This window comes from Melanotaenia boesemani, chromosome 8 (genome assembly GCF_017639745.1).
Source record: "Melanotaenia boesemani isolate fMelBoe1 chromosome 8, fMelBoe1.pri, whole genome shotgun sequence".
Taxonomy (NCBI): domain Eukaryota; kingdom Metazoa; phylum Chordata; class Actinopteri; order Atheriniformes; family Melanotaeniidae; genus Melanotaenia; species Melanotaenia boesemani.
This window is the reverse complement of record NC_055689.1, coordinates 20,722,367-21,010,724: the sequence shown is the minus strand read 5'-3', so window position 1 is coordinate 21,010,724 and position 288,358 is coordinate 20,722,367. Positions and strand designations below refer to the sequence as shown.

Here is a 288,358-nt window from a genome sequence, read left to right as displayed (position 1 = left end):
TAAGTCTCTGTTGGACCCTTGCCAGCATGTTAACTCCAGCTAAATCTGTGGATTAACAATTTAGTCCAACCCCATCGCACACACACACACACCATCAACACCACCAACACTAATCTTAAGGAGCTGACCTCAGCCAACAAATGACCAAATTCACACAAAATAGAGACCCGCCCCCACTGACAATGTGGTCTTTCCTTTCTTCTGTTCTTATGAGAGCCTCCTATTGAATCAGACAGCCACACTTGTTGAGACCGCAGTGACAGATCCTCAAGTACCTCTCTGTTAAATAAAACCCCACAGCCCTATGGGATTCAGTCTAGTTGGCAAATGCTGGCCACAGAAACAGTGAGGGTGGGAATTCAGCGAGAGCAAACTGTCTTGCATTTTTAGACAGGATTACTGTCTCCTTAGCTATTATTATCCCACCAAAATTATTATTGGTGTCACAGTGGCAGAAATAGTGAGTGAATAAATGAGTTGACTTTTTGTATGCCTTGAGGCTTTACACAGTTTTTGTTACACTTTTTTTTAAAGTATGGGCAACATCGCTGGGTTCACTGCCTCCAGTTAGTAGGCAGAGCTGGTTGTGACCCATGAGCTCAGCGTTACTGTTGACCCAGTGCCATAGCGTCTGGTACATTCAAGCAGGCGATGTGCAGCTGTGCAGGTCTGTGAACTGAAGGGCTACTCACACACGCTCACACTCACACACAGACGATGCTGTCACACTGTTTATCATTCCACATGTCAGTCATTCTGACTTCCTCCAAGTCTGCAAGAACACATTTTAGAACAAGGATGCAGGAGGAAAAGCACTGCCTCTTCCTGTGTTAACATCAGTGTTTTCCATATTTTAAAGCTTTTCTGAGCTGTCCAGAGTACATAAGTTCCAAGACCTACCAGTCATGACAGTGAGTACACTGTCTTTATTCAATTACTGTAGGCACTCGTTTATGAGGCATCAGGGCACATGTTAGTTTCATACTGTGATAGAGTGCAGGGCAGTGGGATTTCAAGAAAGCACACGTGATTAAATTGAAATTTATGTTAAAAAAATGTTTTCATCATTTGTAAAAACATCATCATCTTTTCTAACTTTTTGTAAAACGTCCTCACTTCAGGTGGTTTTGACTTTTTTAAAAGGAGTAGATGCACATCAAAAGGGAGATAAAAAATATGATCTGATATTTCTTCTTTAAGAGACAAAACATAGCTTATACAAGCTGATAGAACAACATCATAGCAAGCCAAATGAAAAAAAAAGATACTCTTATGAACTTACTCTGTTTTTCCATTGCTAACTTTTCTTTGTTTCCTTTTTGCCCAAGAAAGAGACCGGGCAGCAAAAACTTGATTTCCATTTATTACACCCATGGGTAACATACCCAACACCACCAGATACTGATGATACCAAACAGCCTATTTTATTCAGTACAAAGCAGTTGATAAAAACAGTCAGTCTTTCTATTTTGAAACATTTCAATGGACTTGTATGAACAAGGGAATTAAAGTAGGAAAAAGTGAAAATATAACTACAGAAGATCAGACTGGGACCTGCCTAAAAATTTTCAACACATAAGACTGTTCAAATGAAAAATGTTTAAATTACAAGTATCTACAGTTGCTAGAATTGTAAAAGGACATTTCACTATAGCAACTGTGTAGAATCAGGACACCTTATATTCCGTAATGGGAGATGGACTGGACAAAACTTTCCATTATTGCACTACTCTGCTGGTAATCCTCAATATGTTCATATTGTATTCCACTACTAATATAAATGGTGAAGATATGAGGCCAACAAACCAGTTGCCTCTACATCAGGATCACATTATACCATGACTCGCAGCTTTACATCTGGCTTTAGGGATGAAATTGTTGACTGTCAAATTGTGTTTTAAGGGATGAACTTGTGCTGATTGTACCCCAGTTTATTCAAATGTTGTCATTAGTTAAGTGTAGCAACAGGCTAATTTGTCCTCTCATGAGCTCAACAAACCCAGGTCTTATCTTGGGTGTTTCTGGCTCCACAGCATCACCCATCCTTTTTCCTCCCTTCTCATCTCATTCTACATTGTCCGGGTCAGAGGCGCCTGGTCTAGCCGCGGTGCCATGTATCCTAATCACATAAGTACACAGGCTAATCCTTAGGACAGCTGGTGAATCTTTACTGCACAATTAAAGCATGAGTTGGTCAGCAGCTTCACAGCCCATCTCTATAAACCCCCACCCTTTCATCAGCCTGCCATTGTAACCCCTCCTGACAACACAGACACACACACATAGTCACCACAACTAAAACTGATTTCCCCCATGTCACCCCACACACTGACACAAATGAGTGGCCATGGGTCAGCACAGCTGCTGATAGAAACTTCCAGGTCCTCCTCTATTCACAGTTGTACAACTTTCCCTTATGTGCTTATATAACGTCAACATTTTGGGGAAAAAGCAAAACCCTCAATTTGTTCCTGTTGTCAATATTTCAAACATCCTTGATGCACAAACCAGGTGGTGGCCTGCTTGAAAGAAATTTCTCAATTGTAAATGGTTTTCTATTCTGACATATAATGCTGTATAGTTTTGGTATTGAATATCCATTGAGTGATCTCCAAAGTACTTACTGTCTAAGTAAATTGATGGACTGAGGAGTATATGTCCATCACATATGTCCTACTGGTGATACATCAGAACACTCTCTTGTCTAAGATATCTACTGTGATGAACTGTTTTCCTGAAAACTGTTTCTGCTAGAAGAGTTAGAGCATCCACCTCCTCAGAGATTCAAATGAATAATGGAGTAATAGGAGGAATTTACCCAAGAATAAAATGTTTCTAACCCTGCACCTCTTCTGGCAGGCTATCCAATCCTCTTGGTGCAATTGCAAGTGTAGAAGCCTTGCCAAAAAACCAAGGCCTCTACAAAAATCTATGTTTATCCCATACCCCTAGAAACCCTGCAATGGGGTCTCTGGGGCTTTCCCTGCTCCTCAACTGTGTTTGTCAACGAAAAAAACACATGTTCTATTATTATTTATATAATCATTTGTTTGTTTATTATTCTAACTTTTCCAGAAGGAAAATCTCAACCTGGGTCCAGTCAGAGTTTGTACAATTTATGAGTCTTATTGAATTCTTTATTTTTACATGTGCAGGAGTGCAGCATGTTATAACAGAAGGCTAGGTCTTTTTTGAAAAATGAGCTTTGTCATGTGAGGCTGACATTTTTATGATTGTGAGCAAGTGTTGAAAACCTCCCGAGCCAGTTATCATCATTATCCATCACATTCTGTGGAGAGGCCTCAGTCATGCTCAATGAGCTTTCTCCCTGGTCACAGGGAAAATGTGCAGGGACCTCCAGTATGGAGTGCTTCACTTCAAGTGAAAAAAGCACTGATAGTTTTTACAGTGTCACACAGCATATTCAAAATATGTTACCCTTCAGTTGTCTTTCTGGTATTTAAGCGTTTGACCAGCCTGTGCTGAGATCACTGTGATGGATTATTGAATAAATATCACTGTCACTTCAGGTGTAAATGAAAAATGTCTCCATAAAATTGTCCACAGACTGTTTCACAAACCGTTACTGACACTTAGCACACTGATTCAAACAACTATGTCAGAGGAGCAGATCTGCACCACTACATTTATACAATACACAGACTATTTTTTCTTAATGCAATGCTTTTTTTAATCTGCTCCTGTTTCAAGAGTTGTTGAGATCACATGTTTTCCTATGTCTGAAGGTCTAACAGGAGCTATGACAGGTACTTAACAACTATCAAAAACAGTTGTAAACAGGGTAAGCTATTGGACAGGGTGCAGGACGAGGACAAGGTAGGTACTTTTCAGACTCCTATCACACTTTCCAGAGACAAACTTGCTTTTTACCCCCAACACTTAAAAAATGAATAAATAAATAAAAATAAATTATAAATCTGTGAGCTACACAGACCTGTATGAGCTAAGATGTTTTCATGATGCTTGGCTGTTCTTTGAAGAGCCGAAACTCAGATTCCTTAAAAGTAAAACCGTATTAAACTAAGTATACATGGGTTCTAATGTTATTACGGATATGTTTATTATTAGGACATTGACAATTAATTTGCAGTTTATCATTATTTTACAGGTATAATACGTTTTTTGGGGCACAAGCTATCATTCTGATTGATATTTCAACACCTGCTTCCATGCTATATGGAGTGTGAGGTGGTGTTAATCTCTAGTAAAGGTTGGAATTTTCAACCCAGAGACATCGGTTTGCATCTAATGTTCCACCATTATGTTTACACCCTCTTTCTTCTTTTTTAAAATTTGTTTTGGTCATTTTTTTTTATCTAATTTTTGCTTTACATTAGCCTTCATTTTCAATTACTATTTACCTGAGTTTTCACTTGCTATTTGGTAAGATTTATAAAACTTTGTTTATGTTTAAGACTAGGTCTAAGTGTCATGTCAGACCGTTAGATAGTTTTACCTTTAAGTCTTTGTTTTGATTCCTTTGTAAGTCTCATGTGAGTTAAAAAAATATGGTACAGACTATAATAAACCCTTTAAAAGTGGTAACCTGTACATTGAAAAATGCCACTAAAGGGTTTTAGTGGGTTTCCAAGAGCTCATGAAGGTAAATAAAGCTTGTTTATTCAAAGAAGCAGCAGGTCTCTGTCTGGGTGGATCTGTGCAGTGGAGAAAACACACAAAAAATTTAACTACTGGACATCTACCAGCAGGGTTGTGAAGAGCCAAATCATGTTTACTTTTAACTTAGAATGTGACTATCATTGAAAGATTTGTTTAAACAAAGTTTTTCTCTGTCTGATTTACTGCTTTATTGTCACTAAAAGTGCTGCCTGTTTGGTCCTGGCTCACCTGTCAATTTCTGATATTTAGATAATAAACCATAACCAACAAGGCTGAATTACTGTCGATTTGATAAAAAAAAAAAAAAAAAAAACAATCTCACAACAACTGCACCTCTTTAGAACAAACTTTTGTAAAGTGTGTATCAATGATTCTATTACAATTCCAACAAATTCTCGACAAGGAAGCACACACACATTCTGTGCTGCGATGTGACACTGGAATAACAGCTCTTCCATCACGCTGAGCAGCTTGAAAATAATCTCACTGATCTTGACAGCTTCAACCTTGTGCATGTCCAAGCAGACCAGGAAGATGAGAGTGGGAATTGAAGGTAGTCAGGAGGAGGTGGAGGGGTGGAACTTGTTTGATTTTTGTCTACGTTTTTTCAGTCTTTACTTTAGTTGCACCCACTTCCTTCATGGTAACAGCTGTCAAAACGTTGTCAGATTACAGCGCAGAGTCACAGCTCATATTAAAAGCTGGTACAGGACAGAATGTTAGGAGGAGTCCAGCAAGTGAGGTACATTAAAGCTTCTTAGTTTCTCCAAGCACGGCAGCTTGGACCCAAGGGAGGAATAGCTAACACCAAGAGGTGCTGCTCCTGCACAGTTAATTTATATACATGTGTCAGGGATATCATAGGCTTTTCCACTGATGTTTTAGGTATTAGAGCAGTTATGCTCATAATTGTGTTTTGTTTTCCCAACAGAATATGAAGCTCTCATTCACAGCCCAGGATCACAAAGCCCCTTTTCTCATGGATTAATTGAGCTTTGAGGCTTTTATGATGATGCCTCGAGATATTTGGAAGATTGTTGAAAGAGAAAACTCTGAAATCTTCTAACTTCTTCTGTTGAGGGGATACTGCTGAAATAATATCAGCACAGCAGGGAAATTCTCCAGCTCATATGTTTGTCTGAACGCTGTAAACCCGAAACAGAAATGTTATCTCTTCCTCTAATGAGTTTCACAGTAACTTTGGTTGACACCAATGTAAAAACATTGCTGCTATGACGATATTTAGTGTAACATGACAACAACCCTAATGACTGGTTTACACTGAATCAATATAAAATGTCAAAGCAAAGTGAGAGGTCATCCTGCTTGAAACTGTGAAGACCCAACATGGTCTATATCACATTCCAGTAAACACCTAACCTCAGATATGACGTGTAGTTGTTGGGCCTCACACAGTTTTCTCAGTAGTCAAGGGATTTTAAATGCAGACCTGGTCACTCCCTGCTGCTCTATGCCTCTGTTGCATGGAGGAAAAAACCCCACAGTGACTGCATCTTTTCCCCTTTGAATAGAATTTTTAAAGATGTTGGTTTATGGTAGGCATTAATTAAAAATTGGGACACTGAAATGTTTTTCTACACTATGTCATTGCCATACCCTAATATCAGGCTTACCTTCCTTTAACTTGTGTCAGTTTATTTAAATCCAAATCGAAGACCCACCTGCTCTCTGCTGCATTTGAATAGTTTCAAATCTGCATGTTTCTACTGTTCTTTCTTTTTCTTTTTTCTTTTGTTTGTAATGTTAAATTATGCTTCTTGTATTCTGTAAAGTACTTTGAATCCTGTTGTTGAATTGTGTAATACAAATAAACTTGCCTTACCTTTAGCATTTTGAACAGGGTGGTTAATAATGGATGTGGTTTGTCTTTGGTACAATAAAAGGCAAATTTGACAATATTGCATATTTTTCTTTTACAACTGCTACTTTTGCAAAGGTGAATAGTGTCTGGGCCATTTGAACTGTCCAGTATGTGCACCTGTAAAAGCAGACGGTTTCTTCTACATATCTGTCTGTGTTTGTCAGGAAATTTGCATAATTTAAATTTGCTGCCACATTTTCCCTCAGTAATATCAATTAATAAATGTACATCATCAAATTGCTTTAAATTAATTTTGACAAAAGAGTAAACTGTCTAGAAATTCTTGACAGATTTTTGACAGTTTTAAATAAAAATTTGTCTCTTGATCAAGGATAGCAACTTTTTCACATTGTTACTTAATAAATAACTTCTCAGTCTTGGTTTGTGTTCAAAAATAGTGTAAAAGTGATACATTCTTGTTTCATGATAAAGGGTTTAGTCCTGGATTTAATATATATATATATATATATATATATATATATATATAACATGTTAAATAATGAGTTCCCAACATGCTGATGGGCTGATTTGTTGTGGGGCTGTGCTGCCATTTCAGTTCAATTTTCCTTTTTTATAAAACAGATATTTGCTCAGTGATCAGTACACACACAAATACAGGAAAGATTTGACATTTTTATCCCTAAATGCCTCAAACACTTTTGAGTAAAATGCCTGTTAATTGTTAAATAACTGATAAGTGACAGCAAATAATGAAACTTCACAGGATATAATTTAAAAATTCATTTATTATTTCAGATTTTTTTTTTCCGCCTTTGTTATACAAAGATGTTAAATAACTTAAATACATTCTTACCAGTCATTTGTGATCTGTTTATACCTACAAGCTATACACATGAGGTAGAGGAAAATAATTTAGAGTTCCCATAAGACAAGAAAAAGTGAACATGGACAAAGTTCTGTTGGTGTAATATTATCACAATTGACAATACATAGTTGGTGTGTTTTGTCTTTGCTTTAGAAGCACAGCACAAATCCTAACAAAACATACATGTAGATGCAGAGTGCCAAAAGGTGAGTAGAAACCAGTCCATGACAATGCAGTCATGTTTACACTGCAGGATCTCATATACGGTGGTTGCTAACTATAAATAGTCAGGAATCTTCTTTAAAAAGCTGATTATATAAAACAGATCATACCCTATGAAAATAATCTTGATGGCTGTGATTCTATTTGAGATAAAAGAATATATATATATATATATATATATATATATATATATATATATATATATATATATATATATATATATATGTATGTATGTATGTATGTATGTGTGTGTGTGTGTGTGTGTGTGTGTGTGTGTGTGTGTACAACTACAGGTAAGTTGATTCTAAATTTGTTAGGATTTGTTAGTGCTCAGGTGTCAGACAATGTTTGAGATATGAAATGAAATATGTTTATAATATACACTGCTTCTTGAAGCCTCCACCCCTCAAAAACAAAAGAAAACAAAAAACACCCAAAAGAAAAAGAACAGAGTAAAAAATGTAGGATATAAAATCAATTTAGACTTTTAGACCTTATTTACACTAAACACATGCTCATAATATATTTAAAAATAATTTATCTTTAATTCTTTTCTACAAAATAGAGTTTTTGTACAAGATCCACTGATGACTGAACAGTGCAGTTTTGTTTTTGACAATACCGACAACTGTGACATCTAAATGTTGGGCCTACGTACAACTTATAAATGCATAGAAGAATGCACTGTGTATGTATTTAGTATTCCTGTCATGCCTGTTGCAAATCTGTTTAATAGTAGAGAACCTCATTGTGTTTGGGTTGAGGAGTGTGTGGAACAAAAACACACCAGAAGCTGTGGGGAACAGGCATTTATGCACGAAGTCTCAGCATAGCTATTATGGTTTTCATGGAGCGTGCAAAGTTCTATGTATATGTTTTGACCAGCCTTTATTTGGCACGCCATCTCATATCAAAATGCTTGGAATTCAACTCCTCGGGACAAATAGTACAAGCATGGTTCTCTTCTTGAAGCATTTCAAATGATTTTAAATTTAGATTACTGTGATAATCATTTCTAAATATGATCAGTTTTGCCATTTTATGAGTATAAGTGTTTCATTAACTGCTGCATTCAGAAAATGCTTCATCCTTTATGTACTTGAAATTTTTTTAGATGCTTGTGAGAGTTGAAAATGTGCCTCACTTTTGTCTCTATACCACAGAAGAAGAAACCTTAGATATTTACATCAAAATGTTTAAAGAAAAACAAAATCTGCACTGAGCTGTATCTATAGATACAGATCTCTAAATACTTTAAAGGGCTTTTGGGCTTCAGTGCGTGAATGGTGCTATATTACAAAGCTGTGTCCCTCACTCAGTAGTTAAATCACACCAATCTAAAATATTGCATATAAGGTCTTGTATTTTATCATATATATTATAATACTCCCCAAAGCTGCAGCGAATACAATGAAAATACTATTGTCTGCTTTGTTTTTATGTACAGAGGCAATATCTTATGGAGATAATTAGGTCATTTGAGAACTGCACTCATTTGCTTCCTTCCTGTATTAGATGAGATTAATATCTCCCTCATGTCTTTTAAATTATGCAGCCAGTTAGCTTAGCGTAGCATAAACACTGAAAGGAAATAGTTAGCCTAGTAGCTGAAAATAATAAAAAAACACTACTTCTGATGCTTTTAAGATAATTTATTAACATGTTGCAGGCTGTTTGTTTACTTAAGAGTAAATGAGACAAGTTGTGGTTTCATAGAGGGGTTCTTTGATACAGCATGCCAAATAATAAGCTTTAAAAAATGCTGACAGGTTGATTTGTCAAGTTTTCTCCTGTTCTTGAACAAACTCTGTTGGCTGCAGGGTTAGATTTCTCTACACAGACCTGAGAGTGATGCCATCTTCTCATCCAACCCTGAAGAAAGCGAGTAAGTGCGTTTCCTGCAATGTCAATATTCCTTCAAAGTATCACTGTAATTTGCATAGTGGGGTCAGTATGCAACACTGTGTCAAACTGTGTCTCTTGCTGCCAGGCAACAATATGAAAAAGCAAATAAACTTGTATAAAATCAGCTTCACTGACTTCAGATAGAAAACATCAGTGAAACCTCAATATTTACATGTAGACTTTAATTTGTGGAACATCACACAAATAATAGTCATATAAAATATGTTCATATTAGCTTTGAGACTTAAGCATTGATCTTCACTTGAGCACAACTGCACACAGGTCAAGATAGATTTAAGTCTCAGTTGCCTCGTACTGTTTAAACTTCTACTGCACACACTGCATGTCTATATGGCTCAAATTGTGGCAGCTGAAGAGGAAAGACAGATATGAAATGGTAGGGAGTTACATTCCTCCAGTTCTCCACAGTTTTCTTTACAACTTCAGATTATAAAAAGGAAAACTAACAAGATTTAAGCTCCACAGAGCTCCATAAAGTTTTATCCGCGTCACACAAGGTTGCTTCTTGCAATGATGTTGGCTTAAATAAGGCCACTGTTATCTCCAGCTTGGATATTCTTTGCATTTGCACTATTTCTATTTAATCCAAATACATATAGTGGTTTAAGTTATTCCCTGAACACTGGTTCGCTCAAGGCCAAGAATAGCCTAAACTGACTGGTTTAATTTTTTTCTGTTAATGTATGTACTAACAGCTTTATATTATATTAATGTAAAAGAAAAAAAAATGGTTATTTCTTTTTCCTCCTGGTGAAGGAGTAGTCCCAAAGGGTCTATAAATTATCCACAGCAAGACGTCAAAAAAGTGTGCTGCTTTCCAAAGGGCCTTGTCAACATGAATCAGGAAGAAAAACGAGCAATAGCACACAAACTGAATAACATTTGTGTGGTTAGTGGTTTGTTTTACATAGTTAGATAAGTGGCTTGTATAATATTACAATATAACTGAATTTATTTACATACATATGCAAACACACAATGTGTGTGAGTGTGAATATGTGTAGATTAATTCTTACACCCTGTCCTTGTTGTTTAGTTTTTTTTAAAAAACATTCTTCGAATATGATCTTCATTGCTGTAAAAGGTCAACACAAACCGTTTCCCCCTAACCATCTACCTAACGCTCACGTGCTTACAGGCACACACACACACACACATACAAAAACGCACACTATTCCTCTTTGGCCAAAGCCTAAGAAATGAGTCGGTTGGTGTTACTGTCCTTGTGTTGGATCCTCATTGACTGCGTTATGATCAGTTTTTGTCTGTTGTCTTGTGGAGTGTTGTCAATAGATTTCTTAAACAAGAAATTAAAAGGTATTTTTATCAAGGAGATAAAAAGTTTGGGATGTCAACCTAGTTGTATATGAAAGTTTTTATTCTGCAGGACCTCCAAAACCCAACCCACAGAAATCCCTCAAAGTGCTTATTGCTTCTCGGCTCGCTCCGCATTTTGTTTGCAGATTTCTGTTCCCATACTGGAATCAGAACCTCACATGAGAACAAAAACGACAAATTGTCTCCAACACAACCATATTTTTCTTGCTCCACTGACCGAGGGGGACTGACAGGTGACTTGCTTTACCCTTTGCAGGTGTAGACCTCTTCTCTTTGTGTGCACTGCTTGCATTCCACGTAGCAGCACCAGCGCACCTGGCATTGGCAGGGCCCAGTCACCTCTCTACTTTGCGTGTTATGACCTCGCCCACAACAGATAGCGTCGCAGTTCTTGTCCTTGTAGCACTTGCGGGCCACAGTGCCCCCTGAGTATTTGCTAGGTTTACAGAAATTGGGTGAATCCTCGATGTGGAGCAGGTCCATTGTGCGGGGGATCTGATCGCCAAAACTGGACAGAGGCTGCTGCTGCTGGCTCCGCCCTGTGGAGATCTCTCCTTCCCCAGTGGCTTCGTTGGTGGAGCTGCCGACCTTGACAGAGGTTTCGTAGCGCTGCTTCAGCTGCTTGCCAATCTCATGGAAGGGAAGGAGCTGCCTCCAGCAGGTCTGGACGGTGCAGGAACCGGAGACGCCATGGCACTTGCAAGTGGTCTCCACTCCAGCCTTGATTGCCTAAGGCAGAGACAAAGGCATATTGTTAACCACTGCGAAACACTGAAGGTATGAAAGTTATGCAAGTTAACAAGTCTTTGTTTAGTAAGCAGCACTTGAAAGAGCCAATTAATGCTCACAATTAGATGAATAAGAGGGAATGGACTGTGTTGGCCGGGTTATAGACATAACATTCATGGCCAATTTTCATATCATAATAAAAAGAGCTAATTAGAGGCTTTGCTTTTGACTAGTGGACTAAGGGAAAGCAATATAAACACTGAGGCTTCAAATAAAAGGGCAAGTGAATAATGTTTGGTGGGAGAACTGATTTTGCCATAACCATGGATGAACTTTAAATTTATCTAATTGATGGCTATTATCATAAGTGATGGGAGGTTATAGCTATCAAGGTACAACAAAGACCATCCATTCATGGGGAAGAAGAACCTTTAATATTTGGAAGGTGGTATTTATATTTATCCTTTGACTTCCAATGTGTTTTCTAAACCTAGTCTTTTTGTGTGGTAATTTTGTCATTACACAAACCTAGGGAATTCAAACCATATAGAAAGTCTTCCTTTACAAAAATCATACATACGACTGCAGGGGCAACTCGGTGATTCTCAGCTAAAAAGACCACATGTTATTTTAATCATGTCCTGACATCTAAAGCTGTCAGCCAAAGTTCACTGCTGCATCGACCACAACTTTAAGAGCAGCATGTGTGCAAAAATTAGTGACAAGAATACGTTGTCTTAGATGGGGTTTGGGGAGAATTCCCATTTCTTTTCTCAGATGGTGAAAGAGATCAGGGAACAGGAAGTGCATATTCATCACATGAGCAGGTCAAGAAAAATTGAGTGGTCAGTACGTGTGTGTCTGTATGTATGTATGTGTGTGTGTGTGTGTGTGTGTGTGTGTGGTGGTGGGGGTAACAGAAGTTAGCACATTTTAGTTTTCTTCTCTGTGTGGGGATTTATCCTCAGCAAATGTGATAAAACTCATTACATCTGCAGATAACACACGCACACAAAGAGCAAGAGCAATGTTATAAATCTCCACGACAAATAAAATCTCCAGAGAGATCGAGTTTTGGACAGCCACGCTGAATATGAAGATCTTTTGGGAGAACTTTGTGTCTGCTCAGATTTGGGAAGTGTGTCTCTGCTATAACTCACTTTGAAATCAAAACGAAAATGGTTACAAAGGGAGAAGAGTATGAGAAACCTATCCCAGCCTTTTAGTTTGCTTTGGCTTGACTGACTACAACCATTCCCTTTTTTTATTTCACCATTAAAAATCACTTCCAAGATGAAAAACCCATATCTGCTCACCACAAACAATTGCTGAATTGTGCCAAAGCACAAATGAGAGTCATTGCCTATCTTTTCAGAGGGAAAACCAAATATAACCTAATGAGCACTTTTAGAACTCAACACTTTTACAGTAGGAATGACTTTAATCAGTTTATGTATCTTTTGTTCCCAGGTTTTTAAACTCCACGCTACTTTCTTCAGTTATTTCACTCTCCCAAACGTCCTTCCTGGAGAACTCAATCAGCATAAAAGCCACTTTTAATTCTTCTTTGCTCATTTAAAATATATGTTTGAAGTTGAACTTAATACTTTGTTTTGGAATGCTGTCTGTTAGCGGTGCTGTTATGTTTAAACTGCATAACAGAAGGCAAAACCAAGATAAAGTAGAACAGTATACCCAGGATCAGCGAGTGAGTGTTGTTGGTTGTGATTAATGTGGCCAACATCTATGTTAAAAGTACTTTTCGGGGTTCAAATTTAACTTACTCTGTTCAAATGAGTTTCTTTATGAGTATGTTCTGGTCAGATTAATGTATGCTGAAACTCAGCCTTTGTTATTCTCACTGGTGGAAATGATTACTTTAATGAAAGGAAAATTAAGTTGACAATTGTTGGAAATATATTGCTATGGAATCATTGTGTAATCAGCTTTGATTTTTCTTTTAATGTAACTCCCTAAAATGTTTGTGACATCATTTAAATGCTCATGAATAACTGTCTGTTATATCTTAAAATAAAGTCAAGCAGCAATGTGGAGAAAATAATTACTAATAATATACCGCTGCTCTTCGTTTTAAAGTGAAAGCGACAATCCAAAGATTATATGATAATCTTTTAAAATTGGTTCTGCAGAAGCCAAGAAACTCTGACCTTCGTTTTTGGCTTAGATTTTAAGAAAGACCTTAGTTTCAGTGGTGCAGCTGGAAGTGTTGGACTTTTCTAACAAGGAAAATTACATCATCGATAAAAGCAAGTCTGTTCTTACCTTCATGCCCACATTTGTGTTGTGCATGTCCACACGTGCGCGCAGGTCCTTGTTAGAGCGTTTGCCCAGGAAGTCCTTGACAAACTTGTTGGCATATTTGAGGTTGTCCCCGCAGCCTCCCCACTGCCAGGCCTTACGGTTCTCTAAGTCCGGGGCTTCATCACATGTGCAGCGCTCCATCCGCCCAGCGCTACAAGCTTTGGCCATTGCGTGTGTCAGACCCGCTGAGGAGATGGCATACAAGAAGGCTGTCTCTTTAAATCCTGGAAAAGTATGTTAAAAACAAATGAGGAAACTGGACAATACAGACCACATATATCAAGTTTATTTTTTAAATTAAGAATTAAAGGAGTATTAATAACATATTAACAAACCTCTTTTTAATATGTTGGCTCGGTGGCGCCCCTCTAAGGTGCAGTTCCACCTCTCAAAGCGGAATTGATGCTGGCATTCTAGGGCGCTCATGATGATAGCTTCCCTCAGGGTTTCTGCTACGCCCGGGTCTCGTCTGCACATCCTGCGCTGCTTCTTTTCCAGTTTGAGCCGGTCGCACAGCTTGTAGTGGGCCCTGCCCGTGGTCTCTTCTGGTAGAGAGTTCAGTGGCAGGATAGACAACGGTTCATTACCTGTCAACCTAGAAGGAAAGAACACAGACATGCCAGTTGAAACAGTGTGCACTGAGAGAGTGGATACATCCAATAAAGCACAGGATGCTGACCTTCCTGGGTAAACAATAAAAGTTGCAAAGATATACTACACAAACAGCACAGGAAGCACAGCTGGGGCATATAATGCTCAAAAGCTTGGTTAATGTTCAGATGAATTCAGCTGGCTGGTGGTTAATGTTCAGGGGAATTCAACATTTTTTGGAGATTGAGATCAACCTCCACCACAAGGCATGTCTGAGAAGAGAGCAAATCTCTGCAAAAGTGGAGGAGTTACTGTTTGTCTTTGCTTCAAGTTTCTGGCACCCTTTTCTCATTTTTACAACTATCAAGAGACAGCAGCCACTCTTAAATGTCAGTTTTCAAAACTGGAGGGTTTTTTAGATAAAGTAACAAAGTATTTAGCTTGCATTTGGACATAATTTAAAAAGAAGCATGCTGTGAATGTGACAAACATGGTATGTAAAACAGTAGCCAGCAAATGCTTGGTATAATATTTATACCATATCCTGAGGGACAGCATGTCAGTCAAAGCAATGCTGCAGATTTAAACACGATAACACGGCAGGATTTACACTTCTATTATAGAAAAAGTCCAGCATTCAGGATTTTGAACCTGTAATCCAACTGACATATAGCAAACTGAAGTTTCAGCTCTAAACACGGTATGACATGTGGTGGACTTGCACTTCTTTCGTCAGTTTATTTAAGGGAGGCGTATATAAAACACAGAAAGCGAGGACTGCCACATAGCTGGCAGAACCTACGACCAGCGTTCTGAGGTTGTGATGGGGAAAGCAGAGCATTACTTTCATCAACACACACAGGGGACATGACTGTCAGCCTGTGACCAAAATGGTCACACCAACTGGCAGGACTGGCACTGTAGTTGTTCATTATGTGTAATTTCTGGCCTCTTTTACACCCTAAAGTGAAAGTGAAAAATAAATGGATTTAGAGAACTCAAAAAAACACAAATATTCAGGCCTGCATGCCCTCTGTGTCTAACTTTAAAGAACACTTGTGTGTGAAGAGATGCTTTACTCATCAATGATACAGATGCCATGTAGGATTCTGCTTTTGGCATTCCCTCTTCCCACTATGATGTCTTATAGGCAGGGTAAAAGATGCCAGTGGAAGGGGCTTCATGGAGCCTCCAACTCCATGATAATCTGGGAGCTGATATCCAATGAAAAACATATTAATTTCAATTTAACAACATTTAAAGCCATCTATATTGCACCAAGAAGTGCTCATTACTACATGTATAGAAAGTAATTGCAATCATGAATTTCTGTGCTTCCTGAGCTGCTTGTAAAAAGTCTACACATGGTCATGTAAATTAATGATCATCCAGCTATATGACTGAGGAGTAACCACAGCAAATGGGAATCCTGCCATACAGTTTATTAAAGCCAAAAAGTAATAATGAAAATGTTCTACTATATATTTTGCAGAGAAATCGGTGGTTGTCCGCACTAGGTTAGTTAACACATAGAAGTCTTGATCGGTGATCCACATTCTTTTTGCTCATATTCACCACAGCCTCCAACGGAGGGTCACAGGAGTTCTTCTGCAAAGCATTTGTTTTTTTAAGTCCAATAACTGACTGAATTGTTTCCCCTTGAGTCCTCAGTGTCATATCAGTCAACTTAATAGTTTGCAGATGCTTTGGTACATCATATTTTTCTAATGTATTCACAGCCTGCCTGAAAATCTGAGCAGTAAAGTCAAAGAGTAATGCTTTCCATTTTTACAAAGTATACATAATAAGGTATATGGGGTACACAACAAGGCAATGCACAAGAGCTGCTTCTCTCTCTTGACAAAGGGCAATTCCCCCCCTAATTGTTTCATGCTTTATTAAAGCACATTCAGATAGTAACGCCAAGGAAACATGCTAACAATTCCAACACAAACAAATCCAGCCGACCCAGCTACAGTTACATGTGACCAACAATCGTTCCACAACATTTCTACAACGAGCAAATGATTAAGTATTGAATGATGATGTCATGTGGAGTATTAGCCTCAGACCACTTGAAATATCTGTATTATATATATATATATATATATATATATATATTGAGAGAGAGAGAGAGAGAGATATTGGTGGCCACAGGATTAGGTCTCTGCTCTTTGCGGATGATGTGGTTCTGTTGGCTTCATCGGGCCGTGATCTTCAGCTCTCACTGGAGTGATTCACAGCCGAGTGTAAGCGGCTGGGATGAGAATCAGCACCTCCAAGTCCGAGATCATGGTCCTCAGAAGTGGGAGATCGACAGGCGGATCGGTGCGGCGTCTGCAGTGATGAGCTAGTGAATGTGGCCGGGGTGAGGGAAGTCTGGGTTTCCCTGTCTAGGCAGCTGCCCCTGCGACCAGACTCCGGATAAGCGGCAGAAAATAGATGGATGGATAAAACCAGCATGTGTTTCAATGCAAAATTGTTAAATTTATTTCAGAAATAGCAAAAAAAGACTCCCAACTGACAAATGGTGAGCTCAGTTTACTAATACCACCTACATGACACACACATTCCTCAGAAAGACTTCAAACCTTTCAAAAAGCCCATATGCCTGCCAAAACAAAGACCCTCAGAGTGACAGGCCTGAAATGTCTGCATGATGTCTGCTTGTCTGACACAAAAAGATGGTCTGAGTAGAGCTGGAGGAAGGCCAATGATGACATGACACTGATCTCAGCACTACTGTCTCCATGGCTTTTTACACAAAGGCATATTTATGGCTAAGACAGCCTGAGGGCAAAGCATAGAGGAGAGACAAATACTTTTTCACATCTCCAGAGAAGAAGCTACTGGCCAGGCCTCACTCTTGTGCAATGTTTCCGCTCTGACGGACCAGAACATAGTTAAATAATATTGCAGATATACACAGATGTACAGTTTCAGTTTTCCCTCCATGATTAAAAATAATGACGATGATAGTAATTAAAACTTAAGTGAATTTACACCCTAATATTTGAAAGAGTTGAGCCCACGGCTGAGTTTAGAGCTGATTGCAACTTGCTGGCTATGAAAGACACTAACTGGAGGCAGGACTCTGACTCCTGCTGTCACACAAAAAGGGTCACACATTCCAATATGATGATGTGAAATAATTATCAATCAGAAGTTTTATTGAAGGATGAACTAATTCAACTCATTTGGAGAACAAATTAGTAAAACCAATGACAAGTTCATAAAATTAAATCTGTAATATATAGGCCTATATATAAATGTGTGTGTGTGTGTGAGTGTGCGCACGGGCGTGCATGCTTGTGTGAAGAATGAGCAACAGCATCCCAGTGACTCCTAACAAGGAGCAGACTGGTGAACTGCTACCTCAGCTAAACAAAATGTGTTTTCCCATCTTGTTTGTGGTCTTAGTGCCTGTTGAGCCAAATAGTTCAGAGGGTACAAGTCATTTGACTCAGTTTACAGATGGATGGGCACCGGAGTTACTAATGTTTACTCTGGCAAACTTTGTAAACACAGTTTTTGACACAAAAGTATATGAAGTCAAGTCTCTCTTGCAGTTAAACTGTACTACAACACAAAGAACACATGTTTTTAATGTTAAGCTCAGCTAGACTATAAAAACATATGTGCATATCATTTTGATTAAGAAATACATTTGATGCAGCTCTTAAATCAGCATATGTGTTAGACTACAAGAAAACTCCAATTGAAAACTGTTGGAGCACTATCTGCTGACAACCTACATGTATGCAAAATGATAAACAGTAGAGGTATTTAAGTTAAATTAAAGACAAAGGCAATTCCAGAGAAATGCCAAAACACTTTCCACGTGGATTCAGAGGAATCATTTGTGTTTCCTCAATACATCACAAATTCACAAACTGTTTCTTCAGTTTTGAATTTGGATATATTAATTCAAAACAAGTAACAAGTTCCATAATTATGATTCAGGAAAAAGGAAAACATGAGAAATAACAGAATTCAGTGTGCCTGTTTATAGTGGACAAAGAATGGGCTGAGGAAAACGTATACTCGCCAATGTATTGCTTTTCACAGAATACACTGCAATGTAGCATCACATGCTCATTCAATCCACCACAGGAGTATTCATCACACTGCACAGCAGAAAGTGGTTGTCAGGGAAACATAAGACAAATAAATAAGACAGAAATAAGACAGCTAAAAGAATGTATTCTTATATAAAGGCTGCATGAATGCTAACTGAAGCAGTTGCTAAGTACAATAGTCAAATGGAATGAGAAGCAATAAGTTATTTATTTACTATAGTAGGACAACTAGTTGAAACAGGTGCCTCTGAAGTAGACGGTGTACATAATCTTTATTGAAAGGCATGCACCTCCACAGTGTCTCCTTAATACTGAATTAGAGCATGTGTTTTCATATTATGTACTGTTTTCTGTAGGTGTTTTTGTTTGAGGTGCTGTTTGAGGTGTTGGCACAGCAACACCGATTACACATGGAATATAAGGCCAATATATAAAAGTCATTATTATCCAATGCGAAGCTGGATTCTTGCTGATGTTTGCTCAGCTTTGCTTTTTTCCATTTACACGCTTGCCTCTACACACTCCTCACAGACATTGCTGACCTACTGTAGCACTGCACCTCCTACACGGTCTTTCACTTAGTAACACTGAAGTTTGTTTAGTCCCTTCTCTTTACCTGTCAGCACCTCCCATTGCCCGTGACATTTACTTTATATACATTTTCCAATGCAGCGGGTTCATTGAAAATGCCTCATTTCACACAATGGAGCCTTCGAGTCGATCCCTTGAGGAAATCATTGACTAGCTCTAAACTTCGCCATCATCACTCCCTTTCTGGCTTCACACTACAGTCCTGGAAGTGACCCTCAGCTGGTACTTTTGCACACTCTTCATTAGTCAGGTATGCAAATATTCAAGGAATTGTAATAATGCCTAAACTCTAACATAGTGGAAAACATCACCCTTACTTTGACTTTGTGCAAATATAAACTACAAAACACGTGTTTTTGTAGCTGCTTGTGTTGTTCATAGACTCACAGAACTATGTATAAACAAAGGCAGTTCAGTCAGGTAAAAATAGCCAAAACTGAAACAAGCTGAAACTTGACAAATTGTAGATCCAACATAGACAACTGACTCAGTTATTATAAACCAAACAAAACACATTTTCCCTTGAGATGATATTTCAATTTTCTGTTTATAAGCAAATAAAATTGCTTATCTAAAATCACTGAAAATAAAAACTACCACAACAGCACATCACCTTTGAATTTATGTTCTGATCATTTTCAGCAAGAGTCTGTTTTTTTAACTAATTTAAACTAATTTGTGTATGTGGTTACTATGCATACGCCTGTGTACGTGCATTCATGTGCAAATGGATATGGGCTCTAACAACCTTAAGTCAACACCTACCTACAAGAGTCTGTCGTGGCTGAATGCGCCCAGGCAGAAAAAGCACAAAAGCCACAATTTCTCCATCAGCCTGAACTTGCAGGTTGTGTGGTCTGGTGTCTCGTAGATCACAACTAACCCCCACCCCCACCCCGCCTCCCTCCTCGCCTTTCCCCTCTGCCTCTTTTTCCAGCTCTCCGAACTTCCCCTATTCCCAGTGGTCAATTACTCTAAACGGATGTCAATCATCTGGCCCAGCTGTTGGCTTAAAACAAAGCCTGAACTAGACAAAACCACCACTTTCTATTAGCTTAATCTTTACAAGAAAATGACAGATGTGGACATGTATTTTGAAGAAGTTCAACTGTCATGAAGACAAACAAACTACTTGGTTGAGATTAACTTTTGGTAATAGAAAATAAGAGTTATTAATCATTAAACACTCACTTTCCATAGGAAATTAAACTCATCAGTACTAAACTACTACTACTCTCTTTTACTTTTTCTTCCTGCCTTCACAGCGTTTAAAATGCTCCTTATTTGAGGGGGAGGTAACATGCTTTTCTCAGAAATATTGGATAAACTTCAGACCACCCTGCCCAAGTCCCATCTGGTGTATCACAGCCCAGGCCGTGCCAGAGGTAGCAGGAATGTGAGTGTGCGTGTGAGCGTGACGTTTTCCCTCTGGCCCACTCTGGCTATGGCTGACAATGTGCTCCACAGATTAGACTTGAATAATTGAAGAAACCGTGAATCAGTGTTGAATTACTTCTTTGGTTCAGGGAGTCTCCATGCTATTGTCCACCTCCATAAAATTTATATGAAAAAAAGAAAGAGTAATGGTACCTTAACGCTGACATTTTCCCCATGGTGATACTGCTCATTGCCTGAAGCATTAACATGAAAAAGTGGGAGAAAAAATATGTTTGTGGCTTAGATTAGATTAGCCCCTGGTTGAAAGCATTGGGTATTGTGATTACTCCCAACAAGCTGTGGCTGACACAGTACAGTAACATGACAAAACGACTTTGAAAATAATGTGGTGCTGGTCTGTGATTTAGTAAGTCATTATTAGTTGAATAATGAGCCTTTCTGCACACTGGGAATGTCATGCAACATCGGGAAGTGCTGCAATTCAGTCTGGGGTAGGGCAGTCGGAAGGAGGGGGGGGGGCATTATCTTGTATGACTTAACAGGATATGACCCAAAGTTATGTCATCTGCTGTCCTGTCTGGTCATTTACAGCCAACATAGCGCATGTTGCACTACTCCCACGCTTGAAATGATCAGGTTGAGTTCCTGTACTTCACATTTTTATGTAAATGACATAATACAGTACAATAAACATAACTTAATTTAATCTAATTTTTTGCATCATAGAAAAGGCTATACTAAAAAAGTAGTAATGAATCAAAGAAGAAAAAAATATATATGTATATATTTTTAACAATGAGGAAATTTACTGCTTAGCCCAATTTTTCAATCCATAGTGGTACAACAGCACCTGGGTTTGGGAATGGGAGTGTGGGGCATGGTAAGAGGTTTAACTGCTATGTGAGAACTCAAGGCTTCTAAGGTCAGCAGCTCAGTTATAGTCACTGTGTGACTGGCACAGATTGGGCGCGCAGCAGTGTCCGCATGACTCCCTTGATCAAGCCCACGCCATGGCACAGAGCAGCCCTGTACCAGTGCACCGACACACCAGACACGTTAAGGCACACATACTGTACTGCTCTTACCGATTCCACAAGCTAACACGAGAGCCAGATTGTGGTTATTTGGTGAGAGAACAAACTGCTTCACTGTAAACCCAAAGCACTCCAACAAAGCACATATTTACAAGAGTCAAACCACAAAATCCAAAACGAAACCCAAGCTACTTTGTTATTTGAAACGCACATCTTGCTAACTTCAGTTCATTAAGTGTCATTTATTCCTACTACAGAAAATTTCTATTTATCTATTTGTTTTGGCCAAAAGACCAAAGCCCTGACATGCAACAGGGTTCATTTTAATATCCTTTAAAATATACTAAAGCTCTAACCAAAAAGTGTTGTTAAGTCAGCGTTACCTGACACCTGTTTTTGTGCACATACACAGCTCATAAATTGCCTGGAGTGAAACAGTTTGACTCTACAAAAGTGTGATGATTATAGCTGAAGTAACGCGTTGAAAGTCATGTAAATGAACAAGCACTCTTCCAGGGTTAATCCTGGGATGTCTGCCATGTCCCTGCCCATCAATGTCAGTGTACATCTGACTGTGTCCATTCTCAGATTACTGCTAAGGCTTGTAAATAAAAAGGCCTTTGGGTTCAAACAGTGTATAAAGTCGTCTGACAAATACACATTTAAGGAGGAACTGTAAATCTATATTAAGTCAAGCTCTAATGAGACTCTTGAAAATGGTCATTCAGACCATGCTGTCCTGCATTTTCAAAACGTTCACCTTCAACATTCCTGAACTTCTGAGAAGAAAAATATTAATTAACCATTCTTTTAGCTAAATACAGACATATTCTATATATCACCAAATCCGTTTATGAAGTTTTATTCTACCTGACAGTCTTGATGCTGCATGTAAGGTAACACGTCTCCTCTATCCTAATAGACTGGGAGAAATTGAAAAGGAAAAATAAAAAAAAAAAAGCTTGCCTGTGGTCTAGAATGGAAAACACAGGACATAGCGGTCGCACTAACTAGCCTCATCTCATCAATGCCTGACCACTAAACCAATCTTGAGTTTATATTAGTTTTCCTGTTTTGTAAATTACCCATGTCTCTAGCTCCATCTGCAAAGATCATCATATGTTTGCAGTGTGAGCAACAAGCGTTTCCTTCAGTTTTCTTCTTGTTTTTTCTAACTATCCAACAAAGTGCACAGCTGACTGCTGGCAATGAGCTGAAGCGGATGCATTTTCCTAATTAAACATGTCTTACAGCTGTGTCATACTCTTCAGCATGCTAATGACACTAGAGCTTCAGGATGTGAGCATGCTACATGTGAGCATTAACACATTTGAAAAGCTTGCCCAAAGCATATAATCTTCAAGAATATCCTGTACAATCATGCTATTATACAGTATAAGCCCCATAACAACCCATTAGAGAGAACACTGAAACCATCTTGGCAAAAGGTGTGTTCCAATTTGTTTTTCTGTGATTTGCTGAGCAAAATGTGTGCATCAAGACAGTATCTGTGCAGATAAGTGAGTTTTCCGACTCTCCCCTCTGTAAAATTAAGTTAATGAACATTTTGAACACTATGCATGTTGACAATTAAGCATCATATAGTTAACATTCTTTTTGCAAAGAGTTTCTTGTCCTTAAATTTAAAGTTTTTTAATTTCTACTCCAATTCTCCAGAAATTATACAGGAATTTCCTGATTAAGAGCCACCACCTGCACCACCATGTGGCATCCATGGGCGTAGCATGCTGTTCTATATGGAATATAGATGTAGTACTCAAAACAGATCATGGCTAAGCTTGAATTTGGATACATCAAAACAGAAATATAAAGAAAAGGGGGAAAAAAAAGCTCAATCTTTTGAAAGAGGCTGTCCAAGCATCCAGGTTTGCGTGATCCCATCAAACTACAGTGTCACAGGATTCTTTCCAAATTGGTTCTATCTTCTTAGTTCATGCTAAAGTGATACCCTTAGAGGTGTGGCTGTAGCCACAGGATATCCTATGAAATTTGGGAAATCCCTCTATCAATGGTGCTCCCGCCCTGCTGCACGTCAGCGCTAATCAGTCTTTAAGGCCTGGTAATGAGACGCCTGCCACCACTGTCTGCCAGGCAACGCCAGCCTGAGCCCACACTAACTCTGCTCCTTCTAATGAGTGGTAATCACCCAGGAGCTCCCCACAAACCACTGCAGGCATGCCAGCACGCACATAAGGCAGGCAAGCCAGAAGACAGGAGGGAACCAGAGGAAATGGTTACATGGAGCAGCTTAAAAAACAAATTGTAACATTTTCTGTGCCATGCTACAGAACTGAGACTCCTTTGAAAAGATGCTGCTGTTTGATGCACACCAGAAACCAACTCCGAAAAGTCATTTGTAATAAATAAATAACTTTCCAGCTCCATACAGAAAAATCCTTTAATGAATTTGCACACATCCCATTTGACATTTTGCTATTTTTGGCAAACTGCTTCACTTATTGGAGCACTGAAAACAATTAATGCCATCTGAAAGAATATTGGAACAAATTGATGAAAGATATCACACCGCTATATTTGCTTCTTCCACATGCTGTGGTGCCTCTGATTGGTAAATCCCAGTCGCATGACTGTGGGCAGCCTTCCTGTATATGTCGCACATGAACTAAATAAAAACAAACTCTTGACTCAGTTTGAGGACTCACATTCAGCCCAGTTTACAAGACCACAGAATGACATGCCTTTTACCAACACTCAAATTTAAACCAACAGAGATATCTCAGACAGCTGTAAAGCCCTGACGAGGGTCAGCTAAGCTGGAAACAAACTCCCCATCTTATCAAGATGCTGTAATTGTAAGCATAAGGAAAGCTTAGAGAGCATCTCAGAACTGAAATCTGATGATAATGGGGTAGCAGAATCAGCACCTGCCACCACAGGCTAAGGGAGTAAAAATGAGTGTTCACATTCTTGTGGCAAAGGATGACAATTTAAGCGGGTGCTCAACTACTCCAGGAATCCCACCCCACCCTCGGCTGAGCAGACTATGGCCAGGAGAGGTTGTGTTTATGTTACACTTACGCTCCACCGCACTCTGGAAATTGGGTATGCAACATTGACCCTCTATTTTGAGTAAATCAGTACCCAAGAGGCCCTAGGATGCTTTATGCTCATGGAATATTTATTTGAACAGGTTTGTATTAGTACCCCCCCCCCCCAATCCCAAGTCAAAGCCTAAGCGTCACCAGTGTCAGGTTTCTGGGAAGCCAGCCACAGGGCAGTCACATTTTGTATCTGTGTCACCTGTGCAGGCTCTTTCCGTATGTTTCATGTTTCTCAGCTGCGGGGCTAAATCATTCATTGACACTCATTCATATTCCCCTCTCACTGGGCCACAAAATAATAAATCTGGAGTATCGTAATACCACATGTCTCTCTGCACTACACAGGCCACAGATAGAGAACAGATTGACAGAGGGGACTGAAAACAAGTGCTAACTGAATAAGTAAATATGCATTACCATTAGGACCATTAAAGCTGATGTGAGTGCCAATTTGGCACATCAACTTTAATTAAACACCGCCTGCCAAGGGCGACACTGCAACAGGAAGAGAGACAGAAACAGAGAGCGGGGTTACATTTGTCCTTCCAATGCAATTTTAGAACAGAAGAGAAACCAAAAACCAAGTCAGTGACAGAGAACACATTCAATACGGCATCAGTGTCACACATCATAATGCTTTTTCAGAGAGACTGAGATTTTTCCATCATGCAGACCTTTTACAGGTGTTATACAATGTTTTTGCATCACGTTCAAGGATGAGTGCCAAGACTTTGTTGCAACACCAAAGAGAATAACATTATCCAGGGATCCAAAAAAGCTTCTGCAACTTACAACAGTCTGGTTAATTATGATTGTTTTAGTGGTTTCAAAACCAGTGTCCTTGTTTTACAAGATCATTCAGGAGAAGGCAAAACCCATTTCAACCAGTCGACAGGTCTAACATGCAAGTCTAAGAGGACTTTAGGGGGACATTTCTTCTGCACTTTTGCAGAAGACAGTTCCCAGATCACCTAACACTCTGGGATCCTGCACAACACCCATACCTACCATAAATTTGACTCTGCTGGAAAGGCCTCAAGTGTCATCACTCTGCAGTCTACAAGCATTTGTCTGTGTGTGCTCAGTGGGTTTCTTTTTTTGTTGTTGTTGTTGTTTGGGAGAACACTAACTTTGTGTTTAGTAGGAGATGCTTCTTTGCAGTGTACATTGTGCATTCCACAAACTTTTCAGATTCAAAAACATTGCTGCAGGTGAAACATGACTTCTGTCCTGTCCCACCTTACACGTTGACCTCACTTTGACTGACCTTGCCCAGAACGGTAAACGTTCAGAAACTAAGTGCTGCTCCAAACTGCAGCACTAGCTTGCTACTTTGATGTGTAGATTATATGGACTACACCTAAAATCCAAGGTGTTCCCTTACATTGAAATATCCGCCCCGGTGCTCTTTCTAAATTAAACATCATTGTGTGTATGACATGATTCATGCAACGTTGAATTTTTCAGATTAATTTCCTTACACATGTTCCAACTGTTTTTCATATTCTGACGGAGGCAGCAGAAAAAACCCCTGCCAGAGCTGTGCGATGTTTATGCTGGATGGGGGGATTTTTCTGTGCAAGCTGAGCAGACGTTTCGGCCACCAGATTGCTTTATTGTTACCAGCTGTTGAGTCTGAGGCATATACACTCACCTTTCGCTCCGTGCGGCTGTTTTCAGAGTCGACTGAGGATATGATTTTACAAGTGTTTCAGCAAAATAATCACACGACCACTACCTGCAATTCAATTCACGCCAAAGGGTAACTTCATAGTGGGCGCTGGCTCAATTGTCAAGGAAAGAATGGGGTGAACCATCCCAGCCAACATTACTCCGACGCTGCGTAAATCTACCTTTAATAGACGCTGCGTTAACAGGCTACGGTTTGGTTGCCGTCTGTACGTTGGTACTTTTTTTCTTTTCTTTTTCAGCAGCTTCAGTGAGGTAAAGTCATGTGCAGACAACCTGCAGCAGACTCCAGCTGCGAGGCCTCCAGGTGTCACCTCGCTGACCCGCAGGGACTCATGCAATCAAAATAAATCAAGATTATTTATGTTGCACTCTTTCTGTTCCTTTTCAGCGCCCGATCTCATTGAGTTACAAGATCGGGTGTTTAACTTTTAATTTTTTATTTAATTTTTATTTTTTTTATAAAACTGCTTCTCGATTCAGGAACCAATCAAATCAATGAAAGCAGCATCCTGAGCATGCAGTATACAGCGTGTCTGTCAGAACTTACCCGAAGTATGCTGTGGTGGGTCCAGGCAAGTTGAGAAGATACACTATAACTGTGAACGATAACCATCCCAGGAGTAGGTGTCCATCCAGCATTTTGCTGCGGCTCCAGGGCAGATCATTTCGTTTCTCCTGAGTAGCTGTGTAAAATCCCTTGTTGTACGTTCAACACTTCTTATACAGAGGCGCAGGATTGCGCTCCTCCCATCAGCACAGAGGGGAGAGGAGAGGAGAGAGAGTGGCATGGCAATAGAACATACTGAACTGATTCACAATTCCCTCTCAGGTTTCACAGAGATTATTCATCTCAGTGTGTCTTAATTTACGATTGGAGTGACAGTTTCTCCTCTGTGGGCGTTTTAAAGAACCATACAGTCAGTGTTTGTGTAGACTGAGGTCAGTCTGAGCTGAACTGGACTGTATGATAAAATACTTTCAGCCAGTGACAGCTTGTTTCCAGGGGCAAACCCTAAAATGGTCTAAAACAGTACTTGGAGCATATTGCAGCAATATTGGTCTACACTAAACAGCAATACACAGAAGTCTTATGTGGCTCTACATTTTTATGGATTTTATTTTGGACATATTGTTGAAAGATAACTAAATTGTTTTTTTTTTTTTTGTTGTTGTTTTTTTGTTTTGTTTTGTTTTGTTTTGTTTTTGTTTTTGTTTTTTTTGTTGTTGTTTGTTTGTTTGGTTTTTTAGCTTTTTTTATATTCTGTTTAGGTACATATGTCATGGCCTGGTTGACTTCTTCTAGAGCAGCTTTGCCACAAATTGTTTTGTCAGAACCTGCTTCTTGTAGGCCAACATAGCATATTTTGGAGCAGAAATTAATACTAGGCATTGGCATAAATCCCAGAGGGACAGATCCCCATAACTTGGACAGAGTTGTCCATTTATTTTGTTGCATACCTATAAAATTTCAATATAATAAATTTCAGTATTTAATTCAAATTTCACTACAGAGGGTTGCCCTTTACTACCACTTTCCACACAGAGGACTTGCTCTATAGCATTAAATTAAATTAGCTCTTTTCATTGGTAAGTACTGGCTGTGCTTTCTATGCTGTTGGATTATCAACAAGTGGACGTCAGAGTGGAGAAGAGGAACATGGCTGTCTTTTACTTAGTTTTTTTTTTTTTTTTTTTGGTTTTGGATTTTTTTTTTGTCTTTCATTTGCTGAAGTACTGTATTACTACACATTAAAATTGCTTTGTTAAAGTGGCACTACTAAACTTTGGCTGATTTTTGTACTTTGGCAACCATTAACAAAGGCTAATTCAGCATCCATCTTGTGTCCTGTCTCTTTTCTGAACTCTTGCCATTAAAATCCAGTCCAGTATTGACTCCTGTCTCGTCTCTTGCTCTGTCACTTTCTCTTTCTTTACTTTGCTTTCTCAGTTAGTGTCCTCTTGCTTTTCTTTGATGAATCGGTCGTAGTGTGCATCCAAAACGGTCAATATTTGAATATTGTGTTGCTGGCACGTGATGCACTGTTGTAAAGCATAACACCGGTGTCAAGTGATACTTCAGAAAAGTTGTGTATTATTGCTTTAAGGTTAGAAAATATGTTGGTTAAAGAACTTATATACATATCAATATTAATTTCAATGTTTCCATAGTGACAGTCCTGTGAGTTTTATGTTACCATGTTTCCTGGAAACTTTGCATGTCTCAAAGTAATGCTTTGAGAGTACTCTCTGTGTTCAAAACCAACACAGTGGGATTTTGACCAACTGTGAGTGTGTGATGAGTTTGTATTAATGAGTTGTCCACACACACACACACACACACACATCTCTCAGTGGGAGTGTTAGACTGGACAAATGTCAGTGATGGCTCATCTCCAACAAGTAGCTACTTTCAATGGGCTTATTTAAAATAAAGGATGATTCTGGCAGTTTTCTAAACGTTTTCTCTTTATTAGAATAAAACACATTAAAAATGTTAGCCAAACATAGTCATGTTGGTAGGAAGCTGTGACATTGGAAGTAGAAGCTCATGTCTACAATGTAAATAAAGAGAAAACATAAAAAACCAAAACTGTTAAAACAATTTTCTTTCCACCATAAAATTAGTATCAACTAAAAAAAAACAATGAAAACATATATTTACACATAAAATACAGTAAAGTAGAATACAAGTTATATTTTACCTTTTTTTTTGAGGGGGGGGGGGGGGGGGGGGGGGGGGTCATCGCTACCACTGTTTTTAAAATCTTGAAAAAACATTTGGTTTTGGTATAGATTCTCAAGTGCAGAATGATTTATGGCAATTTTGTGTGCATGCAACAAATACTTATATGTTTTCATTGCTGTGTTAAATTCCCCTGTCAAAATTTTAATAAATTGCAGAAAGGGCTTTCTGTTTAGCCAATTTCGGCTAAAGATTGCCTATTGAAACTAAATATCAGTCTGATCTTGTCTTTTGGAAGACACAAGGATCGCTTTCCCAACACGATGCTGCACTGCAGTTCATCCTCAGTTCACCATGAGGTAAATATACCTGTAGGCAGTTTCACAAGAAATTTCAAAACGAAGAGACAAAATCTTGAAGCACCTTGCAAAATATCATACTGAGCACCACTTGGCAAAGAATCAGTCATCCTTACAAGTAATTTGGACCTTCTAGCATGCCTGCTCCTGAAAAATATTTCCTCTTCCTACGCTTTGGTTGCATAAGATTTGGAGATTGTCAGAACCCTTAAACATTGTTAAAGGCAACTTTCTTTAACATGAACGCTTTACTGAGACACTGGGAAGCATTGGGAAGATGCACATTTGTAAAATATTTTCCTGAAGATATTAGCTTAATAAAGGCAGTATTACATATATGTTGTTAAATATGAACTCCTGATATGTAAGTACCATCCACCAACTCCATGCTTGAGGGAATGTCTTTAGTCAGGAGCAATACTACTTAAGTCCTGTGTAAACACCTTTCAATGGCTCAGCTACAAGCTAACATTATTGTGTTCACACACACCTTGATTTCTGGCATGTAAACAGAGAGCGGTATCTGAACTTGAGAAGAGTCCAGGTTTTCTCAGCTACACCTGGGAAGCTTCTCTGCCAAGTTTCAGGAGGAAGTCTATACATTTTCAATTTTCAACAATATTAAGCTCATTCAACGCAGGTCACAAGCAGCTACAGTTGGGCCAAATAACCGCAGTGAGCCAAGTTTCTTCTTGCTGTGTGTAAATAAAGCGGTGCCTCAGTTAATTTAATACATTTCAATTCAATTTTCTTTACATAGCACTTTTCTAAAAGAAATGCGACCCAAACTGCTTTACAGAGCAGGGCCAATGCTAAAAAAAAAATAATAATAATAAAACATACACAGATAAAAGATTTAAAAAAATGAGCACACTCATACAAACAACATGCATATGAATAAAACAGAAAAAGTCAAGCCAACTTTAGTTTTAAAGCACTTTAGCATCCAAAGTGCTGAACCTAGAAACAAAATCCCTTTGAAATAAGTAAAATATACAAAATGTATAAGGTATCTGAAAAATTACATTTAAAGTTAAATAAAGTCCAAGACACAAACAAAAGCATAAATGCAAAGGATAATTCAAAACAATAAAATCAATAGAAAATCAATAGAAAAACATATAAAGACGATAAAAAAGCCAAATTAAAGACTTAAAAATCCCCCCAAAAATATCTTAACACAAGAATAAGTACAAAATAATTGCTGAGTTAAGCATAAGTACTCTCAAAACAGGATTTGAGCTTTAAATTTTAAGGGAGTTATTGGGACCCCCAGAGACCATCACGCAGTAATTTAGCCTGGATGTAATCAATGCATAGGTTAGTTTGTCTGTGTCACTTCCGGACAACATGTCCCTGATTTGACAATATTTTGCAGGTGGAAGAAGGCTGATCTAGAAATAATATGAGAGTTAGTAAAAACATCATATTGGTTCTATGTTTCACAAAGCTCTGGAGCTCTCTTCTCAGCAGATCACCACTTATTAAGCTGATGCACCACACTAAAGTGTAATTTGAGTTTGAGTAAGCATGGCAGGTTTACATGCAACAATGCAGAAGAGGTATATTTAGGCAAAGGTTTGACAACCACGTGGTAGGCTTAGCTTAAAACAAAGACTAACTTAGCTTACTTGTGGCTCAGTTCAAAGACAATATTTCAAAATCCACATATAGCACTTCTAAAGGTCCCTGGCTGAGACATTGTTTTGCTTATTAATCAAAAGTAATTTGTCTTGTGAAGGTACCAATTCTTGGCTATGAGCAGCTGTCTGGTAACCAGTAGATGCCAATGAAGGAGCAGCTGGCAAAATTAGCCACTGTGAAATGATGTGTTGATGTCATTTCACTTTGGTTTTAGTAGGAATTACACTAAAAGTGCTTACATGTTTGAATAGTGTTATTTGATTTTATACAATGAGCACAGTAGTATTTTTAAGAAAAAATTGATAATATTTCAAATAACTGTTGTCAACAATCAACTGTAATCACAGTTAAGAAAAAAATAATCATTTCACTGCTCAAAGCAAACTGTGTACATATTAAAGGTTTCTATATGACATAATTAAACCATTCAAAAAATCTTAATAAATTCATATATTGAAGGTCAAGGGACAAAACCTGAAGCTGGACTCCCATAATAGCCGATCCCTCAGATAACACTGCATGAAGAACTGTCATGCATCACTTCTTCATGCAGTGTGTCTGATTAAACCACATGTGCAAGTCATTACTGTTGAGACGTTTTCAAGCACTTCAATAAAATAGTTAAATTAATGAAAGCCATTTAACACCTACTTACTGTCCAAATAGAAACTTATGTTGAAATTGTCCAACGGCAACATCCACTTCTGTGGGCTTAGAGGCATCTGTGATGGACCATCTCATTGTGGAATTGTGTACTAATGGCAGATCTATCCGTTTGCAAGATCTTTGATTAAATAGGTGGATGTCCTGTGTTTTTATACAAAAATGACCACATTCTCATCAACAAGTCCAAAAGCCAGGTTTTGTTGTAATGTGGAATTGCCTCTCAATAAAATTTGACTAACATTTTTGAGTAGCACATGTTGCCTTCAAGATAATATCTTTTTCCAGAGTGTTCATGCATTGTTTTAACAAGAAAGTGCAAAAACACATTTTGTAAAAATTGAATGGTTTTAGAAGAAGAGGATACAGCCCTTCAGTTCTGATCTGTTTCTTTTAGAAGATTTTTAATTGAAGAATTCAACCAAATTACCTTTTTAAATATTTGATTTTTGCTAACTTTAATGCTAGAACATCTAATTGTGAAAAGGAATGGAAACATTTCAAAGTGTTAAATTTTTTACTCTGTTATGATAAATTCATTTTTCTAAATTTTGTGTTTTTGTTCTTACAACACAGTGGCTTCTCTTCTGGGTGTCCCAATGTTGTTATTCGGTGGATGACATGGCAACAGATGGGTGTTTCCATTGGGCCATTATCCCACATGTTCAGAGTAGGTAGGTAACTACTTCAAAATTATGTTCATGTCTACTGCATCCTATGTGGCTTTTAAGGTGTTACTTATCCCAAACGGTGTGCTAGCACTTATCATACTAAACCAATGCTGCTGTTTTAAAGCCTGGAGGGTTCTGACTTCTCACATAGAGTTGTTTGTCCATTCAGAGACACCGTAGTAAAAATGGCCGTACAAATATGGCAGCTGCTATGTCAAGGGATCCACAGCAAGCAGATATAAACAGCTCATTCTAAGATAATAAAAAAATATGTTGTTGTTTTTTTAATTATTAGATACCAATAGAAATACAGTTTTTAATTATATATCATTTTTTTGTCATTGACCTTTAATTTATTAACCTTTAATTAATGAAATCACATGCAGTCTGCTTTCACTTACTATTTAGATAGCAAAAGAATTTAACCTGCCAAATTAGATTTAGGCACCCAAATTTATTTGGTTAGGATTAGGAAAAGACCATGGTTCATGCATTCTGTCACAAGTATTACCACATGTTCGAAAGTTCGAAACCTTCTATTTTGCCATGAGTGCCAAATCCAGCAGGAAATTTGCCACAAGAGGTCATTTCTTTTTGAAACATATAAGACATCTGGCACAACAAGCTATGGTCATTTTTGAATGGGGAGACTGGTCTCTAAGTAACCACTTCACATTAACCAACATGGACAAAGAGGGGGTATTGATCTTATCATCTAACAACCCAGCAGAAAACAAAACGTTTAACGTTAAGCTTAAAATTCTCATGAGTATTTTTTTTTTCTTGCATGATTTCACATTTGACTCATGAGCAATATCCATTTAAGAAACCACACAGGTGAGCACATGAAAGCACAGCAATGCACTTTTTTCAGCATTATAAGCTTGTCAGTCATTCCTAAAGGGCAGTTATTCAGTTATTCAAAAGCCTATACGCCCCCAGTAAGAGGCCTGTCTCTTAATAACACCTGGTGTTAAGGAGATCAGCGGGAGGGTTTGTCAGTACATGACAAGAATGGACACTAATCCCAAGCAATACCCACTGGTCCTGCATGTCTCTTGAGTGGGATAATTGATTCCCACACCCTTCTTAAAACATGCTCGCCCCCTCTTCTCAAACCCAGCAACCGAGAAAACAGAGCTTGTTTCATTCTGGTGTCGAGGGAGCACAGCTACAAGGACAAAAGCCTGTGGCTTTTTTTTTTTGTTGTTGTTGTTTGTTTTGTTTTTTTTGTTTTGTTTTGTTTTTGTTTTTGTTTCCCACAGGAGCTCCTATGAGACTTGAACTGAGGGTTGTCATAAGTGCTGTAGGTGGTAGCAGAAATTTGTTTGGTAATAGACACTAATCTCTTTAGGTTGTCTGGGGTATTTCCCTTTCTGCTGTTGGGGATCATACCTCTCTCTCCTCTCCCTTTTTCTGCTCCTCTGACCCTTTCTCAGAATCTAAAATAAGTGAACTAAATGTGAAAACAACCCTTTAGCAGGAGTGCAGGAAAATCGAATGGCTTCCAGCAGCAAGTGTGACTAGAATACTAGGTTTAGATTAAAACCTCGGCCTGCAGAGCTGCATTTTTCTGCAATTACAATGAGCTTGCTCTGGGCACTGAGGTTAGTCTGCACCAGCGATTCAAATGAGATGGAATGAGTTAGATGGAGTTTAAGGTATTTACTTGAAAGGAGCAATCACCTTAAATGAGTTAAAAACATTTTAATTAGGATATAAAGTTTAACAAGCATAGTATATATACCATCATTTGTGTATTCATACAAATTAGATGAGTAAATGATGAAAGACATCCTTTGCACACTTATTCAATGTGTAGATTTCACACAAAATAAGGTATTAAATTTTTTTATAAAACACCATTAAGATTCTGTCTCCATCTTCTCAGACTCTTCTGTATTAGCCTTGGTCTGACCTTGTCCTGATATCACTTCCCTGGGGAATCCGTCCAAACCCAGTTACCACCAAACTCCTCTTTCTCACCACCTCTTCTCCATTGCAGGGCCACATGATCTTTTCCATGTACCAGACGTAATTTGTGGCTTAGGTTTGGAGGCTGACGGTGCGTCTGCGCCGCTCTGCTGTCTCAGGCGTCGGGTGCACCATCTGCAACAGTTCTCTGGATAAGGAGAAGTGTATCCTCAGGGCTTACTGCAACGGCACTCCACTTCCTGAGTTGGTCCTTTTTGATAATAAATACATTTAAAAATTATGTAAAAAGTACTGTTAAAATGGTGTAAAGACTATTTAAAAGATAAGGTAATTATTGTTTAATCTTGTCCTGGATTTCTTGTGCAAAAGCAAAACAAAGTAGAAGCACTTAGGAGTAAAAATAAAAACAAAATACTGCAGTAGAACTTACCCCGTTGCTTTATTTCTAGCACATAACTATTTCTCCTGTTCACATTTTCAAGTGAAGTGTTGTGACACACTAGATCTAAATTGTATGTAAGCATGTGGTGACTTGTCCATTGTTGAAAGTGTTTTAGGAGATGCATCTAAGCTGCTGCTGCTGCTGCTGCTGTGTAGTTGTGGATAGAAACACAAGATTCTTTTCAATGCATCGTGAAATAGATGGTTGTGTTAAAGAGCTTCTACTGTAGTTAGGAGCAATACAAGAGAGTACCTTTCCAAAAGGTGCCTCCAGTTGAGCTCAGTTCAGACAACTTCTAGGTTTTTTTTTAATAGTTTCACTGGGAGGTCAACAGTTTTGCTAACCCAAATGTACCTTATGTTTACTTTTTTGTGAACAATGAAATTAATATCAAACCAAAGACTAGTTTGCTGCCATAGCTGCATAATACAATCTTATTATGGTTTCCCAGCAACCTGTGAAACACACTGTGTTTGCAGAATTACAGTTTTCTGTTTGCTCATGAACAAACACAGCCATTTATCCATTTCACTGCAGAAAACATTTACAATGACACAACACAGTCTCACCAGCTCAAGCTGCAAAATGTCAGCCGTCTGTGCCAGGAAACTACAGGTTGCTATACATAAGCAGACGATATGGTAGATGTATGGTGAAAGGGTTGTGGTCTTGACCAGCAGGTGTTTTTAATGGAATGGTATGATCTGCTTTACTTAGCATTGATGAAACAAGGCAGAGTCCAGCTGAGCAGCTGCCACCAACGCAGTCTCCCTCTCTGCTGATTGTGACCTGGGATGACCCAGAGAAGAGTGCCATCACACGGAAAAGAACAGAAAAGAATGGATAAAAAAGAGAAAATAAGACTTTTCTCTTTGTCTCCACAGTTGAGAGAAACCATTGCACATTGATTTGGCATGCACTTCTGTTCCTGTAATTAAAGCTGCGTTGTCTCTTGGCTTCCAGAGGCTCATCCTGCTGCCTTAATATGTGACCTCAGCACTAACATGACTATTTGAATCCCACTGAAGACAAACCTTGTGACCGCAGACTCCCACTAAAGAGAATATCTGACTTTAGCTGTTGACAAAGTGAAATTTTGCAGGCTACACATCCAGAGACATCTACTTCCTTCTAAAACCTACAGATATTAACTGTGACATCTTTGATAACAAATGATGGTCTAATTCAGTTATCTGTTTAATTTTTTTCTAGACTGTATAGCTTTTGATATGTTCAATCACTGTGAGTCCACCTATCCAAACTCAATTTAGTGGACATATTCAGAAAGGGACACCTGCTTATATAAAGCCTATTAGATGATATTTTACAAAAGGGTGAAAACCAAGTCATGTTGTCAAGAGAATAATCTGGAGACTTGTGAGACAGAATGAGCCCAAGCACAAATTTACTGTATTTAAAGTGTTCAAAAGCACAACAACCTCTATCATTTTCAAACCAATCAGGATACTTAATTGAAGTAAGTAATCTTGAATGATAGATACTAATGGGTACTTTAAATTAAACTGGTTCAATACTCTGCCCATCAGGCCTTTATCAAAGATGGACCACACAGAAGCCATTTCCCAATAAAAGACATAATTTGACAGAGCACATATAAACACCTGTTCCACATGTGAAGTTAAATTATCTGATCTGATTAACTGATGGCCAAACGATTTGACCACAATTCCCAACAGTTTGTGCAGAGGATACCAGGCACTGAGCATCAGTTTGGTTAAATCCCCCCTACATTCAAACACGGTAATGGCTGCATTGTCCTGTGGAGAATTTTTGTTTCTTCTTCATCTTCTTTTTGGTATGCAGGAAACATAAAGCAATCCTGGGTGAAAACCTTTCTCACAGTACCCAAGATCTTGAGCATCAACAACACACATCCTAAAGCACAACCTTAGAGACTACAACAGGAGTCTGGACCTCAGTCTGGACCTCTCCATCCAACTTGGTTAGCAGTTTAACATTTCTGACAAAAAGAATGTGAGGAGCAAAAAGGAAGACGTGCTGAGCTTGTGGGATCACTCCCATGAAAACATAAAGCTGGCTCTGCTGCCAAAAATGCTACATAAACATCAAAGCCTACTTTACTTTGCTGGTACTACAAGAATCATTATAGTGTTCTATCAGCATGCTCATTTTTTGTCCAGAGTTTTTAAAGTCAAATAAGTTTATATTTTTAAGCTGGTAATTATCAGTTTAGCCTTTCAGTCTTGCTTCAAATGTATCAGTTAATCATTCAGCTAAAAAGAAATAAAATCTTATAATCAATGTTCATCTTTTAACCTAAAGCCTTGTTGTAGAACTCTAGTAATGTTCCTTTACGATAAGATGCTTTACGCATGACAAATTCTAGGTGTGTTTTGAGGTCAAATAGAATAAATGTCACATCACTAACTTTCATGATGTCAAGATTTGAAACTGTCCACCACTATTCCTCCTTATCAGAAACCTTTTTACACTGTGTGTTACCAAGAGGCACGCAGAGGAGATACAGACGTCAACGCTTGTGGTAATGCCCATCCTGAAGATAAAGTCAAAGCAGAGGCAGAACCTTTGCTTTGTTTGTCTTTGTTTTCCCATGTATGGAGGATGCTGGAGTAGCATGACTACGAGGGAGAGTGATGAGATATTTCCAGGTGTGAGCTGATAGACAGCGGCAGCACTTTTCACAGCACAGATCTCTCACCAAACATTGCTTTGTTTATTTAATGATCATTTACAGGGTGGAGCGTTTGAGATTACAGCACAGAAAAACAAATCATGATACAGCAGATCCATGTAAGAGGTCTCAATGCACAGCTGATGTTTTTTTTCCTTTGAACAACTAGTGTCCATTTCAGCATTTTGGTCTTTTTCTATTTTACTTTTAAATGAGCTTCAGCTGGTGTCCTGATGAATTTCTTTGTTTAAACACTTTCTCATTTTCTCTGTGGATAAAATATAACAATATAAATTAACTCTTTGAAAAAATGTTTTATTTATTTATTTACTGAGGCTATGCTGTTGTGATGAGATGATAATTCCACTGCAATGCTGACATCTAGTGGCACTGTCACAATTGTACACGTCAAATTTTGAGCTGCAAAGCTTAGTAAAGCCTGTCCTGTATTCTGTTTCACATCTAATCAAGGTATTTGGATACACAAAAAGGGCATTAGCAGCTTCGGGGTGCATGAGAAAAACATTTATAGAGAAATGAATGAAGTAATGAAAATGTGATTATTTCAATATTTTTGCAGCACATGTCAGTGTGGCTGCTTAATGTCAAAGGGAGGGAGTCTGTTTGAGGCCTGTGATGCAGAGCAATAACAAGACACGCTTGTCGGCATGACTCGGCTATAACTAAATGACATCACCATCACATGAGGTCACCGTGGGCCCACAGAGGAGCACTGATGTCCTTCTGTTGGCTTGGATGTGGGATGCTGAATGCACAAAACTAGTTTAGTTTTGTTTAGTTCTTCTTGAAAACTTTTTGATTACAAAGTTTAATATGCCAACATAACAATACAGGTATGGTACTTTCTTTGGACTTGTATCCTGTGGAACAATATGTGTTTTACTTTGTGGCAGCTTTTTTAAATCCGTCAGGTACTGTGACTGAGCCATTACATTTTTCTCATGTATTTTACACCCTCTGTGACTTGGCCTCTGAACCAGTGCTGACAGCTGCTGGGAGAAAAACCCATTCAGTACATGGCCATGCTGTCTTCCAGACTTTCCCATCAACAGCTACAGGGAACCCTCCAACTCTGCACTTATTTAACTGTTTGCATGTAAGTTTGGTCATTTAAAGGCAACCAAACAGATATGTACATGATGACGATGTTATGCTGATTAATAGTGACCATTCATTATATGGACTTGCAATGATAACTAGTTATTTTTTAGTTGCGAGGGCAACTCTAGTCCTTTTTAGAAGAAGACTTTAAGAAAATGCAGTTACTTAAAATGTCTATACTATTTTTGTTTGTTTTTTGTTGTATTTCTATTCCAGTGCTGTCCGAATATGCTTGTAAGCAGTTTGTAAATGTTGTAGGTAATGTAAACAGCCTCACTGTAACTTTCAGGATGTTTAAACGGGAAATTTGAAAGTGATCTGCAACATCTGCAAATTAACTGCAGTAAAGACCCAAAAAAGGTTAAATAAAATTAACTATATTTTTCAGTAAATTTTCATCATTGCAATAAATACTGAAATGTTATAAAGTTGTTGTTTTTTTTTTTTTTCATGCAATGTCCAATTTTATCCAATAGATGGCGCTAACATGTAGTCTTCATACCACCTGTGGAGGTTTCTAGGCATGTGTGAGCCTGTAAGTTTTGTCTCTTCTGTGTAAGTTATTAAGATTTACCAGCTGAATCTTCACTGATAATTAGAGACTAGTAAATGCTTTGAATGGCACACCAGTGGAAGAGTAAACAATAAAAAGTAAATAGTCAGGAACAATGTTCTTATAGACACGTCACACACTGCAGAAGTGATATGATTACAGTTTCCTGCAGTGTGAGACAATGTGTGGGTACAGGTGTGTGAGGGTTCGTGCAAATCTGGGAACAAATCAAGATGCAATAATTACTTTTTGTTTCTTTATTTCTTTCCTTTTATAGATAAAAAAAAAACTAATTTTGAGCAGTTGTTTCACTGCAAAATACTTTTGACTGCTTTACACATCAAAGTAAGAGAAATTATGGCTGATTAATTAATCCATTTTCATTTCATTGTACTTTGAATTTCAAGTTTTTCTCTTATAGGTCAAACTTTGTCCGCCTAGGGATTATATTAAAAAAGGCCAAAGCTTGCTAAAGCATTAATTTGATATTTCTTTTATCTGTCACAAAATAATTAGCAATAATATGTTAAAAATAAAAATATAAAATAAAAAAGTAAATTTTCCTCTTTGCTTTATAGAAGCTTAGTTGCTGATGTTGCACAATATGGCTCAGAGATGCCACATTTGTCTCTTGAATATGATGGCACATTAAAGCCTGTAGAGGCTGGTCTCCATCAGTAATCACCAGCCACTTGACACTGAGGAGCCATTTAAACTCAGTGGTGCGGCCAAATTTATAGGATATATTCTCAAGGAGAAGGAGAACATACAGACTGCTTTAAAGTGAAGCTGTTAAAGCTGTGAACACAGAGGGATGCATCTAATTAAAGATTAATTAAAATTACTTTTCGTTTTAAGTTATAAAGAACTTATAGCATCCACAGACTTTATATTTTCATGTATTCATGAATAAATTAGCAAAGTTCATCTGGAGTGTCTTTGGAAAATCTAAAGTCCTTCAGTGAAAACTGTAACTTTTCAGCTTGCATTCACAGCAAACAGGCACAAATAAATGGCTGCAGACCTTAATAATGGTCTCAAGCAATTCACACATATTTATTTCTGCATTTTAGAAGCTTCAAGCCAGGGAGTGAAATCCGGACAGGTTGTTATAGCTACGCAATCCACAGGGGTTCCGATGTCTATTTAAAATCCCGAGGACCCTCCCTCTCTCCTTTAAACAACATTATATATCACACACGCTGCATGCTAATGCGACCAATTCTCAATGAGCACTAAAACACATCTTAAAATTAGCTCATTCTCATGTTTGAGTTGGAGCTGACTGACAAGGCAACAGAGGGAACAGATCATCATAATTCCCCCTTTGGCAATACCTGCTGATTGGGTCCTAAAAAGCAAGCGGCTTTTAACTTTTAATATTTGGCTCCGGAGTTCTGCCAAGAGCAGTCGCGAAAGATAAGAGATTGTTGGAGGACAGAAATAAAAATCCATCAGCTTTGACTTTTTTTTTCTATCTTTACTCTTCAGCTATAAGATCTCTCTGTGCGCGGATGTGCGCGCATGTTGGCATTCTGTTGGAGAGGTTTTGCGAAACTTTAAGGATGATATACCTTGGATGTTTCCTGTTGCTCTGTGGGCTTACGCATGTCATGGCAAGCTATCCCATCTGGTGGTAAGTTACATTTTAATTTAACATACTGCTACAAGTTTGGTTTAAATGTTGAAAAGTATCTGAAGATCCGCCTCTCCAAGCAGTCAGTTTGTCTCCTTGTAGTTCCAATTTGTTTCCTGACAGGACACTTCTGCTTACAGATTGTAAATCTGAATGTATCACTGAATACAGAAAGGGCATTATTAGTTACTTATATATATGTATATATATATATGATCAGACGATGTTCCAGAAGATGAAGGCTGAAGCATGTTTGTTGTTTTGTTTGTGTTTTATATATTTGTTTATTTTTTTACTCTCACTGAAATCCATCTTCTGTCTGAACTTAAGGTATTTTTTCTGCTAAGGACAGCATTGCAGGATTAACGACATTATGTTATTGACAACTTTATTTGTAGTGCAGCAGGTGCAAATTTGGTGTACGCTCTGTGCGTGCGTTTTTTAGGGTTAGTGTGTACGTGTGTGTGTGGGGGGGGTCAATGTGGCACATAGATAGAAACAATGAAATCTCATATATATATATATATATATATATATATATATATATATATATATATATATAAGAAGCGTTTGTTTGTATGCTCAACTTTTCTTAAATGATTGGGAGCTCCTGTCTTGTCTCTTGAACTTCACATTTCATCCATCTGCTACAGCAGCTTTTATGCAGTAGAACTACAACAGCCAGTGTGCTCCATTTCTAATAAATTATTCAAATTATTCAATACTTCTCAGATTCTTAGAAAATGGATGGACCTTAATCTACTTGCTTTAATGGGTCCCCTGGTGGTGAGACTGATGAGAAACTAATTACATGCTCAACTGGAGGGAAGTCCTGATATAATACTGGACTAACTGGACTTAGATGCAATAAATAAATAAATAAGTAAATAAATAAGACTCTCAAGCTATGCTATTGTTGCTGATTATTTTCCTAATATTTTTATGTGTATTTGTACTATTTCTGTTGTTATCATTCCCGAGTAACTGATTTTCTCCTAGAATAATTGCAAACAGAGCAAGTTAATACCTTGTAATGCTACAAAACATGCAAACTCTTCTTCTTCTTCTTCTTTTTTTTTTTTTTTTTTTTTTTTTTTGTAGAGCCATTTATTAATGTCATGGTGGGTGGCAGATTCCACTCTGTCATAAATTGAATTATGCAGTAAGTTAAAAACCAACCTGTGCATTTATAGTTTAATTCTGGAGCATGTTAACTAGATAAGCCATAGAGTGGCAGGTAAACATAAAATGACCATGTTGGCTGTATCACTCCCACCAATACAAACAATTGTGCAAAAATAGCTTAAGCGTTCAGTTCTGCTGCCTCAATGCGATGCTGATCTCTTTTTTTCTTTTAAGACATCTGATGTATTTTGTGTTTCATGGCAACTCATCCCAAGTCAAATACCATGGTTGCTTTGGATTACAGTCAATATGCTTGTATTGTCTCTCCGTTTGCAAACAGCATACCACTTATCTGAGAGCTGCTTCTGCTGTGAAAAGCAGCCAGGTATGTTTTGCTGACAGGAGCTGCTGAACTTGCCTTCAAGTGGCCAACAGAGGTGCATCACACTCAGCCTCTGCACCCACAGTAGTCTGTGGGGCTACAGATCTGCACCAAGGCAGGTTCATGTCTGTCTCTTCTCGACCTGCCATGACATAGCCTGGCTGCACCCGCCACCCCACCACCTCCTAGTCCACCCCACCTTAGAAGATAAATACCTGGAGGTGAAAGCTTGCTGCACATTCCTTTTCCCAAACATATTCTATTGATGTCAAAGTCGGCTCCAAGGCCTCAGGGCCTACGAGTAAAGTGGTAATTCTAAAGCACCTTGCTTGGGCTTGCTGAAATATGCATTAAACATGTGCTGGATACACTTAGATTAGAGGGGGAAAATCTGTACTGAGACAAAAATTTTATGTCATACATGCTTTTTTGTTTTGTCCTTTTTTAAGTTAAAGAGTTTTCACAACATTAACATTCACATTTTATCGGTGCTGAAAGTCAGTTTCTTTGTGAGGCAGCTGCTCTGACAATATAAATAGATTTTTCCAAAGGAATTAAAGAGATTAAAGTCAAAAGCACACAATAGATGCCTAAAATCCACACAACACATAAAATACCCATAGTTAGCTTTAAATGGTTGTTGGAGATGGTAACCAAAAACATTGTACTTCATGCAATCGCGCCTAGAAAAAAAAGATTAAATAAAATCATAAATCATCCCTGCTGGAAAATGCCCTGCCTCCTCTCATAGACCATTTCCTAACAGAGGAAAAGGTGGCGATGGATTACTCAGCCCGGTATGAAACTGCCACAGAGCACACTGACTCATGATGATTTTGTGTAGGAGGATTCAAGACCTGGTAGAGATTTGTGCAAATGGTGTTCAGAGGTGTAGTCATGTTAAGGGATGATATGAGACTAATATCTCCACTGATCTGCACTGGTTTTTGTTGTTTGTTTTATTTAATGTCACCTTATGCTCACATGCAAAAAAAGATGGTTTCTTAAAAAAGAAAAACATAACCAGAACCTTAGACATATTGTTTTTGTGGAGGGATAACTGATGCTAAACAGTTTTGTTTCCACGAGGGACAACTCAAAAGTCTGTAGCTGTCTGGGATGTGCAGGTTACTGCTGGGAATGATGTGCTCCAGGGTAGATGGATTGACAAGGGCCAAAGAGAGGTCAATTTGTAGGAGTGCCCATGTTTACTGATGGTTGCAGCAGACAAATGTGATTTCCTTTGGAATATATTTCAACTTGCCATTGCTGGCTTGCTTACTGGATGTCTCATTTATAATTAACCAGTGGTCTAGTCAGTGGAAATGAAGCAAGTCATTCTGTTGAAACCAATGTGATGCATTGCTTTTGTTGGTGACTTTTGCACGTCTGGCATGTGCAGGAAACCAGGTCAGGGTTTCCTTCACTAACACCAGAAACATAAAAGATGTGTAATGCATTTCAATTTCAAAGCTGAGGTATTCAAGGCCACCAGAAGCCACCAGTATCAGGTCATTTGACCATGAGGCCTTATACAGGCTGTAAGTTTTAAGTAGAGAAAAACACACTGCCTGTGGGCAAGTGTCAGGAATTTGGAATCTTGTGATCAGTTATTAGCCCTTGAAAACACTGAGCAGGTTAGCACATAGTAAGCTAAATGAGCAGCAAAAACTCTGTCCACATGCTCCAGAGCTGCCTTCATGGGAGAACTAACTGTCATCAAGCTCCATATTACTCAGGGGACGATGATCAGAGTGCTCTTGCCAGTTATCATTCCTTATTAGACATGTGACTCATTAAAAGGACTTGCCTGGATTGGCAACAAGCTTCTCTATAGGAAATTTGCCAAAGATAACAGGAACCCTGCTATTACACTACTTGACTGCTCTGTAATAGACTGAAAGAGTAAAAAATGTTGATTTTGGTAACGGATCAAAGAAGGCTAACATTTAAGGTCAATGGTTCATGTATTAATAGAAAAAAAGTAGAACAAATAGAAACAAATAGGAAAGCATTTCTTTTTTAACCGAAGGACAGAAAGTGCTGCCGATGTCTTTGAAACAAATGAAGGACTTGTTGATATTACTATATCATTAATAATAATTCACAGAAAAGTGATCAAACTTTTGATCAGCCCAGTATGTGAATTATACAAATCACTTAATCAGCTTGTGAGGTGGAAATGCAACCTCTAATAGAACCCTGAATATCAAGAGCAAGATGTTTCTTCAAAAACTGGCTCATCTGCATTCTGTGTAATTGTGCAATGATGCCTCATTTCTAAAATTACAAGTTACAAAAAGTGCTAATTGAGAGGACAAAGAAAATAAAGGCAGAGAGAAAGCAGTAAAGGCATGAAGACAGACAGATGCAATCAGAGCACCAAGTTTGCACTTGTTGTAATTTGGAACACTGTCCTCTAAGAAGAAGAAAAAAAAGAAAGGTAGGCAGAGGGGTGGAGGGGGTCTGTGTTACTCTTAATACACTCTCTGAAGTTTCAATGTAGGGTTTGCACTCTTATTCCCCTAAGCTGAGAGCCTGTTAAGTGTGCGGACAGTTAATAACAAGGTGCAGTTTTCCAAGTTGTCAGCTTAAGGTCTATGAAGACCTCTAGATACATTGTGGACTTTCATCTTAAACAGAAACAGAGCAGTGACAGGGCTGCAATTTCAACTCACACAAAGCCAGGTGTCTGCGGAGAGGGTAGTTGAAGGGATAAAGGGTGCACATTTAATGGTAGCATCTGATACAGCAAATAAACACACTTAATCAGGTTAACTCAGACGTAACATTACACTGTGCCAGGAGGGAAATTACCCTCCCTCTTGGAAGTGTTATATCAACAGATAAAGCTGCAGACAAATAGGAAGAGAAAATATAATTATAAAATTGCACTGACATTTTGACTACCTATCGGTTTGCAGGTCTCTAGCAGTGGGTCACCAGTACTCATCAATGGGTACTCAGCCTATCCTTTGTGGCAGCATACCAGGTCTGGTGCCCAAGCAGCTGCGTTTCTGCCGGAACTACGTGGAGATCATGCCCAGCGTGGCCGAAGGGGTGAAGATTGGTATACAGGAGTGTCAGCACCAGTTCAGAGGCCGACGCTGGAACTGCACGACGGTCAACGACAATCTAGCCATCTTTGGGCCGGTGTTAGACAAAGGTGAAGTTAAACAGCACATTGATGTGAATTCTGACACATACACTCATCTTTATTGCAGTTTGTCTGGCATGTACATTACTTTTCAGTGCAATTCAGACTAGAGAGCATGTAGTCTCAAGCTTCCCAAATTCCTGGTGTTCTGAATTGTCACCTTACCTGTGTGGATCTGAATTCTTCTTTTCCAATCTTTTCCAGTGACCATACTATTTGTCCATTAAAGAGAAAACTTTATGTTTATTAATTTTAACCGTTTTTGCTCTTGGTTTGTTACTTTTACACTGCAGGTATGTTTCATGATGATGTCAATTAGTGAAGAAACAAGGTATTCCAGGCAGTTCACGAGACTTCTTTGGGAGAAAATAACCTCCTTTGGTGCGGGCTCTTAGCTTTGTAACTCTTTTACATGCATACAATCCACACTCAACCAAAGATATAATCCAAATAGAATAATATGACTCTTTTATACCAGCAATGACTCAGTTAGAATCAACATACTTTGCAACACGCCTTTGTCATGCGTGATTGTGCATAATATTGCATCTTGAGTATGTAGAGGCTTTGATGATGCTGTCTGACCCCAGTGCCCTCAAATTTGTGCTAAACATGATACAGCAAAGTTCTAATGAGTTGTTGGTTTTCCAACCCACTTTAAAAAAAAAATAGAAAAGTGACTTAAGTTGTCTCTGTGGTGATTAACTCCTCTATTAACTATTATATATTCTCTTTGTCTTATATTTGCAGTGGAAAAGCTGCATTCCCTGCATGCATCATTCATTATGCTGATTCAAATCCTTGTTTAAATAGACTCTAGACTCAACAAGCTTCGAGGGGCCTGTATGCATGAAATAATGTACACAATTAGGCTAAGTCAAGCGACTTCTGTTTCGTTGGAATTTTCTTTAGGAGGGGATCCCCTGTAATTGCTGCATTTTCCTTAGAAGTACTAAACACAAGATTTTCAACTGAAACAAGTAATTCATTTATCCAAAATGCAATTATCTCATATATGCATATATATTTCAGAATTAGGTACCTGATTCAAGTAATATATATATATATATATATATTTATATATAGCTATGAGGGTGCTGGTGGATAGATTTGGTTACTTTTAACCAAAGGGTGATGCATCACCAAGTATTTTCACGTTGCACAAATGCTGCTACAAGCTGCAAAGTTAGATTTTTACTTTCGCTATAAGTGTTTTTCTCTCTGCTTTGGTGGGAAAGCTTGCATAAAGGCTGAAAAAACTTTTTGCATGTGATCTTTTTATGTAGTGAACATTTAACTTCTGTTCATGGTCACACTGACAAACAGCTGTTTGTTTTTGCATAAACAAAGGTTGGCAGTTCTCACTTAAACTCCCAAAAGAGTTTCATTGAAAACATTCATTATTTCCTTGTTGATCTAGAGAACTACTCCTCTGTTAATCTATTTCAAACCATTAAATGAAAAAAATAATATGTATTTTCTGTTCAGTAACATATAAAAAATTATCTTTAAATTCACAAAACATAAATAGACACAAACAGCTGGAATCAAGCCTGTTTCCCATTGTTAGCAATGTTTGTGCTAAACTAAACTAACAATCTTATTATGTAGTGTACAAACATGAGACAGGGGACTTTTTCATCTAACTCACCCAGAATTTGAAGTTTAAGTTAAAAAAATATCCAATTATTCCTTTAATTTCAAAATAATCTAAGTTCCTGAAACATCCAATTATTGCTTTAATCTTCATTAAAAGCAGCAGATTTATCACCCCGTTTCTGTGTTGTTTTTAACTGTTACTAAAATTACCTTTGGAATAAACATAAGTGAGGACTGAGGATGTGAACTTGTTACCTAGTTTACCAAAGATTAATGCAAACAAAAGGGCTTGGAGGTCACTTAAAGCCATTGCTGTTAATAAACTCCTGAGCCACTTGATAGAAGAGGCTGGAGCTAAAGTAGGTGGCTAACGATAGGGGTTCTCAGTCCCAACCCCATTGTGGTGCAAAATGCCACCACATCTTTTCCGTCACCTCCCCTCCCAGGCCCAAATTGCAGGGGCACTGACTGGAAAGAGAAGGCAGCTACTGGGCTTTAGTAAATCATTTTGATTGGATTAAGGTCACTCGGGCCCTTAATAATGTGAGGGGTCAAAGTGGCGGGATTAAGTGCCTTTGTCAGAGGCCAAGGAAAGTGGCTAAGGAGCTCACAGGCCTTTGATAGGGCTTAGTAGGAAAAGGCTTCCATTTCATTGGATTTGATTGATGCTGATGTTTGTCTGTGCAGCAGGGCCATTGTCCCCACTAGTGTCTGTTTGTCTGCAATTTAGACTGTTGTGTCAGTTTCCTCTTGCTCATGCCCACCTCATCTTCACCAGTTTTTATAGAGATGGATTAAGATTGAGAGCCACAAGATGTGGGCCTTTCAGGAAAAGACAATTATGTGAAATGATTGAGATAACAACTAAAAGAGAACACACACTATGAACAGTAAATTGACTCTTGCCTTTGAAATACATATATTCTTTTTCTGGTTGTTTCTCTCACTCTAAGTTTTTGTCTCTCACCACACCCCAAATCACAAACCCTGCCTGTAGGCAATGTCTGCGTCAGCACTCATTAATTTACATTAACTAAAGTGTCAAAACATGCACTGCTGGAATCTGCCTGTGATGAAAGGTGTGCAGGTGTCCACACAGTTATTCCCAGCATTCTTGTTATTTACAGAGCACCATATTACATATGGATATAATGACTTGGTGAGTCATGTAATGCAATCAGTGATTGCAACTTAGCCACAAAAACTGGACATTCACAATGTCACAGCTGTTGGCAAGCATGCATGCACAGTCAGATTCAAATCACTGAATCAAAATGAGATTCATTGCACACTTCCATTAACCGTGTAAAAGGAGACCGCATCGTTTCATACCATTGTAGCTCAGGCTTATCTAACCTCTGTTTCCTGTTGGAAGCGCTTTGTATGGCAGGAAATAAAACCTAAATCAACAAGTTCCACCTAAACTAACCAGGAAGAGGTCAGGAGATGTGGGTTATGACCTATGACCTGAGGATGAGAAAGTGTAACTATTTAGGATGAGCTAAGAGGTCTCAGCTTTTCATGAGACGTATGTCTTTCCATGCTGGGGGAGGGAAACTAGCGCACCAGTATATCATTAACTCTAGGCAAGAAAGAAAGAAGGGGTGTGGTAAATGGAGTTGATGGGGGGACCTTAGCCCCACTCCCTGCTAGGCACTGCTCAGAGCACAATATCTTTGCAACCATGAGATTAAGCAGGAGAAAAAGTGCTTCTCCCCATTCACACGCCCTTTAGATTGTTTTATTAAACCATTTGAATAGGGATTTCCCTGTCTGCCGACAAGCAGGGTCCAGCCAATGCATAGTTCTCTGTTGCTATGACTTAACTTGGTCTCCACTAATCACTAGCCAGGGCAAATTTCATATAAAATATCTGAGCCCATTGTGGGACTAACACAGCGTGACAGTGACAGCACAATAAGGGATTCAACCCCCCAGCAGGTTGTAGGGACCACTTGGCCAGCCGAGCTCTGGCAAAGTTTGGTGGAAAAGCATTGTCTGAGAAAAAGTGTCCTTAAATTGGTCATAAAACTAAGAAAAGCAGTGGAATTGATGTGAGAAGTGGTATTTCCAGGTGAAGTATGTGTTATTTCAGGTGCCATTAGAGCCAATTTTTACAGCATGACACAGCAAATATCACACATGAGATATCAGTAGATAATGGCATTTTTATTTTTACCATCTAATCTTTTTATTTTCTTTTATTGCAAATTACACACCTCTCATTAGTATTGTTGTCATAGTTGAACTCACTCAAGGCGTGCTTGTGTTTCGCAGCATCCTTTTTTGGCTTTGATTCTGTATCTGAGTCTTTTTGGGGCAGCTCATACATCCTGTATTTTTTATAGATTAGGAAACTATTTTTAAACTTTTTGGCTTATTATAGATGATCAATGAGGGTTTTTATTTTGTTTGTTTGTTTGTTTGTTTATTCAAGGGTAGCCACTCCAAGCACACACAAATGGATTCTGGGACGTTTTACAGTTGCTCAAACCCCTCCCCTTCCTTATTTCATCCTGAAATAATCTCCTTTTTTCCCTCTCATTTCCATTTTCCATTCTCTAATGCCAGGTTTATGGACTTTAGTTCCCAATCAGATGTGAATGCAGAAAAGTTATTATCTGAACCACCTTTATGAAAACTGATGCTGTTTTAATAACAGCTTAAACATTTACTTTGGTTCACGTGTTGCTCAAAAATGACAAACAAAAGGCTAAAGCTCATATTTTTTTCACATTAAGGCATGTTGAAATGATCTATGTTGGATAATGAATGTGGTTCTGAGATGGTTCTGCTTCTGAGTTCAGAAGAGAGAGCAGACGTTCAGATGTATATTAAACATTAGTTACCTTGTATGCATACAGTAGTGAAATTGGTGGTGGAGGATGCCAGAAGACCTATTCTCTTGCATCATTGTTTCTAATGCCATTTAGTCCTCAAACTGGTTGGAACCTGCTGTTAGGGAGGAGCTCCTGCTCTCTGTAGCTTTATACGCCTTCTTTCTTTCTTTCTTTCTTTCTTTCTTTCTTTCTTTCTTTCTTTCTTTCTTTCTTTCTTTCTTTCTTTCTTTCTTTCTTTCTTTCTCTTTTTGTTCATTTAGACAGAAACATGTACTGTTTCTCTCTCTTTCTCACTCTCTCTCTCTCACACACACACACACACTAACATTCAAATACGTGGACATACATCATATCAGATTTTACTGAGCGTTAACCAATCTCTGTATATCCATTTATTTAATGTTATTCACACAATGATTCCCTATGTTTTTTGTTGTCTCCTGTGTCTGCCTGCGATTCTGCGAGACCGGATGAGATCAAATGTTCAGTCTACTAATGAATTCAGTTAAAGTAGTTCAAATTTTACAAGGAAATTCTTTACTTTCAGATATGTAATCTTCTTTAGAATTGCCTTTATTTCTGGCCATTTAAGACTCATCCCCATGTTGTGCATTGTCCCCCTGAGTGTGAAGCTGTTTCCTAACTTTTCAAAGCTTAATTGAGTCTCTTAATTATAGGCCTGTCAGGTCTGTCTTTTCCTCTCATCTCTGTGGAAGATCCTGATCCCTCTGACTCATCAGTTAGCAATGTCTGACAGAGACACAGAGGCCTTGCTGGCCTTATTCAGAGACAGCACGACTGATTTGTGGGCTGAACGAGCCCTCTAACTGGTAAACTTTGGCAGGTATTACCTAAACACAGTAGTAATGGACTCACTATGTATCTATATGCACCTATAAGTACCTTGTGATCTTTTACAGCACATTTTTATTCATTATAGCCATCTCTTTATTAATTTAATCCTTAAAATAATCACATTACATAGGTGATGAACCACAGTAAATAACTATTGTTGGATTTATTTATTTTATTTTATTTTTACCTATAGGAGATTTGCTTTAGGATTTCTTTTCAGTCATATACAGTGTGTCTTACAAGTCTCTGTTATTCTTTTACCAGCCACTCGAGAGTCAGCTTTTGTCCATGCTATTGCATCGGCGGGAGTGGCCTTTGCAGTGACCCGTGCCTGCGCTGACGGTTCGGCCACCATCTGTGGATGTGACACACGTCACAAGGGCCCCCCTGGTGAAGGCTGGAAGTGGGGTGGCTGCAGTGAGGATGTGGAATTTGGGAGCATGGTATCCCGTGAGTTTGCAGATGCAAGGGAGAATCGCCCCGATGCACGCTCTGCAATGAATCGCCATAATAATGAGGCAGGAAGAATGGTTAGTTTTTCTGAGATTCTTTTTGCTAATAATGTTGAAAAAGCTGTTTCACTCTTAGATTCTTTACTAATACTTTGAGATTTTCTTTTTCCAGTCCCTCAACGACAACATGTTTCTGAAGTGTAAGTGCCATGGGCTCTCAGGCAGCTGTGAAGTCAAGACCTGCTGGTGGTCTCAGCCAGACTTCCGAGTTATTGGTGACTACATGAAGGACAAGTATGACAGCGCGTCTGAGATGGTGGTGGAGAAACACAAGGAGTCCCGAGGATGGGTGGAGACGCTGAGACCCAAGTACAACTACTTCAAACCTCCTACAGAGCGTGACCTGGTTTACTATGAAAGTTCACCCAATTTCTGTGACCCCAATCCTGAGACCGGTTCCTTTGGCACCCGGGATCGCATCTGCAACCTGACATCTCATGGCATAGACGGATGTGACCTGTTGTGCTGTGGCAGGGGCCACAACACCAGAACTGAGAAAAGAAAGGAGAAGTGTCACTGTATTTTCCACTGGTGCTGCTACGTCAGCTGTCAAGAGTGCGTAAGAATCTACGATGTGCACACCTGCAAATAGAGATGCACAGGTTCTTCTCTTTTTTCACCAAAAAACTTAAGTAAGCAGACAAACAAATGCAGGTTTTTATCTATAAAACCTGAATAAAGCTGTCTGACCTGTCCATGGAGATGAATACAGAACTGTGTTGCGTTTAGTGCTGTGATGCTGCAAAAAACATCTGCCCAAATCAGCTGGAACAGATATCTGAAAACATCATTAACTGTGATGGTGGCGATGATGGCAATAATAATAATAATAATAAAAACAAAAAGAAAAATTGGAAAAAAATTCACGTGCTTATGTAGGGAAGGAAAATTGTTGGCTGATTGAAAAACACCATATTGGTGATTTTTTTTTTTTTTTTTTCCTGTGTTTAAAGTAATTATTTTGTTGAGAATATTGCAGCACTGCTGATGCTTTCAAGTCTGTGGAGCAAAAACAACATTTTGATATTTAACCATTACATGATCAGACACTCGACAGCATATATTCACTTTCTCAATATTATTAACTTGTTTCTGCATATCTGAGAACTAACATGATCAATGTGTGAGTGAGTTTCATAGTATTACTTAAGTTTGGGTAAGAATGCACTTGCACCTGAGTGAATGTAGTTTTTATGTTGTTATGTGTTTACATATTCTCACATTCTTAAGCTAATGACTTAATATTTGCTTTAAATGACTAACTTTCTCTGAGAGTTAACATGAGCCTCACTTGCTGAACACCAGCAAAACTGAGAATATACACAGTGGAAAGTGTATGTTCTCGGTCAAATGTGTGTACCCCCACCTCTAAGAAAAAAAAACAAAAACAAAAACAACATAAAAATACCTGAAGCTATTCATAAAGAGCAACTACATTTTGAACAACATCAAGATTTATGACCAAAGACGAGAAATGGAAAACAGCATCTCATGGTCAAAGAGCTGTAACTAAGTCTGGGAGGTTCGCACTAGTGTCCTGCTGAGAAATATGAAGCATGCTCTCCTTGTTTTTAACAGTATTAGAAATGTGTCATATGACTCAATGTGGGGAAAACTATTGTTTTAAAAAGGGATTTTCAGCTATATTTTTATATGTGTAAGAAACATGGTATTATTGAAATATTTGATCAAACAGAGGCCTACTCCCTGCTAAGACAAAAACAGAAAGACAGACAACCCATAAGGTTATAAGCTCTATATTTTGTAGAATCACATGTCATAAAATGAGGACCAAAACCTGTGTATGTAATGATACTTAGCTGTGTTTTTTTGTGCCTCCAATTAAACAGAGAGCAGCATCACTTAAACTATCAATACTTCCCTTATTTAAAAGCTGCTAAGATAATATCTGCATGTGTGTCTGTTTAGATCCTGTGTTATATGTATATTCTTTGCATGTATTGATTCTTTCTGTGAAAGAAATCTGTAAAATGTAGTTTGGAAAAAAAAAGTGAAGTTTGACTAATTCTTGCATAAAGTAATTCCCATTTAACCAAATAGACCAAATAGAGTTAAATAATTTCTTTTCTTTTCTTTGTTTTTTTTTTTTGTTTTTTTTTTTTTTGTTGTTGTTGTTTTTTTCAGTTAAAAAAAAATAAAATTCTGCAATGTTGCTCAGCATGAGGGCAATACAGTAGCCCAGAGGGGACAAAACACAATATCATTGGACAAATTATGACAACAGATTGGAAAACACAACAAACCAGAAAAATGCAGCAACCTTTTAATGTATGTTTGACATTTCAGAGGACACAAGTTTTTGTTGTTATTTTTTTTTTAAATGTTCTGCTTTCTTAAGTATTTGTTTCTGTTTCGTTATCTATTTTCTCATCTTTTTCTGTCTTTAGTTAATTCTTAAAAAATGTTTGTCATTTATTTTTGATGTGTTGTTGGTTTGGATGTTAAGTTTGATCTTTATTTGTTTAAAATGTTTTTTGTTTTAATATCAAATGTGTTCTCTGTTTTTTAATTCTATGTTTTTTTTTAGTTTTGTGAATTTTGTCTTATTAGTTTGTTGTGTGTGTGTGTGTGTGTGTGTGTGTGGGTGTGTGTGGGTGTGTGGGTCTGTGTTCTGTTGTTCTTTTTGTGGTTGAATTTGTCTGAAATTCTGTTGTTTTTCTTGTCAAATATCATCTTTTCTGTTTATCATTATGTTTTTTATGAGTTGTTTTTACATTTTGTCCAATTCTGTTGTATTTTGCACCTCAGGACCACTATGAGGCAAAAATTATCCATGTTTTCCCTTGATATGACTATAAATACAAGATGATATTTATTTATTTGGGGAAAACTACTGAAAATGGAGACAGTTAGAAAAATGTTCATACCATGTCACTGTTATCCTCCACTGTTAAATTATGTAAAATTTTCTCATGAGTTTGTGTTTACAGCTAGTGTGATGCTGCTGTGTGTCTCAGGCATGTACAGCCTTCCATTGCCCACCTACGATAATACTACAACATGACTGAGAATAATTATAAACATGCGAAACCAATTCTAAGTCATCTTTAATAAACTTCACACCGAAACTACCAAACGGTAAAACATGTGTTATCTTGCCTACATCATTGTACACTTTTAATGTGTGTGACTGCTCATGGACAATGTGGTTCTGATCCAAAGTTTTGTACAAACTAGTTGTTGCATTTTTATGAATTTCTAAAATTTGATGTTTTTTATAATTATTTATTTCATGACATGTACATATTAGTGAGTAAAAATATATATTTGCAGAAATTTGATATGAAGCAGTGTGACTTGTAACACTGTAGCCTTTTTACCTCATCTCTGTTGTTTTTTTTTTTTTGTTTGTTTGTTTGTTTGTTTGTTTGTTTTTTACTGACTACACACAGGTAATGTTTGGCCTACTTGCTGTCGTAGATTTCTAAAAGTTAACTCTGTAACATCAGAATAAAACAAAATTAAAACAAACAAATGACTGAATTTTTAATGCCATTTGTTTTGATTTTGAATCTTGAGGTAAATAAGCAAGTTGGTGATGAGAAATGACACGACGAACTGGGTTGAAAATCATCTTGAGAGTCTCACGGTGAGCAATCAAGTTTTAATCAACCTGAAGGAAGACGTTTGGAAACTGAGTAGGACCATACATCTAAAATAAGGATGCAAAATTTTCGAGTCATAAGTCATTATCATATGTTTTTAAAAGCTAACACAAAAATATTTCGATACTTTCTTGGCTGTATTCCACTGAAGTAGCCACACTTCCTATATCACACCTTTGCCATTGTCGGACTTCGGAGTTACCATATATGCTAACACCCACTTCTACAATGGTAATGAAATATAGTTTATATTAATAATATATTAGTCATTTTTTAAATGTTGTCATAGTTTGATGTTTTTATTATGTAAAGCATTTTGTGCTGCTGTTATGCATGAAAAGTGCGGTATAAAGAAAATTTGATTTGATCTTGATTAGGGTATTCATTATTGAGGTCACTTTTATCGTGGTGCCCGGATATTTATGTTTTAATGCTCAAATGTTTGCATCTTTATTTCTTGTAAGAACAAAAGTAAAGCACGCTGTGAAAATTATTCTGATAGCCACTGATATTTGATTGCTCGTGCAACAATCTTTGTGAGTGTACTGTTTATTTTATCCATCCATCCATTTTCTGCCGCTTATCTGGGGTCGGGTCACAAGGGCAGCTGCCTACGCAGGGAAACCCAGACTTCCCTCTCCCCAGCCACATTCACCAGCTCATCCAGGGGGATCCCGAGGCGTTTCCAGGCCAGCTGAGGGATGCATTCATTCCAGCGTGTCCTGGGTCTTCCCCGAGGCCTCCTCCCACTGTTAATTTTTATTTTATTTTTATTTATTTATTTTGTGGAGAGAGCTGCAGTCAGGGTTTCAAGAGTTTACAGAAACATCATTTTACCTGTAAGTTCAAACGAAATCTTATGATATCAAAATTCTTAAAACCAGACTAGTACACCCAGAAAATGGAGCTTGATTAATTCATGCATGTATACGCTTAGATACAAATGTGCCCATTTGTTCTACACACGCTCCAAAATCCCATATTTCTGTATCTTGTTTTATCATTTTTTTGTAAAATTGTAAGTTTTTTATTATTACAGCCAAAGATGCTCTCATTCACACGTTTTTCTGTTTTTTTGTTTTTTTGTTTTTTTGTTTTTTTTTTTAGATAGCTAAACACATCATAGATTAGGACTGAAAGGTAGAAGCAAAAGAAAGTCTTGAACGTTTTTTTTTTTCACACAGTCCACAGTGTTGCAATGTCAGACGTACTTTGGTGAATAATTCAAGTTCTCTCCAGTGCATGCATACTGGGAAAACAACAACTTTTCAAATGAATGGTAAAGTTAAATCAAAATAAAAATGTAGTTTTTCATGTTAGCTTCATAAGATATCAATTATGTAAGAAATTGCACCTCTATTGATTGAGGCTTATGCTTTATAATTTGCATCCCATTAATTTTCTGAAACACAAAATGAAAATTATGGTATTCTATTTGGCATATAGATCATTTGTCAGTCATGTCCATTGCTGGATTTATGCCATAATGCACCAACATGGCCTTTGGTTTTGTCTTCTGGACTAATATTCTCATTCCTTTGAGAGACTTCAGGGGCCAGCTGTGCTTTCTGAAAAAAAAAACAAATAAATAAAAAACAGAAAAAAGATCCTAGTGATTAGAGTTTAGAAAAAAATGGAGCTTTGTTGAAGAAAAATACTCATCCTCAAAACAGATTAGGGGCAGAGTGTGAATAGAGCCCACCAGTGCTCCAGCTCAGCCTCTGGACCCCTGATAGTCTTTGAGCTCTACAACAATATCACCACCAGAGGCCAGGTCTCACTGCTATCTAGCCCTATTACTGCTCGGAATGATGGATACACACCCCCTCCAGTGTGGAGGGACAGCATAAAGTTCCGTTTTCATTTATGTGGATTTATTAGTCTGCCCACCCCCACATCAAACTATATTTAAAGCTGTCTGACACAGTTTATCCTATGAATTAAACTCATTACATGGGTGCACCTATTCTCCCCGACATTCTTAAAAACCCTGATTTTTAAAACTTGCCAAACTTGATGGGAGAGAAATAAAGAGAGAAAACTAATGTTGTGTATTAACTGCTGGGAACCAGCCAGGTTCAGGTTAAGTTTAGTGACTGGAAGGGTTGCAGCAGCTCATTCCACACCTTGACCTCTGACATTTTTCACACCATCTGAATGGGTGAAAACAAGTACAAAACATGAAACAGGTCACAGGATGGACAGAAACTCCGGCCCTGCAGCAACACTGTGCTTTAGCTGAAGGAAATGGGCCCTTCCCCTCAACCAGACTCTCCTGTTGCAGCTTTGTCACCCAAGTGAGATGAGCATTGTTAGCAGATAGTTGCCAGAGGAGGCTACAGCGGCTCCAGTGATAGAGGTGGCATCCTGACTGTGAGAACTTTGACGCGACCAGACTGCAAAATGACACCACCCAATAACCATATAAATGGGATACAATGGACCTAATTGCAATTAGTGTCCCTTTTTCATTTTATGTCCTGAGTTTTACCCTGACACTCACTAGAGACCCTCACATGCATTTCAATAAAGCTATGTTGTGGTGGGACAGCAATTTATATACAGCCGTATGATGAAAAAGCCTACACTCACATGATGCAATGCAAATAATCTCACAGAAGTAACATATCGGTCACAGCCTGTTTGTGTTTTCTCTTGCTAAATAAGTCTGGAAACAACTTAAAAGGCTAAATTTAAATCAAACAAGAATATCTATGAGAGAAATGCGGCTGCTGCAACAATAAGAAATACTTTTTAGTCTGGCTGTAGCTTTAAAGGATGTAATTCTCAAAGCTGTTCTTTGTAGGTCATATACTCCAAAGGTGTCAGGACAAAACTGAACTACACAGAGCAGTGTGTGGGCACTTCATTATGTAACTGACTTTGAAGCCAGTCTTTTGATGTCTGTGTGTTCCTCTGTCTGGAGTCAGAACACTCAATGCATCTCTGAGCAACACACTGCACAAACCACTGCATAGATGTAGAATTACAGTGGATCCATATCTATATATTTGAGGGATGTGTTCTGTAAAATGTCACTTTGTTTTACACATGCCCTGAAAATGATAAGTTAAAAATAATCTACTTAGCAAATCTTTTTCTCTTTGCATCAGCATTTAAACATCCAAACATCTGTTACAACCACAGCAGCACATTTTCTCTTTTACAGTGTAGAATGTGTCAAGTAGGTCACCTGCCTTGAATGAGGATGATGGGTTATCTGAAAGATTTCTAAAGAGGACAGCCATCATGAGTAGAGATGTGACACCTGTAAGACAGCCTTATCCCCTTTTGAAGTGCCTGTTTGTATTGTTGAGGCCAACAAAGGAGTTTTGCCACCTCTGTACTTACAAAAGAGCATTAGTCAAGCTGGGGAGATAACAGGGGAGGGGGTATGGGAAGCATACTAATGTACTACACACTCTACAGGTGTGTGAGTGCATTTGAAAGCAGCATTGACTGTTCTGTCTCTTCAGTGAAGTTTGCAAGGGGAGCCCCATGATCTAAGATGATCTAAGATGTGGCCTAGAAGTGGTGGAGGTGGTGATGGCAATGAAGTGCCGAGCCTGGAAGGTTGACAAGGGGTCATCCTCCAGATTATTGTGGGCTGAGGTTGAAGATGTGAAGGAGGAGGCAGACGTGATCACTCATTAGTCACCCTTTCACCTTTCTGGAGCTCAAAGTGGTCCAGCGGGAAGGATGAGCATGCATCTCCAGCATTTCTTGCCTGGGGAGTTGTCAGCATCAGAGTTTAATCTTCATTTGAAGGAATCTGCATTTACTTTGCTTTACTTTGTTTCATTTGATAGTTGTAAGGTTGCCCTGTAAAAATAGCAGTAATCTTACATGTCACTTTCAGTTGCCTCTTGGTTGCAGAGACAGTTTCCTTATAGCCATTGATATGGGTGTGCTTTGTAGGACCCTTATTCATACTTGAACCAGTTTTGAAGTGTTTAAAAATCAACTTAGACTGCGACTGCCTGAGGTCACAGAAGGTGAAATTAATTGCTTGTCTTTATTTTTTCCAGTTATTGCATGACTGAAGATCAGTAAAGTGTACTGAATTACCAAAAAGATGTAAAGAAATGAATGTAGGTGGTGATTTCACTGTGGATGCCTACAGCCTTTTATTTAATTGAAAAATAAATAATAAAAAAAATAAATGAACAACACTGTTTGGGAAAAAGTGTGAAAAGCAAAACTGAATGCAGTGACTTGCAGATCATTTAAATTGTATTTAGGCAAGTTAACTTCAAATGTTCAACTTTTAACTCATTGGTTTATCTTAAATAAACTCAGGCAGACATCAGCTGTGATTCTGTTTCAATTGTTTTACTTTTTCTGTCTCTAACCTGATATGTATTTCTTTTTAAATGAGTATGAGATTATAAATGATTGAATTAAGATAAAAAAAAAAATTTTATATTATATTTTTGTCAAAAACTTATGAATTTTTTTGTTGCAAACCATAATGTAAATTAGTATTTTAAGTCAGGCAGCAGTTATACTGCTAATAATTCATAATTCTTAGAGCAAAGCAAAAATTTAAAGCAAGGTCTTGGCCTTGTGTGCGTGTGTGCGTGCGTGCGCGTGCGTGCGTGCGTGCGTGCGTGTGTGTGTGTGTGTGTGTGTGTGTATGTGTGTTGTTTTCAGGAAAAGACCACCATGGTTAATTGAAGTTTGTTAAAGAACTTCCCAATTTCCAGTAACACAGTTAGTAAGCTGTGTGTTCATCAATACCATGTATTCCTGTTTGGTTTGGATTCTTTGCATCTTTCTGCGCAGTAGCTCAACTACCACATGAAATGGGGACACATTTTTTGATTAATTCTAAAAGTTGCATATTTATTGCATAATTTCTGCCTTAATTCCTTAATGAATCTATTTAAGAAAATGTTAAGTATGCCCACATCCATCTGCATCATCATGGACATGTTCAGAGTAAGTGAAATGGCATATATGAATTACAAGGTGACTAGCAGAGAGAGGAGAGGGGTTATCATTAGTAGGGACTGCTGCTGGCCTCTGGTAGTTCCAGTAATTACCTCACAAAGGGTGGTGCTTGCCTTCCCACTGCTTTTCCCACACTGCACTGCAGGCTCAGAATTCCTGTCGGCCCCAGACCTGCAATCTCCTTGGTTTTAGACAGCAAATTACTGACAAGTCCCATTCTTCACAGCACTGTAATTGCTTTTTAGTGCTGTTTTTATTGAGGCAACCCTAACCCTCTTGTCCTTCCCTCAATAAAGGCAAGTGAGGAAGGGGGGTGAGGGGTTAATATAGATGACATTAGTCCCTAATTGGAAGGTCTTGAACCTCCAGAAAGTTTCATACACCTCTCATCACTTTTAAGATGTCTTGCCATTTATTGGATGTATATAACATTTTTTCTGTATCAGATTTGTTTTCTTGTCAATAATCTTTTAAAATTTAAAATTAATAAATTCAACATTTACCCTTAAGATGCATATAGATGTTGTCATGATGGCTTTGAGTTCTCCAGAGAAGTGATATTATTTCACATCCCCTACAAAGTGAGGGGCAGAGCCTTTTGGCTACTCTACTTAAATCACCTCATGTTGTCTTTCCCACCCCTATGCATTACTCTCTCATTCTAATACTTTGTGGAAAAATTTGTCTCCATGTCAATACAAGCTCCAAGCAGAGAAAACATCTCATTATGGGACTTAAAGAGATCCGTAGCATTCCTGGCTCTGTCAAGCTGTTCTTCCTTTCTTCAATATAGTTACTTTCTTTTCACTGAGAGGACAAATTCTCAACGTTCCAATGCCGGACAACCAACAGTTGCCATTTGAAATGAGAAAAAGCGAAAGAATGGAAAACGTCTGAGGGATTAGAGGATCTAAACAGGATAAAGGGATAGGAGATTCTTGGTGTGATCCAGTTTAGTTTGAAAGATGGAGGGTCTTAACAAGGATTTGAGACTTTAGAATGCATTGTGCCATTATTTCCATTCTGTGCAGATTCTGCTAAATTATTTGCTATTTTGCGGCTCTTAAAAACCAATAGTTTCACATCTGTGCAAGCAAAATAGATATTTTGAATCACTTTCTTAGCAGTTAGTAATTATTGATTTGGATAGTTGCTGTTTGTTGTAACTTGACATGTTTGCATTTGAAAGACTCAACATGCTACTTTTGATCAATCTTCTAATAGCATTCAAACTTTTGTCTTTCTCAAGAAACTGATAAAAAAAAAAAAAGCACACGGAAACAAATTTCTGTTTTAATGTCAAAAAGTTGTCCACTTTTATCTAACTCTTTGTCTATGCATCAAGTATCCGGACATGGCGGAGCAGTACAATGTCCTGAGGCTACAGCCTGCAATTGACTCAGGCAGCAACCTAATTCGCTCGTGCCCTTGTGTGTCCATTTCCCTGTCAGTCTGAGCAGGTTGACACCTCTGACCCCATCAAGAGTGTCAAATAGATTGTCAGAGATCTTCAGTAAAGTACAATGACAAGCCCTGTAATGCATTACCACACAAGTGCCAGCCAGAAATGAGAGGCTGTATCTTTCCAGCCTTGAGGCAGACAGGTGCGCCGTCAGACGAGGCACACACACTCAAAGATGAAAGCACCTTTTCATCAAAACAACAACCAGAGTAATGGTGCACTTATATCAGTGCCTACATGTGGAAAATATATTCACTTTTTAAGTTTGTCTTATTAGTTATTTAGAAGAATAAATAATGTAATGATGAAAGAACAGGTACCACTGGATATGTTTAATATGATCTTACATTGTGGTGTTCATGCTTGAATCCAATGTTCAAAATATCACCAAATTTTATTTTTCATTCATTTAAGGATCTTCTTGCACAAGTGAAAAAAAGATTGTTAGCAATAAAAAAAAACACTGTTTTGACAAACTTGGTCGTACCGATAGGTTTGTCACCACAGGGCTTCTCCAAAGGGCCCTGCAGGGCCACATATAATAAATCTGTCAATGTTTTGGATGCTTGATGAATATATCTTGAAAATGCTTTAGTATCAACATCAATAAGTAAAAAACCCTTTTTTCCAAAACTGGATGGAACTAATTCTATGATGCTACATATTTTAGTTTTAGCTTTCCAACTAGTCATCTACCCAAAGGGACAACAAGTTCACACTTTAATCTTTGATGCTTACTCCAATGGGATATAGTTGGATTAAAACAGGGAGCAGGGGTGGGCCAAACCTTAATAAACTGTATACACAGCAAACATGAATCTACTTCAAACCAACCCACTGGGAAAGACAAGAAAGTCTTTCAAAGACATACTTTTATCCTTGCTATTGTTTCATCTTGAAATGGCTCATCCTCACTAACCATGTGGACGCCTGATGCAAGTTTCAAAGAGAGAGCAGCACATATAGCTTCAGATAACACACCAATAAAAAAAAGCTTGTTTTGTTCATAGGTGATGATGCAATATCCTGTTCAGTACAGGTCATGAGAGGGTGCTTAGGACTTGTCGAGAAATAGACTATGGTAACCTCACGTCCAACCAAGTCATCCTTTAGGAAATCCAGTTCCCTGGCATGGACGTTGTGTTCCATGTGTACCCACACACCTTGCCAGTATACCCACATCCCTCAAGCAGACGATTCCCACTCCTAATACATTGCCCCTCCCGTACCAGAGGGCCCCATGTTTATTCTGAGGAAGTGCTTCTTTGAGGAGCTTGTCTCACCCATCTGTCACGGATTTTCCAGAACATCTCCCATCAACACCACTGGCTCCCACAAATACAGTTCCAATTGTGATTAGATTGATAAAAAGAGTCACAAATGAAAAAAATAAAATTTTGAATTACATTGAATTACACACCACTGCCTTAAAATAGAATTAATAGACAGTAAAGGAATTATTTGTGGCAACAGGAATTGAATAAATTATAATGTACATGAAGGTTCTTGGTCAAAGCTGACTTTTTTGCCAAACATATCTTCCATTTACCTTTTCATGTTGTTAAATACCAGTCCCTTAAAGGACCTCTGTCATTCTTTCTATATATTCTGTGCTTTTAAAATACTACACAATCTTCATGTAGTAATACAGAATTGGTCATTTTCGTACGTACCCAGGGCGGAGTGCAAAATGTTATGTAAATCCCCTTAGCGACCTTTTCAGGGCACCGACAATCGGCATACAAAGGTGACTGGCAGGCGACACTGGTACACATTTATCCTTTTGCCCCTGCCTGTCTTTCTCTATAGCGCCCCCTACTGTGAGAGGCGTGGGGTAGGGTGCCCAGTGGCATTTGTTGCCAATGGAAGAAGCCAGCATGGACCCTCTCATGGCAACGATGCAGGTCGTTGTAATAATGTTTGGTTTGTTTTCTGCTTCACACTACCTTTGGGATTTGGCCCGCCCTATAATCCAGTACATGAGACGCAGAGGGAGGCATCCCATGCCTGTCCATCCAAGTTCCAGCCCTGCTTAGCCCAAACCAGCTCCTTTGTATGACTCACATAGTGGTCTATTGGGTGCCCCAGGGCCATTTCATAATTTGCATCTATTATCACAATAATTATGATTACTGAAAACCTCAAAACAAAACCCCCACTTGTAAAGTAAGTTGTTAACATAACGTGAAGGCATCTGGAACTGCAGACAACATATTTCCTATGCATAAAAACATATGCATGGACACGCACTCTTTCTCTATGTTACTGTTTCACACACACACATACACACACTTACACACCAGCATTCCCAAGCCCCTTACTGAGCGTTTTTATCCTTGCTAGGCCTCGTCTCAGAGGGGAGTCAGGCCCCTACTGAGACCTTACCCACTTCCTACTGCAAAGCATGCTTTACCCCTTGGCAGCCCGCTTCCATTCATAAATATGCTCTCAGTTTATAAATAATAAATATACTTTGATTTTACCAGACCTGACTCAGAAATTTTGATTATGCCTCATAAAAGATTATGTAAACCATATTCCCATCTTTGATTTGTACAAAAGTATATTTTCTTTCAATCAGGTGCTACTTGTTTGACAGAGTTCTCTAAATTCTACTGTAGCAGTCCCCCATGAGGCCGTGGCCCCCCAGGTGGGCATAAGAGTTCTAGGGACACATTTAAATGAATAAAGAGGGGATTTTCTTAAAATATTTAACCCAAGGAAAAAAGAAGGAAAAAAAAAGTGTGGTCAAGTGCGCCTGCGTATTTGCGTATGTGTGGGAGAAAGTTGTTAGGCGTGTACACCAGCGGTGCCATAAAAATTTGAGTTTGTGTGTTTGTGTGTGCGCTAATAGAGAGGGGGTGTGCATGATATATACACCCCCCCTACTGTCCTATCTCTAGTCGTCTATCCACACGTCACAACTGTCAGTATCTAGTGAGATATGAAGCTGAAAAGGAAGAAGATCAGGAGCCCCTTAAATGGATATTACCGCTGGGTTTGCCTGTGGAGTATGATGGATTTAGCATTATCTCCAGGATTTATACTGTACCTTTGCCTCACTACATGGTACGTAAAAATGCATAAGCAATTTTTAATTGAAATCTTTCAATGGGATGGGAAAGAAATTTGGTATAAGGATCGTTTGGTTGTATTCCTGCTTTATATTTCTTATTTTAAATCCAAATCTTGATCTGAGAAGAAAAGAATGACTGTGTACTGCAGATACTTTTAGAGAATATTATTTTCGACCTGAAACTATTTTTTTCAGGAAAGGATCAAGATATATGAACCAACTGAGGCATGTAGCAAAAGATATGCAAGTTAGAAAACATGAATTTGAGAGGTTTTTTTTTTTTTTTTTGATGCAACTCAACACCTGCAGCTGTATGCTGACTGAGCAAAGACAAGAATGAGGGGTCAGATTTTTCTTTTTTTTTTTTTTTTTTTTTTTTGTTTGTTTGTTTTTTTGGACGGGAGGAACTCTCCTTTTTAAAAGTCAACCTTTGTGGTCTGACTTGCAAGCTTTTTACCAGTGAGAAACAGCAGATCTAAATATCGTCTTTAGCTGATTTCATTCGCTATGAACAAGCGGAAATGCTTTCATACACTTGTTCTTGAGATGATAAAGATGCGTGTTCCTCATGATAAGAATTTTAAAACGGTGAAGGGAATTAAATACACAAATTAGGACTTAATTACAATTCTGCATTAAGAGGGTCAAAACAGAAATGTTTGCTCAACAACAATCAACAATGTGAGCTCAAGCCTTGTGAACACAGAGGACCACAACAACTAAACATCCTGTTATGCTTAAAGAAAACCAGTTTATTCATCCAATTTCTTATCATTCGTTTTCTATCTTTGTGTCTTTTTCAAACAAAATTGGTTTTGTTGAGAACTTTCATGTGCCAAAGTAAACTATTTCTGCACAGAGAGATTTTGGTTTGTTAACTGCTTCCCACCAAACACCAAGCGTCCACAGACGTTGCTTTAATGGTTAAATTATGTCAGACCATCAGAGCCTTTCTGTAGCTCAAAAAATACATTGAAGTTTAAGCATACGTCCAACATGGACCAGATTTAGACCAAAGTTAACCTGAGCTAGGCACAGTTAGTGACTTTTGGGCAAAAATAAAGAATTAAGTGTTTCAGGAAAATCACAAATATATTTTAGTTTATTTATTTAGTTCAAAATGGATTTTTAGATTTTACTCTATGAAACAAATTAAATTTCAGTCTCAGATTAAGTGCCTGCAGCAGCTTCATAAAATAATCTGATCTAATCAATCTATCTATCTATCTATCTATCTATCTATCTATCTATCTATCTATCTATCTATCTATCTATCTATCTATCTATCTATCTATCTATCTATCTATCTATCTATCTATCTATCTATCTATCTATAGATTTATCCACATGTTCTAGTACAATGTAAGTTTTCTCTAGGTGGATTGGGGATAGAGAAATTCCGTTGTCTCTATTTGTGTATGGACAGTGGAGCTTATATATAAAGGTCTTTTCCACATCATGAAAAAGATGTCTTTTCACCTTTCACTTTTCAACCAAGTCACAATGTTGATTAGCTGTTGGGCAGTGCCATCTTTTCGGTGTCTTTTCAGTGGGTTGCTGGTTATGTGGTGAATGTAGACTTAAAGTGCAGATTTTTAATTCTAATTTAAATGTTTTAAAAATCAAATTAAAAGAAATTGTTATCTAGAATTAATTCAGGAGTAAAAGTAACCAATAAAACAAAGGTAGTTAGGCTGCTGTTCATTTAATTTATTAATATACACCTAAGTTTAACAATGCCTGCCAAACATGAAAATAAACATGTAAAATAACCTGAGACAGTGGCCATTTTTGGCTAATGAGTAGGTTACACAACAAAACAGATTCATTTCACATTCACTTGTGATAAGCGCCATCAAGATGGGAAGGGATTTTTATTTTTCTCCTTCTTCAGTGCACAATATCATTAAGCAATTCATCTGAAGAATTTAAAATCATTATTCATCAATAGCAGAAAAAACCCACACAGACTTGGGATTACTGTTGGAAACCTTCGTCACTATTTAAAAAAAATGTAGATAAAAAATATATGTAAACCCTGCCCAGAGGCATCTGGGATGGACCATCATGCAGGAGAAATGCATTGACGTGGCCGCTCTCCAATAGGGAATATGTGGAAAGTTTTTTAAACAAATAATGCAACTATGAACTACAAGAAAAGTGGGATAAAACACCTAAACATGTCATTGCTTGGCACTGAAAATTGAGTATTTATTAACAGATTAAATGGCTACTTTTTGTACTATGAAAGAAAAGCCAAATCAGTGAAGTATTTTTATTTGTTTATTTTGATTACAAGCTGTCTGGAGGTGATTGTAAGTGTGGCAGGCATCCGAAGTGAAAAGCTCTCAATGTGAATCAAACAAAGAAACAAAAAAGTTTATCTGAGTGAAATATTGTAGATGGTCAAATTTTGATACTATTGCAAATAGAAAAAGAAAAGAAAAAAAATGTGCTGGAAGAAGCTGCATGGTGAATTCCAAAGTGTATTCCTCTTTGTTGTCTGCACAGATTCAGGTGAAAGTTGACTGGACATGCATCACAGCACAGATGCCCCAGAACAAATGCATTTCACCTTCCAAACTGGATGTTTTGAAAGTAAAAGAGTTCAATTTTCTGCAGGGGCAGAGTTAGTCGTTTGATCTCAAACATCTCGACTCGATCAAATTGCATTTCACTGCTGAAGGTAAAAGAAAAGGCAGAAAGACCCACAAAAAAGATATAAAGCATTCAACAGGAGAACACACATGCTTAGGTGATATCCATGTGTTTAAAGCAGTTATTACTTGCAAAATATGTTTCATCAAGTGTCAGCAATAACAATTTTGACATGAAATTTTACTTAAAGTAATCCTTGTTTAATCATATTTCAGTGAGCTGTCATTCCTAAACTCTTCCATCAGGTTTGGATGTAAATATCCTAGATTTAAAGCTAAAAGTCAACACATTATGGTTGGAATCAAAATACAGCTGTAAATGGAAAATATTATTTGGTTTAAAAAAAAAGCTCGAACAACAAGATTTTTTAGTGTTCACATATTTCAGGACATAACTGTATATCAGATAAAAATAAAAATAATGTGAACAACTAACCAAAGTGAGACGAAAACATTGTGTCTTGAATAAAATGCAACCTTTGATTCAAAATACTCTATTTTCTTAACCACTCAGCAGCATGTTTTATAAAGCACAAATACTTTATAGTACAATTTTTCACAATATGCTCTGTGTCACTAGCTGTTTGGATAAAGACAATATTTTTAAATGGAAAAAGAACAGATTACCATGTAATTATTTTTTTTTTGTTTGTTTGTTTTTTGGGGGGGGGGGGGGTGTAATTGCAGCAGTGTTGAAAATATTAAATAATTTCTCAAGAAAAACTGAAACTTGAGTGAAAACACGATATAACTTTACAGAATAAGTCAAATGTGTAAACCCACAAGAAAATAAAAAAATGCTAAAATAATTACCTTCCACTCATTTTCATAACACCAAGGAAATATGCTGAAAGTGATCTCTCCAGCATTCAGTGGGGAAAAAACCATAGATTATGGAAGCAGAGTGAGATGGCATTATGAACCTTCACTGTGTGGTCCTTCATCTTTCATACCCTCCTGTTGCTCTTCTAGTCTTCTCTCCTCCTGCTGCCCCCTCTGCTGGGGTTAGCAGGGATAGTTGACCCTGGTTAAATTTCAGCTGTCCCAACGCTAAAATAATGTGGAAGGAGCTAAGTTTGAAAACAAATTACTTTGACAGATGTAAATGAATACAAATGTTTAGAATGATAGTCTACATACCATCAGGCTAGAAATGTTAGGACAGTGTGTGAGTTGTAAATAAATACAGAACTGACACTGCATAGAAACCTGTTTTGTTGAAAATGCAAACATCAAAGAAAAATGGGGTGGAGATATGTTTGGAGCTGTGTTGGCCAGCATCTTGTCTTCAGAGCGATCTGTGGATGTTTGGAGCCCAGCTGGTATTGTTTTGAAAATAAAAAACAGCTTGCCTTTTATTTCTGATGGGTTAGGTTTCAGCTGCTAAAAAGTGCAAATATCCATTTTTCTTATCTTTAATTTCACAATAGACCAAATAATTTCAGTAAAGGGTTGTCATGGACTGCAGGCAAACTATTTTGTCACACAGTTTTCAAAGAGCCATTCTGTAATACAGGACTGTACATAATTTTTCAGATATACCAAGAAATTCTAATTTACATTATCTGTACAGAGCAAGAATTTCTTTGTATGTTTCTTTCTTCTTATTTTCTTTATTAAACACAGTAACTTTGGGCATTGTGGTGCATGCAATTCTTCCTTCAACCACAGGGGGCGACTCATCAAGGTCTGTGATCGCGGAAGTTAAACTGGACCTCTGACGTGTCAAATTGTCGCCATTTTCTTGCGTAAAAGGAAACGCCTTGAGGCAGAGAACCACACCAACCGTGTAAGTGGGAAACTTTAACGAAGTAAAGAGTCCTTTTTAAATAACCACTTTAATTTATTATATTCGAACACAAAGCCATTATGTTTTTACTAGCAAATTTGCATTGTGCGTGGCTGCAGTTACATAATGATAGAAATGGAGTGATTTATTACTGATATTTAGCGGCTAGCCAGTCTTTCTGTACTGGCAAAGCTATCCTTGGCTTGCATTTAATGTCTTTCTTCTTTTTTGTCCACACTTCTGTTTTATTTAGTTTATACGAAAATATTGATTGATGTTATAAGTGTCAACCATTTGTTAAAATGTTTTTTTAATGACTTAGTCGTACGATTAGTAGCATTGCAAAATATCAAGCTAACGTAGGTTTGTTTACGTAGTTGAGCAACTTTCAGGACTGCAACCTGGTAAGCAAAATGTCATAGTGCTCCAGGCCAGTAACCACCTTGCATTTAAACTTGTGAAACCAGTGATATATAAATCGATAGGTTATATTTAAAGGTACAAATATTTTGTTAAAGGTTAATTGTAAACCGTATATGTGTTGTCAGCATTGCGTCGCTGTGACTTTAGCTTGCCATCGGCTACATTTTATATATACATGTCATCTAGCTAGATAACTAATTTATCTGTTTATTGAGAATAAAATACGTATAGAGCAATGAAGGCGAAGGCCTTTATGGTGTGTATGCTTCCCATCTAATAAACTTCAGCAGTTTAAAAGTAATGGCGAACTAAAACTAAATTAGCTCTGTAGCTAAGCATTGCAGTTCATTTGTGTGTTAGCACCGTCTGCACTTGCACTGAATAGAATAAATATCAAACAAATACAGGTAATGAAAATATTAACTCTAGTGTCCAAAATCCGTATTGTAAACAGTTGAAATACATTCTAATCATGAAGAAAATCAGTGGCTCTGACTTTTAACTTTGTCAAAGTTTGTCTGAGGCTACTCTTTAACAGAAGATACAGCTATCTCTGAGGTATTGATTTTAGTAAGAAAAAAATCTGTCCAGCTGATAGTTTCTTATGGACTAAAGATAAGGACACTAAAGTTAGGTGGTATTGATGCATGACATTAAGTGAATGTTTTTCAAGGGTATAGAAGATAATTTTCTGTAGAGATAAGATACCCAGGTCGCAAGTGACAATTTAATTACTTTTTGTAAATGCATCGTGCCATGTCTGATGGTGGCTGGTACAAGCTTCGGCACCCATGCAACCCTGAGTTCCTTTAAGCAAGTATCTAAATGGATTGATGTTTTGTGTATTGTTTGAAATGAAGCAGGAGGTATATATTAGATAAGACAGTCACATTTGGCATTTTCTCTAAGAATTACTGGGAGGTTTATCATACTTGTTGCAGACTTCTTTTTTTTTTTTTTTGTCCTTTTTTGTTTTTAAATGAACTAATTGACTAATTTTAGCTCCACTCGTGTCAACAATCCATTTATTTTTGATGCATAACAACTGTTTTTGTTTCTCCACAGGTTTTTGAGGTTTATTCTACTTTCCTTGTCAGAAGAAGGTTCCATCACCAGCCACCATGGGGAATATGTTTGCAGGGCTCTTTAAAATGTTTGGAAAGAAGGAGATGAGGATACTCATGGTGGGTTTGGATGCTGCAGGAAAGACCACCATTTTGTACAAGCTTAAACTTGGAGAGATTGTGACTACCATTCCCACAATAGGTGAGGTTTTTGTTTTGTTTCTTTTTAACATCACCCTTGTTAGCCCATCTTTCTTAGAATTATAGTCTTGTTTACTGCTGTTGGTGTTTTCCCCTCAGGTTTTAATGTAGAGACGGTAGAGTACAAGAACATCAGTTTCACAGTGTGGGATGTCGGTGGTCAAGACAAAATCCGACCACTGTGGCGTCACTACTTCCAGAACACACAGGGTAATTAATTTTCTTTTTACATTTTCTTGAAAGTAAATTAACCCTTTGTACATTTCTAATGCTTTGTATTTTCAAGATGTATATTTGATATTTGGGTGTTATTTATTCATTTTATTTGTTGTCACTTGCGCCAGGTCTCATCTTTGTTGTGGACAGCAATGACAGAGAGCGATGTGCCGAGGCCCGTGAAGAGCTCTTGAGAATGTTGGCAGAGGACGAACTGCGTGATGCTGTGCTATTAGTGTTTGCCAACAAACAAGTGAGTTATTCAAATCTTTAAAAGCAGATGGATTTTAAAAAATAGTTTATCCAAATTTATGTTTTTTCTGTAAGCCTCCCTGTTTCATAAAAAAAAAGTCTAAATTTAGGTTTGTAATTATTTCTTCTTCTTTGTAGGACCTTCCAAATGCTATGAATGCAGCAGAACTCACAGACAAGATGAATCTTCACTCACTGCGTAACAGAAACTGGTACATCCAAGCAACCTGTGCCACCACTGGAGATGGTCTCTATGAAGGACTTGATTGGTTGTCTAATCAGCTCAAAAACCATTAATAATTAGAGCATTTCAAATACTAATCTGCTGCACCCAAACCTTGCTCTTACACTTAAGGTTAACAGAGTTACCCCATACTGGAAGCGGCCCTCACCTTAGTTTTGATCACATGTATATGGGCCAGTAGTTGTGGTGATCTATACTTGTAAAGCTTTTCCTATCATGCTTTCTTATTTGATGTAACTAAATAAATTTGGTAATTGGCCTTTTTTATTGCACTCTTTAAAATTCTATTATAGTTACGCTCTTCCTGGCTGTCAGGCAGCCATGCGTGCATTGAATAAATAAAAGGGAGGAATGGTATTCACCAGCACATTTTAGCCCCAGGACATCAATGCAATCCAGTGACTTTTACAGTCAGGTACTGTAGAGAGTGATCTTTGAGGGGCTTTTCTTTAAAAAAAAATAAAAAAAAAAACAATTATACACTGATGCACTACTAGCAGCTACTACGGTGACTTACCAGTAACTAGTAACAACCCTGAAATGTACATTTGGTGCACTGGGTTTAATTGTCTTTGCTGACATCACTCCTGTCTGTGAACACTTTAGCTATTGTTATAGAATATGTTGCAGTGAATTGAAATGCTGCAGTGGCCACACACCTACCTGATCTACTGCAGTTGAATGGACAGTGAATTGGATTTTTTTTTTTTTGTATTTTCAAATCTCAGGTTGATCATGTGTTGCCTTTGCAATACTCCATGGTGTCATCTGTTGGTCTTTAAGGGCATGTATCACTTCTGGGTTTTTACATCATCAGGCAGCCGAGGAACCATTACCCCACTGAGTACTTATTTCTGTAGCTTTACACTGTTTTTTTTTCTGTGTACTGTGAGAGGTAACTGACGTTTTTTTTTTTTTTTTTGCTAAAGCCTCTAAGCAATTTCTAACTTATTATTCAACTCGATGTGGGAAATATCATTTTGATAGCAATACCAAAATCAACTATCTTTAAGTGCCATCATCTATAGTGTAAACATGAGGCCATTCAAATGCCTTTTTATCCAGACTACATTGCCTCTATTTTTCTGGGATTTATTTCTAAAAGGTGTGGGTGTTACTTGTTGCCGGTGCATTTGAATATGTTTGCCTGTATGTTGCAATAATACGTTTGTCACTGTTTCTGTAAAGCTTTTGATTTGTGTTTGGGGGAGGGGGACACTTCAATTAAAGTGATTGGATAGAAAATCTTTTGAGAACTAGTTTTTATTGTGTACACTCTGATTTACAAATTAATTTTAACAGGTTTAATGATGGTTGTGTCCTCCAGTTTAAGGTTCTAAAATTAGATAAAACAACATAAAACAACGATGTAATGGCTGGATAACCCAACTTAACCAGCATTTAGATAAAATTGTTTAATGTGGTCCATAAAAAAAAAACTCAGTTTTTAATCTAAAATGTTATTTACAATCCAAATGAAATGTTTAAACTTAAGAGTAATGATTAGACTTAAAGAAATCAAGAAATAGGCCTAATAAATGCAACTTTACATTAAATGACCCAGGAAGAAATGATACCCTAAAGTGGTGAAACCACCCAGCGCAGAGGTTAAAACAGTTACGTGGACAGCACACCCTGCTCCACTCCGTTAGGACGGCATTCCTACAGGTTGATTAGGATGCTTTGGCTAATGCAGCCAAGCCTATAAAACATGGCAGGAGAGTATGGTAGCAGTAGAAGCCGAGGTAGTTTGAGTGTTGGGCACCTCATAGGGTGGCTTTGTCTGACCTCCACTCCTGCTGCTTCATCAGCTTGGTTTGTGTGTGGCGGGCTAATAGTACCCGGCCATATAAAAAAGAACCAGTCTGGTGTTTTGCACTCTATGAATGCTTTGCGCCTTTTCTTTGTATACCCCCCAGGTGCCAGCCTGCAGAATCCCCTCTTTCAGACCAATTCAAGGCAAATGCAAACACTGCACTCTATTACAACCGGTGGAGAGCATTCCAATGGTATCACAGCAGTCAGGGAGCTGAACCTTGACTGATGAAGGATTAAGGAGAGCTGGTATGACTGAGAAAAGAAAATGACCTGAGGTGGTGAGAAGTGCAAGGGGTACAGTGGGATAGAAGATGTGCAAAGATGAAAAAGGCAACAAGTAGTGTATTTCGGGTGTTTTTCAACAAAAACCTAAAAGAAACAGTTCATCGACTATAAATACAATCTAGTGATTTTTCTACAATGGAAAATTGGGAACTGTACACATAACTGTAAACCTTTAATTAGCTATGTCATATAAGGAGTCGTGATCACTTGGCGTAAAATGTGTGACTTTCAGTAAAAATCGTAGGGCATACAAAAAGCAAGGTCTTCTTGTTTAGCAAGAAGACCTTGTCAGATCAATAACCGTCACTGGGGACTAGCATTTGAGAATATAATCAATCCATTAACTCTGCAAGATACCTCATCTTTTAAATCAATATGATAAAAAAAAATTACATGATGAATGTGGTAATTTTAGATTTAATCATAAAACAAGACTGGTCACAGAAAACCCCAAATAGCGCAATATACACCGATGTTAATATCGAATGACCAACTTATTGTGTGAATTAGTTGATACATGAGCCTAAAACCTGTCCCACTGCCTTCTCGCCAGCCACAGTCCGCCTGGCTGTCCAGGGCAATTGAGGCCCTCATGGCTGGTCAGGCTGCAGTAGAGTGCTCTGTCCGCATAATGCAGCTCTGAATTGATTGGGGGGAGAAGGACATTAGTCGTCCGAATCTGTGTCGTGGCGCCGCCTGTGGCTTTGTGTGGCACCAGCAGGGGCCTTCTTGTGGATGGCAGGGTTACTACGAGTAGGAGACCCCCCATCAGAGGAGTCTGTGTCATGCCTTTGCTGTCGTTGATGGGGGTGGGAAGGCTGCCGCTCGGCCTTTGCTCCCCCCCTTGAATGGCTGTCATGGGGTCTGGCTCCACTCTGACTATGGTATGATGGATTATGATGATGATGCTCCTTTCTGTGCCTGAAAAGTAAAAGGAAGCAGTCAATGAGTGGGGTGTGGTGGGGCTCTGATGAGAGAAGCTGCCGCCATGAACTTTACGGTGACATCCACAGAAAATGCTAACAGATAGCTATGTGCATGTAACTCTACTGTTTGGACAAAGTTTTGTTACAAGACCTTGCATGAATACACCTGTATGTAGCCATCATACTGTATGCTAAGTGTACCATATACTTAACATAAATTGTACACTCTTCCAACTTTCAAAAATGATTAAAAACATATTTAATCTGTCTCCCCTTCTTTCCTGCCTCTCATATACACAGGACTAATCCTAAATTATGTATTCATGTACCTCAAACTGAAACAATAATTGCTCTGGATTTTGTGTAGAATAGTGTCTTAGCGCCCTCTAGTGTTAGCATATTTAAAGCAAATCTCCAGGCTTAATTAGTGCTGTTGTGCTACAGATGGACTCAAAAACATTAACATATACATTTAGTCTGGATATGTCTGGACAAGACCACAAACTTTAATTTTAGTTCCCTAAATGAATTAAGGTTATAATTATACATTAATTACATCAGCGATGAACACTGAAGATCTTTTGTTACTGGAAGCCTTTGGAATCTACATGCTTTCATTTTTTATAGGTATGTTGTATTAGTCAAGCCATTCTATTCCTTTTTTAAACTTGTTTCTTTTCTTTCTAGTATATAAACATAATTTCACATTTCAGAACTCTTTTGTTAAGCCTTTCTACCCTTGGGGATTAAAAAAAAAGAGTTTACACATTAGACACATTATTTACTGTATGTGCTGTGGTGAAGTCATCTCTTTGTAGTAGACTTTGATAATGATCTGCTTACCATTTGGATAACATCCCTCATTTGGCTAGACATATGTGAAGGGATCTTTGTTCCTCATCTAATCATCCATCACTGCTTGTTATAATTTTCATCCAGACCCTTTTATGCTGCCAAATTTAGTGTGCCCTTTTTTTCCTACAAATGTACCAAACTGTGGCTACTCCAAATGTTCCTGCTGTTGCATCTTGATGATTTAGTTTTGTTTTTGCAGCCTTAAGATGACTTCACAGCATCAACTTCTGCTTACAGACACTACAGCTGGAACCAACTGCAAATCTTTTACCTGTTTAACTGATTAATAAACTATGAAATAATAACCCACAACTGCTTGTTTGGTTCATTAAAAAGTAAGTTATGGGTATGAAAGAGATCCAGTTCTTCAACGCTTCCTTTAATTGGAATGTTGAAACAAGTCACATCAAAAAGCTTTGTCTTTAAACCCATTTTCTTCACATAACAACCACTTGAATAAGTTTAGGTAAATGTCTAAAATAATAAAAAAAAAATGGTTTTAATGACCAAGCCAACCTTTTTTTGTTGTCATCCGACTCAGAGGAGGATGAATCTCTTTTCCTTTTCTTCTTTTTTTCCTTCTTTTTCTTTTCCTTTTTGCTCTTTTTCTCTTTCTTTTTCCTTTTGCTCTCATGCCTACAGAGACAAATAAAGGTTATAAGTCAGCAGAGGAAAGATAAAAATCTAAGATGAATGTTCTTATGCATCATGGAAGATCATGCATGTTCACCTTTGTTCCACCTCTTGTTTTTCAACCCTCTCAGACGATGTTGCTGCGGAGGTTTCTGGATGACCCTCTGTCTTGTGGTGCTGAACAGAAAGTAAATCTTGAATATTTGCATTAAGTTAGAGATCTAATTAAATACATGGCCACAATGAAATACTGTCACTCCTGGTGTTATTTACATATCAGATTAGACAATTAAAATGTTGTGGATCTGCATTATCAGTATTGCATTTTTTTTATTCTGTAATATTTAACAACTGAAAAGGCAAAAAACTTACTGTAAAAACTGGCAGGCCCATTTTAGCCACCTCTTTTTCTTTCTGGGACAGAATCATCTTTCGTGACCCTGCACTTAAGATGGAAACATTAAAAAGAAACACTTTACAATCATAGTTCATTAAGATAAGAATCTCTGTTCTCAAAATCCAAATAATAGTCCTTTATCACATGTTGTTTACCCTGAACTGGATTACCACCCCAGGACCTTAATGAACTGAAATTCTGAAGTTGGTGGATATTCTTATTTCTAAAATGACACATCTATGAATAAATGACAAATGTAAAATATAAAAACCAGAATTTATGAGCACCAGACACGACTGCTTTACTTCATTTAGATGAATATATCTTAACGCATGTCACTGTTAACATGACACCAATTGTGATTGTGATATTTTACAATGACTTCTATAAATATTTTCATATGGTGTGTATTTACAGTGTAGGTGGCTCAAATATCTTGCTTTTTGGACTTTATTTTAATCTGTTGATTGGTTTTTTTGTGCCAAGGTTGAGAATATTTAAAACATATTGGTTTAATTGTGACATTAATAGGAAGCTAATAACCTGGAGCTGCCCAAGCCTGATATACGATCCACATTCCTCTCTTCACCATCAGCTTCTTCCCTCCTGCACACCTCTACTAGGTCCTGGTAAATTAAAATAAAAGTCAAATCATTCTGCCGTTTTAATAGTGAGTGATTTTTTTCAAAGATATTTACCAGATAAGTCACATACCTCTTTGGTCAAACCAGTTGGCTGTCTCTTTATATTCTTGTGCCCCCTAGATTGAGAATGGTGAGGGTAAAGGGGTTATTTTGATGCCTTAATCTTATAATGTTATAGAACATACTTTTATGGAAAGGTATACATACAGGGCAGCCATCATTGCCTCTTCTTCTGCTGCCCTGACAGCAGCAAGTTCATCATCCTTTGTAAAAGCTGCACCACCTTTTTTGTCTTTTGCATACCATGTCAGATCTTTGTTTTTCTGCCATCGTCCTACTGGTGCCATCAAAGAGTTTCCTGGAAACAACACACAGAAAAAATCTGATGGTTAGGAAAGAATAGGTCCAGAAGGTAAACGTTTCTGTACAGTCTGATTAAGTTTTTACTTCAAGGAATTATATTTATCTATAATTAACTGTTTCTTCCTGAATGTGGTTTTCTAAAAAATCCTGCTCAACTTTACCTGGTAAATTAAAACCAGTCGACTCTCATGCTGCACGATAAATATCTGAGAAAAAAACAGTGTGCTTCTTTGTAGCTTTTAATTTGCACGTACATAGTTCAATAAGACTTAACCATGAAATAAGTAAAAAATAAAGTGCTCTCACAGTAAGACTATGTCACAAACTGATTTGTTATCGTTTTATCTAGAACACACAAGTTTTAAAATGTTGTTAAAACTACCAGCCCATAACAACCTGTGTCAGCAAAAAGATCTTTAAGCTGAGTCAAATTCAGCTTTACTGACAATTCTGCAGCATGCACAGGACAAAAAGAGAATTGAAATTACGGTTCCTTCCTTTCTTGTGGATTCTTAAGGTCTGAGGTGAAATCAATAGGCTAAAAGTTCTTATCTTGTAACAGTGGTGTGTGTGTCAGCCTGGCTTAATCCAGTGTCCAGATTTCTTCCCAGGAAATGTATGCAAATGACTACAAATTTAACAAGACAATGCCTCATGTGGATTCTTAGCCCTACAAATATCTTGTATTGTTATTCAACTGAAAATTAGATTTAACAGGATCATTTTGTGTCGCATCCTCGTCTCTGACTCACGTGATGCTCAAATTTCACATTTTAACTTTGCTGCTGACCGGATCTAAACAGTACAACTGGTTCTCTCATCTACAGTGTTAGCCACAACATCTACTTAAATGATTTCCCGAAATATAACTCCCCTAGCAACTTGTGTAACCCTACTTTTGTTAACCTTTTATGTCGCATCTCTACTGGCTGCTACGTAGCTTTTGCTCTAGTTTGACATGCTGACTTGCTGGCAGGGGTGAGGGTACATACAACGGAGAGGCTACGCGTGTCTGTTCATAGAGGAGGCAATGAAAGTGGGAACCTGCTGTGTGAAGGGTGGAAAACAGAAGAAATTTTAACTTAATAAAACAATCCAGACTTTTGTAATGAGGAACTCCACATCAAAAGGTAGGGAACAGGTGCATTGGCCAAAGTTTGTATTAGACAGCTGTTTTGAGTATCTTCTTTCGCTGCTTTCTTGCTCACTCTTTGGTTAGCTCTGATAGCGGACATTACAGCAAGTGCTTTCACTTACCAAGATAATTTTCTCTGTGTTTATCAACTTTCACGTCATTCCAGTTGAATTGGTCTTGGCCCCCTCGTACGCCCCCAGATCTCGAAGAACCAAACATGTTTGTTTGTTTGTTAAGTCGGAGATAAGAGAAAATCGACACACTGTTAGCGCAAGCAGCTAACTTTAGCCACGCGAGCTGCGCGATTGGTCAGGCCTTGGGCACACGTTCATCCGGGGAGTTCTGCGGCAAGTTTAACTTCCCAGTGTTGACGAAAGCAACGCGCTTCCTGGTGGTGCTATTTATTCTGTACAGTAATTTTGCGTGTTATTTCCAGAAATACCCTTGAAGAGCAAAAGAAGTGGTTGGGTAAAACAGCGATAGGTCATCTCCTGTAGCTGGAGTTATAATACGACTTTTGTAAATGTGCCTCGTCGTGTGCATGTTTATATCGACAAGAAGAAAGATATTGTTGCTTGTAGAAAGGTATATAAAAAATAAATATACACGTGTTTTTTTTTTTTTTTTACTATTCTATTGTAAAGTTAATGCTAATAAGACTTCCTCTTTGTCGGTGTTTTGTCGCGCGCATTCTCGACAGTCTTGAACGTAACGTGTCGTTGTTTTGGCCCGCAGTGATGACGTAGGCAGGACATTTTTCTCTAATGGCTCTCACAGCAAAATCGCAGAGCAGTGGAGGGAGAAAATCCCCCGGAGACGGTCTAAAAGGATTGGATTAACGTCACTTCTGATGTACATGAGACATTTTGCCAGGCTATTTTCAGGTAGGAATGAGGATGTTTGTCTTTTCCGCTCTTCGCTATGTTTTAAATGTTTGCTGTACCACGGTGTCTCGGGCTGTCATTCATTTCTGGACTAATTGTTTCCACTGCGCTGCAGCAAAAGATGATGTTGAGTTTGAGCAGCAGTTTGATCGTTAGTATCCAAGTTTCTTGTTGATCGGCACTATTGCAGACAAACAATGTATATAGCACCAATTATTGCCTAATAATTTAAGATTCCTGCTTTACACAGCACTGTATACATCAGGAAATAAAAGTTTCTTTTTTTCCCCTATATACCAATCAAACATTAATAGGCTTACCATGATTAGATCTGCACCATAGTCCTTTTTAAAGTAACAACTTTATTTTACTCGTCAATTTTCAAAAATCAAACATGGATATAAGATGTCTTTCACAAATTTTTGCATTTCTGTCCTCCATGATTTATGCTTACACCTTCAAAACATGAAGTCATCATATTTGTGCAAATCATGACATTTTATTTCTCCCAACTCTCGGTCAAAGTGATAAGACAAGACAACTTCTGGAAGTTGGGTCTTTAGCTTGATAAATCTGCTATAGTATTATTGGCACTCATTACACGTTTAAAAATTAATGTAATTAAATGGTGTTAGATTTGATCTTAAAGCATGAGTGAGAATGTGGAGCTTACACGGTTTGGCTGAAAAAGATGAGAACTAGTTGAACACCACCATATCACTTTGGTTTTGATGGTAATTTGAGCTAACACTGCCTCTGATTTGTTGTTGCATTCAGTCTTGCAACAGTAATGATGCTGATGTGGGAAAAAAAACCTTCAACCAAAATACTAGCTGCTTTTTTTTCCTCTCTTTTGAACCATTGAATTGTTGTTTCAACACTGATCTGTCTTCTAAAACTTAATAGATTTCACATGACTCAATTTTTTTCCAGCAAATATTGATCACATGAGGCTTATTGGCCATGGTTGAAGTCAAGCATAGTGTGGCTTTCAATGAGTGTCAGCCTGGGATTGTTATCTCACATGGCTCTCATTTCCTGCCATGCAGCTCCCTCTTAAGCAGGAAAGGTGGATCCTGATGTAGTTGCTCAATCGTGTCTCTGGAATTTTAAGGAGCTTTGTCATTGAGATTTAAAAAGAAGTTAAACTTGTAGAGCATGTTTAAGTTGGCTTGATTTTTTTTTTATCTTTATTTTCAGTATCAGATATATGAATTAATAGTTTTCTATATAATATAAAGAAATGGTTGTATCCCATTGGTTTGAAAACCTTGTTGTGGGTGTTTTGTAAACATACAAGAAGCATTATATTGGACTCAGTCATTCACTTCGGGGGTGTGGTGAGTTAAAATTCTCAGTTGGGGTCCTTTTGTTTCACAACCCTGAAACACTTGCAAATGATGTTTACAGAAATTGTCAACAGGTTTAATTTACATAGCACTTTTCTATTGTTGTTGGCACCTCAGAGTGCTCCTACACTAGAAGCCTCATTCACCCTTTCACACACACACTTTCATCATCACTTTTCTACAGTTTTACAGGCTACACTGTGCTTTTTTCTATCACACACTCACCAGTGAATGTTTTGGAGAACTTGAGGTGACTTGCTTAAGGACACTTCAACATACAGGCTGATTTTCTTTCCTTGCAATTTGCTGCATATCATCATATTTAATGGATTACTTAATGTTTGTCATTCTTGGACTTAGACTTGGACTACCCAATTGTGTTTCAAGAAATAGGATTCTTACCAGTAATAATGGTCTATTTTAGTTCTTTACTTCAGCTTTTTTTTAGTATCTTAATAGTTTTGATAAGTGTACAAAAAACGAAAGTGACTGGAGAGTAGAAGTAGCCCTGCCTCTTACTCTTTCCACAAACTGCTTTCATATTCAGTCCCACCCCTTGACACGCATTCACACCCTCCCTGTTTGCTTGATTTTCTTGTGCGTCTGAGCTCAGTGTGTTTTGAAGAAGAGTAGGGAGGAACGCCACCAGCATTACTTTCTGTTTTGCTTGAGCAGCCTAATTAAAACCTTTGTGAGTAAAATATATTGTTGATAGCAGGAGAAATATGGCATCGTTTTACATTCTTGGCTAAAGAACTTTTCAAGTATTAATGGTTGTGTGATTCAGCTTTGGGGAGTTGTAAGCTGAATTTTACTTGAAAGTGTATTTTGTGTACTTAAATGTTTTTTTAAAAAATAGTTTTTTCCTCTTAGCTTCCTGCAGTTCCGCTCCTTGCTGCTACCACATGCAGAGTAAGATTCTGTAATTGGTAACTTAATTAGTGTTTTTAGCAGCTCCACGATAACTTTGCAGCTTGCAGTTGACTCCCTTTTGTTTTTCCTAGTTTTATTTTGCTGCTTCTCCCTCTGGACCATTTATTGTTTGTGTTGTTAAGCGACCGTCTTTCTTACAGTCTTGTCTGTGTCTACTCTGTTTTTGCTTCTGTGGTGACTCATGTAAGATTCCAGTGATGATGTGGCATTCCTCCTGCCTCATATACTTGTTTCCTATAGTGAACTGCAGTATTTCTCCATCTCTCTTTCAGCTATGGCTGGACCCAGGCCTGTGGTATTTAGTGGCCCATCGGGGGCAGGAAAGAGCACCCTGCTGAAGAGGCTTCTGGAAGAATACAACAGTGTCTTTGGCTTCAGCGTGTCTCGTAAGTGTGTCACGCTGTGTGTCCTCAATAATATATTGATAATCCTGACCACTATCGTCAGTATGTTCTTGACATCAATTTTGACATTATTAAGATTTTATGTTGCCTTGAAGAAGCAGTTGACCTGTAAAATGTCATTAAACAGTTTTAAAAATAACAAAAAAAGATTAGTTTTTAAGATATATATATATATATATATATATATATGTAGTTCTGTGCAAACATCTCGAGCCACTTGTAATCAGTGTCTTAAGCAATTATTCCCCAGTCTTTCTGAAGGCCTATTTAACATTTCTTATTTTCCAGTGTGGTCATTGTACTTGGCAACTTTCAAATTAATTTGGTGTGCTGTCAAGCCCCTTAACACAAGAATTATTCACAGATAAAAAGGGAACCTAACTCAAAGAATGAACCAGTGTGTCAACACATAACAAACAAATTAGCAAAGAACCCATTTCAAGTAGCATCTTTAGGCTTTTTGTTATGAGTCCAGCAGACCTGACACAGAGATTAATCTGGCCCCTTATCTGCTGTTTTCATGAAGTTTCTTCAGAAATGGCTTCCATGAAAGGGTAGCGAGTGTCTTAAGCCAAATAAAATGACTGGAAACAGAAGAAAAATATGGTATGAGTGTCAATAGTTATGATGGAAGGATGAATCTTCCCAAGAACTTGGACTTCAGCATTACTAAAGCAGAGTGTGATCATCATCTTGACAGAAAAGAAAACCCAAAACAAAACACAGCCAGCATGTAAAGAAGAGCCTTGAAATGTCCTTCTTCCCTGCTTACAGAAATGGCATGGAAGCTTATCTAAGTCAGGCTTGTGTGGAAGAACAAAGCTGGTCAAAACAAATATTGACTCTCAAGCTAATTTTGTTTTATGTTTGCACATGCTTCAATGAATTGCTGTACAAATTTCCTGCTTTTTGGAAATGTATAATAAATGAGGGGTGTCTCAGGGTTTCTGCACAAGATAATTTTTTTTACTGATCTTATGCATAACTTTTCCACAATGATGCAGTTTTCTGTTAGTGATTAATAGATTAAGAAGTTGGTGCAGCTTTAGATTTAAATGAAGTAATACAGACTCTTTTTGCCTTTCTTAGATACAACAAGAAATCCTCGACCTGGAGAAGAAAATGGCAGAGGTACATCATGCAACTTCTCTCTTTTTGTCACTACCGGATCTCATCCTGATACAACGGCTGAGTTGATTTATATGTACACTGACTCATTTTTTTGACTTTCAGACTACCATTATGTTACACGGGAAGAGATGCAGGCAGGCATCGACAATGGCGATTTCATTGAGAATGCAGAGTTTTCTGGAAACTTGTACGGGACAAGCAAAGCCGCTGTGCAAGCCGTCCAAGCCAAGAACCTCATCTGTATACTTGATATTGACATGCAGGGTGTGAAGAACATCAAAAGGACAGACCTCAACCCCATATACATTTCAATCCAGCCACCATCTATGGAAGTTCTGGTGAGCATAGAGGAGAATATGTGTCACTGAGTCCACCAAGCAAGAATTCGTAAGTGGGTCCTGTTAATAATTCTGATAATATGTCTGAGTGGTCTCTGTGGGTTTTTTGTTTCAGGAAAAGCGTTTAAGAGAGAGAAAGACAGAGTCGGAAGAAAGCCTTCAAAAGCGTTTACATGCAGCCAAGGTGGACATGGAGTTTAGTAAGTAGTTGTGGTTTGCTGTCATCAGTTCAGAGCTGAAAACTAGAAAGGCATTTAAAATTTAACACAGCATGATTTTATCTCCCTCTAGGCAAAGAAGCCGGTGCGTTTGATGTCATAATTGTCAATAATAATTTGGAGGATGCATATGGTAAATTAAAACAAACTCTTCTTGAGGTGAGTTAGTTTTGCAGAACATTGTTTTTGTACATGAGATAATAACACATGAAGTAAAGCATAAATATTTCAACACGTGTTTGTGCTGTGATTCAGCTAAAGTGGGGTCACCTAACAGATCTGTTTAATTCCTCTTTCAGACAGAGCTTGTCCAATCATAGCTCAGCATAACAGATTTATTTCTCCTATCCTGTCATAAAGCCTACTTCTATTCCTGGCCATCGAGTTTAGCACTACAGTTAAACTGGAAATGGAAAAAAAAATAATATCAGCAGATCAATTTCAATTTTCTTTACCAGACTTTATCATTTTAAAAGCATGAAACATTTTTCTCACATGTCTAGATTTGTTTTTCTTATTCAGACAGGCTTATGTTACATCATGTGCTTGTGTTAACTTTTATAGCAGGGCTTAACTGCTCTACATTTCCTACTTGGGTCATCACCCACTTGGGATGAAATCATTTATTATCAAGCTAAACTAAAGCCTAATATTAGCTTTCGTAGCTTTATAATTACCAAGTAAACACAACAGACATGCCTTTTTTGTAAGAAAAAGTTACTTTTTTTATACAAGTGTCAGAAAGAGGTGCTCTTTAGGCTCTAAGGAGATGAGGGGAAGAAAGATGTATGACAGGTACTGTGGTTTGTGAAACATAAGCTGTAACCAACAGATATCAAAGCACACTGCTTTGCAAAAATGAAAGAGGCTTTAATGAATGGGCTCAGTGCTAATCTGTTTCCATTAACAACTTTGATGAAGGCATGTTCAAACAAGTCTTAGCTTACACACACTTGGCTGGTGTCAACTGCCAAATAAGCAGAGATCATTATCACATGTGCAGAGAAGGAAGTTGTCTATTTGAACAAGGAATTAATACCTTTAGGAGTAGTTAATTTGTTAAGAATAAGACTTATGGAAAAATATTTATGTTAAAGTTATGCTTAGAATATGCAGTGGTCAAGCATGTTCTTCAACTTGCAGCAACAGTGGTCTTTAAAAGTTTTGCAGGCATGTTTTTGACCTCGTAGAATATTATTATTTTTTTTTTCCTCTTTGTAGGAAATTAACAAGGTGAAGAAACTCAGCCTGTCTTCATAGAGAGCAGCCACATCCTGGAAACTTTTAACCCCGTTCAGCCACTCCTAACAGAACAACCGACCTCCATTCCAGTCATGTACATTCCCTCAGATGGTGGTCAGTGAAGCTCAGAGAAAATACCTTATTGCGTCAACAAATCTGAAGGTTTTACACTGTGTAGAAGTAGTTATTACTGAAGCAAAACTTTTTTTTTTTAACTTGTAAAAATTGTTTTTAGATATTTTTATTTTGACATGTATTAAGAAAAGATACTCCACTAATTCTTACTTGAAGCTTGACTGGTATGGTGTGCTGGAAACTCTGTTGGACAGAGTTCACGGCAGACGGATGCTCGCTCACCTCCCCCAGAGTAGTACAAAGGGACAGTAATATGACTCATTCCATCATGTTGTGGACAAACTGGTTTTTCAAGGGTATCAAAAAGCACATTCATTTAAGGTTCTTGTTTTGTTTTCTATCTTGCATGTATGGTGACGTACGTTATTCACAGACTGAGATGTGTTGCTGACTATGAGTTTAAAACTGAAACTCAGCTTTGGAAAATCTGTTGGCTCTCATCTTTTAAGGGGTACATGCAAATCAGCTGTACTTTCTAAATAATAGTCCTCTGTTAAATTTAATGTAACATATTAACCATATATTACATTTCACTTTTGTTATCTGGATTTTGTTGTGCACAAGATTAAATTCCTCCATTAAGGTAGAAAATTTCCTTTGAACAAAACCATGCAACATTAACCTCACTTAAAAATATGGCTTTTTTTGGATGTGGGTGGGGAATAGTATACAATTAAACTGTCTACTTTACAGTTCTATAACTTTTATATTGTTTAACATACTCACTTTGCAGCTTCACCTGTACAGTAAAATGACATCCAGTGGACTGCTTCCTTCCAAAAATCTATTGCCTAGAATAAAGCACACAATAAATCTAATTAATCTAATAAAAAAAATATTATATACACAATTTATGTGTAAATTGCCATAGTTTTCCACATAAGATTTTCAGTTTTCTGGATATTAAAATGACTGGAAATGTCGTATTCAGACACCTTGTAACATTCATTCCTTTGTGCAGAAATGTGCTGCTGTTGCCAGTTATTATTTAAGTTGTCCACTTTAATATCGCAGTTGATATTACATGCCTGCAGTCCTCTGATTTGCTATTTATAACTTTACCAGCTCTTATGAAATGTGCTTGTGGAAATCTGTTGTGTATTTCTCAAGTGCATTTAATGTTTAATAGTAATGTGTGTGCATTAAAACTTTAATAAAAACCTTACAGCACAAGACTATCATTTGTGTGCTATAGAAAGAAACTATAGAAACAGGTTAGATTAAGTCTTTGTAGTACATTTATTTAATTCAACACTTTGTATTCAACCTTGTTTTGTCCCAAAACTACACATGTAAAGTACAAGCAATTACAATCAAGTGTTTTAATATCATTACATAACATACTCCTTGTAAATGGCACCTTTCAACAACACAAACGCCACACATCTTTAAGGAGGAAGTTATTCTACTCACTCAACGGCTAATGAGAAGGTAGTAAATTCTGGGTTTATTACATAACACACATTTGTACTTGAATAGGAGGTGACAGTTCTGGTTATTCTGGATTAACACATCTGCTTTAGAAAAGCAAACACATGCAGTCACTCATCTAAATAATTGCCACTTAATGCATTCCTGCAATGGCCGGTGAGTCGTCAGACAACTGCATCGCAGTAACAAACAAAATGTCTAGAAAGCTCAGAAAATCCAGATAATATGTGCTGGGAACATCTGCTTCATGTAGGATGTATTTGTAAAGCAGCTTACTAATTAACCTACCAAATAATCTGCCAATAGATAACTTAATATATAATTTGATTACACATCAGTCCTTAAACTAGACTGACTAATCTGACACATGAAGTCAACATCTTATTAACGGTAATATTTCCTGCTCAAGGAATCCAAGGCACTTTAAAATTCAACATTTCTGGAAAGTACAAAAGTAAAGCTGATAAAATACAACACAACACTATTGTATAAGTATTTGTTTAGAAATACAGCAAGGGGTTTTGTTATTTCTTTACTGAGAATAATGCCTTGATTAGTTCATCTGGGCAGGTTCATGATTTTATGAAGGTACATATGCAACAAAAACTGTCAATAACTAATTAGCTGTAAATGTCATGAATTTATTTCTTGGATTATGTCTGCCCAAACTTCAAACTGCATAAGTCACATAGCAGTTGAGAGAACGAATGAGACTGAATTCTTCTTAAAGTGACATGATTATTCCTATAATTTACAGTTTCAAACTATCTGAAGACTACATTGGCTCCAAACATTTGTCTGTAAAACAACTCGGAGGAAGAGAAAGTTTCTGATTGGCTGCTTCAAAATGGAATGGTTTGTCAAATGTAGCACATGTACCTCAAGTTAGGAGTTACCTTGTTTTTTTAATGATGTAAATAGTAATGTACCTCTTTAAGACTAAGTAGGTATGTATTACCAAATTAAAATGTTTACTGGTTCTGATAATGGTTATCTCTAATTTGAAGAGTGACAGGGTTGCCAATTGATGTGTAACCGTAGGTCTGAGTGGACACTTTGGTTTTAAAGCTCTGCTGCCTGCCTTCAACTCTTTGCACTTCTGAACAGTATGAAGGCTTCACCTCCAGCTTTGCGTGGCTCACTTGGATTGGGATTTGCCTCTCAGTCCTGGGACGAGCTTCACCAGACTGTGTGAAGGCAGATGGGAAAAAGCTGCTGGAAAGATGCTCCTTGAAGCGACCGAAGAAGCCGCTCCTCTGTCTCGGCACCACGTCAGGTCGTCCCAGGTTGAGAAGCACTGGCTGTCCCACTGAAGAACCACAAATCTCCCTCTGGAGCACAGAGATCTCACAGGGTTTTTCATCAGCAACATGTTGGGTGTAGGAGGAGCCATAAGTCTCTCCTTCCTCTGGGATGTAATCCTCCAAGTCCTCCAGGGTCAAAATACGATCTCCTTGTTTCAGGATTATGGGCTCCTGCTTTTTGAATGGATTACATTCGTTATCTTCTTCATCAGGTTCAAAGATAACGGTTTCTTGATCATCCAGGTCGTTGCTGTCTTGTCCAGTAAGTGTGAGGACAGATGAGAGCTCGTGTGGGTCTCCAGAAGCAGAACCAGCGGCAGCATGAGTCTCATCTTCCTCCCAGGACAGCGGCTGGCTGCTGATGTCTCCCTGCAGCTGTGCCTGCATTTGCTCTACCAGCTTGTTGTTGGAATTGTTGACATTTGGGTTTTCCATGGCAGACCTCTTGGGTCTTGAAGGAGTGGCTGCTCGATCAGACCCTGCGGGTGAGATTCCTCTCCTCCTGGACAGCCTGGGAGACTTACTGACCTTATACTCGATGACCTCCTCCACTTCAACCCACTTGGGCCTGCTCTCCATTGCCCTGGCTTCAGCCCCCTCAGGTTCAGTAACATAGAGGGTTGGGATAGTGGTCTTTCTTGGGGTAGGCATCCTCCTTGGCCTGGTTGCCAGGGGCTCAGGAGTGGAAGTCTCAGAGCGGTGAGCACCAATAACAGTCAAGCCAGGGGATCTGTGCCTCCTCATACGTGGGTTCTTCACCACTGTGGTAATAGTCTCCTCACTGGAATAAACAGAGAACTAGTGTCATAACTGGTACTACAAAGATCTGTCAAAAATATTATACTGGAGGCAGATTTCACACACAAGTTGGAACACTTAGATTGCCACTCATAAATCACCAATTAAAGTGACTCAACAATGAAACTAGTAAGGACAAAGTGACTAAAAACTAAAACATATGCATTATGTACAGACTGTTACATGCATCCAGACATACAGCTCTGTGTTCTGTCAATAGTTTAAAAAGTTGTTATTTTAAAAGTTTTTTTATTTTTCATATTGCAGATTTCCTCTTTAAGTTATCAAGACTTCTTAAGATATATTCCATATTTATCGATATAGAAAATATGATTTCTCCTCTGTTCTGCTCTATTCTTCACTTCACTCAATCTTTCAGATACAAATGTGATTTATGTGATTCTATTTAATGTAGAAATATAAATACAATTGACTTCACTTGAAGTTTTATATGTAAATGTCAGAGCCCTGTGATAAGCTGCAGTGCTAAAGTTGTCAGTTAAAAGCAGCACCCTAATGAAAACAGCCCCTCCTTTTATCATCTTTGTGATAAAATCTCTTAGCAATCAGGCTTCAAATACTACACAATGCAAAGAGAACCCCGCACATAGAAAGAGCTCCAAATTCAGTTTTAGCTCATGTTATCTACCAACTGTTCTCTACACAGCTAGCAGAGGAAGAACAGAACAAAAACCTTAAATATGGATTACTGTGTTGATATTAACAAATACTTAAATATAACATAAATTTCATTTAGTTTTTGCAGCAAACTGTCTAGAGGATGGGATCAGATACACATGTTTTATGCATGGGTGTAACTTCGGATCACACTTACATGATGATGGTTTTTCTTGGTATTTTAGTCTCTTGTTCAGTAACTACAGTAAAAACAGAATAAATATGATTAAAAAAAGAAAAACAAGAAACACAAAAATGTGGAGTATTAATCATGCTTCCTTGTGATTGATAAGTAAATAAATAAATAAACAAACAAATCAACCAACAAAATTGGGATTTTTTCAACTTATGCCAATTTTATGCAAAGACTAACGAGAAAAACTCTGTCAGGATAGAGTCAGTTTTCCTACCTTCAATAGTGATGGCCTGCTCACCAGTGCGCGCCACAGCAGAGGGGAGGACTAAATCTGCAGCACACTTGGCACTGCCCAGGCGGTTAGACAACTGGCAAAAAAAGGGATTTATTTTTAGGCTACTAAATATGACTTTCTGCTGCTAATTGATATAAGCTATCTATCAAGTCCAAGTCGCAAAAATAATTAACACAGTCAAATCTTCCCTCAACGACCTACAGTGGCAATGTGAAAACAGATTAAACTTAAAAAAAAAATAATAAAAAATTAATAAAACTGAAAAACTTAAATCCCTTATTTACAAAAGTATTCAGACTCTTTACTGTGGGACTGTAAATTGGGACCACATGCACCTGTACTGCTTTGATTCCATGAGAAAAGAGCCTGACAGTGGTCTACCTGTGGTAATACGATAGAAGTGGACATAATAGTTCATAAAGATCTTACATTTCACAGTACATGTCAGCCAAGAAATCAAGGGAACTCTGCAGGCCATAAAACCACTGTGAGACATAGATGTGGCTACAAGTATAAGCCAGTTCTTAAGTCTTTTTGCTCCTGTTTCTGGGAGAACAGTGGCTTCAGAAGTTCAGTTTGAAAACATCAGGCCTTTTAATAAAGTTGCTTGTCAGGTCAAACTGAGCAAACCAATACATGATGAATGGGTGGGGTGACCAGACATCAAGTTTCTGCTCAAACAAACCTTAAGGAATCCCCTATAGAGGGTTGGACAGAAGGATAGGCTGGGGACTATTTCAGCAGTACTGTCAGTATGGCTTATAGAGAAGTTGCATAGAAGCAACAAAATAAAGGGCACGTGACAACTTCGAGTTTGTCTGGGAGTATTTCAAAGACTCCAGGAGCATCAGGAATCTGCTGCAGTGAAGCACAGCCGTGGCACCATCAGCAGGGACTTAATGACAGGTTGCAAATAAGGGAAAAATAGATCTCAATAAAGAAAACCTACAGTGACTTGTGACTGAAGCAATGATTCACTTTTAAGAAAGGTAAAGCTTACAGCAATAAAATGGTGTTGGTTTGTCTGTGCATGTCCAAGCCAAGCATAATAATAATAATAGTGTGTGTGTGTGTGTGTATATATATATTAATTTCTATAGTGTTGTCCCATGAAAAGATATAATGAAGTATTTACAAAAATACAAAGGTTGTACTCACTTCTGTGAGAAACTATATATATATATATAAAATCAACTTCTGATGTTAAATAAGTTAGTAAAAATACTTTTTTAGAATTTTATTATAGGTTTTGAGTAAAGACTAATGTGAAAAATTTAGCTAATTTAAAATTTAATCGACAGGAATATTAGCTGCAAACTTTTAAGTGATATATGTCATAAAATATATAATACCTATGATTTATTATCTATATGTTTAGATATAATATAGGTGTGGCACTGAGTAATCTTCACAAACCTCACACTCGTAGTGTCCAAGGTCTCTCTCTGTCAAGTTTTTTATAACAAGAACCAGAACCCCACTGCGGACCTCACTGTAAGTCTGATACTTTTCCTGGTCAGTCAGCAGCCTGCCATCTTTAAACCACCTTGAACAGATCCACACAGTCAAAGAGCAAAGATCTATACACAAAATGAATTTTCAAAGGAAAAAAAAAAAAAAACAAGCAACAGCAATAAATGATTCAAAGATGGCCATACCTTATCTTGGGGCTGGGGGCACTTTGTATTACACATGTGAACTGTGCATCATCACCAGCCACAAAGACAGCATTCTTCATTTTATTTACAAAACGAGGTGGAACTGCAAGAAAAATTTGGAAACAATATACATGTTTAAGAATGAAGCTAATCATACAAAATTAAATATGAAATTGAAAATGGTGTTTTCTGAAGTATCAGAATTAACTGTTGATGAATATGTTTGATAATTGATTATATTAGCTAACTTGCATGCACCAAGGCTGGCTGTGGCTCAGATGGTTTTCTGCTATAAGAAACACTCTCCTTGGGACTGGCACTGAACACAAAGATGCTCCCAATGGCAGGCAAGCCTCTTGCACAGTAGCTTTGCAACCACTGGTGTGAGTCTGAGTGCGTGAGTGATAACTGAACTATGGAACATTTATCACACATTACTTACCTTGAACTGTGATTTTTCCAAGAGTGCTGGCATTGCCAGCTGAGCTTGTAGCAAAGCACATGTACTGGCCTGAATCATCTGCAGTCATATTATCCAGGATCAGTGTGCAGGAGCCATCAGGGTCCTCAATAATAATGTGATGAGGATCTGCCTCTACTGTACGTCCATCTTCACCCAACAAGTATGGAAATTAATTAATAAAACTGTGATTCTGAAGCCCATTTTGTCTGTATATTGTAAGATAGTGCCGTTTAATAAAAGGCACTGAACAAATGTCTTACCTTTATACCATGTGACCACAGGTTTGGGAACTCCAGTGGCTTTGCAGGCCAGTTTAACAGTCTGGCCCAACTCTGCTGTGCAGTTTGCCAAAATTTCTTCAAAATCAGGAGGACCTAATTAAAAAACAAACATATAAACAATGTTAGAAAATGTGAGGTTGGAGAAAGAAAAAAGATAAGACAGTGTATTTGTCCCCCTCACTCCACGCAGGCATGCTGAATCGCTGCTGCAGCTCTCGGAGGTCTCTCAGCCACGAGTTCTTGATGGTAACAGTTCGAGCCTGTAAAGTGTATTTTCTCACAGAGTCTTCTCGTTCATGCCAGATCTCAAATGCGCGGTCGTCTCCTTCCACTGTTTCGTTTACATCAATGTTATTCAGCTGCAATGGAATGAAGAATAGCACAAACATTATTTGACTGCTGAATGTAAAATAGAAGATAACAGCCATGAAGAAAAAGTGATTATAACAAAATACCTTCATCATGTTCTTAAAAACATACGACTGTGTGTCAGTGTTGCTGTCTCTCTTGGGTTTGCAGATGATACAGTAGTTCTTAAAGAGGAAGACATGGCGGTGGTGACCTCTAGTGGACGTTCTAATGCCAGGAGCTCCCTCCCAGATTTGAAAAGGTCCCTGGTGGAGGAAAAATAACAGATATAAACAATCAAACACAGATAACCTACAAAGTGTCTCACTACTGCATCATACAGTTATTGATAATAAATATATTACCTGTCTAATTGGTTCTCCAAGTACTTCCAGGGTAGCGGGATAGTTCTCAATCAGTGACACATGGTGGGTATTCTCAGAGCGCTGAGGGAGAGCAGACACCATTGCATACGCTTCTTCCAGAAGGCAGCAATTCTGGCCATTTCTTGCCTTGTTTCGAATGAGCTCCTGAATATGTTAAAGCAGACATTTGAACAAATCTAAGTCACACATATTTTTATTTGTAATGTAAAGATCTGATCTAACAATACTCCATGAATATTGTCTGTCATATCTGTCACCTTGAGGAAGGCTTTGTATTTCTGAATCCTCTCCTGTGGCTGCTGGAGGTAGGCGTTGATACTTCTTACAGGGGGATCTGCAGGATCTGCACTGGCTTGCTCTTTCTCACTGTACTCCTGTACAAGATTATTATGAGAATTTAAGTAGCTTAATGGTGACCAGATCACACACATAAATATTTATGTACTTATGTGGCATAAAAGGTATAAAAAATGAATATAGAATATTGTCTGTTTATAACTAAATTCAGTGCAACATATTTTCTAGTCCATAACAGATCAGTAACAATTCTGGTGTTACCTTAAAGAAATGGTGGACAGTCTTGTCACTGACAGTAGATTCAGCCTGGCTCTGTCCCACAAGATACTGAAGGTACTTCTCAAAGCCTTCTTTGTTCCTCAGGAAGCACATGGCTACATCATCATCAGTGTCACATTCATTTAGCTTTGGAAGGAATGCTCTACAAAACAAAATGGGAAGAAACTAATGAATAAAAATGAATATTACCACTAGTAGTACTCATTAATCAGTATTTCATTGAGAAACTATGCAAACACTCTTTATGAAAATAAAGACATAAATAACAAAGTATGAAGACGTGAGCTCACTTGCTATGGAAGGACTTGATATCATCAATATTCCTGAAAATGACCTCCTTTTGGCCTGAGACATCAGGTGGTACATCAGGGCAGTCAGCATGCTTCAGGTGGTGGGAGGTAAAGAAATTTACCTCTTTAACAAACTCTGACTCTCCATTTATCAAGTCCTGGATCAGTTGGCTAGAGGCATGAAATAATAATTTGTTATGGTGAGTCTTTTTTTTTTTGTTGCACATTATTTTTTTCAGCAGATGTGCTTTACTTACAATAACTTCCTCTTGTATTCTCCCTCTGACACCTCCTCTACACTTGTTTCTGGTAAGTCACCCGTGTCAGCAGAAAGCTGCAATGTGCATTTAAACAGACATCAAGTAACAATGCTGCATATTTAAAATGTGTGTGTCCTGCAGACGTTACAGCCTTGAGACATACTTTGAGTTTTTTGTCCAGGTAAGCAGGCGATACCCAGCCTTGACGGGATGGTGTCATTTTAGTGGGTTTGGTCCGAACTAACCACTTGAGTGGATGAGCTGAGTCCAAAACCTCGACATACTGTCCTTCCTTCAGAGAGATGGAATCTTTGCTGGCAATGGTGGGGTTGTAGTCAGCTGTTGCCACATAAATGTCAAACATCTAAAAAGATATTAATATAAATGATTGCACACAACAGATGTGAAAAAATCATTAATGACATAATAAAAATCATAAGAAACTTTAGCTACTTTTAAATTGGTCATTCTAGCACCATCTTTTGTTTTCGTTTTATTTTATTCCAGCTTTACTGTGGTTTTTAAAAAGTTGTGCTTAGCAAAAATGTTCCAAAATTTATTCCTAAATGTATGTTAGTAAAATGAACAAATGTCACTGCACAAGCTTAAGATCAACTATAAAATTGAGTCACTGAATGACACAATCCTGGTTAACGATTTTTTCTTTCAGCATCTCCATGAATCATTTAGGCTTTTAACAGCTGTAAACCATAAGTTATTAGTTTCTGACAAATTATGATCCAAAAATTCTTGACCACATCAAACAAAACTTATAAGTTTCATATATCTCACCTCTCCTCTGGCATCCCCTTCATCAGACTCTGAGGAGGAGTCAGCAATGAGGGAGGGAGGACGAGAGCGGCCGTGATGAGGCGATGCAGAAGGGGTTTTGGTCTCATCATCACTGTCAGCTCCTGGTACACGTAATGAAGCTGGGGCAGCAAAGACATAAAGTAAGGACAGGTTGCTCATGCAAAGAAACCATTTTCTGTTTGTGTAATCTGTTGTTGAGAAGTTTAAAAAGCTTCATTGTTACACAATAAAAAAAAAACAGCATTTTAAATGAATGAAGGTAATTCTAACACTGTACATCTCTTGATGAAAATATAATTTCTTGGTTTAAATTCTTGGAGCAGTTATTAGCACACTCTCCATTTAGTTTGCTAAATTCAGTTTGGCTGAGGCAGCACAAGCCGGCTAAAATTCAGATCTCAAGCAGTAACTTTTTAAAAGCATTTCCCGATGGTGTATTTAACTGGTAAGGTAATAAACACCTGGTTACATAATTTAAGAATTTTGCTCAAAGGCATTAGGTATTTGTGAGATAAAAAATAAAAATAACACACACACACAAATCTGTAGCAATAATTGCATTGTAATGATTTGTACATTTAACATTAGTGGCAACATGCAAGTACAGGTAGATTTTTTTGAGCTGTCCACATACATGTCAGTCAATGAGCATGTATTCTAGCTGTAAGCCAGGGAGACACGATATGTCACGGCAAAAGCTTGTTAAAAACCCTCTAAAAAAGACGGAGGAACACTCATACAATGTATAGAGGAGAGCAAACATAATGAAAATGTTTTAACTGTAATGCTTATATGGACAAAAACAAGGGAAACTAATGTGTCCACCAAATGTGAGATATGTACTTTAATCGTGAGGCAAAATAGCTTCATGAAGTCATCTAACGCTTAAAAAAATGTAGTGAAAAAAAAAATATAATAACTGTGATGCTGATGCACTTGGGATACATACTGGTAGTTTTGGGCCAAGATTTCATCCACTGGAGCACTTCATGATTCTGTAAACTGTCTGAATAACAAATTAATAATTGGATGAGAATTTAATTGGTGGGACTGATAAAATGATGGGTGTAAAAGTGGTTAAGAAATTATGTCTGTGTGAAGGAATGAGAGGTTTTTCATTCATTCACTTATTCATTACAAAACAATGCAAAGCACTGCTAGAGCAGGGTTTGTGTTTTGAGGCATTCAGATTAAATGAAGACCATAATCACAAAAACAGCCAGAATGAATTCAACCAAACCTGAGAAGAATACACAGCAACATGAATTATTTTTAGACTTTCAGCATCACTTGCATTAGCAACTCGCAGAGGTAGCCATAGCAGAGGGGATGGGAACAGGAAGCCTGCAGACGTTTATTCCAACCACATGCAACAAAAAATGGTTTAAAAGACTGGGTGAAGGTGTCAACACTGCAATCACCTGGTACTATATAATGCTTGGCCTGAATGAAGATATTTTAAAGGTCAGTAGACTTTGCTGACTATCTCAGACTCAGAATTTTTATCTTGTTAGTTAGCTAGCTGCATGCATGACAAAATGATACATTACATTTTACATCTAACAAAATTTGTGATAAATCTGCATCATACCTTTACACCACAGCTGGATTAGCCGAACATAAAAGTGAGTGTTTTTAATTTACCTTCTAATTTACAGTTAATCTGTTGGTAAATCTAAACACTATAATACCAAAGTAATGTCACCAAACTAAGACAGAGTACACAACAAACAAAAAAACTGTTGTTTTGTAGTGAAAAAATCACACTTAATAGGCTTGATTGAGCAGCTTCACTCTGGAATACATCCTGAACAGATCTTTCTTAAGCAGAAAGTGGACTGTAACAAGGAGTGTTTTTGCTGTTGTTGTTATTGTTGTTTTGTATTTTGTTAATGAAAATTTGGATTAAATTATATTGGCAGAATCATCTTTAACAATCGCTTACCTTGGGTGATTTTTGCTGATACCATTTCAGTGATCTGTGAAGTGAGTTTCATCAGGAATTCTTCTGTACCTACTTCCCCCAAATAGGGAATTTTACTCTCTTCAAATGTGGGGGAAAATGAAAGAAAACCATAAATATAACAGTATATGTTAATGCAAATAGTAGACCATGAAACTTAATAAAAAGTAAAACTATAAGACTGAATATATGTTGTTTTTGTTTGTTTTACCTTTTCCTCTGCCAGCCTCTTCCTCTGGAGGACTAATTGTAATACCAAAAACCCTGAAAAACATTCAATTTAGAACATACTTGCATGTAGTTACTTTGTCATGAAATATAAATGCAACATAATTTGATTTATGTACATGTATTTAAAATATACATTTTATATTTCGACTTACTCTGGTGGTATGGTCTCTTTCTTTGGTTGTGGTGCTGTAGAGAAGGTGGGAAGGGGCACATACACAGTTATGCTCAAGTCCAAGAAGCCTTCTTCAAAGTTTTTTTTAAAGGCTCTAGTAATTAACAATTAAATTTCAATATAAAGTTCATCTATGAATGTTTTGCTTACTTTCATCCACCTCGAGGCGAGCAGTGCAGATAGATTGCCCTGCTCTGTTTGCAGCAATGCAAGTGTAGGTGCCAGTGTACTCTGTGCCCACATCCATCAGGATGAGGCTGTGCTGGCGCCCAGAGCTTGCTATTTTGTAGCCCTTAGTATCAGGCTTGATCCACAAGACATCCTCCAATGATTTTTCCTTCAGCCAAGACACCGTGGGAGTAGGAGATCCTAAAAGAGTAATCAAAATCAGTACTTGCACCAAATGCTGCATGAAGGAAAGTGTAGGAAGTTGAGCTCTGGACTTGTCAGGATCCAAAATTCAACTGGAGTTTGGTAGTTTAGGATTTTCATAAAGTAATATAAACAAACCTTCTACTTTAACAGACAGAGTGATGCTTGCTCCTTGTTTCACCTTCCTGTTGCTGAACCTTTCAAGGAAGCGAGGTGGCACCAATGGTTCCTTGGTGTCTGTTTGAACAGACAGCAAACAAGACCAGAGATGATAATGGTAAACGCTATAAGTACAGTAAATGTACCGTAATACCAAGTTCATAGGATAAATATTAAGTACCTTTTTTATCTTGTGGAATAATCTCGCCTGGATCTGTTAGAAAATATAATCGTTACGTCATCTGAAACAATCTCACCTTCAGGTTATTTTACAGTAAGTAACATATCTTCAGTTAATAAGATATGGAATAGGAAACTATTCAGCCTGCTGCATACATACTCAGTACTATCAGTCGGGCAGAGGAGTAAGCTGAGCCGGCTGCATTGCTAATGTAAGCAGAGTACTCCCCCATATCCTCTCTTGTAACTTCCAAGATTTCCACCTCATGAACATCTCTCTTTGCTGATAACAGAATCCTGTTTGACGTTCGCAGAGGCTGACTATCTTTAAACCAATACACTCTAGGTTTGGGAAAACCTAAAAGGCCAAAAATAAAAAAAAAAGCATTAAGAGAAACTTAATTCTTAAATCATGTGGAATGCTACTTGACATGTAAGATTAACTGATAAGCCTACCTTTAACTTTGAGTTGCATCTTAGCAATAGGAGAACCTGGACTAACATGAACATCGTGAATCTCGTCCACAACCTGTGGGAGCTGATCATCCTCAGCAACAGACTCAAAGGTCTCAGTTTCCCTACTTTTATGTGAGTACAGTGGAACAAAATCAAACGTTAATATCTGTAACCCACCTGACTGTGTGCTGAATATATCATTCAATTAATTTTTAACTACAACTAAAGCATATTCACCTGGAGGCATAGCCCTTGGCACTGACATAGGAGGATGTCTCAGTGGCATCAGCAGCAGTGTCATAATCTGAGCTGCAAGACACTGATGGAAAGTATTAGTGAATATTATTAAACATTGCTCAGTGAGGTCAGGCACATTTTTATGTGTCGTTACGACTGTGCTGTTTTAAAGTAGCATTATTTGCCTTTGACTAAGTTTGAGCTTTGATATATAAGACACGTGTTTAGGGTTAAGAAATTGGTTTCATGTGTCATTAAATAGTTTAATAGCCTAAAAAACAGAATTCTCCACTCTTAATGCTGCATCAAATACATGTGTAAATGTGAATAGCAAAAATGGGGCAAAAACATTGGTATAAATTAATGATTTGGGAATAAAAAAAACTGTTCATAAATCAAAATACATAATCTTATCTGTACTAGTTTCCTTGTATGAACACAAACAAGTTTACTGCATTAATATAAAGGAAAAAACTGAATTTATGCAATTTTCCACAAAAAGAAAAATGCAATATTAAGCTAATTACATTGTCTATAATATAGAAAATAAACAGCCAATCTATACAAACAAGTGTTTGCAAACAAGCACATATGTGTGCAAGTAATTCATGTTCACTTACTATCAACTCTGAGTTCAGCTTTAGTAGCAGCAATGCCACTGTTGTTTTCAGCTGTGCAGCGATAGACACCCATGTCAGTGGGCAACACAGAGGTGATGATGAGTTGATGGCACCCTTCCTGGTCCTCATTGATCATGTAATGGTCATTCTCCTCCAGCAGTTTGCCATCCTTATACCAGCGAACAGTGGGAGGAGGCTTCCCAATCACAACGCAGTCAAAGCTGACGGGATAACCGTCTGGGACATCCTGATTTTGTAGCTCTGTCAAGAAGACTGGTGCAGCTGGGCAGAAAGAACGAAGAGCTTGATCATTAAAACAATATATGTATAATATATATATAACCAAATTTGCTTCTAGGGAAATCTTTAGAATACTTCCTTAGCATAATTATACAATTTATGTAGAAGGTTTTTTAAAAATTGTATGATTACAACAGCTATACAACCATTCCCATTTGTTTCATACCTGGAGCTCCAGTCATAAAAGCAGGAGGCTGTCTATCTTGTGTAGGGGTCTGTGTACCATCTTGGATGTAGCCCATCTTTTTAATTCGTAGCTCAACTTTTGGAAGCCCAGCTGGTATTATGGCAGTCTCCACAGGGACCCCATGGATTGTAAACATCTCCTGGAATCTCTTGGAGGCAACTTCAGCCTCGCTCCGTGTATCAAAGCGAATGTAGATGTAATTGTCATCCTCACGGTAAGAATGTGGATCTGGATAATTCAAGTCCCCTTCATCTGCACTGAGAAATGGTTCTTCCTCAACATCTGGTGGGAGGCGTGTGCGCAAGAGCCGCCTCAGGCGCCTGCTTGCCTTCCTCAATGACTCATCCATCTCACTACCAGAGGAGCTCTCAGGCTCACTGTCTGCACTGTATCCCACTGTAAGTGGCCGCCGCCCTGATGATTCTCTCGCGGTTCCTACTGTCACTTTAGCACTGTGAGAAGCTACTCCAAACTTGTTGGTAACCTCACAAGTGTAAACCCCCGTGTCCTTGGTGGTGATGGCAGTAATGACAAGCGAGCAGGTTCCATCATTGTAGATATCAATATGGTGATGCTTGCCATCTGTCAGTGGCTCTCCATCTTTTATCCAACGTACTTTATCAGGTTTACTTTCTGTCACACATTCCAGATGTATGGTGCCATTAGGTTCTGTGGTCTGGTCTTTGAAGGCCTCTTTGAAGACAGGACACATGTCCTTGCGAGCTTTGTAACCTTTGAAGGCAGCTTGAATCTTAATGGCAGCATCTCTAAGCTCAGGTTCATCCTCTTTACTAATCTCCATAATGCTGGTCTCCTGTGAAGACTCCGTTTGCTTAATTACAGTTGTTTTAACTTCAGTCTGCTGCACCATTTTCTGTTCTGACATCTGGAAATGTGCAAAGAACTTATCAGCAGTGAGAGTATCTGTCTCACTAGTTTCTGTGAAAGCAGTTTCACTACTTGTTTTGAGGTAGGACACAAGTGTTGATCCCCCAGAAACAGTCTTTTCCTCTAAGCTGGTGGACAGGTTGGCTTCTGTCTGCTTTTTAGACACAGCGACTTGATCATTCTCAGTTGATGTAATTTCCACTTTCTTTGATGATATAAGCTCCTCTCCTTTTTTGTTTTGGCCACCTTTACCACCCTCTTCAGGTGTTTCAGAGATAGAGTCCAGAGTGGGCTCTCGACTCATGCGCCGCTTCTTGGCTGATGCCTCCCACAGCTCATGGAGATCACCTTCTTCAGCAGCTTCAGGAGGCAGGCTGGGCTGTCCAAGTACTTCTGCTTGTTTTGCATCTATACATAGGAAAGGAAAAACAAACTTGATTCAAATTAAATGGCTTCAACAGCTTGTTGTCAAGTTCTGCACAGTGACCCTCTGATTTGAGTCAGGTGTGTTGAGGCAGGAAAGGATCTAACATATGCAGTACTGTGGCCCTCGAGGACTGAAGTTTGACACCCCTGGGCTAGAATGTTGAAAATGTGTGAAACTACAGTCCACAAAACAGCATTCACAGAATAAAAGTGAAGAAAAATATCCAACTAAACTACAAGTCCACTCACCAAGCTGCACAGTCAGAGGGAGTTCAACAGGCTCTCCAGTCCCAGCTCGAGTAATGGCAGCAACTCTAAACCTGTAGCCATTTCCTGGGATGAGATTTTCAATCAGAAATTCTGTGTTGCACACAGGCTCAGAATGGCACGGAAGCCAGAGGGCGCTGTCCACCAGTCGCATCTCTACTCTGTAGCCCAGAATTGGACTTCCTCCGTCGTGAAGAGGCGTAAACCAAGAGAGGGTAACAGACTCTGTAGTCTTACTTAATACCTCTGGATCCTCAGGAGGATCAGGTACAGCTGTTGGTAAGAAAAAAACAGGGACTGAGATGATCTCACGGACACTTCTAGACTGTATTCAAAACCAGAAAACCAAAGTAGTCAAAAACACTTCAAAAAGAAAAGAAACTACAAATAGCATTGCATTTTAATCACACTGATCACCAAACACTTACTGATAATGGAAAGCTTGGCCAGAGAAAGAGCATCCCTAGCAGCAAATGTAATTTCCTGCTGGGGCATAAGGGGGGCCTGTCTCAGGACGAGGCGATAAGAACTGCCATCGGCTCTCATGGCCCAGAGGTCACTTGGCTTGAGCTCAACTCCATTAGCGTACCAGGCTACTTCTGATGCAGGGACTGGCTCCGTCAGCTTAACGCAAAACTCAACCTTCTCTCCCACCGCAGCCACTCTGTCCTCCAAACCTTTCACAATGTCCAGCTTCCAGGCTTATGAGAGACAATTCACAATATGACAAATAACATATTTAATTTAAAATGAATAAAATAGTGATGCACCACTGAAGCAAGACAATACATTGGATGCAGCCTCAAAGTCTTATGTTTTGCATTGCTCACCTTTCACAGTGAGCTGAGCAGATGTGGAAGCTGTTCCAGCTTTAAAGGTTACTGTGCAACTGTCTTTAACATGGAGCTCCTTCAACAGCAGCAGATGGCGAAGACCACTCTCAAATGACACAAGCTCAGTCTTCGGGGAGTCTTTCACTGGTTTTTCACCAATAAACCAGCAGCAATCTTTGCTCTCAGGACGAGAAAGGGCACACTCAAAGAGCGCTTCTCCTCCATCAAAAGTTTCAACATTCTCCAGGCCTTGAACAATGTGAATGGGTTTGGCTACAGAAAGAGAACGGAAAATAAAGAAAAAAGGGAACATTATTAAGAAGAACCGTAACAAAACTGCCGTTTAACAAAAGTCAACAGTTTAAGCTTTTGTCAACAAAGGCTGCAAAGTTTGTGATGACCAGTTAATTTGATTGAACAGTTTGGTGTGACATAGAGGATATTCTCCAAGCTTGGGCTTTTTCCATGTGGAGGGAAGCTCACCTTCCACATGAAGTGAAGCAACCACACAGGTCCCCTCTGCCTCACAGGAGTATGTGCCCGTGTCCTCAGCAGAAACGCAGTTAATGTACAAGCGTGCCACATTCCAGTCCTGCTCTACTACCATCCTTCGGCCATCAGGCTGCAAAGGCTGCCCATCTTTCTTCCACTGAGCCTTGACTGGCCTTGAGAACTGGCAGATGAACTCAGCTGGTTGGTTTTCAACAACCCGAAGGTCCTCCATTTCGCTCACCACATCAACTATTGGATCTGAGATTGGGGTTGGGGGGGGTCATACAGTCAAAAGTCGGCCAAAAGATAAAAATATGACTGACAAGCCAAATGACATATGAGCTTTATAACCCCCCAATACTTGTGGAAGTGTGAGTGATGTATTGTATTTAACTGATTTTACAGTGCACATTTTTTGTTGTGTAAAATTGGCTAAATGCAATTTTTTTGTGACCAATGCACTGGACGATCTGAGCTCTCAGAGGGTTAAAAAGTCCAAAAGTCAGAGTTCATAGTAATGGACACAACCAAGAACAAGTGTTCTTGGTTTATATAAGGAACGGGTAATAAGTGGACAGAATGCCAATGTCAAACTCGTGGTAGGCGAGGAGAGTTAGAAGTTTTAGTGCTTAGGAGCAATACTTTGAGCAAAGGAGGTAAAGGGAGCACTGAAAGCATCTGGCCAGCATGGATGGGTGGAGCAGCACTTTCTTTCACACAACATTTGATCATCTTGTGGATAACAGTCATTAAAGGAAATTATTAATAATTTAAACATTACTGAAGCCCTATTGTTTTATTTTACTTGAGCAAAATACCAATAAGAATTGTTCATTATTTATGTTACCTTAGGGGGATACATACATTAAGGGCTGCAGAGTTAACCATATAATAATCACGATCATGCTTTTTGCCTGTTTACACCACAAGAGTACCTACCTTAAATACCAAATCAATATATCCCATAATGCAGATGCTTGTTTACAGAATCTTTCTTTTAACTGGGCTCAACATTCTTGAATTCACAACCTAATGTATATTTACTCCATAATTAAAATGAACTTCCAACATGAGCAGTCAAGGATTATTGCACTCTGTAGACTAGAGGCTAAACAGGTCTTTTATCGGGGCTTAACGTGCAAAAAGAAAAACTATGAATTAACAACTAATTGCATCAACAAGTAACAGTAACAAGAGTAAAATGATGTGTGCAGACCAAAAACACCATTCAGCTTAGCCACCAGGAATGCTAGCTACAAATTGACAAAGACAATGTGTAAGTTCAGTGAGGAAGATCTTTTCCTCTCACATCTGCTACATTTTCATCTTGCTTCACTTCAGTTTTTCCATCCTGTCAAATTCACCTCATTCTTTAACTTTGTATTTACAGCCCTGGTCAAATGGTCTTTTTGCCTTCTAAGTTCAAGCCAACCAGTCTGATCTCTGTTGTTTTCTCATTCCCCCTCCAGGCTGACTTTGGCACAACACACCTCCTCCCACTTCCAACATTCTCTGCTCATTCACAACCAGCATCAAGACTTCATGAAGGGATTCTTTTAACTAATTCAACACTTGAACATTTGGTTATACCTTTTTAATTTATCTGTTTATCTGTAAATGCATTAATGTAGAAGTTGGTAGACCACCTTAATTTTTTTATTGCAAGTTACTGTGCAACTCACTTATTTTTTTTCTTTTTAACTAAAAGCACAACATTGTTCCAGAAGTTGGGTATATACTTATATACTAAACACTTTCACATGTAGAAACAGTAATCGTGATTATTATTTTTCAGCAGCCCAAAATACAGCACATATCCAAATCAGCATATGAAAGAAAAGCAGCAATCTGCTAACACCAGCTGTTTTGCCAAAAAGTATAGCATGTTAACATCACTTTAAATTTAGCTGTGGTGCTGCACCCAGTTGTATGTTTTGATTTTATCAAACATACATGTATGTTTTTATCAAAACATACTGCACAAAACTGTTAAGAAAATCTGAAACAATGTTGCTCATGCATGGTAGCATCCTAAAATGCCAAACCATATAATATTAACCTATTAATGAACTTAAAAAAAAAAACCTGCAGAAAACCAATAGTCAAATTCTTCCTGATCTATTCCAGGAATTATGATTAACATTGCCAGGAGTTAAACTGCTGTAGTGAAAGCAGTACAAAATGTGGTTTTAATTAAGTTATTTATGATCTGTATATAAGATTTTAAACACGGAGTTTGGATTCTGCAGGGTCTAAAAGTAGTGAGATATTATTGAATAAGGTACCTTTGACTAATAGCTTGGCTGCTGAGGTTAAATTGCCCACTCTGAAGGTGACAGTGCCAGAGTCATCAGTGGCCAGGTTCTTAAAGGTGAGTGTGTGGATGTAGCCTTGCTCCAGCCCTATCTCAATAAAAGGGCTATTCTCCAGCAAATTGCCATCCAGCCACCATTGTACTTTACCAGGGGTCCTACCAGATAGCTGGCAGGAGAAGGTTGCCCACTCCCCAACAAAAACGTCAGTGGTCTTAAGACCAGAAACAATGAAGACTTCTTTCACTGTTGATTGAAAAGTACAGATACACATTCACTGAGTTTCAAAAAGCAAACCCATTATAATTACACCAACTCAAATGACAAAACAAAGCAGTGTAGCAGACAGACAGTATACAATCAAGGACAGACCCAGCGGTACTAGAGGGAGACTACCTTGCACTGCCAAAGAAGCTGTAGTGAGCTGGTCTCCTGCATCACAGGTGTAGTAGCCACTGTCTTCAGCTTCCAGGTTTCGTATGCAAAGCTCTTGAATACATCCCTCCTGCTTAATTTCATACTTAATATTGGGCTGGAGGACAATGCCTCCTTTCCTCCACTCAACACGAACACCTGGCTTAGACAGCTCACAGTGCAGGGTAACATCATCACCCTCTATGGCGTCCTGGTTCTTTAGCTCTTTTCTGAAGAATGCCGGGGCACCTGGTGAGAGTTTAAAATGGGAAATTTGAGATGAGATATGGAGATGGAAAGTCTGGCTTCATCTAGTGGAGATGACGAATGAATTTTCCATGAGGATTTCAAATGTAACTGCTGCTCTGATGCCAAACTGGATGTGTGGTGGAGAAAAGTGGAAGCTCAAGAATATTTTTAAATCCAATATTTGTCCAATCTTGAATTTGACCATCAGGACAGAAGTCTTGCTTTTGTTTTGTTTTTCTTTTTGTTTTTAATAACAGGAATGTTTCTTTACCTTCCACAGTCAACGTGACATCACACTTTTCATCTCCAGTGTCACAGGTGTACGTTCCTGAGTCCTCAGGCACCAGGTTGTGGATACGAAGCTGATGGAATGCTCCATTCTTCCTCAGGTCATACTTGAGACCTGCTTGGATGGCCACATAGTTCCTAATCCAGTTGACTGTGGCATTGGGATTAGAGATGGAGCAGGCAAGCGTGGCTGTTTCCCCCTCTAATGCCACAGTGTTGTGCGGCTTCTCTAATATTAACACTGTAAATATGGGAAACGTAGCATTTATATGCAGTCTTTTCCCTTCCTTTCCATTTTTTTAAATAAATATCTCATCAGCTTTACACACATGAATCCATGCACTAGTGACTACGTATTGTCACAGAGTTAATGTTGTGGAATAATGTGACATTTTGCGATTAAAAAAGCAACACTACAAAAACTGCAACTAATATTTGTCAATTATTCAAAAATATTCTGCTTTAAGATATTTAGTTAACAGTATTTGGTTAATCTTTTACATCAGGGCTACCCAGTTTGGTCCCATGAGGGCTGCAGCCCTGCAGGTATTCAGTTTGTCCCTGCTCCAACACACCTTACTCAAATGAATGAGTCATTGCGAGAACTTGACAGGCTAATGGATCCATTGAATTTCAATCAGTTGTGTTGGAGCATGAGGACATTAAAACCTGCAGGGCTTCGGCCCTCGTGGGACCGGATGGAGTAGACCTGTTTTACATTATATTTGTCAAGATTTTATGAGTTTTCCATAAAAAAAAAAAACAAAACAAAAAAAACAAAACAAATAGAGCTGTTTAGTTGTTGATGAAGATGGATCTGAGGATTAAAACTCTTGAGTTACTATGTCATCTCCTTTACCTTTAGGTTTTTCTTCCACCAGAAGACAAGCCACACTCTTCTCCTCTCCCATCACGAAGGCAACATCCCCGGATTCATCTGTGGTTACCATCTTCAGAACCAGTCGGTGCACTCTACCTTGACTGCTCATTTGATTCAGATCATTGTTTTGAAGGAGGTTGTCTCCAAGCCACCACTCCCTGTTGGTGACACCTGAGTGCGACAGCTCAACCTCAAAGACAGCATCCTGGCCAGTGGTCACAGTGATATCGCAGAGCTCCCGGATGATGCGGACATGCTCTGAGAGTGAATGGCAGGTAGGTCAGAGATCAGATCTCAGAAGATCCTCCAGAGGGTATCATTATGGGGGTAAGGTCATCCATCACCAAAAATCCAATTTTAATATTTACTTTATATCTCATTACTCAATATTGACCTTAGTGAAATAGCTGAAGTGAAATGTGCAATTCTACAGAGAATTGGATTTCAACAGCATTATAAATGTTTTATTGTTTATAAAAACAAAAATGTCAAATCTTCATCTGAATATTTTCCTTGTGTGGGAACTTGTGTGAGTAACACAAGCAGACTCCCACCACACGAAACTAGAGTCTAAATCAGGTAAATTCCTGTGCATTAAATCTGTTGTATACATTTTATCCCAAGTGATATGCTGATCTTTAAATAAGCAGAAAGTCTCAGAAAACGTGATTCTGAGTAGTAAATATAATTGATCCAGTGCTTGATCATGAGAAAGTTTGTAAAAAGAACTTCATGGAGAATGAAGACATAACAAGACAAAAGACACCAATGGACGATGAAGATATGCTCTGTTACCTTTTACAGTCAGAGTAGCAGTGCTTTTCTTGTCTCCAGTATCGCAGGTATATTCACCACTATCCTCTGTGATTAGCTTGTGAATAACCAGGGTGTGAGTGGTAGCTTTCTGATGCATGGTGTACTTCTCCCCCTGAGTGAGTACTGCTGAGCCCTTCCGCCAGGTCACCTTGCAATCAGGGCTGGATGTCTCACAGGACAGTGAGGCTTCACCTCCTTCTGTGACCTCTTGACTATCAAGCTCCTTCTTGAATGATACCGGTGCTGCTGCCAGAAAGACCAGTTGATGAATGACTTTCTAATGCTATTAGTTATAGATGTGAATGTGGCTTTCCATAAAACATACTTGAATCAACATTACTTAAACAGACATTGAAACACTGCAACATGCCATCAAGACACATAAAGCAGTACACAAAATGAACTCTAAAGACACAGTGACACTTGCAATCAGCTAATTTGAAGGCATGAGAATAAACAATCATCTGTGTGCACAGTGAAAATGATTAATATACAAACACAGATTGCAAATCCTTCTATTGAGAGAAGACAGTTGGTAGAATGTAACAAAGGGAGGAGAGGGCATGCTACAAAGATTTTGGAGCTAACATTTAAGAAATGTTGCTATAAATACCACGTTCAGTATCTTATACAGTACATCATAGGCAAGCAGCTCCAAACATGAATCGCATAGCAGAAAGTGAAACACCTATATTAAATGGCTGCATTCAAATATTTGGAAAATATCTTTTTTAATTAATAAAGTTCTATGACAGTGCACAATGCAGTCACAGACATATACATATAAACAGGACCTACATGTCATTTTAACATTAAACTGAGAACTAAAAGTGGGATGTGTTCAGTTTAAGTTGAATGGAAAAAGGAGTAAACATGCATATCCTGTAGAAAAATGTCAGGATTTTTAAGCCGGCTTGTGCAGATTTCCTGCAAATAATGGAGGTGACATGGATGGAAAAGTAGAAGAAGCTTGTTTATGGTGGAAAAAAAAGCTCAGTCATGTTTTTAAAACCTTTTCAAAAACATTGCTGAAATTTGTCCCAAAAGAAAAATAATTGAGAACAAATGAGTAGAAGTCCGGATGTTAATGTAGAAACAAACAAAATACCCATTCTCATCCAAAGAGATGAAATGCTGGATGACTCCCTTACCTCTGACTGTCAGGGAGGCGGTGGAAGTGTGGTTTCCCACAGTGAAAGTGACTGTTCCAGAGTCAGCTTTAGTGACACCTCTAAGTGTGAGGTTGTGCAGCCTGCCTTCGGCTTTTATTAAGTTCATTTCATTATTCTGTAGAGGGACATCCTGGAGCTTCCACTGGACCGGAGGTGTCTTTTCATGAGAAAGAACACACTCAAAGCAGACATCTTCACCCTCATATACGACGCAGCTCTCCAAAAATTTCAGTATGTTAACCTCGACTTCTGCTTGATAAATACACAGCAGCACACAGAAACTCATGAAGTTCAAGATGTGCAGATATTATTAAAATGAAAAAGATTTCTGTACAACGAACAAGGGTCTGTTGTGTTTCGGTTGGTGAAGAGAGATAAGAGACAAGCACAAATGATGAGGTTGGTGATCAAGCTCAACAAGCAAGTGTATGATTGAATAGAGGTCCTTTGAAAACAGTGATGTTAGGTAGAGTGCACAAATTTAGAAGGAATTCCTGAACATTAAAATGCAGTTAAAAAAAGACTTTAAAAAAAGGATTTAAGATGAAAGGTTGGTGCACTTCATGCTTAAGTGTTGCTTTTTGAGAAAACAATAAGAGAAAGTGGAAAGGGACATGAAGATAGGACTCCAGAAGATGCATGAAGGAGACAGTCTTGAGTAAAGAAATCCTACCCTTCACAGAGAGGACAGCTGAAGTCTTCTGGAAGCCTGTATCACAGGAATATTCTCCCGAGTCAGTTCCCTGCAGTTTATAGATGTCAAGCTCGACTACATTTCCTTCCTGTTTTAGATGATACTTGCTGCTGGTTGTCAGTACCCTGTCACCACACCTCCAGACCACACTGGCTCCCGGCTTTGTGGTCTCACAGCGAAAACTGGCGCTCTCTCCTGTCTGTTTTTCAATGTTCTGCAGCTGAGTTTTGAATAGGACTGGTTTGGCTGTAGGGAATTGAAAAATGGAGCGAAGTTTATAAGAAATGAATAAAGCAAATAAATTTGGCCCATAATTTAGTCTCCTACACACATAAAACTGCTGTAAAACATAGCATACCAGAGTCACACAGTCAATGTTCAAGTCTGTCATTCTGAGATTTGATCCAAAAACTGAGTGAGTCTCATAAAGACAAAGCAAAATGCCATTCAGGTAATTCAAACTATAAATAACAGATTGCATTAAGTATACCCTCCACAGAGAGCTGTGCAGTGCTTTGACGATCACCAGTGTCACATGTGTAACTTCCAGAATCCTCTGGATCTACGTCATGGATAACTAGCGTAGCCAGGTGTTCGTTTTGTTTAATGTCATATTTGGCACAAGGACAAAGACCGAGCTCTCCTTTCCTCCATTCTAAAGGAACATCAGGTTTAGAAAGCTCACAGTGTAGAGAAACACTGCATCCCTCCTCAATTTTCTGGTTTTGCAGCTCTCTTGTAAAAATAACTGGGAGAGCTGAAGAACAAAAGAAAGAACTAATTAACTATGAAAACATGAACTGGAAATGATGAAGCAATAGTGAGGTGAAATGAGTTGAAAAAAATAGAATGACAGGATCAGTTGAAGTGGAAGATGCCATCCTACCATTTACTACAACAGATGCAGAGCTTAGTGTGTCCTCTGAAGAGCATGAATAAGTTCCTGTGTCTCCAGGTGTCAGATCAAGAATCTCTAGCTCATATCTGAATCCTCTTTGTCTCATCTGATACTTCTCTCCATAAGTCAGGACTTCAGTTCCTTTCTTCCACTGCACTTGGAGTCCAGGTTTAGAAAGCTCACAGAGCAGAGTGACACTATCTCCCTCCTCAGATACCTGGTTCTCCAAGTCTCGAATGCACACCACTGGAAGAACTGAAAATGAAATTATTTTAATAAGACACTGATATGTGTTGTCCTGCACAGTTTTCCAGATTTGATATGGGATGAAGATCACAGCTTGCTGTGTAAAAAAAAAGTTGAGCTAACATGACTTAGCATTAAATTTGTTTTTTGGCTCAAGCAAAAGTAAAAAAGAAATTAATGTTAACCTGTTTGGCCTTTCTGATACACACATACACTCATAAATCAACAGCAATGAACAAATGAAACAAATGTCCATTGTCCATGCCCATTCAATACAAAGTAGTAATGAAGTATTCAAGAAGACAGTTTGTTAAAGACAGGCCTTCATAGCTGACGTAAAGAAACCATATTTTTAAATCTGGTATTCACAGGTAAATAACAAGTAAGAAACATCAAATCAGACCGATTACATGCTACACAAGTGAACCTAAACAGAAAACACATGGATGAGGGAAAACACAGAACAAGCTTGTCCCTTCTGTTTGGTAATCGACTCTGGACGCTCTGACACCAGGATGACATGACAAACATTTTCTTCGTTTTTCCGCAGGTGCAACTAATATCTTCAATATCCATATTTATGAACAGGGAGCAGAAGAGAATAAAATAAATTAAATAATAAATAAAACAGTTACAGGGATATTAGAGGAGTCTCAACACTGCCAAAAAGCCACTTCATACTTAAACAAAAACAAATAAGTCAAACTGCTGACAAACACTGACAAGATATGACGATGTCTGCATCTTTATGTAAGAAAATGCTATTAGAGCAAATGTTTCAGCAAATGCACACAAAATCCTACAATTTTGTCTTTTTAAATTCACGTGCACTTTCCAATCTCTTTATGGATTCCTGTTTCTCTCCTTCAACTGTGCAAGCCTCCATGGAAGTTAGTGACTTCTCTGCTGCTCTTGTAATTATTCTTACATGTACAAATATAAGTTTTCAATGAAGATAAACTAAAATTTCAACTTCACCTAAGACTGAAACATTGCACCAAATCAAATCAACATAAAAGACATTTCTTAAAGCTACAATGACAATCTCCAACATGCCATTGTTTAATCTTGAAGTGGATTAATAGTGGAAAATTCCCTATCCTTTTTACATAATGCTAAAAAATTAACCATAGCACTAAAAAAACACACATTGAGCTTACAGAAGAATTGGACAGAACAATATGCAGCATCAAGCCCGATAATAAGATCAGCAGTCACCATCTGCGTATGTCTTGCCAAGCAAAATAGCTCAAGTATAATTTCTGCGCTAAATTTTAATGTATCTACGGTCATCCTCACAAAACTGATCTACAGTTTTATTTATCTTGTTCTTGTTATCAAAACAAAAGAGAAATACATCTCCTATAATTCAGTAACATAAATTTGTGACATATAGGGAAGAGTGTTTATTTGTGAACTTTACAATGTTGTCTAGCTTGTAAATATTTTTTGATTTATTCTATAAACCCTGTCTTAAATAAACTTAATAAACATAATAAAATCCACTTTGAAAAGCTACAACCAAACACGCAACTAATACCATCTGTAGATGCCTCGCAAAAGAAAGTACATTTTGTCTAAGCAAAGACTAACAGTGTGAAGCAACAGTAAAATGTTATATCAGTCCAGTGCTACCTTGTACAGGCTCATTGGTCCCCTAGCTTTAGGAATGTTGTTTGATAGCTGTTCCGGAAACAGTCTTCTCAGCTGGGATAAGATACAACATTATTCTCACTCGTAAAACAAGTTCAATGACCAATAGACAACAGCCGGGCAAAGCTAAGCACATATAATTACAAATGATGCACACTATAAGATCATTTGTTAACTCTGCTAACTAAATAATGTTATTCTATAAAAATAAAGGTACTGATGTCTATATAAGTTAGTGTCAGAAATTTTGTAAGAATAGAAAGCCATTAATATTTTTCTAAATATATTAAATAACGAACAACAGTCTATTTTTCTTTCAACAGAAAAAAACAACAGACAGCAGCACTACAGAGGTGCCGCATTGCAACAACATGTTTCGTATGCAACACAGAGGTGCAAGAAAAGCAGTCAAAGGAAAAGATTTTGTTACAAAAACAACTAACAAATTAGCAACACCAAACAGAACTCATAAGAAAACAACATCCTTTACTATACACTTAAGCCGCTTCCCTTGCAGCATACTACACAACAAACAAACCCAGCTCCCATTCCTCTGCAAACCTCCCAGTTCTGCTTGTTCTGTGTTCTATTTACAATAGATTTGAGATTTATAAATCATTGCATTCTGTTTTGATTAACATGTTACCCTACATTCTAACTTTTTTGGAATTGGGGTTGCAAACACATAAGCGTTCACAAACTGCTGCAAACTGGCTGATTTCCTCTCTATTACTTAGCTGGTTGTGTTGCATATGCTGCAAAATGGCACTAAGGAAAATCCTACTGGGAGACAGAGGGATCATTTGACACAAGGCACAACTGAAGCGCTTAAAATTTGAGGATAAAAAACTCAACTCATAATCTGAGTAGATAACTATAATAAACTGTAAAGACACAATTTAAGGGAAGATAAAACATGGAAGCACAAATGCCATCATCAAAATGAATTCACACCATAAACCTGGAACTTCACCTGTCTTTTTTCTTATCATACCTTCTATTTTTTCTTTGGTCTCCTCCTTCTTGGATTCTGGTTTAGCCGCTGACAGCTTCAAAGCTGAGAAAAAAATGTAAATTCAGTTTGTTGTAAAATATATGTTTTACCCTCTGATCAAATTAAAACTATATATCACCTAATAAAGGATTGAAAAGCACTTTCAGGGATGAATATGCACATGAAACACAGTTAAATACTTCAGCACAAGCTAAATACATAAATACAATGCCCGTGACCAACAATACAAACAAGAACACAGACAAAAGCAGCAACAAGGAAGGCTGCTGAACTGAAAGAATGAATGATTTCAAACACTTTAAAACAAAAAGCCCAAAATGTAAAACAAAATCTTCCAAAAAACAATTAGGAAATTCAATACTGTCACAACACAGTTTGCTGAAAGCAACCCAAGCAAAGACTTCTAGCCTGTGGATCCACCACAATGTGAAAGAAGCATCTCATGAATGATGTCAGACACTAACAAGAATAACAGGCCAACAAAGAAACAAAACAACAAAAGCAAAAATTGTTTTCATAGCAAAAGCAGGTGCTACAAATACATGTGCTGCAGTCCAAAGGAAGTTAGTACACAGAGTATAAGTTTAATACATTATTTCCAATACAGTTCATTAAAAATCTATCTTTAAAGTACATACATGCATAACTTTAGTCATAGTGACAAATAGTACTTTACAAATTTAAGACATATGTCTACATTGCAAACTGTAATTAAACATAGAGAAAAAATCTTAACATATTGTATGGATTTAAATGACAAACAATCCTACCCTTAATATTTAGGCTGGCTGTGGTCTTCTGGTCTCCACACACACAGCTGTAGTCTCCACTGTCTTCTGGTACAACCTTGTTGATGACAAGCTCATTAACAGAGGCCTTCTGCTTCATCTGGTACTTCTCCCCAGACTTCAGGACCTGTGTTCCATTCTTCCACTCCACTGGGACTCCAGGTTTAGAAAGCTCACAGCTCAGAACAATGTTGGCTCCTTCTTCAGCCTCCTGGCTCTCCAGCTTCTTTTTGAAAGTTACTGGTTGGGCTGAACATTTATTAGTCAGTTAGTAACCAACAACAAACCATGACAGAGTATAGACAAACAATCAAAGTACAATAAAAAAAAGGAAAAGAAACCGAAATTTTTTAACACCTTGCGATGACATACTGACCAACAACAGAGGTGACTAAATATGTAAATTGACAGCCTTCCTCTAGATAATCAAAATAAATAAATAAACAAATAAAAACAATAAAATGATCACTCAAACCAGCTCTTTGGAAAATATCTTCCTACCCTTAATATTCAGGCTGGATGTGGTCTTCTGGTCTCCACACACACAGCTGTAGTCTCCACTGTCTTCTGGTACAACCTTGTTGATAACAAGCTCATTAACAGAGGCCTTCTGCTTCATCTGGTACTTCTCCCCAGACTTCAGGACCTGTGTTCCCTTCTTCCACTCCACTGGGACTCCAGGTTTAGAAAGCTCACAGCTCAGAACAATGTTGGCTCCTTCTTCAGCCTCCTGGCTCTCCAGCTTCTTTTTGAAAGTTACTGGTTGGGCTGAACATTTATTTGTTAGTTATTAACCCGTAGCATGCAGCAACACAAAACATGCAGAATATAGTGCACCCAAAACAACAATATTACAAATGCTTAAAAAAGTGCCATCTACAATGACATATAGACTCTTTTTTAATGGAAGAAATATTGTTCAACATTTTTAAAGAACCACTGACTGAAACTTTCCTCCTACCCTTAATATTCAGGCTGGCTGTGGTCTTCTGGTCTCCACACACACAGCTGTAGTCTCCACTGTCTTCTGGTACAACCTTGTTGATAACAAGCTCATTAACAGAGGCCTTCTGCTTCATCTGGTACTTCTCCCCAGACTTCAGGACCTGTGTTCCATTCTTCCACTCCACTGGGACTCCAGGTTTAGAAAGCTCACAGCTCAGAACAATGTTGGCTCCTTCTTCAGCCTCCTGGCTCTCCAGCTTCTTTTTGAAAGTTACTGGTTGGGCTGAACATTTATTAGTCAGTTAGTAACCAACAACAAACCATGACAGAGTATAGACAAACAATCAAAGTACAATAAAAAAAAGGAAAAGAAACCGAAATTTTTTAACACCTTGCGATGACATACTGACCAACAACAGAGGTGACTAAATATGTAAATTGACAGCCTTCCTTTAGATAATCAAAATAAATAAATAAACAAATAAAAACAATAAAATGATCACTCAAACCAGCTCTTTGGAAAATATCTTCCTACCCTTAATATTCAGGCTGGATGTGGTCTTCTGGTCTCCACACACACAGCTGTAGTCTCCACTGTCTTCTGGTACAACCTTGTTGATAACAAGCTCATTAACAGAGGCCTTCTGCTTCATCTGGTACTTCTCCCCAGACTTCAGGACCTGTGTTCCCTTCTTCCACTCCACTGGGACTCCAGGTTTAGAAAGCTCACAGCTCAGAACAATGTTGGCTCCTTCTTCAGCCTCCTGGCTCTCCAGCTTCTTTTTGAAAGTTACTGGTTGGGCTGAACATTTATTTGTTAGTTATTAACCCGTAGCATGCAGCAACACAAAACATGCAGAATATAGTGCACCCAAAACAACAATATTACAAATGCTTAAAAAAGTGCCATCTACAATGACATATAGACTCTTTTTTAATGGAAGAAATATTGTTCAACATTTTTAAAGAACCACTGACTGAAACTTTCCTCCTACCCTTAATATTCAGGCTGGCTGTGGTCTTCTGGTCTCCACACACACAGCTGTAGTCTCCACTGTCTTCTGGTACAACCTTGTTGATAACAAGCTCATTAACAGAGGCCTTCTGCTTCATCTGGTACTTCTCCCCAGACTTCAGGACCTGTGTATCCTTCTTCCACTCCACTGGGACTCCAGGTTTAGAAAGCTCACAGCTCAGAACAATGTTGGCTCCTTCTTCAGCCTCCTGGCTCTCCAGCTTCTTTTTAAAGGTCACTGGTTGGGCTGAACATTTATTTGTTAGTTATTAACCAGTGGCATGCAATGACATAAAGCACAAAAAGATTGCATGCAGAAAAATAAATACAAAAGTAAAAACACTGAGAAAGAGTCAGTCACAATAACATGTAGCCTTTAAAACAAAATACAGTAAATGATGAGACAAACAGTGCTCAATTTTAAGAACCACTGATTCTGAAAATCTTCCTCCTACCCTTAACATTCAGGCTGGCTGTGGTCTTCTGGTCTCCACACACACAGCTGTAGTCTCCATTGTCTTCTGGTACAACCTTGTTGATAACAAGCTCATTAACAGAGGCCTTCTGCTTCATCTGGTACTTGTCTCCAGACTTCAGGACCTGTGTTCCCTTCTTCCACTCCACTGGGACTCCAGGTTTAGAAAGCTCACAGCTCAGAACAATGTTGGCTCCTTCTTCAGCCTCCTGGCTCTCCAGCTTCTTTTTAAAGGTTACTGGTTGGGCTGAACATTTATTAGTCAGTTAGTAACCAACAACAAACCATGACAGAGTACAGACAAACAATCAAAGTACAATAAAAAAAGGAAGAGAAACTGAAATTTCACACCTTGCAATGACATACAGACCAACAACAGAGGTGACTAAATATGTAAATTGACAGCCTTCCTCTAGATAATCAAAATAAATAAATAAACAAAAAAAAAACAATAAAATGATCACTCAAACCAACTCTTTAGAAAATATCTTCCTACCCTTAACATTCAGGCTGGATGTGGTCTTCTGGTCTCCACACACACAGCTGTAGTCTCCACTGTCTTCTGGTACAACCTTGTTGATAACAAGCTCATTAACAGAGGCCTTCTGCTTCATCTGGTACTTCTCCCCAGACTTCAGGACCTGTGTTCCCTTCTTCCACTCCACTGGGACTCCAGGTTTAGAAAGCTCACAGCTCAGAACAATGTTGGCTCCTTCTTCAGCCTCCTGGCTCTCCAGCTTCTTTTTGAAGGTCACTGGTTGGGCTGAACATTTTTTTGTTAGTTATTAACCAGTGGCATGCAATGACATAAAGCACAAAAAGACTGCATGCAGAAAAATAAACACAAAAGTAAAAACACTGAGAGAGAGTCAGTCACAATAACATGTAACCTTTAAAACAAAATACAGTAAATGAGGAGACAAACAGTGCTCAATTTTAAGAACCACTGATTCTGAAAATCTTCCTCCTACCCTTAATATTCAGGCTGGCTGTGGTCTTCTGGTCTCCACACACACAGCTGTAATCTCCACTGTCTTCTGGTACAACCTTGTTGATAACAAGCTCATTAACAGAGGCCTTCTGCTTCATCTGGTACTTGTCTCCAGACTTCAGGACCTGTGTTCCCTTCTTCCACTCCACTGGGACTCCAGGTTTAGAAAGCTCACAGCTCAGAACAATGTTGGCTCCTTCTTCAGCCTCCTGGCTCTCCAGCTTCTTTTTGAAAGTTACTGGTCGGGCTGAACATTTATTAGTCAGTTAGTAACCAACAACAAACCATGACAGAGTATAGACAAACAATCAAAGTACAATAAAAAAAGGAAAAGAAAGTGAAATTTCACACCTTGATTGAAAAACTTACAAATCCTCCTATATAGATAAGCCCATAGCTCCTTTCCACTGAGAAATGCAACCAATTGGCCAACTTTTTTAGCCAAAAAATTAAAACAATTAGGCAAAATATTAATTCCACACAGTTACACAAGAAAACTAGTCTGTGTCTAAAACCCGTAAATAATTCTGATGTTATGTCGCAATTTAAAACGGTTGATTTAAAAATCCTATAAGAAACAGTTTGGCATTTGAAATCAACAACATGCACTCTGGACATGATACCATCCGACTTTTTAAAAACAGTTTTTACCTCAGTAGAAAGTGATCTCCTACTGATAGTTAACAGCTCACTGGCATCAGGCATTTTTCCCAAGTCACTAAAGATAGCTGATAATAAGCCACTCCTATAGAAAAGGACTCTAGATGCCTCTATAATGAACAACTATAGACCTCTCTCCAACCTCTCTTTTATTTCCAAGATTATTGAAAAAGTTGTATTTCACCAGCTTAATGACTTTTTAAATGAAAGTGGAAATCTTGATAAATTTCAGTCCAGCTTCCGACCTCATCACAGCACTGTAACAGCTCTGGTCAAAGTGTTAAATGACATTAGGTTGAATACCGATTCTGGTCAAGTATCAGTCCTGGTTCTGTTGGATCTCAGTGCTGCGTTTGACACTGTAGATCACAGAATCCTGTTGCACAGGCTGGAAAACTGGGTTGGACTTTCTGGAGCGGTCCTTAACTGGTTCAGGTCCTATTTAGAAGGCCGGAGTTATTTTGTTACGATCGGCAGCTATGAGTCTGAGCGAGTGGTTATGACTTGTGGAGTCCCCCAGGGGTCAGTCCTTGGACCTCTTCTGTTCAACTTGTATATGCTCCCTTTGGGTCAAATATTACAGAACTATAGCATTAATTATCAAAGTTATGCAGATGATACCCAACTTTATGTGTCTCTGTCACCAGATGACTGCAGTCCAATAGACTTATTGTGTCAGTGTCTGGAGCAAATAAATACCTGGATGAGGGAGAATTTTCTAAAATTAAATGAAGACAAAACTGAGATTATTCTGTTAAGGTAGCAAAGAGAAGAGGGTCAGCATTGGCAAACACCTGGAGACTCGGGCTCTTAAAATCACTGACCAAGTTCGTAACCTTGGAGTGTTGATAGACTCAGACCTGACTTTTAGCAGCCACATCAAGGTTGTCACTAAGACAGCTTTTACCAGCTCAGAAACATCAACAGAATTAAAAGTTTAGTCTCCCAGAAAGACCAAGAAAAACTCATCCTTGCATTCATCTCCAGTAGGCTGGATTACTGTAATGGTCTTTTAACAGGACTTCCTAAAAAGAGCATTAAACATCTGCAGCTCATCCAGAACGCTGCTGCTAGAGTTTTAACCAGGACTAAGAGATCTGAACACATCACACCAGTTTTGAAATCTTTACACTGGCTTCCAGTCAGTCACAGAATAGATTTTAAAACCATTCTGATCGTTTACAAATCCCAGAAAGGTTTAGGCCCAGAATACATCTGTGAGATGTTCAGAGAATATAAACCTAGCAGAGCTCTTATATCCAAAGACTCTTGTCAACTAGTCCAGGCCAGAGTCCAGACTAAACATGGAGAAGCAGCATTTAGCTGTTATGCTGCAAACAAGTGGAACAAACTGCCAGTGGACTTTCAGTAAACTTTCCCTAAATGTAGACATTTTTAAATCCAGCTTAAAAACATTTCTTTTCTCATGCGCCTATGCATGAAATCTGCACGGAAACTTTTTAACTTATCTTGCTTTTAATCATTTTAATGTAATTTATTATTTTATTGTGATTATGTGTTGATGCCTTTTACTATTTTTAAATATCTGTAATGCCTTTGTTTTATGTAAAGCACTTTGAATTGTCCTGTACATGAAATGTGCTATACAAATAAACTGCCTTGCCTTACCTTGCGATGACATACAGACCAGAAGTGACTAAATATGTAAATTGACAGCCTTCCTCTAGATAATCAAAATAAATAAATAAACAAATAAAAAACAATAAAATGATCACTCAAACCAACTCTTTAGAAAACATCTTCCTACCCTTAATATTCAGGCTGGCTGTGGTCTTCTGGTCTCCACACACACAGCTGTAGTCTCCACTGTCTTCTGGTACAACCTTGTTGATGACAAGCTCATTAACAGAGGCCTTCTGCTTCATCTGGTACTTCTCTCCAGACTTCAGGACCTGTGTTCCCTTCTTCCACTCCACTGGGACTTCAGGTTTAGAAAGCTCACAGCTCAGAACAATGTTGGCTCCTTCTTCAGCCTCCTGGCTCTCCAGCTTCTTTTTGAAGGTTGGTGGTAATGCTGCATGAGCAAGTTTTCATTACTTGTAAAAATCATGGTGAAATTTCACCAAAGGGTTTAACTTATCATGATCAAGGCAAAAGAAATACACTTAGAAAATAAAAAGGTATATTTTCCAAAACCCTTCTGAACAAAAACATTTATCCATACCATTGACTTTCAAGGAAGCAGATGTCTTCTCATTCCCACACACACAAGTATATTCTCCACTATCTTCAATCTTTAGGTTCATAATTCGAAGTATACAGGAGGTTTCCTTCTGCTTCATGTCGTACTTCTCTCCAGGTTTGAGAACTTCAGAGCTTTTCTTCCACAGGACATCAGTTACAGGTTTCGATAACTCACAGCAAAGTGTAACAGTCTCCCCTTCATTCTTCGTCTGATTTTTTAGCTTCTCACTGAAACTGGCTGGCAGGGCTAAAATAAAATAAACAAAGACCAGTTTATATGAAAGAGGGTGTTGGATTTTGTTTGGTTCTAAAGTCGGATGTAGAAGTTGAGGTAATAAAGACAGATGAACTGAGATTATTCATGTGTCCATGGTGTCCACTCTAATAAGATTCATGCTTGAATGATGTTCCTCTTGATGAAGGCTTCCCTACAACAGGTAACCTTTAATCTCTTGAAATTAAAAAAAGAATAGCAAGGGGTGCAAATCACACACAAACATAACAATATGCTAATTATGTTGTTTATAGTTGCTGTACTAATATTTCCTTACTCACACATATCCCAAGACAAAGATAAAAGACAAGGCACTACACAAAAAACTAAAACATATCATACTGCTACACGTATAATGCAAGCAACACATAATAAATGGTGCCCAAGTTTCTACAAAACAAGTTATTAATGTTTAGACAGGGAACAACCCTTTTGGAGCATAAAAAGGGGGGCAACTGGTGTGTCCTTAATATGACTAAACAGAAGGTAGACAAGTAGGACTAACAAGGCAAACAAATGTATATCCACTACAACCACAGACTGGCGTTTGAAGCAAAAACAAACTGATGCCATATTATAAGTATGGTATGAACAATGTAAAAACTAACAAGTAACATGAATTTTGAAAGCATTCAATACAAGTTACAATATTGTTGTGACTTGCAAGAAAATGTACTCCAGTGTTATTGAGGAGAAAGATGGACGTAAATTTGAACTTTTTAGTCTTACCATTCCACATATGCTTGCTGTAGATTCTTACCTTTGATGGTCACCTTTGCCATGCTCTTGGCAGTGCCCACATCGCATGTGTAGATATCGGTATCTGTCTCCTCCAGGTGTTTGATGGTGAGCGTTAAGACCCCCTCCTTCTGAGACATCACATATCGACCTCCAGCCTTCAGTTCTGTGTGGCCTTTAAGCCATATAACAGTGGATGGAGTTTGTGCCGTCTCGCAGTGCAAGGTCACAGAGCCCTTTTCATCTGCTTGACTGTCCTCAAGCACTTTGGTAAATTTATGGATTGGGTCTGTTGGGGGAAAAAAAAAGAAAGAAAAACAGAAACATTGCTCTCGTCTTTGACATCCTCCCAAAAGTAATTCTATATCTCACAATGATATGAGTCAGCTTTTTCTTCTTACAGTACTTGTCCCAATACTTAAGTTTCTTAAATGGCTGTGTCCTGTAATATTTGTATGCTGTCAACAATTCAAAGTATTTTAAGATTGAAGTAAAATTTCACTTGACATTACCCTTAATTTCCAGCTTAGCTTTGGTGGTTGCACCTCCAACAACTTCACAACTGTACTCTCCAGAGTCTTTAGCCGACACGTTGCGGATGGTCAGCTTCATCACTTTATCTTGTTGACTGATGTCATACTTCTGGCTTGCTTTGATGGCTTTGCCTTCCTTGGCCCACTTTACAGTAGAACTAGTCTGTGTCACCTCACAGATAAAAACAGCATCTTCACCCTGAACTGCAGATACATTCTGAAGTCCTTTTGATACCGATGAAGCTTGTCCTGTCACAAGGAACGACAACATGTTTATTTTAAGACATTTATCTTTGGTCTCTGATTTTCTTAAAAACACTTAGCTTACCTTCAACTGTTAATGTTGTTTTGGAGCTCAGGTCTTTAATGCTGAATACGACCTCACCAGAATCAGCAGGGGTGACGTCCTTAATAGTCAGTATATATTTGCGTCCTTGGCTGGAGATCTTAAAGCGACCTCCGTTTGTAACAGTCTGGCTGTTAATGGTCCACAAGCACTCATCTTTGCTCTCACGAGACAGAATGCACTCAAAGCTACATGTGTCTCCCTCGTTCACCTCAGCAGATTTCAGCCATTTTGTAATTCCAATTCCAATTTCTAGGGTAGAAAGCATTAAATCAGTTATTTATCTTTTTATCTAAGCGATACTGAATGTATAAAACTGTAAGGATACCCACCTCTAACAGTGACCTTTGATTTAGAAACCTCAGTGCCAAGGTCACAACTGTACTCTCCAGCATCTTCTTTGGTGACATCTTTGATGATTAGTCCCAAAGACTTGCCTGTGTGAAGGAGCTCATATTTTGGTCCAGCTTTTAAGACTTTGCCTTCTTTTCTCCAGACTGGGGAAACTCTTGGCTTGGATGCCTCACATGCCAGAGTTATCAAGCCCTTCTCTTCTCCAATGACATCATCCAGAGACTTGAGGAACACAGCACGTTTCTCTGCAGGGCATTTAAGGTTGGGTTGGAAGGATATTTTTTTTTCTCATCAATAAGGATAAGTAATTGAAGTCCAGTTGATAGCATTTGTGTAAATAGTTAAATTATTTCTGGCTTTTGGCAACAAAATGATTTCTGAAATGTCAGGAAACTTCATCAAATTAAGACTGAGCTTTAAACACAGTGAGTGGAAACCCTCACCTTTAACCTTTAGTGTAACAGACTCTTTTACTTTGCGGACTTGAAAGGAGATGGTCCCCCCATCCTGAGGTGCCAAGTTCTTCAGTGTGAGCTTGTGGGCCTTCCCCTCATGTGTGATGGTGTTGACTTCATTAGTGCAGAGCACCTTGTCATTCAAAAGCCACTGCACTTCTTCATCCTCATAGTTAATCTCACACATGAACACTGCATCGCTGTCCTCATCAACCTCGGTGTCACACAGATGCTTGGTGATCTTAATTTCACGCACTGTGAAGTAGGAACAAGACAGTAGTTGCATACACTTACTTGATATCATGTTTAGTTTTTTTTTTTTTGTTATCTTTTTGTTTTCTGTACCTTCTACAGTAAGGGTGCCTTTGGTTTCTGCAGGTCCTGACTGACAGCGATACTCTCCACTGTCCTCCTCAGCCAAGCGTTGAATGGTAAGTTGGGCTCTTGTAGCATCTTGCTTCATGTTGTACTTTGCTGATGCTGCCAGGTGTAGCTCACCTTTGAACCAACTAACTTCCTTGGGTGGGGCTGAGAATTTGCAGGTGAGTATAGCCGAGCTTTTCTCCTTTGCCTTCACATCTTTGATGGGCTCTGCAATCTCAAGTGGACGCTCTAAATATACAGAACAATATGTGATAAGGTAAAGCACTTTTAATATAGGTACTTTATTGATCATTTATAGGAAATTGTTGGTTTTATGACAATATTGCAGTAAATATATTATTACATCCAAATGCTGTGTAATCATGTAATTAAAATGTTTACCTTTGACTGTTAGCTGAGCTAAGGATTTGCTTTTTCCAGCAGTAAACTGTACAGGTCCTGTCATTGATGCTTTAGTCTTTTTGAAAGTGAGACGGTGCATGGTGCCCTCTTTCTCCAACTCAACATCAGCTCCCTCCTGCACAGCAACTCCATTCAAAGTCCATACAGGAGGTTTCACCAATTCCATACTGGTTTCAGCTTCAAAAACAGCTGCAAAGGGCTCTGTCACCTCTACTGGACTAAGTTCCCGCACTATGCTGATTGACTGCTCTGCAGGGATCATGAAAACAGAATAATTTGTTCAAAGTCAGGGACAAAATTTAATTTAAAAAATTCTAATAATCGTATTGACGATTTTGAACACACAAATCAAACTTGAAATGATGTAATGTTTGCATGTACTATAAATCTTACTTGGTCAGAAACATAACCTTGTTAGAAAAAAATAACCAATGAATGGACACGTGTTTAACGGTTAATTGAAAAATAAAAATCTAAATATCTACTCAAAGTTATGAATTGCCCTATGCATGTGATTTCTTTATAAGATTTTCCATATATCTGTAAATTTGCTTACTGCTGGGGTCTTTAAACTCAAATTAGGTGTATTTAAGATACTGAGAATTTATGAAAAGCTAAATGAAATTATAAATTTGTAATACTGTATAATCTGAAACAATAATTATGTTCTTGTATTGGTAAAATTTACTTGAAATTACACAACCTAAGCAAAAAAAGTAAAAAGACAAACATAATTCAAGTGATCTAAGTGGGTAAAATAAGATTACCATTCACCCAGTGCAGGCAGTTTTAATTCCCTGCTTGGATCACTACTAAAGGCTTTCCACAGCTGTGGTATACTTACACAGTTGTTATCAGTAATGACCTGAAAACATTCCCACCAAACTTTGGTTGAGTCCAATAAATAAGATACCAGCATAAGTTAATTCACCTGCATGTATGTACTGGGAAGAAAATAATTAGCTTCTTGTTATTTATTTTAGTAAGTCAGGTTTGTTACAAAGTGTAATTTCCAACATATCCCATTAGAGCATTATTTCACATACAGCATTTAGACAGACCTATACCTCATTGACTGTGATTCTGATGGCTTGTTTTGAGAGAATAGATAATGGTCTTTGTCATTTGCCACTGTTACCTTCCACAAGCAGTTTACAGGACGTCTTGTCATCAGTAGCATCACAGGTGTACGTGTCTTCATCACCAGAGTCCACGTCGTTGATGGTGAGCTTTCGATACACATCTTCACTTTTGATTTCGTACTTTTTGCTTGTTTTGATCTCCGTCTTGTTTTTGAACCACTTCACCTTTGCATTGGCACGTGACACTTGGCATTCAAGATGTCCACGATGCTTATACATCGCTATCTTATCCCTGAGTTTCTTCACAAACTTGACAGGCAGCTCTACAGTAACAATAACACTGAGTGAATAATTACTATTATGTGTGCAGCAAATGAAAACTAATATTAATCCAAAGCTATTGCTTGAGCACACTATATGGCAGAGATTGTCCATTACTGAATTATGTCAAAGCAAAAGCAAATGGCACTAAAATATTGTGATGCATTATCATTTTTTTGCAGAATCTTTGCTTCCATAATTTTGTTTGCCACCATTTTTTTTATATATATCACTTCTGTTTTTTAGCACTAAGCAGTTGTTTAAGATAAATATTGGGCAAAAATCCATGCTGATGCTATATGTGGCAATTTACTCTATACACCACTATTAGCCTAAAACTGAACAATTCACTGTTTTTAATACTTCCAATGATCAAATGACAACAAAAAAGCAAGCTATGTCAGTTGTGTTTGTTATGCCATCAGGCCTCAATGAGGAATAACAATGTAAATGTAAGTTGCAACTGGATTTTTTTTACCTTATTTATTTTTGCTATTTTTATCTGCTAGACAAAGTGTTTAAATTTATAGGGAATCTGTTTCAAATGTGAGGGTACAGAGTAGGTTTAATTATTTGCAACTAACAGCTTTTCATCCAATGAAAAGGAGTAATCCATTTGCAACCACATTAATCATTGCAGTATACTGGTTATCTCATTTCATGCAAAACTGCTTACAGAAAGTGTGACTTTCAGCACATTGCACAAAGATTTGCTTACCTTTCACTTTAAGTTTAGCTGCTGATGTTGCCTTCTCAGCTGTAAATTTAATCTCACCCATATCTTCAGGGGTTACAGACTTAATCAGCAGTACAAAGGTTCTGCCTGGAATAAGAAATAATAAGCATGAAGAAAATGTCATTAATATACATAATAATTATTTAAATAAAATCTATTATAAATGATAAAAACACATCTTTTAAAAGTACAGTTTTTTCTGATTTCTAGAACCCTTACCCTCCTGTCTCATCTTGATGTTGTCACTGGCTTTTAGTTTGATACTTCCTTTGTACCAGCTGAACTCCACGTCATCATGTGAGATTTCACAAGTAAATGTGGCACTCTCCTTCTCCATCACCTCCACATCCTTTAGCATCTTTACAATCTGGATATTTCTGGCTGCAGTGACAATGCAAATAATCTAATTTAATTATTCACCCTCATAAGCAGACTCTGACTTATCAGGTTACTTTTGGATGTAATTACCATTGACAGTGAGCTTGGCAGAGGTGTTATCATCAGTGGTGCGACAGATGTAAATGCCTCCATCTTCAGGTGTACATTTGTTGATGACCAAAGTGCGCTTTCGGCCCAATGAATGAATGCCAAAGTTCTTCCCTGGTTTCAGTTCAACATCATCCTGCAGATATATTGTTGTTCATAATGTTACATATTTAAAACATATTTACATGTAACTTAAGAGATACTGATTGAGATAATTTCCTACCTTGAACCATCTTACATCTGCATTTGTTCTAGACACTTCACATTCAAAAGTAGCCTTCTCCTTCTCAGGAACACTGATATCCATCATGGGTTTGGAGATCATAGCAGGAGGTTCTGTGAATACATTTTCGTCAGAATTACTATGATTGTCTAAGAAGACTCCAAGAGAAATTAGAGAAGGCAGAATATACCTGTGACAATCAGCTTTCCTGAAGTATGGACTCCCTCTGCTTGGAAGGCAATAGTACCAGCATCTTCCCTCTTAAGTTTGGACAGTGTCAGGGCATGTTTCTTTCCCAAGGCAGTGATGCGGCAGTTTGTCTCTGACTTTAACTTGGCCCCATCTCTGGTCCACAAGCCTTCAACATCAGCCTGACTGAGCTCTACCTCAAGCGTTACTGTCTCCGTTTCATGTGCTTTTGTTTCTGTTAGACCCTTTAGTACCTGAATCTTCTTCACTGAAGGGGCAAGGAAAAGTTTGAGTTCAATATGAAAACATGAGTAAATTGTTCTGTGCTATAACTTATTACAAAATCATCTACACCCACATTAATAGAGAACAACATGCTCTGTTTATACTATATGTTGTCACTAGAGTATACATCCAATTGCCTACATCTTATAAATGTGAACAGTGATCAGTCTTACTCTCCACAGTGAGCTTGGCCTGGGTCTTGTCATCCAGAGTTTCACAAGAATAGATGCCACGGTCAGCATGAGTTACACTTTTGAAGACCAGAGTTTGCTTAGCTCCATCAACCTTAATCTCTATATTTCCTGCAGGCTGCAGCACTACGCTGTTCTTCATCCACTTTACTTCATCAGAAGCCTTGCTGAGCTCCACTTCCAGTCTTGCTTCACTTTGTTCCTCCACAGTCAAGTTTTCCAGCTTTTTCTTAAATGTCACAGGTTCATCTGAAAGATGCACAAGGAGTGTTAAAAGAATCGGAAAACTTCAGCATTAGTTCATGAATACAAATATTTTAACACATTCTTACGTTGCACTTGAAGTGTGGCTTTGCAGGTTTTGCCTTCTGCATCAACACTAATCTCTCCAGCATCTTTCTGTGTGACAGAGGTGATAGTAAGGGAGTGACTCCCACCACCATGCTCAACCTTGTACTTCGGCCCAGCGGTGACAGCTATACTGTTGTGGAACCACTTAACACTGACATCTGCTGGGGTAACAGCACACTTGAAAATGGCCTCTTTTCCTTCCATTGAAGCAACATTATTTAGTTTGGTGGTTAACCTTACTTGTCTTGGTGCTGAAAGAAATTAAGCAGGCTAGAGTTAAATACTAGTTTCTAACTTTAAACTGTAAATTTTCTGATTACATTGGCTAATTACCTTTAGAAGTTATTTTAGCAGAGGTCTTATCGTTTTTACATTCACAGCTGTATTCGCCTTCATCTTCCTTAGTCATGCCAGTCACAGTGAGAACTCGCTTTGCACCATCTGTTCTGACACAGTGTCTGCTTCCAGGTTTAATCTCACAGCCATCATGATGCCAGACAGCATTACCCGAGGCCTGATTTAGTTCACAAATCAAGTTTAGTGTGCCTCCCAGCTCCACTGTGGTAGGTTTCAAAGGGACAACAAACTTCAATGCTGAATCTAAAATAAAAGCATAAGAGTTAAACATCAAAGCATAATCTGTCATTTGATTTGTTTTCTATGCAGAAATAGTTGGATTTCAAATTTCTGACCTACCTTTAACCTGAACTTTGAATTCTACCTTGTCATCAGCAGTTTGACACGAGTATATTCCAGTGTCTTTGGTTTCTGTGGATTTCACTGTCAGTGAGCGAGAGCGGCCATCTTTTTTTATTACATACTTGCTACTCTCTTTGAGCTCGACACCGTCTCTAAACCACTTGACTGTGCCACTCTCTGTGGTCAGCTCTGTGGCTAAAACAATGCTTTCACTTGCTTCAACAACGAATGTGTCCTTGGCAGGCTTTTTCTGGAACTTGATGGCTATATCTGGAGAGAAAAACTTTTTAAAATATTTTGTGAAGTAAATCATCTTACAAGTGGCAAACATAATCAGATTAGTAGTGTATTTTACCTGTCAACTGCAGCTTAAACACCAGCTTTTCTGCTCCAGCTTCACAAGTGTATTCTCCAGCATCCTTTTTCTCCATTTTTTCTATTACCAGCTCACGACTTTTGCCCTGTGATTCCATATGGACCGCCTTGCTGGAAGTCAGCAGCTTGCCATCTTTGTACCATTTCACCTCTGTTTTGGAATCTGAAACCTCACAACTCAGAGTGGCTTTCTGGGAGAGAGAAGCTTTCACTTCCTTCTGGACTGACTCTTTATTAGAGAAGCCAGCTTGAGGTTCTGCAGTGAAAGGCAAAAAATTTTATGCCAACATATCAAAAACTAAAGATTTGTAAGGAAAGGCTGAATCTTGTTTAACAATGGATGTGAAAATATGTTGTATAGCAACATATACTTAGTGTATTTGTATGATGCAGAACATATGAGCAGCTAGCAATATTTCCTCCCTCCTACCTGCCAGCTGGATCTTAAAAGCCAATTTCTCAGACCCAGCCTCACAGATGTACTCTCCAGCATCTTTCCTCTCCACACTGTCTATCACCAGCTGGCGACTCTTGCCCTTTGACTCTGTATGAATTGTTTTGCTGGAAGTCAGCTGCTTGCCATCTTTGTACCATTTCACTTCTGTCTTCACATCAGCTACCTCGCAGCTCAGGATGGCTTTTTGGGACAGAGTAGCTTTCACCTCCTTTTGGACAGACTCCTTGTTTGAAAAGGCAGATTTGAGTTGAATCTCTGCAGAGATAATGAAAAAAATGTCATCGCCTTAATTTTAACACACGACATTACAGAGAAAATGTAGGTGTGATGGATGCTAGATAGGATATTATAGGATATTATTCAGAATATAGTCAGGATATTATTTAACAGTTACATATCAGCACACCGAAAATAAAAAAGGCAAATATTCAGTTTAGCCAAAACTAGTGGAAACAGCACTGCAGAACTTAAATGACATGACACACCATAGATGTACAATGCTGTGAGCGCTCAAGACATGGAATAGCAGACAGAGATGATCACTATACTCCAACATGCTACTGATATAGAGCAGTACAAGTATAATGTGCTGAAAGAAAAATAAATTACTGATTTAAATTAAACAATAAGCATTTATAAAGATTATGTATAGGATTTTTTTTTTTTAAATTCCCAATGAGATTTTATTTTTCTAACTTATCTTATAAAAGCTTATCTGTATAAGACTATGATTACTACCAAATTTCAACTGTACTGCTGGATGTGTGGCCTGCTACACCTGAAACAAACACTTAGAAGTCTATAATGCATTAATTAAAACAAAACTCGGACATGATTTATTCATGTTAATGTTGCTATTAATTAAACAAACTGCATTCTCCTTACCCTCAACCTGTAATTTAAAGGTCAGCTTCTCAGCGCCAGCTTCACAGATGTACTCTCCAGCATCTTTCTTCTCCACGCAGTCTATCACCAGCTGGCGACTCTTGCCTTTTGATTCAGTATGGATTGTCTTGCTGGATGTAAGCAGCTTGCTATCCTTGTACCACTTTACTTCTGTTTTGGTGTCAGCAACCTCACAGCTCAGGGTGGCTTTTTGGGAGAGAGTAGCTTTCACCTCCTTTTGGACAGACTCCTTTTTGTAGAAAGCTGACTGAATCTGAGTGTCTGTGGAGACGATAAATGTAAATGAGTGCTTTTTTCCCCTATGGTTTGACAGGTACCTGAGGTAGATATCTAGTAAATGAATCAATAGAAAACAAAAAAAAAACAGCCCAGTATAGTGCTTTATCCTACCTGTCACTTGAAGTTTGAAGACAAGCTTTTCAGTGCCAGCTTCACAAATATACTCTCCGGCATCTTTCTTCTCTAGGCTGGCTAACACCAGCTGGCGAATTTTGCCCTTGGACTCTACATATATAGTCTTATTGGAAGTGAGAAGCTTGCCATCTTTGTACCATTTCACCTCTGTTTTGGAATCAGAAACCTCACAGCTAAGAGTAGCTTTCTGGGACAAAAAGGCTTTCACCTCGTTCTGGACCGACTCCTTGTTAAAGAAGACTGATTGGGCCTCTGATGAAGAAGTCATTACCAGAAAATATCAGATATTAATTATTCAAAGATTAGAAATATGCATCCAACACTCTTACCTGCTACATGGAGTTTAAAGGCCATCTTCTCAGACCCAGCTTCACAGATGTACTCTCCAACATCTTTCCTCTCCATGCTGTCAATCACCAGCTGCCGACTCTTTCCTCTTGATTCAGTATGGATTGTCTTGCTGGAAGTCAGCAGGGTCCCATCCTTGTACCATTTCACCTCTGTCTTTTCATCAGCTACCTCACAGCTCAGGGTGGCTTTTTGGGACAGAGTAGCTTTCACCTCCCTTTGGACAGATTCCTTTTTGTAGAAAGCTGACTGAATCTGAATGTCTGTGGAGACGATAAATGTAAATGAGTGCTTTTTTCCCCTATGGTTTGACAGGTACCTGAGGTAGATATCTAGTAAATGAATCAATAGAAAACAAAAAAATAACAGCCCAGTATAGTGCTTTATCCTACCTGTCACTTGAAGTTTGAAGACTAGCTTTTCAGTGCCAGCTTCACAAATATACTCTCCGGCATCTTTCTTCTCTAGGCTGGCTAACACCAGCTGGCGACTCTTTCCTCTTGATTCAGTATGGATTGTCTTGCTGGAAGTCAGCAGGGTCCCATCCTTGTACCATTTTACCTCTGTTTTTTCATCAGCTACCTCACAGCTCAGCGTGGCTTTTTGGGACAGAGTAGCTTTCACCTCCTTTTGGACAGACTCCTTGTTGAAGAAGGCTGACTGGGCATCTGAAATTAAAATAAAAGTTGTTATGAGCCCCAATTAAGGCTGCCAGTGACTGACACAACATACTGGTACACTGGAGATAATTTGATTATTCTTCAAAAACCAATAATGAATGATAAGTACAACATCAGGTAAAACTAAATTATCAATATACAATTCAATGTCCAGCATAAATAATTGTGTAAGGGTGAATTATTGCTACTCATGCATATGGCATGAGTAACTGGATAGTAACTAATGGAAAAACACCATTAATACAGAATGATACGAACTAGTTTTGGAGAAGTGTGTACCTATCTCAATGGCATCTTGGCTAGGGATGTCACGATAACCTAATTTCATAATTTAGTTATTGTTATTTGTCAAATTCCATAAAAGATTTATGGTATCATTGTTAAGGACTGCTCACCACCATGATATAAACATTTGCAGAAAACAAAGGAAAACGGTTCACCACCTGCAGGATAATCACTCGGTTTTGTACTCTAAAGAGAAAGTACAACAGTGGGACTGGTAGCCTAGTGGTTACAGAGGAGGGCATGGGCTTGGAGAAAACGGGGTTCAAGCCCCAGAGCTTGTAACTGAGGTGAACCCACAACTGCTCCCTGGGAACTGAAATGTGGCCTGGCAGTTCAGTTTATTTAGGATGGGTAAGGTATATCTATATGGAATTTCACAGCTGGGATTAATAAAGTATAATTTAAGAAGAAAAAAGCTGGAAGTTGCTGTTTTTTTGTTTAGTTTATTTTGTGTGCTTCTAAATTCTCTACTCAGGTGTAAATGAACACCCCCCCCCCAACAAAAAAAATAGTCTGTAGGTTCTGTAGCCTCTTCTATCTGTTTTGATCTCAGAGAAATCCAGAGTTAATTTGTAGTATTTGTCCCCAATCTTGGCTAAACTTTTCAAATTTTTGCTAAATAATGCTAAACAAGCTTTGGCATATATTACAACATCACATATTTGTATATAAAGTCTGGTTGCTAAACTGAACTGCCTGAAGTCCAGATCTTGCAGCCACTGTAAATATTCAACACTTAATGAGGTAAAAATGCAAAACCACAAAAAAACCAAAAAGAAAACCAAAAAAAAAAACTGTTGAATAAATTCTAATCCCACAAATAAGCAAAAATTAGAAACAACTGAGTTTAATTTACTCTGAACAGTGTCCTCAGTTCTTGTCAGCGGTATTATGAAACAATGATAAACATGTCATTATCCCAAAATGTCCAAATCTCTTGTTTACATGAAATTGACAATAAAAATAAATAATATGCATAAAAAAGAAAACGGAAAAACACTTTCGATTTTAATATTTAATATGTTGTCTGTTATATCAAATAGAGGTGTTTTATGATTTGCATCTCATGGCATTTTCCTTTTATTTTGGATAAGGCCCAAACATGGTCTAATGTTTTGCATTTTATCTTCTCAAAACTCTTAATATAAAGTATATTCAACCAGTAAAATAGGCTCTCATGCATAATTCAGTCACTGAAGCAGTCCTACCTGACACAACAATTCTGAAGACCAGCTTATCTCCTCCAGCTTCACAGGTATACTCTCCGGCATCACCTTTCTCCACCTTTTCAATCACCAGTAGGCGGGTGGTGCCTTTTGCTTCAGAGTACTTTGTCCCACTGGATACCAACAACTTGCCATCTTTATACCATTTCACCTCAGTTTTACTGTCAGACACATCACAACTAAGAGTTGCTTTCTGAGAGAGGGTGGCTTTCACTTCCTTTTGGACTGACTCCTTGTTGGAGAAGGCAGCTACGGCTTGAGTTTGAGACAGAAAAAACAAGACTTACTAAGATCCCACAACAAAAGGTAAATCCAATATCCTGCAAATATATGCAGTCTTACCTTTTATCTTAACCTGGAATGTGACTTTGTCAGCTGCTGTCTCACAGGAGTAATGTCCTTCATCAGTTTTCTTGGCATTCTTAATGATGAGCTTCCTTTGAGTCCCTTTGGAGATGAGGGTAGTTCTTTGGTCCTCAGTGATCTCTACTTGATCCTTTTTCCACACAACAATGGTGCTAGCAGGAGACACCTCACAGCTGAGCTCAAGATCTCCCTTAAGAGATGATGACATTCCCATGGGACCCCTGGCTTTATTTAAAAATTTAGCTGGTTCATCTTGGAGAAAATGAGATTAAATTGGAAACTGAGTTCTGTCATTTCAAATCATGCACTGTTTATCAAAGCATTTGTTATACATTTTCACCTTTACATTAATTACTCTAAAGAACATTGTACATTACAGTGTACAAAATAGTACTCAGTAGTTACTGTTTCAGTTAATATACCTTTAAGAGTAAGATGAATGGGCAACCTGTCTTCAGCTAAAACACACTCATAAATGCCCACATCTTCATCTGTAACATTGTGTACCATCAGGATCCTCTTGCGACCTTTTATGACATATTCATACTTCTTTCCCATTTTTACCTCACGGCCATTCAACATCCAAACCACCTGAGGGAACAAATACAAAGCAGTTTGTCAAAGTAGACATTACAAAGTGATTGTCAGCAGTAAATGAGTACTTGGATATTTTAACACCAAAGGGGTAAAATTTAGTAAGATGGAATAGTGTGATGTTAATTTACAAGTTATTCTTCTTTCAAGGCAAAATTATTCTTATTCAAAAGTATTCTTATGCGAGTGCTGTCTTTTATTTTTTTCTTAGCAAACTCACGCCAAGAATACTGAGCTGAATTTTCACTAAACTTGTAAAAAGCACTTTTAATTTTTGTGTGAAATTACTCTTGGTAAAATTACTAAATATACAGATGACCTTAGAAGAAGATGCATTGTCAGGTTGCTCTTGTTTAACAAGTAGCTAGTCCACTGTACTATCAAGAGCTGTTTGCAAAAATCATAGGCTTTAAATAGTAGCGGCTGGTTTATGAATTGTCCTTCTGAAGCCTAGAATTTGACATCTGGTTGTCACCATCTTGGTCTTTTTTGGGGACTGGAAGTGAACAAAAGGTTTGAACTGGAGAGTCATACATGACAGCAGACTGGGCAAAAATAGTTATTTTTGAGAATTTTTTAATCAAATTACAAAAATAATAAAAAAAAAAAAAAACACTAGTGCACTGACCTGAGGAAAAGAATGAAACCATAATGACAAGTAAGAAATATCTAGTCAGTATTTCATAAGAGAAGTTAACACTTTTTGAAGATAGTAAATGGACCGATAGACACATCAGGAGGCAACATTGGAGGCAACGTTCAGTGTCTTGCCCAAGGACAATTCAACATGTAATCAGGGGAAGCCTGGATCCAACCAACTTTCCAGCTGGCAGATGACTGCTCTTCCTCCTGAACTACAGCAGACCAAGTGGCTGTCGGTGTTAGTGCACTTTAAGGACTTTCCACACTGGACTCATGTCTTACTGCAGATTATTTTTCCCATTGTCTATGTCACAAATTTTCATTATAATGGCATAGTCCTGAAATTAAGGTAAGTTATTGAATGCCTCAAGCAAAAAGTATTATGTCACAAACCTCTGCCTCATAATCTGACACCTCAGCAGTCAAATGAGCAGTATCTTCAACACTGCAGGTCACGACCTCTAAATGATCTGGCTTGCCAGTGAACCTAATAGGAGGGGCTAAAAAGCAATTATAAGATTAAAATGAAGTTATAAAAAAACAAAAATTTTACCACACAAAAAAATACTGTGGTGTATTGAAATAGCTTAAAGCCTTTTGAGAGTATACCTTTCACAGACAGGATGCAACTGCTCTCTGAGCCTCCACCCACAAACTTCACTTCAGTGCCATTCATTTCCATGGTCACGACACGGATGAGCAGTGTATGTACATTTTTTGACCTGGTGATGAGGTAGTCGGCTCCACTGCGCAGGAGGCGCCCATTCAGGGACCAAAAGCCTGAACAAACAGCAGACAGCTCCACAGAGATGGAGAACTCCTCACCAGAGACTGTAGTGCTGTTCATCAGGCCTTTCCGGATGTCTGCAGTGGGCTCTGAGGGAAAATTAATGTAAAAAACATTTAATATAAAGAATAACAATATCAATTAAAAAATCAAACATACAACAAAGAAATAAAAAAAAAAAACTGTTAAGAGTCTTACCCAGATAGAAGCTCCCAGGTACCTCCAGATAGGGACTCTGTCCAAAGTCATTCATAGCAGATATGCGGAATTGGTAGCTAGCTTCCTCAGTGAATTTGGAGATGGTAATCTCTGTTGAAAGAATAGTTTCTCCAGCGCTGCATCTCTGCCATGTCGAAGTACCAACCTTCCTCCTTTCCACAATGTAGCCTTTGATAGGTACTGGGCGATCACTGTCAGGAGGAGACCACTGAATGGTGATGGAAGAGTCTGTCTTGTTCTGCACCACAGCATCGACTGGGGGATCGGGTGGATGCTTCCGTGCAGCTTAAATTGAAAAAATATTATTTTAAAAAGTAAATATATATTAGGTGGTTTTGTTTGAATGCACTTTTCACTTATATTGCTCTTTTACTGCTATACTCTGATGTGTCTTGCCACTAGGTGTCCTCTTACTGTACTTATCATCTTCATCTACTTGACAGCTCTATCCATTCACTGGCACTGAACTGTCCCTGCCTGTCTGATCATGTCTACACTAAGAGTCCTCTTTCTGCACTTTTTATTATCATCAATCAAGATCATTTAAGAAAATCTATTTCTTTCATTCTATTCATAACAAATCTACCATAAAAAAGAAAGAAACAGACTTTTGTATAGCTGGCATGCCATCATACAATATTAAATACATTAATTATTGATTAAAATAAATCAATTAACAAATAAATATCACTCACCAGTGACAGAGAATCGTGTAGACGTCTTGCAGTCTCCAGCCACAAAGGCAACCTCTCCTGAGTCGTCTGCCTGGCAGTCTCTAATTGTGAGTGAGTATTGTCTAAGAACACAGGCAATGGAAATCCGGGAATCTTCTTTCAACTTCTCGCCATTGCGAGTCCAGTACGAATCTGGACAGGGATGCTCCAGCTCCACACAGAAGATGACGGTGTCACTGACAGGAACTATTGTCCTTCGAGGAAGCTTTTTTGTGATGTTACCTGAAATATAGGGTAACATCGTGGTGATTTTTAACCACGAAAACAGAATTTATTACACAGAAGCAGTAGCTATAAAATCAAAACATAGTAAAAATCTACAGATCATGAGAAATAATGACATTCACGTGTTTACATTATATATATATAATAATTATTACTTGATAACTGCTCTGTGATACACACAAGCAATTATTTAGAAAGGAGAAAAAAATGTATATACCCAAAACAGTGAGTTCAGCCACAGTTCGGCTTCCCTCTTGCATCTCACAGATATAAACACCGTCATCATTTGTGGTGACGTTATGTATGGTGAGACGACGTAAGGTGCCTTCTTCCTCCATGCGATATTTGGTGTTTTGCTCCAGCCGCGTTTCCTCCATGAACCAGTTGGCCTGTGTGACAATATGCGGCACCTCACACATGAGCAGGGCCGACGTTTTCTCTTGTACCTCCACATCCTTCAGCTTCCTCTTGAATGGCACCTTAGGCTCTGATACAGTAAAAAACAAAAGAATTGTTAGGTTATATTACAATATGGATTAAACTGCTGTAGTTAAGTTTAGTGTAAGTTTAATCAAAGAAGTAAAACAAGAAACCTGCTTGCAATATCGTGATCACAAAATTTCTAAGAAAGCATAACGTGATCAGAAAACTGCTTGGGTAATCAACAGTGAAATGTAAAATATTAACAGGTTTGATAGTTAAAAAATCTTTATAAGTTCTCCCAATCAGGAAGGGAGAACCAAAAATAATCATAAAGCATGCAAAGTACTACATGCTTACATTTCTTGCAAATAATGCCACAAAACATTATGAGAATTGTTTAAATTAATGTAACCATGGTTGATCTGGAACCCACATTTTCATTGTGCATATGGTATCCATTAATTTAATGGAGGTTGAATTAGCAGCTATGAATCAATGTATGTGATGGGATATACAGTAAGGCTCCTACAGTGAAGCTTTGTAGAAATATTCATCAAAGGCAGTGTTAATTACAAACTACAGATTACACAAGTTGCAACAATCAATCATTAGCATGTAACTCAAAGTCAGTCACATTTCTGGGATATCAATCTGTCCAGTCACAAAGTAACACTGATTGTGAATCGATTTCATCTGCTGTTGTACAAATGGAACAGACAACAGGCGGAAATGAGAGGCAATTAGCACAACAACCACCATAAGGAATTGTTCTGAAGGTGGTGGCCACAGACCATGTCTCTGTCTCCATTTTTTGTGGCTGATTTTTGGTCATGTTTGCATTTTGCCAGTTTCCTCACCACTAGAGGTAACATGAGGTGGTGTCTGCAACCCACAGAGGTTGCTCAGATAGTGCAGCTCATCCAGGATGGCACATTAATGGGTGCTGTGGCAAGAGGGTTTCCTGTGTCTCTCAGCACAGTGTGGAGTGCATGGAGGAGATACCACAAGACAGGCCAGTATACCAGGAGATGTGGAGGGGGCCGTAGAAGGACAACAACCCAGCAGCAGGACCGCTATCTGCTAATTTGTGTAAGGAGGAAAAGGAGGAGCACTAACAGAGCCCTACAAAATGATTCCAACATGCTACTAATGTGCCATGTTTCTGCTCAAATTGTCAGAAACAAACCCTATAAGGGTGGCATTTGCAAGAAAACACCAGGATTTGCAGATTTGCCGTTGGTGCCCTGTGTTTTTCATCGATGAGAGCAGGTTCAGATTGAGCACATCTGACAGACGTGAAAGAATCTGGAGACTCTGTGGAGAACATTCTGTTGCCTGCAAGGCATATCCTTGGACGGTCACACAGGTGTCCATGTGCTAGCCAAACTGACTGCCATTAGATACTGGGATGAGCTCCTCAGACCCTTTGGCAGACCATATGCTGCTGCAGAGAGATCTGGGTTCCTTCTGATGCATGACAATGCTCGACCTCACGTTGCTGGAGTGTTTCAGCAGTTTCTGCATGACAACAGCATTGATGCTGTGGACTGGCCTGCTCGTTCATTAGACCTTTATCCAATCGAGTACCTCTGGGACACCATGTTCCATTCCATGCACCACCGCCACACTGCACCACAGACTGTCCAGGGATTCACTGATGCCCTGATCCAGATCTAGGAGGTCTGGTATCTATAATGAACTGCTGAATAGTGTCTCTTTCCTCATTATCAGTCTGAATAAAGGTCAACAAGAAACACAAATCAAAACTCTACAGTGTCCTCCTCTGGTCCAGTTTCTTAAGGGAAGTCACATTGGCAGTGTGGCAACATGGTCCAGTGTCCTTCTTGGACAACTGTGAACTACTCATCACCAGCAGAAAATAGACGCAACCTAACACCTTCCTCAGAGGGTAAGCCTGAATTTAACCTTGTCATGAATGGCCAGACATATTTTGAGAAATTTTTAAGAGATTTAAATTAGCCTTAAAAATAGTAATTATAATTATTCTTACAGTGCTGCTGTCACCAACCATTATTAACATATACAGTATATTTAAGGGATTTGATAATATTAGCACAAACATTGAGTACAGCCATCATTTAATTACAATATATTACACATTAGGAATATGTTGTAAGTAGAGGATATGAGGTAGTCAAGTTTGTTACCAGAAAAGATGTCTTTTATGTTGGAGGATGCATTTAATAAGTCTTCCAAAAACTCATTTCAGTGGTTAAAAAAATGTGCTATGCATTTTAAAAAGCTTACCTTTGACAGTTACCAACACAGCACTGTATGTCTGCCCAGCCATATTGGTTGCATTGCAGGTGTAGAGACCATTATCGTTCTGCTTGCAATATAGGATCTTAAGGATAAAATTCTCAGCTTGGTCCTCATAAATTACATGCCTGCGGCCTTCACTGATGTTCGTCCCATCCTTCCTCCAGATAATGTGTGGCTTGGGATGACCCGTCACAAAGCAACTGAGTTTTGCATGTTTGCCTTCAGTCACAGTGCAGGTACGGGTGAATACACCTTTTGGAAGCTTCGCCAGTGCAGAGGCCCTCAGCTCATGCTCCAGACTAAAGGAGCTCAAGGTATCTCTCATGTTGACTGTGGAGGAAGAAGAAACTGAGGTACTGCTTTCTTCACTGCGATAGATGGAGATGTCTTTCTTCATTTCCTCTTTGCGCTTTTGCAAGTGAGAGAGGAGGGAGGTATTCTTGTCTTTATCCAGGTGGCGAGCATCCTGAGCATCTACAACAAGAGCCACTGCAGCATGGGCACGCCCTACAGAGTTCTGGGCCCTGCAGGTGTAGGTGCCGCTGTCCAGGTTACGGACGCTTTGGATCTTTAAGGTGCTGCTGTCACTGTCAGAAACAATCTTGATACGGTTAGTTTCCCCCAGGTAGCGCCCATCCTTTTCCCACTCAAAATTGGCCTCTGGGTGAGCTGCAACCCGGCACTGGAAAATAACATCCCCTCCCAAATCCACCCGTGTTGAAGTAGGTTTCACCATGAAGACAGGGGCTCTCTGAGCCATCTCTGCTGGCAGGGCCACTTTCAGGGTGACAGCAGCATAAGCTTCCCCAACACTGTTTTTGGCTCGGCACATGTACTGTCCACTGTCCTCCAGTGTTAAATCATAGATGGTCAGGCGGTACACGTCTCCATCCTCAACAGTCTTGAAGCGGCCCCCGGATGTCAGCTTGAGCTTGTCTTTTTCCCAGGTGATCAGTGGGGTGGGACTGCCCACAATGGTGCAGCTGAGTGTGGCATCTTTGCCTATGCACACTGAGAATGCCTTTGGGCGTGTGAGAAACCTGGGGGCTCCTCCAAACAAATTTTGATCCATTGTTTGTTCCTGTGATCAAAGAAAATGCAAATAATAATAGCAATTATGTATTTTTAAATACCATTCAAGACACTCAAGTAAACCTTAAAAACAGACATGTAAAGACAGAATTTGAAATAATAATCAAAAGAAAACTTGATCTGTGGATAGCAATAAAAGGTCTTGATAAAACTGTGGTTGGGAGGTTCTGATGGTAAGCAAAGAGTAAATGTTTTTAATTGTCCTGTTACAGAGTTCAAGAGATGAGAGGCAGCATGGCTAAACTTCAGGAAGTTGCACATATATGTGGTGGGAAGAAAACAGTCATCTGATGATTAAATGTCTTAGTCTTAAACATCTTCACTGCTGAAAAAAAAGTTGCTTGATATAGTTCTTGTTGTAGCTGTAGACTAATTTTAAAAGTATTTTAAAGAAGGTCAGAAAATTTCCCTTTTCTCTGCAATCACACAACCAGGAAATGTTCTGCACATTACAATCATTCAAGCATTAAATTAAACCTTGTCAAGTGAACATATACCAATATAAGATTTAGACAGTATGTTGTGTGTACTGTACAAATATGTTGTGAAGTGAAAACAGGAAGAAAAAACTGAGTACTGGTTGGCATATTTATAGCTAGCAGTAACATCATCAGCATGCATACCTCTGTCTTGGCTCTGCAAATCTTCATCAAGTCAACTACATAATACCACACAGTCTGTTCAATGGGAAGGGAGTTTAATTACACAACAACAAATTAATTCCACTGGAACAAGGTCATTCAGAGTAGATATGTGCCTTTCAAAGGATGACATTTGCCAGCTTTGTCACCTCTGTCGCTTAAACTGCCTGTCCCAAAAATAACCTCAGCTGTCAGACCCCATCTCTGTCCATTGCCATTTGTAGAAGCAAAGGCCCGTTTGATAAAGCTCCCTATTCAAAAACATCTTATTTCTAGTACTGTCCGATATACGTAAGACAACCCCGTAAAAAAATATACTTATATTTTATTAATAGTTAGTCGTTAGAAACTGAGTGAAAACTATTTGTAATTACAGTTACATATACTTAGTCTAAACAGAACTGGGCGTTGAGGCTAGCTAACATTCAGCTTAGCAAAGAAATGTCACACATAAGTTATTACAAAGGCAAATTTTCAGTGGACGTGGATTAAAAACTACCACCATAAATTGTGTTTTTGTGGCGAAATAACGGTAAAGTTTGAAACTTCTGACCCAGTTTTTCCTACTTCTTTACTCACCTTGTTCAGCCACTCAGGTAAGACGGTCGCTGAATCACGTGACACTCACTTGGTCGTTAAAATTTCCAGACGACGGACCCAGTCCAGTGTCAGTGTATAGAAATCCAATCAAAAAAATGCCCTGTTTGTCCTCAAATATCCGTAAAATGACAGTAAATCCAGGATGATGGAACATCCCCCAGTCTCCTGTGGTGGGCGGCTGACTAGACTTATTTTTCCTTTCTTCTCCGGTGGCTCATGATGCCAAATAGCTGACGTGCCTACTTTTGCGCAGCCTCCTTTCCAAAATAGACCTGTCATTTGCAGTGGCGATAGGAGATAGCCTGTTGGGAGAGGCCGGTGGGTAAGAGTGCAGACAGGCCTGGCCTCTGCTGGGCTTCTCACTGCTGCAACTTATATGCTGCACAGTTAAGTAGTAAACATATATCATTAATACTATGCTGAATATTACCAGTGAGAGACGTTTAACGCTTTTAAGTGGAAGCTTTTAGTGACATAACCCCTCAAGTTAAATTTAAGTAGTGTAATAAATCCCAAACCAATTAAATACCTCATTAAATACCTCATTTAAGTTGAGTTTGTCCATCAGGAAATATTAACAGCTACCAAAAACATGTTTAACTTATTCAGAAGTTCTTCCCACTACAAAACACTTTCATTTTAAACACTTACACCTGCAAAAACAAGCTACTAATAATTACATTACTAACCAAAAACAATTATCAGAATGTATTGCCCTATTTACAAATGCAGTCCCTCATATTAATTTGATCAATAAAGACTATTCTTACAGATGGTCGAGGTAATGATAACTTATTGTGTACTAGGTAAAACTTCTAATTCTGATAAAGGAATATACCGTAGGTTAATTAAGACAAAACAACAAGAAAATGTTCCTTTTCCATTTTATCCTGTCTTGCAAGTGCAAATTTTAGACCTGCAAATCAATCTCTTGTCACCTTTATTTGTATCTAATGATATTTTGTCTCAGCTTACCACAGAGTGTAGGGGTAACTGAAATTCAGAAGGTTAAATGTGAAGTTAATTTGCACCCTGGACATCTTGACCAGCAGTACTTGTACACAAAGACCCAAATATGTTCTAAACATTAATAGAAATTTACAGAGGTTGTAATTTTGGACAAAGCATGGTCTGCAATTTGTAGGCATTGTAGACATTTCTTTAAAGTTTCCAGCTGCACTAGAAAAGGCTCTGGTTTATTGCATGTGCAAAGCTGATTATCTTCATCCAGCTATCAATTACATATGTTAGCATTTGACTGGTTTTGCTAATGTCTTACATTTCTGTAGCTACACAGAAGAACTTATTGGGCTGAAAGAGTAATTGAAGTTGCACTGGAGGTTGTGGCATGTTATTTTGCAGCCACCGTTGTGACAGCTGTTTTCCTTTCTGCGTCAGGCCCATAATTAAGTTATGACTTCATATTGTGCAAAGGCCCGAAATCCCGTAATACTTTAAATGAATCCTCCGTGACATCATCTCCATGATGACCAACCTTGATAAAGCATCCTCTGCCAAACTTAAATGTGTTGAACATGTTTGCATCTCTCTGTTTTGCCGTTCTACATTACAGTTTAAAATCAATAAAAATGTTCTGATTCCCTTTGCTTGTAGTGACTAGGAGTAATGTTTGGATGGCCTCCTTTCATCCTTATTCTTTGGCTTGTATGGCATTTTCTTAGTCTTCCTGTGTGGGCATTCCCCCAGTGCCAATGACTGACAGGAGCAGGTCGCCTGGACCCTGATTTAAACTCCCCGAAACTCTAGCAGACGGTAATCCACTGTTACTGCTCGTCTCTGCTTCACCCTGTCCTGGCTACTGTGCTTGGTCTGAAAGTACACAGGAAAACTACAAGAACTGATAAATGTTTCTGTGCAATGTTCATCTAAAGCTTTACTACAGTTATATGTAATATGTAGATGGGAAAAATGTTTTAAAACATGAATCCAGTCTTCCTTCAAAATGTTTTTTCTACTCATAATTCTTTCCTCTAAGCTACCTTTCTTGTTGCCTGATCAATTTCAAAAGGGTCAAATCAAATTATTTCCACATTTTTTTAAAGACTGGTTACTGCAGAAGCTCTGTCTTTGCAACCAGTCTTTGCTACATGGCACTTGGAGCATAGTGCAACATTAAACATTTCTTTGTGATGAGACCGTTTTCAAAACATGGATGCAATGTATACCCTCCAATCTGAAGTACACTGCCTTCCACCTGATCTCCAAGCCATTTCAAGAGTAAGGTCATGGTTGTATCATGTTCACAGCCCCAAACACAGGGGTGTTACCTCAAGAACATTTACATAGCTGATGACAAGCGCAACAAATGTTAGAAAGAGCAAAGGCAGAGTACAAAGAATGAACAGTAGATGGCACTCATGTTTTTAAAACAAGTGCAGGGAATATAGAAGACCACCTGAGAACAAAAACAGATGAGACAAAATAGCAAATTGTTTATTTACAATGTGTGTATAATTTACAGTATTATACAGACATGAATAATACAGAAAAACAGGGCTAATATGGCAATTCAGTGCTGCAACAGCAAACCAAAAGACCCATTTTGCAAATCAGCCTTTTTAAGTTTGTGGTAATTGGGCTTGAAATGCAAAACTGTTAGAGGAATCAACTCACCAGAGCTGATAATATTCTAATATTCAGTGAGAAAATAAAGGCAAATCCTTACCTCAACAAAATACATCTCACATTGGCATGTGTCAACCAAGCTCATGTTTGTGATAGTGAGGTTTAAAAGACGGACACAAACTAAACATTTATTACATTGAGATGATTTTGTGATATATAGATATATATATATATATATATATATATATATATATATATATATATATATATATATATATATATATATAATATCTGTGTGTATGTATTTAGATATAAAAATAGTTTAATTTCAACCATTTCAACAAGTTTTACACATTGTGTTGGTAGTAGAGTAGAATAACCTGAAAAGCAGACCAAAAAAACTTTAATCCTCTTGAGACAATAAAGATCAGCAGCACATCGCATATGATTCGTTCGACTTTATCAATGTCCTTGAATCGGGAAGATGGACAAGCTGGGATTAAAATATGCCAAACATTTATTACCTTGAAAGTTGAAAAAAAATCTTTCTTTTAAGAGCAGCTTTACCATATAGAAAATGTTTTTACAAACTGACACTACTGATTAGCCACAGCAAATCAAAACACAGAAAATGAATAATTGTTTTTTTTTTTTTTATTTCAAATAAACATTACATACGCAACCACACATAAAATGATTAAATACACTCAAAATGAGATTTGTCTCTCTACTCACTTGCAGAAAAGAACATGTATTATAAAGCTCTGCCGAAAACAAGTTCTTTTGGCATTTCTCAGCTAATTTACACACACAAAAAAAAATGTAAAGAAAAAAAAACAAAACAAAACAAAACAAAACATGTATACCATCTCAGGATGAAAACTTAGCACCTTGGTCCAGTCACTGTGATGCTTTGACTGGTTTGTTGTGGATAAGAAACTATAATTTGATGAGAGGTTTGGCCATGATGACACTTCTGATTACAAGGCAAACTTCTGCTTCTAAGTTATAGATGACAGTGCAATCCCAGACACCACAATAAAAAGCAATATATTGCCAAATACAAAAGACTGATAAGTTCTTAACATCAGTTAGCAACTCATCTTAAAAAGCCACATCCACTGATTCACAATGTACTCGATGCTGGACACACAGTGACTTGCTGATCAGAAATACTGTACATTGTATATGTGCTGCTAAATCTACCAAAGTAGATTTGATGGTTTACATGAGATGGCTTCTAAAAGAAAAAAATACTAATCCTTAACACTAAGGCACTGCTTATAATCAAATGACTAACATTAAACACTACACTGGGATGTAAATGTGGAGACTGTAAGACTCTATGCACAAAGCTGAGCTCCAGTGTCTCTAATAAAACATAAAAAAACTCACCAGGTGTCTAATGGACAAATTACAACGTGACCACAAAACCCATGTAAGCACGGAAACACATTATCTTGTGCAGGGTGAAAGAGGGACCTTATGTGATAGAACACTAAGTTTTTCTTATGGTCTGATGTAGACAGTGGTACATGCTGATGCTTCTATGCAAACAGTGAAAAACACAATCAGGATGCACATCAACACATTTACAACCTCTCTTTTCAAACTGATGCAAATTGTGTAAACACACACACACACACACAAAAATAAAAAAAATAGTTTTTTGTCAGTGCAAAAAGTCTGAGTTCATATTAGCATAGACGCACCATCCACAGACGCATGCATGCTCTCAACAAACAGCTTCTAACCACAAGCAGGTGAAGATGCATGCAAGGTCTCTGAGGTCTTGCAGTCATGGATGGGATTTCATCTTTAAACTGAGTGTTTGTAGAATGCAACGGAAATCGGGTTGAGTGATATTTTGCACACTGATGACAAGCAGATTTAGTCCTGGTTTGAGTATGAGTTGCATTCAGCATCATGCAGCTAGTCTAATTTTGTTTTCTTTTAGAATAAAAACAAATCTCTGTCAGTCAAGTAGGAGCTGGGGAGGGGCCATATGATTTTTTTCAAATGATTAGATTATAAGTTTGTTTAAAATCAAATAATTTGGTCCAAACACTAAATATTTTTTTCTTTCAAATAAATAATATTTATCAATTTAATACATTGGGAAACAAAAGTAATAAATATCCCTAAAGCTACTAGGCTGTGGAAAGTCGTTCAATCTAAAGGTGCTCAAGCAACACTCGGAGTTCAGCCCTTGTAATGAAATAAAATTTTTATGTACGACCTTCACCACTCATCTTTTGTTGTCCAAAGATGAATACAAATAACTCGACCATGTCAATGTCCAATGCAGTTAAAAGATGCATCTGTTTCCTGCAAAAAAATAATCCACACATCTAAACACTTATAATGCAGAGGTATTGCCTGGAGTATTAGATTCTCTTAATCACTAATGAGGTAATATGTGGAACTGGGATTTAAATAGATGTTTAAATAAATGTTTTTTTTTTTTTTTTTTTAAATGGTGTTAAGGCATAAAACTGAATTTGCCTTCCCTATTAAATAGACTTACTGGTATCTACTGTCTGCACTGGGATTTTGATTCTAATAGTACATGGTGCTTATATTAGTCCTGCTTGTTAATAAAAACAAATGTCTGATAAATCAGCTGTAGAAATGGTAACACTGAACAAAATCTATATTTTGGAGCACTACACAAAGATAGCAGCATCAGAGCATGTGTATGCCTGGTCAAAAGACATCTTAACATCCTATTATCAACACCTAATAGGGCTTTGTCCACATACACATGGTGTTGTAGTAGTACGGCTACTGTACACTCAGCTTTTCATCGTATCAATACTTGGTATTTTTTTCAAGGATTAGATCTGGTAGTGAAAAACTGACCTTTGAAAGGACAATAAGATGCAAGAAGTATATTTACATATCACAAGGGTCAAACAGCACATGTTGAAATATTGTTTTTTTTGTTCTTGTTTTTTTTTTTTCCAGGCGATCCAATCTGTTCAGGCAGCTCAGACACAATGTGCAGTGTTTGTGTTGTAGCACAGATCAAGACAGCATTCAGTGGAAAACATACTAAAGAACCTGGTGATGCACACAGACGCACAGCAGCAGCTGTGGTGAGCTTTTTATATTATACAATAAAACTGCCCACACCCCCCCATCACACAGCGATCTTATGAACACGCTACAATGTTTGTCATTTGCGTTTTATACGCAGCTTGTACAAGTTAGACACAAAACTGTGAGAAAAATGGACGGAAGACTTATGGTTTCCCTGATGCCATAGTCTGCCTGATATGACAGGATGAGGCGTGGAGGTGCAGAGACAGTGGTTATTCATCAATGAGCAACTCCTACAACAAACGCTGAATGTTGCTTTAAAGGTCCATCTTAAACTTTCCACGATGATCATCTAAGGCCACAATGTTCGCTGAAGAAAGGAAAATGTAAACACTATAAAAAAAAAATAAATAAAAAAAAAGAGGAAAAATGATCATGGCAATATGTCTTTGTTGGGTAAAAAGCAATTTTCAGGTTCAACAATGTCAGAGAACATAGAACCACAGCATGGACATAGTTCATATTACAGAGCTTTGATGGAAGTATATATACCTTATTATAAAGGCACTTCAGCATCTATTCCCAGTGGCCTGTGTTGGAGTAGATCCACTGTTAATCTCCTGATCATCCACATCCTCCTCTTCTTCCTCTTTCCACCCCCCAAGGTGGACAGGAGTGGGCATGGAAATGCTGGAACCATGGCCGCTATGAGCCTGCAAACCTGTAAAAATAAATGTGAAAAGTCTATTGGTGTCAAGTCTGGTTAATGAAAGGGGGAATAGCACAAAAGCAGTCATAATGAATAAATTGGTAGCCTAGTCTAGAAGTCCTATGTGTCCTTTTTGTTGTAAACTAGAAACTGACTCTGCAGCAAACTTTTTACGTCATGCCCGACCTTCTCTGATCTCTGCTGATGTGTGTTGAATGTCTTATGAGCTCCTGCTACCTGGCACATGTGGGAGAGCTCAAATTCAGAAAATAGATGTGTGAGAAAAATGCCAAATTCTGGCAAATATTAAAAAAGCCAAACAATTTTGCTTCTAGTACTTAATATCAATAAAACTTTGAAGACTTAAATTGAAGCTATGTCATAAGTTGTTGTAAAGAGTGGTAAAGAGCAGAAATATTGACCCTATTAATACTCATATAGAGATGAACACCAACAATTACTTGCTTCAGACTGCAGTAAAAATACAAGATGTTCAGGATCAATATCTCCATTTACCTGTATGCAGATCCCTCATTGGCACAGGGTTCTGCCATTGCCCTGATGTCCTCTGTGGGTGGGAGCTCTGCTGGTGGAGCTGAAAAGACAAACAGCTGTCATTGTACAGTAGAGGGGAGAACTAGAATGGTGGATTATAACAGATGCTAAAAAGTACTGCACTGATTGATTTCTCTCTTTCCAGTATTAGAAAATGTGAAAACAGTAATAAAAAATAAATTTTAAACATGTACTAAACCTTTTAAGCTCAAGCAGAGCATTTATAAAAGCATAAAATAATACAGCTGGAGGTCAGGAAATTACCTCATGCATGTAGATGGCATGGAGACTCATCTCTGCTGAAGCAAACTCTGACTGCAGCGCATTTTTCCGGAGGCGAGAATCACTGTTAGACATGCTGGAAAACAAACGTCAAGCTGATGAAAACCTATTGCATTTATAGATCAATTTTAATAAAAAATAAACAGCTACAGGAAATAAATCCCACATGTCTCAAAATACCTGTCGATAACAGTGCGATCGCTGTGGTACATGGTGGATTCAGGATGGATGGAAGAGGGAAGGAGGCCATGTGAGCGGCCTCGACTGGTATGTGCAACCTGGGAGGACGATAAAGAGGCCAGGACGCTGGCTGCGGCAGAGGCAGCCGTGCTTGGTGGGATGAAGCGATGTTCTCGCCCCTGTAGTCCAGATGAAGTTAGGATGGGGTGGGCCAGGACACTAGCTAAAAGATTTTCAGGCTGGAAAAAAAACAAACAAACAAACATTAGAGGGTAAATAAACTTGCATTCCAGTATTGCTGTTTGCATATTATTAGTTTATAAAGTTAAACACATTTCGTAGGCATTTCTATTCCCAATAGTAATAAATAATTGCTACTAACAAAAACTGTTGATCATGTTAGGGATTCTTTACATTAGGTATCATTCTAAATAAACCCTAATAATTATAGACAATAAAATACTGGTGAAGCAACTAATTTCAAGAACAAATGTCTAGTTAATAGTGTCTGTGTGATCAAGTCCCGATGTTCTTACCCCTGTGCCAGACTCGTTGGACTGCAGCGAAGTGCAGAGAGGAGCCTCTGAGAGCAGCAGCTGTGTGGAGGGACCAGCCTGAGCATCATGCTGCACCTTCTCCTTCAAATGGCTGATAAAAACTGAGCTCTCCTGAGGTGGCTGCCAGTGGGGGTTCTTTATAGTGAAATGCATGAGAGACAACTCCGTCTTCCCATTCTCAGCCTGCTGGTATATAGACGCCTCTGTCTGTCCCTCTGACATCCACTGCAAAAACATCACAATATATAAAATATTAATATAAACAACAAGACATAAACACATCTTATTGATCAGATGTGCTACAATTTCAGAAAGCTGCTAAAAATGTAGCTTTCAGTCCTGCTATATAGCTTAAATAAGTCCTACTGTAGGGTTTCCATGGCGTCTGATGTCCATCTGTGCAAAAGAACAGATGTCCCCAACTCCAACCACTTCTACGGTAAAGTTCCTGAAGAAGTCAATGATTTCTAGAGACTTGTTTCTCAGGATGAAGATGAGAATGAAGGGTGTGACAATGGGACTGAGCAGCTCCTCCAGGATAAATACCTGAGTTCAATAAAGACAACATTTATTACAATATTTTCACATTTTTTTATCATTTCAGTTACATTTCCAAAATAAATAAATAAAATCCACCATTTTAATGTAAATGTGATAAATGTTTTCCCTCCTACTGAGTTTCCGTTTTCCTCACCGCTTTGTACTGGAACAGCTGTGCCACCTCATCCCTGGTCTCGCTCTTATTAGCATTGCCCCTCCAGTGGTCGGGCATGTAGTGAATGTGTGCCAGCACGCACTGCAGCAGCTGCTCTGGACACCACACCATATGCTCGTCTGGGATGAAAGACCTGGTGCGAGACAGATACTAAATGTCAAAATTACTGCAATGTGTGATCAGCACATGTGAAATAAGCCAGCTGCTTGTACAATTAATATGTCTGAATGAAAAAAATGGGCTATCGTGAAATAATAATGCATTTATTTTCAGAATGAATGGATATGAGTGTCTAAACTTTTGACCCCTGTTATATATATTCTATCATAGCTTATACTTTACACTGCATATCATGACGTAAACACCAAATATATTCAATTATAAATATTTAAAATCTTTTATTCCTACTAGCAGCAAGCCTAGAGCAGCCCCAGGAAAAAAAACTACAACAAAAAAGAAAGAGAAATAACCTGTGGTGTCTCACCTGGCAATAGTTATAACCACCCCCAGCACAGTGATAGCGGTCAGAATGTGCTGCACAGTCAGAACATCCTCATCATAAACAGTCAGCGCAATGAGTACAGCCAACACCGAGCCCGAGAAGAAGGCGATGTTCTTTGCAAGCACGGTCAGCAGTGGCGATGTAAAGGAGTTCATGTATTTGGAAGTGGGTTTGTAGCCGCGACCTAGTCGTCCATGCAGCTCATGGTCCAGCTCATTGAAATGACGCAGGTATAAACGACCATAAAGGGACCAGCGGCGTGCGCCCAGACTTCCAGGTTCCCTGCGGATCACTTCTGTGTAGCTGAAGAAAGCATAGAGCACCTGCCACACGAGGATGAAAGGACACAGCAGCAAATTGGCCAAACCCATTAGCAGGATGACTCTACTGAGCTGCTGAGCGAGCTCCAGGCGGTTTCCACTGCGCTTGTACTTGGGGTGAAGGTTCCATTTATTTTGAAACAAAGAGCCAGGGCCCCAGAAAAGGATGAGCTCAAAGTTGTACTTGAGGCCCTGAGTTAAGAAGACCACATTGCCCAGCAGTGGGAGCTGCAACTGCACTGGTAACAGGGATTTGTTTATCATGGCCACCATGTAATTCTTGAACCGCAGGATGCGATGATAGATGTCAAGCTCTGTCAGCTCCTTCTTATGAATGCACATTTGCTGTTCTCTCTGGAGGCTAATGAGTCGGTCCTGGACCTCCTGCCATGTGAAGTTGCATAGTTCATCCTGGGATGATGAAGGAAGGAACACAAGATAAATGTACTACAATTTTAAAAATGGATAAAACAAGAACTTGAATCGTTTAGACTCATCATAAACAACAAGGAAATCTGCTGTAGCATAATTTGATTCAGAACTTACCATTCTGATCTTCAGTGCTTTGATGTAGAACTGTCTGATCTCCCAGTAGCTCAAAACATTGCAAAAGACTTTAATAAGACGATACATCCAGAAGATGGCTGCCATGATGAGAAGAAATATGTTCCAGCTGTTCTCCTGAATCCTAAACATAAATATAAGTCACATTAAAACACTGCAGCCTGCACAGATTTATCAAAAGTTGAGTTCTTGTCCATTAGATGTGAACACATGTGTACTGGTTTTCTAGAGCTGCATTCAGACATGTTGGGGTTTTAACATATACTGTTTGAAGAGTATTTGGAAAAATATCAACAAATGACAAAGAAACCAATAAATAACTCAAAAACATTTTTAGGAGTAATTCTAATGGTTGTAGCATGGTTCTGCACCCCATCTGTGTTGGTACTACACAACAGCTCATCAGACATTAAGTTGTTTTAGCTTTTGCTGCCACTTTTGGCCAGACTCAGAAATATGTGGAACAACTTGAAAGGTAGGCTATTCTTGTGTGTGTTGGTGTTGATGTCTGTTTTGGAGAAGACAGACGTCTTGGTAAACAAAGTGGTGTTTCAACATAAAATTGGTCATATGATATTGTCAAAATGTCTCCAATTAAATGTTTAACATGCTTGTCCTCTGTGCGGTGAACTCTGCCATAGGTTGTCCCATTTCTAGTTCAAGCTAACCTTCAACCAATCAGAACTGAACAAAAGCACAGCATTATTATAAAGGGGTAATGTGGGGTTGGCTGTCAGGAGTCCTACAAGCAAGTTACCTCTTAATTTCTTGTAACTCCCTTATTGTGCATCATTATATAGTAATACAGCATAATATGGCTTCATTTAAATAATGTGCCTCATGCTTACTGTATAATAAGCTACTGCAGAAGGTATTCGGAGACAAGCAAGAATATATATTCTGCTCAAACCTAATATATATATATATATATATATATATATATATATATATATATATATATATATATATATATATATAGGTGTGTGTGTGTGTGTTTTAAAGCATGCTTTCAGTATATGTGTGCATTGAAGCTGCTTCAAAAATGAAATTAGAGATGGTGTATGAAGAGGACACAGAGTCTCTGAACTGTTGGTCAAGCTGTTCCCAAATTAGAATTCCATGCCGGATGTCATTGACTTTGATATAAACAACTTTTGAGTCACAGTCAGAATGACGAACAAATTGATGAAGTCTATGAGCTACTGAGTCTACTAGAGATTGTTATGAAAAAACAGAAAGAGTGACAGTACATGTTTAGGTGGGGTGTGGAGCATTGTTCCCTGCAGCAAGGTAGCAAGGTATCATGTGGTATTCAGCTTGTCAGTATCTTGGTTGGCCAGTTACACTAAACCAAAGCTATCAATTTCATTGCCCTGTTCTCTGAAGTCAGCCAGAGCAGCATACACAAACATCTTTTGCTGAGAAACTAACAGTTGCAGCAATGTAATGTTGCAGCCCAACTTGCCAGTCTGATATTGCAATAAAAAAAGAGCACTAAGAAAAAAATACTTTTCACTGAGAGCTCTCCTACCATGCACACATTTCACCATTACATTGTACAACTCAACTTTGTAACAGATACTGCACTTCACATCAATATAGGTTTGTATAATTAATTATATTAATATTGCTTTGCCATCTATTTCACTACCTCATGTTCAAACTTTTCTCTATTTTTGCACCACTCCTTCTCACAGAATTCTCATTTTACACTACAGTCTTCATTTACTGCTTTTCATGGACTGTACTGATGACTGATGTTTTATAATATATATCTGCATTTTACTAAACATTTAAATTCTAGCATAACGTTTCATTTTTGTTAATCATATTTCCTACTCATTATTTATATTCTTAGTTATATTCTTATATAATATTAAAATGTCCATAATATTCATCTTACCCACTATTGGTTTGGTGTGTGATGTGCTGTTGTGACAGAAGGATTTCCATCATGGGATGACTAAAGTATCTGGCTAAATCTTAACCTGTTTTGGTAGCATTCCTTCAATTTTACACAAATGGCCCCTTTAATACTATCCAGTTACTACCCTTGGCATTGAGAGATCTTTGTACAATGCATCAGAAAAAATGTCTTTAAAAAACAGAATGCCACACAAAACATAAAAGAAAAAACTGCAAAGATATCGGAAAAGAAAAAAAAAGTAAACCATAACACTTCACTCACGTCAGTACTTGACTGTAGTGATAGTTCATAAAAAGGACATTGGGAGCCATTGCCCAGCATTATAAATGATAAGGGTTATTGCCAATTTTTATGGTAAATTACGACACCCACAGGGTTCAGCTAAATAGTGAATGTGAATGCAACTGTATCTGGAAGTCTGCAGCCACATCAAATACAATCCCAAGACAAATTAAGTTCCATGGTATAATTGCAGCTGCATTAGGTCAGACAACTTTATTAAGTCAGACAAATGAAATCTCTCTGAAGGCTTGCCTCTAATCCTAGACCCAGCTTGAGAACAAAGTATCTAATCAGACTTGCTGAAATGAGAGGGCAGGCACATCAGACATTATTATCTGTGACTATACAACCTTTTCTACGGATTCAACTCATTCTGTCCACATAAGAAGAAAATGGAACTCTAAGTGAGTTGTCTGTAGCTTCTTACTGAACGCTGTTACCTCTGAGTGCACTGCTGGCTTGGTAGGATGGCATCTGGCAGAGTAACTTTGTTTCTGTCCAAAGGATTCTGGCCTTGCCCGGTGTGGTTGACTGCTCGATTGGCAAACAGGACATCGTACTCCACACAGTTGACAAGAAACGTAGTAAATGTGACGACAAACAAAAACTGACTGTAAGGATGAGATTTTAAAATAGATTAGGTTTTATACTTTGCAACAGAAAGAAAATGGAAAAAAAGAGAAAATCCTAGTAAAACTGAGATTAATACAGATACATTAAGACAAACAATTGCATTTAATTTCTAACCATTAGGCCACAAACAGTGCAAATTGTCAAGAAATTGTTGATACTGTGGTAAAGAACAAACAGTTGCATAGTACTAATGAGTGTATTGTCACCATATTAAAATACATGACCAGAACCTAAAAACAAAGGTGGTCTGTTGGCACAGCATCAACAAAATGTCCCACCGACAAAGTGGTCCAGTGAGGACATTAGGCTACCGGAGTAAGTTATACCAAAGCAAAAGCTAAAATGCAAAACAGTATAAACTGTTAGTGCTTAAAGACAGATTCATGTATTGCTGCTGTTCGTATTACACAGACCAGTTTGCTTCAGCTAAAGCCTAAGGCATGCTTAACTGTCACAACATGATAAATTACCAGTGACATAAATGAGGCCCAAGCTTTACTGAAAACAAGCATCTTCTTTTAATAACAAGTGTGTTACATCTCATTGTGCGTACTGCAAGTATCTAAACGTCATACTTACACAAGTTCGAAGAACTCTGACAGCATCATACAGGCAAAGCCATTCTTCTGATGAAAATGATAGATGTGGACAGTGTGGCTAAGGAAAATCTCGTTTCCGTCACAAGATGAAAACATTAAGCATGACTGTGGATGCATTGATTAAGAAGTGGCAATATTCAGTTTGACGAGATATGACAAGTCTATTTAGATACTGCAATGTTATGTTGTAGATTAATAGTTTTAAAATACAGCAATCAAGATGGTGAAAAACAAGAATAAAATACTAAATATGTAAATTAAACCATTTTAAGTAGAAATCAACACAAACAGATGCAAAAATGACCAAACCGTAAAATGTAACTAAAAATGAGTGAACTAACAAACACCCATAGCACTGGGCCACAAAATATCCAATGATCAACATAAGGCATAAACACACACACACACACACACACACACACACACATTTTGTGTCTGTGTGATTTGTGACCATTTTTTTTCTCTTTCATTCTGGGTATCTTAGTTCTCTTTTAGTCAAGTGGGGAGATTAATACACATCTATGTCCTGAGGCCAGCTATTTCGTAATCTGTCCATGGTAAACACTGGGAAATCCAATACTTTAAATGTGACCACTGACTTGCAGGATTTTGTGTCAGCAAAACATGGTCTGAAAGGATATCCTTGTAAAGAAGTTATCCAAGTTCTTGATATGATGCCATGAGTCTGTAAGAAAAATTAAAGCGTTAGATATCTAAAAGACCTAAACAGCTATGATTCCGTTAAATCAAATGTGTCAGATTCCCAATGTATTTACTGGTTAGTTAACTTAAATGCTGTATATCAATAACTACTTTCCCATTTAATCTATAATAAATATACTTACCTTTTAGGCTTTCAGGCACATGCACCAGTAAATCTTCCTCTCCTGGTGGTGAGTCTTCCTCAAAGTCCTCTATTCTCTGATACTCCTGGTAGGCTTCAAAGTTGGCCATTATGCTTCACATTCTTCAGTCACTCCGAACTGACGATCTACTGGCGGTAAACACTATATAAGACGATTGCGGACTTAAAACCTCAGCTACATTCTGTATCTACATAGCAGTTAGAGGCTCATACGGGGGTAGCTAAAGCTAACATTAGCTTGCTAACTTGTAAGTCTTACGAACAGCGCTTGTGTAAAGCTACACTAGCATGATGGCAAGTTAAATACTATAGCGGAGTTAAAAATTCTGTAAACGAGGCTTCCGCCAAATGTTCTAATAATGTCGGCAACAGTTTATAAAAGATTACGATGAAAACCGAACGTCTGGTAGCCGGCTAGCCTTGAATGATTCAGCCACTAGTGTAGTCAGGGTGACACGGTTTGTTTTGTTCCCGACTTGGTCCGTCCATCTGCTGATCTTGATCGCCTTTCGAGTTCGCTTTAAGTCATATATTCACCAGTCTTCTTTAAACACACGCGTGCGAGTCTTAAAGACGACACGGTGTTCTTTAGTCTGTTTCGGGACCCGCTCGTTAATTTCCTAGAATATAAACCATCCCATATGCGTGCCCACTGTTTTTGTCTTTCAGAAACAAATGTCAACAAAACGCCAATAACGTCACATCTGTTGAGATTTCGTCATTTCCGGATGGATATTGTAGTTTTATTAAGATTTTCAGAAAAAACGATCGAATTTTTTTGTGTCTTTTCAAAGGAGTCACACAAATCACTTAAACATGACAAACATTTTACTCTTGTGCAGTGAGACAACACAAACCAACGTTTAAAGAAAAGCCGCGACCCTCTGTAGTCCCACAAGTGCACTGTGGGTCTGTGTCAATATGGCAGCCTGCAGGGTGCCGATGGATTACTGTGGAGCTTAGCGATTATTTTAACCTAATGAGCTATCAGTCACTGGTGTAGGCACAAACATGTTTCAGTTGCTTTGTTGTAGAGCAAATATTGCCGCTCCGTCACGGTCACTGTCGTTTTATTTTCGTTGTAATAAAACAGGAGACAAATGGAAGCTTTCACGGTAGGTTAATGTGACCGGTTGCTACGTTGGCTAATGACTTGGCTAATGACAGCAGATTTGTATCTGTTGTATAAGCTACATGTTGGGTAATAACACTGATATACTTGGCCTTCTTTGTCTTTACGAAGTAGGATTTTTTTTACAAGGTTTGGGTAGGTTAATTTAAAATTATAAACAGACTGAAGAGCAAAAGAGTCACAGTTTGTTAGTCCTTCTACTGAAAATGCTCGATTATTGGTCACCCTTCCCTGTCATAGCATCTGTAAGAGTAATTTTTCTTATAGGGTGGCCAATTTATTCATTGGCAGATATCCACCCCTTACACACACACACACACACACACATACACATATATATATGTGTGTGTGTGTGTGTGTGTTTTCCTAATTCAGATGTGTGTAAATTGTATACTAATAAAATGGAATGATAATAATTGTAGCTTGAATAGAATAGCTACACTTTCATTAGCAGATGTACTTAACATCTAATTTTGGTTTATATCCAGGTGGCATACATCTCCGGGGTCTTATGCAAACAGCTCCACAACAGAATCTGGAAGTGCTGTCAGTCGCATTTGGAGCCTGACTCAGAGAGCCGTCCGCCAGTCCTCTACAAGGACATCCAAACCCCCAGGTTTGAAATTCATCCTGGGACCAGCAGTCTTTACTGTCTCTAAACTAACTAAATCTCCAGACAGTTTTAGACCTTTATTTAAGAAAACATATCAGGAACATTAGATATTAAATTCATGATTGTGTATTTACTGTAGTTATCCAACAAGACCTGGCCATGAAATTTTGAAGAAGTTCAACCTGACGCTGCCACCTTGTAAAACTGTGGCTATTGTTGGTGAATCGGGTGGAGGTAATTTGTGAGATAATGATTCTGACTTTAATTTTGTGACATATAAACAGTGTGTTGATGAGCTCACAAATGTTACACCCTGTAGGAAAGTCCACAGTGGCATCCCTGCTGGAGCGCTTCTATGACCCGACCAGTGGTGTAATCATGTTGGACGGGCTCGATATTCGAACCCTTGATCTGGCCTGGCTCAGGGGGCAAGTTATTGGATTCATTAACCAGGTAACAATCTTTATTTATACATATGAGTTTGTTTGAAAATGATTCCGTGATTAGTTTGATAAACTTTTTCTTATTTCTTTCCTCTGCATTTCCCATCACTCATTTTAGGAGCCAGTTTTGTTTGGATCATCCATCATGGAGAACATCCGCTTCGGGAAGCCTGATGCTACAGATACTGAAGTCATTAATGCAGCAAAGCAAGCCAATGCTCACCGCTTCATTACAAGTTTCCCAGATGGCTATAACACCATGGTTGGTATGTAGACTCAGTTAACCTTTTAATGTTTTCAGAAAGAATGTTGCATGCAAAGACTAAGCTATAAGTTTCTTTCCCCAGGGGAAAGAGGTGTGACGTTATCAGGTGGGCAGAAGCAGCGCATCGCCATTGCCCGTGCCTTGATCAAGAACCCCAACATCTTGGTACTGGATGAAGCTACTAGCGCCCTGGATGCAGAATCAGAGGGAGTAGTGCAGGAGGCTCTGGACAGGGCCACAAGGGGTCGCACTGTGCTCATCATTGCCCACAGACTGAGCACCATCCAAGGGGCTGACCTGATCTGTGTCATGAGCAACGGCCGCATTGTGGAGGTGAGAAGGCTGACTATTTAGTGAAATGGAAACGCTCTTATCTCTGCTTTAATGTCGTGGCTAATAAATTAGAACAGCTTGCAAGTTCCAAGAAGCTCTGACAAAAAGTGATTGAGTAATTTGCGTGGGTAAATCGATCATTTCTATCTTATTGTAATGGCTGTGCAATATCAATTTTCTTTTTTATCTAAGAGCTTCTTTTCTTCACAGGCTGGGACACACTTGGAACTGCTGAGTAAAGGAGGACTTTATTCTGATCTGATCCGCAGGCAAAGAGCCAAGGGACAAAAATAAACGCTCTCAAACTTTTTCTTTTAGATTAACAATAAACAAGAGAGTTTATCAGATGAAATATGTCTAATTTGTGTTAAATGTATAAGTCTTTTGCTTAGGTATCTAAAAAAAAGTTGCAAATTTATATTCAGTATGTGTATGTACAAAAGGACCAACTGGATCAACTAGTGATTATACACACTACAAACACTACTGTACAGACTTTAATTAAAATGGGAATTTAATAATACACCTGTATAGAGTGATATATTGTACATTTTTTTAGAATAATTAAAAACAGTTGTGATGAGAGGATTAATGCTTCCTTTTTCTACATACATCCCTTTTTCTTTTATACATTAGTATATATTCACTATCATCAGTCCATCCATTCATCCATTTTCTGCCGCTTATCCGGAGTCGTGTTGCGGGGGCAGCTGTCTAAGCAGGGAAACCCAGACTTCCCTCTCCCCGGCCACATTCACCAGCTCATCCGGAGGGATCCCGAGGCGTTCCCAGGCCAGCCGAGAGATGTAATCCATCTAGCGTGTCCTAGGTCTTCCCCGGGGCCTCTTTCCAGTGGGACGTGCCCGAAACACCTCACCAGGGAGGCGTCCAGGAGGCATCCTAACCAGATGCCCGAGCCACCTCATCTGGCTCCTCTCGATGTGGAGGTGGATTAGAGTATACCCACTAGAATAAACTAGACTACACCACTGCTTGAATCCCCTTATTTCCTGTTACTTCATACTGTCACATCACCGCCTTTTACAGGGAGATGTTACCATTTTTTTCTCCACATCATTTATATGAAAGTCTAGTTATAAGTTACTTGCAGGATGAAGATTTTAGACAGTGGATGATTTAATAAATCTTTAACATACAACTGATTGTTAAAAGACTAAACCAGCAGTTTCCAACAATTTAGCCTGAAACATCTCAAAACTTTTGTTTTAATTATTTTTCTTGTACATTTATGTTATTTTAAAGGGACACTTTTTATACTTGTTTATATACTCACACCACTGCAGGTGGAGAGTCTCTTGAAATTAAAGGCTGTGCATTAGTTTACTTCTTTTCTTTTTCTTTCTTTTTATAGCTTTATCTCCCCCCCCCCCCCCAGTAATATGTATTCAAATGACGTGGCGCTGCCAATAGTATCAGCGCTGCTGCATCCAGCAACGTTGCAGTTATTCTGTCAGCCTCTAGATGACCATCGAGGCAATTTGACTGCTGCAAACCGTTCAGAAGCAGCAACTGCAGACTGATTTGAGCTAGCTCTGTAGCTACCTGCTATCATATCCACCCCAGTTAGGGGTTTTATCGGTCACTGTTTTGCTAGCTTGCGTTAGGCTGGCTTCACTGGCTAAACATGCAGAAATATGAGAAGCTTGAAAAAATTGGAGAGGGTAAGATTAATATAATTTTCTTTCTTTTAAAAAAATCATGCTATATATACTTAAGTTAACAGTAGCTAGCATAAGCTAATGCTAACATAGCATTCATTTGGATGCACCATTTGCTAACGCAAGCTAGACTGTAAGCTTTATGCTTGCGTTAACTAATTCCATTGTTATTCATTTGCATCGCAGTAGCTGGAGCTGCTAATGACACGAATTTGAGACTGTCAGATGATTTTTGTCTGCGATTTTCTTAATCTTAACGCCAGACGGTCGCTAGCTTGGGCTGCTATTCCATTCATCAGAACTTTTAACTGATTAAACGACGAACTGTATTTCCTCCGTAGGTACATATGGGACCGTTTTCAAGGCTAAAAACAGAGAAACCCACGAAATTGTGGCTTTGAAAAGGGTCAGACTGGACGATGACGACGAGGTTTGTTTACAGTAGTGACTGTTGCGGTGTTATGTTAGCTGTTAGCAGGATAGTGCTAAATCTGAATGAATTACATTTTTTTCAGGGGGTGCCGAGCTCTGCCTTGAGAGAAATCTGTCTTCTAAAGGAATTAAAGCATAAAAATATTGTCAGGTCAGTCTGCTGTCCATTGTGGCTGAAATTTATTCGTAATGTATGAATGACAGGTTGTGTTTCTATTAGCCAAATGAGTTAAATACCTGTCAGTGGTGGAGCATCACTCATGCCTGTTGTGTCTTCTCCAGACTACACGACGTGTTGCACAGTGACAAGAAATTAACCCTGGTTTTTGAATATTGTGATCAGGTGATATACTCATTACACAGACACTATAGTTAAATAGAAACCTCAAAAGGCTAAAGTGTGTGTCATATGCCCTGCAGGATTTGAAGAAGTATTTTGACAGTTGCAATGGGGATCTAGATCCAGAAACTGTGAAGGTGAGTAGATTACAGCCAACTGCCTAAAAGCACACTGTGTTTCTAAATTTATTGTCTAACAGTGTAGTATTTGACACATTGTTTGCCAGGTTAGTCAGATCTTTTAGTGTAATTGTAAAGTGTAATTGTTTAAACAATCTCTGGTATCCTCCACAGTCTTTTATGTACCAGCTGTTGAAAGGCCTTGCTTTCTGTCACAGTCGAAACGTGCTTCATAGAGATTTGAAGCCCCAGAATCTCCTCATCAATAGAGTGAGTGTTTAAGTGCATTTGGACTTTGACTTGACATTTGGTAAACATTTGGTCCCGTGTGAGCAAGCCATTTTGCTCTGTCTGTGTTCTGTTTTCATAATGCTGAATTTAAGATTCGTCCAGTTTGACTTTTAGATTTTTATGACTGGATCTGTGACTTTTAATACAAACTGATTGAAAAAATATGTTCATCAGTGATCCATACCTGAATCTAATTCTCAGAAGAGGACTGAAGCCAGTGCTGTGTCTTAAAACAAGTTTATAACATGTTTTTCCACCTAAAGAATGGGGAATTGAAGCTTGCTGATTTCGGGCTGGCTCGAGCTTTTGGCATTCCTGTGAGGTGTTACTCAGCAGAGGTAGGTTGTATATAATTAACATCCCATGTACCATTAACCTGCTGCTTCCTGATAGATACATAAACAAATTATATATACATATATATATTATATCATCAGTCAGATATGACATGCTTCTTTTTTTGTGAATAGTTAAGCTAAAGAGAAACCAAGTTATAAAATGACTGCAATCTTTTGACAACCAGTGAGAGATTTTAAGTCTGGTAGTTACTAATAATGTAATAAGTCTTTAGTTAAGGCTTTATAAAATGCATGTGTATCCAAAATAGTTCAGAACCTTGTGCTGAAACAGATTTTCACAATTTAGAAACAAAACCATAGTTAATTAGTAAAATGAGAGCTTTCTGTCTTCTTTAAAGACCTACTGAAATGACCTAGGAATCTATATCTAAATTTAAAAGGGAGTTACAGTATGAAATATTGTTGCCATCTGAGTAGTAATCATTGGAAAAGTATGTGGTCCTATCAACAGGTTATTAAACTTTTTTTTTCACTTCTTATTTGTGGTTTAATTTTGTGTGTAAACACTTAATGTCTTCAGCTGGAACGTCTTTGTATATCGCAAAGCAAATCTATTAAATGGAAGACTGAGACTGGAGCTTACAGCAGCATGTGTGGTTAGATAAATGTTGTTGCAGATGTTATCAGGAAAAATGACCGGCAGAGCTCTGATGGATTTAGTTGTTGTGGTTGGTTGGCTTAAGGGCCCAGCCAGCCAATCTCCTTGGGGTAAAGGAGGTTGACCCAGGGTGACGCTACTGATTCGAAAATGCAGTAAACAGAAAACCCAGAAGGGAATAGTCTTAGACGTGAAGAGTTTGAATTAAAGCTATTTTTAAAAGGTCATTTAATACCAGAGGTTTGTATCACCCAGTTTTTCAGTGGCAACTTAGTTAGGAAGAGATCAATGATCCAACAGCTGTTTCATGTTATGTGAATAAATCTTAAAATGTGTGTAATACATGTAGCATAAATTACACAACGAGTGAAATTCATATAAAGTATGGGGATTTTCTTACTTTTTCAGCATTATTGATCATATAATCTGGGCCAACTCTAGTCAAGATCCTTGAAAATTCACAAGAGAGATTGCTTTCTTATGCAGTTTTATGTAAGAAAAGTGCACACACAGGAGTTCTTTACACCCTAATTCCTCTACTCATTCATCTAAATGAACAAAGATGTCTTCCATAACCTGCAAGAGAGCGTGTGGTGTAAAGAGGCCAGAGACACAAGTTTCCACTTACTCCAGCACTCACTCTGTCATGATTTTAAAGAAGCTCTTAGCCTTTGGCCCTGTGGTGACTCAAGAGTCTCCAACAGCCATTTCCAAATCCACTGTCCCTGACCCATCCAAATCACATACCATTAAAAAAAAAACACATCCTACACTTGCCTCATTTTAAGGCAGCATCTCGGCTTTTTACACCTAGTTTGGTTTTGCTAAAATTATGCACAAAATTTTAGAAACAATATTAATCTTGCTGCAGGAGGGTGATAAAGTTGTTTTAAAAAGCTAAGAAAAAGAAGGCAAATTTTCCCCAATGTGTTTGTTTAGCATAAGATGGTGTCTGAAAGCAAATTGAGTCAAAAGGTGGGATACTAACCCCATATGTCAAAGCACAGAATTTGTTTTTACCTGTCTGTGCAACTCTTACCTTTTGTTAAATTAGTTTTTTTTGTTTTGTTTTGTTTTTTTTTGTATTTTGTTGGGGTTGTTTGTAATCGTTGGTGTGTCTTTTGTAACGTGGTCATTGTATTTTTGCTCCTTTCAATTTATTTTTCTTTCTTTACACTACTTATTATGCTTTTTGAGCCCCTGATTTTTGGTGACTTGGCATGTAGCTAACTGTACCACCATCACAACAGCTGGGGCAGGGTTGTAAAAATAAAGATTGTACTGTCTGTGTTATGTGTAAGTAAACTCTCATACTGTGGCATTCAGTAGCGGGTGTTCATGTCTTTCATATACACACTAACTGGAGTTTTTATAAACTTTTAAAGCAATAACAGTCATTTTCAGCCACTTCACAGAGTTTCTGTATTTACATTGTATTTCACTGTTTTACTGTGGCAGTGTTTTATATACATGGAAGAAATGGGCAGAAAATATGACAAAGTAGTTTACATTTTAGTTTTAATGACACTGCTGCAGTAATATTTTTAATTCACTGTGAGTATGAAGTGACAGCAAACCCCACAGCCACAGCTGTTGTGTTAATACATGTTTGGTTTTCGTTGCTTTAACTTTTACATTTTGCTGTCATTTCTTTACAGGTGGTGACACTATGGTACCGACCTCCAGATGTGCTGTTTGGTGCTAAACTTTATTCTACATCTATTGACATGTGGTCAGCTGGATGCATATTTGCAGGTTGTTTTGTAATGATTGATTTTTTTTAAGTAAATAATATCTGTAATTACATTTCTAATTGATTCTAAATAGATAGTTTATGATAGAAAATTCAAGGTCTGTCTTTTTACAACTCTAAGCTTAAATGGCTTGGCACAAGAGAAGAAAAGAGCGGTATAAGTGTAGTTATAAACATAAAAATGAAATGAAAATAAGATTCTGGAATAAAATTCTTCTGGAAGTTAACCAGCTTATGTTAGAGGCCACATCTGTATTTTGAAGTCAGGCAGGCTACTTGAGTTAATGGTTTTTATAAGTATTCTACTTGGCCTTTAGCTCCTCAGATGCCAGGAGTGCTTTATGCAGGTCAACAAAAGAAGCTTTGCTCAGCCAGAATATCAAGTAGATTTTTTTTGCAGAATAGTTGTCCTTTTAATATCCAGTAAAATCTCAGTTTGTGAGGACCAAAAAGGTATGACTTGTACGAGTTTCATTTCTACTATTTCTGTTTTCTTTGGAGGATTGTGTCTCATATTGACATTATTTTCTGTTCCAGAGCTGGCCAATGCTGGACGGCCTTTATTCCCTGGCAACGATGTGGACGACCAGTTGAAAAGAATCTTCAGATATCCTTTGTGGTTTAAGGAGTGTATTCATTATTAAATGAATAATTGATCTTTTTAAATATTTTTCTTGAACTGTGCTGTACATTGTTGGGTACACCAACTGAGGAACAGTGGCAAACAATGACAAAACTTCCAGATTACAAGGTAAATTAATTTATGTTACTTCTTTGATAAAGCCCTCAGTGGATGGAGCTCATGCTGTATTTTGCTCTTTCTTCCTCCAGCCATACCCCATGTATCCTGCCACCACCTCACTGGTGAATGTGGTTCCTAAACTAAGCAGCACTGGACGAGATTTATTGCAGGTAACTTTGATTTATGCCTTTTTAGTAATGTATGTGCTAATGTTAGCAACATCTGAAACATCCTTTTTTTATTATTGTTGCTGTTTACTTAATAAAATGTTTTCTTTGATCTGACCTAGAACCTGTTGAAATGTAATCCTGTCCAGAGGATCTCTGCAGAAGAGGCCTTGCAGCATCCTTACTTTGCCGATTTCTGCCCACCCTAAATGCTAAATTGCCTCTCACTGAGCCACAGCCGCAAGAATCAATCATCCCTAACCCTGTTGGGTCATTAGGAGCCATCCCAACAAGGAAAATCCCTCTCTGGGTTTCAAACACTCCCCTGCAGTTCATTTTGTTGTGCCTCTGTGTGGAACAAAGCCCCAGCGGCTCTGCTATTGTTTTGGTTATTTTAAGTTAAAAGCTAGTTTAATTTGCTGTATAGACTCCTCCCAGTTAATTAGCACCAATGTGAGTGACTTTATGTCAGTGTATTCTTTCTTTCTTTTTTTGTCTTATGCTGTTGTAGTTTAGACTTTAAGTTTTTTTTTTTTTTTTGGCAAATGAGATTTGCCCTTACAGTCTGTGGTCACCTCATTTATTAACTTAATTTCAGATGCTTGAGATTTGAGTGCTTGCACATAGCGCATCAGTTCCTCTCACAACCTTTGTAAAGTTACAGTTACTATTACTGCTGGATATTTTGCAAAGTATGTTTTGGGAATTGCTTTCACTGATGCACGCTTTGACATCTGTAAACAAATACAGGTGTTTTTTGATTTTTTTTTAAATCCCAAAAAATGTCTATTCATGATCAAAACATTTCAAGACTTTTGTGAATCAGGTATGTGTGAACTAAGTATGTATGACAATAGTAAAAATGATCTCATTATCTCATATAAATGGTCCATACTTGTTAGCTGCCAAATATGCTGTTGCTGAAAGCTTTGATTAACATTATTTGGTTATTCACAGATGCAGAGCAGCTAATGCCTCAAGTTTTAATCAGATATGGGGTTAGACTAGTTCATCTGCCATTTAGTTAGTCATTTATTTAAAAACTAAAAAGGCTTAAGTCGGCATTTCCTAATTTTTTATGCTAGTGTTGGCTTTTGTAACAGTTTTCTTGCAGGTTTCCTGGATGTAATGATGTCATTTGGTATGTAATGGGAAATTTTAACTCCCTTGAAAGAATTGTGGGAAAAAACAAAATCAGATTTGATTTTTCTCTGAGTATAAACTGATCAACATTCCTATTGAGGTCAAACGTCCTTCAGATAAGAACTAGAAGTTCTTCGTCTGAATGTCTTTTTTTTTTGCTGACTGCTTCCAAGTCACAAAGTTACTTCCAGAAACTATGCAGAAAACAGTGAAGCCATTACTGACTTTCCTCAAAAAAACATTTTGGCTATACATGTTTACTATTTCTTATACCAGGTCCTGGTCCTGCTACCAATAGCAAGATTGTAAAATAGCCTGGGAAACTATTTTATTTTATTTTATGCTTTTTTTTTTTTTTCTTTTTAGCCTTTTGATTGACCATTTCTGTTTCTTTTGAGCACTTTGTCACTCATAGTTTAACTTTAAATTGTTTAGTGATCAGTATAAGAAAAGCTGAACTCTGACAGCAGCCCATTACCAATAAATGGGACAATATATACACAATATAAACATTTTTATGTGTTAATGATTAGTGGACCATTTATGACATGATACTGGGTTGTGTTTTTTTTTTCTTATCATTGTTATACTTTTTTTTTTTTAATGCTTTTGTAATTGCTATAATGAAAAAAATAATTTCACCAATCTGTATTTTCATATAACCGTTTTTGCACCATTAGTTTTTTCCTTTTTGTAACTTGTACATTAACACGGCTGAAAGCTTGCAGGGTTATTTTACTCCACCTTGTCACATTGATACTTATACCATAAAACCTGAGTGGTGTCAGAAACAGCTGTCTCAGTAGGGAAAGTTATTAGTTTCATTTTACTGATGTAAGACAATATTATGGATGCATGTATTTATTAATGATGGAATGACTGCTCTTTTTTCTTTTGCCCATTTTTAAATGTAGAATAACTGGTACATAAGGCAATTTTCAGTAAACACTCAAAACTGTTGCATTTAACTTGCTCTGTAGAATTTAAAATGTTTGAAGGATGTGCGTGTGTGTGGATTAAGTTATGGAAAAAAAACAAGCTTTTGCTCTTAGGATTTCGTTGTCATAGCAGCAGTGACGGCAGTGCATTTTATTTTCTAAAGCTTTTTTAAATCTTAAATTGAAAGGGGTGGGTTTTGCACTTGTGTGTGTCTTTGCTTTTTGCTGGTAGAACTTGGGGCAAATGTGACTGTAAATTTCAACCAGTAAGACTCGTTTTTCAGTAAAAAAAAAAAACAAATACATGTTTGCTTTCCTTTCAGTAATAATTTTCAGCTTGTTAATCAGTATTTACACTCTAGACAAACATCTTCAGTGTTGTGCAGTTTTTAGTTTTAGTTTGGAGTACAGTTATTAAGGTTACAAGCCACTTCAAACATGTACTTCTTTACATTTTTAACAACATTTTAAAGGCTGTTTTACTGTAAAATGGCATTTAAATGTAAACTATATTGCACAAAGATTCAAATACAGGACTTTCTGATGGGATAAACCTTCCACAGTTCACAGTTTTACATAAGGAGAAACTTCTGGAGTTTCCTTATGAACATAAAAAAGTGTGTTTAGTGTTGGATGTGTACTGTGGTCTATTTAACATACTGACTACAGTCCTATCTTTAAAATGATCAAACATGGTCAATTTGATCAAATTGAAAATATGCACAGATTTTTGGAAACATTTTGGATCACTATGTGATTCAGGGAAGACATTTTGCAGAAATTCAACCATATTTTAACAGCTGAATGACATTCATTGCATTGTGAGGTTTCATTGCACATTACTTCTTCACCTCCTGGCTGCAGCAAAGCATGGTGTGTTTGACAAAATCAGAATACACTAATACAAAAACATACAACTACCATTAAAATAGCCATTAAATGGACCCAGTGGTTTGGTTTCATTTGTCAAGGTTTGTGTCTCAATCCTCCTCTCACCACAAGCTTAACTGTTACTTCAGGATCAGCGGTGAAATCAGTCGCCTCCAAACCAACACACATTCATTCATGTGTCCAAAAGTGTTATTTACGATTGACTACGTAGTTAAGTTTGTATTAACTATTTAATGAACAGTTCAGAGTTAAAATCGTGTATCTACAATAGAATACACATAGAGCATATAGAGCCAGATGAAGCAACTCCAGTTCTCCAGAATAGTGTTTGTGTTGAGGTAAATCATGGTTTTATCTATAAGAACCAGTCTTAAAGGCAATTTTTAGATTTTGTTAAAGATGCTTTAAGCAAGCTTTGCTAAAGAAGGTCATTTGTATGTGTGTGTATCAGATACATTTTACTGTGGTACAATGTCCCGGATGTATCCAACACACACACTGGAGATCATTAATTTGATTAATCTGACTCAAAAAATACACTTTGGACAATACAAAGTTAGCACAGACCAGAGATATTAGGAATACATAATGATCATGCAAGGAGTAAAATAAGTGATGAATTCTAAACTTTTCAAAATAAACTTTTTCAGATGCAGGTGCTAGAGATGTATAGAATACTTATATTCTACTTGAGCAAATGACTACATAGAGAGCATGAATAATTCAGTAGTACTTTCTGCCAGCTCAGGTACACTCTGCTGTTTCTCTGGTAGTAAGGCAGGGGTGGGGAGAGAGGTAAAGACCTGGAACATTCTCATGAGGCCTACATCCTGTATCTCAACAGTTTGCACTCATGTTGGGTCATTATCTTTATGTTTTTTAACCCAACATGACCACACTCAAGTTATCAATGCAGCATTATCAGAGCAGCATCATAGTGTAACATGAATTGGCATCTGTGTCTCATATGGTGGTGGCTATTCCACATTAGTCATATCCCACATCAAATTCTGCAGCTGGCAACTGTTCAGCCTCGACCCAGTACAGATGTTTGATATGCCACGAATTGAAAACAGAAATCCCAAATCATGTTGTTGTTTTTTTTCCCCCCCTACATCAATCGCATTGCAGGGGTAGTTGACTCATTGCATTTATTGCTCATGACAACAGCACTGATTTACATGTTTGTTTCCTGAAATGTAAAATTTCCAGAAGTCTGTCTTTGAGATGAGCTCTGGCTCTGCTCTGACTGCTGAATATGCTGAACCTGTGGGCACATCATGTGTAACAGTGTGCGTAGTTAGAACTGGAGCCACAAAAGGCAGTCACAACCACAGACATTTGGTCATGGGCTTTCAAGGGATGGCTGATCTCCAAGGGTTTGTGCTTCACATCAACAGTCGTCTAATATACACAAAACACAATAATAAAGCTATAGTCTTTTGCACACAACTTACTTTGACTGTGTTATACTTGAAAGTTTTACATAAAAAACTGTTCTCTGACATTCCAGCGAGTAGTACCTACAAGTCCATTACTGTAGTATCAAGGACTTAAACAACACAGTGATAAATTTAACGAGAGGAAGTAGACTGACACGAAGATTAGAAGAAATGTTATGTACGTAAGTATGATGGGTAAATATAGTTTATTATACTTGATCATTTATACATCACAAACTGTTATTTGTGACCTATTACATATTCTGGAATAATAATTTTAAGTTGATACAGTGGTAAAATTGTACAATGCATTTCTTTTATAAATCAACCAGACTGAATGGGGCTGGGCTGCATGGTTCTGATGGTTTGAAAGAAAAGGTCTATATTCTAATAATCTGTTTTCTGTCATATTTTAATCCCCAGAAAGACACTTAAGGTCCACCCAGATAGAAAGTCATTTGTAGGAACAAATGAACAGACACATTTTCTGTCTATCGCTATATATCTATATTTTATACATATCTGACAAATGCTTCACATGAACAGTGTGGAATTTCTTCATGGCAATTGATTGCATGTATTTACACGTTTCTGCTAAGTTTAGGAATGTCACCAGCAAGTTTTTTAAAACTCTATTAAGAGAATAGGTTACTATCACGGATTGTGCTGATGACTACTTTTAAGACACAGTGATGGAAAAAACAGACTCGTAGAAAGACAAAGGAAATTCCACTTGTTTATGTGCAAACAAATTCCATGGAAATTAGAGACTTTTTTTTAAATGCTTTAAAGTCAGACGTTATCAGCTCATTAAATGATTATCTGTTCTATCCATGAAGCCAGGAAACACCATTCTCCATCTCCTGGGAGGCTCAGTAGTTCTCTATTAACTAGACCTTTAAATGTTTCACTTTAAACCACTTGCTTATGGTCATTGTCCTGTTTGAAGGTAAAACTCTGTCCCAATCTTAAATCTGTGAAATGCAAGAATTTCCCTGTGGTTAGAACTATACATCATTCCCCAAATTCAGACCCGTTTTCCAATCCCTGCCAATGACAGACATCCCCAGAGGGTTTGCTCCAAGCAGCATTTTTGTTTTGCTTGGTGGTCAAAAAGTGAAATTTTACCTTTTGACCAGAGGACCTTGGGACCTTCTTTCATATGTTGGAGTCCCTTGCATGCCTTTAGAGGCCTTAGCAGTAGCTTTTTATGTGGCCACTCTTCTGTAAAACCCAGATCTGTGGCGTGTACAGCTTCCCAAATTTCCCTGAGGACTCTCCAAAGGGATTAATAAAGTATTTCTATTCTATTATAGTGGTCCTGCAGTCACATATACCAGCCTGTTGTGGTGCTTTCTAGCTTCTTCAAAGTTATTGTTAGTCTTATTATCATATTATGTGACTTCTGAAGGTAATTGGTAGATTATTATTTAGGGGACTGATAGCAAATGCATAACCTTTTATTTATCTTTGTTTAACTTTTGTTTAACCCACGGTTTTCATGAGGTCCCCTACAGCCAAGTTACAAAAACAACACCAAAAAAAAAAAAAAAAAAAAAGAGATTACAGATTTTTATAAAAAAAAAAAATAGAAAAAAAGGGACTGATTTTGTAATCCACTTTTTAGAAAACAGTGGGTCTGTGGTGGCGCCCAGACATTTCTATATAGTTTAGCAACAGTGTATAAAAACAGCTGTAAGATTTTCACCTAACTTTCAACTTTAGTTTCTCCATTTCCATCTTAAGATGCTGCTTATGTGTAAGCCAAAAGAAAAAAAATTATTAGGCTTTGGGTTGGAACCACTTATACAGTGACAACAGTAAACATTTTAGTTGCACTTGATCACAAAAGATAATGAGGTCATCCCTGTGATCATGCAGTATGAGCATTATTATCAATGCATTTATCAATGGATGATGACACCTGATCGAGCCTCCTGGGAGGTGGAGAAGAGTATATTCTATATCATCTGAAGTTATATCTGGGAACAATGCCCATTAAATGGGCAAATAAATTTGAAATGTGTCCCAAAAATGGGAAATGTTGAAAAAAAAACTGAAATGTCAGCTATATAAAGATACAATCAACTGCCTTTTTTGCTTCTTGGTTTTCTTTTCTGTCTGCACTGTGTGTAAAAAATGACTAAAGTCATCAAAAATATCCACTGCCAGTCTGAGTCATCCAAGGATCCATGTGAAACAAAACGCAATACTTGCAAATGTACAAATGAAAAACATCATTGTTCTGTTTTTAACCTCAAAATAAGGACAGTCGTCTAATTGTTGAGACAACTCACAGCCTCACTGTAGCAAGAGGCAATATTAACCATACGTCTAGTATTTTGATTCAGGTCTGAGTAGCTTTTTATACCAACAAAAAGCTCTTAAAGTGGAGCAGATATAAAACCAGTGCTGTTATATAAGGTCACTCAGCACAGCATGATGCTGGAAGCATAACACTTTTAATTAACACTGCTACACATACCAATTCATATCTTTTATTTCATTATTAATGAACAGGGATACTAGCACAGCGGGACCATGAAACACAACACAGTTCTGAACCCCTTTTTACCTTCATTGATTGTATACTATGAAGTAACTAGATGATAAAAACCAACCAAAATAAAAATGAACACCGATGCCCTTGTCATGGCAGTTAAACCTGAGTTCTGTTTTGGAAGTGGTCTCTTTTTTTTCCATTTTTTTCTGATGATAGTATTCTATTTCTATTCAAGCACTGTTAAACTGTACTATTTTTGAGCCTACACTCAACCTGTTCCTGTTAAATACACAAATTATTTCACAGTTTGCTGTCAAGTCTCCAGATGTGCTCCAAGCCCTACTTTATGTTGTCAACAAGCAAACTCCTCAAAGTTGCCTAAAGTCGGGTGACGAGGTAACATGTTCGGCGTGAATCCGAGACTGTCCGAGTGACTCCGGAGGGTATCACAGGTGCTCTGAAAAACAGAGGGGAGGGAAGGAGGGGAGACGAGTTCAACCGGGTTAAGGGAGGAGCGATGTGGGGAGTGATGGAGGAAAGCAATGAACCACAGATAAAATGACAGCCATCGTGAAGGAGTATGTGGGAAATAAAATAATAAAAAAAAATCATATGAGGAGAAATGGAGTAAAAACAGAAAAAAATGTGTTCAGTGATTAATAATGCCACGGACAGAAGGACAGGATATTTAAGTGGGATGACAAATGACAGAAACATATGTGGGCAATGATGAAGTAATGAATAAAGGTGAGGGATCAGAGATTGGAGGCATTGCATATGTTTCACAGAGGAGAGATATCAGGGGATGGTGGGATTATATGAATAAAAGAAGGGGGAAGGGGAAAGAAAACAGCATATTTTTAGTCCTGTTTTTGCACTAGCATGTGGAATTATTAAACTTATGGAATTTGAAACATTCATATACTCTATGTCTGCATTGCCATTTGTGTACAAAGGCCCCTATTGATTAGATAGCTGCAGATATGTGGGCAACAAACGCTGGTAGTTGCAATGGCAAAAATGGTCATTCCAGCAGACAAAGACCTGTTTGTATTTTGTGCAAACTCACTGCATGCAGACCTGTGATAACATCACAAAGTAATGCATCTAGTGATGTTATCTAGCTTGAACCTCAACTGCATAGCCTCTTTATTGACCCTCTGGGCTGCAGAGACAAAAGATCTGATGTGGTTCAGTGCTTTGTACACTTCAATAAATATGCCACCTTTTCTCTTACAGGAGCACTGCGCTTTAACCTATAGAGGGGAAAAAAAGTTTCATTATTCAGTGAAAGAAGCAACTTTTGTATAGTGCAGAGAGAAAAATCTTTATGCACTTGGAGAATCCAACCAACTCTTGTCTTCACCTGAGCTGATAAATACAGAAACACATCATGACTGACCTGCCCTGACAAGGCGCTAGATAATAAAATGCTCATTAGAGCTCCTCAATCACCCCTGTTTTGTTGACTGCCAACAAAATCTTTTGTAACCACTGAGGAAATGATATATGAGATGGTCTCTGGTATGAATGAAAGAGGGGGACAGCATGGGAGGGAGGATCTATTATCAACGGGGTGTGCTACCTGGGGACATGATTAGGCGTGACACCAGGGCTGGTTGGGTTCTCTGGAAACTCCTGGAATAGACATGATGAAAAGAAAGATGGGTGAGGGTGGCTGAAATGAAATTAAAACACAATGTAAATGCTATAAGTTAAATTCTAAGATGAGTACTATGGGAAATGGTTTCCATCTCAATTTTAAAATAAATGTGAGTTTCCCTAAATGAGGAAGGATGACAAAGATCAAATCCACACATGTTTATGATCACAGAAGAAAAAGAAAAACAACCTTAACCACAGACTATGGTCTAAATACAGGTGAAGTACTTTATCAGGTAGTTTAGGTGCAGATGTGACAGTGAAATAGCTGAAAAAGGCTTTCAGCAGCATGCAAATATCTGGGCACACCTTGCCAAAATTTCTGTCATTGTCATAGTTTACTGAGTAGAAGAAGAACTGATTCACAAATGACATAAAATGATAGATGAAAAATCATTTTCAACCTATTAAGAAAACGTTTTGTGCAGGGCTACTAAATTCAACTCTACAAGGGCCGCACTCCAGCAACTTTTCCTGCTCCAGCACACCTGACTCAAATTAAGCAGTCATTTTGCAGAACTTGAAAGGCTGTTAGATGGAAAAGTGGTCTCAAGTGTTTGTTCCCTCAGCTATTCATGTAGTCAAAACAAATTGGACTTACAAAAGATGGGGGAGCACTGCAGCACAAAGTAAACTTTAAGAACGTCTCAGAGGATCGCTAAAGACATTAACTTAAAAAAAGGGTATAATTATCATTGAAAGCTGTGAATAGACATCAAAAGACAAGTATATGCAAGATGGGCCAAGAATCACACAGATCTTGCCTCATCCCTTTTAGAAGAAGAATAGAGAGATATGAACTGTGATACTCATTACTCAAGGGGTTGTTATCAATACTGACAAAACTGTTTGCTCAGACCATATAGTTGGATCTTTTTTATTATTTCTTAATTATATAAAATCTAAGATTAACTTAAAACATTAATAAAACAAACTTCTTTTATTAGTTTGTTCTTTATAAGGTTTGTGTTGTGTTTTTTTTTTCTTGGCTGTTCACAGTAAAAGAAATTTTGACCAGGCAGGCCAAAGTTTTGCATGCCATCACATTGAATATTACAAAAATAAAGTAAATTCATTGATTTCTTGTAAGAAGGTAAATATATGACATGAATGGAACAGAATACTGTATATTTTATACTGTAAAAAAAAGACCCAAACAAATCCTTCCTCTCATTATTCCACCCACTAAGAATCCTAATCATACCGAATAGAAATAACCTTCGTTATAACAATGCTGAAATAAATTCAGTGTGTACACACTATCTCCACTCTGCAAAGGAAAATAAATATTTTCTCATAGTCTTTTCCTTCCTTCCACAATCATTGAATCCTGGACACAAGGCAACAAAGCATGCAAGAAGCACTGTCCTCATGCAAACACTAATCCATCATTTCTAACCAATGTGAAGTAAAAGTGAAGACAACTAAATTTTGCACGGCATGCTTTTGTTTCTCATGTATGACACACATAACAGTACCTGCAAGTCCACCATTTTGCCAGGAGAGTTGGATGCAAACTTGATACAATAAACTCAAAGAAAAAAGAAAATGTCTGCATGTAACAAAAACAGCTTAAATGCTTCAGTATCACAGCACCAGATTAGGGAAAATGAAGCGTTATAACTTTGGACAGGGGTTCCAACCCCTGCACAATTTCTAAAAAGAAGTACAAAATAATCAATAAACATAAATTTAACATGTGAATGTTAATTTACTACAAGGTCAAATATCTGTCTGCAGCTCTAACCATAAAATAACCTTTCCCATATTTTTTGGTATGGGTTAAATCTGCAGTATGTGCTGAGCAGCTGCTAACAGCTAACATTAAGAAGGTGTATGTCTGCTGTAAATCATTTCTTAACTGCTCTGTAGATTCTTAGATAAATGTCAGTGGGAGTGGAATTGCCTCTGGATGCAGTGGCTTCACAAAACTTATTTTTCTGTTTTTCTTCTGCTCTTATGGTTTTGAAAACAATTTTACCAGAAAAAAATGCTCTTAAAATCTTCAAATCCTCAATCTCTTTCCTTCTCATTCTTCTATTCTCACATGGATCCGTTCTGAATTCCATCACCATTTATATCACAACAGCCAGAATAGGTGGAGAAAAACCAGACTGCAATAACTACTTTTTGAGATCAAAGTGGACTGTAATTACAACATAAGGACGTTACTGCATATTGTACTACTGCAAAGTGTGTTGGTGTTTGGGATGAACTGAAATATGGATCATAACCTCAGATAATGAGGACAGTTAAGTGAAAGAAGCTTTTTATGCTGCTAGTCAAGACATAAATAAAGAGTATACTACATCTTACACATTCACACTGTAGTGAAAACAGTGTGTGTGTGTGTATTTTGATGTTTTCTAAAACAAAACATATGGTTGCAGGACAGTTCACGAGGACACAATGTGGTGTTGCTTTGCTTTTTTTCTGGTGCTGTTCAACTACAGCATTATTGTGAGCAGACAGTTGTTTTTTCCTGAGTTCATCTAGTAAAACATCACATTCATTCATTTAATTAAATGTATTCTAAGAAACTGAGAAATTACCAGATTGTCACTCTGACAACGTTGTGGTCGTTTCTTGCGCATGAAGTAACCCAGAACCTTATCCTTGAACACCTAAATAAAACAAACAAACAAAACAAACATTAGATAAACATGATTCACAAACGGAATACACCACAGTTGTATTGTTTCTTTTATTAATTATTAGCCACGCCACACTGAAGACAAGATGGAGGAGTTGGTAGACTTTTCACAGCCAGGCCATCTACTGTTGTCAGTCAGTAAGCTAAGCGAATGGCTGCTGGCTCCTCCTTTGTGCTATTTTAACTGTACAAAAATTAAGGCCCTATTAGTTTTTTTTATCTAAATCTCTTCTCAAATGACTCTGATTGTTGTAATTCATTTAACTAAAAGTAGAAACATAGCTACATGGAGCAATAAGGACAGCTAAAGGATTTAGCAAGTAGCCATATGTCAGAGTAAACAAGCTTTAAGATCACAGCTTTACTGTAGGTATGAAAGAAAAAAAATGTCTTTGTACTAAATGTGCTGAGGGTTGCAGGTTCATAAGTTTAATGTCAGTAAAACACAGAATAAAGTAAGTAGGTCCTGGTTCCATTTTGTCTTATAGAAAAGTTGATGGTGGCTCTAGTTTAAGAAAAAGATTCAAAGTTATGAGCAAAAATGCACCTTAAACTTCAAGCCAATGATTGTGTTTGAGCGTTGAGGATGCAGACATGAAACTTGAGTCACTTTTATACAAGTATAGCAGCACTGACAGTTGCATCCTGGGTGCATCCAAAAGTGTTTGGTAATTATATCAAACAGAAATATTCACTTGGAAGCCTCATCTACCATTCTTGAGATGCTGTAAATAAACAAAGGGATACCTTTTGCATCATGTGTTACATGCTTTACATTGTAACTACATACCCCTCTGGGGTATTTAATTTAAGAGAACATCTCCAGAAGATAATCTGTATAAAGTGAAGCTACAGAGGAAGTTCTGACTCAGTTGTCCACATGTTCTCAATAAATTGTCTGGTGCTCATATGTGAATAAAACATTGGTCAAAAATCTTAAGTGTGTTGCTGCATGAATGAAAAGCATTTCAAAAGGTCAAACCTGCGTTTCCTGTGCAGTCTTAGCTGCTTTGGCCCTCATCAATGCTAAAACATTATAAAATATATTTTGATCATTAAAAAGATCAAACTTTACCTCATACAGATAGTCAAATATTTCCAGTATTGTTAGAACACTAGCTCCAATAAATAGCCCCATCTGACCTCCAATGTCACCTAGAGAAAGAGAGATGAACAGATATGGGCAGGTACAGGAACTGAACAATGGTGCGTGAAACCATTCCCAGTGCTGTCACATCTAATTCCATATATCTCTGAGAAATCTGAGCGGAATTGTTAAAAGTTTCCATGCAGACCCAACTTTTCATAAGACCCAACCCTCCTGCCCTTGCAAGAGCATCAGATTATGAAATTGTGTTCAGCCTGTTTTGTAAGTTCAAAGAGGAACCCTCAAAGCACCAGACATGAACACAATGTGAAATGTGCGCCAGGGACCTGCTAAGTGCTGATACTAAAGTCATCCACTTTTCTTTTTTTTTCATACAACTGCAAGAATCTTACCGAGAAGCCCTGCAATTTCATAGGCCTTCTTCTGCTCAATTTTCTCATAATTCAGAGCTTCAAAGAAGATGTCCAACACCAGTATATTATCTCTGAAGAGGGGACAGACAAGAACACAGCCTGTGATGTTGCATTGCACCAACTGATAGCTCACATTTCCTATGTAACTTTCTTTCATTATTGTTACATTGAAGGTGAACGATGGAGACTCATGTCATGCCTTACCACAAAAGCATCCATCCATTAACAGAAAGAAAAAAAAAGAGGCCATTATACTAAATAACTGACTGAAACCAAATAATACTTACCCAATATACTGCTCAGTTTTGTTGAATTTCTTAGCCAGATATTTAGCAGATGCCTTACTGGGGATCTTAACCATGGACAGCTCCTTGCCATAACGAGTCATGTTGCAGGGTGTCTGACAGACACAGTAATCGTTGTCTTTCTCTACCAAAAAGTCTGTGGATGATCAAAGTCATTTAAAAATATTGCGACTTCTTGGAAAAATCAAACAAACCTGCATACAGTTTGTGCTTAAAAATATCTCGGCTCGAAATACACTCAAAATACACTCGAAATACACTCGCTGCCATCGTTCACTTTCCATGAAAGCAAATAATGACTGAAGCCATAATACTGTAGAGAAGATGAAGGAGGAAAAAAAGTAGTGGGATTTATTTGAAATCACCAAGGCACACTCACATCATAAATCTTCATAATAGAATTTTTAAACAATTTCATTATTTTGCTTCAGCAGTATCTGAGATTAAAGTCATTCAAGTTGAAGCTATATGAGTGTTATCTAAAGCCTGGAACAGGCTCATGGTACGGCTCTTGAATTCAGAAATTAATGCAAAAATACCACACTCATATTGTATTCTGGTGACAAAGCATCAGGGCTCACCTAAAGCTGGGTCAGCACAGTCTTTGTACTGCTCAGGCGTGCAAACTGTTGATGTTCCTGTTTGAAATAATATAAAAATAAAAATCACGATCTCTGCAAGTGCTGCATTTTTTACAGGCTAAGCCAAAATTGAATTCATACCCGGCATGTGAACCATCCTGCAGTTGCAGTTATCCAGCAGGTACCGGGTTTCACAGTCAATGCGGCATGCAGTGATACTGTATGTGGAGAAGTACTCGGAGTCCATTGGAGTGGACTTGCAATCTCCCCAGGGCGGTGGGAGGTACTGAAGCTGAAAAAGAAAAGACAACATGTTTTCTCTCAATGTACCAGCTCACAGGATTACAGAGAATAACATAATGCAAGCCCAGTGTAGCCAAAGTACAAAAGAGAACAACAAGCTGACACAAGTGTCTCAAACATAAAACATTAAATGAAAAGAAAGAAAGAAAAAAAAAAAGAAATAATGAAAATGCGCACTAAGACAAAAAGAGCATAACATGTCCAGTCAGAACAACATTATTGCCCACATATAGCAGCAAGCAGACATCATGCAGAACATTACTGATGCACGTCTAATCCCTGGTAGGAAGCAGAGTACCATGGGAATAGATGGGCTTAGAAACAGGAACCTGGGAAGTATGTGGTTTCAGACAGGACACCACAATCAATGGACAAATTTTACAACCCTGACAACAGAATTCAGAACAATTAACAGTTTAAAATTTTACAATGCACAAAAAATGACTTCAGCAGACTTAATACAAAACATTACCTGTTATTTTATGGTCATAAATCATACATTTAAAATTAAAGATAAATCCTGATTAATAATCTACTCTGTAGAAATTTTCTACGGAGGTTTGTGTTGGTGATTAATGGCATACATTTCCCAATCTTCTCCCATGAGTTTGCTACAAAAACCACCCTGCAGAGCCTTATGAATTTAACAACAAAGAACCAGTTCGCTGTCTCATTCGAGGTAGAACTCATTAAAAGGAGAACAGTCCTTACATTTATGAGTAATCCAGGGAGCTCTTAATAAGTCCCTAACTAAAGAATATTTAACAGCCAAATTTTAAGGATTTGCTTGTCAGACCTTTGAACTGCAGCAGTTTGTGGGTGTGTGAGCGTAATCTGTTCAGCGCTTTCTTAATTATAAATGCACCAAACTGACCTCTAACCACTGATAGTGTTTTAATTTCTCTTTAAATGTTTTACTTGCAGCTATTTATGAGAATAAAGGCCTAGCGAGGCTTGTTTGACTGTTTGGGCATTTATAGTAGCATACTAATTGCAATGGGAGACAGCCAACAATCAATGCCAAAGGCGTCTTCCTGGCAAACTTCACAGAGGCATTGTGTTGCTATTGTCACATTAAGGCTTACTGTAAGCCCCAATGATCTCCACCAGCTCTAACAGGCCAACTCCAACAATCAAACGGTTATTTAGTCGATGGAGAGTAACAGAGATTGAGAGCATTTCATTGAGGGAGTGGATTTAAACTGGCAAACATGATTAAGCTCTTAATAAATTCTCTTTCTAACGCACAGACTCTCAAATCTGGACATACACTAGAGACAAAACCCTAGAACAATATACGCTCAACTATATACCAAGGCCACAGTCCTCATGGGTGATAAACCCAAATGAATCACCCTGTCTGGTCCTTCCTGATAATAATATGCAGGAGCCAAACAGATAACCCTACTGAGACATACAATTCAAAAGAAAAAGAAAAATCATTACAGAACTGTACATGAAAGTGACAGAGTAAAACTAAATAACAGCTTTGATGAATTTAAGGACTCAGATGAAAAGCTTAAAGGAATGAAACACATTAGTTGCTTGTTACTGATATGTACTAAACTGAGAAGACAATGGTAACAAGGACACACTGCAGATGTTGCATGTTGTTGCTTCAGCCACACAGAGGCAGGGGGGAGATAGTTCCATTCCTTGGAGTGGGGTAGGGGGGTGGGGGGGCAGCAGATGAAAGTGTGAAATTTAATGAGTGTGTAGCAAACTGACAATACAGTACTTTGCAGCATGCAGCAAGCCCAGTCAGTCATACGCTACCCTCTGCTCTTGGGTGGAAACAAATGTTTGGAAGCCGGGGGCGACCCCGAAGCCCAGCTCATGGAGGAAAGGAGGCTCTGACTGAGTGTGAAGCTGTACCTTTATGCCGGCCTCATAGGACGTCTCATCTAAGGTGAGGGGGGGTGAAGGAACACAGCCCACATCATTATCAAAATACAAGGGTATGAATAAGGAAGTGGTTGACTCCTCCAAATAAATATCTTCTTGTGATGTCTATCAGTAAAGCTGCTGAAGCTCCCAGGGATGCATGAAAACTGTCTCAGAACTAACGTGTTGTCAGTTATAGCCACAAACTCGAGTGAAGATACGATTACTTTCAGCCATTAATCACTTCCAGTCATAAATAAAGTTGTTTACAAGGCCTGAAATCATCCTTTAATCACACTCAGGGCTGTGCCATTGGACTATTATGGGACACCAACTGATATGAGTACTGGATGCTAATGACAGTCTAATTAATTCAGACCATCTTTTAGTTCATAAACACGTTTTTTACAGTCACTGTTTTAGGCTCACATGTCACAATTATTAATAATAATACTTGTACTATTGCTTTCAGGAGGAAACTTTGTTTTGATTCACTTCTTGATGATGGCTGAATGATGATCCATTTGAAGCCTTGACAACATTTGTAAAAAGGAAAGAGAAAACAAAAGTGACATGTTTTTCAAAGCAGCTTCCCAAAAGTAAAATTTGTCATTGTTGTGGTGTCCATACGTCTGTTTCACGAGACCAGAAATGTGCCTCGATCATCCCATGGTGTTCTGATAAAACAAGACATATTTCAAATGATCGTTTAATTCATGCAGGCGAAGCGACCAAGCTCATTTATTTTAGGAGCAAAATCATTTAAATCAAGCCTCATTAGTTGCTTAAGAAATAAATCAAATTAAGCTAAAGTATCCACTGTTTACAAAAAAAAAAACCAAAAAACTGATTATGTGGTAGACATTTTGATGAGCCTGAAACACGATACAAAAATTTGATCTCAAAGGAGATCATTGCCAACCCCAAAACCTTTTGCAGCACAGCTGCCTTTTTCTTTTGAAGTTTTTTTTAAATTTGTTTTTGGTTCCCTGTTCTGTCTGAAAATTCAAAGATTGTTGTTCATCTTGTGGGTTATTGTAAGTTAGACAGAGGAGTAGGGCTGCAACCATTAGTCGACGTTGTCGACAATAGTCGACAAATTAAATAGTTGACAACGAATTTAGCCGTCGACTATTGTCGGCAAAAAAATAAAATAAAATAAAATAAAAAAACTACAGAGTGAGACATCGTCTTCTAATCCTATCTCTGCTGATAGTTGCACAATGCACATGTGCAAAGATACGTTTGCTATGCTCGAACATTTAAAGAGGAGGCACTTTGGACTTACATAACAACCTCATGCAAGATTTCAAAGCTGAAAGTGAAATAAGATCAATTTATAATAATTATGAGATACGTAATCTGATTGGTCGACTAGTCGTTTTAATAGTCAGTGACTAATCGACCATCAGAATAGTCATTAGTTGCAGCCCAACAGAGGAGACACAATCTGAATTTTTTTTCTCTTGCCAACAGCACATAAGTACAACGCAGTTCCATTAGATTTAAATAAGAAATCCATGTTAGCTTAATATTATGACTTTCCTTGCAGGATTTTCAATCAATTCGGGCTCAACTAAACTTATTACTTTTCATTCTCTACCGACTGCAGTGTTGAAGCATAATAGTGGTGTAAAATTTCTACAGTCAACAAACTTGCCAAAATCCTTTCTGCTTGTTTTCATATTGTGTGTGTGTACCTTTTCAAACAGTGTCCTTGAATCGTAATCCATTTTAATAAGTGTACAAACTTCTTTTATTTAGTTTTATTTATAGTGATGTGATGACAGAAGCACCAGGTTTTATTTTTATGGTTTTCTCTTAAAAAAAAGAGGTGAGTTATTAATAGTGAGCTTTACAAGTGAAGTGTGTTTTGGCTAAATGCACCTCCTATGAGTTAATTTTATCATTTATGATTAATCCTCTTTTTTAGAAACCTCAAATGAAGTTGTTTTTCTTGAATTAATTAAAGTTGATGTGTTAATAATTGAATCCTGCTGATCACTGTGTAAATTCCCTTTAAATTAACCATTTCAGACTATTTTCACAGCAGTCAAAAAGCCATATTTGGATTTTTTTAAAAGTAGTGAGAACGCAATATGAGCTGCTATATATTTTCCCATGCTGTGCAGTCCAAAGTGCTTCTGGCTCTTAGAGTCTCAGTATGCTCATATGCTTGCATCCAATCATTACTCTGTCAGAATTCCTTGGCTCAGTTCTCCAGTTTAACTTACAGTACCCAGTGAATGTTAAATTCACGCAGTGCTTAACCAACACATTAAATCCACTTTCCCACACAATATTGATCGGTGATCTGATTTTGCTCCACTCTCTGTGACAAAGAGATAACGGATGCTGGCTGGCAAGGATTTTGGGACAAACAGTGAATGAGATGGCGCGAGAGGCCAAAGTCAGAGGTTGATCGTTAGGTACCAGTTGCTGCTGACATGACACAAAAGTTTGAAAACCAGGGGCCACACCAAATCCCAGCTGGTCAATGAAGGGCGGCTCGTCCTGGCTGTGGATCTGAACCTTGATTCCTGCTTCGTAGGAGGTCTCATCTGTGGATACAGCACCACAGACAATATAACATCATGTGCGTAAACCCGCTCTTTGGACTGTTAACGGTTCCACTCGATATTTAGCTCTTTATTGTCTGCGAGTTTCTAAGCATCATACTGAAAGCTTATATAAGGGAAATGTTGGTGTGCTGGTCTGTTTTAAACAGATTTACAACCAAAGATTTATTGTATGCTGTTTAGTTTATGAATGTATGGTCCATTGACATTGTTTCTCATCATAAATGGAAAACAATTCAAGTCAGCAAGTGCTGTTTATTATTATCAGATGTCAGCTGAAAACCTGGGGAAACATATCAAGATAATGTTCAAACTGGAGAAGGATTGCCTTTACAGCAAGATGTCCATATATCCATGTTATAGAGACAACAACAGACTGTTGGAATCAACAACAAAAAGTAGCCCAATAAGATGAAGAAATTTCAATAAAAGCTTTCAGCAAGTTCACAGTAAATATAACACCAGGCTTAAAGCTGCACTGACCTGTCTCTCCCCAGACAGGCAGGTATTCATCCTGTTGGATATCCAGCATGATTTCCAAACCATTTCCTGTGCCACCTTTTAGCGTGGTCAACAAAGGGTTGCCGTCCAATCCCGAGTTAAAAGTGTAGCATTTCCCATAGCGTGTGTAAATCTGTGGAAAAAAAAAACAGACAAAAAGAGTGTGAATAAAATCATCTCCCCTGTGCAGAGGCAAGCTTTGTACTGGTACAAGATCTATTACATGTTGGCATATAATCGTGCAGAATAGGTGATCATTGCAGATGTTTTGTGATTAAGAGAGAAAGCAGCGTGGGTTTTGAACAAGCACCTGGCTCTGATTTAAAGAATTGATGAGTCCTCCTCAGCAGCAGTAGCAGCTATTAATCTTTACCAAATTTCCCCTCATAAGTTGATGAATGTGCTATTTTGCAATCATTTAATTCAGTAAGGGGCATCTGAGGAAATTCCCTCTGAGCACACAAATAAAAACCCTAAACTGGGACTGAACAATTGACAGTGAAGCTCAGCAGTCAGTCTAATCTGAAAATGTCTTCCTGGGGTTTTGCTTCAGTGTTCACAGTGGATTTTCTTCCCTTTTTCTTTTTAAAAAAATCCCAGTTTAATTCAGCTTTTATCCCAGTTTAATGAATTTTTCATGTGATTTGGCACTCTATGTTTTAATCATAAGTAATATTCACAAACTGAACTTGTGAAGCTGTTTGGATAAAGACTAAAAAAAGCATATTAAACAATGGGTTGTAGAAATACAAGATGACCAGTTTCAGACAAGATCAGAGAGAAAAACTCTCATTGGATTTCCAACACTATATAAGAGGACTGCAGTGTGGAGCATCAATGGTAACAGCAGCTATAATTCTCATCCATGATTTCATATGAAGCATTGGACCATTTCTGTTCTCAGCAAACAATCCCTTATTAAAATTAAATGAATGTGAATGTGTCATGAAAATTTAAGACAATCACATACAACTGTGGACACAAAGAAAGGAAAATGGATTGAAAGTTGATAATTAATGTAGTAAAATTGTGGTCTGTGGCTCCCTGTCTGTGTGTGTGTGTGTGTGGCTGCTTTGGGCATGTCTGTTTGTCTCTAAGGTGATTACTCAATGTACCTTTTGTCCATCTCCTCCTCCAGATGTTGCATATTTTCCTGGTCAACCCTCTACTCACCAGCTGATCATTGTTATCAGCTGGTAACATGACACCCAGCCACAATCTCTAAAGTTTCTAGTAATTAAGTTACCTGATTCAGTCATGTTCCTAGCATCTGATCCCTCTGTGCTCTTGAGGAAAATCATTCCTTGCCAGCATTTCATTGGCTACCACTCTGTCTCACCCATATAATCTGTTCATTTAACCCTGAAGTCTTAAAAAATCTTTCCACTTGCTCCATTAGTCCTGTGTCTGCAGTTTGATCTTTATTGTTGCCTGTAACAGAATTATTCGAGCCTTTATCATATTTTTTTTCCTCTATATGGGTTTTTTGAAATTTCCTGTAGATAATGTCTTGCTATGAAATAAAAAAAAACAACAACAAAAAACAAACAAACAAACAAAAAAAAAAACAAATACCAAAGTTGCTCACACTTAATAATATCAGTTTAATCCAAGGATTTAATTGTTCTCAAAGTTAATAGTTGGAAATGATTGATGTCTATATGTATGAATTCAATAACATAACAAATCAACATTATTATTGTGGTTTAAACATCACATTAACTACTCTGCTGTTAATAAAAAAGCTAAATGATCTTTATAGTGGCCACGCTCCCCCTGTAATATAAAAGTTAGAGTGCAATTATCTATACTGAGTCATTCTTCCTGCTTTAATGATCACAGCTGTCTAAATATCTTTATCACCCACACACAGCACTACAACAAAACTGCATGCAGCTGAGGCTATGTTTATTCAACCATTTATTTCTGTGTATGCCGCACTCCTAAATAACATATCGTACCAAGGCAGACATTCTGTCTCATGGTAAGTTTTCATCTGTATCCACTTTGGTGAGGCTGTGTTAAGGGGTCTACAGAAAAAAAAAAAAACAGAAAACAAAAAAACGTCAACCGGCAAGTCAAAACTGATCTCCAGAGATCAGAGTCAGTGTTCCATGTCTACACTCAGACAGACTTACATACAGCTCAGACAGATGCTGTTGGGCAGAGCTTTGTGCCTTTTCCCTGCTGGCTATATAATGAGGTCTGCAAAGTGACTTAAAACTATTCAACTGGTGACTGTTTTTACAGGTTTGGATTGAGGTTTGGATAAAACAGCGACTGCCAGTCACACCTCAGCAGCAGCAAGAATCGCTTCAGAGACAAGCGCAGCTTAAATCCCTAATATGACCATCTACAGCCACCCGTCTGGCCATGAAGGCTGATTTTCAAAACTGCAGAAGCTGGGCATTAGTATGAGAAAGACAGTAGAGCTACAGCAGACATATGCAAGACTTCACATTTCAAATGTGTCACACTGGCTAAAGATGTCAGAATTACAAATTAGTTTCTATGTTTGTACAACTAAATGTTGTAATCTCCATCAGTATAGGTAAGTGGTAACATCTATGGCATGTTAAGCTTTTAAATCTACATGTCTAAACCGGTTTAAAGCACTGCACTGACACTGTACACACACTGTACTTAACACTACTGTGATTTGATAGTTCAACCTGTGAAAAGTATTCACTTCTGAAAAATTAGGAATATGGTTTACAAACATCACCCATCAATATCTGTAATATCTCTGATGCTTTAAATGGAATTTCTGCAGCATATTCTTCTCCTGCCCTACAGATGTTTAATTAGAGAAGCTAAAATTTTAATTTAGACTGATCTATGATGCCTGAATTATGAATGATCTGATTTTTCTTCCCTATTATTATTGTCACAAAGATATTATTTGAGTGCAAGGACTCATCAGTGAATATAATAGCATAGAAAATGTTAAAAACATAGACACTGAAGTCACTGATATTAACATAGAGATAATGGTCTGTTTGTTTTCTTGAGTGACTTTTCAGAGGTTGTCAGGTTTACAAAGGATAAAACTATCAAATTTGAGAGTTAAAAAACACAACAGGCTTGTTTGTAACGCTGAAACATCAACACCTTAAAACAGCCCGAGAAATTGTCTTCTTGTAAAGAAGCTTTGTCAGATGAATTATTAATAAATGCTGTAAACAACACTCATATCTACACCTGCTAAACACCATCTTTTTCTCTTTACATACAGTGCTGAAATTTTTGTGGGTGCAGGTTTCCCCACGAAACTTGCACTCTAGCAGCATGTCCTCCAGCTGGTGGCCAAGGCGACCCATCATCTCTGTGGTGTTGATACGGTAATCAGGGGGTGGGTTGTAGTTGTGGAAGTCCAGCAGTCTCAGGAGACCTGGTTTGTGGCTGTCTTTAAGGATAGACAGGCTCCTCTTTATCACTGTGTGATTTGGATACATGAGGTCCATCCAGTAGCCACTGTGATACAGGTCCTCCTTTGTCAGAGTGGACACACGAAACACATTTTTATTGCAGAAAGTAACAGCTGGGAAGGACATGTTGTGAGCCCAGACCATATAGATCTTGGTGACGGCAGGGTAGGACATCAGATAGATAATTCGATTCCAGGACCACGTGCAGAGGAGACTGATACAAAGGAAGAAGGCCAGGATCCAGATGACTTGCTGCGGCTTTGACTTGTCAGGAGAGAAGATAAACTTCAAACCATGGATCTTGGTCCTTCTTATGAAAGTCACTGTGATCTCTTTCAGTGTTGCTTTAAGTGTTCTGGACTCTGTGTTCTGGAGAGTGGTCCACTGGGAATCATTTGGCTTGTGTGGCCCCAGGGCAATTGAATCAGATTTGGGTGCTTTAACCATTATTGCAAGCCAAGTGCTTTGCTATCAAGTGCAGTTTCTCAGTATCCCACAACCAGCTAGGGATTACTCACAGAGGTTTTTGCAAACATCTCTAGCTTCTAAAAAAAAAACAAAAAAAAACAATCCAGGTAGCAGCAATTAGAGTCCAGCAGTTTCCCTGTTAAGGCTGAAAACAAAGGAACTGTACTCCTTGGGGAAGACAAATTTGATTTACATAATGATCCCTTGATGAGCAAAACAGCTGAATCACTCGAGGGACAAAAATATCCAACATAACCATCACCAGTCCTTCATCAACGGTTGTGATAATTGCAGATAGGCAACGGCTTCACTCCCAGAGGTAATCACTTTGAAAATCCGGAGAGGCTTACCCCTGTTGCTCAGATCTTTCACTCCTCCACCTCTCTCTCCAGTGCCAGACAATACTTACAGATTTCGGTGGTTTCTGTCTTTGTGTGTCGGCTGCCCAGAACCCAATTCCTCCGTTTTACCACAGATTCAAGAGATGCTTTTTAGCCTGTTGTCTTGAAGCCTGCAGAAAGGAAAATAAAGCTTGTTGCCCCCCTACACTCACTCTCTCCACACTCGAATGGAGAATGAGGTGGAGCCAGTAGATGAAATTGTTTTCCTCCAGTGATGAAGTAGACCTCCAACGGTAAGGAGAGGCGGAGGGTGGTGGTATTGATCTAAGTTGGAATAACTGATAAAGAAATTCTGCTAAGAAAAACATGTAGTCTGAAATTCTTTAATAGTGAAGCATCTGCAGCTCGTTTGTGGATCGATCGGTTTATGTAATTGATAACTGAGCCGAGGCAGGTTATTGAAGAAAAACACCAAGATCCCCTTTAAATGTGTCAGAAATGTCTGTCATTGCACATTTACTAGTTCTTCTTTTTCTGCCAGTTTTAAATAATTTTTCACAAATCCATAGTAACAAGGGCTGTCAGGGCTGCATGCAGATGTGGCTCTGGATGATATTAAAAGTGCTTTGCTCCATTTATGAGAGACTGTCAGGATTTTGCTTGGTACGGAGTTACTCATTCTATTTTAGTCCCATCACTTCAGATGTAATGTCACTTAAAGTCTGTGATATCAAAATTACATCGGTAAACTGATTACAGCCTTCCTGATATATGGTCATAAGAAATAATCATTTTTTATAAGAAAATACATATTTTATCACTATGCGCAATTAAAAAAGATAATGTTATTTGCAAGATCTAATTTTGTAAAAAAAGAATTCTAAAATCGAAATGCTGGGGATCATTTTCTGAGATTATTTATAGTGATGAGGAGAAATGCAACATCTGAATGATTCAATTCTGAATCCATCATTTTATTTTAATGAAATGTTTACTTATTTTATCTTAAAATCTTCACAATTACTTAACTGCAATAAATAGGCTACAACCTAAATCAATGGTAGATACTTTGGCAAATATAATCTTTGACACAGAGCGATACATATACTATCAGTAAATATAGACTATTTGGTAGATGTTAAAAAAATTCCGTTAAAAACACAGCTTACTTTTCTGTTGTGTGTGTGTGTGTGTGTGTGTGTGTGTGTGTGTGTGTGTGTGTGTGTGTGTGCGCGCGCGCATTTGTGTTCATAAACACAAAAAGATGTTCTTTAGTATCTCTTATCTTTCTGAATGTCATTCCTTTTTCCATTCAGCCACTGCTCTATGCATAATTAGCAATAATGAGTAAATTAGACATTGCAGATATTAAATGTGCCGGTATCTACACTCATATTATGCAGTATGGTAGAAAAACAATTAAATATGTGATGTTCTGAATTTAAATCCAGATGTTATTTAAACAAAATATACCATGCAATGCCATGGAGACTCAAATGGCACCAGATTGTAGGAATGACTCATTAAAGAATTTTTGGTAGTAGTTGTATCTAAATGGTAGATCTTTATACTATGTTTATCTTAATCTATTGTGTGAGTTAACCGGCAACTCACTGTGTACACTTATAAAATCAGTTGCTATGTAATAGCAATAGAAAATCTGCAATAGAGACATTGAACTGCTAGCTGTGAGTCTCCGCCCGTATTATTTACCCAGAGAGTTCACATGCGTTATTCTGGTAGCGGTATATATATTACCTGGTACCGCTCCAGACGCAGCCTGTGATGTCATTAACTCTGTAGTGGCCAGGCTTCAAACACAACATCCAAACGCATTTGTGGCGATCTCTGGAGATTTTAACAACATCTCCCTCTCTGCAACTCTACCAACTTTCCAACAGTTTGTCAGCTGCTCCACCAGAGAAAACAAAACGTTGGACTTATTTTATGCAAATATTAAAAATGCATACAGCTCCTTTGCCCTGCCACCTTTAGGAAGATCAGACCATAACCTAGTTCTTCTCTCCTCCTCCTACAAGCCCATCGTTCAGCAACAACCAGTCATTAGAAAGGCTATTAGAACCTGGTCTAATGAAGCTGAAGATGCTCTGAGAGGATGCTTCGAGGCTACAGACTGGAACGTCCTATGTGAACCTCATGGAGATGACATCAATGCCTTGACTGAGTGTGTGACAGATTATATTAACTTCTGTGTGGACAGCACCGTTCCAACAAGAACAGTGAGGTGCTTCCCCAATAACAAACCCTGGATCACCAGTGACCTGAAAAAGCTGCTGAACATCAAAAAGAAAGCTTTTAGGGATGGAGACAGGGAGTTATTGAAGTCCACACAAAAACAACTTAAAACACAAATGAAGAAGTGCAAGGAGGACTACAGGAAGAAGTTGGAAAGTAAGCTTCAGAAAAACAATGTGAGGGATGTGTGGTCAGGAATGAAGAAGATCACTGGCTTCGGGATAAAGGAGGATCAGACCGATGGAGGTCTGGACAGAGCGAATGAACTGAACATGTTCTTCAATAGGTTTAGCTCACCTCCTGCTTCAACCCCAACTAGCCACACACCCTCCATGAGCCCACAGCTTTCCTGTCACACCTCCACTCTGTCACCCTGCAGCTCAGTCAAGGACCTGGACACAACCTCATCTCCCTCCACATCAGGACTTCCTGAAACCTCCTCTGCCTCCACCTCCACTCTGTCTGTCTCCTGTAACCAAGTCATGCAACAACTGGTGAAACTGAACCAGAACAAGGCTGCAGGTCCAGATGGTGTCAGTCCCAGAGTTCTCAAGACCTGCTCAAAACAGCTATGTCCGATTCTCCAGCACCTGTTCAACACCAGCCTGAGCCAGAGAAGAATCCCGGTGCTGTGGAAAACATCCTGCCTTGTTCCAGTGCCTAAAAAACCACAACCAGCTGAACCAAAAGACTACAGACCAGTCGCCCTGACATCTCACGTCATGAAAGTCCTGGAGAGACTCTTACTGGCTCACCTCAGCAAGCAGGTGAACACCTTTCAGGACCCATTACAGTTTGCATACCGTAATGGGCTTGGGGTTGAAGATGCAATCATATACCTGCTTCAGAGAGCCCACTCTCATCTGGACCAGTCAGGCAGCACTTTGAGGGTCATGTTCTTTGATTTCTCAAGTGCTTTTAATACGATTCAGCCTGCTCTGCTGTGTGAGAAGCTGCAGAAATTCCAGGTGGATCCCTCCACAACCACCTGGATTTACGACTACCTCACAAACAGACCACAGTTTGTGAGACTGAAAGGTTGTGTGTCTGAAATGGTGGTCAGCTGCACTGGAACACCACAAGGGACTGTACTTTCACCATTTCTATTCACGCTGTACACCTCAGACTTCCAGTACAACTCTGAGTTCTGTCATCTGCAGAAATACTCTGATGACTCAGCAGTTGTTGGGTGTATCAGTGATGGACAAGAAGCAGAGTACAGAGAACTGGTCGGTCAGTTTGTGAAATGGTGCGGTGACAATCATCTCATCTTGAATACCAAGAAAACAAAGGAGATGATTGTTGACTTCAGGAGGAACAAGAACACACATAGAAGTGTTTCCATCATGGGAGAGGAGGTGGAGGTGGTGGAGGAATACAAGTACCTTGGAGTTCAGCTGGACAACAGACTTGAGTGGAAAAGCAACACTGAGTACATTTACAAGAAAGGTCAGAGCAGACTCTACTTCTTAAGGAAGCTGAGATCTTTTAACGTCTGCACCAAAATGTTGCAAATGTTCTACAGGTCTGTTGTTGAAAGTGCAATCAGCTTTGCAGCAATCTGCTGGGGCAGCGGCATCAGAACCAGAGACTTGAAAAGAATTAACAAACTGATCAAGAAAGCCGGTTCTGTGCTTGGAGTAACTCTGGAGCCGCTGGAGTTGATCATCAAAAAAAGAATTCTGTACAAGCTGACGAAGATAATGGAAGATCCTTCACACCCTCTACACAACGCCGTGACGAAACAACAGAGTGTGTTCAGTGGGAGGCTTGTTCAAGTCCGATGCAAGACAGAGAGATACAGAAGATCCTTCCTTCCAGCAGCTATCAGGCTGAAGAACAAAGCCCTTAATTAATTAATGTGATTGTTTTACTTTACTAAAAAAAAAAAAAAAAAAAAAAAAAAAAAAAAAAAAAATTACTACTACTACAATATTGAATTTCCCTTTGGGATTAATAAAGTATTTTTCATTCATTCATTTCATTCATTCATTCATTCATAGAGCAGCTCTACCATGAATTCTAAGTCCACAACACACAAATACCAGCTTGTAAAATATTTTAAGACAGATGGTGATATAATAACTCTTATTGAGTCACAGTCTGTGCCAGTTAATTTAAAAAACAAACATATATATTCTAGGGCTTGAGTGGCCTTTATTTGACAGTAGTGAGGTCAGAGATATAGGAGGAGTGAAAGGCTCCACGCCGGGATTCAGCCCTGGGCTGGCTGCAGTCTCCGGACATGGTGCAGCCTACACGCCATCCCTCGGTGTGATCCATTTCAACACTGAACTGAGAATTTCTGAGTTCCCAGTAGGAAAGTTCAACTAACACCCAACAAAGTTGGAAATCCAATTCTCAAAGTTGGACAACCCTCACTCTGCCCTTATTTGCCCTTATTTCAGCAGTCACCATGGCTGCCTGTCCATAAGAATTGATGATGCTACAAAAAACAAAAAACAACTACAAAAAACAAAAACAAAAACAAAAACAAAAACAAAGGAATAAGTCGTTTTGACACACACAGAATTGTACCGCTGCCTGACTTACCGGAAACAGCAGTAGTGCGTGTGCCTTTTTATTCTGCGTCTGCATTTTTATTGCCTTCTTACCAATTTTACTTTCTATCCGTTAAAATTGTAAATTTGTTTAAATCTCAAGCAGTGTATTTGTATTAAACACAGATTAGTTCGGTTTTGGTTTTGCCCCTTCTTCCACTACACCTATTTATTGATTTCTTTTTCCCAAATATACTTTATCAAGTAAAAGTGAAGCTTATGGCTGACTTAACAGACATGCAGTAAGGACAATATCTTCCCAACATTCGGAATATATGTTTTTGTGAATGCTTATTGGAACAATCTACATAACCCAACCTTCTTGATCGGAATGAAATTGTAATTTCATTTTTAGCATTTTTATTTCGATCTGGCTTTTAATACTTGTGTCCATGTAAACATGGTTACTGTAAGACTTGCCACTGTAAATGTGCAATTTATCACTTATTTTTAATGTTTATGGGAGGTTTTCTTATACTTGTGTTACTTGTGTAACACTTGGTTATGATGTTTTAGGATTCTCTAGAAATGTCCCTACATTATATATCTTCAAGACAGCAAGCAAATAGGCAGGCTAAAAAAGTATAATTACCGCCACAAGAAAGTATAGTTGGAAGGTAATTAAGAGAAAAAAAAAAAAAAAAAAATTCAAGTCGTAAATCTTAAAATTGCCATAGTCATTATCTACATTTAATATACTTTTCATTAAATTAGTTAACTACAGGAAAAAAAAATAACACTTAAAGACACTTACTCTTCCTTACTCTAAAATAATTTACTTTACCCAAAATCAGTGGAAGAACAAAGACTATAATTGTTATTCATTGTATTTTTATTTTAACATTTTCTAAACACATGTTGAAGTAATTCTCGGGTAATCATTCTCGGGTAATTTAATCATAGCCAAAAGTTTGAATTCTTGACAGGAAGGGTAACTATGAGAAGCAGTTTTCTGTGATTAGAAGCCGTGGTAACATGACTTTTGGCCTATTAAATAAATACTAGACAAAAAGAGAGAAAGTAACAACTTCAGCACATTGGTATGAGTTATCTTTCTTCTGTGGATTTTAAGTGCTTGTGTGGAGCCAAACAAAGTAAGCTAAGTGCTTTAATAGCTACTCCAACAGCTACTCTGTCATGTCAGCAGCGCATATTTTCTCTGCCTTCCAGCCAAGACAGATGTCTAGCCTTGATTTAGATCACAAAGACACTACAGATCATTTTTGTGAATTAAAAAAACTTTTTCTTGGTTAAAAAAAAAACAAAACAACAACAACAACAACAAAAAAAAAAAAAAAAACAGTTGCCATGAACAACAGGCTGTATTTTTCAACCAGCCGTGCTAATTACTTTAGTTTCCAATCCATAAACAGAACAAAACAGAGAAAAATACCAGTGCAGAATACTTTGCAGCCATGCAATAACTCAACCAATAAAACCTTATCAGAGTCAAAGCTGACTGGCTGGTTTTTCCAGTTATTGACCAGCTGCATGGATTTCCTCTATTCCATGGATACACGTCAATATATACGAGGCACTTTTACGATTGAGTTAATTGCCTGAACTCTCCTATTCAGGCTCAGTGGAGGTGTGACACAGACGGCTCTTAATGGTCTTAGAATCATCCCTCGTCAGCAGTTTAAACCATTTCATTACACTGCACTCTAGAGGTTACACACGGGCAAAGCATGACAATCATCATTACTCTTTTTAACATGTGCTCTGTGTTTGGCAGCAGCTCTCCAGTCATGGACTTCAGTTGCAGCGGAGGCATAAATATGTGTTTAAATGTATCGTATGGTGCACTCAGTTTTCTTACAACTGAACATTGTTAGCTGAGAATGTTGTTTTATGTCCTATCTGTCTATTTATTGGATACATATTTAATTTTTAGATGTTCAAACTATTGTTAGATTATATTTTTACTTATCAGACACATAAATAGGACTACGGCTCTTAACATTTGGGCAGTACAATGATCTGGAGATGGAGCATTTACAGTAGCTTAAAGGGTATAATTTGTTAGATTATTTCACAGGGGACAGTAACTTAATACAGAATTAACCTTTTTAATCTGCATTTGGTCAGCTAAAGGCTTGCAGGTTGTTACCTTGTCTGTTCCTCATCAGCTTATTATATAGTGAAGTAGTAGGTAATGGACTGCCAACAACTATATCTCATTATATTCCAGCATACATTTTATTTTAAGGAATTTCTTATAACCCGTTTAGCCTAAGTTGATGGACTTATTATTATCACAAAAAGGATTTGAGTATTTTCGTAGCACAGCTTTAAAATCTAGTGTAACATTGTGAAATCACAGCACATCACTGCTGAATTTTAGATTCTTATCTCCAAGACCATAAGTGTGTTCACTTATGTGAAATAATTTCAGAAAACCATTTATTTAATTAAGATATATGCCCCAAGAAGGTGCTATAATCGCTCAAGAATATAAAGCTGTCTGGGGCAACAAAAATGAATGGCTATCATCCTTACTGAGAACCAATTCCTGCTGCTTACACATTTTTATTATCTATCTTTCTTGGAATAAAAACACATTTTGTTTTTTGTCTTAGTGTTCAGGCAACTAATTAGAGGGTCAGTCCAATGAAATATGTTAAATTAAAACGAGAAGCTAATTACTGTTTGATGGAAAAGAAAAGGGAACTATTTGAAGGTTTTATTTCTCTGATTTCATTGCCCAGTTTAAAATTGACTCACTGATCTTTCTGGCTGTCAAGGAATGCCACTAATCATCCTCTTTTATGTCAAAGCCAAGCTGAACCCCAGTGGTCTCATTAGAGGAGGAGCAGAGTTTTGACTGAGTAAAGGGATGAACTCCTTCAGGGGCCAGTGAGAACGTTCAAAAATCCTAAGAAATCCTGGCAGCAATTACATGCACATCACAGACGCACCTAGTACAGACAGGACAGAGATGAAAGTAGAAAAAGTAAAAGCCATCTCTTCAATTGATATCCAGTTACTGTTCACCTTGACTAATGGGCTGATTGACTGTTATCAGCTGTGATAGCATAGCTTGAACTGTTTTTACTGTGTGCTTGTGTTGTCAAGGCAACATGCTGGAAAGTGATGTAGCAGGTCATACATTTGACTGGTAGTTTTCAAACTGGGGATTGGGACCCCCATGGGGATCGCCAGATAAGTTTGAAAAATTCATAGCCTACATTTATCTAATAAATTTGGGATTTTTTACCAGGGCTTTCAAAATAAACCATTAATGAAAAGATAAATCTTTGAAAATGGGGCCATAATGTTTTAAAACATTACCTCATAAACAACAAAGTTAGTACACCTCTGAAAAAAATCTGAATTTGACATTATCTCCACGACAGAAGCTGATTTTAGGCATGTAGGCGCCATGTCATAGTGCCAAACCGCCAAAACCCACTTTATCCCTCTTATTTATGATGATTTTGACAGTATTTTTCAGCCTTACATTTAGAACACCATGAACCAGAACGGTTCATGGTTTTATCTTGGGGGTCCAAAAAAAACAAAACAAAAAAAAAAGAAAACAAAAAAAAAAGAAAACAAAAAAGAAAAACCCTTTGCATATACTAATTCCCTTATTTTAATCATACATAAAAAAGTCCAAGTGGTAAAGTAAAGCAGGAACTTTAATAAGATCATTAAAATAGCTGCTTGGCCAGTTGCTAAATGAATTAAATGGACAAATCCTTTAAGTTCAGATTTTTTTCTTGACTTTGAACCTTTACATGGGCAGCATTGTGTGCTTTGTTTTATAGCAATCTACTTACTAAATCTGAGGCGTGTACAGACTTATCAAAGGAGAAGTGATAAACCTCGACATATAACCATTTTGCAAATTTGGGTAAAAATCATAAAAACTCATCTGTTGTTTTGATTATATTGTATGTTAAGATTTTTCTGTGAGAATCCTGTTCTGCAACACAGTCACACTCAACTTCACATGACAGCTTGAAACACTCGACCACCTGAGAAACCAGCTTGATGGAAAACAAGCAGAGACATTCTGGTTATGCTGTGACTGGAAATGAGCTGAGCAAATAGAAATCTGAAAGAAACAGAAAAACAGAAAGAAAAAAATCTGCAATCAGACTTGTCACTATGGTGGATGGGCAGCTTCTTTAGTGGAGGGAGACATCTTGTGGCCTTGCTCTAAAAGAAACTAACCTCTCAGTGCATATAAAAGCAACACAGCCACTCTGTATGCAGCACAAGTATTGCAAGGGAAGCCAAAATGGATTTTTCTTTTTTTTTTCTTTTGCTAAGACAGGGTTATACTGTGAAATACCTCATGTAAAATTCATCAAAAGGGAGAAATATTGGCATGTACTTTGTCAGAAAATTATATAATTAAAACAAAGTTCTGAAGGAGTGTGCATAGAGCTTACATTTTAATGACCATAAAATCATACATCAAACTTATTTTCATCCTTATGAATATGCTGCATTTTTAAGTTGCTATAGCAGAAACATGCCATTACTTTTTAAAAAATGTATAGTAATTGTAATCATCTCTGGTACAACTGGAGCGCAGTGTATCTTCCCAGGCAGACCAGGTGGAGGGCATATGCAGTGTGTATCAATGAAAGCCAGATGCAGCAAGCTTTACCTGCTGTCTTTCTCCCTTGTTCCGTTCCAGGCAGGATAAAAAAAAAAAAAGCTTATGCTGTCACTCAAGCTTTCATTATGCAGTCTGCAGTCACACACTGATGAACTCACTCCCCAAATTTCCTCTGCGGTTCTTTTCATTTGCAGGTGTTCCCCCCCCCCCAGCATGTTTCTATCTTATTTAGTCAGCTGGAGGCTTTTGATATACATTCCTAAATCCATTTCGTCTACATACCTAGAAAATGAGCAAAGGAAAATCTGGACGAGGCCTGAAAGTGCAATAAAGTAAACATCTTCTACAGTTCTTCATCATGTAATAAGAATTTAAAGCACACCTTTAAAAATATCTGCATGCATACGTCGACCATTCTACAAACTGTCATTACATAATTTTTGCTGAATGTAATGGATTTGTTTCATGCTTGAAACGGAAGTACATCATTAAAAGAACTGAAAGAAAAAAGTGGCTTTGTCTACACAGATAGAGATGGAGCTGAGGATTACAATATACTTGGAGCGTAGAGGCTATTAGTTGAAAGAAAAGCAAATGTATGCATCAACACTTATATGAATACCTAAAGAACATGTGGTATTAGACCATATAAGTTAGATCTTTAAAGAGATTATTTAATCTTTATTAAAAAATAAAGTCATTTCAGACCTATCTTTTCTTAGACATCCTGATGCCCCAAGGCAGGAAATCTATATTGTGACATACTATAATAGCTCTGTTGGTTTTGGACTGAGCCATACCTGTGTCCGGTGTCTCCACTTAACAAGATAATTAACTTAAGAGGTTCTGTCAACCAGCACCTTTAATGTTTGCCTATTTGCTGCCTGATGTGCAAGTCAGCAAAAAGCATCCTCACAAGCATTCCTGCAATTCCTTCAGTAGTCCTCCTCAGTGCCATTGATCTCACTGCCAATGCTGCACTTTCAGTAACAGTGACTCCCGAACTGGCCTATACTGACACTGAGTAATGGAACAAACACATAAGGTATTTGTTATCTGGCCTGTCATCTACGCTCACTGCCTTGGATTTGTTTATTTCATTGTTTACACTGTGGACCTTTTATCTCCCTACCACCCTTTTCATGCTCTAGGCATCACTGTAATTTTGTGCTCTTTTGCACCTCTCCCCTTCATCGGTTCTAACCTTTCCAGTTGTGCATCATGGATCTGGCTCAGCGCCAAAGCTGACTGACTCACAATGATGGTCCTGAGCTCAGTCCCAGTCCCACCTCAATCTAAGCACAGACCAGCCTCCACTTTAATTCTCTCTCCCCTTCTCTCTTTTGTTTCAGTTTTTATTTCTAATGCCTTCCTTTTCCACTAGTTCATCTTGTATCTCCTGACATTTTTCTCGTCTCCTAAAAAGCCTATTTTCTGCCTTTCACTGCAGCCAGACTCATTGTTTCTAAATATGTCTGACACTCAATTCTGGTTTCTGCTTCCTCTATTTATCTTCTCTTTTTTCGTTGACCTCTAAAGCCAGCTTCAGCCTCCAAACTATACTCCAGTAAATCAACTAAAACACTACATCCTGGTTCTGGTTTGGCAAACCATGGAATGAGCCAAGACCACAGGCAACAAGCCTGAAAAAAATAATAAAATTGTATTTAAACCAAAGCTCTTTGGTTTCAACACAATCTAATAAACCGACAGGAAGTTCAGTCACAACACAGAAGATCAAGAGTAACAGGATAAAGGTGTAAGTGTGTCTTTGCAGTGGCTCAAGCCAACTTAAGTGCTGAGCTGCTGATCGATTGAAATGATATTACAGTGAGCATCCTGCAAATACACACTGATAGATGATTTATTTAGTGAGAGACAGTCTTGCAGGTTTAATCCACAACAATGGTTTGGGGTGTGTTGGGGTGCTTACACTTCACAGGATTAATGAGGTAATCAATCACACTCCAGTTCACAGACAGCATGTAAGACTCCAAGATGGATGCATGAGATTAATTTGATAACAAAATAAAGCCGCCTCCAAGAAAGCCATTTAGTGGTTCTGAAATCGAAAAATGTGTCTTATATAACATTGGGTCATGTATGTAAAGAGACATGAATTCTAAGTAAAATAAAAAACAAAACATGTATGTTATTCTAAACTAGGGGTTTGGGCCCCCTTGGTAAATCCCAAACCCCATCCATCATAACTCTGCCTCCAGGTTGGAAACCACTTTTCTAAACAAACCTTGTTACCACAAAGTCATACACAAATCTGTTACTGCATTAACTTTGATGAAAGACCCTGTGAAAAACTGTGTGTATGCAGAATGGCTGAAAAGTGAAAATTTATACAGTTGCATGCACGTACAGCTTCCCTTCATAAATCCTCTATTTATAAATCAGTAATCAGAATACTATAACAATTTCTGCAACCCAATTTTCATAACAGATGCAATATACTCTGTAAGTTGAGAACAATCAATCCTGTGCAGGCAAAAATTTAATTGTTGTAAAACAAATATGGCAAAAAGCTCATTAGCGCATTCATGCATGCCAAGTTACTTAAACTTTTGTCAAGCTAGGACATCAACATAGCATACATGCACAAACAAAATTGCTTCAAAAAGGAAGCGTACAAATACTTTTTAAAGTAAACTCTAAGGCAGCTAAGATAACAGGAGTTTAAACTAGAAAGAGCAAGATTATTAATTTTAATGCTCTGATGTTGTCGTGCCACGCCCAAATACATATTGCTAGCAAGCAAAATCTTTCATTAGCAAGGCAATTTCTGTGATTTCATACATTAATTTCCTCATGAGGAGAAGCAAATTTCCAAACGTTTTCTAGACTTTGTTTGCATTACATGTCATGTTTCTGAATTATATGATAAGTATTATCTCAGTTTTTGTCCTGCTTCTGAGACTACCACACTAAGATCAGCATGCGGGGGGGTTGAGGCAGCTCCATGAATCTTTAATCAGTCCCCTCTATACTTAGGCCCTCAGTGCATCTCCAGTTTCTGACATTTATCAGAAATTTGCCCTTTGAATGTGTGGATGTGAAAAAGTCAAGGTCACTAGACTGACCACAACAGAATCTGCTGTTTTATATGTGGAAAGATAACTTGGATCAGGTTAGCTTCATACTGTTGATGTCAGGTCAGGTTGGTTTCAAAGTCAAAACTCATTAAACAGTTTTTAACCACTGTCTCACACTAATAACAGCACAACCCTTTAGAACCATAATTACTGTAAATCACAAGGCCTTAAAAAAACTGTGCTACACGACAAACCCATCTTGGTGCCAGGCTTTCATCACCTAAATCAATGACCCATTTCATTGAAATACAATCCTGCCTCTGTCTCTGCAGCAGGACTATTAAATTCCATTCAAATTCTGCTGACATGATTGTATTATTTTGGTAAAGGTTTGAAAACTGACAGACTTCCAAAAAGAAGAAGAAAACAAACAAAAAAAAATAAATAAATAAATCAAAAAAAAAAAAAAAAAAAAAAAAGAAAGAAAATTTCCTACGATAACTACAATTACACAACCTTTTGTCTACACTGATTTTGTCTGATAAGACCAGTGCACACTTGGTGCCCACTGCAACTGCAAAGATTAAAGTTCTTCTGGGATATTTACAAATAAAAACAATGCCATGTTGAATACTCTACTGGTCTTGAAAACAGCATATGTTTGCTTCATAATGCATGATGCATGATGTCAGCAGAGATTAGTTGAACCATATGGCACTTCAGCAGTTTAAAAGTCTTCAGAGACATGTAAAGAGGTAACCTTGAAGAAAAATGACTTCTCACACAAGTGAAAAATTGAAGAATTGAAGGGAATATAAAAACTGGCATTGGTATGAAGGCACAGAAAATATCTGGCTGCCTCGGGCACAAGCTCTTGTAAACAGAGATAAAACGCTATGTTATTAGTATTCCTCAAAAACTTTTCCTGTCTTACACCTCCATACCCATTGTTTCCCCTGAAGCTACTTATTCTTCCCATAAATAAGTCATTAATCATTTTAGAAATGGTGGATTGTTAAAAAAACAAAAAACAAAACAAAACAATTAGAAAGTGGCAACATAATTTAAACTAAAGTGACGTCTCTCCCCCTGATAATTGATGTGAATATTCAATGACAATGCTCATTTTTCTCTCCAAGAATCCGACTTCTTACAGATATCTGCTGTAATGTCTCCTGGTATTCATAAACATAAACTGACTCATTTTTCCTTTTACTGTGGGCAGAGTAAAACATTTACACTGTAGCCTTATAATGCCTATTAAACAGCTCACAGTTGTTGGTTTTTTGCCCCAGGCTTCTGCTTATGTACAAATCTCGCTTTAAAGCTTGCTATTGAACATGTAATTCCGTTGCTAATTCAAGCTTTGTAACACACAATTTAAGACTTTTCGAACATATTTGTCAAAATAACTAATAAATTAGCATTTATCCTGCTGATAGATGGTGAAATACTCAAGAGCTCTCGCAACTCAATAACTTAGGATCAGTGTTTTTTTCTTATAACAATTTTTACTGATTCTTACTGAATTTCCTCACAACTAAACCCACAGATGGAGCCAAACTTACAGCGGTGAAGTTCTCTGGGCCGCAGTCCTTGCCTCTATATTTGCAGTCAAGCAACATTTCCTCTATACTGTGGCTTGTCCTCTGCACAAACTCCAGCATGTTGAAGGTTTTGCTAGGGAAAAACTTGCTATTGTCTGTGGGTTGCCCTAAAGCAGCCATGAAATCATCAAAATCGCCCTGTTCCACTCCCAGCAGCCCAGCCATCCAGAAGATGTCATTCCTTGTAATCTGGGACTTTCGGAAGCTGTTGTAGTTGCAAAGGGTAATGGCTGGGAAATACATGAGGGGACTGTCCATTTCATCCAGGATGGTGACATAAGGGTACTGGTAATACTCAATCACACGGTCGGCAACTTGGAGAAGGAAGATAGAAAGTGAGGAGCAGAATGCTGCAGCCCAAAGCAAGCGGCGGAAAGTCACTCCACCAGGCAGGAAGATGTGGCTCAGGCCATGGAGTGTACAGTTAGCCCCAAAAACTGTGATGTCTGATGGCGGACGTGGTGATTCCTCCTCTGGAGTTCCCATTTTCTCCAAATACAGTTCTTGAGTTGTGAACCAGCTGGTTGTATGTTTTGCTGCAGTGCTGACTTGCTGAATACTGGGGGCAATGCACAAAAGAGGCAGGGCAAGACAGGGTCTGGTTTCCCCTTTTCACCCAAGGGAGGAGGATGGGATGGTTATCTGTAGCTGGGAGGTAGCAATGAACTGAGAAATCAACCAATCCTCGTTGAGATGTTAGAGGGCACTTTGAATTCAAGGGATCTGGTTTCATTTGGGATGTAAGATTTGATCCGGCAGGCAGCAGTGGTGGATAGATCCCAGAGGGATACAGAAGTGAGGTAACTACAAAAAAGTGATGTGCAGTATACCCAATCTTCGGCTAACCTCTGGTATCCACATTCTTTTCTCTTTTGAAACTCTTCTTACACAAGAGGTTTTTTGGATGTCCATCAGTCATTAAATGATTACTGCAATACATCCTCCAGATGAAGGACTCTTGTTTGAACCAATAACAAGAGGATCTCATATTATTTAATAACACTCTGAATCAAACAAAGCCTTTTGAGACTATGGTAGTGAAGTTAAAAATATCAGAGCTTTCATAGTACATGGATAATCCATGTACAACTACAACTGTCTGATGTTAGCCACCGGAAAGCTATACACTGGAGAAATTCAGCAGTGTTTTTAAATAGATGCTGTAAGGGATGTTAAAAGGCCAGAGAATTACCCAATAACGCTGCCCATTCCACATATTACAGCTGCTGACAAGAGACAAACATCTGAAGTCACTGACACAACAGTTTATTTGGCCGCTGTTGTTACTCCTCCACTTATAATTTCTGTTAGTGACCTCACATACTGAGATAATGTAAGTCACTCTAGAGAGTCAAACACAGACATTCACATACAGCCTCAGTATCTAACGGTTCAAAAGGAAAACTACATTAAGCTCCAGTTCATAATGACTCCTCAAGTTTGCAGCTATCGTCATCTTCTAGCTTGCTGCAGCAGCCTCCATATCATGTGTTTTGTAACAGCATTAATTATTAACATCTTCCCCTGCATACATATCCACTCATGGACAGAGGTGTATATTCACAGAGTGCAGGCCTGAGGCTATTTCAGTTCATCCTGCTAAGAATCTGTCTGGACTGGAATTGATTAGCTTAAAAAAGTATTCAATAAAAACAGAGTTAATAAGTTAACTGATGTTGGGACCTCGGCCACAATGCCTCTGGCCTGTCAAGGATGACGTATAATATAGCTGGTTAACCCATCCACCATGATTGCTACAGCTTTCTTTGCCCACACACCAATATCTCTTCATAATTTGGTACTGTACATCTCCCTCCTCATATATCCTCTTCTTTTCATCATCTCACTTTATTGTTACTCTCTTTCATTCAGATCTGTGGCAGTCCCTAAATTTCTGTCTAAAGCTCAAATGAATCTGGCCCATTAATTTCTTTTCTATTACCTGTGATGTCTTCATGATTTTTGCTCCCAGCCTGCTAGAAATTACAGCTAATTTGCTCACAAAGACCTGAAACAACATCAGTGTAATTAACGTTTGGTTATGTTTCCGTAAAGCAGAATTTAAATCTAATATTTGTTCTCTTTTAGCTCTGTTTTGGTCTCTACAAAGTCCAAAGCCGACTTCAGCGGTAATCTACTTCACAATATTTACCAGATATCTTCAGATTGTTGCCATGCTAGTACTTGACAAGAGTTGAAATAAAAAATAAAAAAAAGGTGCCAACAAATCCCTGATGAGAGTAATGAGTGTCAACCAAACAGCCAAGTTGTGCATCACACATACAATGTAAAGGAGCCAGACAAGAAAACTGTGTTTATAGCTAAAATAAATTGTAGAGTATCTATGTGGTTTTATTATAAGGAACAACATACAGTAATTTCATTCATTATTGATGTTAAAAATATTGATTAGTGCAGCTTGAACAGCTGTCTCCCTACCAATGAGTTTGTCACTCAGTGTCTGTGCTAAACATTGATCTAACTGTTGTTCCATCATCTGAATTGCTGTGTACGTCTGGCACCCATCTCGAGGGATTGACAGGCAGCTCCAGACTTCTAAGATATTTATTTTCCGTTCTGTCTGATAGAAGATGTGTCTGAGTTTCATGACGTCTGCCAACCAGAAAAGCATTGCACAGAAATGATTAAATATCCTTAAATATTCCCAAAATGCAATGTTTCACAGTGTTAAATATATTCCTAGGTCCTGTATCCAGAAGTAATATAATCATTTGCCTGCTTGTGGATATCCTAATGTACTTTTCCCCAGATGTTATTAAGATCTCCCATGATTTGAGAAAACCCAATAAAGTCACGAATAAGCACACAGTGAGATACAGAGCAGAAAATGTACACCACATTAACCTCACTGGCAGTGGTAATAACTTTATGCACACGTTCAAAAAACATTATCTCAAAGTTGCAACATACATTAGATAAGACAAAGAAGTTTAGCCATAAAGAAAAATTCAAGTAAAATCCAGTAGAGCAGACCCAGCAGGGACAACACCCTCTGCCAGTGTGCCAAAGTCAAATCAGTTCACACAGGGCAACCAACAAAATGGAAACCTTTAACTCTGGATCCTTTTTGCTGAGGCATCAATAAGTAAATCAGTTTAAAAACATTCTTCATTATGATTTTTTGCACTGATGAGTATCATCATTGTTTTGTCACCTGTAGCAAAAATAGTATCTTCCCCAGCTACAGTATGACAAATGGCTGCATTTTTGTAATTAATTGATGTACTCTAGCTAGAATGTAAGCCACAAAACAATCAATACTCTGTGGAAGTTTTCCAGATGCTTTAAGTTAGATGCTTTGGTTAATGTACTGCCAAGAAGACAAATCAGAAGCTTTACATCAGACTTCTCTGTGGACTAAGAAACTCTAGTGAGAAAAAGCTAAGGCATCATTTAAATGTGTTAAGATTAGTGATTCTGAAGACAAAGTACTCCTTCTCTCAGCCACTTTGTATGCTAACAATGTGAAAAATGTCAAATTTGGATCAACTCAAGCTCTTTTCGGTCAAGTTTGCAAGCAGGTAAAAGTGTTTTTGGCTGTTCTGTGCTGGTTCTAGTACTATTACAAAATAATCTTGGCCCCCTTCAGAGGAATACCATAGGTCACAATTAGAGAAGTGTGCAGCTGAGAAAAACACAGTGTCTGTACAAGGACATTTAAAGTCACTAAAAGTCTGTCCAAACTTCTTCGCCTCACATGGAGAGGTGCTTTCAAGTGTTTCCAAAATCAAGAATACACAGCAGGAGCCAAATGCTGAGCTAACATATTAATTTAACAACTTATTCCACACAAATATGTTTTACTTTGGTAGTGATGAACAAGAATGCAAATTAACTAATTAAAATACAGGGACAGAACAGAATGCTGGCATTCATTTCAAATCTCAAATCTTTAAACTCCTGGGAGTTTATAAGTGATATAAAACACTGATTCAGCCAAAATGACCTCATCCGCTGGTTTGTAGGCTTCTAAATGACAAGGTGGAACTAAGTCATGGTTATCTAAATGCAATTTCTGTTATACTGATTTATTATTTTCAATGCATTCATTTTAACCACACTCAGCTAACACAAAAAACTATGGAGCTAAATCAGAACCAGTAAAAACGTGACTTTCATTTTCAGCTCACATTTTTTCACTTTCAAATATTTCTTTCAAATGAACAAACATGATGGCCCTGATTTAGCTCCACCCATAAGATTGCTAGTTTTTTCCTGAAGGACTGACGGCCTTGATTTACAAGTAATTGCAGAGTTGCAATGTTACTATGTAAGTAAAGTATCAGAAAATATATCACTTTGAAGGCTGAAAATATAAACAGACTACATACATCTACACAAAAATGCTGCCCCCAGCTGTCCATTAGACGGAATATAAGTTTAAGGACCATTCTCATTAAATCCACACTACAGAGCTAAAAGCTAATAAGGGTTCATCTATGAGTTTTATCCTTTAAAATAAATCTTAGGTAAATTCTGTCAAACACCCTGACAGAAGAGACAAAATGACTCAATATGAGCTACATGTGCAGAAAAACAACATTAAACTTCTGCTATTCACTTACTGCATCATATTATCTTCAAAACCTAAGTTTTTAAATGCCAGGAATCAGAGTGTGGGTCCTCTCTAAATGCAGTTGTTTTCTTTTATAGTCAGAAGGTAATGGGCAAGGACTAATGAGGAAATTTAGTTATGCAGTACTGACCCTATTGCATGAGAATCCTCAATAAAATGGCTATAACAACAAGAAAGAGGAAATGAAATAGCTGGTATTTGCACAACACTGGTGCATATTGTTGATTTTGCTTCACCATAAGCATGGCTGCATGGGAGACAGTAATGTTTGTGCTTCATAGTAATGACAAAATCCCTCCACAGTTTGATTTAATACCCAATTCCATGCTGACACTCATTCATCAGGCACAAGCAAAGAACTTCATACAGCTGCCAAAGTAATTGCACTGAGCATAAAAGGCAGAAAAGCTTCACTGTGAGTACTTCAAAGACCTTTCAAAAATTAATTTCTGTCCCTCTAAGACAGCAATTAGCTGTAAGTACAGTTAGAGGGAATAAAAGGTGACTTTTTTCCATCCATTTAAAAGGACTGTTTGCAATCAACACTCTGGAGAACAAAATCTGAAAATGACATTCATATCTTCACTCACAGGCCACATAACCCTTGTCTCTTCAAAGAGGAAACTTTTAAGAAACAGCTGAAACTGATGTCAGTTTTGTGTAAAGGTGCCAGAAGGCTTGAAGCATCTGTTCTGCTAATGATCAGCTATTCCTATTCTGCATTTCAGTCCAGCTCAATGTATGACAAATTATTCTTCCTTGAAAGTGTTAGAGCAACCCTGATCATTTTCTAGGCAATCATTCAATTTTGGGAACTTAACTTGAAATATCTAAGATAACCTTTGACTTGTCTATTATGAAGTCTTATCCTTTAGGGAATACTGATAATTAGCTGAATTAGATTAATGACTAGAATATTTGTTTTGTGTTTTTAAGGAAGATTATTTCCCAAACCAGTTCTGATGCTACATACACCCCTGAACCATAGCTTGTGTTCACAGGAAATTATAGTAATTGGCCAATGTCAGTACAGTCACTGTGTCCACAAGTTCTCTGGCTCACTGAACTCAGAAGGAATTTTCAGCAAGCCCTGCTTGATCAAAACATAGAAAAGTGTCTCTGTGTTGTCTCCACATCTGAAAAATTCTTCTAAATATAGCACGGTAATCTTGGCTAAGTTGTCCGAGGTTACACAGCTTCACAGTTTACACACAAGCTGAGGACAGTGTTGGCAGTAATATAAAACCGAGTCCATGTCCAGGACTTCTTGTAAGCAATTAAGAAGAATGAACATTGAAAAATGGCATCCCATCACAGTGAATTAATCATGGCTCCCAGTCATCACAGATCAGGCCATTTTGATAGTTGAGAATAATCGCAAGAAGAGAAATGGCATCACACAGCAAAACAAGCTCTTTGCAGGTTTATAAAAAATAAAATAAAATAAAATTTTGAAAAAACAAAAAAAAAAACAAAAAACAAACAAACAAACAACAACAACTGAACATCATACTGCAAACTGTGAGGGCCACAGTCTTGCTTTCTATCTGGGCTTATAAGTGACCACCCTATTTCACTTCAGTACTTTCAGAGCTTTGATTTTTTTTTTTTTTTGTAAGCAATGCACAGTATTTCAAAACAGTATGATAATATCTTGGGAAGTTGGTGATGTACCATTTGTGGTTTATTACCAGTTGGTGATATACTATTTATTATATATCACCAACTATACCATTGATGCTATATCACTAACCATGGCCATTACCATTTTTATTAATTTGACCTCTCATAGCCCCCCCCCTTCAGCATGTGGAGCCCTATGGGCAGCTGCCTATACTAAGGGACAGCTCTGAGTAAGACCAACTGAAACCCATTATGGTGCATTCACACCAGCCCTTCAGATTTAAATCCAAGTCTGTTTGCTTGGAAAGTCCATTTCGTTTGTGGTATTGTGAATGTGCAAACAAATTCTGAGTCGAATTAAATATGTTGACTCAGTCCACCTGCAAACACAGGTCTCGGTTTGTTTTAAGCGGACCAAATACAGGAAGCGAACAACAAAACAAAAGTGCATTATGGGTTCAGCACAAGGCATTGTTTGAAAACCCAACCAAAGCATGAGCACACGTGGGAGATAGGTGGTTCTGGACGGGAGAAATGGCTCAGACATGGCAGAATTCAGGAAAGGTTTTAATAGAAATGCATTCAACTAAAGACAACTAGGATCTGATTCAGCTCAATATTTAGCGGTTATGTACTAGAAACCGAAGTTGTTCTTAATTAACCAATAGATGAATAAAGTTTTTTCTTTGTTGGTGTGTGTGTCTTGTCTTCTCCTTCAGTAACTCTTAGTGCAGCACTATCTCTGGCGGAGTATGGAACACAGTATTTAAAAGGTCTGATTCATTTGAGGAGTACAACATGAATGCATTTTCAGTCCGGAAGAATGCTGCATCTCCCCCAACTGAACCGATTCCCCCAATCAGACTGTCCAAACTGGGGCTGGGGTCCAGAATGAGGCCAGGTCTCTAAGGTTCACTCACACCAGGATAGTCTACTAGACTCAATCAGACTGGGGCTGTGGTGAACCATTAGGTACTGATGAAAACCAGTAATACTTGATAAAAGGCTGCTGTACTCTGCTTCTGATAAGTGCAATGACATGCTAATCCTATCTTTAAGTCATGGCAAATATATAATGTGTTTGAAGTGATGTTTGCTGATGGAATACATTATTCCTGACCCTCAGGACAAAGGGACTAAAGACCTGAGTAAAAGTCTGGACAACTTTGGGCTGACTCAGCATATAACAGACCCTACACACAAGGACACACTCTAGATTTACTGATTTTGAAGGGTTTGGACTTTTCCAAGGTTACCGCATGTGATGTGGGCCTGTCTGGTCATTACTATGTTTTCTTTGAGAGTGCGATTCCTGTTCACATAAATGTCTTAATGGAGGTGATTACAAAACGGTGTATAACTGAAACATGAGTGGGATGTTTAACCAGGTCTTCTCCTTAACACCTCTCACAATGCTCAGGCCTTATTTGCTACTGTTGACAGGATAACAAACCCTGCTTTTCTTTTTCAAAAAGGTCTCAAAGACTCTGGAGCCAGATCTGTTGCAGATTGTGAGCTTGTTTTTAATTTCGGGCGTCTTCCCATAGCTTCTGAAAACAGCCGTAATCAAGCCTCTGCTAAAAAGGGAACATCTATACAAGACAAATGAACAATTACAGGCCAATCTAAAATCTTCCATTTTTAAGTTAGATAATTGAAAAAGCTGTTTTTCATCAGCTAAATGACTTTTTAACACAAAACAACTGCTATGATGTCTTCCAGTCAGGTTTTAGACAGCACCGTAGCACTGAGTCTGCTCTGACCAAAGTCATTAATGACATATGTTTGAATACAGACACTAGAAAAATGTTAGTCTTAGTCTTAATGGACCTCAGTGCTACATTTGAAACAGTTGACCACAATATTTTACTCCAACAGCTGGAGATCTGGGTTGGCCTCTCTGGCATTGCACTACACTGGTTTAAAATTTATTTAGAGAACAGAAAGTAGTTTGTGTCAATAGGCAAATTTACATCTGAGCAGACAAGAATTACATGTGGAGTTCCCCAAGGTTCCACCCTCTTCTGTTTAACATCTACATGCTCCCACTGGCACAGGTCATAAAGAAAAACAAAATTAGTTACCATAACTACGCAGATGACACACAGATATATATTACAATGTCACCAGGAAATCGAGGCCCAGGTTCTTGGTAAATGTATTGAGGAGATTACTATTGGATGTGCCTGAACATTCTTCAGTTAAACAAAAACAAAACTGAGGTGATGGTCTTTGGAGCCAAAGAGATGATTAAAGGTCACCACAGAGTTTCAGTTAACACACCTAAAAACCACCAACCACGCTAGAAATCTGGGTGTATTGATGGAGTCAGATCTAAACTTTGAAAAACACATTAGGGAATTACAAAGTCAGCCAACTATCACTTCAAGAATATATTAAAAGATCTGATGTCTCAGCAGGACCTGGAAAAACTAGTCCATGCTTTCATTTTTAGTCAGCTTGAATATTTTAAGTGTTTTTACAGGTCTGCCTAAGAAAGCATTTAGACACCTGCAGCTTATTCAGAATTCTGCTGCTCGAGTCCTCACTAAAACCAAGAAAGTGGACCTCACTGAAACCAAGAAAGTGGACCACATAAGTCCAGCTCTGAGGTCTTTACACTGGCTGCCTGTTTGCCAGATAATAGACTTTAAAGTTCTGCTGCTGGTCTATAAAGCTCTGAATGGTTTAGGACCAAAATACATAAGTGACCTCTTGACCCAGTAAGAACCTGCCAGAACCCTCAGTTCATCTGGATCCAGTTTCTTATCAGTTCCCAGAGTCAGACATGGAGAGGCTGCATTCAGCTTCTATGCTCCACATGTCTGAAACAAACTTCTAGAAAGTGTCAGATTAGCTGAAACACTCAGTTTATTTAAATCAAAATTAAAGATCCACCTGTTCTCTGCTGCATTTCAATAGTTTTGATTTAGAAGTCCAAATCTGCATCTCTTTCTTTTAAGCTTGAATTTTTAAACTTGACCATATTTTAATACTGTTTTTCCCTGCACTGGACATTTATTTCTTACATTTTATCTATTTTATGTTAGATTTTTCTTTCTGTTTTTAGGTATTTTATTTTTATTTCTTTTAATGTTAGCTTTTTTTTAATGCACTTGTTATTGCTTCGTGCACCCCGCTGTAATACTTTTAATGTTTTATGTAACGCACTTTGAATTGAATACAAATAAATTTGCCTTTGACTTTATATATTTTGTCACTCACCATTAGCTAGGTAGATCCATTTAGTCAATGTAACATACGGGGGATAAGACACTAAGAGGGTTGCTGATATTTGTACACAGTAGTAGTAGAGTATTTACAGTGTAATGGCTTCTCTGCCTGACCATTCTGTAGGGCTGTGATTCTCAAACTTTTTGAGCCACGACCCCCAAGATATCATCATTGGTGTTTGCAACCCCTACACGACGTCTTAGTGATTAATTGTGTGATGTATCAAAAAGGTCATCTTGAAGCCATCCTCTAAATCAGGGGTATTCAACTAAAATTTAAAGAAGTCCAGTTAGAGAAAAACTTTTGGAGCCAAGGTCAGGGAGATCATAATGACTATGCATATATATATTTATATACATTCTGTATGTACAATGAAAATGTGAATAAATTAAACTTTAAAACTTTAATTAAGACATGCATGTCTCAAAAAGACCTGGGGTAAGACCTACAACAAATAAAAACTTTCTCCACCCCATGTTGCTATAACAGTGAAACTGATTTGTGCCTCATGGATAAGAAGGTTTTTGGAGGGGCTGCATGATGAGACCTCCAATACACTCTCTTTTCTACTCTTTATTATATATATTTTACACATCTCCTATATATTTGCAGGCATTGTCACTGTTGCTTTGTTACGTGAAGTTGAAAATGCATGCGGGTAGGGGTGTGCTGGTTCAGATGACTGCGGTAACCAAGGAAACAGCTGTTGACACTACTTCATGAAGAAAAGACTGTTCACGTTTCTCGTTCCACATCCAAGGAGTTTTTTTTTTATTGTGGACAGCTATGAGAGAATCAGTTGGGCTTTATAACAGGACAAGTCCAAATAAGCAACTACACTCAGGAAAACAAGCCCAAAAACCCACAACTGACGATATTTGCTAGAGATTTCACAGAAAAACAAGCTCAAAGTCACAGATAACAGGCAGATTTAGCAACTCTGCTGTCCTTTTCTGGCGTAGTCGTCTGCTTTGTTTTATCTAGCTGGCAGTTTACCGCCGCGCCGGGAGCCTCACACACTGATTGGCTGAGTGCATCATGTGGGAGGGCTCACATGCAATTGGTCTGTATGTTTCCTTACTGCTACTGTGAAGACTGCAAAAGTTGCACCAGTTAAAATAAAAGCAGCCTGTCAGATTTTATATTTTAACTCCAGGTCCATATGGACAGGAGGAGGATAAAGTTGTCTTTGATGGTTCACCACTGTGACAAGGCACCAACATGCCCAAAATCAGCTTCTCTCATGGACAGAATGTCAAGTTTTTTAATATGGCATGCGTACTAACATTGTTGTTGGTGGGTTAATGTGTTAAAAAAAAATGAAGGTGCTAATTTCAAAGATTTATCTCTTCATTAATGGTGTAATGGTTTGACAGCCTTGTTAAAAAAAAAAGAAAAGATAAATGTAGGCTATATATTTCTTACAATTATTTGGCAACCACCTGAAATTATCTCACGACCCCAGAGGGGGTCCCAACCCCCAGTTTGAGAAACAGTGCTTTAGAGTATCAAATCACTAACTAGATTAGCAATGACAGTTATAAGGAAAACTGAATAATTTTGTGAATAAAGAATTCCTCCCACTTTGAATTTATGCATGGGAGTAAAGTTTGCACGAAGAATGCGCGCTTGCTGGAGACTCACTCCTACAGCCATTAATAATAGCGGCTATAAATGACTTCAGACCAGTTAGTATAATACTTGATGAAACTTGACTGTTTTGATAGCTGTCTGGAAGATATCTGGAGAATGAAACTGAGGAGGAAGACTAACTGTGAAGTGTGTTATGGCCATGCAATGCTTCATTGTACTCTCTGCTGTCTTTTCCCTGAGGGAGAATGGTAGGATGTCCATCAGAAGGATGGCAGACACCTGTGCTGGCTGGTTCCTAAGCTTTATAAGCTGATGGAGGCAGTCAGTCACTCACTTCGTCCCTTGGTATTTTGCTTGTTGTTCTTGGCAGGTTTGGACATGCATTTTCTTCACTTGTACAATCTAAGGTATTACCTGTGGGGCTTTGATAGAAAGTAAACAAGTGGACAGGAATAAATTTGATTCCATTAAATAAAGATAAAAAAAAACCAACAAAATTCCTTTTGATTTCAAGACGAATTAAACTAAATGATATTTTACCCTGATCATATACCATATGCCAGTTTAGAAATCTTGATGTCACAGTGGCTCTCGGCTTCTGAAACACTGAAACATAAATTATTTTTTATTAATCTGAAGGGTTATGGACCATACTTGTCAATTTATAGGATTAAAAAAAATGTCTCATAGAAACAGAAGTGGAGAGTAATAATAGATGTCTGTTGGGGTAAAATATTGATTACGTTCAAAAGCAACATATGCTCTGGTTCATTTAGTTAATTTGTCTATGTAGTTTGCACAGAAAATAATCAAGCTGGGTGATAGCTGTACAAAAAGCATGAAGTCCAGTGTGGTTACATGCACTTATCAGTACTGCAATTCAATGGCTGGTCATTTAACTGGACCATTGCTTGTCCTAGTATACATGCACAGGATGGAAATCAAGTTACAGACCGAAGCAGAAATGACTACATGACTTTCAGTGTGTGAGAACATTTAGGCCATTATGGGCTTCTAACTTTCTCTGAGGGAGAAAAATCGTCATAAATTTAAGTATTGCTGAATTCACAGTTACTTAAATATAGATTTTTGTCAGATGGCATTGTAAAATTAGGATTGTATTTGAACATAGTGATAGTCTAGAAAGAATTTATGTGATAGCAAGTTGACAATAAATCTTAACGAGCACCTTTTTAGTGACAATTCTTTAAATGTGTTTAGCCGTCTGACAAAAGAAACCAAAAAATATTGCAATGGAAGCAGCTTTATTAGGAATTTAGCTGTCTGTGCATGCTTCAATTATTAGCATGTGTAGGGAGCAGGCCCATTTCATTCTAACAGAGTATACATATAAGAGTAGTTTGACCTCAAACTGCATCATGTGGGTTTGTTAGGCCAGTTTCGAGAACTTTAATTTTGTATAATTTTGGTCAGACTGACATGGATTTTTTTTATGTGGTTTTGGTCTGATTAGGAATCATGCTCATTGATTAGTCTTATATTAAAAACTATTAAGTAAGAGATTATGTAAAACTCTTGTTTGATTTTCAATAAATTTTTACTTATGTATCTACATCCAATCTATTTTTATAAAAATATTTTTTGTGTTAATTTCGTTTTAAAACTTGTATGCATTACATAAAATACTTATATGCCATTTAAAGTCATTCACAAATGGACTCATCCATGCATTGCATTTATTGCTGATGTCCCAATACTATCTTTGTGTTTTAAACCTTCAAAAACAGACATGTGGTCTCCTTATATGAGCTGTGCTGTGATAGGGATAGGGTGTATGAACAACACACTGAAACCAATTACCCTCTTTCTGTGCATCTGACAAGCATCTTTAAGCTGAGACAAAATAAATGAGGACGTAAATCGGCTTGGGAATCGGGGGCATTAGGGTATGTATTCCTACTGACTGTAAGAATATTTCTTTGTTACAACTGATTGTTTGGTTCAAAGGAAAACTGTCGACAAGCTTGAGTTAACTAATCAGACTATCTTCGACTTGTAATGGTTGTGTGAAAAGCATTGAGGAACTGAATTAAACTGGACAAGTCAACATTTGCTCAGCTACAACTTCTGTGACATTAATCCAAAGAAAGACTGCACTGAGCCCTTCCTCCCCATTCCTCTGGGAGTAGGGAAGCTTTCTGATGGTTAACCAAGCAGGACAGAAGCAAGGATTAAACTTACTTCAAACAGTATACTGCATTTTTTTCTAAATTATGCAACAACTGTCTTGATAAATAAACTTGAGCATGTGACTCTTGCTGCACTTTTGACTTAATTTAGTAATGTAGAAGCATTTCCTGTCAAAATATGCCAATGTACACGACTACAGCTCCGTCAGGTGTATGTCCACCCTTAGAGCAGTTTCTATGTTTTTTTTCTTCTTTTGTGTGTGTGTGAGGCACAAAGCGAGAATCTTCCATTATCCCTCTCAGCTGCCTCCTTAACGAGCTCTCCTGTGAGCCTGACAGCAATATGCGGTGCATCTCCACTGTTCATCCGCCAAGAGCTCACTATAGACACAGTCACCACAAACCATCTTCACCCCCTGGGCAGTACAGTCTTCAAGGCCTCCTTCCTCCTTCTCTAACTGAGAGACTTTTTACATCCAAACAGCTGCACTGACAGAGTTTATCTGCAAAATACAGAATGATACAGCTAAATGTTTGCTGACATATCTGAAGATGCAGGTCCTTTTACATTTGAGTGTTCTTTTACCTTTCAGCTTAGTGAGTTGTTTGGTTATGACAGAAAAATTAAATGTCAGCTGGTGTAGTGACAGAGCTGAAATATAAATGAATAAAGACATTCTTTTTGTGCCCAGTTTCACTTATTAGAAACTGGCAGCAGGTGGCAATGTTTATTTACCTAGGGACACAACAACGTAACTGAGCTGTGTTAGACATGATTGTGAGTGAAAAAGATTGTTGAACAACTACCTACATAAAAGAACGTACTCTGGGGTAATATAATCAGGTGCATGTGTGAGAAAGCCATCATCTACAACACTGTTATTCTTTATATTTTGTAATCTAATTAATTGCAGTTAATGTGAATAGAAGATATTCAGTGTTTTGCCTTGTCAATTTTCTTATATGTCTTAAAATACATCTCATTTTGTTTATCAGACTTCCAACATAAAAAAGTTTGGACAGCATATTTTGTTTTAGAATTCTTCACACATTCTCTTAGGGATGAGGAGAGGTCAATCCAGCACCTGTAATCTCTTCTTCCTCAGCTACGTGCTTGTAATGTGTAGGGAATATCTTGCTAAAAGATATATGGATGTCTCTGGAAAGATGTCTTGAAAGCAGCATATGTTGCTCTAAAATCTTAATGTACTTTCCTGCAATGATGCAGCCAACACAGATGTGCAAATTTCCCTTGATACAACCCCACAGAGCCTGGATTTTGGACTTGTTGCTGATAACACTGTGGGCGGTCAATTTAATCTCTAGTTCAGACCCCACAGCATCTATTTCTTTCATAAAAGATCTGGCATAGTAATTAATCTGTCCACAATAAACATGTCCACTGTGTGAGGGTCTGTCCCAAATGTCTTCAAACCAAGAGAGGTCTGAATATGGCTATATGAGCTCCTGAAGAAGTGTTTGAGAGATCAAAGATAGTGGCTGTCAAGTTTAGACCTGCAAAAAAAAAGAAAAGAAAACAGCAACAAAAAAGTTTAGGCTTGCTTTCTTGTCCTTAATGCACTAGAATTCCTCCAGAGTGCCTGAATGGTTTAATTATATTATTCTCTGTAGAGAGAAAAATAAGCAAATTCCCTCTAATCTTTTTCAAGAGCATCGTTTTTAAAGTTTGAGGGTTTTCACACATAATTATTGTTTTTTAGCCAATCTTTGGTTCTTAAAGTTTCAGCCTTCCTTGGATGCTGCTTGAAGTCATGATTGCAGTAATTATTATATATCACCTTACTAGCCCTAAACTCTCCCTGTTGCAATGCTTTTGGAATGTGTTACAGGTCATAAATAAATAAATAAACAAACTCGAAATAGGCTTATTGAAAAGAGATACTAGTTAAAGTAAATATAACAATCACGGCATCATTTATTTATGTAAATTTTTCATACTATCCCAATTTAGTCATATATAGAGATTATAAGTAGTGGAAGCTGTGTTACTCTGCAAAGTAACACAGCTTCTCACCAGTAAACACAAAGGCGCCTTCTGGTATGGTCTTCAGGGAATAGAGACGTGCTGCCCTGGGTTCCAGCCATATATGTCGCCTTTTGGGGCCTTCTCCTTGCTATTAATCCACTTCTATGCGTATTAACCGTATTCGATGACTTGCTGACTCACTATGTCTCCAAAACCATCTAAAATGAGTGAAAATACGGAGAACGGAACCGTTGCTAGCATTAGCAAGACTGATTTGATTGCTGTATTAGCTGACCACAGAACTGCTCTGTTTCCTTTGATAAAGTTGATGAAAAGCTGAACGGACTTCAAGAGACAGTCAAGGACCATAACAATTGCCTGACATCTTTAGAGGATAATGCAGAGTCTGTGTACGGGCATTTGGACAAGCTGGAGGCCACCTGTGACAAGCTGCAAATGTATAACCAGAAGCTACGTGCTAAGGTGGTCGACTTGGAGGGAAGGAGTAAGAGGAACAAGGTCAGGCTAATCGGATTACCTGAGGATATTGAAGGACCACAACCCAGCAAATTTTTCTCACAGCTTTTACAAGAGGTTTTTGGCTAAGAGATTTTGCCTACTGCACCTAGGCTAGACTGGGCTCACCGTAGCCTGGCCGCAAAGCCGAGGTCGTGCAGTAGGCCCGGGCTGTCCTGCTCTGTTTTCATAGCTTTCAAACAAAGGAGCTACTGGTACGTGAAGCCTGGAGCAGAAACTCCCTGATATATCGGGGACATGTTTTCAGAGTTTATGAGGATTGTCCACAGGATGTAGTAAATCAGCTAAGAGAGTATAAAACGGTGATGTCCTCTCTGTACGAACTGGGGTTGAAATCGGCTTTGCTATACCCTGCGAGGCTCCGCATCACGCATGCAGACGGCAGACGCACATGGTTTGGATCAGTGACTGAGGCGGAGAAATTTGTGGAGGGAGCCGGTGACTCTCCCTCTTGAAAAGGACGTCTGATCGCTGTGGTTTGAAGGACGTATGTTACTTTCAGATCTGTTCTTAAGTGGGGACCTATGTTTATTTACTACTTGCATACAGACGTGCTTCATTTCACCTCTGTATCTGTGTAAAACCTTTGTGATGATGCTCATAATCAATACTTTTATTTAAGGTGCTTCTTTTGCTAGTCTTTATATTACTGACGACGGGACAGGGGCCTCCTAGTTAGATACCTACTAAGTTGGAAGTTATTATGTTAGTTAGGGTAGATGTGCTGTCTGCTCAGACAGCTAGACTCATCTTTGTGTGGGGGGGTAAGGATTTCTTTTTTTTTTTTTTCTTTTTTCCTCTGGGGTGTGGTTTGCTGTGACCTGTATTTTTGTTTCCCATTGCAGCTTTCAGGATAACTACTTTTTATTATATAAATAAGTATAGATCTTAATATTATAAGTTGGAATGTCAAGGGCCTGAAGAAGGTCCTGTCACATTTGAAACATCTAAAGGTTGGGGTAGCTTTTCTCCAAGAAACCCACCTCAAATGTCCTGACCACTCACGTCTAAGAACTGGATGGGTGGGGCAGCTTTATCACTCTACTTTTCAGGCAAAGGCAAGAGGTGTTGCCATAGTAATTAGCAAGGATGTATCGTTCATACACCATGGTTCTCTAGTAGATGTGAACGGGCGCTATGCTATTGTTACAGGACTATTGTACAATATGAAAGTTGCATTGATAAACGTATATGCACCCAATTTTGATGACCCATTGTTTTTCCAGAGTATTATTAAGTTGCTTCCTGATTTAAATTCATACTTGCCTATTATGGGGGGTGACTTTAACCTGTGTATGGATCCTGGTATGTATAAGTCATCCTCTAGACCTGGTAGTACACCATCCACATCAGCTTCCTGTGTGCAGTCTTTTTTAACTGAGTATGGTATTACTGACATATGCCGTTTTCTGCACTTCTCCACTTTTTCTGCATACCAAACTATCCTAATTTCAGATCACGCCCCACTTCTTATGTCCTAAACTTGTCTGGGGCAGAAACTTCTAGGAGACACTGGCGGTTCAACCCTTTATTACTCTCTGATGAGAACTTTGCAAAATTTATGTCTGATCAAATTTAATTTTTTCTAGAAGTTAATGTGACCCCAGATATCTCTATCTCCACAGTTTGGGAAGCTTTAAAGGCCTTTCTGAGGGGACAAACTATATCTTATGTAGCTGAGAAAAGGAGGAACTTGACAGCACTGCAATTACAACTGGATAAGCAAATATCACAAATTGATGCACGTAATGCTCAATTCCCATCTTCAGATCTAGAAAAAGAACAGCTTAAACTTAAAACTGAATACGATTTAATCACTACTCATACCATAGAAAATTTGCTGTTTAAAAACAGAAGTGTAATGTATAAGCATGGTGACAAATCTGGGGAGATTCTGGCCAGGCAGCTGATGGGCACGAGAGCTAAACAGTTAATTAATGGTGTACGATCACAAACAGGAGAAGTCATTACTGATCAAGGTATAAATGACACTTTTAAGAAATTCTATAGTGAACTTTATACTGCTTATAAACCAAGCCCCCACCTTATTCACACTTTTTTACAGAACTTGGATATGCCCACTCTGTCTCCAGAACAAATTTTCACCTTAGATAAACCGATTTCGCAAGAAGTATGTACAGCTATTAAATCACTTCTAAAGAAGAAATCTCCAGGTCCAGACGGCTCTCCTAATGAATTTTACTCAGTCTTTTGCAAACAATTATCCCTTACTTTAACAAAAATGTATGCTGATTCTATACAGTCAGGTTGTCTTCCAGCTACTCTTAGTGAAGAATGCATAACACTTTTAGTTAAGAAAAATAAAGACCCATTACTTTGTGGATCCTATAGACCAGGCATGTCAAACTGGTCCAGCAAAGGGCCGTGTGGCTGCAGGTTTTTGTTCCAGCCAGCCAAGAGCACACAGTTTGACCAATCAGCTGTCTGAAGACTGAGATCAGTTGATTGAATCAGTCAAATCTGGTGTGCTGCTGCTTGGTTGGAACAAAAACCTGCAGCCACACGGCCCTTTGCTGGACCAGTTTGACATGCCTGCTATAGACCCATCTCCCTTTTGAATAGTGACTACAAAATATTGGCTAAAGTTCTTTCTCTCCGTTTGGAAGATGTTTTACCCAGTATAATCTCTTTAGACCAAACAGGCTTTGTGAAACACAGACCAATATTTTCTAACATTCTATGTCTGCCTCTGAGTGCCTTCTTTCAATGGACGCGGAGAAGGCATTTGACAGGGTGGAATGGGATTTTCTTTTTGAAACTTTGAAAAGATTTTGATTTGGCGCAACTTTTGTATCAATGATCAAGCTGATGTACTCATGCCCCTCGGCTATGGTCTTGACTAACAATCTTTATTCCAAACCTTTCAAACTACAACGTGGTACAAGGCAAGGGTGCCCACTCAGTCCTCTCCTTTTTGTCATAGCAATCGAACCCCTGGCGATAGCGATAAGGAGCAACAGTTCAATGGCAGGGATCAAGAGAGGTAATTTAGAGCATAAACTGTCCTCATATGCTGATGATTTGCTATTGTACGTGTCCAAAGCTGAGACTACCATTCCTAAAATAATTGACTTGTTACATCAATTTGGGAAGGTCTCTGGGTACAAGTTGAACCTGCAGAAGAGTGAGCTGATGCCGCTTAATATGTCCTCCTCCGTATTGAATAGTATTTGTTTGCCTTTTAAAGTGGCTTCAGACTCTTTTACGTATCTTGGGGTTGTGGTAACAAAGAAGTTTTCAGACTTGTTGGAGCACAATTTTGGAAAACTTTTAATACAAACCAAACAAGATCTTACTACGTGGTCTTTGCTTCCACTTTCTCTTATTGGCAGGGTGAATGCAGTTTCTATGATGGTACTTCCAAAGTATCTATATCTTTTTCGGTGTTTCCCTGTGTTTATCCATGGAAACTTCTTTAAAAAGCTCGATTCAGCTATTTCATGGTATGTTTGGAATGGGAAAAAACCCCGTCTACGAAAAGATCTTTTACAGAAATCAAAATGCTATGGTGGCATGGCTCTTCCAAATTTTAAATTGTACTATTGGGCTGCTAATGTGCACTCATTGACATTTTGGGTGCACCATCATTTGGATGAGGACTGTCTTGGGTGGGTTAGCATGGAAGACCAATCCTGTGGTTCTGTTTCCCTGTCTGCCCTGTTAGCTTCATCAAAATTTAACTTTATGTCGGCTGTGTGTTGTGCGAACCCTGTGGTCACCCACTCACTCAAAATTTATGCACAGATTAGGAAACATTATATTCTGCAAACAAGTTGTCTTTTTGGACCAATTGCTGGTTATTAATTTCTTCCAGTCCTCAATGCACGACCAAACATTTGTTGATTTGCATAACAAAGGTATCAAGTCTCTTGGCTGTCTTTTAATACAGGATAAGTTTGCCTCCTTTGAGCAGCTGTCCCAGAAATTTAAACTTCCACCTACTCACTTCTTTAGGTATTTTCAAGTATGGCACTATGTCAAGGGTGCAATACCGAATTTCCCCAATAAGCCGCAAAGCAATGTTATTGATATTATGTCATGTGATCCAAAGAAAAAAGGTGCAATCTCCTTTATAATTTGAAAGACCTCTACCTTTGAGCTCCCCTGTAATTCTAGGATACGGCAAGCATGGGATCTGGATATCCAGATGGAGATGACCAATTCTATCTGGGCTAATGTTTTGAAGCGTGTCCATTCCTCTTCTATGTGTGCACGCCATGCTTTTATTCAATTTAAAGTTGTACATCCTGCACATATGTCTAAATCAAAACTGGCCAAAATGTTCCCACAGAATGATCCCACATGTGACAGGTGTAAAACCACTGAAGCAACGCTGCTACATATCTTTTGGTCATGCTCCAGTTTGGGGGGATATTGGAGGGGGATTTTTGATGCATTATCTGCGGTGCTAAAAGTTAGGATTGATCTTTGTCCCCTTATATCACTCTTTGGGATTGCTCCAGATAACTTACAGCTTCCAGTGGGAGGGCGCAGGGTTATTGCCTTTAGTACTTTATTGACACGCCGTCTCATCCTTCTCAAGTGGAAGGAGTCCGCCTCACTCTCAGTAACTCAATGGATAAGGGAAGTGATGTTAAACCTTAGGTTGGAAAAAATTACGTACACCTTATGAGGGACTGAACAGAAATTTCTAGAGGTATGTAAATCATTTTTAATTTTTTTTTTACCAACGGTCCACTCAGTTTTAGATTCAGAGCCCTTAATTAAATATACTTAATTAAATATATATATATATATATATAAAAGAAAAAAAAACACAAAGGCTACATTATTCTGAATACAGTTTAATATAACGGAGTCCAGACCTTTTGGGTGAACCTTATATTGTACACACATTTTAACTTAAAACAGCAGAATATTAATGCTAATTACAGATACCACTAGCATATCAGCTGGTTTTATTGAGGACAGAACATTACACACCAGGAGCCTGATTTACGAAAGGTTTGCATGTGTGAAAATTAGTGCTGGGCACATTAACACGTTATTAACACATTAATTGATTAACACCGTTAATTTTTTCAACTGCTCCCAAAAGACAATGAGAAACATAGTTTTTATTTATTTATTTAACTAAATGCAGTTTCATCCTGGTGGATCTAAGTTTTGAGGCAAGACAGCAAAGGTATGATGTTCTATGATTATATTTTACAAACGTGAAGCATAAATTGAGCCTCCTTTTAACTCTGGTTTGGTAATTCTTGGTCGTAGTGAGATGAAACTTACAGTTAAAAAGGAAAAAAATAAGCAAAGAAATATAGTACTGGTACTTTTAGTGTCATTATGTTGTAGACAATCAATGCAATTATTCCACAAAAAAACTGAAAAATTGCTAAAAACCTGCATGTGTTATTTTATCTATATTTAAAAACATGAGTTAGTTCTTTAGCATTTCTAGCCATGTATTAATTGCCATTTTGGAAGGTCCAGAGAGCCACTTGCTGCTCTGGAGCTGCAGGTTGAAGACCCCTGATTTAGTGTTTGTAAACCAGAATTTTCTGCATTTTCTTCATATTGCTGGAGGCCTTCTTTTAAAGGAAAAGAACATTTTGAGCGTAACAATGCAATTAATCACAAGTAATTGCAGTAAAAACTATTGTTATGTCACATACCTCTGCCATCAGCTCTAGTGGGTCATACCCAGTATTCCAGTCACAGTAAGTAAGCCACGCCAGTAGCTAAATATTGGTCAGATGCATCTCCTGTGCCCCACCTGTCTCATTTGCAGAGGTTTTGTTATAAGCAGTTTGTTTTGGAACTTCATCTTATATGTTAACGTTTCTTAACATCATCTGGTGTTCTTGTAGTTTTGCCACTTGTATTTAAAGTTTAGAAAACACTCTTCTATATTGAAGTCATTCTGGTGACGGTTAGATTTTTTTGCTGGAGCTCAGCAATATGTTAATGTGCCTCGTCCACTAATATCTTTATCTTCATCAGGTCAAGTTTCATTTTGCGTTTGCGACCTTCCCACTGCTTCTAAACTCCATGGCAACACCACAACACATACTAAATCCTCTTTAGAATGCTTCTGTTTGCACCTATTATCAGTTGGTATCAACATTCTTAGTTGATCACCCACAAATCATAAAAAAAAAAACAAAACAAAACAAAACAAAAAAAAAAACAACAAAAACATGTGAGATCTATTTGTGAGCGCATGCAATGTTGTGCTCTTTATCAGGAATCTTAGTAAATCAGGCCTCAGGTGTATTACATGCTAAAGCCTGTGAGTCAGCTTAAGGCTGGGAGATAAATGAGGTGATCATACCAGGAAATCCTAATAAGAACATTTGAACACAGAAGCACTCACACACACACGCACACACACACACGCACACACAAGAGTGTTTAGTCCATCTTAGGGAAACCACTGAGCCACAAATCACTGAGTTAATGTAGACAAACAATCGATTCATCATTCCATCTAGATCTGCTCCTGTCAGCAGCAGCGAACAGCCAGATTAGGTCTCTATGAAGACCTGCGAAGTCTGTGTTCCACAAAATTTCATTTATTTTGCTTTTAAATATCTCATTCAAATGAATCTCACATTCACTTGCTTTTATCTAGGAATGACTCATGCCACCAAATTCAACAAAAGACTTCCATATGACAGCTGAGCTGAACAAGAAATGATGGCTTTCATTTATTTATCTTCAAGGTTGACTCTGGGAAAGCGGATTCATCACCGTGTAAGATAGCTGTGCATATTTGCAAAAAATGCAGTAAGTGTCTATAAGTAGTAGGATGAGCGGTTACTAAGAGGTTTTCTGACACATCCGACTTTCAATTTAATTTAGGTTCACTTGGGTGATAGATTACAGTAGGTCTGAGTGCTGCTGAGAGGTCCCAAGCTGCCATGACCAAAAGCACACAAGAGCCAAACAGGTCTGTCTATCCATGATAAATGCTCTAAAACCAGGCAAAGCCATTAGTACTTAAAAAGTATATATGATTTAAGGAAGATCATTTTCTCTAGATCAGAACTTGTTAATTGAGAGAGAAACAAAAAGAGAGGAGGATGATCTGTTGTTTCATCACTTTAAATCTGGACTCATAGGATGGTGTAACCTGCACACAAGCATTCTAGCAGTCAATTGGATGTTTGGATCTGTGTTGTCACACCCCAATTACACCATTTGTGTACCTCACAGGATTGGGTCTGTTTCAGTACATACAAATCCAATGATGGACGTGTTCTGATGGATAAGAGGGGATGGCTTTGGTTTCAGGGCTGCAGCTTTTTAATTTGTGAAGGATCATTAGCTGTAACAGGCTCTGCCTTAGCTCTTAGCTCTGGGGGATGGGGAATCAAATAGACACAGTACAAAAAGACCATCTTCATCCATCTAGTTGCTGTTTCACTTCACACAGCTGGCAGGAAGAGGACATTTGCCATGCATTAAAATGCAACATGAAACTCAGCTGTAGACCATAAGCTACACATGGTGGGTCTAAGCATGAAAACTACCATTCTGTGTGAATTATGTGGCTTTTGAAATACATAGGAATACCAAGGGAGCTTGAGTAAAGCACTATACATCCTGGACTTGTCATCCTATCCCACTCCTACACACAAGCAATGTGTGTGGGCATGGAGTGTCAGGCTGGGGCCCCACTTACTGGTGCAGTCACTATGAGAAGTAGATTCACATATGCAAATAATGTACAAAACCAATTCTGATCAAACACAAATACAGTGTTTTTTTTTTTCTTTCTTTCTTTATTTTCAGTTTTGCCAAAACTGTACCCGAGCATCTGTTCTCTGAAGTTTCAAACATTTACTGAAAATAGATAATGCTAAATGTTTTTTTATATACCTTATCCACTCCTAAACCTACCTTAAAGAGAAAATTAAGCATAAAAAAACCTCGAAATTTCCCAAACACATACACACATTTGATTGCACAAACACACTAATTAACATATAGTTCTTATCTCATAATATTTACATAGGTATAAATGTGCATTTTCTTGATACCTCCAGCAGTCTGGACAATAAATGCTGTGCAGCAGCAGCCCACTCATACAGTACCTTTTGATTTGCCCCTAAAATCAATAGCAAGGAAACGATACAATCAAATGCCCAAGGCAAAGCATTATTTTTACTGAACCCATGCATTTGTAGTGATTGCTTCAGGAGGCTGAATATAATCAAAGCATACCTAATTTTTCCCCCTTTTTTCTTTCCTTTACAGCATTTTCTGTTTCTGAGATTTTGACTAAAACATTAAAATGACAATGATGAAATTTATTTATTTAATTTATTTATGTTGTCATTTTTAGTGTTTAATTTGAAAATAGAGATAAAATTAAAGGATATGAGGTTTAAAACTGAGCATCCACTTAATAGTTACACATTTTCCAACTTTTTAACTAATGAAATTTGTAATTATCTATGGTTGCTACTTATGTACCACATTCAGTTGTATTATTATTACCAAGAAATGAGCATGTTTTTGTAATACAAAGATTTATCTCTGTTCTGTGTTTTCCATGAATCTGGTTTAGACCAAGGTGATTGATATCAGTGCATGGGAGACCTCATATATTGTGTACCTCCCTTCAAAGAATAAAGGGTGGTGAGGCAGTTCTTGTTATCAAATATGAGGGATGTATGTGCTTGTGTCATTTAATTTTGCCTTTCTGCCGTCGGCATAAAGCCTCTGTTATAAAACTCTGCAGGCTATTTATAGAAACATGTCCACAAGCAGGTTGATGATTTGAAGCAGCATGTTGAAAATTTACCACAGTTGTTTCTACACAACTTTTACTGCAAAGCTGTCAGTGAAATGTGATGCATACGACCACTGGACGTAGGTAGGAGTTGTAAAAGAGATGCAGATAAATAGTAACCTGTGATGGTTTTGGCCCTGACGAGCTTGAGGAGGGTACATGCGATAAGAGAAAAGATGGGGTGTCTGACCATGGAGGCATTGTTTTCTAATGAGACAGAAAAAACAGGATTTGGCACATGTGTTGCTGGGGTCAAGATTTTTTTCATATTATAAATATTTTCCAAATTTCAACACTGTAAAAAAAACCAAAATGCTTTGCAGATACAAACAGAAATATTTCACATTCTAGACTTCATAATTAATTTATGGTAATTTAGATATTCACAAAGAGGAAATTTCCTTCTTGCTGATATTTTCATCACTAATAAATTATGCCAAATTCATGACACATTAAACTCAAATCGATTTTCATTACAGATGTATATGCCATAAACTGACTTTTCATTTCATTTTATCAAGTGTATGATGATATCTCATTTCCGCAGGCAATTGTGTAATGAGCATCTGATGTTATCATTAAATTAATTTCTGTTAATAGTATCATAATAACTGCACATACAGATGAATTCTATCATACTGCCACAGAATATAACAACTCAACAGTGTGTAACTGTCTGACTCAACTGGTCCACATCTCACAAGATCCTCAATTATGTGACTGTTAATTAAATATTCAGACTGTAATATCAATTTAAATAGAAATTTGCTGAGTCTCAGGCTCCCATTTCCCCGTATGTTTTTTTTTTTTTAATTTGGAGAAATATATCATGAATGGTGACTGCTTTCAACTAATAATGGTTTTGATAGTAAAACTTTTAAACTTTTTTAAACATGCACTACTCACCTATTTCATTTAGCTGACTTTATAAAAGTGAAATGCCAAGATACGCCAACTCTCAACCAATACTTAACGCCGGCAATAATGATCTATTACTCTCAGAAAACCTACAATTTGGGAAGGAGTGTTTTATCATGACAAAATATCTGGTCTGGTCAATGAAAATTCAATATTAAATATGACAGTAAAATAACACTAATATTAATGGGTTTTGGTTTTTGCATCAGTAATCTGTTAACCTCTAATAATACATCTTTTACCCCTTGTTGAGCCTTGTAAATTATATTGTTATCCAATGATGGATTAGTGGAACCTTTCTTGTTTTAGTTAAAAGAATGTAATCCTCTCTCTGAATCTAAATATGCCCCTTTTTGGTTTATTTTCATGTTACAGCTCATAGCAAAAGTTAGTTTTAATATTTCTAAATGATTCTGCAAATGAATACTCAACAGAAGTCATGAAGCAGCTAGGTTTCTACCATCTTTTAAAAGGATCATTGTAGGAAGAAAAGAATGAGACTCTTAGCCATTTTTAGTCTTTCTATTCCTTGTTTTAGTGTGGGGAAAAGCTTTGGTAAACATCATAGTACCATAGTGTCCTCAGTCAAAAAACATTACTGGATTTACCTAAACAAAAAGTAGCTGCTTTTTAGCTAATTAGCTTGTAGAATGAAAGAGAGAAAAAGATATTTGCATAAAACTTTCACCATATTTTGTCAATTCATTAAGCTGTTGTAAGTCGGAATTGTCCCCATAATCTCACCTGAGATTTGCTACACTGTAACTCTATTAGGTTAAAAAGTGCTCATCAGCTATCCGAATCTATTCAAATAATAGGAGCAAGTGTCTATGTTTACATGGGTATCCTCTTGTGGTTGTATAAATTGATGTAAAATTAAAAAACAAACTAGTTCTCACTCCTTTGACGTGCAGCAGAACGTTAAATGTCAATGGGCAAATTTAAACCAAAACCATCACTTTTTTCCTTGAACTTGTACAAATATCTTTGTTGTCTAAATTAAACTAAAGAGCATCCAAAAACAACAATTCATACAAAAAAAAAAAAAAAAAAAAAATCCAGAATCTCCAGAAAGTCCATGCACTGTCTTATGCTTCTACGTGTGTTTTCATTAGCACTGATGGTATTTGACAGCCTAGAGACTAATGGGATGTGGAACATATTAGCCCATATACATAGCAGTGATAACTTAGAGTTGTCAATGATCTAAAAATGAATATATCATAAAACATAAAATCCAGTAATACTGCTCAAGTATGGAAAATTAACAATCATGATTACACACTTCTTGGGATCACAGTCATACAACAGGTAACAACTTCATTAAACTGACTTTAATTTAAATCTTTAAAGAAACTTGTAATTGAATTTAATGCTGACTTGTCATTGGTCTTTGCTGACTTCCTCAGGTCTAAATGTTCAAAAACTTCTGAAATGTTTTTACTTTTCTTATTGAAAAACAAGACTTAACTGAAATTAATCATAAAGAGAAAGATCTTTCAATCTTTTTTTTATCTTGTGTTCATTATCACACTGCGTCAAAATCATAACTGAATGCACAGACCTTAAAATAACTTTTTCAAGAAAAATTACACACTACAGTAGCCTACATATCAGAACCAAAGTCGGTTACACAATACACATATCATGTACAACATATAACAAATCACAAGTTGCAGCATTTTCTAGTGAGGCAGGTGAGACAGCAGACTCAGACTAGAGCCAAACAGCAAAAACAGCACATTCTTCTTACTGAAAGTAGAGCTAGGTATAAGACGCTCCAGGCTATTAATAAATAGAACAAATGTATTTTGCTTAGTTCACAGAGCCATTTCTCTGTTTTCTTTTATAGTTTGCTTCAATATTTAGTTAAATATACATGTGCACATCCATGCTAAAAGTTCTTACACAGAATTGACATTTACCTAAAAACCTGTTATTATATATTGTCTGTATGAAGTGAAGTAGAAATGTTTATGTTGGCAGACTTTTGTAATTGGATTTTTCTTTGTTTTTACTGCAGGTGATTCTTAAGCCTAATTATCACTTTAGAGATAATATAGTTTCTGTATATTATCACATTTATACACACACACACATACACACATACATATATATATATATATATATATATATATATATATATATATATATATATATATATATATATATATATATATATATTTATATTTTTATTATCTGGTGTCAGCAGAATGTACAGTTTAAGTTGTCCATTAACATGCCGTGGTTTGAGCAATTATGTGCATATTTCAGTTTCTGTACCTGGATAATATCCGCCTCTGTAAAAGGATCCACCAGAGACCTCACTGAGGTAGCTGATGCAAGGACATTCAACTTCTTTCCCCCCTCCCTAACTCCCTTATTACTTTACTCTCTTTATAACTGTGATGTTTATGTGTTTCTGAAGCTCTGTGATATTGCCACCCTATAACACAAACTTCTGAAGAATATTACATTTTGCTTCACACTGTTTTAGTAAAGTACCTCTATGTCATTTGCTTGCTTTTACTCTATCTGGCTTTATCTGTTGGGATGTTTCTCAGACAGGAATTCTCATTTAATCCATTGAAGATCTAAAGTTAAGATACCTACTTGATAAAGAAGATTCTGGTTTATGTAAATTCCAGAAAGAGTTGATAATTTAATAAATCCTCTCCAGAGTGCGGTAGCTGCCAATTGTCAGTTTATTTTGTTATTCATAGGATGTGAGGAACAAGACAACAAACAACTGAGAAAGAAGAAGTATTCAAATGAGGCATCATTGGGGCTGTAATAAATATGTTTATTTTAAAATCAGCTGAATCAGCCTAATTCTCATTCAGTAATGAGATGAGTTATTTTAACTTACAGTTTTCCCAGCACAACTGCAATAGTTTGGCCTTTGCATGTAGCTAATAAATACATATCCATACATACTAATCAGCATAGACCTATACATATATTAATGAAAATTCTATGGAAGCCACTGCTGTTATTAAAAACCCATTACAGCCATTATTTCAGCAGCACCACTGAAATTGTTTTTGACATTCACCTAATTGTGAGCCTGGTCTCGTCGTGTCTTGTCAACTCGCAGCATTCATGATTGAAGGTTCAGCAAAGAATGGAGCCACATTTTCTGATACAACCACATACCATGCATCCATTTGTTGTGCTGTCTTCTGGGCAGTGGTTTAATTTATTGGCTCAGTTTGGTCTACCATAATTAAATTATGAAATTTTACTGTTTTTGCCATAGAAAAAATAATGTTTTGTTTGTGTTCCTTCTGGTTTTAACAACACAAGATTAGTCCTGTGGTATGTCTGCAGAAACATGAAGAAGAACTCTCAGGCCTAAAAATTTTCACATTTTACTTAAGTTCTTTTATTGTTTCACCCTGAACCTTAAAATATTCTTCTGATGTGGTGCAACCATGCATAATGATTCCTTAATTGCCAGCTGTTCTGAGGTATATGTGTGGTTATAAGTTGCAGGGCTCATACGTTTTGTACAATGCTGTTGGTGGCTGGATGATTTATGCATCTGACAATTAAAATTAACACAAAGAAAGGAAACAATTCAGTCACTGAAGACAGCAATCACATAACGTAGCTTTAGTTTCCATCACAGATGATAATCAGCCTATGTAATACACGTGTGTGGCAATCAGCTCTGGAGGGAAGATTTACAGCTATCCAAACTGGGAAAAACATCCCTTGTCAAAGCACAGCAGCATGTGACTAACAAGCTCTTTTAAGATAACCCACAGAGAGCAGATCCACTCGTTTTCTGGGCTGATGAGTGCTGAATCATATGCTGTGTACAAGGTAGTCTCTAAAGCTGTCAACCAGAAGTCTCATGATAAGGTGTTTGACTTAGATTATGCTGAGAGGAAAAAATATCAGTGTGGAGGTGGATGAGTCAATGCACCTTTCAGGGTAATGAAGCTGCTGCATAAATACGGGTCCTGACATGCAAATGAAGATTATCATGAACATTAAGTACAATTATAAACTGGCATTTTTCACTGTGGCATCATGGATTCTCCACCTTTTCAGAAGCAAAGACAACACCTTTTATAATTCAAAGTCAGACATCCCTGCCTCAAATTCCACCTTCTTTCTCACCCTTTACTGTGACAATATCATGGTGGGCAGGATCAAGGCCCATTTATGCTCCTTTAGGTATGTAAATAGGGACATCTGTTTCAAACGTCATCATATGTCGTCATCCTCATACTTTCATGTGTCTTTTATGTTGTGATGGTTAAGTCAATTTCTCCTCTAGTGGGAAATATTGAGTTCAGAGTTTTCTACCTCGATCTGACGTCAGCTTCAAACACTGGTTGGTGGCGGTAATGCAGTGGTATGAAGCTGTCTCCAACATGCCCTAAACACTAGCATAGCCTTCCTTCAAAAATTTGTTTAATTCGTTTTCTGATTTACAAAACACTGGTTCCATGTAAACGAAACACTTAAATAGTAATAAACTTCAGTGTATATACGTCAACTCATCTCTGTGTGGACAGAGCCTAAATGTAAATCACTCTGGTTCTGAACATCAAAACCTTCAGGGACCCCTGTGGTCTTTGGGGGACCCCAAGTTGGGAACCATTGCTCTAGATTTTTTTTTTTTTTCAATTTGTACCACTATCTGTCTGAGACTAGATGTTTTGGGGCAAACAATACTGGAACTATGAAAAGTTAAAATCACCATTCAAAATTTCCAATTTGGTAAAAAAGAATAAAATAACATTTACTTAATTTCTGACGACTGCTGAAAAAACAGACATTTTATAAGGGAGGGTTATTTGTTGTCTCTTTCTGGAAAACTAAAACGTTTAGGAAAACGTTAGAACTTTTTGCTATAAATAATTATATATATATATATGTGGCAGACAGAAAGAAAGAGAGAGAGAGAGGGAGAGAGAGAGAGAGAGAGAGAGAGGCAAACAGAGGAACCTGAATAAACAATTAAATGCAAATACAAGTCAGACTGGCTGCTGCAACATCTGCCTGAAGCCAAAACGTTTATCCTCCACCAGTTGCATGAAAATATAGAAAAGCCCTAAAATTATAATAATAATAACAATAAGAAGAAGAAGAAGAAGAAGAAGAAGAAGAAGAACCAAATCAGTTTCATTAGCTTAGGGTACCGATTATGCGTCTTTAAGTTTAAACTGAGCTGTTATTTTTCACCCAGCTGTATGGTTGCCATGTTTCCAGTTGTAACATCAACATTCACATCCAGATAAACTGGCAAACAGATAAAGGATTGTGCAATGTCATCCTGATGTGCAGCAGTGTAAACAGATAGAGAAGGTGTTCTAACAGCAAGTGGGATGATTTCCTGCATTCTGTGTACATTCTCTGGTTAGGTCTGATAGCCCTTTTGTGGTTCAATGCTAATTTAGCAAGGTCTGAATGCAAACTCAAATGAGCAAAGTCTTCCAAGTCAGGGTATGCTATGTCAAGGCAGCAGTTCCACTTTGCATAAAAGATTGCAGTCTTGTACTGATATTCACTGTCACAATACTGGCTAAACTGCTGTAGCAAGGTTCAGCAGGGACTTATTAAAAGTAAATGAACTACTGAGAGTGAAATTTTTCAACCATTAAATAACCTCTGAATAAACTATTCAGTGTAAAAAAAAAAAAAAACTGATGTGCTTTTCAAGTTGTATCCTTCCTTTTCCAGGATGGCTGGTAGCAAAACACATTTTATGAGAAAATACTAAAAGGTAGAAGTGGTAACCCTCACATGCTAACTCCTCAGAAAACATTTATTTTTAACACACTGGCTTTAAAGCTGTATTCCTGCAGGACTCACAGTCTATGCACTGATACACAGGTTCAGGTCGAGTCAGGTCAGGGTGACGGCTTTTTCTACCTAAAGTGAGTGGATGCAGCTGCCGAGAGATGTCAGTAAGGCATGAAATGAGCCATCCCTACGGAGGTGTCTCCACAGCAGGTAGTTATGCTTCTCACAGCACAACACCAGTTTGCTATTGTGGCACAGAGAGAAAGCTGGGATGCACTAACCTACACATCATGACATAGCTGATCTGATGGTCATTACTGTCACACAAGTCTCATGCTCCCAAGGGTGAGGATCAATGGTACTTAATAAAACATGAATCCACTTGGAAAAACACTCATATACTAAATTAAATTTTATTTTGTTTTATAAGCAGTGCAAAATGGATCGATTGAATTTTGTTTTATGAAATTTAGATTGCAAACAATCACCACTCAAAATCAAAATCAAATTACTGGAAAGCCTGATTAGTCAACTTTTACAACAAGTTATAAGTTGTAAGAAATGAGCATTTATAGAATGCTCAATAATAGATGTGTGGGTAGTGCCTCCCAAAAATGTGTCAAAATAATTTTCAATAGTCTCCTGTTGGTATTCACTCATGGTATGAAATTTAAGTGCTGCTATAAGCCAGTCACAGATGTATGGCTGGCAGCTGACTGGCACCTAACTGATAGACAAACATATCTGAATGAGATTATAACTTCATTCTCCGGGATGACAAAACGCGCCCCCACTGAGCCAGGATCATCACCCAGTACAGATTTTGGGAGTGGAGAAGATGGAATCCAGTGAGTTCAGACCTCAGTTGTATATGCTGGAGGGACCTACTACCATGCTCACTGACCTTCAACAGCTCCTTTTTGAGGAATGGGACGCCATCCTACAGCAAAATCTGACCCAGTTGATGACAAGAAAGAGGGCCTCTTGTTTAGGGCAGCTATAACTATGGGCATCAGGCTTTTCCCAAGTCAAGCCTTCCTGAACCAAAGTGTCTGGTGAATGGGGTGGGATACTCATGTAGTAGGTGAATATAGTTCTGTGCTATTGAGATTGCAATGCATGTGGTGGCCTTGTCATTAAGTTCAGTGAGGCTGGCTGTGGGCAGAACAATGCTAACAATAACAGCAGTGCTGGTAATGTGTAAAAGTTTAGTGGGTTTTTTTTAACCAGAGACCATGTTATAAAAACAGGTGGAGCAGTGCAGCAGGATGAATTAAAAGATGCTTTGGTACAGTAACAGAAGATGTGGGGCAACATAGAGGATAGCTAATAGTCTCTAGTGACTCTGTTTTTGAAAGTCTGTGATGTCCACTGTATTTAAAACTGTCTACTTTTTCTACTGTTTGGCTGTTGATGACTGTGGGGTTGGAGGGTTAATAATTAACTCCTTTGTTTTGATGATATTGAGGTGGAGGTGATAGCTGTCACAACACTGGGTGAAATGTGTGATGGTGTTGTGATAGTCCAATACAGAATGCTTGTCTGTGAGGAGACAGAGGATGGCTGTGCTGTCATCAGCATTTGAAGTATGTGATCCTGGGAGATGGGCTGATGTAGTCACTGTAGAGTGTAGAGTGTGTATAGGACAGGACTCAACACACAGCCTTGTGGAGCCCCAGTATTTTTGTGAGTACTGATGATGTGGTTGAGTCTGCCAGTATAGCTTGAAGTCTATTGCTGAGGAAGTTATGGATGAGATAGATCAGTCGAGGGGGGATGTTAAGATCGTGTAATGTCTGTAGGCAGTATTGGTTGAGTTCTGTGGGCCAGGCTTTTTAGGAACTGGGAATATAGTGGCAGTTTTCCAGATAGTTTTGTGGTATTGTGGTTCATTTGAGGAAAATTCGGGCCAATCTTGGATTTGGTTTCACAATCGGTTAGAAAAGGGGTGTCCAGCTCCGGTGCTCAAAAGCTGTAAATCTGCAAGTTTGAGATGTCTCCCTTTTCCAGCCCAAGACTACTTTTGAGTCTTGCCTCACATCCCTCAAACTTTTATGTTCTTAAGTTGTAATAAAATTAAATTTAAAAATATCACTTGTATGTCCAAGAGCCTCTTATTGAGTTGAAATGATAGATGCATTCACAAAAAATAGCAATTATAAATTGAATCTTTGGCCCTCTGCATCAAAAACGTTTCTGCCTCCAGCTCTATGTTTAACACACCAAGTCAAATTAAATAATTAAATGAATGAAATGTCTGCTGAAGATGATGGACAGTTATAGTTTAATAAGTCCATTAATCAATTGCCAATAGTTGCTCTTTAACATGTGATTTTTGGAGCATATTTCTCTAGTTAGTTTCACATGTAATTTGGTCTGTTTTCAGGTAGCTTAGCTATCTGTTGCTTGATGCAGAAGACGGAGCAATACCATCAGAGATCGCGGGGACAGTGCTGAGCAGAATAGCTGACATGCAACCAGGGAAAGAAACAAAACAGAAGAAGAGAATCAGGAAGGGGACAGTAAAGCAGAAGAAGAATGAAGACGAGCACAACTGAAGTTGCCCAAGTTGCCCAAGCTTTTGAAGAAAGAGAATTTGCAACAACTAAATATCTATAATAAAAACAGAATTAAAAAATAAGCTTTCACATACTCAAGCATATAACCCCACCAAATTACAAACAAAAACATGTTTTCAGCAACAGCATACAGGCGTGTTATAAGGTTAGATATGTGAAGCTTTGCCAGTGTAGCAATTTATTTTATCAGTAATTATGATAAAAATAAATAGTATGCAAATCTAGTAATAAACATTGTGAAATTGTAGTGGGTTATTCCAGTTGTTAGTCTTTATTCTTTAGTTATATAAAATATAAAGCTTATATATGTTATTCTCAGTATTGAGAAACAGCCTGCAAAAGCATTAGATTTGGCTATATTTGTGAGATGTTTATCTATTTAGCACATTTCTGGTTGCAAGGGCAAGTTGACCATTTTCAGATCCCGTAAACACCGAAAGATCTTAATTACAGGATGTGGTTTTCTTTTTCCTGGCCAGCAATGGGCCTGAAAGCCAAACCAATGGCACCCTGTTCATCTTTGTATGCACTACACCCCTTGAGTTAACCCCACCATATACAAGCATAATTATCAAATGTAAACAACAAGGGAGCACTTTATTGTCACAAGCCAAAACACAATTTTACCCCATCCACTCATAAAAAACAGAAGCTTGAATGCTTTCACTGTATAAGAAAATTTGCAGAAAGTTTGTTTTCAGACAGCTGCAACTACATTTTGGGGGTGCAAAGGGCCTTTCTTTCTTTCTTGAACATGATTGACCAATATAAAACATGATTGAGCAATATAAAAAAATGGAACCTACCATCTGCAATCAAGCCAACACGCTCCATGTTTGGAGCCAGAAACATTTCCGATCCAGGTGTACAACAATAACAATAACTACAAAATGGATTGACTTCTTCATTCTATGCACTTACCTACTGCAGCTTATTTAAATGTGAATTTAAATTCTTGTGGGTTATCTTACAAGAGACTAATCCTGGGTGGAAAACAGCTCAGTAAATCCTTTCATTCCCCTAAAGCCAAACTACGAACACAAACCCCTCAAGTGATAATGAGCAGGAAAAATGTGATGGGAAACAACTGTGAAGCCACTGCATGAGTGGGGAACACAGGCCAGCTGCTCACTGGATCAGCTTCAGCAGGGGTATCTCACTCCATCACCACCGCATCGGTGAGCACACCGAATAGAAGAAGAAGAGTTGCATCAATCAAACACTACACAACAGGAAACTCATGCTTTCAGCCCCTTGGGGAAATCTTTGGAGACAGCACCAAAACACATCAGAATGTCAACAAATAAGCGTTTGGTTAAAGTGCATTTAAAATGTGGAAGTTGGAAAAAGTTTCCACACTTCCTGCTGATACTAGTAGGCATACTTCATCCCAACTAGATGTTTTAACAAAAAGGTAAAATTAGAAGCACTGTGTGTGAATCAAACGCAGTAGTTCTGGTATTCTTGAGAGCGTTGATTGGTGCAGATCAACCCCTGCAACAAATCGCTGAGAAGGAAAACTGACAGGATGTGGAAATATTAAAAACTTCTGATATCACACAACAGGGTTGCAGAATATGATGGTGAAGTCTATCTAGCTATACGTACCTGATTCACTGTACACCTTGAAAGTAAACAGAAAATGTAACTGACCATGAAGTGCTAAAATGCAGCTTGGAAAGGAATCAACTGTGTACCAATGTGAGAGACAAGAGGGCTGCATGCTAAATGTGGAGGACAAAATGGGTTTAATAACTTGAGGTGCATATGTTTGTTCTCCAGAGAGCTTGTAGTGAATTTTAAAGTTGAAATAATATAGTGTAATTACAAGAAAGCCTACACCATCTCTTTATTGAAGTTAAGACTGCTGTGAAAAGTGTTTTGTTCTCAGCTGTCACCCGCTGACATCCTTTTAGTGATCTCTCACAGTGCAAGAGCATTGAGGGTTTTCTAATGCAAAAAAATATAACATTTGAAAGCCTCAAAACTGTTTGAAAAATGCCTAAAAATGTATGTTTCAAAAAGTTTGCTTTGGTTTAATTTAAAGTGGTTTTTATTCAAAAGTGTGTATACATGTAATACTGACTCGTTTGTGTTTACATGCACAGCAGCACTGTTCCAAATATTTATCTTATTTTAAATCATTCCAGTTATCATGATTGTACAAATGCATGCAGGATATTCCATCCATATTTCCAGTTAAATGTAACAGATAACAGGTCACTTGGTGAGTCACAACCACATTAACACCACTGCGATATCTGCAAATATTATTATATATTATTATTATAACCATATCTTCTCTTTACCCACTACCCAGTTACTGAGTTGGGGCACCAACATAGCAATTACAGCTGTGTTCCTAGATCCTGTGACAGAAAAAAGCAGATATTTGAAGAAAAAAAAACCAAGTGGCTTGACACAAAAACAAATCATCAATAAAAACAAACAATAAAACTTTTGCATAGAACTAATGTACTAAGCAAATGTGGAAATCAAGATTTACATTTAAAAATAGCAATGTGTATCAGATGTCAATATTCATGTAGGAGGGAGCACTGTGATGTCTAAGACAGAAACACTCTACATAACTTAATTTCATTATTGAGTTTTCTAAATATGACCAGATAATGATCAGAAAATTCAGTTGTTGTGTCAGTATCTTATTCCGAATAATTGATTTTAAACTGGTTAAACTGGTTATTGTTATTCAAGTAAACAAAGAAACAACCCAACTAAAGACGTACAGTAGAACCATTAAACTGTCAGAATGTTGGCTTTGTATTTGTAGATATTTTAATACAATAAAACATAGATTACACGTATGATAACATCTAAAAAACATTTCCAACTTCCTAACCCCAAAACGTAATATAACTTCATTTTCTATTTACACAATTGTGCTAATCATTATCATAAAGACATTTCAATGTCAGCTTTCCATTAAAAAAGCAAAGCTGACAGAACTATAACTATAATAAATATGAACTTTCATCCTATGTACAGACCTTCAAACAAAGTGTTTATATTTATTTTCCAATTTAGAATGTAAAACTAGTTTTTGTTTCCTTGTGGTTCATGTTTCAATTATTGAAAGTGCTTTATTTTATGAGTAACCATAGGCACCTCCAATGACAACTGTAGATTAGATCAACAATAAAAAAAACTTTGGTGCAGGGTTACCTTCAGGAGTTCTTTGACCAGAAGTGCACCCCTAATTCTAAAAATGAATTATATCAAAATATTTTAACAACTTGCAAACATTTTGAATGACAGCACCTGAAAATAACTTTTAACTGTTGATACATCTACAATCTGAAAGAGGCTTGCACAATTTTGACCTGCGTGGGAGGTACGCTAGGGGTAAATTCTTTGTTGTCCAAAATTAAATTAAAGCAAAGCTAGTTCACAGTAAACATCATTGTTTAGACCAACATGGTTGTCGAGGTGGAAGAGTTTAGGTTTGTTTCATTGCCATGCTGGACTGGGATTTCTGTGGTCACTTGTTCAACTGTGAATTCAGCACCATATCAAAGAGAGTTCAAAGAGAAAATGATGCCATTCGAGAGATGAAGTTGACACAAATGGACAGAGCATGAAAAAAAATGAAGCAGAACTGCATTACGGAATTATTTTAAAAAGTCAGAAATGACAAGAGATCTGTGGGTAAATGGGCAGAATGACTGAAAGTTACTTCAGCAACAATTTCAGAGGTGATATTTACTGTTTATATCTTCACAACTATTGATAATTTAGTTGGAGTGTAGTGTACAATGGTGAAGTGATGCCTCAGAAAAAAATAAAGTTGCAGGTTAAATCACATGCATGTGTAACTGAGCAGATTTCTTCCCACAGTCCAAAGACATGCATGGCAGGTTAACTGGTAAGTGAAAATCATTTGCGAGAGTAAGCCTCCATGGTTGTCTTATACATGTACTTGGCCAGGTTGTTCCTTGCTTTTGTCCATTGCTGACTGGAACAGAATCCAGCCCCCTTCAGGCATTCTAGCTATTTAAACATTGCATATGGCGATGCAGTTACATTCATTTTAACACATCCTTTTTGTTTGTTATTGTTTTCAAAAGTAATATATTCATCAATACAATATTTGAATTTACCACTGCTGTAAACAAGAAGCAGTAGATTGTGATCACTGCAGTTCACACCCGCAGTCTGTCAGTGCACGTATGAGATGCAGCAAAAATGACAAATGAAAGCTATTCAGAATGAGATACAAGCTGTTTCATATTTCGCTGGGACCCATTATTGCATAAGTGCCACATTCCAAATCAAGATATATTGTGTATTTGGCAGTGATGTAGCTTTAATAAATTACATCAAAGCATTGAATATAGTGCAAAGCCATTTTAGCTGTTTGTAGGGATGTGTGGGAGGATACTGTACCTGAGCATAGAAATTTTAACAAAGCCAGATGAATAAAAATGGCAGTTCACCAAAATGTTCCGTTATTATGTAACTGTTTCATTTGAAATGTTTAATGCTTCACACATGAACTGTATGTTTCTGGACTGAGCTCATACGCCAACAATTTTAAACATTTAAGCTAATTTAATGTACAATTCTAACCCGTGTTTGACATGCATGCACACAGTAACACTGCCTCATAAAATAATTGAATGAGATAACAACAGCAAAGGTCTGAATGCCCCATTTTTTTATTTTATTTTTTTTTTTACCTTTTGTGCAGGGACCAACCATGCCTCCATTTACCCCCAAGGAAAGAAAAAAATGAAAGTCCAAAATGCTCTGATGCAGACTTAAAAAGAGAATTTTAATATAAATGTGGGGATGTGACGTTTTGTGTGTGCGATATGATTTCTATGTTATGTGCATATGTGTGTGGGAGGGTGCGTTGTGCATCTGTGTGCTTCTCTGTGTGTATAAACGAGTGGGTGGATAAGTGCACGTATGGGAATGTGTTTGTGTGTCAGTGCGAGTCTGAGTGTAAACATTTATTTTCTCTCTCAGGTTTTGCCATCAGTACACGCCAGCTGAATCTAACCTTTCAACATCGTCTAAAGCACCAAACAGGAAAAGAATCACGTAAACTGTGACAGAGATCAATTCTCTCATTTCCCCTCCTTTGTTCCCTTGAGACCTTTTTCTACTCTTAAACAGAATTAGTTGACCTTGTGCACTATGAAACTTCACCGGCAAACTTTCTAGTATCATCAGGAGTATAATTAATTGTGTGATGATTATTAATTAATACAGCCATTTCTGAGTTAATACTACAGACCTCTGCTGTGCAGACAAAGCTCATCTGTATGAAAAGACTGCGCTTCAGTACTTGTGACCATGTCCTGAGAAAATGATGGCTCAATGAGAGAACAGCAGGTATGATGTAAATAAAATACAAGAATTTCAGCAGCTCTTATTCTTCGACATCAAGAATGACTTCAATCATTGGGTTAATTCTGAATATTCTTTAAATAATAAAGTACTGTCATGACATTTTAATGTATCAGTAATATTCTTTAAAATAAACTTTACTGTCGTTGCCTCTGATAACAAATGCAGTTTGTGGGTTTAGCTGCTTGACAAATATTTTTAAAGCATATCACAGTGTTCCTGTCAAAATTGATAGATTTGGATTTATTAAAAAAAATGTCTCACCAATCTATCTGTCTATAATTTTATTAATTTTTTATTTTGATTTGATGCTTGCCTTGAATTTTAATTAAAAAAATTAAAACAAAGCTGGAGCAGGGTGTATAAATACTGCAAATAAAAAAAAAAACCTACATACACTTTTCCCTGCACATTTTAGTATAATAAGGAATGCGCAGCAAGAAGGTGAATACCTCGTAATTTTTACACCATGCATTCGTATGTTTCTTTAGATCCCAGCCTGATATGGCGAGATGAAACACAAGGCAAGGGTGAATTTAATACAACACTCATTTTTAAAGAGCATGAATTTCTACTTATCATTATAACCATTTTCTGTTTACACATAAAATAAACACACACACCAACAACAATTTGTGCAATTTGCCATTCACAAAACTGCATTTCAAATAACTGAATATGCAACTAATCTTATCAGACCCGTTTTTATTTCATTTGTGCTGCCATAAATAGCTGCAGCTGTGTGGAATTGTTGTGGTAAGGTTGACTGCTGCGGTATTGTTGATAATGCTTTGTAGTCAGAGCCTCTCCCTCCTCCTTCTTTCTGGGTCCTTTGCTCTGAGCTTGCAGAGCTGATAGCCTCCATTACTTGGTTTCACCCCTTTGTTTGTTCTGATCATGATTTCAGAGCTTACTGAAATTCTTTGCTGTTGTTTAATAAATATTGACAATATTGTTAATAAATATGTCCATGTCCAAAGATGAGAGAGGAAATGAGATTAATAAGAGGATCGTGTGCATTAATGGCTGTCAGCCCTGTCAAATTAACATTTAATTACTTGGGACTAATTTAAGATAATCATGATCATATGTGCATAATAGTGTTCATTTCCCTTTATAATCCCTTCCTCACATTTCAGAGTAACTCATGGAATTCCTCAGGATTCTGTACTTGGACCAATGTTTTTCACGTTGTACCTGCTTCAGAAATACTTATCCATTAAGCTTGACGAAACCATTTAGTTTGTCAGATTTCAAAGATGTCTTAAAGACATAAAAGCCTGGATGATTCAAATTTTTTTTCCATTTAATTTCAGACTGAGGTTGTTGTCTTAGGATCTAAAAAATTCAGGACAAAATTGTCCAGCTAAATAAATAATCTGGACGGCATTAACTTGGCAAAAGTTGTGAATCTTGGAATTATTTTTGACCACGATTTGTCCTTTGGCTCGCATAAAATAAAACAGGTGTCAAGGACCACCTTTTTCCACCTTCACAGTTTTGTTAAAATAATGGACATTCTGTCTCAGAGTGATACAGAAAAACTAATTATGCTTTTGTTACTTCAATATTGAACTAATGCAATTCTTTATCATTAGAATGTCCCAAATATGCTCTGAAAAGTCTGCAGCTGGTCCAAAAATGCTGCAGCGAGGGTTTTGATTATAACTATCAGGAGAAATCATATTTCGCCAGTTGAAACTTCTCTTCAGTGGCTCCCTGTTAAATCCAGAATCTAATTTAAAATCCTGCTCAAATATAAAGCTCTCCGTGACCAAGCTTCATTGTATTTAAAAAATCCCATAGCTCCATATTTTCCTAACACAGCAAGATCCCTTTCTTATAGAATCAGCTTCCAGTTTGGATTTGGGAGGCAGACTCCCTCTTTACTTTGAAGATTTGAAAAAAAACAAACAAACAAAAAAACTTCCTTTGTAATAAATCTTATAGTTAGGGGTGATCTAGCCATCCCTGAGTTGTGCTTCTATGGGCTTCAACTGCTGAGGGACATCCCATGATGCACTGAGCACTTCCTTCCATTTTTATCTCTCTGCATTTTATTTTCCATGACATTATCGGTGCCATTAAATTGTATTTCTCTTATTTCTCATCAGGTCTGGCAAAACGTAGCAGTGTCTGTTGATTCCTCTGTCCTGTCCTCTCCACCCCAACCAGTTGAGGCAGATGGAGGCCCTCTATGAACCCGAGGTCTGCCGGGGTTTTTCCTTCCTGTTAAAAGGGAGTTTTTTCCTTTTCACTGTTGCCTGTACCCCTATGCATGCTCAGGATAAGGGATTGAATTGAAGACAAGATTTGATGCCATCCGTTGGTTTCCTTAAATAGGCTATTATTTTTTTTTTTATAACTGGCTCGTATGAACAAAACTATTATAAATTGGGCTAATGTTGATTTGTTTGAATTAGATTACAATGTATTAGCTTGAATTACTTATGTCTGTAAAATGCCTTTAGATGGCTTTGTGAATTGTGATTGTGAATTGGCGCTATACAAATAAAGCTGAAATAAATTGAAATAAATTGAAATGAATCTTTTTGACAGAATTATCTGGAAAATTCTCAAGAAACCTTTTGGAAAGGAGAATGTCTTTTTTTTAAAAAAAAGTGTTTCCTCTATCAAATTTGTGAGCAAACTTCATTAAAGTAGTTTACATTACAGTCATTTAGCTGCCGCTTTTATCCAAAGTGATTTGCAATGGTTAGGTAGGAGCGTTAAGGGTCTTGCCTAAGGACCCAACTGGAAGGTGTTAATATTCGTCCCCTGGGGGATTCGAACCCTGCTCTCCAATGGGAGACTGACACAAGACGAAATAAGCAGAACTTCATAGAACAGTCGGTGAATAGGAGCTGACATTGTTGATAGTTGTCATAACTAAAAACTATAGTAGCTGTGAGTATCAGGTTTTGAATGCCAGCTTTTCTGGTGCAGTCACACATAGCCTGGAGCCCGGCAACTTGATTGTGTTCTTGCAAATTTCATTAGAATTTCAACTGGTTGATAGAGTTCACATCCTTATTGTACATTTGTGTGGAATACGCCACACTGTGTAGTGGCTGTGTGGATAAATGAGATACATGTATAAGGAGCTTTGTAGGACCTTCAGAAAATTAAAAAGGTGTTATATCATTACCAACTGTAAATCCATGCAAAGTTTTTTTTATTTCAAGCCCCTGGTTTTATGCTCAGGTTTGTCTCCTGTCATTATTACCTACTAAGTGAACTAGAACTTTGAAGGCAACATTAAAATAACAATGTAATGTTCAGAAGTACAGAAAATAAGCCAAAGAGCTTGGTTGTTGTTTAAAGTACAAGACTAATTTAAATATCAGCATTTGCTTTTGACTAAACAGATATTAACTTTTGTTCTTGCAGCAACTTTTAACTTTGCAGGACTGAAACTTCATCAGCGACTTGTTCAGTGAAAAACACCAACATGACCACACAGAAACTGCATTTTCACATGATGATAAAATCAGATGAGAGCAGAAATTATTTAGTTGGCTAAAAAAATTTTAATCCAGCAGCCATTTAGAACATTCGTCTTGTATAGTGCTTTCACAAAAGTTAGTATTTTAACAGTTTTTTAATCCTTAATGAGAATATGATTATTTTCTTACATTTATTAAAACAAATATATTTGTGTGAAGTTATAATTATTCAGAAAATATGAGTCTCTAATTCACTCCTTGTTTATGCTAAAACAAACAGGTGTAAATAAAAATATAGTTATATCTCCATTTTAGCTTTATTATTCCTTACAGGCACATTATACAGTATTAGCGTAAGCAGGCCATGACAGATAACAATGCCACACTGAAACCTGCATCCATTACTAATTAGGTCAATCAGTCTGTCCTATCAACTGTTCATTTAGTTAGAAAGGATAAACACCTCAGTCGAACTACAACTTTGACTACATGTTGCCAGAGAAAATGTCTCATTGAACACTATGGTGATATTATCAAGCAACTTGAGCATGATGATATCTCTGTCTGCAGACGCTAAGGCAATGTTCCACTTAGCTTTATCTAAATCTGCATGTCTAGAGTTGATTGATAGTCCTACTTTATCTGGTAAAAGCAATTAAAACCAACATAAGTTGCACAAAATCTTAACTCAGTGCTGGTCAGGCAACAACTCCCACAAACTAAATGACAACAGATTTTCTTTAAATTCCAAGGTAACAGCTGTCAGAAGGTGAAACATCTCATCATGCAGCTATCAAAACCAGCCTAATAGATCTTTGCGGACAAATCTCCTTCAGCTGTCAATCTTGGACCATGAGGAAAAAAGTAATAAAAAATGCTTTTACTCAGATTATCAAGCAGCAGGGAAACATAGCTCTTTTTTGTCCATGGTCTGCTGGGCTGCAGCTAATGATTTTACCATCTTAAAACCAAAACTCTCAGCAGTTTTGTGGACAAGAGCACAAGACAGTCCTGTCACGAAAACTGAGGAAAAGTGAGATGATACAAGTGGCAGTGAAATTGGTTGCCACAAGAGACACCAATTTCCTGAAGTGTTTCAAACCACTGGCGTAGAATAAATACAGTAATACCAAGAAGACAGCTGGGAAAAATTATCTAAAGAAATGCTTTTTCTTCAGACTGATGTCTTGGTGGCATCCTTGTGAATCCGTTGTAGTCATCTAAAATTTCTTCAAGCATGTTTATTGTTTATGAGTCAGAGTTTGGATCCCATGTCCTATTTTTCACTCTAATTTATTTTTATATTAACCCATAAGAGCCTGACGGGGTATATTTGTCTCATACAGTTTCTGAGACATTTTGCTTCAATTCATGATATAAACTTTGCTCAAAATCCTGTTGAACACAATCTAATACTTGTCTTCTGTCCCCTAATATATTATAATATTTTTTATATATCACATGGTAATAAATGGTAGATTATCCCCCCAAAAAATAAAAATATTAATTTTTTGTCAAATTTTGTTAAAGGGCCAAATAAAGACCTCTTTCATGGGTCGGGCCTTAATGGGTTAAGAAAATGTCTTTTAGTAGAAGGCAGATGGAGCTTTAAGTTAGAGACACATTATGTTGCAACAGAGTTTAAATTAATTCAGATGATACAACATCTTTAGATGAGACATAAACAAAGAATCTGCAACTACATGACTTTTTGTGATCGTAAAATACAGCATTTTTTAAATATTTACTTTTTATGTATGCCACCTCATTTGAGTAGAAACTAGAAGTTTTTCAAACTTTTTTTTTTACATGCATTCAGACATTTTCTGCATTTTGCATCTGAAAATATTTACAATCCAACATACGGTTGTCGCTGTGAAACACGTTTTACCTACTAGAAATGATGAATGAAAACAGGAAGTATGTACAGGAGGTAGGACACAATAGAGTAAAAAGAAAATAGTTGTAATTTTTTAATATCACATGGCAGATGGAGAACAAAACTACCAACTTATCACAGCCTCAAAAACAGATCATGGACCTTCTACAGACCGCTCTATAACCTCTGCAATCCTTGCCATTATTTGAACAATTTTTGGTTAAAATGGGAAAATGTCAAAGTCATCACCGTTTATGTCAACACGGCATGTGAATTATCAGTGTTTACTCATGTAAATTTTCCAGTGAACTAACTTCTGTTTGGAGGATAAGAGTATTTGTGTGTGTGCCTCTGTCTGTACTGTAGCTCTCTTTCTCCATCCATCTGTTTTTGACAGCAGCAGCAAACTGTCTCCCTGCTTTGTTCATGCGTTATGACCTTATCTTGTAAAAAGCCAGAATGTAACATTTTTGAGTTCTATTTATAGCCAGAAGGTAACTGATTAATAACGCTTCATAAATATACACACAAAGTTTGTTACGGTCTAGCACGTAAGGCAAGCAGTTCATGCTCATCCCTCTAAAGGTGAAGCTGTCAGTCTAGTATCCTGCCAAAAAGCCTTTGGGGAAGAGAGTCCAAAAAATGCTGCATTGTAGCTTCACAAAATACTCAGAAAAATGACTACCAGAATGTCAAGGAGATTTGATGGGATCTGATTCTTTATCTGAATGGTTTGCTCGAGTTTTTAAGTGTTTTAAGATTTCTGATTCACAGTCTTGGCCTGAGATTATGGAAGACAAATTTGGCATCTACACTGCATGGACTCAAACAGTGGAGATAAATCTAAAGTTTTTATGGTACGTCTTGAATGCTAAATGTATTAATCTATCATATTCTGTGTTTGAATTCAAATACCCTACAAGCTGAACTCAATCACAAAAAGAATGTTCTGATGAATAAATGGGTGCACAGAAGGCAGCTCTTATATTGCTACTGTGTTTGAAGACACAACGTTATTCAGGCAGTATATGCAACAGACTTGACTTCAGCATGTGTCTGTGCGTGGCAAAGTGGAAATTGAAGTCTTACAGATCCAAGTTATTTTGATAAAAGAGGCTTATGGGAAGCTAAATCCCTTTGCTCATACATCAACAACTGAGACAGTTGCAGCTCTCACCTTGGGGAATGCAGTGCTTGAATCGACAACATTAATACGATCACTGTATCTGTGGAAATTGAGCAGATTGGAGATCTAATTTTAAACCACTTGAGATGTAAACAAGTATTGAGTTTTTACCCAGCATTCATGTTTACAGATGCTACTGCATTCACATATTAATAAAGGCTATACAATAATCATAGGAACAAACAAATGCCCATGAAAATCACTTGATCACAAATGTTTCTCTGTAACAAAAGCATAGTTTGAACTGTGCAGGATCAGAGAAACCTACCTAAAATCAAAAGAAAATGCCTCCTGACAGAGTCAGGTCACTGACTCAGAATATGTCTCTGTGCTCTGTAAACAGAGCAAACCCTCAGGTCAGGCTGAAAGAGTAGATACAACCATTACTGCATCTGGGTGTGTCACAACCTCACAAAAATACTTCACTGCACCACAGCCAGATGTTAAGAAAACAACCTGCATTAAAACTAGTGTTTGGATGTTTTTGATTTTTTTTCTTTTTTAATTCCTATGACCACTCATGCACAACATACAGTGGTATTTTGTTCCCTAATCAGAGAAATTGAATTTTGCCTTGCCTTTTGTATTTCCCTTTTGCCACCCAGGTCACCAACAGAGACTTGTGTAATTACATGTGCTCAGCACCAGTCCAAACTGCAATAGAGCAAGAAAGGCTCAGAAAAAAAACAGCTCCAGCAGCTCTGTCTGTTTGTGATTCATGAAGGAACAATGGCACAATGCTGCTGCCTTGTCATTTGCTCACTCATGTTGTTCTCTGTCAAATGATGTTTGGGGACAATGGCTGCATGCAGATCCACTGAGGTGCACTAATATTCTCACACCTACACTAGACTGTAGGGCTGATTTTAGCCTTGGCACAATTCATTCAGATGGGTATTGATTTCTGCAAATGTGCTTGTGATTTAGGAAGAAGAAGAAAAAAATACATAAAAGAACCATTATTAAAAGAACAATAAGGCCTTGATAGAGATATATGGAGATGACTCTTCTGTAGAAACAAAGATCATTTTATGGACTACAGCCAAAAAATGAAAGACAACATAATTTATATCCCTAAATTCTCTGAATTGTTGCAATTTGTTTGAAATGCAAGGCATATAAAGACTTTCAATAGTCACTCGGTTACTCAATTAATCAAGATAGTGTGCCTTTGGTTCTCAAATCCATCCGAGGCTGGTTGTAAAGCTGATCATTGTGGCTTTGTGAGGAATTGCGTGTAGCCTCTGGTCCTTGAGTAAGAAGCAGTGCTCCCCCAGCTGGGCCATCTCCAGTGGCATGTTGCTGTGAGAAATTACTGGAGGTATCCCCACGTTGTCCTGCCGCAACATGAATCCGTAGATTCTTGAACCATAACACAGCCTGGGCAGAGAGGAGAGGTGTGCAGCATGACTCATCATTTCATCCCATGTGGCTATTGGCAGAGCCAAACAAGAATGCCATTCATGTCCTCATCAAGCTAATCCCAAAAACTGTCATCATGACATATAGCTAAATGTTTAAAGTTAAATTAAAAAGGAAGGCTCTTTGAAGTTAAGGTAAAAAAAAAAATCAATTGTGATTCTTATCCTGCATAGTTTTAAATCAAAATAGAGATTCCAGAAATTGATTTTGTTCATTGTTAATGTTGCGGTTTTATAATCACAATGTTGACAGAATGAAAAATGTGGGAAGGTATTATCAGAGCAGCTCCATGCATACTGTAGAAAGTCATGCACTGAGGTACCTTCATCTCTCAGTCTGATACTGTTATAAAAGAAAGGTAAGCCTTTTCCTGACATATTATCACAAGAGATTATCATTAGCAAAACTAAGTCACTGTCTCTTTTTGACAGGGTGGGGAAAAAAAACAACTTAGTCCATTTTATCTGAAAAGACTGGCACCAGCAGGTATGGGGGTATCTTGTAGTACCAGCACTGCAATACAGAAGCTCTTCTCCACAACTGCAATTATATTATTGTAAAAACCAGTGGGAAAAAATACTTGTGTCTATCATCACCTGTTCTTTTACAGGGAACTTTCTGTTACACATGAAAGTTATACATTAAAAGTATTAATGGTGTAAGTAATCATAACCACTTATAATTACTTATATGAAAGGATAAAATTATGCAGTAATATAAGTTTGTGCAATAAAACAACAGACTGGTGACCTGTCCAGGGTGTACCCTGCCTCTCACCTGTTAAAATGCTGGGATAGGCTCCAGCTCACCCTCGACCCGTAATGGAATAAGCGGTCAAGATAATGGATGGGAATGGATGGATGCAATAAACAATATAGACTGTTAAAGACTCCATAAAATTGAGAAGTTAGTTAGTTAGTTAGTTAGTTAGTTAGTCTTACGTCTCACCCTCAGCAATGACCATCATCAGACAACTAAGGCTACACCATTTCAGGTTCCTATAGTAATAATGTTTTTGTTAAAAAAAAAAAAGAAAGAAAATAAAAAAGGGGGAAAAAAAAAGTAAATTGCCTCCGTACATATCAGCACATTCTCATAAAACCAGATGTAATCTTGTAAAAAAGCTTGGAGCAAAAATCAAAGAGCGGCCAATTTTAAATGACCTCTCATTTATAACTAATTAAGCTATATTTGGAACAGTCAAACATGTGATCATGTTCCACATATGCATGTTCATGACATTTAATTAATTTAACAGGTATAGCAGAAATTAAACCTGCACCACTTATTTGCAAAATTTAAATATTTTCTCTTCCCATTTCACACTGTCAAAACAACCCTGAACAATATCATTACAAATTGCAGATTTTCCTCAAAGTGGGCAAGACTATTATGCAGAATGACTCATTTCTGAATGTTTCTAGAATCATTATTTATGCATTCATGTGTAGGTGTGAGTTTACTTTTCAAACTTTGATCTCATGGTAGTAGAAGTACTAACTGAAGTTGTTAAATATGTTTAATGGAACAAGAACAAACAAGAACAAAATATTACCCTTTGAATATTTTTAAGGCAGCTAAGAGAGACAATATCAAAGTTGAACAAACTGACTTCAAAATGACTTTCCAGCACTTTTAAAAGACACAAACCAACTTCTGTATGTATGTAAACCAGATTAGCTTTAGTCCAATCATTTACATATCCTGCTACTGTCAGCTAACTTAGTGTAAGTATGAAAATACCTGACAATTTTATCACAAACAGTTGGTAACTTTAAGTCAGACATTCATTAATTTAAAGTAACTTGGATTTAATTAACATTTCCGGTGAAAAAACTGGTAATTGTATCTAACCAGTTGCGGGTGGGATGACGGCTGCATCTTCACCTCTCTGCACACTGCAAATGTATTGCATTCTCACTCAGGGCAGTGAGCAAATCACAAACACTAATCAACAGCATGATTTTAACATGCCACTGATAAAGGCAACATCCTTTGGGCAATGACTGTTTGATTTAGGCAAATGTTATGCCTGTTTAAATATCACTTACAATTAGTATTCAACAGTCGCACATCCCCTAAAAGAGGCGAAAAATGGTAGGCGGAGGGAAGGAGAGTGGAGGGTAGTGTTTTGACGTTTGCCAAATCAATGAGATAAACATATGGGCTCTGAATGTCAGAGTTTACATCTACAAGATTGAAGACTTAAATTTGGTCCCTAGCTTCTGCTCTCAGGGAAAATACCATTTAAAAAGGTCAGCCTAAACCTTCCTCATACTGAATGACTAAATTTGCAGATCTCAGTGTGGCTCTGTCTTCTTAAATTAAAGCATGCAACTGACTTAAACGTTCTTGTCTTTGTTTAATAAAAACACCCATTTTTGGAAACCAGAGCTGGATTTCCCTGTCTTTATTTTAATTACTGAAACTGGGAAACAGACCTTTCCATATTATAAATGACGTACTCTCCACCAGTGACCATCCTAATTGGCTAAGGGAGAATAAAATTAAAAGTCAAGAATTCATTTTAGGCTTATTCAGTCCTGTAATTCAATCACACCTAAATAAAGAAGATTAGCTAAACTGTTGGCTCTGATGCTCATTTTTCCCAACAGGTTGGTACCAGGGTCCTTGCTGAGTTCTAACAGAACTACAGCTTCATAAGGAAACCTAGCTGCCTTATGGATGGGTCTCTGACTGGGATTAGACTTACAACATAAGACCAGGTGGCGTTGCAGTGGGGGACTCTTGGCAGGAGACTTCTCTGTGAGACTGGAGGGTAGGAGAATGTTATCCTGCTGGCGGAGGGAGCTGTTTCTCACCCACTGCTATCAGCCAGGCTCCATTCTGCCAGAACATGCCTGTAGCATGTGGGACTTTCACCAAGTCTGGAAGGGAGAAGCTGGGCTGCAAGACTTCTTAGAAGAAACATTTATTTTAATGATACAACTACTTTATTATTCATAACTATGAATACATATTGAAGTTCCTGCATAAAAGGTGGTTATTACAAGTTAATAAACAGGTTAATAAGTAGTCTTGTGAAAAGTTGGAAGGAAAATTCCCACATTGTCTTAGATATTCTTGTACTTTTGCCAGTGACTAGGTTTTTGGTGTCAAACCAAAAATCAGCTTTTACATATAAAACATGTCAGAGAATGAGGCCTTACATAAACGCGGCACTGTTTCCCCCTCCAATCGACTGTAGTTTGCAGACAAGAGAGAAAATTGGTGTGGTAAATGAGATTTGATGTGAGCAGTAGGTGAAGGAGGTAGAAGGCAGAGGTTTGAGTGAAATCCTCTTTCCAAGGATACTCTGTGACAACCCAGAATGAAGACAGACCTAAATTGGAACCAAATCAGAGGTAGCAGCAATTTAATTGAGCTTTGCCCCCGCCCAGGCATGCCTCTGAAGGTAGTTTTTTTTTTTTTTTTTTTTTTAAAGAGAGAAAAAGCTATTCTCAAACAAGGTGCATCCCAAGTAGTAACGCTATAGAAAAATCTATAAAAGCACCATCTACTTGCAACACATTTTGTTCCCTTTGAGGAAACAACTACAGAAATGTATTAGCCCATTTCTTTTACTTAATTTGGACATTTACTCACTAGTCAGAAGTCTGGCTAAACCCCTGCAAAGCACTCTATATCCTTCCAAGTGTGTTATGTCCTGAAAAAACACTGTTTTGAATCCCTACCATGACTATCGTTTCCAAGCTTCATGTGGGCAGATTCCCTTGCTAATCTTGTCACATCCTCTATGTTTCTGGTTCAGCTTATTTGATCATTTTTACTGTTTTAATAATTCATATGGAAGAGAAGGGAAGATGAGCAAACAGATGAAAACAACTCTAATAAACTGTAATCACAGTATCTACAGAATGGCTGTAAAGTTACAGAATTCTGCACTGGTGTTTGCACACAAAGTGAAACAGAAAATAAACTCATAGTGAAATATCACTTGCCAACCGATCCCAATTAATGGTGCCAACTGAGGACAATTATCAGATCCATAAAAAGTTCATTAGGATAATGAAACGGCTAAGGCTGATTTTCTATTCTGCATCTTAAACGCTTGCATTAGCTTCTCCACTAACAATTTAGATCATGAAGCTAAAGCACAGACTTAATAAAAATGTGGTTAACAGATAAGATGTTAAAGAAAAAAGCAGAGCCAATAAAATATTTGAACCTAACACAGTGCACATTGCTTTGGCTTTGTTTTTCCAAAGTAGGGCAGCTAAAACATGTTTTATGCTACTTAGCATATTTGCACTGCTGACACATTACTAAAAAAAAAAAGAAACTACAGGCACAACTATATAAATGTGAGAACAAAGTTGAAGCAGAGAGAGGTGTCCACGCTGTCAGCCAGAAACCTTGAGCTGGGTTTTTGCCCCTTCCCAATCAAGGACGGCAAACGCCTTGTTACGACCCAACGTTAGGGGTATGAGGAAGGCTTAACAAAGAAAATGAAAGAGATGTGGACAGCTGGTAAAAGCGTCATCAAGCACATTTTATTTGCACAGGTGTGGACCAGAGAAGAAAACCTGTAACAAAAAGATACAACCAGGTGTCGGGTTAGCAGAACTGCTGAAACAAATATACAAAACATATCCCAGGACCCACGGAGTGCAAACAACGACATAACTAAACTCGGTGAGGGAAATTAAACCAAACAAAAAAACAGCAGTTCCATAAACTAGCGTGACCGTTGTCACAAACAAAAAACCTAAACTAGCCCAACACCAAAACAAAATTAAACACAATGGCAGAAAACAAACTGGAGTGTAGCAAGGCCTGAAACGAACTGAGTGTATTACAAAAAGGTACGTCTAAACTAAATGGACTATTCTACCGTTCCCCCACGGGGAACACACGAGGGAATTGTCCTGCTGCACACACTTGAATAGTCCAACATACAACAGACAACCAAGTAGCACAGCGGACACCCAGTAGACCAAGCTACCAATTCTGCCAAGCTCGGAGACGAAGCTACCTGTGCTAACCAGCCTCGCTCCTACACAGTGAACATGGTAACTAACGTGAGGGGAAGCAGCCTGTGCCAATCCAGCTTCCCCTCCCGACTGAGCACTGCAGAAGCCTTTTCTGTCCTGGCTTCCACAGAACTGCAACCTGGTTGGCCAAACATGCAGCCAATCAGAGGGGAGGAGACAGGGGTGCGTTGGAGCCAGCCACTCCAAGCAGAGCTGAGCCAGGCAATTACCTGCAGAACGAGCCGCAGCTGCCTGCAATAAGCAGCGGCCGTAACAGCCTGATTTCCTTAAGTCTTATAAGATTTTACAATAAAATTATCATTTGGTCTGAGGTGTGTTAAGACCGAATACTTCCCGATTCCTGACAATCAGAAGTATTGAACGTGTTCAATATTTACGACCAAAAGTCTTCACGTGTGTGGGGAAAGCCGATGACTCCTGAGTTGTGATTGTGTGGATTGTGACGTGGAACAGAATGTAGCCAATCATAAAGCGCGCTGACAGCATCGTTATGTGTGTGTTGTTCTGTGCTGAGATTATTGGAGCAAACCACACACAGGACCATCAAAACTGTTAAATACCTGATTTTTTTATCTTTATGTGTGAGGACTGGATTAAAAAAATCCTTATGTGTGTACCAGCTTTTATTTTCACTGGGGCAGTACTGCCAATAACAGGTGTGAGGTGTTTTAGTTTTTACTGAATAAAATAACTGTAATAAAAAGATAATTTATCCTAAAAGGATAATATATACTATCACACCCCCTATTTATATTAGTAAATATAGAGCAGTTTTCACTCTCTCCTTCTTTCTTTTTGTAATATTGTTCCTCCCTTGTGATTGGTCAGGTTGGGATTAAACATTTTTGGATTTCTGGCTCTTTTCGCTGAATTTGTGTGGTAAGAATTATTGCTTTATTTGCTTCCACGAGCTCCTGAAGACACTGCACCATGTTGGACAGTATTTTTGGACGGTTTTAAAATAGTAAATACCTACCAAAACTGAAGCAAACCATCGATAGAACTCCGTCCTGTTGAGTTTACCAGCCAATCCCACCCCTGCTGCCACCTTCAGATTAGGAAGAGAAACCGCAACACAGCACCAAAATGACGCGTACCCCCAACGCTCGAGTACAAGAGCACACTTCACCAGCATCAGCTACGCCGTAACCGACCACACGCAGACAGTGTGCAAGTATAAATCCAGCTTATGGGTGGATAGAGCTCTGAAATACACAGCACTAATTTAATGTAGCTGATGATCTTGGGGGAATGCATGCTGGTCAGAAGTTTAATCTGTCTTTTGCTGGAAGTCACAATACATGAAAACCTGGTAGCAGAAAGCCAGCTGGGGTCAAGCCAGGCCACATGATGCAGTTGCTCTCTCCTGGTTGCACCAACAGGAAAACTACTTTTGTGGCGACACACACCCTGCCCTCACTTGGGGAAGGCTTCATTCACATGCATGACCTGTGATTCAGTTCTATTTTTAGAACTTCAGATCTGTTATCCCTCGTGCTTATCTTTGCTAAAGGGGATGTAATTTATTCAATGTCCTTCTGGCATCTCATAGTTCTTATTTCCAGCAGGAAATTTCTAAAGACAGTTTAGTTAAAAACAAGCAGAGCCTTTGAATGTCATATATTTTATTATTTGGATCTGTTGTTCTTAAGTTTATGGTGTCAAAGAAACTACTGAAAAAATACTATCTCTGTAGAAGTGTTTCAGCCAACTAGTAAAATGTCTCAAACTTAACTCCAGTTTTTTCATACTTCACCCCTGAAATAGCCAACCCTTTATGTTGACCATCAACTGATTCTCATTATCTCACTTTATTGCCATTTAAAAAAGAAGAAGAAAGAAAGATAATCATAACCACAAACTATTATATAATTCGATTTTTGATATTCATTTCTTGTCAACTGATGGTGGCAATTTAATTTAACTATGTTGTTTGCCATCCAAAAGAAAAGAACTGTCTCCAAACTGCTTGAATCAGTATATTTAGTCATCATTGAGTACATTTAGACAAGACATCCCAGTCTACATATCAAATGGCACATGAGATCTGCGCTGCTTGGTGAAAAACAACACCGTTACAAAGTTGTATAAGGTTATATTTTCTCTTCTGATACACAGAACAATATAAATGACCTGTACATAACAGTTGTTCTGTGACTTAAACCTATCTAGACAGCTCATTACAGCCTGGACTACATCACAGGTTTCAAGCAGAATTAACATTTAGGATTACCAATAATATTATCATTACTGCAGAATTCAGAGTACTAAATCCTAATTAAGAATAAATTTGTTTTACTTTGCAAACTGCAGCCAAGTTTGATCATTAGATAATTATATCTACAAGTGACAGAATAAAATCAGAAAAATGTGAAGGAGGCTGATGACCATCTGTGCACAATAGTTGTTGAAAGATCCCCCTAAAACCCATTAATGCTTATTTTAATATTTGTTTAGCTAAAGAAAAGAAAAATAACTCCAAATATATCACCATCTAAATCCATAGTGGCCATACTGTACACAGCTTGCTGGTATATAAGTGTTAATTACAACATGACTAAACCGAGGAAGATGATATCTGTAAAAAAAAAAAAAAAAAAAAAAAAAAAACCTTGGTTGAAAAGCAGCCTCTGGCAAGATACGCAAAGCAGTGTGAGTCACATTGTGTTCTTTCTCTTCACAATGAGGCAAACACGTTGTCCCTTATGTGTCAGTTGTAAACTGTTAGAAGGGTTTTTTAGGCAGTTTTTTTTCTGATGTCTTCAATGCCAGAATCAGAGAGAAGAAACAGGCTGGAGACAAAGAGGTTGGCCGGTGACAAACCTCGTTAGTAGAGCATATCCTTCAATGCTAAAACACAGGGTCATCCAGTTTGCATGCTAAAGATGTAAGACAAAGAGCAAAGAAGCCAGTTCCCCTTTTATGCTGCAACATATGTGCAGAACCACCTCTGTGTTGTTATATCCTGACAGAACATATGGGCTGATATATGTTTGTTAGCATAAATAATATTTGGCTTCTCAAAAACGATTATAATCAAAAAACACAATGGCAATAAATCACTGATCATTCATTTGCAGCAATTCACATAAATTCACAAAGGTGGTCGTTATTTATCCTCAGCTTGAGGCAAGCTAAAGAGGTCGACACTCTTGTCATTAGCCTCTGTGAAATCAGCGCCACCTCTCAGTGAAGAGTTTGAGACAGCACTCAGCAGCAGGGCAGATAATAAAGCATGGACAAGGCTATCTGCATTAATTTATATGCAAGCAGAGAGTGATCTGCCTCGGGTGTGGTTGGCCTGACTAAGCAGAGTGAGCGAGACATTGACTTGTCTGCAGAGAGTCTTCCCACGATCCACTAATAAGAGACACATCTCCTACGGCTTTACACAGACGTATGAAGACTCTAATGTGTCTATGCAGCAAAGGCTTAGCAAGATCCTCACCAGATGTCACAGTTTCCATACGGCATCAGTGTGTAAACAGCTAAAACAGAGATGAAAGAACCTTGACATCTGCAACATTATCAGGAGAGTGCATCTGGGGGAACATATAGCCTTAAACCGACCATCAGGGAGAGCTAGTGCATCGCCTGAAGCAGCAGTTTCTTAATAACAATTACTGTTTTTAGTGTTGAGAGTTAAGTGTCTTCGAAAAGAAATGTTCCTCTGTGGTTCTCACACAGTGCTCCTGATTGACTTTATTGCCAGATTTGGGAGACAGAGAGGAAAACTGAGTTGAAACAAAGATTCCCTCAGATTCCTGTTTCACTGCTGTTTTTATTAAATGCAAAATTGACTCTGTATGTGCAGCACTACATTGTTTAAGTATTTATTGCATCCTGATGTACATAATAGTCACAGAAATTATTAATCTTTTTTTATATATATAAGGGAATTCTAAAAAACAAAGTTTTTCAAACCACAGCAAATTGCAGCCAAATAAGTTGAGGAAGGTCAACTTGAGATAAACTGATATAACAAGAACCCCCCCCCCCCCAGAAATAATACATCAGACACCACATTTTAAGGGAGATAATAAACCAGAGTTAATGAGAATATACTTATATTTTCAAATGGATTTGTGGATTGCATATTGTTGAGCATCGTATGATTCAGCAGTAGCACAGGTTTGTTATCTGGAAATGCAGAGGCAGAAACGGGACACAGGAGGGTACGAACTGTGCTGCGGAGCAGAGAGACTTTGAGATAAGCACAGTCACAGAAAATGCAAACTAGATGAGTCACCACTCCTCCTCACACATTTTGAGAACAACACATTTCAGGTAAGGTCATTACAATTACTGATAACACACTGCAGGAAATTCAGCGCTGTGCTAACTATGTCATTTTAATTCACTATCTCTCACAGGTTTGAAGATTTGTTAATGTCCTCTCCATAACCCCTCCAGCTCAGATGATGGGTGTCTGTGTTGATACATTGTCTAATTCAGGTCACTTTCTTGATTAGTAGCAGGGATAAAAGCCATGAGAGCACATTTACACAGTGCAAATCTGGCTGTGCTATGCAACAAAACAATGCCCACTTTTGACTGCACTCCTTTAAAATCTACAGGTGGCACAAAGGCTACTTATCAAACCCAGGCATAAATAGGAACAGCTATAATTCAGAATTAATTCATTATTATATCTGTTGGCATGACCACAGTTTATTAAGCACTTATTACAGCTGAACCCGAATGCACAAACTGTATTTCAATGTTCATGCAGCAACACCTCAACAATACTATACAAGTATTTGCACACGGGGGCAGAACTTTACATTTCTTTTAAAAAAAGTTTTGGGTGAGTGAAATCATTATTTTAAAAAATCAAGTTCCTTAGCCAGTGCCCGAAATAAACTTTCTGACTCACCGGCCAAGTTGGCCGGTAAATGAAAAAATCCACCGGCCAAACTTTTTTTTACTGGCCAAATTATTAAATTATTTTACACACACATACCTCTACGCAAATGTTATTTTATAATACTGTGTTGTGTTGTATCCAAACTGAAAGTGGAAGTCACAGCAACATTAAACAAAGGCGACAAGAAAAATGGTTTTATTTGATAAAGTGTTAATGTTTGAATTCATTAACTAAAACCTGATCAGACTCCTCCCTCTCTACTCTTCGTGCTTTTACACAGTCCGTGAAGTCTGGCCTCCTGCTCCTAACAGTCCTTGTGCCACAGCATTACAGCCTTGGTGGGATCATACTCCCTGATTTTTGCTTTTTATTTTATTGCTTAAAAATAAACTTAACAAAAATTGATAATAAATAAATCTAAAGCTTATTGATCTGATTCATGACAAATCAGTAATATTGAATATAAATAGCTTATCAATAATCATAAAAGCTGATTTATAATAATAAATTAACTTAATAACTGATCAATACAATAACAATGAGTATCATTATTACTATACTGATAAGTTAATCGGTTGACAGCTGTTGGTAGTCTCGTGGAGTCATGTCACACCCATTATGCTGCTGTCATCACCCTTCGGGTTGAAAACAGCTAAGTTAAGCTAACAGGCTAACATCACGTCCAACTGAGTGCTGCTGTACTGACAGCGTGGCTTATGGAGGTCTGTTACCGTCTACAGTCGGCGTGTGAGAAGCAAGCGGAACCGGGCGGTGAAGCAGACAGAAGCCACCGCTATATCCAAACCATCACTTTTCACTGAACTTTCTGGTTGGGGCTGTAAGCTCTGCTGATTTATCCTCCAGTTCACCATGCTTTCTTCTAGAAAGCTGGCCGGCTCCTGCTAAAAATCTCCACATATTTACCCTACTTCATTAGCCTGAGCTAAATGGTAAACAGAACTGAAACAGTGCAGCACGTTCTCGTGACACGTGTGAATGTTTGCGTCAGTGCATGTCGTTCACACATGCAGACAGCAGAGGAACATGAAGAAGAAATTCACCAAAAGGAAGACTGAAAAACATAACTAATTTGGTACAAACATTTACTCGCCTTTTGGCGGATAGCCCTCTGAGATTTACTCGCCAAATGAAAAGTTTACTCGCATTTGGCGCCTGGCGAGTGTTAATTTCGGAACCTGTCCTTACCTATAAAGAGTATGAGGGGACTAAACTGCAACATGTCATAATAATAATTTAGAGAAATCACCAAACAAGGGAACCTTTTGTAGAAACTTTCAGAATTACTAAAAGGCAACTGAGGAAGGCGGCGACGATTTTTCTTTTTGGTCAGCATTTATCTAGTACTCTGTTGGCTGGAGGATGTTTGATAGACAGCTCATTCAGCAACCCAAGAGAGAGGAAAAGTATCAAACAAATCAAACAATATCAAAATCAAACAATAATGCTCTTGATTAAAGATAGGGAATAAGGTGAAAAGCAACACAGAATAAAAAAAACAGAACTTTTTCTCAACTTCTTTGATAATCTCTGGTGGGACAATAACTGGACACCAAAAGCAGTGGTAAGTTTAATCCACAGGAAAACATCCAGGATGTCAGGGTGAACCTGCAATGCACTCTGTGATAACTGTAGGAAAGTGTCATTACACCTGAAAGGCTGGTTCGATGAGTCTGGTAATTGTGCCGAGTGTAGAGTAATGCAATTTATGATAACAGCACAGGAGCATGCCTCACAGATGACTGCCATGGCAACAGACGGCCCAGGGTAGCAAAGGGCTTGATTGCTTTTCAACTGACACTAAGAAGAAAAAGGCATTTATCAGAAGCCAATATGTCAACTTTTGATCCATTTAGGTAGCCACTGGTCAAAGATGTAAGGTCTAACAAAGATGGGTTTTCCTTTATGCTTAGATCGAACAAAAACTTTGTTTGAAATATTTGTTTTTCATTCATGTGGGTGGCTGCTGATCGCATTAGTCATTACAGGCAGAAAATGGGAGACATGGTCTTAATTGTTATGGGTGGGTTTTCATTGTTGTTGTTTTGTTTTTTTGCCCCCCCCCCCCACCATTTGTGGCAGGCATGCACAATAAAAAATTACCAAACAAACATATATATATATATATATATATATATATGATGATGTGTAAAATCATTAAACTTGTGTAATGAGACCTTGGCTGGAACCAGAAAAGAAAGTCAGTTGGAAAAAAGAGTCAGTGGATTTTCAAAGAGCAGTCACTGTACTGTCAATGTAACAATGTTGCCTTTGGCTACCTCCTTTGAAATCTTGGATGTGCCAGGATAGAGTCATACTAACAAGAAAGAAATATATATATATATCCACAGGGAAGTATTGTTGAATAATGAGGGAATAAGTTTCAGACAATGGTAAAATTTGGAAGAATAATTCGAGGGGTTGGTCCATTGACTCAGTGTTTTGGCTGGCTGTATTGCTGAAGGGCTGCTGGCCTTGACGGTGCACAGGGATGGTGGGGGGTAATTATCTGTGCGTGCAGGGTTGGAGATGTGGAGGGAGTCAAAAAAATGGATGGATCGGAGTGGTTTTGGGAGGTGTAGGCTGGGGACTATGGCGCCTACACCTTCCAAAACCACTCCACTCCCTAAGGTCTCTTTAGCATCATACGTGTAACTTAGATCAGGCTTAATGTAAATCTGAACCTTAAAATCTGCTCTGCTGAGACTCCCAATGTGATGACAAAATAGCCTTATTCAATACTGCATTTCCAAACTTAACGAAAGCAGTGATTAAAAAAAAAAAAAAAAAAAAAAAAAACACGGCACAGAAAAAAAAAGTTTAACTTTTTAAATAAAGAAAACCGTGTCATTCAGCGGAGTCGCTCTAAATATTGTTAAAGTTCAGATCTCAGATATTGCGTTGACATAAATAAAACCCACAAAGAATTTTGGATCTATTTTAAGTCATAATATGACTCAGCTATGATATGCTGTCATGTAAATAATAAGATAAATAATATCAAATTGTTTAGTTTTTGACAAAATTATAAATCTTTTGTAGAGGAAAGGGAACTAGAAATTACTTCTTTTGTAACGTGACGCTGTACAGAAAACCAGATCAAAATAAATTAATGTGACCTTTAAGTGGGGGCAGGAGCCCCTCCAATGAGACCGACTGCCCCCACTCAAAGGTCACATTAATTTTGGTATGCTTTATAGAATATACAGTCTATTTATAGACTGTATAGTCTATAATTTGATTTAGGCATCCACTAAAATCCATTTAAATTAAAAAGAATTCCTTTTGGGGGTAACGATTGTAGATTGGATAATTTTTTTTAAACTAATCCCACCCCTAGTATTTTTTTTTACTGTAAATGTAATACCAGTATATAATATTTGCAAATTACTGCATACTACTTTTATTTATACTGTTTTTTACACAACATCTCACAAGTTGAGTGTTGAGATTGTGACATTTGATAATCTTAATACTTTTTCTTTAATTTCCTCTCATTAAAAATTCCAAATGAGTTCCAGATTTTAGATTTGATGAGACATTGTAAAGGGTATCAGCATATTTTTTTTCATTTATATATATTTTCACCTTGCAGGCAGCAACTGTGGGTATCATCTTTAGAACAATAGTTTATTTTCACTCAATAAAGAGTTATTTTCAACAAAGCCACTGACACACTGATGTCAGCTGATGTCAGAAATGCCAGATATTTAGAAGAAGCACCTACCAGGCATCATTGTTTTTCAAAACAGAACTTAACTTTACTAAAAACAATTTTTTGTTATATTTGTCACTGTCACTATGGCACTATTAGTATATAATACAATCTGTGGAGAGGAAGGTGTGTATGTGTAGCATTCAGGTGGGTGTCTGTGTTGGATTCTAGCAGCAGGTTTTCAGACACTGCTGTCATTGATCATCTCATTACTGCCTAAGTATTTCAAATCCGGTCTGATCAGCAGTCTCTGCAATCTCATTACTCTCAGTCCTGTGGTTCAGACCTGGTGCTACAGGTGGGATCCACCCATTCACAAATCATAAACTTCCATCCAGGAAGTAGCCTTATCATTTTAATTTATTTAACAGCTATTTTATAATAGTACTAAATCATCATAATTAGAATCTGTTCCTGTTTGTGCCTTTCCGTCACTGAGAAAACTTTTCTCTCAAGATATTAGAAAGATGTAAGTCAGTATATTAAATCTATGTGCGTATGTAATTATCAAATCCCACGATAATGTAAAGGACGCATTTTGTTTTGTAAGTTATTGTGATAATTGGTGTGAAGTCATTGGCTAGCTTTAATTAAGCTCTTGTAGACTGATACCTTTTGACACCGGACATTAGAAAAAGGTTCAACAATAACATGAAGAAAGGAACATGTGTCAGGTGTCACGTTGCAAGAATCAACCCCTTCCAGCAGCTTGGAGGATTCCAGCAATGTGACAAGACCTTGCAAGATAGCAACCACTGCCACAGCCACAGGTGTGCATCCCTCCTCCTCATCCTCATCATCTGCAGCTGGATTAAACTCAGTCTAACTCATCTTTACTAAGTGTAGTAAGTCACAATGATATTTTTACTGATGTATTTTAGTATGCTAGATTTTTTTCTGCTGCGGATGTTTCCTTGAGATTATATGGCTTAAAGTAGGCTAAATTGCACAATACTGAACAGGATCAGTTGTGGATGAGATCTAGTAGCCGTTCCTTAAAATGAACTTATAGAGTACCTGTACTGATTAGTTCCAGAGTTCCTCCATAGTTCCTCTTTGACTGGGGAATGTAGAAGTTTGTTGAGTGGTATGAGCATGATGAAAACATCCACGCTGAGCATCTCTGTTCTGTGTGAAAAATGATCCACGGTGCTAAACGCATCTCTGATAATATCGCTGTTTAGGTTCAAGAGTTGTATGTCAGCTTTAGGGTCCACTTTCCAGCTAGCACACATTTAAAACTGCATCAGTTCACAAGATAACAGCTCAGATGTCAGATGGTTACATGCAGAGAAACAATTCCAAAGAATGCTGAGTCTATTACTCAGACAACAGAGGTGTGACCTTCTATCTGCCCATTCACAGTGAGCTTTCAAGTCATGTAACAGCTTTGCATCTGTAACTGCACCCTGTTCTCTGAGAAGAGCCCATAACCGTGTATTAAAATAAACTTGCTGCAAATCCCTGTGATGGTGTCTCTATTTCTGGCCGTGGCAGAGTAAGATTAGATTTCTGCAAACGCTGTTATGTTTAAAGGCTACTGATTTACACACATTAGCTGACATATTTTAGAACTTAGTAAAAAGTAAAGGTTAGTCCAATATGTAACACATGCACTGTAAAAATGACAATATTTCATGCCACCCATGTAACTTTGGTGAAAGGTGATATTCTGGATGTAGCATTAACCACAACTTAGGTCATTTAGAAAAATAATACTATGGACCATGGTTGTTACATGGAAATCAAAGAGACAAATCATAACAGAGCACATTACAGTATGTAGCAAAAGTTAACTACGTTTATTTAATGAAAGAAAGAGGGGAGCTGCTGCAAAAGCTCAGAGGCACACAGCAATCTCTCTAAGATTAATTTAATTAAGAGCAGCAATTCCAGACTCCAAGCTATCTCATATCAAAGCAAAAAGTGTAGCATGGAAACAACTCACAACAACAAAACATTCTCTAAATCATCTTGTTCCTACAAGACCTATGGAAAACTTAAGCTATTTCAGAAAAAATCTGGAGCAGAGTTAATCTGTGTTCAATATAGCCACGTTGACAATTATATAGAAATCCAGTCTTAGAGAATAAACCAAAACAGCCCATGAATGTTAATGAGATACCTATTTATGATAGTGTGGCACAGGTCACAATAAGGGTAATGACAGCAGTAATGATTTCTATACTAATTCTGTCTGTTTGATTAGTGGCTTGATAAACTAAAATGTTAGGAACTAAAATTGCTGCCTGTTTTCAACCTCTGGGCAAAATTTGGTAAAAATTAATGAACATTCTGGACATGCAAGAGGCAGAATCAATTTACGCAGAGACATATTCATTTGTCCTGCCTCATTGTGTTGCTACATGTTAATGGAAAAAAGCACTCATGCAAAGACAAGGTGCAAAATGCTCATTGAGTCCATGCAACATCAAACATTTACAAGTTCTTGTTTTGAAAAACCAGCCTCTTCTTCTGTCAATCGGTTGTTCTGTGCTGTCAAGAAATTAATAGAAATTAGACAAGATTAGCTTTTCCTTGGTGAATAAATTACTTTTCTCTTTGAAATGACGAGATAGTCGCACAAATTATTTCAACTCAAAATATGTACAATGTAAAGAAAATATGCTTCTCTTTATTTGCAAATATTATGGAACAGCACATCACATCAAGTTTAAGTGCAGATGTGAAAGTGGGATTTTCCTCACTGATTTGGAACATTAAAATTTAAATTCCTTTTTCAGAGCGCTCCTAAACATGCACGTTACTAGAAGCTAGTTAGTTTTATCAGGAACTACTAAATTTATAACGTATACAACCATATCATGTAAATTGTAATTACAGTTAATACTTATCTATTAATCGGGTGTTTATACCTCTTTTTCTGTCATATTTCCCTGCAGAAAGTTTGCAGAAGTCAAATCGACTATGTGTGGATCCAGAACGCACAAGGAAGTTTATTTAATCCTTTTCTTTTTTTCCCTCTTTTTTTCTTGTTATAATGCTACAAACATAACACTTTTTATTGTCAAATCCAAACAGAAAGTAAGAATTGGGACTGTTTATACTTCAGGTTTATGTTTCTATGGTCATTATTTTATTGTAAGTTTGCTGTGTGGTTCTGTGGGTTTTGATTTAGCTAAAAATTGGGCATATTCAAATACCAGGGAAAATCAAGTTTTCAACGTTATTAACATATATATGGTATTGTGTATATGCCAGAACAATGCTGAGAGGAATAAAACTCATAGGCGAATCATAGATTCAAACGTTCAGGGTGGGTGATGCTAGTTTATCAGAATTACTCATTGGGAGAAAGCAATTAGCAATTAATAACATAGTTTTCTTTTATAGTCAACTCAAAGGCTTTATATTATCTGTGGGCAAAGTTACTCCTGCCCCCTGTGATGCACATAACATCGAAAAATTCAATGTGTTGTTGGGAAATACAATAGTAGAAAATACACATATATTTAGATTGTTGCAAATTCAAAGTGCCTTAGAGCACACCCATTATTGTCCGTTACATATGTGCGGTATGATATGTTGGTTTGTGATGGAAATTATTGTGTGAGCTTGGCCTAAATTTTATTAGAGCTGTCATAATTTGAAAACATAATTGTAATGCTTAGGATATGATGATCATGTGGCTTTTCATCCTCATGTGGCCTCTTCACACTAAAAATGAAACTTACAGACACTGGCCAGATCTCTTTGTAGCTCCTCCTTTCCCCGTCTACCCAGGGTGAAGTAAGGGGCAAAAGATCATGAACTGTCTCAAAGTTTGTCAAGTTTCATTTTATGGAAAACTCTCTCCAAATAGTTCCGTTTTACGAAGAACTCTCTCCAAAAGTTGCCCTAGCAACAGCTATTGATAGATATCTCCATTAAGTCATGATGATGATGATGACAGTTGGTAAAGGCATGATCAGAAATCTATATAACTTTGTGACACTTCCTTGTTTGTCAGAGAGATCGCTCTGCATGCTTGACTGCATGATTTTTTTATATATTTCTCTTTGCTATTATAAACTTGTAAAAGACAGTTTGACTCGGCATCATTTTTTATTCTCCCCACGAAGATTTTTTTCCAGCACAGGTTCTATTTCTGAAATTAAGAAAAACAAAAAGGTATGAGCCAGGTAATATTATATTTTTTTAAAAAAATGAAGAGGTTTGTATGATGTGCTGTCTGACCATGTCAGAATCCAAGTGTTTATATCCAATTCCGACACATACACAATCATAAATGTGTGTTGAATAACTGACCATCAAACAGAAATCGATATCTATGGGGTTATGGCGAAGACTTTGTGAGTCTGCAGGGAGAAATTTATCACCTAAGCAATAGAGATTATGTGGTAAGCAGGGTTTGTTTGTTTGTCTTTAGCAAGATCAGTATGGAAAGATGTGCATTTAAATGCTACCAGCGGTGGGGCATAGCCAAACTTAAAAGTGATTAACTTTTTGGTCTGGATCTTGTATTTGTTTTTTGTTTTTTAAAGTTGTGGAGTGCTCTCCTTATATGCAGTTGTATAACAACAGGAAAAGGTAGGCTAGAAAGAGAAGTTCAAATTCAGCACAGTTTCTCATCCCTGCATACCAGTGATCCTACACAGTGATCCCCACAGTGTAAGATCAGTGGTTTAAAAAATTTACACTCATAGGCAGAGACAGTTCCTCCCGGTCAGATGTTTGAAAGAGGGTGCTGGTGGTGGGCAGAGATCTGACTTTTAATGCCTGCCTAAACAAAGCAGCACGGGAGAATGCAGAGGCCATGGCTATATTTACTGTAATTGTATTACTTTGACAGTAATATGCTGTGGTCATCATTCTTTAACACAGGGGATGCTGGTTTTGACACAAACCATTTTCACGCAGGGATTATGCTCAACGAAGGAACTCTGACCAGAATGCACATGATTACACCAAGTTTACTTTAGAAAAAAGAAAAACAAAACATAGAAAATCTTTAGTCCAACAACAGATGAAAAAACATGGCAAAATATTTGCAATATAGAAAAAACTGTCCCATGCCAATCATTTATCTAATCATGAACATAATTTTATACATGTTAATAGTCATACATGTTGAGATTGTATGTGTAAAAACAATTTAAAACATTAGAAAAACAGCCTAACAGAATATGGAGAAACAACAGTCGTTATATTGTGTCAAATGTCATATATAAGCTCTGGTGGTAGGTTAACATGTGAAGCAACTAAGGATCTATACTCTATGCATTGCTACACTACTATACTATACTCTGCCCCCCCACATGAAATAGTAGATTGGTGTAGCATTTAGAATGCCCTCTGTCCAGAAAAATCGAAGAAGAACTGCCTAGATTTTCCAAGAATCCAGTCGATGATTCCAACATCTTGTCAGTCATGTTGAAGGACAGGTAGTGTGAGCACAAAAACGCCTGAAGCTTTTTTTTGTAAGAGACTACTGGACAGCAGAATGGGGAAATACAGTGTCTTTAGCATGGACCACTCTCTTGCCATACCTTTACTAGTTAGCAATCACATCCTTTTCCTAGACTCCCAGTGTTTATGGACAATTTCTATACTGTAGCATATGAGGGACTTCACTGATTTATGTGAGCCTCAAGTCAATAATAAATTTGAAATATGAATGAATCTGTGATTTCTATATCCCAGATATTATTAATGGAAAAAGCAGTGACCCCATTTACCAAAAATTATTCTCCTAACGGGACCTTTAAATGGTTGGTGCTGATTTACAGCTTTTTTAAAAATACATGAATGAGATGTGATAGCATGCTCCAAGATACTTCAGATTTTTTGCTAACCTGCTGGTTAGGTTGTGATTACAATGTTGTAAAACAATTCTGACAAAGCAAATTGGGAAAATTAATTACAATTGATCTCAACATTTTGTTTTCCAGTACTCTGCTGCTGCTGCAAATGTGATATATTACTTTTCAAGTGTGGTTCAAGCTCGGGTCACAGAGGTCCATGGATTGCTGTAATTCACCTGCAGTCAGTGCTATAATGGTGTCTTGGTGGGTGGTTATACTGCCTACTTTATTTTGGGAGTTGTGTATGTGCACAACCAGCCTGCTGTTGTTTTAGATTTTACCATGAAGCTTACAGGGTTTGTGACTTTTAATGATTGAGTTTATCCTTGAGACAGTACCTAGGAGGAAGTATTCCCTTTAAGGCTAAACTCAGGGAACAAAAGTGTCACAATAGAAGTTAGCAATAAGAAAAAACAACATGGGTAGCTGCAGCTTTGCTAACTAGATAAACAGTGATTTATATGTCTATTTTTGGTTGGTAACTAGTAAATCCCTCTGCTCAGCAGTGCGTTTACTGCATGTCTCATACCTGTATTTATGCATTGCTACACTACTGCCTGCTGTGGATTTCAAAAGCTGCTTCACTAAAACTACACTACGCTGAACATTACTCCTCTTGGACTCCTAAGTACCTGCATTAAATGTAGTACTGTTTTTTGTTTTTGCTCTTACAGTCCATCTTTTCCTTTCATATATTTATTTTTAGACCTGGTTTGATACTTGTAAATGCTGCGACTGCAAAGAAAAAAGGCCTTTACTTCTTTCTCTGTTTGGTCTTATATCTCTTAGATATATACACAGAGACATTCTTCCTTCAGCCTATTTCTCACCCCTTCTATAAGTTATACAGATGGAAACAATATGGATGACAATTTAGTGTAAAGAGTACAGTTGTATGGACCTGGCAGCAAAATAAATGACTTTGAGGTTAGAACAGTGTAAAGACTGAAGCTTAAAATAATGCCCTATAGGTGACACAGCTCTTCTTGGACCCCCAGATTTCAGTGCTGCTGCTCTGTCTGCATCAACATCATTTGCAGGAAGTTATGCATATTGCTTGTAAATCCTGTTACCCTTTTACAGCACCATTATAAATCTGTCTACACATAACCTGATTGGTCATTTGTTGGTCAGGATATATCATTGCTCCAGACATATTTCTTTAGGGACCATGTTTTGCAGACAATATTTTTTATAAATTACTTGTGACTGGTGTTTGGCCATTAAAGTAATAACTTTTAACACGTTAGTTTGCCACTTAAGGAAAAAACACTTCACAATGAGTCAAAAACTATTTTGACCTGCGCATATACAAAATCCATTTAACTTTACTCATTATCAGGACAAAAAGATAAATAATTTACAATACAGCATGTAAAAAAAGTCTGATTGTTCCTAAATAATTATAGCATCTGACTTTAAAGATATGCACATGTTCCCGTTTTTTTTTTTTTTTTTTAACCAAAAACTCACCAGCTTTTAAAGAAACTCATGAACCATTACTCAGAGGAGTCTGTTGATTTTATTTATTTATTTTTTCTTGATACTGTCAGTTATCTCCACCATTGTTAGGCACTGTGTCAGCTCGTGCAGCCTTGCAGTCAGTGGCATAAGTCGAGAATTTTTATTTATTTATTTTTTTTCTAAAATCCAATCGGCTGTTTAGTGTAGATTTGAAGGCTACTTGTTCCAGCCAGCTGAAATCTGAGGATAGCTTTGTTCTACAAGTCGGCCCACATACCCACTTACCCAAACAGCAGGTTAGAACAATGGCTGCTGGAGGAGTTGGACATTTTTCTACTTTAAATTCTAGCTTATGGGAAGCAGTTTTGTGAAGTGTTGCAACTTTATATATATTGGGATTCATGCACCAGTGTGGGCTACTATGCTCCTTACTTTAAACATGCCTTTCTGTATGCTATCCCAAGTCCTCTTAGTCACCAGATCTGAGTCAAGTTGAACACTTTTGAGGGCTTTCAGAACAAGTAAAACAGAGCTCTCTAGCTTCATCATCAAAGCAAAATGCCTTTTTTTAAGTCCTCTAGGTGTTCTACAGAGTTCTATGATCTCGCAAAACCAAGGTCAGGAAGCAGTTAGGCTCTTTTAGTGACAAATCTTGGCCCAACACCTAACTAATTCCATTTTTACTAGAGGTGAGACTTTAATTACGATAAATTAATTACAAAAAAATAATGCCATAAAAAAATGAACACATTTAATTGCAGTTGTCATTCCAAAATAACACTGGACGTTTGTCAGATCACGATTTCCTGGCACACTGATTAAATTCATGCACATATCAGACCTCAGCTAACACAGTGATGCCAACTTCGCTACTTTGCTGCTATATTTAACGAGTTTTCAGACCCCTGTAGAGACTTTTTCAAAAAAGTGACTAGCGACAAATCTAGCAACTGTCGCTGGTGGTATTGGAGACATGAAACAGCTGGGGGTGCTGCTGTAAAGACCCCCCGTCCAAAAGTACTCAGCTTAGTCAGAGCAGATGTCCAGCTCTGCTTTAGGGGTCAGACTCAAAATGAAACGCACAGTTGCCACTGGCTGACCCCGCCCTGGCTTACCATCAGATATTAACGTCTATTAATGAAGAGTGTGGAGAAAAACGTTTAAAAAGTTAAAAGTACTTTAACATGTTGCAGATTCTGAATTAGAGAAGTTAAAGTACGTAAAATGGCATTTTAACTTTAGGTCTATTCAGTTTTCGCCCAGAATATTTTCTATTTTTAATATTTTCTTCTTCTACTATTTTCTCCTATTTTTAATTGAAATGCAATTAAATGCATTTTTCCAAACAGTACTAGAGTTTGAATTTAAAGTATTAATGTCTGTGTCTACATTTAGATTTTGTCGTCTACTAAAATTTATTTAAAAAATTTTGGTTTTGGAGGCAAATATTGTTATGCGATTAAAATGTGAATAATCAATATTAAGTAAATACAATTAAATTGATAAATTTTTTAATCGAGTCCCTCTTCAAGCATTTACATAAGAACTAGTATAAGCAACTTTTTTTTAAAAAAAGTAGGTACGCCTGGTAAAAAATTTGTTAATTGAAGCATTTCCGGCAGCTGAAAAGCTGTTTTAATGGAAGGTTAAATAACAAATAATAAAAAAAGGAAAAAAATCTCTTTTTGCTAGCAAATTGCTAGTGTAAGTTTCAGAGCATCTTTGTTAAAAAATTATGGTTGGTAGCTGTGTGTTTCTGTATAAAAAAAAAGAAGTGAAAAGTAAAGTGGGCGTATTTTGATTGCCCTGAGTTAAAAGTTAAAATTTACATACACAGGGCGGTCAAATAGTTTAAGTGGTTGAATGAGCTCCCCATGAGACACAAGTTTTGAATCTTTGTTGTAACAGTTTCCAAGTTTATGTCCCAGCATAAGATCCTTTACTGCAGTCCATTACCTCTTCCTGACCCCTTTCTTGTTTTCTTCTCAATGTCAATAAAGGCCACTAGAGCCAAATGAGTGGCAGAGTACACCGAGGACAGGTCACCAGTCCATCACACAGCCCACCTTAATGTTGTGTTCCCAATAATGCTGAGCTAAGCTGAAACAGATCAAAAGCATTATTCTGCTGAACTGATGATATCATTAAAACACTTTTACATTGAATTAAAAAGCTAGATGTTACCAGATGTTAACAGATTTTAATGCAGTGTAAAAAAAAAAAAAAAAGGCTTCACACATAATTTTTTTTTACTTGGTTTTGTTTTTCTTTATTCTATTCCAGTGGTATAAAACACATTTGTGAAATGATCAATTTGAATGTTGTTTCAATAAATATTCTAATGGTAAATCAGATGCTTGAGTCTAATTATTACTGTTACATAAACTCTAAATTACCTGGGCCAGTAGTTAATTTATTTATTGATTTTACATTAATGAAATAAATGGAAAAATACTTTATTAGTCGCAGACAAAAATGGGAAATGATACAAACATTTATGCACTTTGACCTTTTAGCTTGATATAACTCATGCAATAACATTTTCAAGACACAAAAAGAATCATATATTTTTTTAAAACGTAGATATACAAGGGCAAAGTAAATTAATGACTGTTGAAGGCTCTGACATAAAATGTTTCTAATTTTTTTTCCGAGGGTGAAAAATAGGTTTTATAAGTGGTTTTAAAACTTTTTAGAAAAGTTTTTGAAGGCTTGAGTCAAAATTATCTAACAAAACATAGTAAGCAGCTACATAATAACATGGCTGGGATATGAACAAGGGTAAAAATAAAAGATTACAATGATCAGATGGTCAGAAACAAAACTCTTAATATATATGAATGTTCATAGCTCCTCTGAATTCAAATGGTCATTGCTGCCCAGTCACAAAATCGGCTATATTTAATCATTTAAATCAAGAGCTATTACAAAGAAGCATGTTACATGATTTCTTACAGTTAATCATCAGTTATTAGTATCATAATCTGCATCACCATCTGCTGCAGTGTGACATTTTACTCTGCCAACTCAGCTGTTAAAAACTGCTGGAAACAAAACAACCTGTTAAACAAACAAATTATGAATTACTTCGGGGTTGTACTCCAAACAGCCAGCCTGCTTTATCTTTTTATGACAACAATATCAGTTCTTTAGCCAGTTAAAAGAAGATGTTGAAAAAAAAACTCCAAATGTTAAAGAGCTCCTTCCCACTAACACTGTTTCAGTCTCAGCTGTAACCACGTTTTATCTCCTTGGCACCCTGCTGACATCTAAATGATAGGATGAAAGATGACTCTCATCTTAAAGACTGAGTTTCAGCAAAAATGTGATGATGAATACTAGTTTTCCACAGCGAAAGAAAACAGAAATGTAGCCAAGAGGGACTTGTCATGACCTGTCAAGACTTAAGAAAGCTACTTCCAAACCATCAGATTATGATAATCAACTGCTTGATCACAAGCTACAGTCTATCATCAACAGAGATGCTAATGATATAGTTTTAATCGTAGTTCTTAAATAAATACACCCCCACCCCTCCAAAAAACAAGCTCAAATATCACATTGCATGATCCAAATCTAACTAAAGCAGTTATTTAATAATGTTAATTAAAATAATAATAGATGGAAGTTGTAGCTAAGAAGATGCTGTTTCCCATTGATTAAGGAGATTTTGAAAGCTGCAGATAACAGGTGGTAAGTAAAGTGCTGCCATCATGAAGAGAACAAGTTGTAATATAATAAAGAAGCAGATTATAGATATTAATACATGTCTGATGATACATGGAGACACATATATTGCTGCATGGGACAAAAAGTGTGACACTATGGCTGAGTAACACATAAAAAGTGTCTGGCTCTACCTTTGCCTTTAGGTAAGTGGCCAATCAGCATTACTGAAAATGCCAGACACAAAAAACTTGTATATATTATTGTTGCCTTGACTGTTGTTCCCCAAAACGCAGTTTTGAGAAACATGAGTTTGAGAATCTAAAAAGCACAGATAAAAGTTGCCAATTTAAATTCCCTCTAATGGAACAAAATATTCTACTAATGGGCAACAAGAGAGACAGACCATTTTCATGAAACTGATTACATATGCTTGATCAAATCATTAGGAGGAATTAGAGTGATTAATGGCATTTTAAATACAGAGTGCCCCTCTCCCTTTGCCCTCCCATCCATTAGAAAGCTAAACATTTTGAAAGCTTTGTTTCCCAACAGTATCATAAACCAGACTAAATGGAATTCTTCTATAATGTAATGAAGGTCAAAGCTCATCACTCCCACAGTCGTTTGCATTATAAATCTTTCTTTCACTACGTCGGTGGGGAGAACTAGAATAATTGAAGTTTTCAGTACATCACCACACGTCCAGTGAAGAGGGACTTCATACTTGTAGAAGAAAACTAAAGGAAAATTTGATTAGAAATAGAGAACTCATTGCAAGCCACGAGGTCATTTAAGTATTATGATTTTTGCTATCTGAATGATTCTAATAAACAGTATCTAGAATATGTTTTCACCAAGGCAGGTTATGAACTCAGGCCATTAGTGAGCAAGCAGCAAGTGTTTGCAGTAAGTTGCTTGAGATTATCATCAGACAGAGCACCAAACACTCTGCTAAATGGGTATATTATACTGGCATTCATCCATATCCTGACAAACACATTTCTGTCCACTGAGAGTGTAGAGAGCATGTGGTTTTGCAATACTCTGAACACTCTAGCCAAACAGCATGGCAATATATTACACATGATTAATTAGTATCACCAAGACTGCCAGAATTTGGTGCCACTCATTCTTGGCCAGGTAAAAATTTAACTTTCTGTCCACCATATTTCCTTAAAAAGCAACAAGCTAAAATGCAGCAAAAAAAACTAAACTTTTTCTGCTAGTTTATTTGGCACTGTCAGTCAAGCACTACTATAGCAATTAGCTTCTCATGAATGATTTTTGTTTATCAAGACACGAAAGAGTGCTGCATGGAGACAAATATGTAAACGAAAACATTCCCTATTTGCTAAATTTGTGGCACAAATTAAAAAGACATAAAACCAAAAAGTTATTTACATAAGTATTATCCTCTACAGCAGGGAGGTACTTTGAGGAACTGCACGTTAATCAATTCCTTATGAAACAAGGACAATAAATATAACCAATAAATATTAGTTTTTATAAGTGGAATAAACACAGTTGAGAGGTATGTGAGTTTCCATGAAATCTTCACTTTCCTGGAAGGCATTTTAAAAAGATAAAAATAACTTGCTAACTTGAATATGGAATAATAATCAAACTCGCTTCACAGTCATATTTAATGGAGCAGTGAAGGACATAGCTGCAGTACATGGGTGTGTTCAAATCTTTGATGATATTTTAATTCACATTACCTTGATCTCTGCTTTAAATAATTTAGTTATTTACTTTTTACCTCATTAAGTCCTGAAGCACTGATGCAAAATAGAAATGTATAAACACATATACTTCAGGTCTTCAGGGTTTAACAAACACATAGGCTGACTTTATGTCATTATGTATTATTTAAGACTTTCTTGTTCTCCTTTATAATAAATTGCTTATACACAGTCTTCACATAAAATCAAACAAAAAGGATTTACTAATAACATGTATTGATCAGTCACATCATTTAACTCCCTGAAAGGTAAAGTAAAGAACATTGATAACCTCATTAAAATGAAATGTTCTGCTGGGAAATCTCAGCATCCAGAATTTAAGTGGATGTCATTTTGACATGTTCCACCCACCTGAACGATTGCAGATCAAGCACAATACCTACATGGCAAAGGTGCACTCTGAGGCTCCCCCACTCAACACAAAAATGCGCCACAACGCCAAGTCTGGTCAGGAAAAACTTGAAGAAGATGACAAACACCTCAAGACAAAAAAAAAGGCAAAAAGTCCCCAGATCCGATTTCAATCAAACAACCACAAGGTTGGACCTCAGTCCACAGAGGTCCCACCCTGCAACCATAATATCCGAGACATTCCCTGTCAACCTTCTAATCAAACAGAAAAGGTCTTCATCCCCTAACAAAACAGATTTTAGGGGCTTCCTTGTGTTTTAGCAGCATAAAGGAAACCTTGGCCATGTTAAGCATTTGGTTTTAACGTAGTGGCTGTTGCTTTAATGAAATTTATTTATACTGTATAATGAAAGAGTTGTGCATGACAGCCACTTGAAGGATGTAGCAGAACAGAGTATGAATGATTTGTAATAATGTAGCATCACAACACCATTTTAAAATGATTTATAAAAAAAAAATCTGTTACAGAAATAGTGCAGTTCTCAGCAATGAACTTCAATTTCAGCCAAAACATCTGCCAAAGCTACTGAAAGAAAAACTTGTGTGAATGAACTGTTATATGACCTCAGTGTGGCACTTTTTGAAAGAAGCTTTTCTTATATTCAGTGACATACAAACACACAGTATCTCAACATATTCATCCTGAAAGCCATGTGGTCTGATCATTTAGCATTACATAGGGAGTATAATCACATTTAGCAAAATTGTGTGTACAGTCTGTTTCTGTAAGTATAACATGAACTCAGTAAAGTCAATGGCCTTCAGACAGTACCACAGGAACTCTTTAAACTCATAGGATATAGTGTTAAAGCTTTCTAGATGCAAGTCTCATGAGTGGTTCCAGATGTGAACTCAGGAATGTCTTTGTGACTATATAGGGAGAGCTGATACAGTCAGTGGGATTTTGCACGCTGGCTTTTGGAAACCTTACAGATCCTGCAGATTTTTTATGTTGTTGTTGTTTTTTTTAAATAAACATTTTTATTATTTATCAAGTTGGTGTCTGGACCCCTTTTTACCTCCCAGCCATCTTTTCCACATCACCTGCCTCAAGTAATACACGTCATCTTCCCCTTATCACAGGTTTAATGCATAACTTGTCCAAAGCAGCCGAAGAATACAAAGTAATACAAATGCATTCATATCATTTTAAAAAATCCACCACAATAAACAGGTTTTTCTCACAGAAGTAAATGCACTGAAGTCCAACATCTGTTTGAAATTATTTGCACAAATCCTACTCAAACTGAGTCTAAGCTCATCTGAACATAAAATAAAGTGACAGACTGTCAGGACAGGCAGGATGCAGAACATTAGGCATACTGTGCAAAATAACAGCCTGGCTACTTACTGTGGTGAAATTCACCGGGTAGCAATCCTCTCCTCGAAAGGTGCACTGCAGTAGCATGTCACTGATGTCATGACCTGTTCGGTTATAGAAATCAGTCATGTCGAAGAGTTTGGGCTTGAAGTTCTGGAAGTTCGCCTTTTCCTTCAGAGCAGCCAGAACCTCGGGTTCAGCCAAGTGAGGATTGGCTATTTGGTAGTTATTATTAAGGAGGGCAAGGAACTCTCCCACATGATAGAGGTCATTTTTGGTGATTCTGGAGAAGCGGAACTCATTGAGATTACAGAAGGTAACTGCTGGGAAGGTAAGGTTTGTTGCTGCCACTTCATCCAGCTTGGTGACATGAGGATATTCTAGATAATATGACACCCGATCTGCACAAACCAGTATTAATAAGCCAAGTGAACCCAGGAATGAAAGAGTCCAAAGAAATCGACGGAATGTCATGTGCCCATAGGCAAATATGTGACTCATGCCATGTAGGGTGGATATGTTGGCAAAAGCTTGCAGGTTGGAGGGCCTGGCGCTTTCAATGCTTTCCTCTGAGCTTCCTTTCATGGCTTTAGAGTGATGCTCAGTACTGTTTTCCCAAGAACTTCAGGTTAGACACTTTGCTTAGCAACAGGAACAGCAGATCCCAACCAGCAGGGATGGTTTGGCAAACTGCCTCCTTTTTCCCCCAAGAAGTGGTAATGTTCACAATGAATAGCTACCTTACAATGGTTTTCAGTCTTTGCAACTGGTTTTCTTTTATCACAGTTTGCATGCCATTGGTTGTCAATTGTTCCTGGAGTCCCAGGTCCCCCCTCCTTTTCTTTCAGGCTGCTGTTTTATTATCTCCAAAGCTGTTTCTCACACTCCTTGCGCAGCTGTCCTTTGTAGAAGCACCAAACACGACAGAAACACCCACTTCAACCAAAACGCAATGTCTCTGATTTCTGACTCGTGTGAAAAGGAACAAGAACACAAGGGACAGGAAAAGAGAGAACAGAGAAAAACAGCAAGCGTAAGGACTGAAGCGAGATATGAGAGGGGGACTGCGATGAAAAGGGTTAGCGTTTGGAAAGAGGTGCTAAGCCTTGGCAGTCAATGGGACCCTTCCTCCTCCTATCCGAGAAAATGCCTCTACATCGCTGTGATAATGGGATGCAATGATTTTGTGAATGAAGGGAATAAAGAGACAAATAGCTCACTGGTCCCTCGCTGCCACCTTCCTTTTTCTCTCGTGTCTCTTAAGCGCTTCTCTTTTCTTCCGAGAATTTGAAATGAGGGGGTCAGAGACCTCCGATCAGCCCACCACTGTGCTTGACAACCGGCGTTCACAGGTTCCGCGGGTTCCACTTCCTTATTTGCACAGATCCTCAGTTAATAGAGAAGACCACCTCTTGAAGCTTTATGACCACCCCCTGCCAGCATCACCACTAAAGCTGCCTCAAGACCCCTGTGTTTTAGTCCTTTAACATACAGATTTATATTCTGCCGTGTGGAGCTTTTCACTCTCTTTCTCGCCTCCTATCTCTCTCCTACCACTCCCCCATTTCTTGCTCTCTCTCTGTCTCTTTCTGCCTCCCTCTCTCTCCCTCTTTAGTAGTCAGGATCCATCCCACTGCTGAATGGCTGCTTTGCTTGTGCGTCTGTGCTCACAGGGGAAGTCTCTCAATCTGGACCCTGTTTTTACTCTTTTATTATTCTCCAATCTTCTTCATCAACCCCTTGGTTGTCAGTAGGGTTGCTCTTGAATGATGCCACAGGTTGCTTGTTAACTGCACTGACAAATAATAACATATGCATGATGTAAGCTAAATGGTGCCTCAGAAGGATCCATATTGGAATTTTTTTAACACATTTTCTGAATCATCCAAATAAGCAAAACAATTAATTTATTTTTCCAGACAATCATATATTTTAAAGAAATTTTATCATTTCTTTTGACAGCATGGGGGAAATATTTCTTTTCTATTTCATTTTTGCTTTTGTTTTTGTAATCCCCAAAGAATTCCACTCCTGGCTAAGGCTCTAAGATATAATGTTTGGCTATATGAGAGGCTTGGCCAGTAATGGAGTTGGTGATTTTATTGGGGTTAAAAGTTCAACACACTATTCTGAGAAACCTTTTAATTTCTCCAAGGACCAAACAAGATTATTCCTCATTGGATACTAGGCAAAGACCTATTAACGTAACAAAAGGTGGACTTCCACGGATATGACCACAGCCTTTAAGGATTTAATCAATATCCTGCCCTTGTAACCAAGCATGCAGACCTTAGTAACCCCTACCAACAATACCACAAAAGAAAAAGATTTATATTAAAACTACAAAAAAGAACAAAAAAATTAATTTGCAAATGGAACAAGGCAAAGGTTTTTGAACATTATCATCATAACCGAAATATAATCTAAAGAATACTCAATTAGGTAGAAACTTAGTATGAAACCCAAAGTCACTATTGTGATTTAAAACCACCTATCATAATATGGGGATTTATGACATTTACATGATGTCTACCTCAATAACAACAGAGAAATTACAAATTCAAAAGGACAAGATGGCAGCCCTCTCTTTCACCCCAAAGCTGCCCACACAAAATGTAAAATGGGATTAAGCCACTTTAATAACATCATGACACAACAAATCTAACTGTAGCCTGCTTGTCAAAATTCAACTGACCTGACTACGATGTTTGAAATTTGTAGTTGTTTTATATCAGGGCCTGCTATTTCCCCCACATTCTTAACATGAATATAATTCAGCAAAGCTCCTTTGTATTCACAGTCATGACTGATAATAAATAATAATTTAAAGAAACAATGATGGATGATGTTGGACCCATTTAGCATATGAGACCTTCATTTAGCTTTAATATCTCTTTATACTCAAAGAGTGCCGAGTATATTTGTTGCTGACAAACACTGACAGACTTTAAATTCCTCACTGAGGAAGCATTTCCCTGTCTAAAACAGAAATCAAGTACAGATTTGGCTGAATGCTCTTGGTACTTTACTTGAATATAGTGACAAGAAACATTACATACAAACATAAGAATGCAAGGAATAGCATGGAGTGCCTTTTTATTTGAAAAAGAAGCAAAACCTATTTTATTGTTTTTCAGAAAACATTGCAGAGAAAAGAACATAAGCAACTCTAATCTCCAAGGCATTGGCTGGTGGATTTGCACAGAAGTGAAGAACCAACCCTTTAAAGAGAGCTCTGACAAGACAGTAAATGCACTCCTAAGGGTGTGTAAAAATGTTTGTTTGTTTTTTACGGTAGAATTAGGATTATCATCTTCTAATAGAATCCTTCTTATCTGTACACTGATTTTTTTTCCTAATAGATAATAAATAATCTTGATTGAAAAAGCTGGAGCTCAACAATGCTTAAAATGTAGAGTAGGGGTGTTTTAGTCTGAGCCCAGACCAGATGGAAATTCAAAGATGAGTGAATGAATTTTCTTTCCCCAATTATAACAAATGGGTTATAGCAGACAGTAGAGAATAGTACACATAGAGTACCTAAATTGTCCAGTCCATTGTCAATGTCCATTTATGCATGTGTGTTAAAACAGTGCAATGTTCCATTTAATGCATGATGATGTATACTTTACATCTAATATTAGGTCTAATATTTTCTTTTTTGGAACATTACATTTTAAGTAAAAGAAAGAAAAAAGAAAAAGAAAAAACTTTATAGAGTTCAGTTCATCTCTCTTTTCCTGTTCCTGATGCTTTCCTTTCTTTCTTCTTCCCCTGACTGCTCCTTCCACTTTCCCTTTTCACTTGTTCTATCACTCACTTTCCACCATAAAGCTACCAAAAAGGCTAAATGTTTGACATTAAATTGCTCAAAGGAGCAAAGAACTTCAATATGTTCAACAGCAATGAAACCATTCAGCCTTCCTGGCTATGTAGATCAGTGGCTCTCAAAAGAGGTACCATTGAGTACTGCAGTAGGTGCTTAAGATAAATAAAAACCTTAAGTCAAAATAAAATGGGATGATTATTTTTTCTTGAAATACTTTGCCTTGGTCAGAGGGTACTTAGCTGAAAAAATATTTCATAGGGGTACAGTACTGAAAAAAGTTTGAGAACCACTGCTTTAGAGAATGGGCAATAATTATTAGATATAATAAATAAAGACAATGGTTCTCAAAGTTTTTACATAACGCACAACCTCCAAATATGTCCGTCTCTTCTAGTACCACTTTTATGAGTCATATTAAAATACAGTAGAACAGACCTAAACTTCTCCATCAGACTTGAGACAAGAGGCAGTTTAGTTCCAGATGAAAATAAAATTTATCATAGAGTTTTGGCAGCTACTATTGTGAAAGGGGTTTATCACCAGAACTGACATTTAAACTTGACTTAACTGACTTATAAATCAAGGATAACCCATCAACAAAGTTATGATAACCCTGAAGGCTGTGATACGATTTTAGGTGGTTTAATACTTTCATTTTGGCCTATAAATACTTTTTTCACTTTAACCTACTTTATTAGCACACTGTGCCCAAAATAAATGAAAATAATCCAATCTTAATCTAAGAAAATGTTCTAATTATTACAATAAAAACCTGCAACTTTTTTTTTCTTTCGTTTAGTAAAATGGCCAAAGTTTACATTACATACATAAGTACTGGGGACTCTATATTAAAAATAGGACTGGGCATGTTGATGCATTTTTACACATCCTTAATTAAGGTTACCATTTTTTTTATCACTTTTCTTTTTGTTTGTTTGTTTGTTTTTTCACCCTTGCTTGTTGCTCCCTGGCTCTAAATACACAGACAAACCCTAGGTCACAGGAGTGGTGTACTGGCTGGGATGACCATCTTTTAGCATATATATATATATATATATATATATATATATATATATATATATATATATATATATATATATATGCTGGGCAACTATTAAAATTTTTAATCGCGATCAATCGCATGACTTGTTGCGATTAATTACATTGTTACAGCTATATAAAGAAAATGCAGTAAATTGTGGTTTACAAACACATCAGGGGTCTTCAACCTGCAGTTCTGGAGCCGCAAGTGGCTCTCTGGACCTTCCACAATGACTCTAAATATCATTGACGTGCGGTAAAGTTTATGGTTGGTGAGGCACTGATTTACAATTGTAAGAACTGAAAAGAGCATCTTATTTCAATATTCGTTCAACAGCATGCAACTGGTAATGCTTCATATCCTATCAGCATTCCTCTTTCAATTACACTCACACACCCACTGTTACTAACTCTTCGGGAGAAAAGTAGCTACTGGCTGCCCTAAAAGTCGCTAGAAATCGTTAAATGACATCATCTAATGTGCATAATAGCCTGGTACATGGAGGCTGCTGTGGAGAGAAATGTCATGGGAAAGGCAAAAATGGACGAAAAGACAAGCTAAAAATTTTTAAAAAGGCAAAACTATTAAAAATAAAACAAATTATTTGGTTAATATTTTCTTTTATTCTAGATTAATTTTATTAAGTGTAGGTTGTTTTCTAATTATGAGGCTGCAACATTTCACAACACTTGTTTTCCTCCACACTCTTCATTAATAAACATTAATATCTGACGGTAAGCCAGCGCGAAATCATCCTGCAGCAGCTTTGAACGTTTGATTTTCAGCCTGGTCGTGAAACAGGTGATCATCTCCTGCTCCAGAAGCCTCTTCTGATTGCTTTTGGACAGGGGAGGGGCCTGCACAGCAGCACCCACTCCTCATTAAGAAGAATAAACTACTTTCATATACGTCAGTCTACAAAAGTCTCCAATACTGAAAAAGTCGCTAGATTTGTCGCTAGTTGCTTTAAAAAAAAAAAAAAAAAAAAAGTTGCTAAGTTGGCAACACTCACACACCGTGTTGGTGTGTGAGTGTGCGCCCCCTTGAGGTGAGGCAGAGTACTGTTTGCCTCACCTGCTGACTTTTCTCTGCGCTTTATTGTACGATAAATGGAAATATTTCTCTCACAAATACATTAAATACATTACACAGACTGTAGAGAGTCATGGTGTATAACAAATATTTCTGTAAAGTTGATATTGGCGATATGCTGAGAAACAGAAAACAGCACGTGTCATGCAACCCAGTTTGTATTGGATGGTACAGTCAGAGCTGAAGCACAGCTCGCCCGTGCCTCCACCGGGGTTTCTGCACTGGATTTGATCGGGAAATACTCAAATTTGGCAATTTTTACTTAACAAACTGTCAAAAACGTGTTAGAGTCATACTGAAATTGTATTTTTAATACAGATTAGTGGAAAATATTAATATTTATTGTATGCCTCACCTGCCTCCCCTGACCGCACGTCACTGCTAAATATGTGGCTAAAATATTTTTTTAAATCCATTAGGTTGGAAACCAGGGCCTTTTTTTTAACTTTACATAATTTTCCATAAATATCTACATCCCTTAGAAGAAAGTCTATCTATCCTCTTTTTTATAAAGGTTTATGTTTTTCTTTATTTTAAAACCTAAAAACTGAAATAAAAATGTGGTTCTTCAAAAATAACAAATATCCTATGGTGGCTCTTCATTTAAAAGTATATATTAAGTTGCCTTTTCCAAAAGGTTTAATAATATTTGGGTCTCTAAAGGAGTTTTATTTAGCTGGCTGAGGGGAAAATGGCTCTTTGGATTGGAAAGGCTGCAGACCCCTGCACTAAACACAAAGAGGTTTAGCAGCAGTTTTCTCTTTAAACAGCAACAGATAAAATATTTCTTCATATATTTTTATTAAATCACATATTTATGACAAAGAAGGATTAAATGTCCAGGATTTACTAACTAAAAGGTAAAATGTCAGCTGGATGAATTTAAAGCTGTGAAGCTGCTTCCTTCTAAACACAGAAGGAACAATATGTGATGAATATCAGCATCAGGTGAACAGACAGAAAGCAGGATTAGAATCTCACAGCTTCTAGATGGTGAGGAGAAAGAAATATTCACAATATGCACAATAACTTCCATCCATGCACCTTTAGTGCTCATTATCCAGATTTCTGGCCTATAAGTTCTCTAACCTTTCATTCTTAGCTTGACTGTTTAACGTCACCTCTGCACATGTAGCCTCCGCTACCGGGAGTTAAGGGGTTAACATCTCGTTTCCAGGTGTAGTGTCAGGTCTGTAGATGTAACTGTAAACAAGTGTGGTATCCACAGAAAGTCCAGAATCTCAGCTACCAACCCAGCAAAACCATTTCTATCACCAACAAACACAATTAAGACAACAATAATTAAAAGACCAGGTACACAAAGTCCAAGAAATATGTAAACAAGTTATGGCTCCACCCAACGCAAAAACATGAAACAAGCGACTCCTCTACTGAAATCTCACATCTCACAGATTCCACAGCTGGAAGTATCAATTCGCTTTAACCAAGATTCACCTAACCAGATGCAGAAGAAGGCCCAATTTATGCTTCACATTTGTAAAAGTCAGAAAGCATGTCTTACCTTTGCCGTCTTGTATAAAATTAAAACTGCATTTATTAAATTAATAATAAAAAAATTAAATTTAAAAAAAAAAGTTTCTCATTGTCTTTTGGGACCAGTTTCCCGTCCAAAAATCACGATGTTCTGCCATCTGCATGGGTTTTGACAAATAGAAACGTCGGTTCTTCTTCTTCTTTCTTAAGTTCCAAACAGAAAACGTCTCTTCATTTTAATAAACCTGCTGTCTCCGGATTACATCACAGGGACGCCATGTGTGATAAAAGTCAATGACCAAAAAAAAAAAAAAAGAAAAAAAAAACCTTAATGCGCCATTTAAAAAATTAACGCCGTTAATTAATCGTTACGTCAACGCGTCCAGCGCTAATATATATATACGTGTGTGTGTGTGTGTGTGTGTGTGTGTGTGTGTGTGTGTGTTTTAATATGTTTTATGTACATTGCAGTTCTATGCCAAAACGACACTCTGGTGCTGTTGCACTAATAATGTCTTTTATGTCAACCAGTAAAAACTGGCTTGCTAAGAAATGCTGCAATGCTGATAAAACAGGCTTTAAAAATGAGGAGTAAAGAAGAGCCTATAGACAGAAAAGCTTAGGAAGAATGCAAATAAAGTTGGTAATGTTCAGATTTGAAAACAGGAAAATAAAAAGCATTTACAGGAAGGATTGTAGGCTTTTTAAATAAGGAAATACAAAAAAGTAAAACAAAAAAGAGGACACTGAGAGCAAGGACTTGCGTAAAAAGCTTTTATCAACATCACTCATTTAATTATAATGTCTGCCAGAAGGGGGAGATGTAAATTCTGCTATTTTAAACCAATCTACACATTAGTCTTTAATCTGTTTCTTTGAAACCAGAATCTGCAACATCTGAGCTCACATTGTACAAGACAGCTGACCCACCCAATGTGAAGTTCATGCTGAATGTAAAAACCAAACCTTTGGTACATTTTCCAATTGTAATATTCAAAGGTTTTTGAAAATAAAAATCCATTTGCCCCTTAGTATAAACAAACAAGTGCCAGGCGGGATGATTGTGTGCAGTGTTTAAACCTAGCATTGCACAGCTGGTTTTATTAGTTAATCTAAATTCTGTCAGAATAACTTTAGTCAAATAAAATAAGCTCTATTCTGGGGTTTCCTGGCTGCATTTTCATGAACATACATATTTTCCCTGAGGCAGGGAGAGCAGCAACAAAGATCCCTGGTGTAAAGAACAGAGCAAGTATCAATGACAAAAGACGGTACCAAAGAAAAAGAAGTTGGAGGTGGGCTTGCAGAGAAGGCAGTAAAAGCAGGTATGCTAAAGCAGCTTAAATCGAGTTTTGTGAAATAAATGCTAGCAGAATGTTTGGAGGGAAACCAGCTGAGCTGTTGTTGAAATCAGTTTGACACTGAAATCTCAGCTGTACCTGACATCTACATTTTGCTAAATTTAATTTTGAACATGATGCATTTTCATTTCTCTTTTGAATATTTTCAGTATTTAAAAAGAAATGACGATTTTTGTTATTTCCACTTTAATTTTTGTTTTCTGTGTTGTACTCAAACTTGGTCAGTCATGACACTAACTATTCATATTAACCTGTGAATTTTGTGTAGTAATAATGTTCTCATGTTAACAGGCAATAGGCAGAAGAAAATCCTTTCTAGTTGCTTGAAGCAATTTTGAACAATTTGCAATGAGAGAACTGAATACATCCGTCCATTATCTATACTGATTATTCCAATTTACGGTCACAGTGAAGCTGCAGTCTATCCCAGCTATTAGCAGGCGAGAGGCAGAGGTACACCGTGGACAGGTCAGCTGTCCATCACAGGGACGACACACAGAGACAAACAACCATCCACGCTCACACTAATTCCTATGGAGAATTTAGAGTGGCCAAGTAACCTAACGTGCAGTGGGAGGAAGCTGGAGTACTCTGAGAGAATGCATGCACATACAAGGAGAACATGCAAACTTTAAAAGGCCATTGTTTGAACCCCTCCCCAACCACGGTTCAAACTACTGACCTTCTAGCTGTAAAGCCGTGGTGTTAACCACTACACCACCATGCAGCCAAAAATAAATAAATATATAAATAAATGCACTCACATAATTTTGTTCATTTGCTTCTTAGTAGTCAGTGAGTTGGTGGTTTGGCATGACAAATAAGAGTAGCCAAAACCGAAATAAAGGGCCTGTTTTTCTTGTATTAAATCAAAGATAATTTTGAGTAATCAAATAGAAATTCAGGATCTTTAGTTTTTCCAAGTTAACACATTTTAAATAAAGAAAACTGTTAACATTGAGTACACTGAAGAATAAACAGACAAAGACCTACTTGCATGTTGTTAAACACTAAGGTTGCATTGATTTTTGTCATTACTTAACTGCATTCTATAGTGCAATAATATAATGCAAATACATTATCTGCTGTATTAACTCCATTCTCTTTACATTTTGGTAAAGATTTTTTGTTTGTAGTTAGCAAACATAAATTCTAAATTCCCTCTAGCAGGCTTGCTTGTTGTTGTAAATTATAGGATGAAAGTAGTTGTCTTTTCAACAGTAATTTGCTTTAAGTAGATGGCAGAATGCGCAGCATAATGCTGTGAATATTAATAAGGGAGGATCATATATTAGGCACTGCTAAGCACAGCACTCTTTTTACAGGAGCCTTTGAATATGAATTTTATCAGTTAATGTTCTGAATTTTCCCAGGCTTCAGAAACCTCTGGGCTATGAACTACATGCCCAACAGTGGCACACACAAGAATCACTCTGTTAAGGATAAGCTTTAGATAAATTTGAAAAAGCATGTAACTATTGACTCAACATTCAGAACCATCTGTTTCTTATGATAAATAAGGGTTTAATTAAGTTTAAATGACATATTAAAGGTAGGAAAACCTTCAAAAACACAAGGATTTTCCACTGAATGTGATAATTACAAGAATAAAATGTGTTCTTGTCAAATACTGAATTAAAAAACTAAAGACATTACATTTGCAGTTTAACCTTTTGCATGGATCCATTCTATTTTTCATGAACCAATAAAATATTAAGTCAAGTAAGTGTAATCTTAAGAAATCTTAAAAAAGTCAGAATGTTATCAGGTATGTCTTCATGAGAGCAATCCAGAGGATCACGAAAGGAGAGTTGGCTTTTCAACAGGTTTTAAAAATTTTTAAGGGAAGATCTAATTGATGATTAGAAGAAGCTCAGGAATACAATCCAGGCTGTGCTTTAAGAACAAAAAATAAAAAGAATCTTGAAACCTTAAACTCAATATATGAATCCACAAAAGCTTCATGTAGAATATTGCACACTAAAATGTAAAGAACTCCCCAAAATGTGGCAAAAGATAAATGAAAGGACTCCTGACCACAGGAGGAAAGAGAAATTCTTTACGTAAACCAGTTTTGCTCTGCCAGAACCAGATTATCAGAGTGATTGCTATAGTTTACGTTGGAAGGTGTGTATCACACAAATACTGATTCCCACTGCGGCCTTGTTCCACTTTGTGTGCTGTGACAAATGCTCTGTAAAACCTTGAACAAAACACAGTAAAGAAAATGTTGGGTATTAATAA

General features: G+C 37.8%; 10 protein-coding genes across 17 annotated transcripts; 5 read left to right on the top strand and 5 right to left on the bottom strand.

Moving 5' to 3' along the window:
- Positions 1 to 9,372: 9,372 nt before the first annotated feature.
- wnt9a (wingless-type MMTV integration site family, member 9A) lies at positions 9,373 to 27,042 on the bottom strand. Of its 2 annotated transcripts, XM_041992956.1 has the most exons (5): positions 26,902 to 27,042; positions 14,222 to 14,481; positions 13,848 to 14,110; positions 11,053 to 11,564; positions 9,373 to 10,975 (listed from the first exon to the last, which is right to left on the bottom strand). In XM_041992956.1, the coding sequence occupies exons 1-4, from the start codon at positions 26,991 to 26,993 to the stop codon at positions 11,079 to 11,081; spliced, it is 1,101 nt and encodes a 366-aa protein (XP_041848890.1). In that variant the 5' UTR covers positions 26,994 to 27,042; the 3' UTR covers positions 9,373 to 10,975; positions 11,053 to 11,078. The 2 variants fall into 2 exon arrangements, with proteins under 2 accessions (XP_041848890.1, XP_041848889.1); XM_041992955.1 differs by having other exon boundaries at positions 9,373 to 11,564.
- A 13,572-nt stretch (positions 27,043 to 40,614) lies between these two features.
- On the top strand, positions 40,615 to 52,428 carry wnt3a (wingless-type MMTV integration site family, member 3A). The gene is made up of 4 exons (XM_041992674.1): positions 40,615 to 40,736; positions 45,168 to 45,409; positions 50,959 to 51,224; positions 51,319 to 52,428. Exons 1-4 carry the CDS (start codon positions 40,615 to 40,617, stop codon positions 51,796 to 51,798), a joined length of 1,110 nt encoding a protein of 369 aa, XP_041848608.1. The 3' UTR covers positions 51,799 to 52,428.
- Positions 52,429 to 68,638: 16,210 nt separating this feature from the next.
- arf1 (ADP-ribosylation factor 1) lies at positions 68,639 to 71,663 on the top strand. Of its 2 annotated transcripts, none has more exons than XM_041991395.1 (5): positions 68,639 to 68,769; positions 70,258 to 70,458; positions 70,557 to 70,667; positions 70,802 to 70,926; positions 71,064 to 71,663. In XM_041991395.1, exons 2-5 carry the CDS (start codon positions 70,314 to 70,316, stop codon positions 71,220 to 71,222), a joined length of 540 nt encoding a protein of 179 aa, XP_041847329.1. In that variant the 5' UTR covers positions 68,639 to 68,769; positions 70,258 to 70,313; the 3' UTR covers positions 71,223 to 71,663. The 2 variants fall into 2 exon arrangements, with proteins under 2 accessions (XP_041847329.1, XP_041847330.1); XM_041991396.1 differs by lacking the exon at positions 68,639 to 68,769 and adding an exon at positions 68,774 to 68,791.
- c8h1orf35 (chromosome 8 C1orf35 homolog) lies at positions 71,632 to 78,481 on the bottom strand. Its single transcript, XM_041991392.1, has 8 exons — positions 78,348 to 78,481; positions 76,935 to 77,085; positions 76,798 to 76,843; positions 76,627 to 76,709; positions 76,059 to 76,131; positions 75,784 to 75,863; positions 75,570 to 75,689; positions 71,632 to 74,193 (listed from the first exon to the last, which is right to left on the bottom strand). Exons 1-8 carry the CDS (start codon positions 78,442 to 78,444, stop codon positions 73,938 to 73,940), a joined length of 906 nt encoding a protein of 301 aa, XP_041847326.1. The 5' UTR covers positions 78,445 to 78,481; the 3' UTR covers positions 71,632 to 73,937.
- Positions 78,482 to 78,679: 198 nt separating this feature from the next.
- guk1a (guanylate kinase 1a) lies at positions 78,680 to 86,037 on the top strand. Its single transcript, XM_041991394.1, has 8 exons — positions 78,680 to 78,810; positions 78,961 to 79,109; positions 81,664 to 81,777; positions 82,885 to 82,926; positions 83,029 to 83,264; positions 83,380 to 83,464; positions 83,556 to 83,641; positions 84,704 to 86,037. The coding sequence occupies exons 1-8, from the start codon at positions 78,749 to 78,751 to the stop codon at positions 84,740 to 84,742; spliced, it is 813 nt and encodes a 270-aa protein (XP_041847328.1). The 5' UTR covers positions 78,680 to 78,748; the 3' UTR covers positions 84,743 to 86,037.
- A 42-nt stretch (positions 86,038 to 86,079) lies between these two features.
- Positions 86,080 to 140,160, bottom strand: LOC121644432 (obscurin-like). Its single transcript, XM_041992327.1, has 80 exons — positions 139,074 to 140,160; positions 136,600 to 136,869; positions 136,119 to 136,379; positions 135,403 to 135,708; positions 135,027 to 135,293; positions 134,811 to 134,917; positions 133,604 to 133,772; positions 133,158 to 133,433; positions 132,798 to 133,097; positions 131,017 to 131,292; positions 130,598 to 130,887; positions 130,253 to 130,526; positions 128,930 to 129,211; positions 128,480 to 128,755; positions 128,122 to 128,394; positions 127,759 to 128,025; positions 127,407 to 127,676; positions 127,057 to 127,323; positions 126,600 to 126,866; positions 126,410 to 126,522; positions 126,169 to 126,322; positions 125,920 to 126,081; positions 125,683 to 125,787; positions 124,700 to 124,966; positions 123,541 to 123,810; positions 123,121 to 123,387; positions 122,764 to 123,030; positions 122,299 to 122,565; positions 121,949 to 122,218; positions 121,600 to 121,869; positions 121,110 to 121,376; positions 120,056 to 120,322; positions 119,639 to 119,905; positions 116,716 to 116,982; positions 115,265 to 115,531; positions 114,746 to 115,012; positions 114,286 to 114,552; positions 113,767 to 114,033; positions 112,976 to 113,038; positions 110,071 to 110,337; positions 109,675 to 109,839; positions 109,164 to 109,430; positions 108,470 to 108,739; positions 107,298 to 107,564; positions 106,482 to 106,760; positions 105,606 to 105,863; positions 105,068 to 105,334; positions 104,645 to 104,917; positions 102,351 to 102,617; positions 101,865 to 102,140; positions 101,463 to 101,735; positions 100,997 to 101,307; positions 99,433 to 100,774; positions 98,967 to 99,248; positions 98,347 to 98,428; positions 98,110 to 98,231; positions 97,814 to 98,011; positions 97,655 to 97,687; positions 97,453 to 97,551; positions 97,093 to 97,311; positions 96,923 to 96,956; positions 96,751 to 96,803; positions 96,522 to 96,620; positions 95,526 to 95,582; positions 94,556 to 94,695; positions 93,927 to 94,127; positions 93,761 to 93,837; positions 93,504 to 93,674; positions 93,196 to 93,355; positions 92,895 to 93,011; positions 92,617 to 92,781; positions 92,359 to 92,517; positions 92,085 to 92,262; positions 91,883 to 91,996; positions 91,602 to 91,769; positions 91,160 to 91,262; positions 90,918 to 91,047; positions 89,481 to 89,574; positions 89,228 to 89,270; positions 86,080 to 88,375 (listed from the first exon to the last, which is right to left on the bottom strand). The coding sequence occupies exons 1-80, from the start codon at positions 140,158 to 140,160 to the stop codon at positions 87,262 to 87,264; spliced, it is 19,590 nt and encodes a 6,529-aa protein (XP_041848261.1). The 3' UTR covers positions 86,080 to 87,261.
- A 6,286-nt stretch (positions 140,161 to 146,446) lies between these two features.
- atg9b (autophagy related 9B) lies at positions 146,447 to 156,464 on the bottom strand. Of its 2 annotated transcripts, none has more exons than XM_041992199.1 (14): positions 155,720 to 156,464; positions 155,516 to 155,559; positions 154,855 to 154,919; positions 154,083 to 154,253; positions 151,416 to 151,557; positions 150,532 to 151,280; positions 150,027 to 150,180; positions 149,699 to 149,878; positions 149,312 to 149,557; positions 148,776 to 149,014; positions 148,578 to 148,671; positions 148,275 to 148,353; positions 147,602 to 147,770; positions 146,447 to 147,419 (listed from the first exon to the last, which is right to left on the bottom strand). In XM_041992199.1, the coding sequence occupies exons 1-13, from the start codon at positions 155,826 to 155,828 to the stop codon at positions 147,619 to 147,621; spliced, it is 2,424 nt and encodes an 807-aa protein (XP_041848133.1). In that variant the 5' UTR covers positions 155,829 to 156,464; the 3' UTR covers positions 146,447 to 147,419; positions 147,602 to 147,618. The 2 variants fall into 2 exon arrangements, with proteins under 2 accessions (XP_041848133.1, XP_041848132.1); XM_041992198.1 differs by having other exon boundaries at positions 146,447 to 147,442; positions 155,720 to 156,462.
- Positions 156,465 to 156,633: 169 nt separating this feature from the next.
- Positions 156,634 to 159,130, top strand: abcb8 (ATP-binding cassette, sub-family B (MDR/TAP), member 8). Its single transcript, XM_041992200.1, has 7 exons — positions 156,634 to 156,854; positions 157,360 to 157,487; positions 157,624 to 157,718; positions 157,804 to 157,937; positions 158,046 to 158,193; positions 158,275 to 158,525; positions 158,736 to 159,130. The coding sequence occupies exons 1-7, from the start codon at positions 156,840 to 156,842 to the stop codon at positions 158,817 to 158,819; spliced, it is 855 nt and encodes a 284-aa protein (XP_041848134.1). The 5' UTR covers positions 156,634 to 156,839; the 3' UTR covers positions 158,820 to 159,130.
- An 870-nt stretch (positions 159,131 to 160,000) lies between these two features.
- On the top strand, positions 160,001 to 166,379 carry cdk5 (cyclin-dependent kinase 5). Its single transcript, XM_041992054.1, has 12 exons — positions 160,001 to 160,207; positions 160,546 to 160,634; positions 160,720 to 160,787; positions 160,919 to 160,979; positions 161,057 to 161,113; positions 161,270 to 161,365; positions 161,650 to 161,724; positions 164,002 to 164,098; positions 164,634 to 164,703; positions 164,787 to 164,847; positions 164,928 to 165,008; positions 165,128 to 166,379. The coding sequence occupies exons 1-12, from the start codon at positions 160,171 to 160,173 to the stop codon at positions 165,212 to 165,214; spliced, it is 879 nt and encodes a 292-aa protein (XP_041847988.1). The 5' UTR covers positions 160,001 to 160,170; the 3' UTR covers positions 165,215 to 166,379.
- A 4,356-nt stretch (positions 166,380 to 170,735) lies between these two features.
- On the bottom strand, positions 170,736 to 278,785 carry asic1c (acid-sensing (proton-gated) ion channel 1c). Of its 5 annotated transcripts, none has more exons than XM_041992052.1 (11): positions 277,327 to 278,785; positions 183,894 to 184,044; positions 183,265 to 183,392; positions 178,786 to 178,936; positions 178,645 to 178,701; positions 178,046 to 178,199; positions 177,738 to 177,829; positions 177,313 to 177,392; positions 176,137 to 176,208; positions 173,508 to 173,560; positions 170,736 to 172,379 (listed from the first exon to the last, which is right to left on the bottom strand). In XM_041992052.1, the coding sequence occupies exons 1-11, from the start codon at positions 277,879 to 277,881 to the stop codon at positions 172,301 to 172,303; spliced, it is 1,572 nt and encodes a 523-aa protein (XP_041847986.1). In that variant the 5' UTR covers positions 277,882 to 278,785; the 3' UTR covers positions 170,736 to 172,300. The 5 variants fall into 5 exon arrangements, with proteins under 5 accessions (XP_041847986.1, XP_041847987.1, XP_041847982.1 ...); XM_041992053.1 differs by lacking the exon at positions 183,265 to 183,392 and adding an exon at positions 180,724 to 180,851; XM_041992048.1 differs by lacking the exon at positions 277,327 to 278,785 and adding an exon at positions 187,145 to 188,311.
- Between the last annotated feature and the right edge of the window lie 9,573 nt (positions 278,786 to 288,358).

Bases quoted from the DNA above. Each gene is read 5' to 3' on its own strand.
- wnt3a (XM_041992674.1), top strand. From the start codon at position 40,615: ATGTGCGCGCATGTTGGCATTCTGTTGGAGAGGTTTTGCGAAACTTTA. The intron at 40,737-45,167 runs GTAAGTTACATT...ATCGGTTTGCAG, and splicing joins GCAAGCTATCCCATCTGGTG to GTCTCTAGCAGTGGGTCACC. The intron at 45,410-50,958 runs GTGAAGTTAAAC...TTCTTTTACCAG, and splicing joins TGGGCCGGTGTTAGACAAAG to CCACTCGAGAGTCAGCTTTT.
- abcb8 (XM_041992200.1), top strand. The intron at 157,488-157,623 runs GTTTGAAATTCA...TATTTACTGTAG, and splicing joins AAGGACATCCAAACCCCCAG to TTATCCAACAAGACCTGGCC. The intron at 157,719-157,803 runs GTAATTTGTGAG...TACACCCTGTAG, and splicing joins TGTTGGTGAATCGGGTGGAG to GAAAGTCCACAGTGGCATCC.
- LOC121644432 (XM_041992327.1), bottom strand. From the start codon at position 140,160: ATGGATCAAAATTTGTTTGGAGGAGCCCCCAGGTTTCTCACACGCCCA. The intron at 93,675-93,760 runs GTAAGTAAAGCA...TCATGCCTCTAG, and splicing joins GAATACAAGAGGAAGTTATT to CCAACTGATCCAGGACTTGA. The intron at 91,770-91,882 runs GTAAGACATTTG...TGTTGGGTGAAG, and splicing joins TGTGGTCACATGGTATAAAG to ATGGACGTACAGTAGAGGCA.
- wnt9a (XM_041992955.1), bottom strand. From the start codon at position 26,993: ATGCTGGATGGACACCTACTCCTGGGATGGTTATCGTTCACAGTTATA. The intron at 14,482-26,901 runs GTAAGTTCTGAC...CTTTCCTTCTAG, and splicing joins CCCACCACAGCATACTTCGG to GTTGACAGGTAATGAACCGT. The intron at 11,565-13,847 runs GTAAGAACAGAC...TCTCTGCCTTAG, and splicing joins ACACAAATGTGGGCATGAAG to GCAATCAAGGCTGGAGTGGA.
- cdk5 (XM_041992054.1), top strand. From the start codon at position 160,171: ATGCAGAAATATGAGAAGCTTGAAAAAATTGGAGAGG. The intron at 160,635-160,719 runs GTTTGTTTACAG...CATTTTTTTCAG, and splicing joins GACTGGACGATGACGACGAG to GGGGTGCCGAGCTCTGCCTT. The intron at 160,980-161,056 runs GTGATATACTCA...TATGCCCTGCAG, and splicing joins TTTTTGAATATTGTGATCAG to GATTTGAAGAAGTATTTTGA.
- atg9b (XM_041992199.1), bottom strand. From the start codon at position 155,828: ATGGCCAACTTTGAAGCCTACCAGGAGTATCAGAGAATAGAGGACTTT. The intron at 154,254-154,854 runs GTAAGTATGACG...TCATCCTTACAG, and splicing joins TCAGAGTTCTTCGAACTTGT to TCAGTTTTTGTTTGTCGTCA. The intron at 149,558-149,698 runs GTAGGACTTATT...ATGTTTTTGCAG, and splicing joins GACGCCATGGAAACCCTACA to TGGATGTCAGAGGGACAGAC.
- arf1 (XM_041991395.1), top strand. From the start codon at position 70,314: ATGGGGAATATGTTTGCAGGGCTCTTTAAAATGTTTGGAAAGAAGGAG. The intron at 70,459-70,556 runs GTGAGGTTTTTG...TTTTCCCCTCAG, and splicing joins GACTACCATTCCCACAATAG to GTTTTAATGTAGAGACGGTA. The intron at 70,927-71,063 runs GTGAGTTATTCA...TCTTCTTTGTAG, and splicing joins TAGTGTTTGCCAACAAACAA to GACCTTCCAAATGCTATGAA.
- guk1a (XM_041991394.1), top strand. From the start codon at position 78,749: ATGTGCCTCGTCGTGTGCATGTTTATATCGACAAGAAGAAAGATATTG. The intron at 81,778-82,884 runs GTAAGTGTGTCA...TGCCTTTCTTAG, and splicing joins CTTTGGCTTCAGCGTGTCTC to ATACAACAAGAAATCCTCGA. The intron at 83,265-83,379 runs GTGAGCATAGAG...TTTTTGTTTCAG, and splicing joins CACCATCTATGGAAGTTCTG to GAAAAGCGTTTAAGAGAGAG.
- asic1c (XM_041992048.1), bottom strand. From the start codon at position 187,786: ATGGTTAAAGCACCCAAATCTGATTCAATTGCCCTGGGGCCACACAAG. The intron at 177,830-178,045 runs GTAAGTATTATT...TCCCCTCTTCAG, and splicing joins AAAACTGAGCAGTATATTGG to AGATAATATACTGGTGTTGG. The intron at 173,561-176,136 runs GTAATTTCTCAG...TGTCTATTCCAG, and splicing joins GTTGTCAGAGTGACAATCTG to GAGTTTCCAGAGAACCCAAC.
- c8h1orf35 (XM_041991392.1), bottom strand. From the start codon at position 78,444: ATGTTTGGTTCTTCGAGATCTGGGGGCGTACGAGGGGGCCAAGACCAA. The intron at 77,086-78,347 runs GTAAGTGAAAGC...TGTTGTTTCCAG, and splicing joins ACACAGAGAAAATTATCTTG to GAAACTCTTTGATGGCACCA. The intron at 75,690-75,783 runs GTGAACATGCAT...TTGTCTCTGTAG, and splicing joins AAACAAGAGGTGGAACAAAG to GCATGAGAGCAAAAGGAAAA.